A 288,358-nucleotide genomic window follows, 5' to 3' on the forward strand; every position below is an offset into this window, starting at 1 on the left:
TTGAGCTGAAATTTTGCACAGATTCTTTTTTTGTCCATAAGCAGGTTAAGTTCGAAGATGGGCTATATCGGACTATATCTTGATATAGCCCCCATATAGACCGATCCGCCGATTTAGGGTCATAGGCCCATAAAAGCCACATTTATTATCCGATTTTGTTGAAATTAGGGGCAGTGAGTTGTGTTAGGCCCTTCGACATCCTTCGTCAATTTGACTCAGATCGGTCCAGATTTGGATATAGCTGCCATATAGACCGATCTTCCGATTTAGGGTCTTAGGCCCATAAAAGCCACATTTATTATCCGATTTTGATGAAATTTAGGACAGTAAATTGTGTTAGGCCCTTTTATATCCCTCATTAATTTGGCGCAGATCGGTCCAGTTTTGGATATAGCTGCCATATAGACCGATCCCTCGATTTCAGGTTTTGGGCCCATTAAATGCTCATTTATTGTCCGATGTCACCGAAATTTGGGACAGTGAGTTAAGTTAAGCCCCCCGACATAATCCTGCAATATGCCATAGATCGGTTAAGATTTGGATATAGCTGCCATATAGACCGATCTCTCGATTTAAGGTTTTGAGCCCATAAAAGCCGCATTTATTGTCCGATGTCGCCGAAATTTGGGACAGTGAGTTGTTGAGATAAAACTTTCGATATTATTTTTCAATTAGGCTCAGATCGGTACAGATTTGGATATAGCTGCAATATAGACCGATCTCTTGATTTAAGGTTTTGTGGCCATAAAAGGCGCATTTATTGTCCGATTTCGCCGAAATTTGGGACAGTGAGTTGTGTTATGCTCTTTGACATGTATCTGCAACTTGGTCGAAATCGCTCCAAACCGATATCTCGATGAAAAGCCTTGGCCGTATAAAAGGCGCATTTATAATCCGATTTCACTGAAATTTGACACTTTGACTTATGCTAGGCTTTTCGACGTCCGTGTTGTTTATGGTTCAGAGCGGTTTATTTTCAGATATAGCTATTAAAAAGAGCAAAATTTTGTTTTAGACAGATGAACAATGACTTGTACTTATTAGTATTTGGTCGAAATCGGAACATATTTCCCTATAGCTGTTAGGGGTCATAAGGTATGCATTTTTCCCCGGATTTGGCGAAAGGTGGTTTATATATATACCTGAGGTGTTGGGTATCCAAAGTTCGGCCCAGCCGAACTTAACGCCTTTTTGCTTGTTTTTAATGTGTCAGTTAATAGCACATATCGCACCATTAACTTGTCACTATGTCCCAATCCACGATCAAAGCTAATTTTCATGAGAGCCAAACCTGCTTACTATTGAATGAAATATATCTAATCTGGATCGGTTTATATGACAGCTGTATCACGTTATGGACCGATTTGAACCTTATTTGTCACAGTAGTTTAAAGTAAGAATAAAATACGTCATGCAAAATTTCAGCCAAATCGGATAGGAATGGCGCCCTCTAGAGGCTCAAGAAGTCAAGACCCAAGATCGGTTTATATGACAGCTATATCAGGTTATGGACCGATTTGAATCATACTTGGCACAGTTGTTGGATATCATAACAAAACACGTCGTGCAAACTTTCATCCCAATCGGATAAGAATTGCGCACTCTAGAGGCTCAAGAAGTCAAGACCCAAGATCGGTTTATATGGCAGCTATATCAAAACATGGACCGATATGGCCCATTTATAATACCAACCGACCTACACTTATAAGAAGTATTTGTGTAAAATTTCAAGTGGCTAGCTTTACTCCTTCGTAAGTTAGCGTGCTTTCGACAGACAGACGGGCGGACATGGTTGGTTGGACATAAAATGTCACGACGATCAAGAATATATATACTTTATGAGGTCTCAGACGAATATTCGGAGTAGTTACAAACAGAATGACGAAATTAGTATACCCCCCATACTATAGTGGAGGGTATAAAAACATTTTTGGTGATCATATATTAGTGTCATCGGGTCGTGTTATAAAATTGGGTTTACCGGGCGCTTCAAATTCTTTATTTTTGAACTTTCAAAAGTTTCTTTTATTGCTAATTTAATTCGTTTCTAAGAATATTTCGTTAAAATTTGGTTTTAAAAGAAATGTTCGCTGAATATTTTTGTTAAGAAAACATTGCAATAAAATTTTATCTTAACATTTTTTTTAATTTCATTTTATAATAGTTTCGTTTCAATTTTGTCTTTAAATAAAAATTTTATTACAATTTTGTTTTTAAAAAAAATGTTATTGGCGTTTTTATTAAAATGGCTTTACAAAATATCATTGATATTTTGTTTTTAGAAAAAAATGCTTTATAATTTGGTCGTTAAAAAAATTTAATCGAAATATTGCCATTAAAATATGTTTATTGAAATTTTATCTGTAAATAAAAATTTATTGAAATTTTGCCTTTGAAAACATATTTTTTAACTTTTGTTGTGCAACATAACAAAATTTTTTTGTGACCTGGTTACGTCGGTGATGGCGGCTATATTTAATTATGGAGCCAACGGAACCTTGTATGTTATGGGTTTTAAAAGGCATCAACGTGCTTTGAAAGCAAAATTTCAGTCAAATTAGATAAAAATTGAGGAATTTATGGGCTCAAGAGAAAAAATTAATATATGTGCTTAGATGCCATCCATATTTATCTGTGAACTTATTCGGGTCGTATTAAATTAACTCGTTTACCAAATTCTAGCCAAATCGGATCATTATTCAGACCACTGACTGGCTTCACAAATCAAATAGCAGTTGTGGGTCGTAGTGAAATCGAAACGAAATGTCAGCCCCTTCTTGCACCCCATTAGCTTCGTCAATGATATTAAACATTTTTTATACCCTCCACCATAAGATGGGGGGTGTACTAATTTCGTCATTCTGATTGTAACTACTCGATATATTCGTCTGAGACCCTATAAAGTATATATATTCTTGATCGTCGTGAAATTTTATGTCGATCTAGCCATGTCCGTCCGTCTGTCTGTCGAAATCACGCTATCTTCCGAAGGAGTAAAGCTAGCCGCTTGAAATTTTGCACAAATACTTCTTATTAGTGTAGGTCGGTTGGTATTGTAAATGGGCCATATCGGTCCAAGTTTTGATATAGCTGCCATATAAACCGATCGGTTTATCAATCAAATCGGTTTATAACTTAATATAGCTGCCATATAAACCGATCTTGGGTCTTGACTCCTTGAGCCTCTAGAGTGCGCAATTCTTATCCGATTGGAATGAAATTTTGCACGACGTGTTTCGTTATTATATCCAACAATTGTGCCAAGTATGGTTCAAATCGGTCTATAACCTGATATAGCTGCCATATAAACCGATCTGGGGTCTTGACTTCTTGAGCCTCTAGAGGTCGCAATTATTATCCGATTTGCCTGAAATTTTGTACGACGGATTCTCTCATGACCGTTAACATACGTGTTTTTTATGGTCTGAATCGGTCTATAGCCCGATACAGCTCCCATATAAATCGATCTCTCTATTTTACTTCTTGAGCCCACAAAGAACGCAATTCTTATTCGAATTGGCTTATATCCTTTTTTTTGCCTAAGAAGAGATGCCGGGAAAAGAACTCGACAAATGCGATCCATGGTGGAGGGTATATAAGATTCGGCCCGGCCTAACTTATCACGCTTTTACTTGTTTAAAGTTGCTATTATTGAAAAGAAAAAAAAATATAAAAATATTTTTAAAGTTTTGAAATTAAATTTTTGGTGACAGGGTAAAACGTGACCCACGCTACCGAACATAACTTGTTATAACTTTTTTTTTTCAGTGCATTGTAAAATTTTCAGCTTGAAACTCGAAGCGTGATGTCGAACAGTATATGGTATATTTTTGTTTGCCAGTTCAATAGTTGTCTTCTCTTGAATTACATCAGGAAAGCATACAATACCATCTTACTATTTAGGTTTATATTATTAAATTACATTTTTAATTCGAGCAATTAAAAATTTGTTAAACATAAGTCTTTTCTCCTATTTTGGGTTCTTGACCTTTGAATTCTTATGTTTCTGTTTAAAAGTTTGTTGTATTGGGCTATTGTTATATCAATGGAAATAAAACTTTATTTAAAATTTCTATCCGATGTTTCGTTGGTATTTTTTAACTTCTTCATGCATAAGTTTTTATTTATTCATCTGGGAACGACAACGCATATCTGCAAACTTGCCCATGAAAATTCCATTACGGAACAGGCTCAAACTTCCCACAAGTCAATGAGTGCTGAGCGATTCAATTTTAAGCTCAATAATAAGGACCTCCTTTTTATAGCAGAGTCCGAACGGCGTGACGCAGTGCGACACCTCTTTAGGAAGAAGTTTTACATGGCATAGTTACTCACAAATGTTGCCAGCATTAGGAGGGGAAAACCACCATTGAACATTTTTTCCAATGGTCTCGCAGATGTCGCCAGTATTAGGAGGGGATAACCACGGCTGAAAAAATAACCACGGCTGTTCCTGCCAGGATTCGAACTCAAGCGTTCAGCGTCATAGGCGGACATGCTAACCTCTGCGCATATCACATGTCGTAATTCAATAAAAAAATTGAATTTCAATGTCAAAAATGATCAACGTAAATAATCACTTTGTTTTTTAAGTAAACATGCTACATAGTAGAGTTACCATAAGGATGATATTCTGTTAAAAAAAAAAAACAACAACAAAAAACTTGTACAAAAATTGAAAATTATTTCAAACACATGTAAAAAAGATTTTACTTTATAGCATTTAATACTGACATAGATTTAAAAGTAGGTCGCGAAAGATTGCGAAGGATTAGAAGAAAAACTTCGGCCAAAGTGATATCCATTTCTGCAAGTCAAAGTTAACCGTTTTATTTAAAACATTAAATTGTGTATTTTATTTTGTTTTTATTTATAATCATGGCATGATTTTTAACACCATGACATGCTTACAATTAATTGAAAATGTGTTTAAGGGTGAACACCGAGTGAACGCTTCTTTTATTCTAACACCTATTTTCTTCTTCTTGCGCCAAAGAGAACCGTTTAAGAAAAAATCATATTCTAATCAAATTTTCACATACATCTTTCCGGAAGTCTATTTGTGACCCAAAAACAATTATGTTCGATAGATTTTGAAGAATTCACTCAAAAACTACGACATTTCGTAATAAAATCAATCTAATAAACCTTATTTTCCCAGCCTGGGTAAAGTGAACTTTCCGAAAAAAGCGAACAGGCCTTGCAATAATTAGTTCACTCTATCCCGACCCTAATGTACACATGTGATGTGTTAGAACAATGTCCACTTACAATTTCCCAGCAACTTAGTATGTGGCCACTTTATTAAGTTAAGTTAATATCCCTGATTTTTTTACATCATTTATGAACAATATTTTGGTAGGTTTTTTCCTTACGTTCGGTAGTGTTAAGTAAATGGCGTAAATATGGTATCCTTTCGCACACCAATAGTATTGCTCTTAAGGCAAGTTAAATTTAAGAGAATGGCTAAGTAGATTTCTATTTTTCGCTCTTAGAGCAATATTCTCGCTTTCCACAATTCCAAAGCTAAACAAAAACAATCCGGGCTCTCCCGTTTGGTATTACGTGAATCGGGAGAGTAATAAACTACTTTTTTCTCATCCTTTTTGATTGAAGCATATAACGAAAAAGCAACCACCACCACCACCACCATCAATAAAGACGGAATGGACGAATGTGTGAGAAAAGGTCGGTTGAGTTTTTTTTTTTATTTTCCAGCCCATGAGTCCGGGGTTCGTTCTGTCTGCCGGTTGTATACTAGCATGCGGCTATGTATTGATTTGTGTGTGTGCATGGGTGTGAGTGGTCGGCAGTCAACAAACATTTCAAACAGCATTTGCTTACATACCCTGAAGGTTTTAGTGTCCAACGAGAAAACTCAGCTTCAGTCGATAACTACCGTCTGTGGCTGCGCAAGGGCATTTCGGTCTCGGGTCGTTCCATCATCGCCATCGCATCTTTCCCGTGTCTGTTGAATCAGCAAAATAAAATCAAACAATACGAATCAGCTACAATAAACCAAATTTAAAAAACAGAATAGAAAGACTGATTTAAAAGCCCTCTTGGCATAAAAGCAAAGAATACGCCTGTGACAAAAAATAATCGCATGCTCCTCCACATTTCGCCGAAGGAGAAAATTAGCAAGACAACAAATACCTACCTATAAATCCACACCCTGTTTCAATTAACCTTGAAAAGGATTTTGAATAAAGTGAAAACGCGCCATTTCTATTAACTCGGATAGTCTAGTTCACACAAAGTTGCCTTAAACACATTTTCAATTTCCGTCTGAATAAGAAACAAAATATTAAAAAAAAAACAACAATCGTGTTAACAAAATTCAAATTCACAATTGTACCTGCTTTCTACTCCTCTCGGTTTCAATCATATTTCCGAAAAAGAAAACGAAATCAGCAACTGAATTACTGACACCGATTTGGCACTTGTCAGTAGTGGTGTGTTTAACTTGTTTATTTCCAGTATACAGATGTATTTCATTGCAAAATAATGTGTAGTGATAATTTGCATTCGTAGATACACACATACAAGTATTTACATACACATACGTACATAGCCATTTATTCATTAAGTGTATGAACTTACATTTGTTGTAGTTATTTTTGTAATTTTTACGATCAAGGAATCGAAGTGCAAGAAATTGACACAAATGCACATCCTACACCGTAGCAATGACCACCAGTTCGAGGATCAAAAATTTATGATGGTAAGTGTTTATTCACTTGACATCTACTCCCTGCAGTTCCACAATTATAGACCAAAAAACAAAAATGAATGGCATTGTGAAGCGCAAATTTTTTTTGGTCCGTGGGTGAGGTGTGAGTTAAGAAACCAAAAACCGACGGTAGTACATGTAAAAACGACATATGTATGGTTACATTTTGATTAAGATTACGCCAAATATGTAGAGTCAAAATTTGCCACTTTTAAAAGAGGCATAGTTGGAGTGAACAGTAATATAGAAAAGTTTGCACCATAGGTTAGACCGGCGCTCAAAAAGCAATGAGTCGATGCTATAAGCCAAATCAGGCACTAATTGCACAGCCATGGGTCCAAAGAAATCGAATCGTGAAGGCATATTATTTAAGAGCTATATCAGGATGTTGGAAATAATAACAAGTCACCATGGGCAAAATTTCATTCAAATCGGATAAAAAATATACTCTCTGAGTCCTGAAGAGAAACATCGATAGATCGGTTCATATGGTAACCTATGTGGCCCATACTGAGTACAGATGTAAGGGCGCTAATAATTCATAAAAAAAAACTGTAGAATTTTTCAGTCCGATTGCAATATTTAGTGTGCTTAGAGCAAACAAAGAGGCAGACTGACAGACACACACAGATGGACAGGTGGATCCGACTCGAGTGCTTCAAATATATAAAACTGATTCCACAAAAGAAGAAACCTCGTACATGCAAATAACAATTCGTTTTCCATAAAGGACATTTTCGTGATAAACTTATTCTTTTAAAAATGTTGGACTTTCTTACGATGAACATAATCTCTTGTGATAAATGCATGCAAAAATTTGTGACAAATACATTTTTTTACCTAAATAATACATTTCATGCTTGGTAAATAAAACTTTAATTTGGAGTTTAACTAATTATTACTTATTTATATGTAATTTAACATTACCGTGCTTGTTGTTGTTGTTAGTTATACTAACCACTTTACACTGACGGTTAAATCCGGGTTTATGGCTCACGGAACTTTTAAATATATAACATAAATAAATAAATAAATAAATATATATATATATATATATATATATATATATATATATATATATATATATATATATATATATATATATATATATATATATATATATATATATATATATATATACATTTAAATACCTAGAAAACAATGCATGTGCCTTACAAATTTGTGAATTGTTCTCGTGTGCATGGCGCCACACAACACTGACTGATTTTTACAATGCAATGATCACACAGCCAAAGAACAAAATAATAGAAAAAAATTATGTTGGAGCGAAACAATAAAAATAAAACTTCGAAATAAAAGGGTTTTGTTTGTTGTAAATGCTACAAACGTTTTATTTGTTTCAGTTTTGTATTGACTGTCTGACAACGTGGCGTCGTATTTTCCTATTTAGTCAATTTCGAAAATTTTCGACAAGTCAACTTCTTTTGTCGTAAGCAAGAAGATTTTGTTTATGCTAAAATTGCAGATAAGATTTCGGTTGTGATAAAATCATTGCCCAGCATAATTTAAATATCATTTACGTCAGGTTCACGTAAAGAAACGTTTATCCTAGTTTATTTATTTCACTTGCCATTTCTTACTCATTTTATATCTCGTGATTGAGCCTGTTTCAGTAATATCTTTTTGGGACGTGATAATACAGCGCAAGTTTGCATCCTCCGTCAATACTTTAACCTTTATCAAATTTCACCCTTATCATCATTGCAGAGTGCCAAGCTTATGCTATTTTGAAAGAAGTACCCACAAGCCTCTATTTAAATATCCTCGTGGAATTTCTCGCGAAGATCGGAGGATTTTACAATCATGGATGACTTTATGACATTTAACCATGTTTTGCCCAAAAAGAACCTTTTGACCATTATAAATAATACAAGTAGTTGTTTTTAAAATTTCATATTCTTTACTTATTCGATTTTTTATTTTATCATCAGAACTTTTTTATTTTAGTTTGTAGCACAGGCTATTATTTATAATAAGGTAAAAAAGGAAGAGAAATAGACCCATTGATAAGTATACCGATCGACTCAGAATGCATTTCTAATTCGATTTAGCTATGCCCGTTTGTCCATGTTAATTTGGGTACAAACTATAGGTTGCAATTTTCATCCAATCGTCTTCAAATTTAGTACATGCATGTTTTTCGGCGTAGAGACGAAGCCTATTGAAATTGGGAAAAATCGGTTCAGATTTAGATATAGCTCTCATATATATATTCGTCCGATTTGCAGCAATAATGCAATAAAATGGTCACTGGATTCTCTTGAAATAAGGTAGGAACTATTTTTTCTTGGCTCTCGAAATTACAAGTAAATTTCATGGAAATCGGTTCAGATTTAGATATAGTTCTCACATATATATATCGCCCGGTTTTCCTTCCTAGAGCTACTGCAAGCGCATTTACTGATCAATCTTCCCAAAATTCTGTACAACGCTTTCCTCGACGACCTTCACAATATCCATAAAGTTTGCTCGAAATCGGTTCAGATTTAGATATAGCTACCATGTATATGTTCGTCCGATTTTAAGAAATATTGCAATTGCTCATTTGTTAACCGATTCTCTTGAAATTGGCAGGAATGATTTTCTTATGACATTTAATATTACTAGTGAATTTAATAGAAATCGGTTCAGATTAATACAGCTGTCATGTATATATATCTCCCGATTTTCACACTTAGAGCCACTGCAACCGCATTTATTGACCAAAATTTTGTAAAACGCTTTCCTTGACGACTACCACAATATTTATTAAGTTTGGTCGAAATCGGTTCAGACCGATGTTACTGGTGAACCATAGAAATCGGTTCAGATTTAGATATAGCTGCCATGTATGTATATCGCCCGATTTTAACTTCAAGAGCCGGTGCAAGCGCATTTCTTAACCAATCTTTCCAAAATTGGCACAACGCTTTCCTCAATGCCCACCACATTATTTAAGAAGTTTGGTTAAAATCGGTGCAGATTTAGATGTAGCTTCCATATAGATGTTCGTCAAATTTTGGGTAATTTACAATAATGTTGTCATTTGTCAACCGTATTTATTACAGTTTGAACATGTTTGCTCGAAATTTGATACGGGTTGTTTAAAAACCCATCTGAAAACATCCGCCGAGATCCATCAAAATTGATTTAGAATTGGATATAGCTCACACTTTGTACCTATAGGGTAGATGTAGGGTATTAAAAAGTCGGCACCGCCTGACTTTTGCCTTTATTTTGAAAACGGCAAGATATGAAACATTTATCTTACTTTTGAAGCACATTGATATTTTTTATTCAACTTTAATTAATATTTTGAGTTTGCAATGATGAAAAAATATAAAAAAATTATTAAGGTTTTAAAGAAATTTTTGAAAATATTTTAGAAATATGACTTAATTGCGATGCTATTACTGCCTTTGCTATTTCTCATTTGTGCTGTTTCTGGTTTGTAATGGTGATGATATCCGCCGGAAAGGCATTGCAGGTGTTTTGGAGTGTAGTGTATTTTTCCCATATTTCGTTTTCCGGGATTATATGTATATTTATAGAAATTTTTAACACTTAGAATGTTTTGTCGTTTTAGAAAGTTTGTTATTGTTTGATTGGGTTGATAATCGATGTTTAAGTTATTTGGTTTAGTGTTCATATAAGATTTATTTTTCATTAGAACTTTACTCAGTCTATTTTGGGTTTGTTGTATAACTTTTATGTGACTTGACGTTATGAAGGCGTTATTCCATGTCATATGTATGATTCCCCAAGGGTAAAATATACTTGCTCCGTTACGGAAAGTGGTGCACAGTTGTTGACGTGGTACAGTGCGTAAGATGTTGCTCGAAGTTTCTTGTTAAACAACATTATGCAAGACTTCCAATTAAAATGTTTGTCAACGGTAATTCCTAAGTATTTCAACACTTTGATCACATTTTCCATAGCATAACTCGTAGGACGATTTATTGTCATCTGAACAGCTGTAGTTGTGGAATGAGATGCATGTATTTAAGATTTTTTGCTGTGATTGTCGAATGTGCATTATTTTTGATTTGTTTGCTTTAATAATCAGTCCATTATCGTGACACCACCTACCATAGTATTAAGCTCATCTTGTACAATTTTTGCTGCTTGTGAGTCACTAAAATAGCTGTGTCATATGCATAAGAAAACGCTTTACTTTTTTCATTGTATTAATCAACTCATTTACATATAATCAGTACAATATGGATCCAAGTTTTGAACATTGTGGAACACTATAGCTACAATGAATCTCTTTGATGTAATTTTCGGCAATTTAAACCATGTAGGATCTCCGGTCTAAGTAATTTTCGAACCATTTTAAGCATAGACCTCGAAGTCCGGTATTTTCCAAACTGTTAACAGGCTTATCAATGGGAATCGTTTAGAATAACTTGCTGAAATTTATGAAAAACACTATATAATTATTTATATATGTATTGCCCAAAAGTTCGTTTATATTTTTCCTCTTTGAACCCCGTTTTGATTCTTGTTAATAATATTATATTTCTGCAGAAAACTATTTACTCGCCTCATCACTTCTTCTAGTAACTTTTCCAAAATAGGCAGAAGTGAGATTGGTCTGCAGTTATTATAATCAGATTTTGTTCCGGACTTATATATACGGCGGACTATTGATATTTTAAAAACCGATGGAACTATTCCTTCATCTACGCTTGAGTTGACAAGTGAGGTTATGACTGTAATAAGTTTTCAACATTGTTCTTGATGTCGATAGGCCTTATATTATAAATTCCAGGGCCTTTAGTGGCATTTAGAGTCCTTAATATGTTGTATGAATTTCGGGTTATGTGTGGAGTGTGTAAGTGCTTTATGTACTATATTGATTACATTCTCTTTGAACTTTATTGCAAAGTTTTCTGTGACGGTTTCAATGTCTGTTGGATTAAAGCTTTTCGGTATTGCTTTGTCTATATCATCACTGCTCTTCCCTATTATTTAATTCATTAGACACCCTATTATTTAATTCATTCTCAAATTCTTTCAAATTTCAAATTTCATCGCGATGTCGGCGTAGGATATGACCCAACCAGGTCCGTTTTCTTTATCTGATTTTTACATCGACAGGGAAAGTGTTTGTTCCTATTTCCAATTCCCCATTTGAAATACGATTTGGTCAGAACATTGGAAGTATTTATCGCAGGCAGTGATTTATAAAAACATAGATTTTCCGGGTAGTCGCTTGTGTGAACTATATAATAAATGGATTTCACACTGTTGAAGATCCTGACTTTTGTAATATGTGAGATGTCACTATATCTCCAAACTTTGTTGAGTTTAAGAAAGGCACTTCTAGCCGCGTATGTTTGCTTCCGATCCTCCGTCCTTTGTTAATTTGCTGCCAAGATAGGAGAATGACATGGTCGTTTACAGTGAGCGGTGTCAAATTTATTGTTCCTATCCTCATCAATTTCGTTTTTGCTATGTTTATCTTCAGGCCTACTTTAGCAGTATTTTCATTCAGTCGTTCCAGTTTCGCCTTTATGTGCTCAAAGCGATGCGCTAAGAGGCATATGTCATTCGCATAGTCGATGTTTTCAAGGAAGTCGTTAATGCCCCAGCGTATGCCATAGGGTGCTTCAGCATGAGCTGCTTCTAATACGGGTTCTAACCAAATTAAAAATAGTGTCGTCGATAGGATGCAACCCTGCTTCACTCCTTTATCGATCTCGAAAGGTCGGCTCTCTTTTCCATTGAAGCGGACTGAGACTTCAGCGCTCCTTTACAGCTCCCTAATAAGTGTCAAGATCTTTTCAGGGATGCCCTTTTCAACAGCGTGCTCCACATTGAAGTTCCGGAAACTGTGTCAAACGCACGCTCGAAGTCGATGCGAAATATGAGAATATAAAAAAATGATTATTGAAAATGATTAACATTTATACATTATTGACACATTTAAATTCAAACCATCCGTTTGCTGTATTCAATTATAAGTTGTCGCTATATCTAGTTTATATTACGCCCTTTGTTGCATTCCTCTTTCACGTGCTATAAATAAATCATAAAGTGATTCAGGAAAATGGAAACTTTATAAATCACTTTGCAATATTATATACGTACAAATATTAATTATGTGAAGGACTTTCTCTTTTGCCGAATAATAATTATTAATGAATCTATTTGCCATAGAAATTATTTTTTAAATTTCCGTGAATTCTTTTTCAATGTTGCTGTATTACAATGTACATGGTGAGTGTTTCGTTTATTTATAGACTTTTTAGATTAGGTAATCAGAAATTTGTTGTCATACATACCGGCTGTGTTTTTTGGTGGCTCCTGATAATATTGCAGAAATACTGTCCCAGTCCCAGCGGTTCGACTTGGTTTACAACGAAATACCCGGCATTTTGTTAAAAAAAACGATTGTGGCAGAATTGACTGGTTGCAGAACGTTGGTGAGCAAGAATTGTAGAATTATTTTGTTTGATCTTGGGTGAAAAAAATCACAAAAAATTGCAAAATGACTGGAAAGATGTAATGTGCACAAATACTAGGATGAATTAAGGTATACATCAGCTGTGCTCTTCATTGCCTTCTGTCGATAAGCAAAACTCGATAACCGAATAACAAACAGCTGAGTTAACACCACGTACATCGTCAGGCAGATAACATTATTGAACCCGCCTAATGTTATGCTACAGATAATAGTCTAACATCTAATACTGAGGAGTGCGTTACGTAAAAACATTTAAATGAGTAATAAACGTTTGCTAAAAACGACATCCCCGGAACAAATTGAAAATATAAGCAAAAAACACCTGTCCAGCAGAAATATGAGTGAAAATAACAATCAAGATGTTTTCTGTTGGAATAAGCTGTGTAATCTTCTAGACGAAAAGCTTAAAGATGTAGCAAAAAAGGATGATTTAACAAACATTACAACGGAAATCGAAAAATTGAAACAGGAGAACACAAAACTGAAGGAAGATATCAACAAACTGAACAGCCGATTGGAAAACATCGATCGAAAGACTCGTATGGCCAATATTGTTGTCAGTGGCCTAGATTGTTCGACTACAATGGCCGCAAGAAATAAGTTTTATAAAATTTGTCAGAACGATTTAAATGTTGATGTAACAATCACACATACAAGGATGTTATCGTTAGGAAAGTCATTTATATTCACCATGGAGACATTCAATCAGTGCCAAAAGGTCTTAGCAGCAAAAGCAAAACTTACTGGCCAAAACATATTCATACACAAGGACTATACCGACTCCGAGCAGAATGTTAGATACAATCTTAGGCAATTGAGCAAGACGGTAACTAAAGTTAGAAAAGATGCTAAAGTCCGGCTTGGCGAGTTCTGTATTTTTATAAACGATAAACATTACGGCTGGACTAATGGAAAGATTCTGGCCCATTCAGAGAACGATGCAAAATTTCTCGGAGATATACTAGATGAAACTGAAAGTACCTTTGAGTTAACAACTAGAAACAAAATGAATTATAGTAATATAAGTAATAGTAATAAGAATAATCAGTAGCAATTCGATTCGTGCCGTATAATATCCTACAATGTAGCAAATCTTGAGAAGTCTATAAGTTTTGGAAGTTTTATGAAATATTTAAGCAACTTTGATATATTCTTTTTGTTTGAAACACATGTAATGCCGAATAAATCAGCGTCATTCGCATCACTTTTTCAGAATTATTGCATACATTGGGTCGATGCACGTAAGATACACAAGGCAGGCCGAGCAAGTGGGGGATGTTTGTTCGGATTTAGAAAGGATCTCAAGAGGAAATTTGATTTTAGATTCAGAAGTATAGGAGAGAACACGGTATTGTTGGCTAAGTTTGATGGAGATGTTGTTTATTTGATCCCTATGTATCTTAACTGTACAAACTGGAGGAACGATTTTGTGAAGCTTGAGACAATTATGAAAGACCTTGACCCAGCGAGGTTTATAATAACGGGTGATCTAAATGCGAGGATTGGACGTGAACAGACTCTGGACCCAATTTCTATAACTGAATTCTCGAATATTGCCGATCGCAGGCGCTCAAAGGATACTGTGACTAATGCTCAGGGGAGAACATTGCTGAATTTTGTGGAGGATTTTGGTGGCATCATCCTGAATGGCAGGACTACAGGAGATACTGACGGAGAATATAGCTTTTGTGGGGCAATGGGAAGTTCTGTCATTGACTATTTTATTTGCTCGTGGAATCTGCTGCAGTATGTACAAGAACTTACTATCCCTACAAAAATCTACTCCGATCATATGCCTGTATGCTTAGGGATGAGGATTCCAAGTATTGGGGCAGTTGGGAATGCAATAAGCCCATGGCGTAGAATGTATTGGGATGATAGATATTGCGCTAAATACAATATTAATCTCCGAAATTCGGTTGAGAGGCAACATCCGGACAATTCAAGTCCGATAAATGAGGGAGTCTTGTTGTTGACGAATATGATAAGGTCTGCTCGTCCAGATGTGGAGAATAGGAGAGTTTTCGAACCTACGCAGAGGTGGTTTGATTGGGCGTGTTATCGGCAAAGGAAACTTGTGCGCAAGTACTTCAGGAGGTATAAAGAGAGTCACAACGAGGAGAATAGGAGAATTTATTACTCTTCAAGGGCGAAATTTCGAAGACTGTGTGCGAGAAAGAAACTAGAGTACCACAATGACAATCTTGGACGCCTGGATAACGTTTCGAACTCCAAGGAATGGTGGGACTTGTCTAATTCCTTGCGAAAGCGCAACCCTGCCCCGCGAGGAAACCTGACCGCGGACGAGTTCCTAGCCCACTTTAGTGCGGCGTTTCGGGCACACTGTGAAACGGAGGCAATAAGTTGGTGTATGCCATACTTTATTAACCCTTTACTTGATTCCCCGTTCGAATTCTGCGAGCTTAATGCTGTAGTCGCGAATTTGAAGGACAACAAGACTCCAGGATTTGATGGTGTACCCTACGAGTTTTATAAACATGCACCCTACTGTTTTCTAGATCGCATGCTTGGACTTTTCAATAAGATTTTCATAACGGAGAGTATTCCTACTGCCTTTAGAACGTCAATTTTGTTACCGATACATAAAAAGGGAGACCCGAATACACCAGCAAACTACCGAGGCTTGTCGCTGATAAACTCTATGAGTAAGATTTTTTGCAATATTCTACTGAATCGACTTTCCGACTGGCTTGACTACAACAGTATATTAAATGAATTCCAGGCAGGATTCAGAAGGAACTATTCCACGGTGGATAACATATTTAACCTCGCCAACATTGTCCATATAAACAGGTTGAATAAGAAAACCACTTACGCTTTTTTTGTGGATTTTTCGACTGCGTTCGACACTATCCCTAGAAATAGTTTATTTTATAAACTGTCCTGTATGGGGATATCATCCAAGATAGTAAGGATTCTACGACTGTTATACGAAGGTACCGACAGCAAGATATGGGACGGTACGTATATGTCTGAGAGTTTCGTTATGGAAACTGGAGTGAAACAGGGGTGCGTACTAAGTCCTGTCCTATTTTCGCTTTACCTGAACGATCTGCCAGAAGTCCTACCTGGGGGTGTGAGAGTAGCGGGAACTACCATCAGAATATTGTTATATGCCGATGACATCGTTTTGCTATCAGATTGCCCAGATGGATTGCAAGGGATGATTGATACTTTGGAAGGGTATTGTGCTACATGGGGTCTAAGTGTTAATTTGCTTAAATCCAAGGTATTAGTATTCCGTAAATGTGCGAGAATTGCATCAGGCCTGAAGTGGATTTACCGGGGACAGGATATTGAGATTGTTAATAGTTATACGTATCTTGGACTAGAGATGACGTACAATTTATCGTTTAGGAAACACCTGGGGAAAAGACTAGCATCATCTAAGATAGCAGTTGCTTCTACTTGGTCAACTTATATAAGCAACCCACGTATTTCTAGAGAGAACAAACTGAAAATATTTGAGGCTTGTTGCAGGTCGATAATGTTTTACGCCGCCCAAGTCTGGGGCTTCGTCCGGTACGATGATGTTGAGAAATTATTGCGATTCTATGTCAAGAAACTGTTTTATTTGCCCAGCAACACACCCAATTATATGATCCATCTGGAGACTGGGATAAAGTCGATGTATGTTTCGACTCTGCAGATGCATCTCAAATACGTCGACAGGGTATTAAGACTAGGTCCCAATAGACTACCACGTATATTGGCGGAGGAGGTAATAAGATCAGGTACGTACTGGGCGGAGGAATGGACTACTTTATGTGATCACCTACGTTTCCATCCCTCAACGGTCAATGGACCTCTATGTAGGCATTGGCGGGAAATCACCAGACTTTTAGAGACATGTGAGAGATATGAATTTGAAAGTGGCGCGCATAGCTCTCAATTTCATGACCTGTACCCGAAATTAAATTACGATGGAAGTCTTTTGATGATGGGTGACCTTTCCACACGTGCAGTAGGCCTGATTATAAGGGCGAGAGGGGGCCTACTGGACCTAAATGCTAGGTGCTTCAAGAATCACACTGATGGAATTTGCACTATATGTAATTTGGATGCACCAGAAAACACCCTACATTTTATTGGGTGTTGTCCCATTTATAATGAATTTAGAACGATGTATTTTGGCAAAAGCTCACTAACAGAAATTGATGTATTACAAATATTAAACGGCACGAACTATTCTTTATTATATAACTTTTTAGAAACCTGTATTAAATATAGAAATATGTTACTGAATGAATTTAATTAGATATACACTCCACCAGCACAAAGTGTTGTATCGGAATGAATAATAGATGTATGTAAATATTAAGATTCAGAAATAACGGTTACAGCATTCACGCTAAACCAAATATAGATTAAAGTAGTATATACCGCATAAACATAATGTATAGACTATACTAAATAAAATCTATTAAAATAATAAAAAAAAAAAAAATAGACTTTTTAGATTTTTTTCTACCTCAAACAAAATTATTGTAGAAGCGTAGCACTTTCCGTGTATATAGTCTGTACATAACCGCGTTCCGACCAGTGCGGTCGAGTGACCATCCTTACTATAAACGAAGTGTCTTTACATAAAAAAAATGTTAATTTACGACTAAAGTTCAACAGCAAGAAGAAATGTTAAACAATCACAATAAAAATTAACCTCCCTATAGGTAGCTAAGAAATGTAAATAATATGTCAAGAAGTAAACACTTTGAAATGAGAGGTAAGATCGTTATATGGAAAGAAATAAAACGTTTGCAAAATCTTTGCAACACATCTGCCTAATAGCAGAAATGTTTTGCGTTACAGATACTGTGTATTATATACTTTCACTGTACAACGTTGGTAGTGAATTTGCCACTTTTTGATGATGATGGCTCGATAAGCTCACTTTTTTCGTGTAACTTTTTGTTACTGTAAACGGAACACCTGTAGCTTTGAAGAATTTTTGAATTTTCGCAAAAAAGATCCACCACAAACGAAGTTCCTTTAGGGCTTGGTTTTATATCAAAAAGCGAAAAATTCAATCATGCCTAACTATCAATTGTGGAGGGAAAAGATACAGAGTAAACTACTATAAAAACAGTACATCTGCAAAACGTTTTATTTTTAGCATATAGATGGTTAATACTATTTAAATATGTTAGTCCACAGTTCTATTATTAATAGTCAATAGTCATAATAGTAATAGTCAGTAATAGTCAAAACAAGTAAAAGCGTGCTAAGTTCGGCCGGGCCGAATCTTATATACCATGGATCGCATTTGTCGAGTTCTTTTCCCGGCATCTCTTCTTAGGCAAAAAAAAAAAGGATATAAGAAAAGATTTGCTCTGCTATTAGAGCGATATTAGGATATGGTCCGGTTTGGACCACCATTAAATTTTATTTATGTTGGAGACCTGTAAAATAGAGAGATCGATTTATATGTGAGCTGTATCGGGCTATAGACCGATTCAGACCATAATAAACACATATGTTAATGGTCATGAGAGAATCCGTCGTACAAAATTTCAGGCAAATCGGATAATAATTCCGACCTCTAGAGGCTCAAGAAGTCAAGATCCCATATCGGTTTATATGGCAGCTAAATCAGGTTATGAACCGACTTGTACTTTATTTGACATAGTTGTTGAAAGTAACAATAAAAAACGTCTTGCGAAATTTCAGCCAAATCGGTTAGGAATTGCGCCCTTTAGAAGCTCAAGAAGTTAAGTCCCCAGGTCTGTTTATATGACAGCTATATCAGTTTATGAACCAATTTGAACCATATTTGGCACAGTTGTTGGATATCATAGCCAAATACTACGTGCCAAAATTCATTCAAATTGGATAAGAATTGCGCCCTCTAGAGGCTCAAGAAGTCAAGATCCAAGATCGGTTTATATGACTGCTATATAAGGTTATGAACCGATTTGAACCATACTTGGCACAGTTGTTGGATATCATAACAAAACACGTCGTGCAAAATTTCATTCCATTCGGGTAAGAATTGCGCACTCTAGAGGCTGAAGAAGTCAAGACCCAAGATCGGTTTATATGGCAGCTATATCAGGTTATAAACCGATTTGAACCATACTTGGCAAAGTTGTTGGATATCATAACAAAACACGTCGTGCAAAATTTCATCCCAATCGGATAAGAATTGCGCACTCTAGAGGCTCAAGAAGTCAAGACCCAAGATCGGTTTATATGGCAGCTATATCAAAACATTGACCGATATGGCCCATTTACAATACCAACCGACCTACACTAATAAGAAGTATTTGTGCAAAATTTTAAGCGGCTAGCTTTACTCCTTCGGAAGTTAGCGTGCTTTCGACAGACAGACGGACGGACGGACGGACAGACGGACGGACATGGCTAGATCGACATAAAATTTCACGACGATCAAGAATATATGTACTTTATGGGGTCTCAGACGAATATTTCGAGTAGTTACAATCAGAATGACGAAATTAGTATACCCCCCATCTTATGGTGGTGGGTATAAAAATTAATTCATATTTTATAAGCTTTTCGAAGCCTTTCGGGTCGACGCAGTCCAAGTTAAGGGAGTGGGCGACGAATGCGCATGCAACATTGTGGAACAGGGAAACGGTCGATAGGACGGGAAAATCCTATGGGGCGATCAATATCGTGGGAAGACGAGGCTATTACTGAAAGGAAGCAAGAAGGAGGTCTGAATAGCTATTGGTATCACACATAGGACTACGAGCTCACTTATGTAAAAACGGTGCGGCAAGTGATAGCATGGGCATGCGGGGAGGGTTATGAGACGTTGGAGCATTTCCTTTGTCATTGTCCGGCTTTCGCGTCCAACAGATACCGGTACTTAGGGGGAGACAAAATATCAGACATGAACTAACTTAGGGGAGTGATATTGAAAACAATTATGGATTTTGTAAGTAGCACGGAATTCCTAACTTAAAATTTTCTTTTTAGAGGTTACTTTATAGTTTTTAGAGCGCACCACAATCCGATTACTGACTAAGGTGTATGTTCATAGTGGCATGGGGCGGATTAATATCTGCACCTTCTTTTCAACCTAACCTGTTGGAATTGTGCAGATAAGACCAATTGGTTTAGTCTTTGTTTCTATTTAAAAAAAATGCTTAGTAATACCCTTTAAAAAGTTTAGGCTGCCATTTTGTACTCAAAGTACATTAATGCCTTTCGATTGTCATACGAAATACAAATCTGTTGACTCATATCTTAATATGGCTCCGATATAAGCCTTTGTCCGATTTAACTTCTAAAAAGCAAAGCAAATAGGGAAAGGCAAAGGTCGGGTTCTGCCCACTATATAATACCCTAATTTTACAAATCTGAATTGGTTAATGCGGCTGTGGACTTCAGATGGGTAATAAATCAATCAGTGCCAAGCTTCGAGCAAATCTAAGCAAAATTGTTGCTGCGTTTTTGATTTTAGAACAAGAGGTAGATCCTTTACCTTAGGCGAAGCTTCTAAACAAAATTAGTTACTTTAAATAATGCTACGTTTATGGCTAACTTAAGATATGTTGAAGCTCAACGTTATATAGTTAGAATAAAGGAAAAACTTCGTAATATAAAGTATTTTGTTCGTAGTAAAAATGTCCCACAGGTTTATTTTTTTGCTCAAGTTTTAACTGATTTGACTGAAACTTGGCACAGAAACTTCTTGTCCGACTTCCAATATCAGAGCCAAGTATTATCCGAATTGGTCTATAAGCTGACATAGCCGCCATATAAACCGACACGGACTTGACATCTTGAACCCCTACACGCAAAAAAATAATTCGTTAGAAATAAAGGAAATTTTCGCCAAATAAACTTCTTTTCGAAAAAACGTTGGACTTTGTTTACGATAAAAGTATATGTTGTTGCGATAAATTCCTGCAAGAATTTGTGACAAATATAAAGCTTTTACCATGGCAATACCTTTCATTCTTAACATATATAATATGTTATTCGTCGTAAAAAAGCGGAAGTTTATTGGGATGTGTATTACACACAGCCCAAGGAATGTAATAAGATTACCAGAGCGGCAAAACGTGCCTTCTGGAAACTTTTCTGCGAACAGGTCGATAGCGTTAATGACGCCGCCAAGATAAAAAAGTTTCTCTCAAAAACCCATGTCCAAACTGAAACTTTAGTAGACGACATGGGAGTGAGAGCAGAGACAACGGAGGACATGTTGAGGCTTTTGATGAGAACACATTTTCCACGGGATACGCAGGGACTCACGGAGACACCGGAATCTTGGAATATTGACGTTGAATAAAAGTTTATAATTACGGAATTTATGGTGAAGGAATCTTTAGGGAGCTGCAAACCATGGCATAAATATAAGGGAGAAAATGGCACTGGGCACGCAACAGGGGGGCATTTTATCGCCACTCCTATGGGTGACTACCATAAATGACCTATTACGGATGCTGACTGAGGATGGATTTGAACCCGTCTGCAACGCAGACAATGTTATAATACTTCTAAGATATAAGAATCCGAACGAGCTATGCAGAAGATCCGAAAGGGATGGGAGCAGCTCCTACCATCGCGATATAATCGAGGCGACGACAGGAAACCTGGAAGGAAGGAAAAGAGGTGTGCGATCGTATACCTGAGATGAACCTTGAAGTCGAGTGCGAGTCACCTTAGTATTGCGATCTGGATGATCATGTTACATGGATGGATCAAAGTTAGAGGACAGAGTGGGCCTGGGGTTTACATTGAGAACCCAGGGACTGAGATCTGTTTTAGGCTATCTGACTATAATACGGTCCTGCAGGCGGAGATCCGGGTGATCACGGAATGCGTGAAGTGGTGTGGTGCCAATGCGAGGACGTCGAGTGTGAACATCTTTACCGGCAGTAAAATTTCCATAAGGGCAATAACAACCAGGAGGGTAAGGTCACGAACAGTCTTGCAGTGTAAGAAGGAGATTAACGCCTTCTCTGGGGATGGCAAAATCCGCATCGTTTGAGTGCCGGGCCATAACGTAGTAAGAGGAAATGGAAGGGCAGACGATTTGGCGGTGAAGGCCTTTCGGGTCGATGCATTGTGGAACAGCGTAACGGTCGGTAAGACGCCGAAAATCCTATGGGGGAATCAGGATCGTGAGAAGACGAGGCTATTACTGAAAGGAAGCAAGAAGGAGGTTTGTATAGCTATTGGAATCATTGCTTCAATGATTTTTGGCATTGGACATACCAGCAATTTTGCTCCTAAGGCGATACTTTAAAAATTATATCTTTCCGAATTAAAAATCCACACTAGACTCTTTGCTCAGTCAACATAAAAAAAATTGTTTATAAGAATGTGTCTATACCAGTGACGAGCACACTATTGCTATTATGTGCAAGCACATGGCCTTGCTAGAGATTATTTTCTTGTGTACGTGCCAGGATTGCTGAGTCTGAGTCGAGCAATTTTTTTTATTTTATAGTTAACATTTGATATGTTGAAGAGAATCGTTACACGATTATATTAACAGAAACAAGTAAAAGCGTGCTAAGTTCGGCCGGGCCGAATCTTATATACCCTCCACCATGGAGCGCAGTTGTCGAGTTCTTTTCCCGACATCTCTTCTTAGGCAAAAAGTGATATAAGAAAAGATTTGCTCTGCTATTGGAGCGATATAAAGATATGATCCGGTTTAGACCACAATTAAATTATATGTTGGAGACCTGTGTAGAATGTCAGCCAATTCGAGTAAGAATTGCGCCCTTTGGGGGCTCAAAAAGTAAAATAGAGAGATCGATTTATATGGGAGCTGTATCGGGCTATAAACAGATTTAGACCATAACAAAAACGTATGTTGATGGTCAAGAGAGGATCCATCGTACAAAATTTCAGGCAAATCGGATAATAATTGCGACTTCTAGAGGCTCAAGAAGTCAAGATCCCAGATCGGTTTATATGGCAGCTATATCAGGTTATGAACCGATTTAAACCTTATTTGACACAGTGGTTGAAAGAAAAAATAAAAAATAAAAAACGTCATGCAAAATTTCAGCCAAATCAGGTAGGAATTGCGCCCTCTAGAAGCTCAAGAAGTCAAGTCCCCAGATCTGTTTATATGACAGCTATATCAGTTTATGAGCCGATTTGAACCATTTTTGGCACACTTGTTGGATATCATAAAAAAAACATGTCGTGCAAAATTTCATTCCAATCTGATAAGAATTGCGCACTTTAGAGGCTTAAGAAGTCAAGACCCAAGATCGGTTTATATGGCAGCTATATCAGGTTATAGACCGATTAGGACCATACTTGGCACAGTTGTTAAATATCATAACAAAACAAGTCGTGCAAAATTTCATTATAATCGGGTAAGAATTGCGCACTCTAGAGGCTTAAGAAGTCAAGACCCAAGATCGGTTTAAATGGCAGCTATATCAGGTTATGGACCGATTAGGACCAAACTTGGCACAGTTGTTGAATATCATAACAAAACACGTCGTGCAAAATTTCATGCCAATCGGATAAGAATTGCGCACTTTAGAGGTTCAAGAATTCAAGACCCAAGATCGGTTTATATGGCAGCTATATCAGATTATGGACCGATTTGAACCATATTTAGCACAGTTGTTGGATATCATAACAGAACACGTCGTGCCAAAATTCATTCAAATCGGATAAGAATTGGGCTCTCTAGAGGCTCAAGAAGTCAAGACCCAAGATCGGTTTATATGGCAGCTATATCAGATTATGGACCGATTTGAACCATACTTAGCACAGTTGTTGGACATCATAACAAAACACGTCGTGCAAAATTTCGTGCCAATCGGATAAGAATTGGGCACTTTAGAGGCTCAAGAAGTCAAGACCCAAGATCGGTTTATATGGCAGCTATATCAAAACATGGACCGATATGGCCCATTTACAATACCAACCGACCTACACCAATAAGAAGTATTTGTGCAAAATTTCAAGCGGCTAGCTTTACTCCTTCGGAAGTTAGCGTGCTTTCGACAGACAGACGGACGGACGGACGGACGGACGGACGGACAGACGGACGGACATGGCTAGATCGACATAAAATTTCACGACGATCAAGAATATATATACTTTATGGGGTCTCAGACGAATATTTCGAGTAGTTACAAACAGAATGACGAAATTAGTATACCCCCCATCTTATGGTGGAGGGTATAAAAACACGGCGATAAAAGTATTTTGTTTGTCGTAAAGAAGGTCTAATTTTTATACCCACCACCGAAGGATGGGGGTATATTCATTTTGTCATTCCGTTTGCAACACATCGAAATATCCATTTCCGACCCTATAAAGTATATATATTCTTGATCAGCGTAAAAATCTAAGACGATCTAGCCATGTCCGTCCGTCTGTCCGTCTGTCTGTTGAAATCACGCTACAGTCTTTAAAAATAGAGATATTGAGCTGAAATTTTGCACAGATTCTTTTTTTGTCCATAAGCAGGTTAAGTTCGAAGATGGGTTATATCGGACTATATCTTGATATAGCCCCCATATAGACCGATCCGCCGATTTAGGGTCTTAGGCCCATAAAAGCCACATTTATTATCCGATTTTGTTGAAATTTGGGGCAGTGAGTTGTGTTAGGCCCTTCGACATCCTTCGTTAATTTGGCTCAGATCGGTCCAGATTTGGATATAGCTGCCATATAGACCGGTCCTCCGGTTTAGGGTCTTAGGCCCACTAAAGCCACATTTATTATCCGATTTTGATGAAATTCGGGACAGTGAGTTGTGTAAGGCACATCGACATCCCTCGTTAAATTGGTCCAGATCGGTTCAGATTTGGATATAGCTGCCATATAGACCGATCCTCCGATTTAGGGTCTTAGGCCCACAAAAGCCATACTTATTATCCGATTTTGATGAAATTCGGGACAGTGAATTGTGTAAGGCCCATCGACATCCTTCGTTAATTTGGCTCAGATCGGTCCAGATTTGGATATAGCCCCCATATAGACCGATCCGCCGATTTAGGGTCTTTGGCCCATAAAAGCCACATTTATTATCCGATTTTGATGAAATTTGGGACAGTGAGTTGTGTTAGGCCCCTGGACATCCTTTGTCAATTTGGACCAGATTGGTCCAGATTTGGATATAGCTGCCATATAGACCGATCCTCCGATTTAGGGTCTTAGGCCCATAAAAGCCACATTTATTATCCGAGTTTGCTGAAATTTGGGACAGTGAGTTGTGTTAGGCCCTTCGACATTCTTTGTCAATTTGGCTCAGATCGGTTCAGATTTGGATATAGGTGCCATATAGACCGATCCTCCGATTTAGGGTCTTAGGCCCAAAAAAGCCACATTTATTATCCGATTTTGCTGAAATTCGGGACAGTGAGTTGCGTTAAGCCCCTCAACATCCTTCGTTAATTTGGTTCTGATCGGGCCTGATTTGGATATAGCTGGCATATAGACCGATCATCCGATTTAGGGTCTTAGGCCCATAAAAGCCACATTTATTATCCGATTTTGCTGAAATTTGGGACTGTGAGTTGTGTTAGGCCCTTCGATATCCTTCGTCAATTTGGCTCAGATCGGTTCAGATTTGGATATAGCTGGCATATAGACCGATCCTCCGATTTAGGGTCTTAGGCCCATAAAAGCCACATTTATTATCCGATTTTGCTGAAATTTAGGACAGTAAATTGCGTTAGGCCCTTTTATATCCCTCATTAATTTGGCGCAGATCGGTTAAGATTTGGATATAGCTGCCATATAGACCGATCCCTCGATTTCAGGTTTTGGGCCCATTAAATGCTCATTTATTGTCCGATGTCACCGAAATTTGGGACAGTGAGTTAAGTTAAGCCCCTCGACATAATCCTGCAATATGCCATAGATCGGTTAAGATTTGGATATAGCTGCCATATAGACCGTTCTCTCGATTTAAGGTTTTGAGCCCATAAAAGCCGCATTTATTGTCCGATGTCGCCGAAATTTGGGACAGTGAGTTGTGATAAAACTTTCGATATTATTTTTCAATTTGGCTCAGATCGGTACAGATTTGGATATAGCTGCAATATAGACCGATCTCTTGATTTAAGGTTTTGTGGCCATAAAAGGCGCATTTATTGTCCGATTTCGCCGAAATTTGGGACAGTGAGTTGTGTTAGGCTCTTTGACATGTATCTGCAACTTGGTCGAAATCGCTCCAGACCGATATCTCGATGAAAAGCCTTGGCCCAATAAAAGGCGCTTTTATAATCCGATTTCACTGAAATTTGACACTGTGACTTATGCTAGGCTTTTCGACGTCCGTGTTGTTTATGGTTCAGAGCGGTTTATTTTTAGATATAGCTACTAAAAAGAGCAAAATTTTGTTTTAGACAGATGAACAATGACTTGTACTTATTAGTATTTGGTCGAAATCGGAACATATTTCTCTATAGCTGCTAGGGGTCATAAGGTATGCATTTTTCCCCGGATTTGGCTAAAGGTGGTTTATATATATACCCGAGGTGGTGGGTATCCAAAGTTCGGCCCAGCCGAACTTAACGCCTTTTTACTTGTTTTTTTTTTTTGCATGTTGAAGTCTCAAACAATGCCTCAAACAAAATTTTGCAATCATTAAGCTGATTGCAAAAGAAAAATTAACACAATTTAACAAACAAAAAGAAGAAAATACTCTCACTAGAATGACAAGAGGGCTAAAAGCCTGTATCGACTTCAGGCACGGAAAGAGGTGTTCGTTCAATCATTATCCTGTGTCTTCTCATCGCAATTGCGGGACAGTGACATAACAGGTGCCTGACCGTCTCCTCCTCGTCATCCCACGGCCTGCAAAAGTCTGCCCCTCCTTGCGCGACATCAAAAACCTGACTTAGCAATGACCAGTTTTCCATGTTTTCTCAACCTCAGGATAAGCGACGTCCTATTTCGAGAAATACTCTGCCACAGGAGCTTTGACACCCTACAATCTACAGTACCAGCCCACGCCTTATTCGCACAATCATTGTAGAATACTAACCTGACTTAGCAATGACCAGTTTTCCATGTTTTCTCAACCTCAGGATAAGCGACGTCCTATTTCGAGAAATACTCTGCCACAGGAGCTTTGACACCCTACAATCTACAGTACCAGCCCACGCCTTATTCGCGCAATCATTGTAGAATACTACCTCCCAACCAAGAAAAGTTATTTTATTTGAATTGCTTGTATCTTTTGTCTCTTTCATTTTCGCAGAGAGCGTGAGCGTACAGCGATATATCTCTCCTGTTGTTTTTTTATTAAGTGTTGGTGCCCCATCACTCAGTGTTGGTCAGCCATCAGTAAGCATTGGTACGGGGGGGTATGTGAGGATGAAAACTCTGAAATTGGCAGTTTTTCAAAAAAACACAGCACCAAAATTCGCCCGGCTAGAGATATATACTACTTCTATGGCGTATTAATTGTTTAATTATATATTGCGTGATACAGAACTTCCAATCCTAAAGTAAGAATTCAAATGGTTAAAAATAACCACTCAAACCCATTTTTTTCTCTTTACTTATAGCGCAATAAATAGAACACAACATCAAACAAAATCATAAGCGGGTTCCTTCGAAAATGGATGAGCTTACTTTGTATCTCTTTCCTTTTACTTTAGTTGACCATTACAGAACATTTTTTCCTCTAGCCGAACATAGAAGAGATTTCTGCGCTCCTTCTCCAGTCTCTGATACCCCATTTTGAGATGTTTTTCTCCACGTGGTCCCTTCATCGGAGTTTTGGTCTTTCATTTTTGCGTTTTCTATTATGGTCACCTTAAAAAGACTTCTTCGCTGGAGCTCTTCATGCATTCTGACAACATGACCTAGCCAACGCAACCAAGTATTTTGATGCGTTTAACTATGATATCGTGGTTCTTACGACGACTATATTCTCCATTATCGCTGACTGGTCCATATATTTTACGAACGATCTTTCCCTCAAACACCGCAAGTATACTCCAGGTAAACTAGTGTTATTTGTTTCGTTCACGGCGGTGCCGAGGTAGATTTTGTCTATCTCAAAGTTGTAGGTCCCAACTTTCTCAATTTCCTTTATATGCTCGGGTGTACAGGATGCTGTGGGATTTAATACCATCCACTTTTGTTGATTATCTTTCAATACCTTCAAAGGCTACAATTGCTTCTTCCGGTGACCAATCCATGATGTCAAAGTCGTGAGTGTAGGCGAGTAGCATATGTTCTCTTGAAAGTAGTGTACCATACCTATTCACTCCTACATCTCGTATAATCTTCACCAGCAGGATATGAAAGTGATCACACGATAGTCTGTCTCCCTGTCTGAAACCTTGTTTAGTATTAAATTTGGAGAAGTCTTTCCTATTTTAGCTGAGGAGCGTAAATCAGCAAGCGTTATCCAACGAAGTCGTATTAGTTTTTAGTTTTGCAGGCATACTAAACTCAGACATAGTTTGAAACATCTTTGAACGTGTAGGGCTGTTCTTCTCGGTCTTTCCAGAATTTGGCGTAGTGAAAATATCTGGTCTATGATGGATTTACTCAGTCTAAAGCAGCACTGATAGGGCTTAATTATTTCGTTGACTTGGTCTTTAATCTTACACGCAGTTCACTTGGTAGTATGTTGTATGCGATGGGAAGGAGACTTATTCCACTGTAATTGGTACATACTGTCGTGTCCGCTTTCTTATGTACGGTACATAGTATGCACAATCAATTTTAATATAAACCAGTAAGGAAAGGCAAAAGTCGACCAACTGATAGGGCTCAATTTTTTTTTCGTTGACTTAACTTTAATCTTACACGCAGTTCACTTGATAGTATCTTCGTGCGATGGGAAGGTGACTTATTCCTATGTAATTGGTACATACTGTCGTGTCCACTTTCTTATGACTCGTGTCATAGTATGCACAATCAATTTTAATATAAACCAGTAAGCAAAGGTAAAAGTCGGGCGGAGCCGACTCTATATAATACCCAACACCACCAAGTCTACGTACTTCTTTTAATACATAGCACCTGTGTTCAAATCTAGTCAGACATTAATATAGCCATGTAAAAATTTCTTACGACCTAAATTGTGGCTACTACATACAGCCATAAAGGGCCCAATCAGATGAAAGATAAATATGGGAGCTATATCGCAATCTGAACCGATTTTGATTTAATTTGGCTTGCTTATTGGTACGGGAAAATGAAACACCTCACGCTAAATTTTGTAAAAATCGGAACAAAATTGTGGCAACCACAACCGTAAAAGTCAATAACGTTTCAAAGATTAATATGGGAGCCAGGGACGTCGTCAGGGGGGGCTGCCTTCCAAAAGAATCTTATCTAAAGAAAAAAATTTCAATTCCATTTATTTCAAACACAAAATTTCACTAAATCTTTCTTTAAGACTAATTTCATTTTGATAATATATAAAAACAAAATTTTTTTCGGGCCAGGGCCGCCTGAAAATTTTTTCTCTTAGGGACGAAATTCTAATGAAATTCTTACTAGAAACAAAATTTTAATAAATTTTTTTACTAAAGAAGGAATTTCAGATCTAACAACAAAACTTCAGTCAAGCCCGACACTCTCAAAGTTATCGTTTTTAAAAAAAAATGTTATTAAAATTTTTTCTAAAGACAAAATTTTATTTAAATTCTACTAAAAACGCAATTCAAATAAAATTTTTTCTAAATACAAAATTTTTTCAAAAGTTAAAATTACTTTCAAAGACTATATATAAATGTTTTTTTCTAAAGACTAAAATTCAAAGACATTGTTTTAAAGACAGAAATGGACCTTTTCTTAATTATTTTTTCTACATGAAACAACATTTTCCAAAATTTTTTCTAAAGACACGTTTCAATAAAAAATGTTATATTTTTCAAGTTTCTTGCCTGTTAGGGCGAGATCATTAAATTTTAGAGTTTTTGTTTGTTTCTCTTTCGAGACGAGCTCAATAATCGGAAATGCAAATAGAAAAGGAAAGCCAAAGATAGCAGCACACACCAACCACTATAGGACGCGTTTCATCTTTGGTTAGAAGACTTTTCAACCTATTAGTTAGTATGATGGCTTCAAGGGCCGTGCGTCGGTACTTTGTATCTGAATCGTATTAATTGCGAAAACGCATCTATGATACAATTACCACATTAACCAAGCACGACAACCCTGCTTATCAGCTGTACTTTTTCCAATGCATTTATTTTTGTGTAATGCCAGACATTCTGTCTGTGGTAAAGTACACTTTCTTTCGTACCACACATGATTTAGGTCATCTGTTGGTAGTTGTATTGATAGCTTCGAACGCGAAGACAACGGCAATGACTCTCGCCGTTGCTCCGTGTGCCCAGGTTCGAATCCTGGCCGGGCTCTGCCGTATTTTTCATTTTCTCAATGATCGGAGATGCTAATGGAAAATGTTATAACAACATTTTAATGAAATTTTCTTTATAGACTGAATTGCAATGTAGTATTTTCAAAAGATAATATTTTTGAGGTTTTAAACAAAAAATTTTTTAAATTTTTTTTAAGCCCAAATCTTCACGGAATTTTTTCAATAAAAATTGTTCCGAAAGACAAGTATATAAGAAACATTTCTCTAAGACATAATTCTATATGAATTTTCTCTTAATTCTAGTTTTATTACTTTGATTGAATTTTATCTGTGGAAAAACTATATTTAAAAATTGTATTTAATTAAAATATTTTGATGAAAAATTTTAGGTATTAATAAATATGGTTTTTAAAAACTTATAAGTAATATATATTTATAAATTGTTTGAAGTACATCATCAATTAAAGGACAAATTTTGAGGACTCGAAAACTCACATTTAAAACACCGAAAATGGTCACCCAGATAAATATACATTTTAAAATTATTATTTCAAATGAAACATTTCCATAATTCACAATACAGTTTTTAAGGGGATAATTTCGTGGATAGTTCGGCTTGAGGTCATGTACAATTATTAAAAACAGATGTGAGTGTTTTTGATTACCGCCGGTAATCTTCATCAGGGAATGGATAACTAAAAAGATTATAGTAACATAAAACAGAATTTAACAAAAGCACAGAAACAAAATATGAATTTGAGTAAAATTTAACGTTCGAAACAGGAATTACATTTTAAAACAAGTGAACCTATTTCTTACACCACACAAGAATGACTGAAGCTTATTGTCTATTGCTTATATTCGTCTATTGCTTATATTGTATAACGTTTCTATTTTTTGGAGCACAGTGGTCTGTATCCGTTTTGTAGTTCATACGTTCGGCAGTTGGGGTGTTAATTATGTGCAGCATTTCCAATGTGTATCTCTTTTGTAGTTAGGTTCTTGGGCTAATATCTTGACGTCCTTGAAATTTGGCACATGTCCTCGAGTTGCACAGTGGGCTGTGAGTGCAGTCTTCTGTTCTAAAGGCTTATCCTTTGCCCTTTGATCCGATTTATGAGCGAAAACCCTTGTCATTTGATTTAAGGGGATTGGTACGGAGTTCATAGTGATTAAGTGTCTAAACCGTCAGTCAATAGAAATCAGCTTTGAACATCGTAGAAATTTATTAGTTCTGTAGCCTTCGACCGTATATTTGCCTCAGTGAAATATGCTGGTTACTTGGACCCAAATATGGTATTCATATTCGTTTTCTGGTCTCCAATACCTTTCATTTGATACTCTTATTGTGCCTAACGGACCCATTTCGGATATGGGGGGCGTTTTTGGGGTAAGGAGGAGGGTCCGCCTCCTCCCGATATCTAAAAATTATACAACCTATGTTTCCTTCCAGAAAAACGTACACAATCTATGAAAATTTTAAGAGAATCGGTTCAGCCGTGTATTATATAGTCATAATTGGTCTAATGGCGTTTTTGAGGGCTGGCGTGATCCCCTATACTTCGATCTGATTTTGTACTCCAGATTCGAAATCTACTCCCAAATACCTTTCATTTGAGCCCCATGTTGAAATGGACGTCCAATATGTCTGTTTTGAGATTGGGGCGGGTTGGGTACTTAGACTCAAATTTTAATACCATATTCGTATTCTACTTTCCTTTCATTTGATACCCATATTGTTCAGATCGGTTCACTTTTATTTTTGGGTGATATTTTTGAGGTAACGGTGGAGGGTCCGACCCCTTCTTTATCAATTAATTATAAAGCCTATTCCTATTTCCTGAACATATTTGTAATCTACTCCCGAATACCTTTCATTTGAGTCCCAAATTGTCATGATCGTCAAATATACCTATTTTAAGGTGTTTTAGGGCTGGGGCGGCCCCCAAGGTACTTGGACCCAATTTTTATTATGAAATTCATACTCTACTCCTGAATACCTTTCATTTGAATTCCATATTGTCTTGATCGGTCCACTTTTAGTTTTGGTTAGTACTTTTGAGGTAAAAATTATATAGCCTATGTTTCATTCCAGACCAACCTACACAATCTGTGAAAATTTCAAGGTAATCGGTTCAGTCTTTCTTGGGTCTATACGGAACAAACAAACAAACCGACAAACAAACAAGCAAACACAAATTGAATTTTATATACATATACGATAAATTAGTACTATTTTAGAACTTATCAACCCATGATGCCAATTACTGGACATCTTTTTCGTTTGACTTTTTATCTAGCGTTGGGTCAGCCGATAGTTCAGTTACTGCACCCAGCAGCGACCACAATTTTCAAAAGAAAAAAATTAAGGTATCTTTACCAATTTAACTATATCAGAAGAGATATAATATCCATGTTTGAGTGAGAGGAAAATTATCTAAAAATCAATAATTATCTGAAAATCAGTCTGTGTGTGTGTGCTTCTAAATCATTTACATATCATTAATCCCTGCGACCTATCCCTAATCCCTAATCCTATTAAAGCTGCCATTAGACGATAAGACATGTCATTTGAGATGTCATGTTCTGTTTTCATAAGACTTTTCTTATGTACGCCGCATACGAATAAAGCGCTCTCTAGTCGGCATGTATTCTCATACGTATTGTACGTTTCTTATACCCTCCACCATGGGATGGGGGTATACAAATTTCGTCATTCTGTTTGTAACACCTCGAAATATGCGTCTAAGACCACATAAAGTATATATATTCTTGATCATCATGACATTTTAAGTTGATCTAGCCATGTCCGTCTGTCCGTACCTTTGTCTGTCTGTCGAAAGCACGCTAACTTTCGACGGAGTAAAGCTATGCGCTTGAAATTTTGCACAAATACTTTTCCATCGTTTGGGATTTTAAATGGGCCAAATCGGTCAATGTTTTGATATAGCTGCCATATAAACCGATCTGGGGTCTTGGCTTCTTGAGCCACTAGAGGACGCAATTCTCGTCCGATTTGACTGAAATTTTGCACGTGGTATTTTGGTATCACTTCCAACCACTGTGCTAAATATGGTTCAAATCGGTCCATAACCTGATATAGCTGCCATATAAACCGATCTTGGATCTTGATTTTTGAGCCGCCAGATGGCTCAATTCTCATCCGATTTGGTTGAAATTTTGCACGGGGTGTTTTGTTATTACTTCCAACAACTGTGCTTAGTTTGGTGCAAATCGGGACATAACCTGATGTAGCTGCCATATAAATCGATCTGGGATCTTGACTTCTTGGGCCTCTAGAGGGCGCAGTTATTATCCAATGTGGTTTACATTTTGTACAACGGCTTCTCCCATGACCTTCAACATACATGTGAAATATGGTCTGAATCGATCTATAGCTTGATACAGCTCCCATGTAAACCGATCTTCTGATTTTGCTTCTTGAGTCCCTACACGGTGCAATTCTTATCCGAATGACCTGAAATATTACACAATGACTTCTACAATGTTAAGTATTCAAATCATTTATGGTCTGAATCGGACTACAACTTGATATAGCTCCAATAGCATAACAGTTTTTATTCATTATTCTTTGTTTGTCTAAAAAGAGATAACGCGCAAAGAACTCGATAAGTGCGATCCATGTTGGAGGGTATATAAGTTTCGGCCTGGTTGCACTTGGCACGCTCTTGCTTGTTTTATATACATGTATCTAAATGTATGTTCGATGAAATGAAAGCACGATTTAATCGAAAAAGTTGCATATTTATTCCAAAATCCATTTGACATACTTAATTTTTCGTATGTATCACACGATGTGTACAACTATCAGAGTTGCTTTTTTTTTGAAATTACATATGGCATGTGTTAATGTCTAATGGCAGCTTAAGTGTCCACTTCTTAACATTTCTAAGTAATTGAGGTTGGGCCTATTGCACATAGGATAATTTAGGACTGAAATATTGGTTGTGTGTTCTGGATCAATTAAGCAATAACTCGCTTTCCAGTTGCGAACTAATTTGTTGTTTTGGGGCTCATAATAACACCGGTCATTCCATTTGTTCAAAATCGTTGGTCAATGCTCGGTTTGGTGCTGTTGTTATCAGCAGCCATCACCCCTGGAACTGGTGTGGGAATTGTTTGCTTCTCAGATTTGGCATGATAATATTGTTGGATGAATTTGTGTCTACTTCATGCAGACTAAACGCCACTGCACGCAAACTCTATCGGTGCCTGAATTTGTGTATGCGTCTGCGCCTGAGTCACAATGCGGTTAATTCTCATAAATTATATTTTGGCAACGCATCACGCAATGGAATCCGATGACTTTTTCTACAAGTTCTTCCTTTGCTGATGCGATTTCTTGTGGTCGCTTTATCGTCAATATTTTTGTGGGCGATGACTTGTGCTCTATCCTTCGACCCTGTTTTTATTTATCTTGTTGTGTTGTCGGCTTCAATATTATCGCTGATTGAGGGACTTCTATGTTTTGTTTATACGCATTTTATGGCTCGGGATTTCTTTCCAGCCATGCTCCACATTGAAAGGGGTCCTGGGAGAAGCGATTCTAAGAAAATTACCAGGACAGCGTATAATTTGGCTAATTGAATGAGGGTGGGATAAAATACTCGAGTACTTTAGTAGAATGAATTTAAATCACTTGTTCGTGTGCGTATTATGTTCAATAACCCCCTTCAAGCAAGCATGGGAAAGTGAATACTGGCCAATATATTAGAGTCATTAAAAAAATGGAAACCAGTGTTGTCGCTCTTATCTCTTTGATTGATTTCCAATTTTCACATTGATTGTGATGCGAGGCATTTCATTAATTTCATAATGTAACAGAAGATTTGAATATTACACATCACTAAGCTTCATCAATGACAGCGCACTCTTGCACTTGTATTTTGGGCCTAATGACCCATTTCACTGTCGAAAAGGGTTTTCTGACAAAATTGACGATTTGTTGTAATCAGGAGAACCAGAATATAATTATAGAATATTCACGCACGTAAAAACGCATTCGAGACAGATATATGTATATCTTATCGATTTTTGTCGAACGGAGATGAAAAAGCGTCTTTGTTAAATCAATAACTTCATTCGGGAAATGGATCCATATGCAGCCATATCAAATAATAATCCGATCTAGACCATATCGGCCAAGATGGTGATGGAGTAATAAATGGACGTTTTGATGAGCCCAGACCTTAAATTAGATCTGGAACTTATTAAGCAATGATGTAAAAGAAACCAATACCATTCACTCTTCCAAATTTGATCGGGTTGGGGTGATAAATGCACGTTTTACGGGACATAGGCCTTAAATCCATAAAATATATCTTAATATTTTATTTAAAGACCGCAGAGTGATTTTTAAGTGAGTGTCTGAACTGAATTTTTCCATGTGCTGCAAATGAAATGACAAAGTGAATAGGCACACACCTGATAGGAATAAAAATATTGCATAGCAAACCGAATTTTAAAGAGTAGTTCAAATGACGCAAAATATGGAAGATAAATTGATGTGAAAAATTAAGAATTATTTGGCATTTTTCAAAAATTACCATTTTACTTGCAAAATTTGTTTTGATAAAAATTCGTTTGCGTTGTTGACTAGTTTCCATTTTAATATACGTAAGAAGCTTTCGGACAAAGGGGATAACATGTTTGGATTTATTTATGGTGTTCGATTTGCATCCGCCAGTCCTAGACTATTTGGCATTCAACTTCGAAGTCTGTTACCGGCGTAGACAGGAAAACTGTGCGACTTCGATACCCAGCCTCACTATTAGGGAGATGCCGTTGGAAAAAATAGTATTACAGTAACAAGAGGCCAAAGTCTCTGGAGGGAATCAAACTACCCCACAGTTACAATCCAAGCTCGCTATTAACTTGGCTATAAAATTAAAATCATTAAGGTACATGGTGTTGTGGGCTGGTGAACTACGCTTCAAAAGTCCAACTACGCTTCAACACTCAACCGAATCCAAAGAATAGCTTCTTTGTACATCACATCCGCACCAAGGACGACGCAATCTGATGCACTGAATATAATGACAATCTAATGCAGTGACATACTACTGAGCATATTTGTGTATGTGTGCAAGAGCTTAAGTGGAAATATTACCCACACTAGCACATGTGCCCACCGCTGATCTAATGCCTTTGGATATTGTGGCTAGACAGATTGCTTCGATCACCGCTGTAAGGCAATGAGAGCTTTATTTCTGGTCATGGTGCTGTTACGGACACAATTATACTCTTGGTTCAATGCCCTATGCTCCAAGCAGTGAGGATTACACATTGCCTGGCCGCTATTTGATAAAAAGTATTCCACCACTATTCGTGATAAGACCAATTGGAAGATAGATCTCCCGATTTAACTTCTTGAGTCCTTTAAAGCCGCAATTGCATTGGCTGAAATTTTGAACAGTGTGTTCAGTTACGACTTCTTACAACCGTGCTAAGTACGGTCCAAATTGATCTATAACCTGATCTAGCTCCCATATAAACCGACATTCGACATTTTGAGCCCATATATATATATATATATATATATATATATATATATATATATATATATATATATATATATATATATATATATATATATATATATATATATATATATATATATATATATATATATATATATATATATATATATATATATATATATATATATATATATACATATATATATATACATATATGTATATATATATATATATATATATATATATATATATATATATATATATATATATATGTAGTCAAACTAAGAGAATAATGTCACACTTGCAATTCACATTCCAATCGTATTAAGATATTTATTTAATTACATAAAAATCTTGCTATATATGTTTAGGATGAGATAATATTTCAATTATTCTAATCCACTGCCAGTTTTTTTATGATTTGAAAATCCATTCTTATTTGCGAGCTCAATTTTGTCACCTAGAATGAGAGGAAAAAAATTTTACATAACTTTACTTTCTAGTGGCAAATTTTTATTTGCCCATATTTTGCCTAATATGATGCGAAGGTAAAAAACATATTAATTAATTATTATTAGTAACTACGAAATCCAAAAAACAAAATTATTCATGAAATAAAAACAAATTATAAAAAATTTCTATTCTAGAGTAAAAAAATGATATGGTCAGATCCAAATATATCTGGAATAAAATAAAGTTGGATGTAATTAGATCAAATTGCAAATGCCGTATCCAATTATATATAATTATAGTTGATGCTATATATAACTATGTATATTTGGTAAGAGATTTAATTGGATATGGGACCAGATATAATTATATCTGCTATATATAATTACATCCAAAGAGATACGCTATACATAATGATATATATGAATATCTTGCGCTACAAGTAGGTGAAATTTGATCTTTCAGTATTTTTAAGTAGAAATATTAATATTTTATTTTAAATTATATGGCAAATAATATATTTATCTATCTTCTATTATATAAAAATGAAATTGTTGCGCTTTGTTTGTTTGTATGTTCCGTAAGGACTCAAAAACGTCTGAACCGATTTTCATGAAATTTTGACAATTGTTAGAGTTTGGGCTTCCGGTGAAAATAGGGTACTATATTTTTTGATATCTGAAGGGGAACGGACCCTCCCCCCTATCCAAATTTTAAAAAACGCCAGATCTCAGAGATCTGTTCATCGATTTAAGTGAAATTTCTTAGGTCACCTTATGGTACCCCGAAAACACTAAATTGGTATAAACGGACATGTTTACCGACTTTATATCCTCAAATTGGGATAGATACAGGAGAACCTTCGGATCTTTAACAAGTAAAAGCGCGCTAAGTTCGGCCTGGCGTAATTTTTAAACCCTCCACCATAGATCGCATTTGTGGAGTTTTTTTTTTCCCGGTATCGCTTTTTTGGCGAGCAAAGGATGAAAGAAAAGAATTGCTACGCTATCGTAGTAATATCAAGTTATGGTCCGATTCCGACCATAATTGAATTGAATGTTGGAGACCATACTAGATTACATTGTGTAACATTTCAGCCACTTCGAATAATAATTGGGCGATGTAGGGGCTCAAGAATTCTAATAGGGAGATCGGTTAATATGGGAGCTGTATCAAGCTATAGACGGTTTAAGACCAGATTTGACACGTGTGTCGAAGGTCATGGTAAAAGCCGTTGTTCAAACTTTCAGATCACAGATCGGTTTAATGGTAGCTATACCAGGTTATGGACGGATTTCAACCATACTTAGAACGGTTGTTGGAAATCAGAACAAAACACCTAATGTAAAATTTCAGCCAAATCAGATAAGAACTGCGCCCTTTAGTGGTTCAATAAGTCAAGATCCAAGATCGGTTTATATGACAGCTATATCAAAACATGGACCGATATGGCCCTTTCACAATCCCAACCAACCTTCACCAATAAGAAGTATTTGTGCAAAATGTCAAGCCCCTAGCTTTACTACTTCGAAAGTTAGAGTGCTTTCGACGGACGGACAATATATACACTTGATGGAGTTTTCGATTAATAATTCGAGAATTTAGAAACGGAATGACGAAATTAGTATATCACCATTTGACGGTGGAAGGTATACAAATCGATTAACCTTAGATTAGTTTTTAATAATTAAGAGGTCTTCGTGTACTCAAAAATTTGTGTAAATTGTTACTGGAAGTCGTGCGCGTACCTTATATACCAGCAGAAGAGAGCGGGAGAGTGGGTGAGAGCAAGTTAAATTTTGACAGATCTATTGTTGGCTCCCCACAACAGTAAAAAGTAAAGTAAGGCAAAAGTAGAACTGGTGTAAATTGCAATCACTTTACGATATTATTATATGGACGCTTTATCTGGTTATTAAATCGATTTTAATAGACTTCGGCCGAGATGCCTTGACGGATGGTCTGGATTATCCCGAATTTTTGTGGCAGTCTCGACTCCTGAGTCTTGGGAAAAACTATCGCAAAATCTCGACTTTTGAATTGTAATCAGAAATCGAATGAAACTTTTCACATAATACTGCGCATTTTCCTTGGTGTCGTTCAGATTCGTCTGCCCAAGCGCACTCAGCTTATAATAATATTACAAAATAGATCTAGTTTCCAGCAGAACTTCTAAGAAATTTACAAACCTCAGTGACATGTTTTATTTATGGCCACTACTGGAGTCTTCGAGGTGTTTATGAATCATTACCCAAAGATTGACCAAGTGACAAAATATGGTTGTATATGTTCAAAACGCGGTAAAGCAAATCGCTTAAATTATTCAAACTGATCTCTTTTATGATTTTTCGAACACATTTCAGCTCAAAATCGTTTAAATTCAGTGCCATCTATTCAAAAAAATAGCATCTCAAAGAACTTATAAAGTGTTCTGGAAGTGCGTGCTGTTGAAAAAGTACTTTGACTGACATAGTGGATAGCGATTTCTGATACGATATGCATCTTCAACACCTTTGTCAAATTGATTAAAGTGTAGATATAGAATCTGTATAATTTATAATAAGATCGGGCATTAACATGAATTGCTATGAGTTCCATACAATTTTGGCAATTGAGGAGGGGGAGTATCTTGTCGACTTACAATATCCAAGAATACAGGGTGGGTGACATGAAGCGTTACCAATTTAAACGACCATATCTTTTTTGTGTGTAAATAATTTTGTTCATTCAAAATACAAACGTGTGTGGAAGTAATATAAATTCCATAAACCATTCAATGTTGGTCAATATGACCACATTTTGACCTAACTATTGCTCTGAGTTGGTAAAAAAAAGTGCAAGTTACACGAAGGTGGTGAATTTTCGAACATCATGTTCTCCCAGAAAAAAATTTCCCAACAGACCAGGTCGTACACTATAACAATGATCGTGTGTTCTTAACCGAGCACTCTACGAACGGCCAGTTAATTGATGGACAGCTATGACCGCCGATAGCCGCTCATCGATTGTTTTCATCCAACCTGTCGCCAAAAAAAATGTGACTTGCTATGGGCATAATATCTCTATTTGATTATATAAAGTACATTTAAACCAACAATACCAATAAATGTCGCCCTTCAATTCGTTAGTTTGCAATAATTTTTTTCTTTGGAATAAAAACTGAATTTTGACAATAATTTTGTTTTTTTTTTTCGAGAATCTCGACCGTCAGTTTTGCATTTTCCGACTTCGTGCTTTGGGAACCTGGCAAGCCTAGTTCAGATGGATATTTACACAATCTGTACCAAATTTGTAAATCCGTGGAAAATTGTAATAACTACGGATCTGTAAATGTCAATCGGGCAATACGTTTTTTGTAGAGCTTTTTTATACCCACCACCGAAGGATGGGGGTATATTCATTTTGTCATTCCGTTTGCAACGCATCGAAATATCCATTTCCGACCCTATAAAGTATATATATTCTCGATCAGCGTAAAAATCGAAGACGATCTAGACATGTCGGTCCGTCTGTCTGTTGAAATCAAGCTACAGTCTTTAAAAATAGAGATATTGAGCTGAAATTTTGCACAGATTCTTTTTTTGTCCATAAGCAGGATAAGTTCGAAGATGGGCTATATCGGACTATATCTTGATATAGCCCCCATATAGACCGATCCGCCGATTTAGGGTCTTAGGCCAATAAAAGCCACATTTATTATCCGATTTTGCTGAAATTTGGGACAGTGAGTTGTGTTAGGCCCTTCGACTTCCTCCGTTAATTTGGCCTAGATCGGTTAAGATTTGGATATAGCTGCCATATAGACCGATCCTCCGATTTGGGGTCTAAGGCCCATAAAAGCCACATTTATTATCCGATTTTGCTGAAATTTGGGACAGTGAGTTGTGGTAGGCCCTTCGACTTCCTCCGTTAATTTGGCCCAGATCGGTTAAAATTTGGATACAGCTGCCATATAGACCGATCCTCCGATTTGGGGTCTTAGGCCCATAAAAGCCACATTTATTATCCGATTTTGATGAAATTCGAAACAGTGAATTGTGTTAGGCCCGTCGACATCCTCCGCCAATTTGGCTCAGATCGGTCCAGATTTGGATATAGCTGCTATATAGACCGATCCTCCGATTTATGGTGTTAGGCCCGTAAAACCCACATTTATTATCCGATTTTGCTAAAATTTGGGACAATGAGTTGTGTTAGCTCCTTCGACATCTTTCTTCAATTTGGCCCAGATCGGTTCAGATTTGGATATAGCTGCCATATAGACCGATTTCTTGATTTATGGTTTTGTGCCCATAAAATGCTCGTTTATTGTCCGATGTCGCCGAAATTTGGGACAGTAAGTTAGGTTAAGGTCCTTGACATACTTCTGCAATATCGCACAGATCGGTCCAGATTTGGATGTAGCTGCCATAAAGACCGATATCTCGATTTAAAGTCTTGGCCCCATAAAAGCCGCATTTATTGTCCGATTTCGCCGAAATTTGGGACAGTGCTTTGTATTAGGCTCTTCAACATTTTTATGCAACTTGTCCCAAATCGGTCCAAATTTGGATATAGCTGCAATGTAGAGCAATATCTCTATTTAAAGTCTTGGCCCCATAAAAGGCGCATTTATAATCCGATTTCACTGAAGTTTGACACAGTGTCTTACATTAGACTTTTCGACATCCGTGTCGTATATAGTTCAGATCGGTTTATTTTAAGATTTAGCTAGTATACTTATTAGTATTTGGTCCAAATCGGAACCTATTTTAATAAAACTGATATGGGACATAAGGTATGAAATTTTCACCGAATTTTGATGAAAGGTGGTTTATATATATACCCGAGGTGGTGGGTATCCAAAGTTCGGCCCGGCCGAACTTAACGCCTTTTTACTTGTTTTAAATCAGAAGCGGCTTTGACCGATTTCAGCCGTAATATCAAGAGGCATCAAAAAACAAGGTGCCAAATTTCGCGAAAATCAGTTGTAAATGGCCATATTAATGCAACAATACCTTAAATTGGACGACCATTTGTATGTACGTAGGACCTATATCTAAATCTGGACTGGTTACGACCAATATCCGAACACATAAAAGCCATAGTGCAACATTTAGGGAAGATCAAAGAAAGACTCAAGAAATATATGTACATGGGAGTTATATTTAAATCTGAACCGATTTCTGTGAAAAGTGATCTTAAGAGTCATGAAATTGATGAACCTTTGTGTCAAATAAGTGAGAATCGATGTACAAATGACCACTTTATTGCAATATAATCGCAAATCGGACGAACATACGTATATATATATATATATATGCTATATCTAAAACAGACCCAATTTATTTCATTTTCAATAGGCTTTATCTCTTGGGTAGAAAAGAAGTCTGCGTCAAATTTAAAGATGATCGGATGAGAATTACGATGTATATTTTAATACCTCTTACTGAAGCAGCTTGTATCTTGAGATTAACGTTCTTCACCATATCAAAATCTAGAAAAATCATATCTTATTCCCACTCTCCTAATGGCAGCAAAATTTTCTAAAATTAGGTTTTTGAAGACTATCGCAGTCTTCTTGCTGTCTTTCAATGATATTACCAGATACACCAATAATAGAAAACGGCATGGAAGTATTAAACAATTCACTTTAAGTTTTTAATGTATCCTTTAAAAAAAATATTAATACTAAAAGCCTAATTTTTCTTCACAAAATAGTTTTGGATATATCTTTGGTCATTTAAATTTATACGATCTAATAGAGGGCTCAAAATTATACCATCCAGAATAAACTGCCTAAACTTGAAGAGACAAGTCATCATTGCTACAAAACATCTCTGGAACAACTGTCCTTCCATCATTCAATGCATAAGCAACGTTACGCCTCTCATGTTTGCAATAATATTAATAATTTAAAGTATAATTTCTTTTAATTTAATTTTAATATTTAAAGTTATTGTATTTAATGTCTTAATTTTATAATTAGTTTTTTATCATTTGCGTAATTTTGTTAATTAGATCTAATAATTGTCTACACAGCTATGAAACCAACACGGCCATACTCGTGTTGTGTTGGTATCACAAATAAAATGAAATGAAAACAAGTTGTAGTCCGATTCAGAGCATAAATGAATTGCAGAAGTCATTGTGTGATATTTCAGGTCATTCGGATAACAATTGTAGATCGGTTTATATGGCAGCTATATCAGGTTATGTACCGATTTGTGCCAAACTGACCACAGTTGTTGGAAGTCATAACAAAACACCTCATGCAAAATCGGATAAGAATTGAGCATTCTGGCGGCTCAAGAAAACAAGATCCAAGATCGGTTTATATGGCAGCTATACCAGGTTATTAACCGATTTTAACCGTACTTAACACAGTGGTTGGAAGTGACACCACAACGCCACGTGCAAAATTACAGCCAAATCGGATGGGAACTGCACCCTCTAGCGGCTCAAGAAGTCAAGACCCCAGATCGGTTTATATGGCAGCTATATCAAAACACGGACTGATTTGACCCATTTGCAATTCCATCCAACACTAATGAAAAGTATTTGTGCAAAATTTAAAGCGCCTAGCTTTACTCCTTCGAATGTTAGCGCGCTTTCGACGGACAGACGGACGGACGGACATGGCTAGATCGACTTAAAATGTCATGACGATCGAGAATATATATACTTTATGGGGTCTTAGACGCAAATTTCGAGGTGTTACAAACAGAATGACGAAATTAGTAAACCCCCATCCTATGGTGGAGGGTATGAAATGTGGTATCCCAAGTGGTAGCTTTGAAATATGATTTTGAATGTTGATAACCAATGCAAAAAAAATTAATTAGTGTGGATCTGAACAACACCCGTAGCCCTGAATACCTGAAACGCCACCTTACAATGCTTGACATTATGGGGCTACAAAACATTGACATTATGGGGGCACGTTGTTGAATTTATTTTGAGGTCCGCCCACTAAACTCCTTCAAACCGGCCATGTTTGCCTACGATGGTAAAATGGGGCTCAAATAATAGTTATTTGATAGTAGAAAACGAATTTGATATCCAATTTTGAGTCCAAATGTTTAGGGGTAGTCTTACCCTATAAACTCCCCCTAAACCAATTGCAATTGCGGCTCAGGGCTAAGTGCGTGGGTGGCCGCCCCACCCTACATTTACCTTGAACTGGACATATCTGTGGATTATGGCAAAAAGGGGCTCAAATCTGATATTTGTTTTTTGGCCAAGTGTTTCCGGGCCAACTCATCTCATAAACTCCCCCTGAGCCACACATATATACCGACTATAGCAAATGTGGTTTTTTGTAGAGTATGAATCTGATATCCACTTTCGGGGCGAAGGGTTTGGCTTCTCCAACCCACCACCAAAATCAAGAGCATGAAGTATATCTAACATCTTAACTTTCAACCCTATTTTCAAAACGCCAGATCTCGGAGATGGGCGGGGTAATTTACGCGAAATTTAGTTTGTTTATAATAATTCGAAAATGGAAATTTGATATACTTATTTAAGGTGGGATGTCTAGGGCATCCGCTCCACCCCTAAAGCGCGTCATAGGAAATTTAAACCATTGATGGCAATATTAGGCTCAAATAAAAGGTATTTAAGGCTAGAGCACGAATCTGACACATGGGGATCCACCTCACCCCCATATCAGATATGGGGGACCGACCATTGCAATATAAGGCTCAAATGAAAGACATTTGGGAGAAGACAAACAGGACTTTTTTCCTAACCGTGCCAGTATAAGGCTCAGACAAAATAAGAGAGTGAAAGAAGGCGCAGCGCAGCGTTTCTTGTCCAGCTATGATAAGTTGCAATCTGACGATTTGTAATAAAGGGGTTAAACCGACCTTTATTACCAGGAACAGGCAGGAGGTACTAAATATTACCTTTGTATCAGAAGATATAGAACAAATCTTCTCTGATCATTGTTATATTTGTTTCAGCCTTAGAGAAAATACTTCCGAAGTGGCCCCTCGGCAAAACAGAATAAAGGCGGATTGGGATAAATTTCGGCACAAATTCTGAACGTCTATCCCTTCTGGACGAGAAAAGCATGTGGCAACAGCGGAGGATATAGACATAATGGGCCAGCGCATCACGAACGCCCTGAATGAATCGCTTGTGTCAGCATGTCCTAGTGCTAAGCCAAGGGGCAAAAAGCGACCGCCATGGTGGACCCAGAGCTGGTTGGTCTAAGGAAGGACTGCAGAAAACTCTTCAACAGAGCGAAAGCCACAAGAGCACCACGCGACTGGGGCATCTAGGCTAAGGAAGCTTCTGTCTTCGAGACTTACTACCGTGGGGTACATAACCAGAAGCCAGAGAATGTATGGACAATGTCTAGTGAGAAAACACTAGAACTACTCGTTGATACACATTTTCCGGGAAATTATCCAACGGACAACGTGGCGCCAGAAGAGTTTGTGACTGGTAGGCATGTTTCAGAGGCTATTAGGGAAGTTGTGTCTGAGCCGAAAATTCTTTGATGATGGATCACCGGTTGAATTACAAGCTATGCTTGATAGACTAGTTTTCGAAAATTCGAAATTCCCTCTCCCCATTCAATCAGAATAGGAGGATTTTATTCGAGGGATTAATTTCAATTTCCTGGGAGTTTATTCCCAGGGAGTTTTCAGGATTGGGCTGTATATATTTCGGATCGTCGTAAAATTCTAAGACGATTTAATGATGTCCGTGTGCCAGTCCGTCTGTTGTTATCACTCTACAGCCTTCAAAAATTGAGATATTGAGCTGAAATTTGGCACAGATACGTCTTTTTGATGCACGCTGGTTAAGTTCTTGAACGGGACAAATAAAGGGTCTAATGCCCATAAATGCTTTTTTTACCGATTTCGCAAAAATTTGAAACAGTAAGTAGTTTAAGGCCTCCCGACATCTGACCCAAATATTGTTGAGATCGGACTATATTTGGATATAGCTCCCATATAGACCGATCTGCTGATAAAGGATCTGAAGCCCATTAAAGCTTTATTTATTAACCGATTTCGCTGAAATTCGAAACAGTGAGTAGTTTTGGGCCTCCCAATTTCCGAGCTTAATGTAGTTAATATAGTAGCAGCTGTCAAATAGACAGATCTGCCGATAACGGGTCTGAAGCCCATAAAAGATTTATTTTTTATCCGATTTCGCTGAAATTTGAAACAGTTAACACCGCCATCTGACCCAAATATGGTAAAGATCGGACTGTATTTAGATATAGCTGTCTTATAGACCGATATGCCGATTAAGGGTCTGAAGCTCATAAAAGCTTTATTTATTATCCGATTTTGTTGAAATTTGATATACAAAATTCAACAGTGACTTTTATTTATTAGACCACTCAATGTCAATGCCGGATTTGGGTGCATAAGTTATCCAATTTTCACTGGATTGTGACGAAAGGGGGTTAACCCGAGGTGGTGGGTATCCAAAGTTCGGCCCGGCCGAACTTAATGCCTTTTTACTTGTTTGTCTTATGTTCAAATCAGTCAATAAAAACTTCCATCAACATTGGTTATGGGCCCAGTCACATACGCTAGTGAAAATTAGATTTGGCCTGGAACTGTTTTTTGTTTCAAGTCGCTGTGAAATTTCTGGAAAAAATATTTGTGTTGTCTATGAAAAAAAGGAAAAATTTTTCAACGGTCGATCAAAAGTCGTTGGCAAATATAAGGCAGAACATGAAGCCACTAGAAATTTTACATATCAAGAATTGTGCAATAGCGAAAGTAGCTGTTTGTTTCACAGGAATGCTCCAAGAATATGCAGTTCCAGTAAACATCGAGACCGTTCAAGACGAAAATCATGATATTAGCCAAGATATCGGTGAAGGAAATGACGAAAGTCAGGAAAGTGTAATTGATGTCCCAAAGGCTATTGGTAAACACTGCCGGGGAAGACCACAAATTTGTCGCACAGGAATGGTTGGAAGACCTAGAAAAGTCTACGTTACAGAGCCCCGAGTTGAAATGTTAAATACTGTGATTGAGAATCTTACCACAATTGCTGTTGCATTCAAATCAGATAATGCGGATAAGTGGAGGCATGATAGGCAGACATGGGAATTGGTTGACCCTCCGAAATGCAAACACGTCATAAGCTGCAATTTGGTTTTTGTTATCAAAAGAAAACCAGATGGATCTGCAGAAAATTTTAAGGCCCGACTTGTAGCCGGAGGATGTTTGCAAAAGTACAATATTGACTACAAGGATACGTATGCTCTCGTTTTTCGTCATTCAAGAATCCGCTTAGTTCTATCGTTGGCCGCAAAATAGGAATTGATTGTGAATCATGTGGACATTGTTTTGGCTTATCTAAATGGTGACATACAGGAAGAAGTTTATATAAAGCAACTACCACAGTTCAAAAATAAAAGATATCCAAATGAGGTTTGCAAGCTAAAACGTTCACTCTACAGTTTGAAGCAATCTGGAAGAGAGTGGAATAATAGGTTAGATTAAGTTTAAGTAGCAATCTGCAGTCAGACTCACTTAGTAACTTTGTGGTCGCTATTAAGTACAAGAGCTGATTTAAGGGCTGCAAAAGTCGCCTATTTTATATTTTTTGTATTACTTGCTATCTATATCTTTAATACGTACTAGTATGATATATGCTGTTTAATTTCTATTTGCAAATTTATACTATAATTTATACTAGTTATACCGAATAAATAGCTTTTTGGTTTTTTTTTCCATTTTCAGATATTTTGGCAATGAAATCACTTTGCAAATATTTTTGATAATTCTTATTCTTTGTATACAAAACCTGACTTTCTGATCTCATGAAATTGAACTATAGCGATATATAGCAGCTATATAGACCTATCTTCCCGATATCGAATGAAAAATTCTCCTTTTATGGGGTCAATATTCTATATCAGGAGTTCGATCTATATGACAGCTATATTTATATAGTCCGATCTGAACCACATTCGACAAAGCCGTGCAGATGGGCTTCGTTTCATCGAAATAGGGTAATAAATGCGACTTTTATAGGAGCAATACTACGCATCGGGAGATCGATCTATATGGCAGCTATATCCAAATATGGACCGACCAGGACCACACTCGACAAAACAGTGTAGAAGTCTACCAAAACTGACTGTGCCAAATTTCCTATGGCCTCAATACCCTAATTCGGGAGGACGGGAAATCGGCCGGGATACATGGCAGCTATATCCACACGCAAAAAAAAATTAAGCATTTAAGAAATTTTTGCGGCAAACAAAATACATTTTATCACAAAATTTTGCATTTATTGTAACCGTGTAACGTTTGGCTTCAACATATCAAACGTTAGCCAGAAACGTAGAATTATTGAACGTAGCATACATTGTTTATTGTAAACCATTTAGCAGCTTTATCTACGGTAAAAGTACCTTCCTTTTGTTGTAAAAACAAAAACTTTTTAATTGCGAAAGTGCTTCAATAGTCGCAAACGATTATTCATGTACTGTGTCTCTCCTAAAGTGAGAAAGGGTGAGTATTTGACCGTATAGACCAGTGGTTGACCAAATACTCACTCTGTTCCACATTACTTTGTACGTACATAAGAAAATAATCGCAAGTAGAAAATAATCCCTAGGCTAGCAAGTAATTGCAATTGTGTGCTCGTCAATGGTATAGACACATTCTCATACACAACATTTTGTCCTTTATATACCCACCACCAAGGATAGGACAGTTTGAATTCTTAAACTCCTGGAAGCGGCAATTTTTGTCCAATTTGGCTGAAATTTCGCATATAGTGTTCTGTTACGACTTTCAACAACTGTGCCAAGAAAGGTCTGATTCGGTCTATAACCTCATATAGCTACCATATAAACCGATCTCCCGATTTGACTTCTTGAGTCCTTACAAGCCGCAATTTTTATTTTGCATGTGGTGTTGCGTCATGAATTCCAACAACGATGACAATACGGTCCGAATCGGTCTATAACCTGATATAGCTCCCATATAAACCGATCTCCCGATTTTACTTCTTCAGCACTTACAAGCCGCAAGTTTTGTCCGATTTGGCTGAAATTTTGCATGTGGGCTTCTGTTATGACTTGCAACAACTGCGCCAAATACGGTCCAATGCGGTTTATAGCCTAATATAGCTTTCATGTAAACCGTTCTCTCGATCATCTATGTTCGGTTCCCTGAAGCTTTAGTTTTATTGGTTTACAGAAGTCTGGTATGTAAAATAAAATTATGCCCTTCAACGAAATTTATTCTGTATACATTTTTAGCAGAATCTATGGTGGTGGGTGGCAGTTCCCCATTTTCAAAGTACAAAAATGCTGGTATGTCTAATGACAGCAACACACAAATGGCTGCCAGGTACAAAAATTTTGTTTTATTTTTAGCATAACGATTACAACAGACCGTAATACAAAACCATAATCGAGTTGTGCGAAAATGGAAGGCTTTTAATATAAATGTATGTTTAAAAATAAGAATAGTGTGGCATCATTTATCCTTGATTCGATTAACCGGGAACATCAATTCTCCGGGATCGATAACGAAAAAAATTTTTTTTTAATTGATTTACCCCAATTACATCGATCATCGGGGATTGCAAAACATATGTATAGTTTGTCAATACTTGATTTAAATGTAATGTTTGTTGACGCTAACATGATGAATTAAGATGAATTCCACTATTTTGATGATTTCCTTTGAAATTTGAGCCATCTGGAATGTTGTGTTATTTTATAATGTCATCGACATCTGTAAAGTCGGCCAATAGGCAAAAAAAGTACAATATGGAGTTTTCACATTTTCGCAAAACCCAAATGCAATAGAAGGTCACATCAAGCATTTTAGAAGACTCTAAGAAATGATACAACATAAAGAATGTGAGATATATCAAATGCATGTCAAACAGGAACGGTTTTGAAAAATGCTTTGAATAACCTACTCTATCCTCCAAGTGATCATGATTTGTGTACAAAATTATATAAAATTTCAATATTTCGTTTGAAGCACATCGAAATATTGATTTGAGAACCAACAGAGTATAATATTCTTGACATTCTAAGTCGATTTAGCCCTGTCCGTCCGTCCGTCTGTCTGTCGAAAGCACGTTAACTTTCGAAGGAAATTTGCTTGAAATTTTGCACGAATACTTCCTTTTAGTGTAGATCAGTTGGGATTGTAAATTGACTATACCGGTCCATGTTTTGATATAGCTGTCATAAAAGCCGATCCTGGATCTTGATTTCTTGAGCTTCTAGGAGACGCAATTCTTATCCGATATTGCTGAAATTTTGTATGGTGCAAATCATCCAAATCATTCTTGTTATTGAGTGAAACGGACTTTTTGTTATCTCGCTCCGCAAGAATTTCTCTGTAACTCGTAATTGGTCATAATTTTTGGAAGAAAAATTTAAGTCACTCAAGGATAGCTACGATAGTGGTATCCATTGGGTGGTTGATGATCTGCGTCTGTTTCCAGTGGAGCGACAGACCTAGAGCCCGGGAGTAGGCTTGGAATGGACTCCAAAGACCCACACAGCTGCAGTGGTGGTATCAGGCCGTAGCATGTTGAGCTGCTGAAACCTAGACTGCTCCAGGCCGACAGACGACTGGTCAGCAGGGGCTTGGACAAGGCCGAACCTATTCTATCTTCGTATGCGGAGTAATTTGCCAAGGCCATCGGCCTTCCCCGGCAAACCAACACGCTCTTTAAGAGATTGGAATATGAAAGATGCATCGCTCTCAGTTTTATTGAGAGGCTTGCTTGGTGCGAATGATCGTATGGCTCTCACTAATAGGAAGAGAGACTCCCTAAATTGGGCTCGGGGATTCGCTGCACAGGCTACGCCAAAGACTGCAAGTCTAGATTTGGAAACTACAGCGCAGTCAGCCAAAAAGCTGCGGTCACCTGGAGGGCATCACATGCCCAAAAGAACTAGGGCGAACAACAGTAAGATGAGTCCAAGAACCTTTGCTATTGTCGCAAGGGACAGTTTGGTGGTGGTAGTTATCAACAAGCCCTGTGTAGGTGGGTCATCCGGTTGGACTGGGCTCAAGGTGTGCGCCAGCGGGGAAGGACGGAACTCAAAAAGTACTTCGACAGCGGCAGCTAGTAATGCACCTAAGGAGGAATAGTCCACACCACAAATGTCCAGTGTCCTGAGGCACAGTGGTTCCACTGCTTTCACACTTGCCCCTGTCTGCGTACGAAAACTCATCATGAGAAGATCTAACGAATCTTGTGAGGATAAACTCCTGGCGGAATCAGACGACGAGGCTAGCACAACTTTGGTGGAAGTTCTGAGTCCTGACAATAGGCCGGTTTCTACAGATAAATCTCCACCATTGTAAGGCCGTTTTGGCGGCACTAAAGGTCCTCCTGATGGCAGGGGTATTTGACGTGGTCCTTATCCACGAACCATGGGTGTGTGGAGGAATGGTTCGTTGACTAAGAATTCCAAGATTTATACAACTCAAGGTTACGGCCTTGAATAAATAAGTCTCATTATTCTCTATATACCAGAGAGCCGCCTTCTAAACATAAGTTGCTGGTTGAAGCCCCTTCTTTAGGGAAGAAGAGCCTCATTGTGGGAAGTGATGCTAATGCACATCAACAAATATGGGAAAGTTAGGCAGTCAACGAAAGGGGTGAACTGCTTATCGAATATATTATAAGTTGCAATTTGGCGATTTGTAAGAAAGGGGAAAAACCGACCTTTATTACCAGGAACGGGCGGAAGGTACTAGATGTTACCTTTGTATCGGAAAAAATAAATGATAGAATATGCGACTGGGAAGTGTTGGATGACCACAGCTTCTCTGATCATCGTAATATTAGTTTCAGAATGTATGGACAACGTCTAGTGAGGAAACACTAGAACTACTAGTTGATACACATTTCCAGGGAAATTCTCCAACGGACAACCTGGCTCCAGAAGAGGTTGTCACTGGTATGCATTTGTCGGAGGCTACATGGAAAATTGTGTCTGAGCCGGAAATCCTTTGGGAGATAAGAAGTTTCGACTTCTATAAGTCGCCAGACCCTGATGATGTATCACCGGTTGAATTACAAGCTGTGTCTGATAGGCTGGTTCCTTGGCTTAGGGAGATATACTCTGCTTGTTGCTGAATATGATATATACCTGTGGGGTGGAGGAACACGAAGTTCATTTTCATTCCGAAAGCAGGCAAACCCAATACACGAAGGCGAAAGATTTTCGTCCTATTAGCCTGTCATCCTTAATGCTGAAGACTCTTTGTCAAAGAATACACAATGGCAGCATTTCTTGACATTGAAGGTGCTTTCAATAATGTAAAACCGACGTCAATCATGAAGGAGTTGGAGTTTCTATGCATCAACTCTACCGTAAGAAAGTTTATTAATAACTTACTTACTAAAAGATGCATTATGCTTGGGATCTGTGAATCTAAAAAGATGGGACAGCAGGCTGTCTCCTCTATTTTGGAATATAACAATATAACAACAATATATTGTTGTCCCTGGATGAAAATGGTGTAAAAGTAGTCGCGTATGCTGATGACGTGGCAATTGCGGCTAGGGGAAAGTTTTCCAGCACTCTAAGAGATATACTTCAGGAAGCTCTACGTGCAAGAGCAAAGTGGGCTATCGAAAGTGGCTTAGGCGTTATTCCGTGCAAGGAATAAGTGGATCTTTTCAGCAGGAGATACAAGTTACCAATAGTGGCAACTGTCTTCTTGGGAAGAGACAATGTTCCATTTACAGAAAGCGCAAAATACCTGGATGTTTTGCTGGAGAGAAAATTAAACTTCAAATCCAACATTTTGGAAAGTGCAAGAAAGGCAACTCTTGCCCTAAACACATGCAAGAGAGTCATTGCCAAAAGTTGGGGTTTAGACCGCGCGACATGCATTGGGTATATACTGCAGTTGTCAGACCTGGTGGACGGCTCTTCAAAAGTTCACCTACTGTTCAATACTCAACCGGATTTGCTTGTGCTAAGATATTATCTAATAAATATGATTGGCATAAATATCTTTTCACACAGCCAGGCAGCCTTTTAATCTCTGGAGAACGTATTTCTGAACACAAAACCCCCCTCGCCTGTCGCAGATCTCTTAACGAGATGGCTAAACAGTTCAAAATTCACCTGTACTGGGTGCCGGGCCACAGAGATATCCCAGGGAATTCTAAAGCGGACAAGTATGCGAGATAGGAACTACCTTAAATATTCAAGGGAAACTGGAATCTGTGGGTATGCCTCTAACAACATGTTAAGTTTTCAGGACCAGGCTCGAAGGACAACAAATGATAGATGGTCACAAAGAGGGGGCTGTGGCATTCCATAGCTATGTACTGGCGAGAACAGGAATCTCAGTCATTGTATCCGTCACGACAAGTCACTGTCTAATCGGAAAACATGCTGACAGACTGAAGGTTTCCAGCAATAACTTTTGCAGAAGCTGTGAGGACATCGAAGAAGAAGAGACAAAAGAAACCCTTCTGTTTGTGCGTCCCGCACTAGCAGACAGTAGGAGTTTCACTTAAGGCTTTCATTTTTTTGAAAACCTGTCTGATTAAGCGGATGTGAACATTCACAAGTTGTTGGACTTTTTAAAGCGATCTGGATGGTTCAACGGTAGGAACTAGAAGGCATCTTCCATCTTCTGTTCTTGTGGTATCACAATGGATGAAAACCTCTGAGTGAGTCTGATGGTAGACTGCCACTTAATTTTAACCTTACCTAACCTATGGTCCAAATCGATTCAAAGCTGTATATAGCTGCCAAAAAATACCGATTTCGATTATTATCCGATTTGGCTGAAATTTTCCATGAAATGTTTCTTTATAACTTCCAATAACTGTGCCCAGTAAAGTCTAAATCGGTTTATAACCTGATATAACTTCCACATTAGCTTATCTCGGATCTTGACTTCTTAAGCCGCAAAATGCAAATTTTCAAATTTTGCCCATGAACATTCCACTAAGGAACAGGGGCAAACTTCTCACATATCAATGAGTGCAGTCCGATTCATGTTTTCAAGCTCAATGACAAGGGGCCTCCTTTTTATAGCCGGGTCCGAACGGCGTGCCGCAGTGCGACACCTATTTGGAGAGAAGTTTTTCATGCCATAGTACTTCACAAATGTTGCCAGCATTAGGAGGGGAAAACCACCGCTGAAAATTTTTTCTGATGGTCTCGCCAGGATTCGAACCCAGGCGTTCAGCGTCATAGGCGGACATACTAACCTCTGCGCTACGGCGGCCTCCCAAGCCGCTAGAGGGCGGAATTATTATCAGATTTGGCTGACATTTTGCATGCTCCAACATGACTTCCACTTTGATCTCCAATAGCCAAACCATGTATGCCCCCAATCGGGTATAACTCCAATAGCATAGCAATTCTTATCCATTATCCTTTGTTTGCCGATAAAAGATATATCGGGCAAAGAACTTGACAAATGCGATCCGTGGTGGAGGGTATATTAGATTCGGCCCGGCGGAGCTTTTACTTGTTTTATTTTTTATTGGAGATATGGACTGTATCGACCACGTTACACCAATAATAAATATAGCGGACAACCTCAACGTTGAGGATAAAGAAACTTAGCTTAAATGTACCCCCATTTCCAATTTGTCTGATGAAGAGCTTATATGTATCACAAATCACCGATAAGGATGATGAAGAGACCGGTTCATATGACAAAACCCTACATGTATCAAAATATGGGGTCAGATCTCAGGGGGGTATCCTAGCGCAAATACCACCCGCTCATCAAACGGGCATATAAATCGATTGAGGCAATGTAGGACTCAAAAGTAATTGGGAGTAGAATACGAATTTAAAATTTGTTGCCACGTCTCAGCGCGACCGCCCACCACATAAACCACTCCAAAACCCCTCAAACGAACAATGGAGACCGATCGAGACAGGAGAGTCATCCCTGCGCCCAAACGGAAAAGTAAACCGATACGAAGGGTATGGGACTCAAACGAAAGGTATTTGAGAAAAGAATAGAGAGAGAAATTAATTTGATACCAAAACTTTGGTATCAAATATCAGGGGGCCACCCCTGCCCGACAATCCTCCCTTCCCTAATAATCCTCATAGCCCTAATAATCCTTCACCCATAAAAACCTTTCAAGAGAAAAAGTTGTATGATTGGGGTTATTTTGGATTCGATTAGAAGGAATTTAAGCGTAAAGTAAAAATTTGGATAGCAAATTCGGGATTATGTGAGGGTCGTCCGATCGAGACAATATGGGACTAATATAAAAGTTCTTTGGAAGTGGAGAACGAATCTGATGTTAAATTTAGACACCAAGTGTCTGGGTAGCCGCCCGACTCAGAAAAACACCCAAAACTGAAGTGTAGGTCGACCGGGTCAAAATAGGACTTAAATGAAAAATATTTCTAATATTTCTAAAAGAGTACGAATGTTAGAGAACAAGTGTCCAAACCAAAAAAAAAACCCTTAATTGACGTTAAGTCCAATCGGTGCAATGTGGAACTCAAATTAAGGACTTTGGTAGTAGAGTACAAATCATACTTCCAAAAAGTAATGTAGATCCGGGACCGATGACTCTGGGCACCAACTTCATAACAGGCAATGAAACATTACATTTCAAATAGCCAACTTAGAGTGAGCGAAGTACACCGGCCGGTTAGTGTACTATAAAGAGACGTTTTTCATAGCTAATATAAAGTTATTCCTAAAGATTTACCATAGTTGTATCAGGCGTTACATACTTGAATCTCTTGATAAAAGGTCATGCACTGGCTAGCTTCTAAAAACTGAACTTAGAGCAAGCATATATTTTTAAACCTTAACACCATTATTATGTAATTATCGATACCAGAATTGAATCGATTATACCATTTTTGAAAAGCTCAGCGGGTATTAAAAATGCTCAGCGGGTATTACTCACATGAAAAGGCAAGGATTTTTTGGGACTTTTAGAACGAGTTTAATAATTTTTACACCCTCCACCATAGGATGGGCAGATGGTAATAGCATCATTCCATTTGTAACACCTCGAAATATTCATCTAAGACCCCATAAAGCATAAATATTCTTGATCGTCATGACATTTTAAGTCGATCTAGCCATGTCCGTCCGTCTATTAAACTACGCTAACGTTCGAAGGAGTTAAAATTTTGCATAATTACTTCTTATTAATGTACGTCGGTTGGAATTGTAAATGGGCCAAATAGGTCCACATTTAGATATAGCTCCCATATAAACCGATCTCCCGAATATACTTCTTGAGCGACTAGGGGGCGCTATTCTTATCCGGTTTTGCTGAAATTTTGCACGGTGACTTTGCCCATGACCTCCAAAATTTGTACCAAGTATAGTTTCGATCGATTCAAAACCTGATATATTGTAGGTCCCATAGAAACCGGTCTTTCGAATATAATTCTTGAGCCTAAAGAGGACCCAAGTCTTATCGGGTTTGGCTGAATGTTGCGCAATAACCTTTCCTAGGACCTGCAACATATGTACCGAGTACGGTTCTAATCGGTTCAAAACCTGATATAGCTCCCATATAAATCGATCTCCCAAATATACTTGTTGAGCCTCTAAATGGCTCAATTCTTATCCAAGCATATTGGTGATTTCTTGTTATTATCTTTCCTATACCCACCACCATAAGATGGGGGTATACTAATCTACTCAATCTAATTGTAACACATCAAAATATCCGTCTAAGACCCCCATATTCTTGATCGTCTCGACGTTCTGAGTCGATCTAGCCATGTCCGTCCGTCTGTGGAAATTGCGGCAGCTATATCCAAATTTGGACCGATCTGTGCGATATTGCAGAGGTATGTCAAGGGGCTTAAATTAACTCACTGTCTCGAATTTCGGCGACATCGGACCATAAATGAGCATTTTATGGGCCCAAAACCTTAAATCAAGAAATCGGTCTATATGGCAGCTATATCCAAATCTGAACCGATCTGAGCCAAATTAATAAAGGAAGTCGAATGGCCTAACATAACTCACTGTCCCAAATTTCAGCGAAATCGGATAATAAATATGGCTTTTATGGGCCTTAGACCCTAAATCGGAGGATCGGTCTATATGGCAGCTATATCCAAATCTGAACCGATCTGAGCCAAATTGACGAAGAATATTGAAGGGCCTAACACAACTCACTGTCCCAAATTTCAGCAAAATCGGATAATAAATGTGGTTTTTATGGGCCTAAGACCCTAAATCGGCGGATCGGTCTATATGGGAGCTATATCCCGATATAGCCCATCTTCGAACTTAACCTGCTTATGGAGCAAAAAAGAATCTCTGCAAAATTTCAACTCAATATCTCTATTTTTAAAGACTGTAGCGTGATTTCAACAGACAGGCGGACGGACATGTCTAGATCGTCTTAGATTTTTACGCTGATCAAGAATATATATACTTTATAGAGTCGAAAATCGATATTTCGATGTGTTGCAAACGGAATAACAAAATGAATATACCGCCATCCTTCGGTGGTGGGTATAAAAAGGATATAAGAAAAGATTTGCTCTGCTATAGAGCGATATCAAGATATGGTCCGGTTTAGACCACAATTAAATTATATGTTGGAGACCTGTGTAAAATGTCAGCCAATTCCAATAAGAATTGCGCCCTTTGGGGGCTCAAGAAGTAAAATTGAGGGAGCTGTATCGGGCTATAGACCGATTCAGTTCATAATAAACACGTATGTTGATGTTCATGAGAGAATGAGTCGTAGAAAATTTCAGGCAAATCGGATAATAATTGCGATTGCACCGATTTGAACCATACTTGGCACAGTTGTTGGATATCAAAACAAAATACTACATGCAAAATTTCATTCCAATCGGATAATTGCGCCCTCTAGTGGCTCAAGAAGTCAAGACCCAAGATCAGCTTATACGGCAGCTATATCAGGTTATGGACCGATTTCAATCATACTTGGCACAGTTGTTGTATATTATAACAAAACACGTCGTGTAAAATTTCAATACCAAGTGACCTACACTAATAAGAAGCGTGACTAGCGTTACTCCTTCGGAAGTTAGCGTGCTTCCGACAGACAGTCGGACGGACGGACATGGCTAGATCGGCATAAAATGTCGCGACGATCAAAAATATATATACTTTATGGGGTCTCAGACGAATATTTCGAGTAGTTACAAAGAGAATGACGAAATTAGTATACCCCCATCCGAAGTCAAAACCGATCTTGGGTTTTGACTTCTAGACCCCCTGGAGGGCGCAATTCTTATCCGATTTTAATGAAGTTTTGCACGAAGTATTTTGTTTTGATATCTAACAACTGTGCCAAGTGCGAAGTATAAACAGATATGGGACTTGACTTCTTGAGCTTTAAGGGGGAGGGAGCAATGCCTATCCGATTTGCCTGAAATTTTGTACGACGGATCCTCTCATGACACTCAACATTCGTGTTTATTATGGTCTCAAACGGTCTATATCCTGATACAGCTCCTATATAAATCGATCTCTCTATTTTACTTCTTGAGCCCCTTAAAGGGCGCAATTCTTATTCGAATTGGCTGACATTTTACACAGGTCTCCAACATATAATTTAATTGTGGTCCGAACCGGACCATATCTTGATATCGCTCTAATAGCAGAAGAGATGCCGGAAAAAGAACTCGACAAATGCGATCCATGGTGGAGGGTATATAAGATTCGGCCCGTCCGAACTTAGCACGCTTTTACTTGTTTAATATGAAATCATTATCAGAGGGTGCTGTTAAGTTCACCATAATTGTTTCTTGAGTGCCTTTATTTTATTTTATTTATTTATTTATTTTTTTTTTTTGACATTGATGTCACAATAAACTGATTTAATTGTTGCAATTTTTAGATTATTGCATATCGTATCAAAAATTTTAAATAAGTTTTCGTTATTTGTATAAGGGATACCATTTATCCGACGGTCACTTGCAACATGTAAATTTTCGTGCTTTTGTTGTTGTACTTTAGTTATATTTGTAAGCTTGTCTGACAACTTATCTATAACATTTAAGAGTCTATGCTCTTATCTATAACATTTAAGAGTCTGGATTCACTCTCGAGTATCAATGATTTTATAAACTCAGATTCTCAAACCGTTTATCTATTAGTTGGACGATACGTTGAGGGGAGTCGTAGTTGGTCAAGCGGGAGTTGGACATGCAGCCTTCTCTCCATTTTTTTGGCGCCATAACCAGCTTATCTGCTGAGAGATTCACGCAGTTTAATGCTGTTATTTCTGTAGTTGGTATTTGTTCACACTGAGCCATGTAAGAGAGGTTTAGCGTATATTTAGTTATTTTTATTTTTATACCCTCCACCATAAGATGGGGGGTATACTAATTTCGTCATTCTGATTGTAACTACTCGAAATATTCGTCTGAGACCCCATAAAGTATATATATTCTTGATCGTCGTGAAATTTTATGTCGATCTAGCCATGTCCGTCCGTCTGTCTGTCGAAAGCACGCTAACTTCCGGAAGAGTAAAGCTAGCTCTTGAAATTTTGCACAAATACTTCTTATTAGTGTAGGTCGGTATTGTAAATGGGCCATATCGGTCCATGTTTTGATATAGCTGCCATATAAACCGATCTTGGGTCTTGACTTCTTGAGCCTCTAGAGTGTGCAATTCTTATCCGATTGGAATGAAATTTTGCACAACGTGTTTTTTTATAATATCCAACAACTGTGCTAAGTATGGTTCAAATCGGTCCATAACCTGATATAGCTGCCATATAAACCGATCTTGGGTCTTGACTTCTTGAGCCTCTAGAATGCGCAATTCTTATCCGATTTGACGAGTTTTGTTATGATATCCAACAACTGTGCCAAGTATGGTTCAAATCGGTCTATAACCTGATATAGCTGTCATATAAATCGATCTGGAATCTTGACTTCTTGAGCCTGTAGAGGTCGCAATTATTATCCGATTTGCCTGAAATTTTGTACGACGGATTCTCTCATGACCATCAACATACGTGTTTATTATGGTCTGAATCGGTCTATAGCCCGATACAGCTCCCATATAAATCGATCTCTCTATTTTACTTCTTGAGCCCCCAAAGGGCGCAATTCTTATTCGAATTGGCTGACATTTTACACAGGCCTCCAACATATAATTTAATTGTGGTCCAAACCGGACCATATCTTCATATCGCTCTAATAGCAGAGGAAATTTTTTCTTATATCTTTTTTTCCCAAAGAAGAGATGCCCGCAAAAGAACTCGACAAATGCGATCCATGGTGGAGGGTATATAGATTCGGCCCGGCCGAACTTAGCACGCTTTTACTTGTTATTACTATTTTTCTTGACACTTATTGACGTTATTGATAAGTTCAAACGACAAATATTTAGTTAAACACCGAGTCTAGTGTTAGGTGAAAGAAAAGGTAACAAAATATTTACTTATGTAGGCAAAAAATCGTAGATAATCGATTAAAAACACCTCCAACAGCTTTGTTTGTTAGGATATCGTAAACAAGGTCCAACGTTTTTAAAATTTCCTTTATGTAAAACGAATTATTTTTTTGCGTGTGCGAACAGGCAGCAGACAATGTTTATTATTATTAACGGACTTGTGTCGCTTCGCTATGTGCCCAGTCAACATTCGGAATACTTTGTTTTTCACACAAATTATATGCAGATTCTTGATGCAGACGCAAAGTGACGGAAGTAATCTCCGTGTCTGTCTGGTAAAATCTATCTACAGTAGAGCTATTGAGCTGAAACTTTGCACAGACTCTTTTGTTGTTCGGCGATTGCGGACTATATTGACGTAGCCCCAAAGCTGAATTTATTCCCCGTTTTGACATGGCCAAATCGATCTGTAACTTAAGATAGCCCCATATATAAACTGACCTCTCGATTTCAGGTCCCAGGCCCATAAAAGCCGACCTCCCACTTTACATTCTTGAGACTCATTTATAATCTGAGTTTGCTGAAATTATGGACAGTGAATTGTGGTGTGTTTGGTCCAAATCAGAATCGTGCATTTTTAGCGGGTTTTAACGAGATGTTGTATATATACATTCACAGTTAGGCCCAGCATAACTAATGCCTTTTTAATTATTATACCCTCCACCATAAGATAGGGGGTATACTAATTTCGTCATTCTATTTGTAACTACTCGAAATATTCGTCTGAGACCCCATAAAGTATATATATTCTTGATCGTCGCGACATTTTATGTCGATCTAGCCATGTCCGTCCGTCTGTCTGTCGAAAGCACGCTAACTTCCGAAGGAGTAAAGCTAGCCGCTTGAAATTTTGCACAAATACTTCTTATTAGTGTAGGTCGGTTGGTATTGTAAATGGGCCATATCGGTCCATGTTTTGATATAGCTGCCATATAAACCGATCTTGGGTCTTGACTTCTTGAGCCTCTAGAGTGCGCAATTCTTATCCGATTGGAAAGAAATTTTGCACGACGTGTTTTGCTATGATGTCCAACAACTGTGCCAAGTATAGTTCAAATCGGTCCATAACCTGATATAGCTGCCATATAAACCGATCTTGGGTCTTGACTTCTTGAGCCTCTAGCGTGCGCAATTCTTACCCGATCAGATTGAAATTTCGCACGACGTGTTTTGTTATGATATGCAACAACTGTGCCAAGTATGGTTCAAATCGGTCCATAACCTGATATAGCTGCCATATAAACCGATCTTGGGTCTTGACTTCTTGAGCCTCTAGAGTGCGCAATTCTTACCCGATCAGAATGAAATTTCGCACGACGTGTTTTGTTATGATATCCAATACCTGTGCCAAGTATGGTTTAAATCGGTCCATAACCTGATATAGCTGCCATATAAACCGATCTTGGGTCTTGACTTCTTGAGCCTCTAGAGGGCACAGTTCTTATCCAATTTAAATGAATTTTTGCACAAAGTATTTGGTTATGATATCCAACAAATGTACCAAGTATGGTTGAAATCGGTCCATAACCTGATATAGCTGTCATATAAACAGATCTGGGGATTTGACTTCTTGAGCTTCTAGAGGGCGCAATTCCTATCCGATTTGGCTGAAATTTTGCCAAAATTTTATTTTTTTATTTTTACTTTCAACAACTGTGTCAAATAAGGTTCAAATCGGTTCATAACCTGATATAGCTGCCATATAAACCGATCTGGGATCTTGACTTCTGGACCCCTAGAGGTCGCAATTATTATCCGATATGCCTGAAATTTTGTACGACGGATTCTCTCATGACCATCAACAAACGTGTTTATTATGGTCTGAATCGGTCTATAGCCCGATACAGATCCCATATAAATCGTTCTCTCTATTTTACTTCGTGTGCCCCAATGGGCGCAATTCTTATACGAATTGGCTGAAATTTTACACAGGTCTCCAACATATAAGTTAATTGTGGTCCTAACCGGACCATATCTTGATATCGTTTTAATAGCAGAGCAACTCTTTTCTTATATCCTTTTTTGCCTAAGAAGAGATGCCGGAAAAAGGACTCGACAAATGCGATCCATGGTGGAGGGTATATAAGATTCGGCCCGGCCGAACTTAGCACGCTTTTACTTGTTCATGTTACAATAGTTTATGCATATTGAAGAGGTTACTAAGTTCAACTTAATGTTACCCAAATGTTTACCAACTTTAAGTTTATATGGCAATTAAACTTTTTTAGAGTTGAATTGCCAATTCAACATTTTCAGAGTTTTTTTGGATTTATATCGATGTTATGATACACAACTATATTAAAAACCATCCGTTTTCGCACAACTCCATTATGGTTTTGTATTATGATCTGCAATAAAATACTTATATGATTTGTTGCTTTCGCACAGTTAAATACCTACTTTGGGATGGACATTTCTTTATAGCGTAAATATAACTAAACAATAAACAATGTATGTGCTTTAGAAATTCTATTACCTGACAGCTATTGTCTGTTGCTCTAATGATTTTTTGTAATTAGACATACCAGCTTTTTTTTACCTAAGATGAAACTTTAAAAATTTCCACTTTTCGAGTTTATCATCAGCACTCGACTGATCTGCTCGACACACTGACTAATCTTTAGTCAATCGAAAAAAGGAAAACGTGTTATGTGTGAAAATGTGTATATAATTGTGACGAGCACACAATGGCAATTATGGGATTACTTACTTCAGGGATGTCCAGCCCCTTACAGTAGCATTGGTGGCAAGTCACACGTATCCTTTTGCTCTTTGTTTCAGTCGTTGTTGAGTCAACAACGAATGAACATGTGCAGGGGCATACGCATCGTTTTTCTGTTTTTATTTTAAAAATATTTTTTTTTGTTGATTAAGAAAAAAAAAAAAAGTATTTAAAATTACTTATTTTAAGTTTACTTTTGAAAAAACTAATGATTCAGTCAAAAAATTATTTTTTTACATATTGAGAGAATTAAAAATTCGAAGTGAGAGTATTTCACACATACAGTCACATGTTCTTTTGGACATCGGATTGGGTTATTTTCTTGTATGCGAGTTTTTTTTTGCCCATCACTGGTCTATACGCTCAAATACTCACCTTTTCTCTCTAGTAGGAGAGACACAATGGAAACAAAAAATTATTTACGGCTATAGAAAAAGTTTTGTAATTGAAGAGTTTTTGGTTTCACAACAAAAGAAATGTCCTTTTACCGTAGGCTAAGGGTTTACAATAAACAAAGTTTTTTAAATTCAATAATGCTACGTTTATGGCTAACGTCTAATATGTTGAAGCGCAACGTAATGCAGTTATCAAAAAAGGAAAACTTCGAAATAAAAGTATTTTGTTTGTAGTAAATTTGTCAAACGTTTCTTTGTGAAAAACTTGAATTTTGGTTATTGGGAATTCGGATATTAGATTCGTTCTTTACTCCCATAAACCATTTATGTGGGTACCATATAGCCCCGGTCAGCCAATATAGTTCTTTCCCAAAATATTTGAAACAAAACTTATACTCTTATGTCTCTAAAATTAATAGAATTGTTACAAATTTCCCCAAAACTCTAAAAAACCTAGCCCATAGCTATGTGACTCATAGGTACGTACATTGAATAAAAACATATATTAAATTATTTAAATGAAATATTCACCAAAATAGTTTATTACCAGTTGGATGCAAATACAAATTTGAACATGAATGCAAATGAATGAACAGGGTCAAGCTTCTCACATATCAATGAGTGCAGTCCGATTTAAGTTTAAGCTCGAAGGTAAGGGGCTTCCTTTTCATAGCCGAGTCCGAACGAGTCCGTAGTGTGACAAACCTTTGTGGAGAAGTTTTTAACATGGCTGCCATACCAAATGGTACAGTGCCTCACAAATATCGCTAGCATTAGGAGGAGATAACCACCGCTGAAAATTGTTTTTGAGATATTCTCGCCTGGATTTGATCCTTAGCGTCAGCGTCATAGGCGGACATACTCTGCGCTACGTAGGCCTCCACTAACAATTGGTTAGACTTTTTAAACTTTTCGATGGTCATTTTATTTTCTGCAGTTTGTTTTTATTTTCTTCTTTTAACATTCTAGTGATGATTTTATTTTTCAAATCCCTCCGATCAAATGTTGGTGTCACGTAAATAACTGCCCATATATATATCTAATGTTTTAATAGACTTTCAATATGCTTTTTTGGTGGCCATTTACTTTTCCGGTTTGTATTCAGGTTATTTTAGTCGATAAACATTCGACCTATACGTAGAATTGATCGTGGCCTTTTGGCTCGTGCCAAATTCTTGTCTCAACAACGGTAAAGCGTTCTGTATGTGAGGAGGTATGGCAGGAGAATGTGTGAATAAACCATCAAACAATCATGAGTCTGCGAAAATGCCTGCAATCTGCACTCAACGTCATATCAAAGAAACTCTAAAGAACAAACGGGCTGCTGGAATGGGAAGAACTTTGTTGGAAGCACTGGTGCGATGTAGGTTGCGCTTCGCCAACGATAAAGGCCAAGAAAGGACGAATACAATAAAGGGACCAGAGTGTCGGGCGGATATAATACCGTGATGCTGGCTGTTTCAGATGGTTTCTAGTGAGTGGTACAAGTCGCTCGATCTAAGCAGAGCAGGCCGTAGCATTTGCTCCTCTGTGTTGATCGTGTTTATGAATGAGTTTTACTACTTCATTAAATGTTATGCATTCGGTCTTTGCTGTGGGGCTCTATATGTGGGGATGAGTTTCACGTTTAGCGAAGCGAGTTTGGACGGATGGACAGAGAGAATCATGTGTAAAGAGCATAAACAAAAATCGATTATCGTTCCAAAAGGCATTTTCGTTTTCATTATTGTTATGATTTTGTGTTGTATTTAAATTCTTTAAGCTGTCTTTTTTGGACTCGTTTAATTTATAGCAGCTGAGGCAATTGAAGAAGCTCTACTCCGGCTGCCAAGGTTTCAGCCAACATAGTTTTTCACCATCGGTGGCAGGCAAATTGTATTTTACACATGTATATATGTACAAACACACATACTCGCTTGAGTAGATGGATGCAGGTATCATAAACGGAAAGATCTGCATATTCAAATCAGTGCAGTTTTTTGCACTTCGACGATCGGAAAGCTGCAGCTAACGCTCAACTCGGCTGTTTGTTGAGTTAAATGATGAACAACAGCATTTATAGAATGCCTGCATTTACGCCATACTGTAGTGTCATTGTCTGACTCGGTATCAATTTCATGTCGAGTGGGTGCTGAAATTAATTCCGTCGGAAGTTGGCTTGTGTGAGTATATGTGCGTTGATTAGATTTCTTTTTTTTTTTTGCTTCGAACCACCTTTGTTCTTTCGCATTTAAATTAAAATCCCATTCAGTTAGACGAGTATGATTGCACTCATTGCCGATCTTCTTTCTTTTAACAATACGAATCTGGAGCTTGTACGATGAAACTGAAGATATATTGACTTCATTACCAAAATGCAACTGTGGCAAAAAATCATCATTTACTCAATCATATCAAGAGAAACAAGTAAAAGCGTGCTAAGTTCGTCCTGGCCGAATCTTATATACCCATCACCATGTATAGCATTTGTGGAGCTCTTTACCCAGTATCTCTTTTTTGGCAAACAAAGGATGAAAGAAAAGGATTGCTATGCTATCGTAGTTCGGTCCGATTCCGACCATAATAGAATTGAATGTTGGAGACCATACTAGATTACATTGTGTAAAATTTCAGCCACTTCGAATAAGAATTGCGCGGTTAATATGGGAGCTGTATCAGGTTATAGACGGTTTCAGACCAGATTTGACACGTATGTCGAAGGTAATGGGTGAAGCCGTTGTTCAAACTTTCAGCCAAATCGAATATTATAAGCGCCCTTAAGAGACTCAAGCTGTCAAGATCCCAGATCCGTTTAATGACTGCTATATCAGATTATGGACCGATTTAAGCCAAACTTAGCACAGTTATTGGAAGTCATAACAAAACACGCCAAGCAAAATCGGGTACGAATTGTGCCATCTAGTTTATTTATATGACAGCTATACCAGGTTATGGACGGATTTCAACCATACCTAGAACGGTTGTTGGAAATCAGAACAAAACACCTAATGGAAAATTTCAGCCAAATCAGATAAGAATTGCGCCCTTTAGTGGTTCAATAAGTCAAGATCCAAGATCGGTTTATATGGCAGCTTTATCAAAACATGGACCGATATGGCCCTTTCACAATCCTAACCAACCTTCACCAATAAGAAGTATTTGTGCAAAATGTCAACCCCCTAGCTTTACTCCTTCGAAAGTTAGAGTGCTTTCAACGGACGGACAATATATACACTTGATGGAGTTTTCGATTAATAATTCGAGAATTTAGAAACGGAATGACGAAATTAGTATATCACCATTCTACGGTGGAAGGTATACAAATCGATTAACCTTAGATTAGTTTTTAATAATTATGAGTCTTCGTGTACTCAAAAATTTGTGCAAATTGTTACTGGAAGTCGTGCGCGTACCTTATATACCAGCAGAAGAGAGCGGGAGAGTGGGTGAGAGCAAGTTAAATTTTGACAGATCTATTGTTGGCTCCCCAAAACAGTAAAAAGTAAAGTAAGGCAAAAGTAGAACTGGTGTAAATTGCAATCACTTTACGATATTACTATATGGACGCTTTATCTGGTTATTAAATCGATTTTAATAGACTTCGGCAGAGATGGCTTGCCAGATGGTCTGGATTATCCCGAATTTTTGTGGCAGTCTCGACTCCTGAGTCTTGGGAAAAACTATCGCAAAATCTCGACTTTTGAATTGTAATCAGAAATCGAATGAAACTTTTCACATAATACTGCGCATTTTCCCTGGTGTCGTTCAGATTCGTCTGCCCAAGCGCACTCAGCTTATAATAATATTACAAAATAGATCTAGTTTCCAGCAGAACTTCTAAGAAATTTACAAACCTCAGTGACATGTTTTATTTATGGCCACTACTGGAGTCTTCGAGGTGTTTATGAATCATTACCCAAAGATTGACCACGTGACAAAATATGGTTGTATATGTTCAAAACGCGGTAAAGCAAATCGCTTAAATTATTCAAACTGATCTCTTTTATGATTTTTCGAACACATTCCAGCTCGAAATCATTTAAATTCAGTGCCATCTATTCAAAAAATAGCATCTCAAAGAACTTATAAAGTGTTCTGGAAGTGCGTGCTGTTGAAAAAGTACTTTGACTGACATAGTGGATAGCGATTTCTGATACGATATGCATCTTCAACACCTTTGTCAAATTGATTAAAGTGTAGATATAGAATCTGTTTAATTTATAATAAGATCGGGAATTAACATGAATTGCTATGAGTTCCATACAATGTTGGCAATTGAGGAGGGGGAGTATCTTGTCGACTTACAATATCCAGGAATACAGGGTGGCTGACATGAAGCGTTGCCAATTTAAACGACCATATCTTTTTTGTGTGTAAATAATTTTGTTCATTCAAAATACAAACGTGTGTGGAAGTAATATAAATTCCATAAACCATTCAATGTTGGTCAGTATGACCACATTTTGACCTAACTATTGCTCTGAGTTGGTAAAAAAAGTGCAAGTTACACAAAGGTGGTGAATTTTTGAACATCATGTTCTCCCAGAAAAAAATTTCCCAACTGACCAGGTCGTACACTATAACAATGATCGTGTGTTCTTAACCGAGCACTCTACGAACGGCCAGTTAATTGATAGACAGGTATGACCGCCGATAGCCGCTCTTCGATTGTTTTCATCCAACCTGTCGCCAAAGAAAATACGACTTGCTATGGGCATAATATCTTGATTTGATTATATAAAGTACATTTAAACCAACAATGCCAATAAATGTCGCCCTTCAATTCGTTAGTTTGCAATAATTTTTTTTTTGCAATAAAAACTGAATTTTGACTATAATTTTGTTTTTTTTCGAGAATCTCGACCGTCAGTTTTGCGTTTTCCGACTTCGTGCTTTAGGAACCTGGCAAGCCTAGTTCAGATGGATATTTACACAATCTGTACCAAATTTGTAAATCCGTGGAAAATTGTAATAACTACGGATCTGTACATGTCAAAAGGCCAATACGTTTTTTTGTTAAGTTATATCGAAATCAGAAGCGGCTTTGACCAATTTCAGCCGTAATATCAAGAGGCATCAAAAAACAAGGTGCCAAATTCGCGAAAATCAGTTGTAAATGGCCATTGTGCCAAATTAGTGAGGATCGATGGACAAATGACCACTTTATTGCAATATAATCGCAAATCGGACGAACATGCGTATATATATATATATATATATATGCTATATCTAAAACAGACCCAATTTATTTCATTTTCAATAGGGTTTATCTCTTGGGTAGAAAAGAAGTCTGCGTCAAATTTAAAGATGACCGGATGAGAATTACGTTCTATATTTTAATACCTCTTACTGAAGCAGCTTGTATCTTGAGATAAACGCTCTTCACCATATCAAAATCTAGCAAAATCATATCTGATTTCCACTCTCCTAATGGCAGCAAAATTTTCTAAAATTAGGTTTTTGAAGACTATCGCAGTCTTCTTGCTGTCTTTCAATGATATTACCAGATACGCCAATATAGAAAACGGCATGGAAGTATTAAACAATTCACTTCAAGTTTTTAATGTATCCTTTAAAAAATTGTTAATACTAAAAGCCTTATTTTTCTTCACAAAATAGTTTTGGATATTTCTTTGGTCATTTTAAATTTACGCGATCTAATAGAGGGCTCAAAATTATACCATTCAGAATAAACTGTTTAAACTTGAAGAGACAAGTCATCATTGCTGCAAAACGTCTCTGGAACAACCGTCCTTCCAAAATTCAATGCATAAGCAACTTTACGCCTCTCATTTTTGCAATAATATTAATAATTTAATGTATTATTTTAATTTTAGTATTGATATTAATTGTATTTAATGTCTTAATTTTATAATCAGTTTTTTATAATTTGCGTAATTTTGGTAATTAGATCTAATAATTGTCTACACAGTTATGAAACCAATACGACCATATTCTGCTGGCATCACAAACAAAATGAAATGGAAACAAGTTGTAGTCCGATTCAGACCATAAATGAATTGAATGCTTATCCTTGTAGAAGTCATTGTGTGATATTTAAAGTCATACGGATGAGAATTGCAGATCGGTTTATATGGCAGCTATATCAGGTTATGTACCGATTTGCGCCAAACTAAGCAAAGTTGTTAGAAGTCATAACAAAACACCTCATGCAAAATCGGATAAGAATTGAGCCTTCTGGCGGCTCAAGAAGTCAAGATCCAAGATCGGCCCCTAGCGGGCCATCCGATCGGTTTATATGGCAGCTATATCATGTTATGTACCGATTTAAATCATACTTAGCACAGCTGTTGGAAATCATAACAAAACACCTGTGCAAATTTTCAGCCAAATCGGATGAGAATTGAGCCATCTGCCTGCCCAAGAAGTCAAGACCCCAGATCGGTTTATATGGCAGCTATATCAAAACACGGACTGATTTGGCCCATTTACAATCCCAACCGACCTACACTAATGAAAAGTGTTTGTGCAAAATTTTAAGCGGCTAGCTTTACTCCTTCGAAAGTTAGCGTGCTTCCGACAGACAGACGGACGGACGGACAGACGGGCGGACGGACAGACGGACGGACATGGCTAGATCGACTTAAAATGTCATGACGATCAAGAATATATATACTTTATGGGGTCTTAGACGCATAATTCGAGGTGCTACAAACAGAATGACGAAATTAGTATACCCCCATCCTATGGTGGAGGGTATAACAAGTAAAAGCGCTTTAAGCTCGATCGGGACGAATCTTACATACCCTCCACCATGGATCGCATGTGACAAATTTTTTGAATGACTTTTTCAAATTCTGGACTGATGTGGACCGTACTTGTCATAGTCCTAGAAAAATTCCACCTCAAAAACTTCAGGCATATCAATTAATAGATGCGCCCTCCAGAGGCACAAATAAGTCAAATTGGGAGATCGGTTATATCAGATTATGAATCAATAACTGGGCCAAGTATGCTCTAATACTTGGCGCAGTTATTGGAAGTACAAACACAATACTGCGTGCAGAATTTCATCCAAATTGGATAAGAATTACTCCCTCTAGCAGATTGGTTTATATGGCAGCTATATTAGATTATGGACGAATTAGGCCATACTTGGGACTGTTGTTGCATTCAAAAAAAGTGAACCCCAAATGATTGAAAATTTATCTAAATGGTAGTAAAATTGACCATAATTTTAGGCTTGAGATTTTTTTTGTCCCGTTTAGTATACACAATTCCTTATTTTCGGTATATTCGAGTCATAGGTTGAAATTTTGAATAAGTTGGGATATCCGAACTCAATTTCAGCATGTTTTGAACATAATTATAAAGAAAATTTTTTTGCGATTTAATAACAATTTCATGCAAATTTGTCGTATGATAACGCTTAATTTAAAAATCCATAAATAAATCAATATACATTTAAATAAATAAATATCCATTTATTACATATAAATTTGGAAATAGTCATGTATTTCTTGGAAACTATTCTCTTATTCCTGTTTTAGGAAAATTATTTTCAACGTATCAAGTATAAGCAGAATATATGAATGTAAGATTTTATTTGCATTAAGTAGAAGAAATAACTAGTTCCAATGAAAACTTCACCCAAAGCATATATATTGTATAATTAACTCGCTGACCCGGGCCCGCTCCGCTGCGCCCTCTTTTACTTTATATGAAACAAAAGTTTCCTTGGAATATTTATTTGCGACAATTAAAGAGCTTTTAGTGAAATACCATGCTACGAATATAGTATATCGCTTGACTAATTGCTTAACAATATAAGTGCCTTTGTCCGAATCCCATATGATCTTTATTGGTCTACGAATTTAAGTTTGGATGTAAGGTGTACTCCTTTCTCAAAATACTTTATTTCAGCCCGCTACTCTCATGACATCTGATTTGGGGGTGTTTTCGGGGGTGAGGTGGTCCCCCAGGCACTTGGCCCTTTCATTTGAGTCTCATATTGTCGTGATTGGTCTATATAAAGGGTGATTTTTTTGAGGTTAGGATTTTCATGCATTAGTATTTGACAGATCACGTGGGATTTCAGACATGGTGTCAAAGAGAAAGATGCCCAGTATGCTTTGACATTTCATCATGAATAGACTTACTAACGAGCAACGCTTGCAAATCATTGAATTTTATTACCAAAATCAGTGTTCAGTTCGAAATGTGTTCAAATTTTGACAAATTTTGTTCAGCGATGAGGCTCATTTCTGGTTGAATGGCTACGTAAATAAGCAAAATTGCCGCATTTGGAGTGAAGAGCAACCAGAAGCCGTTCAAGAACTGCCCATGCATCCCGAAAAATGCACTGTTTGGTGTGGTTTGTACGCTGGTGGAATCATTGGACCGTGTTTTTTCAAAGATGCTGTTGGACGCAACGTTACGGTGAATGAACACATTTCGAACCGAACACTGATTTTGGTAATAAAATTCAATGATTTACAAGCGTTGCTCGTTAGTAAGTCTATTCATGATGAAATGTCAAAGCATACTGAGCATCTTTCTCTTTGACACCATGTCTGAAATCCCACGTGATCTGTCAAATACTAATGCATGAAAATCCTAACCTCAAAAAAATCACCCTTTATATGTGTGGTAGGTTTTAGGGTAGGGCAGCCCCCCTAGGTGCCCCATCCGAATTTTGGATACCAAATTTTTATTTTTAGGGTACTATATGCGAGCATACAAAATTTCGCTTAAGTCGCACCACCCATCTCCGAGATCTGGCGTTTCTGAAAATTAGGGTAAGGGGGAGGGTCCGCCCCCCATCAGATATCAAAAAATGTAGTACCCTATTTTCACCACGAGGTCATTATGCACCATCTGTGAAAATTTCAAGAAAATCGGTTCAGCCGTTTCTGAGTCTATAAGGAACACACAAACAAACCTACAAACAAACACAAATTGATTTTTATACCCTCCACCATAAGATGGGGGGTATACTAATTTCGTCATTCTGATTGTAACTACTCGAAATATTCGTCTGAGACCCCATAAAGTATATATATTCTTGATCGTCGTGACATTTTATGTCGATCTAGCCATGTCCGTCCGTCCGTCTGTCTGTCGAAAGCACGCTAACATCCGAAGGAGTAAAGCTAGCCGCTTGAAATTTTGCACAAACACTTCTTATTAGTGTAGGTCGGTTGGTATTGTAAATGGGCCATATCGGTCCATGTTTTGATATAGCTGCCATATAAACCGATCTTGGGTCTTGACTTCTTGAGCCTGTAGAGTGCGCAATTCTTATCCGATTAGAATGAAATTTCGCACGACGTGTTTTCTTATTATATCCAACAACAGTGCCAAGTATGGTTCAAATCGGTCCATAACCTGATATAGCTACCATATAAACCGATCTTGGGTCTTGACTTCTTGAGCCTCTAGAGGGCACAATTCTTATCCGATTTGAATGAATTTTTGCACGAAGTATTTCGTTATGATATCCAACAACTGTGCCAAGTATTGTTCAAATCGGTTCATAAGCTGATATAGCTGCCATATAAACCGATCTTGGGTCTTGACTTCTTGAGCCTCTAGAGTGCGCAATTCTTATCCGATTAGAATGAAATTTTGCACAACGTGTTTTGTTATGATATCCAACAACTTTGTCAAGTATGGTTTAAATCGGTCCATAACCTGATATAGCTGCCATATAAACCGATCTTGGGTCTTGACTTCTTGAGCCTCTAGAGTGCGCAATTCTTATCCGATTAGAATGAAATTTCGCACGACGTGTTTTCTTATTATATCCAACAACAGTGCCAAGTATGGTTCAAATCGGTCCATAACCTGATATAGCTACCATATAAACCGATCTTGGGTCTTGACTTCTTGAGCCTCTAGCGTGCGCAATTCTTATCCGATCAGAATGAAATTTTGCACAACGTGTTTTGTTATGATATCCAACAACTGTGTCAAGTATGGTTTAAATCGGTCCATAACCTGATATAGCTGCCATATAAACCGATCTTGGGTCTTGACTTCTTGAGCCTCTAGAGTGCGCAATTCTTATCCGATTGGAACGAAATTTTGCGTGACGTGTTTTGCTATGATATCCAACAACTGTGCCAAGTATGGTTTAAATCGGTCCATAACCTGATATAGCTGCCATATAAACCGATCTTGGGTCTTGACTTCTTGAGCCTCTAGAGTGCGCAATTCTTATCCGATTGGAACGAAATTTTGCGTGACGTGTTTTGCTATGATATCCAACAACTGTACCAAGTATGGTTCAAATCGGTCCATAACCTGATATAGCTGCCATATAAACCGATCTTGGGTATTGACTTCTTGAGCCTCTAGCGTGCGCAATTCTTATCCGATCAGAATGAAATTTTGCACGACGTGTTTTCTTATTATATCCAACAACAGTGCCAAGTATGGTTCAAATCGGTCCATAACCTGATATAGCTACCATATAAACCGATCTTGGGTCTTGACTTCTTGAGCCTCTAGAGGGCACAATTCTTATCCGATTTGAATGAATTTTTGCACGAAGTATTTCGTTATGATATCCAACAACTGTGCCAAGTATTGTTCAAATCGGTTCATAAACTGATATAGCTGTCATATAAACAGATCTGGGGATTTGATTTCTTGAGCTTCTAGAGGCCGCAATTCCTATCCGATTTGGCTGAAATTTTGCATGACGTATTTTATTTTTACTTTCAACAACTGGGTCAAATAAGGTTCAAATCGGTTCATAACCTGATATAGCTGCCATATAAACCGATCTGGGATCTTGACTTCTTGACCCCTAGAGGTAGCAATTATTATCCGATATGCCTGAAATTTTGTACGATGGATCCTCTCATGACCATCAACAAACGTGTTTATTATGGTCTGAATCGGTCTATAGCCCGATACAGATCCCATATAAATCGTTCTCTCTATTTTACTTCGTGAGCCCCAATGGGCGCAATTCTTAAACGAATTGGCTGAAATTTTACACAGGCCTCCAACATATAATTTAATTGTGGTCCGAACCGGACCATATCTTGATATCGTTTTAATAGCAGAGTAACTCTTTTCTTATATCCTTTTTTTGCCTAAGAAGAGATGCCGGGAAAAGAACTTGACAAATGCGATCCATGGTGGAGGGTATATAAGATTCGGCCCGGCCGAACTTAGCACGCTTTTACTTGTTATATATAATATTGTGGCTTACAAGTATTATTTACTAAAAAATTTATTGTTTTATATGAAAAATTTTATTATTTTACTTGTAAAATTCTCGCTTAATCAAAAATGTGAACTTCGAATAATGATCATAAATTTTTAATCAAGCTAAAAACACAAATTTGATTCTTTCAAAACACTTGCACTTCATTTTTCATTCGTATTATAAATGAATTACCTAAGCATTTATTTATTTTAAAGATAAGTTGTTATCTGTATCCTTTGACTCGTTTTTACCATTCATCTTACCAATTTGGCTATATATACGCTGCAAAAAGCCATTGTTAGTTGTGGTTATTACTTGCGCATAGAATGTCTGAAATGAAAACAAAGGAAAAAACAATTAATTGAAGTACCTATAAAATAATTTAAATAGAACTTAACTAAAATTTACATTCATCTACTGAGAAAGGCCATGTTTTCTTGTGGTTTTAATAATATTAACCGGAGTTAAATTACCTACCTAGAATATGAAATAATGTAAAGTAATAAAAAAATAAATAAGAACTTACCTACAAGATAATTTTTTGGCATTCGTTGTAATTTATATTTTTTCAAGGCTTAAAATTTGACAAAATGCTATTCGTTAGTGAACTAAAAAAAAGCATTTCATTTAATTCACCTTTTCAAATCAGAATCAATATTTCCTCGGCTTAACTATTTTTAAAAATTTTTTCTACATGTTGCTTTGTATACCTTCCACCATAGGATGGGGGCATACTAATTTCGTCATTCTGTTTGTAACACCTCGAAATATGTATCTAAGACCCCATAAAGTATATATATTCTTGATCGTCATGACATTTTAAGTGGATCTAGCCATGTCCGTCCCTATGTCCGTCCGTCAGCCTTTCGAGGGAGTTAAGCCAGGCGCTTGAAATTTTGTACAAATACTATTCGGTTGGGATTGTAAATAGGCCAAATCGGTCCATGTTTTGATATAGCTTTAATACAAACCGATCTGGGGTCCATCCAATTTGGTTTACATTTTGTACAACGGCTTCTCCCATGACCTTCAACATATATGGGAACTATGGTCTGAATCGATCTATAGCTCCCATGTAAACCGATCTTCCGATTTTGCTTCTTAAGCCCCTACAAGGTGCAATTCTTATCCGAATGACCTGAAATATTACATAATGACTTCTACAATGTTTAGCATTCAATTCATTTATGGTCTGAATCGGACTACAACTTGATATAGCTCCAATAGCATAATAGTTCTTATTCATTATTATTCTTTGTTTGCCTAAAAAGAGATAACGCGCAAAGAACTCAATAAATGTGATCCATGTTGGAGGGTATATAAGTCTCGGCCCGGCCGAACTTAGCACGCTCTTAATTGTTTTTATACCCACCATCGAAGGATGGGGGTATATTCATTTTATCATTCCATTTGCAACACATCGAAATATCCATTTCCGACTCTATAAAGTATATATATTTTCTTGATCAGCGGAAAAATCTAAGACGATCTAGACATGTCCGTCTGTCTGTTGAAATCACGCTACAGTCTTCAAATATAGAAATATTGAGCTAAAACTTTGCACAGATTCTTTCTTTGTCTATGAGCAAGTTAAGTTCGAAGATGGGCTATATCGGACTATATCTCGATATAGCCCCCATGTAGACCGATCCGCCGATTTAGGGTCTTAGGCCCATAAAAGCCACATTATTATCCGATTTTGCTAATATTTGGAACAATGAGTTGTGTTAGGCCCTTCGACATCCTTCGTCAATTTGGCTCAGATCAATTCAGATTTGGATATAGCTGCCATATTGACCGATCCTCCGATTTAGGGTCTTGGGCCCATAAAAGCCACATTTATTATCCGATTTTGCTGATATTTGGGACAATGAGTTGTGTTAGGCCCTTCGACAGCCTTCGTAAATTTGGCTCAGATCGGTCCAGATTTGAATATAGCTGCCATATGACCCATCTGCCGATTTTGGGTCTTGGGCCCATAAAAGCCACATTTATTATCCGCTTTTGCTGAAATTTGCGACAGTGAGTTGTGTTAAGCCCCTTAACATCCTACGTCGATTTGGCTCGGATCGGTCCAGATTTGGATATAGCTGCCATATTGACCGATCCCTCGGTTTAAGGTTTTGGTCCCATAAAAGGTGCATATATTGCCCGATGTCGCCGAATCGGTCAGATCGGTTTATTTTTAGATACAGCGACTAAATATACCAATATTTTTTTATACACAACTGAAAAATGATTAGTGTTTGGTTGTACTTGTACTTATTAGTATTTGGCCCAAATCGGAATATATTTCGATATAACTGCTATGGGACATAAGGTATGCAATTTTCACCGGATTTTGATGAAAGGTGGTTTACAGATATACCCGAGGTGGTGGGTATCCAAAGTTCGGCCCGGCCGAACTTAACGCCATTTTACTTATTTTCTTTCCGCTGTAACCATGCGCACCCGAACTCATAATAAAACCATTTGAATAAGCCGTCCATCAAAACGAGAATAAGCAGATAATTGAATGCGAGATTAAATGTGTCTATGCATACATGTTTACACGCCAATTCATACTCAGTCATTCGTTTTTCATCATGCACTATCTTGCCCAGAAATATAAACCAAACAGATTTTAATCAATTTCTAACATACATGGGTATATGTTTTACTGGCAGCTAAGAAAAATATCCATAAAATGCACTTACATATATTAAGGAAATATGTACCTCTTTTTATTCTACACTAACCAAAAAGTTATGTATTAAATATTTTTTTACTTGTTTCCACAACGAGATGAACTTCAAATTAGCAAGTCCGCAAAATCAATGGTAATAAGCTTAAAATTTTTTTTCCCATACAAAATTTTTTAAGTATGGTCACAGATTACGATTATGAATGTTATACTCCGGGAGTATTTTTTAACATCAATTAAATTTTTTAAAATTGGGTATAAGGAAACATTTTTAGGAAATTTCCATACCAATTTTAAGTATATGAACTAATTGCAATTTGATCATTGAAAATGGAATATGTTCCCGTAATTAAGCAAATTTTCATAACAGAAGAGAAAATTTTCATAAAGCGTATTAAAACTTCATAACAATTTTGGGCACATTATTTACTACATAATGCGATTCCCTTTTTTCAATGTGGAAGTCATACCAAAACACCACGAGCAAAATATTATATCGGGAGGTAAATTCGCTTTCTAGAGGCTCAGGAAGTCAAACTTAAAAGGCGGTTTATATGAGAGACCGATATAAACCATACTTGACACAAAACAAAACGTCAAAAATTTCAGCCACATTGGTCAAGAATTGCGCCCTTCTGCAGCTCAAGAAGTCAAATCAGAAGATGGGTTTATACGGCAGCTATATCAAAACATGGACCGATTTGATTCATTTACAATTCCAATTGACCTACGCTAATAAGGAGTATTTGTTCAAAGTTCAAAAGCGTCTATCTTTCTCCTTTGAAAGTTAGCGCGCTTTCAATAGACGGAAGAGCATGGTTAGATCGACTTAAAGTGCCATGACGATCAAAAATATGTATACTTTAGAGCGATATCAAGATATGGTCCGGTTTGGACCAAAATTAAATTATATGTTGGAGACCTGCGTAAAATGTCAGCCAATTCGAATAAGAAAGGCTCACGAAGTAAAATAGAGAGATCGATTTATATGGGAGCTGTATCGGGCTATATACCGATTCAGACCATGATAAACACGTATGCTTATAGTCATGAGAGGACCCGTCGTACAAAATATCGGGCAAATCGGATAATAATTGCGACCTCTAGACGCTCAAGAAGTCAAGATCCCAGATCGTTTTATATGGCAGTTATCGGGTTATGAACCGATTTGAACCTTATTTGACAGAGTTGTTGAAAGTAAGTATAAAACACGTCATGCAAAATTTCAGCAAAATCGGATAGGAATTGCGCCCTCTAGAAGCTCAAGAAATCAAGTCCCTAGATCTGTTTAAATGACAGCTTTATCAGGTTATGAACCGATTTGAACCATACTTGGCGCAGTTGTTGGATATCATAACAAAACACGTCGTGCAAAAAATCATTCAAATCGGATAAGAATTGCGCCCTCTAGAGGCTCAAGAAGTCAAGACCCAAGATCGGTTTATATGACAGCTATATCAAGTTATAAACCGATTTGAACCATACTTGACACAGTTGTTAGATATCATAACAAAACACGTCGTGCAAAATTTCATTCCAATCGGATAAGAATTGCGCCCTCTAGAGGCTCAAGAAGTCAAGACCCAAGATCGGTTTATATGGCAGCTATATCAAAACATGGATCGATATGGCCCTTTTACAATACCAACCGACCTACACTAATAAGAAGTATTTGTGCAAAATTTCAAGCGGCTAGCTTTACTCTTTCGGAAGTTAGCGTGCCTTCGACAGACAGACGGACGGACGGACATGGCTAGATCGACATAAAATTTCGCGACGATCAAGATATATATACTTTATGGGGTCTCAGATGAATATTTCGAGTAGTTACAAACAGAATGACGAAATTAGTATACCCCTATCCTATGGTGGAGGGTATAAAAATGTTTTTTTTTCGTAATCGATCCCTAATAATTGATGTTCCCGGTTAATCGAATCCATGATTGAAATATTGCACAAATACATTCTATTAGTGTAGATCGGTTGGGATTGTGAATGTGCCATATCGGTCTAGGTTTTGATATAGTTGCCATATAAACCATTCTGAAATCTTGACTTCTTGAGCCTCTAGAGGACTCGATTATTAACCGATTTGGATGACATTTTGTACAACGGCTGCTCCCAAGACCTTCAATATACGCGTCAAATGTGGTCTGAATCGGTCTATAGCCTGATACAGCTCCGCTTTAAACCGATCGCCATATTTTCTGAGTGTTAGTTCTTACACCTTTTCTTATTTTATCTCCAAAAAATTAGGAAAACTTCAGGACTTATAAAGACATGATGCAAATAACAATCGAATACGGCAACAGTTGAATACAATTTTTAACGGATATCTTTTCCATCAAAAACGGATTTTCGATCGATTTAAATAAAGTTTGCACAATTTAACCACTTCATTTAAGCAGAAATGGCTCTTCGTAGGTTATGTAAGGTTTAAGTGGCAGTCTGCCATCAGACTCACTTAGACGTTTTCGTCCATTGTGATACCACATGAACAGAAGAAGGAAGATGTCTTCTAGTTGCTACCGTTGAACCAACCAGATCGCTTTAAAAAGCCCACTAACTTGCGAATGTTCACATTCGCTAAATCAGACAGGTTCTCAAAGAAATGAGAACCTAAAGTGGAACTCCTTCTGACTGCTAGTTCGGGACACACACACAGAAGGTGTTCTATGGTCCCTTCTTCTTCGATGTCCTCACAGCTTCTGCAAAAGTCGTTGCTGGAAACCTTCAGTCTGTCAGCATATTTTCCGATTAGACAGTGGCTTGTCATGACGGACACAATGATAGAGACGTCTGTTCTAGCCAATGACAGCAAAGCAGTAGACCTCTTCAAATCTCGATTAGGCCACATAGTTTTGGAATGCTCACGACCCCCTCTTTGTGACCATCTATCATACGTTGTACTTCCGGCCTGGTCCTGAAAATTTAGCTTACATGTCGCTAGAAGCATATCCAGAAATTCTAGTTTCCCTGGAATGTGTAGGGTAGTTCCTAGTCTCGCAAGCATGTCCGCTTTAGAATTCCCTGGGATATCTCTGTGGCCCGGCACCCAGAACAGCTGAATTTTGAACTGTTCAGCCATCTCGTTGAGTGATCTGCGTCAGTCGAGGGCGGTTTTTGTGTTCAGATATACGATCCATGGATTTAATGGCTGCCTGGCTGTCTGAAAAGATATTTATGCTTTCTTTCTTAATTGCAAGGATCTCCGCTTGATACACACTGCTGTGGCCGGGTAACCTTTTCGATATGACCAGTTATAGATCCTTACAGTACACCCCAAAGTCCACCTGGTCGCTTAGTTTGGAACCATCCGTATAGAAGTCTATGTAATTTCTGTTACCAGGGATATCGTAGTTCCAATCGGTTGTATCAGTAATAGTGGTGCAGGTAGGGTGTAATCCACACTGCCTGGAACATCGGATATTGTATCAAGAATAGCACAGTATCCGTAGCCGCCACATGACCAAAGAGAAATCTCCCTTAACCTCACGGGAGTGGTCGCTGCAATTTGGGTAGCCACAATGTCCAGAGGCATAAGATGTAGCATTAAATTCAGTGCATCAGATGGTGTCGTCCTCAGTGAGGCTGTGATGCACAAAGAAGTATAAACCCAATGCATGACACGCGGTCAAAACCCCAACTTTTGCCAATGGCTCTCTTACAGCTGTATAGGGCAAAAGTGGCGTTTCTTGCCCTTTCCAAAATGTTGGATTTGAAGTTTGATTTCCAGTCCAACAAAACACTCAAGTATTTTTCGCATTCTGTGAATGGCACATTCTCTCCATCCAAGGAAAGAGGTTCCACTACAGGCAACTTTTATCTCCTGCTGAAAAGAACTACTCCTGTCTTGCACGGATAGTACACCTCCATGAGGTGTTCCTCTGCTGCCCATCTTTTTAGATCCACAGATCCCAAGCCTGTCGTAATGCATCTTTTAGTAAGTAGGTTATTAACCAACTTTCTTACGGTCGAGTTGAAGTCTAGAAACTCCAACTCCTTCGGTTTTACATTATTGAAAGCATCTTCAATGTCAAGAAATGCTACCATTGTATATTCCTTGACAGCGAGACTAAGTCGTGAAGGGCTGTTTCAGTGGATTTACCCTTACTACAATATGTGCATGCTGCTGCCGCTACAGGCGATCTCCGGGGATCTTTGTCCTTAGATATGTTTCTGTCAACCTCTTAAAAGTCTTCAGCATAAAGGATGCCAGACTAATAGGACGAAAATCTTTCCCTTCGTGTGGTAGGTCCCACTGGTATATATGACATTCTGATACCAGCAGAGTATATCTCCCTAAGCCAGGGAACCAGTCTATCAGACACAGCTTGTAATTCAACCGGTGACCGGACTGGCGTCTTAAAAGAGTCGAAACTTCTTATCTCCCAAAGGATTTTCGGTTCAGACACAACCCCCGTAATAGGTCTCGACGACAGAATATTCCTTAGCCCAGAGGCCTCAGATAAATCCTCCACGGAGTTGCAGAATTCTACCCAGGAGTTCATCTGGGCCTTTCGCAGCTCGCCCTTATCTTTTCTTAGCTCAGCCTTATAGATTTCCCAATCGTGTGGTACTCTTGCTCTTTTGCAGAGTTTTCTGCAGTTCTTCCTTAGACCAACCAGCTCTGGGGTCCACCATGGCGGTCGCTGTTTGTCCCTTGGCTTGGCACTAGGGCATGTTGACATAAGCGAGTCATTCATTCTATATCCTCCGTAGTTTTTAATTCCTTTTCTGGTCTAGAAGGGATAGACGTACAGAATTTGTACCGAAATTTATCCCAATCCGCCTTTCTTCTATTTAGACGAGGGACCACTACTGCAGTATTTTCGCCAAGGTTAAAACTAATATAACGATGATCAGAGAAGCTGTGGTCATCCAACACTTCTCAGCGGCTTCAACGAGCGACATAAAGTTTGAAGGCGGCATCTATGAATCGTGCGCCATATATATGGAAGCCAGCCAATAATGAGACTTGTTTCTTCCAAGGCTGATGGCTACTAAATCTTCAGTGCTTAGGAAGAAGGCTATGTGTCTCCCATTCCCCGTACCCTTGAGTAGTTTAAATCCCGGAATTCTTAGTCCACGAACCATTCCTCCACATAACCATGGTTCCTGGATAAGAAACACTTAAAATCCCTCTGCCATCAGGAGGACCTTTAGTGCCGCCGAAGCGGCCTTACAATGGTGGAGATTTATTTATACAAACCGGACCATAGTCAGGATTCAGAACTTCCACCAAAGTTGTGTTAGCCTCGTCTTCTGATTCTACCATGAGTTCATCTTCACAATATTCGTTAGAACTTGTCATGATGAGCTTCCGTACGCATCCAGGGCAGGTGAGAAAGCTGTGGAACCACTTTTCCTCAGGAAACTGGACATTTGTGATGTGGACGATTTATCCTTAGATGCTTCCCTAACTGCCGCTGTCGAAGTACTTTCTGATTTCCTTTCTTCCCCGCTGGCACACACTTTGAGCCCCGTCCAACCGGATGACCCACCTACACAGGGATTGTCGACTCCCGTTTCAATGCCATCCCCTCCTGTCTTAATTATGGCAGGGGATTTTCAGTCTCCTGCAATCCGCCAGACCTTAGCGACGTGGTCGATAATTCCTCAGGCAAGTGTTTAGCAACAACTGCTGAGTCGTCTCCAGATTTCCAAACCCCACTGCTTCTATAGACCTTCAGTTTCAACTTGTTGAATCCGTAAGATACAATCCCTTCAGACTTGTTGAGGTCTGCGAGACAGCCGGAGCTTAGTACGAATACTGCATATCTCCGGTAACCATCAGCCTCATCCAACCTACCAATCTTCCAGTCGTTGGTTGAAAGATTGGGATTACATTCCCTTAGTCTTATCAATTCAGGATCTGGGGGAATCCTTGGTATCCAAGCATGCGCCATTAGTCGAGAAAGAATATCTTCCTTCTTGACTAAATCTAGTGCTGCACCTGGCCAAATCTCATCAATACATTTAATTGAACAACGATACATTTTAATTGAACGTTGATCCTTGAAGGCAATAAGTCTGTATCGGCTCCGATACCAGCCTGCATCGTCACACACTGTAGGAGACCCAGAAAATTCCGCAATGACATCGGAGTATACTGATGACAGTCCATTGACTATCCCACTTCAATTATTCCAAGGTATGCAGCCCTGTTCTTCTCCCTTGTCGACAACTGCCATCACCAAACTGTCCCTTGCGACATTAGCAAAGGTTCTTGGACCCATCTTACTATTGTTCGCCCTAGTTCTTTCGGGCATGTGATGCCCTCCAGGTGACCGCAGCCTTTTGGCTGCCGGCGGCGCAGTTTCCGAATCTAGACGTGTAGTCTTTGGGGTGCAGCGAATTCCCGAGCCCAATTTAGGGAGTCTCTCTCCCTATTAATGAGAATCTTAGGATCAATCGCACCAAGCCTCTCAATAAACCTGAGAGCGATGCGTCTTATATTATTCTAACCTCTTAAAGAGCGTGTTGGTCTGACGGGGAAGGCCGATGGCCTAGGCAAATTATAGGCATGCGTAAAAAGAATAGCCTGTGGCTAGTGGAGCCTGGAGCAGAGATTAGCATGTCCGCCTATAACGCTGAAGGCCTGGTTCGAATCCTGCCGTTAAGACCAATATTCTGTTTTATCAGCTTGAACAGGGAATTGTATATATCAGGCCACTCGACGTTCGTGCCGAGTTTGGTCCAAATCGGACCAGATTTCAATAAAGCTGCAATGATTTTATAAATGATGCATTTTTACCAGACTACGGCGAAAGGTGGTTAACATATACAGCTGTATTCAAAATAATAGGAGTGCTACCTCCTCTTATTTTGAAAAGTCAAATTTGTTGACATATCAATGTCCAAATTATGTGATATTCTAAGGGCACTTAGAAAGGTACGTAAGAAGTAAAATAACGAATACGAGCTCATTATAATTATTATATTTTTGTATGCCATGTGAAACTCCTCTCCAAAAGAGGTGTCGCACTGCGGCACGCCGTTCGGACTCGGCTATAAAAAAGAGGCCCTTTATCATTGAGTTTAAACTTGAATCGGACTGCACTCATTGATATGTGAGAAGTTTGCCCCTGTTTCTTAGTGGAATGTTGATGGCCAAAATTTGCATTTGCAAATATTCCACAGATAAAGTTAAAACGTTGTTAAGAAAAGTCGCACAATTATAGTTGTAATAGTAGGACGAAGATACACTGTTCAAAGGAAAAGCGATAATTACCCCAAAACTACGAAAACTAGCCTAAACAATATGCAAAATTTATAGGGAAATAAGGGAAATAGTAGGATGCTTTGATCTAATCATTGCAAATGCCTCATCGCACATCAACATCAACCGATTATTTGACCGATTAAACATGTTATTGACTTTTCAAACTAGGCGTTAATTGGTTTAATTATTTTTGACATTGAAATCAAAATTTTTTTTTGTATCATAGCAAGTGATTGATAAAGAAGTCATACGTTAAACATATTTTTAATTGTACGAATTCAATTGTTATTTATAGTTCCAATTGTGAGTACGTGGTATTTATAAATATTATTTTATTTTAATATGTAGTTATCCCTACAGAGACTATATTGGCTTTGAAAACGGCGCTATTGATGGAAGTTAACAAATGCAGTGTTCCTTCATGTGGGTCTAGATTTCGTGGTATTGTACGCAAAATGCTACTGCGAACAATACCACGAACGAATTGTCCTATGCTGATTGGATAAAAAATGCGACTTCGTCCTTAATTATAAAAAAAAACGATAGACTGAGTATCACCATAAGGGTTACCTTGCACGTTTTTAGGGACATTGGCTTCATTATCTCGAATTCAGTACTACTTACGTTCTTCGTTATTGAACATAAACTTTTAAAAAGAGAATGGCCTTTAATTTCATGTATGACACGGGCAAATAGCTTTCAGAGATATTCGTCGCTGAAATCCCCAAACTCGCCAAAAAATCGAATTTTCAAAACTTTAAGGCCCCAGCAACACTTGTTAGCAACTTTCAACTGTGGGAATCCTAAAATCTAACAAAATGAAACTTTTTAATGGGTTGTCGCAAAAAAAAAAAATATCGTCGATCTTTTTCCTTTGAAAAAAAAACCACCCTAATATATATAGTTGTCTGTAAGAACATTTGTTATCTACTGTACTAATAAAATAATAAAAAACAAGTAAAAGCGTGCTAAGTTCGAACGGGCCGAATCTTATATACACTCCACCATGGATCGCATTTGTCGAGTTCTTTTCCCGGCATCTCTTCTTAGGCAAAACAGGATATAAGAAAAGATTTGCTCTGCTGTTAGAGCGATATCAAGAAATGGTCCGGTTTGGACCACAATTAAATTATATGTTGGAGACCTGTGTAAAATGTCAGCCAGTTCGAATAAGAATTGCGCCCTTTGGGGGCTCAAGAAGTAAAATAAAGAGATCGATTTATATGGGATCTGTATCGGGCTATAGACCGATTCAGACCATAATAAACACGTATGTTGATAGTCATAAGAGAATCCGTCGTACAAAATTTCAGGCAAATCGGATAATAATTGCGACCTCTACAGGCTCAAGAAGTCAAGATCCCATATCGGTTTATGTGACAGCTATGTCAGGTTATGAACCGACTTGAACCATACTTGGCACAGTTGTTGGATATCATAACAAAACACATCGTGCAAAATTTCATTCCAATCGGATAAGAATTGCGCCCTCTAAAGGCTCAAGAAGTCAAGACCCAAGATCGGTTTAAATGGCAGCTATATCAGGTTATGAACCGACTTAAACCATACTTGGCACAGTTGTTGGATATCATAACAAAACACGTCGTGCAAAATTTCATTCCAATCGGATAAGAATTGCGCACTCTAGAGGCTCAAGAAGTTAAGACCCAAGATCGGTTTATATGGCAGCTATATACGGTTATGGACCGATTTGAACCATACTTGGCACAGTTGTTGGATATCATAACAAAACACTTTGTGCAAAAATTTCATTCCAATCGGATAGGAATTGCACACTCTAGGAGCCCAAGAAGTCAAGACCCAAGATTGGTTTATATGGCAGCTATATCAAAACATGGACCAATATGGCCCATTTACAATACTAACCGACCTACGGCTAGCTTTAATCCTTCGTAAGTTAGCGTGCTTTCGACAGACAGACGTACGGACGGACATGGCTAGATCGGCATAACATGTCACAACGATCAAGAATATATATACTTTATGGGGTCTCAGACGAATATCTCTTTTTGGATTTATTTTATTAGGTGATTGTCAGCCATAGTCAGTATTGGAAGGAACATGGTTGTGTGAGTATGGTAAACACGGAAAGTGCTACATTTAATTTTTTGTTATAGGTTGAAAAATGTTTACATGCTAAAAATAATTCGTTTTCCATAAAGGAAATTTTCGACAAGAGAAATATGTTGGGATTTTGTTGCGATGAAATCACATGATGGTTTGTGATTAATTATTGCACGAATTTGTGACAAATACAAATATATCTTACCGAATAATACCTTTCATTCTTGACAAATAAAGTCATTATTCGGGGTTTTAACTGGTAATTTTCAACATCAGTGTAGGGTGGTTACAAATTGCCAAAATGAAAATTTGCCTTTTTTCTGTAGTTTGTGTCTTTATACACTAATTTAAATAAATAAAATGTTGATATTATTTTGTTTTCTACTTAATTTAGATTTTTTGTAAAATTTAGTTTTTTTAAATTAAAATTTTATTATTGGTAAAAAAATGTTTTCTCAAAACCCTTTTTTTCTCCAATATTCCAATATATTTTGATATACTTCTTCTGTAATCGCTTTGCGTCACCGATCGTTAAATATCTTCAGCAAAGTCCCCTTTACCATATAGCAAAAGGAATTTGTGCGTTTTGGCAGAAATAGCCAATTTTCTGATTTAACAGATTCAGAAAAATTTCCGTTCGTCTTTAAATAAAATCACTATAGCATGAAAGGGGGGAGAGGAATCCGCTTGAAGTTTTCCACACATCCTATATGAGAGAGAAGTTAATTGAAAACTGGGAATAAGCCGTATCCGTTTAAGTTTAAGTATAGCTCCCACTTAAGCCTATGTTGAGATTTACTTCTTTGTCCATAACATTTAAACTTTTATTAGTAATCGCTAAAATTAGGCATTTGAATAACTAATAGCTACTGAAATCATATAGAGTGTGAGATAAGAAAAGACTTTAATTTTGCAAATTTTGTAAAGATTTGTCAATAAATGCTTATACATTTATGCCTTTATTCACAAAACTTAATGTAGACTTAAAATAGGTTTATTTGACAGTTCTATAAAGGAAATCTGTCTAATAAACCTATTTCAAATCTACAACCGAAATCTGAACCGATTTCTACCACTTCAGCACGCATAGTGGAAAACAATTTGAAAAATTTCGGGAATATTGGTTGATTAATCTGATTGCTAACTTCACAAAGATGTAGAAAATACGCAGTTTTTGGGAATCTGGATGTACTCAAAAACTGCACCAAATGTTTTGATTTTAACCTAGAGCAGTTGCGAAAAAATTAACAATTAAAATTTTTTTCTATTTCCTTTCGATTTATTTCATTCTTTTATTGCTGTTTAAGTTCAATATTTTCAATGTTAGTTTTTAAATTGGTTAAAAAAGGTCTTGGGATATATAAAGAAAACGTCAATATAGGAGAAAATTACCATAGACGCTTCAAGTGGAAATTCGACTAAAAGTTCTGTGTATGACGAAACCCCTTTTAAAGTACCTAGTTCAAATAGTAAATCCAGGTTTACAGCACTCAAACAAGCTACAAAATAGGCAATTCTTTCAAAACTCCCCCAATTTGTATTCCGCAGAAGCATTTAAACTTAGCATGGTCAACGCTAGTTTTCATTACTTCCCAAGATATTTTGATGCATTTTTTTTCTTTTGCGCTCATTCAAATTTGCTCTCAAACTATTGTAGTTTTCAGAAAAACCACCAACATTCTGCTTAAATGACATCATTAAATTAACCTTCGAGCTTTATTAAAAGCGATCAAAAATGTGATTTTAATGGAAAATATATCCGGACTTCTTTGCTGGAGCTTCTTCATCCATTCTGACAACATGACTTAGCCAACGCAGCCGTTGTATTTTGATGCGTGTAACTATGCTATAGTCGTCATACAGCTCATAAAGCTCGTGGTTCATACGTCACCTATATTCTCGATTAACGCAAACTGGTCCATATATTTTACGCAGAATCTTTCTCTCAAATTCTGCCTCATCTGCTTTCACAAGTACTCATGCTTCAAAACCATATAACAGCACGGGTAGTATGAGTGTCTTGTATAGTGTAATCTTCGTCCTTCAAGAGATGGCCTTGTTTCTAAACTGTTTACTTAATCCAAAGTAGCACCTGCTTGCCAGTATTATTGTTCGCTTTATCTCAAAACTGATGTCATTCGTTTCGGTTACGGCGGTGCCGAGTTAGATAAAGTTGCTGACTATCTCAAAGTAGTGGTTCCCAACTTTCTTCATTTTCTTTATCTGCTTGGTTGCAAGGCGTTTTGGGTGTTATAACCATCCATTTCGTCTTATCTCCATTTACTGCCAGACCTATTTTCACTGACTCTCTCTTTCGATTCTTTCAAAGGCTGCAGTTACTACTTCCGGTGACCAACCTATGATATCGATATCGTCGGCATAGGCGAGTATCATGTGTTCTCTTGTGATTAGTGTGCCATATCTATTCACATCTTCATCTCGTATAATCTTCTCCAACAGGATATTAAAGAGATCACACGATAGGCTGTCTGCTTGGCTGAAACCTCGTTTGGTATTAAATGGTTCGGAGAGATTATTTCCTATTCTTACTGAGGAACGCGTATCAGCAAGTGTCATCCTCAGAGTCTTATTAATTTTGCAGGGATACCAAACTCAGACATGGCTTGAATTACCTTTGAACGTAAAGGAGCATTGAAGGCGGCTTTGTAGTCAACAAAGAGTTGGTAGGTGGTAATTTATTCTTCCCGGGTCTGTTCGGTAAAGCCGCATTGATTAGGCCCAATTATCTCATTGACTATAGGTTTTGATCTTTCACACAGTACACTCGAGAGTATCTTGTATACCTCTGTAATTGGCACATTCCGTCTTGTCTCCTTTCTTGTGTACGGAACATAATATGCTGAGGTTCCAATCATCGAGTATGCGTTCTCCAAGCCAGATTGCGCATATAAGCTGATGCATACGCCTTATCAGCGTGTCGCCTCCGGTCTTAAATAGTTCAGCGGGTAACCCGTCGGCTCCTGCTGCCTTGTTGTTCTTTAGTCGGGTCACTGCTACTTGGACCTCATTCTGACTAGGAGGTAAACATTCTATACCATCATCAGGGATTGGTTCTGCGGTATCCTCTTCGCCGCCAACGTCGGACACTTGCAGTTGGGTAAAATGTTCTTTTCATATCATTAGCATGTTATCTGTGTTAGTTACCAGATTTCATTATTTGTCTCTGCAGGAGGATGTGCCTGCACCAAAGCCTTCGGTTTGATGTTTAATTCTTTGGTAGAATTTCCGGACTTCATTCTGACTCCTGTACGTCTCAATTCGCCCACACTCGCGTCTTTCCATTTCGTTTTTCTTTCTGCGGAATAGACGTTTCTCCTCTCTTCTTTTCTCCCGATACCTCTCCTTCATCTCGCGCGTTGCTACTGATTGCAGGGTTGCTCTATATGCCGCATTCTTGGCTTCAGTAGCATCTCGACACTCGTGGCCGTACCATGGGTTTCTTGGAGGAGGCTACCGGTACCCAAGTACGGATTTCGCAATAGTTTGCCACTCCATGGAAAATGCCCCCATAGCAACTATATCGAAATATGGCCGGATTCAAACCAAATTCAACACGGACACTGCGTGAGTACAAGACATTGTTCAATTATACACCGATCGGAACCATATATGACACGGATGTCGAAAGGCCTAAAATAAGTCACTGTGTAAAATTTCAGAGAAATAGGGCAATAAATGCGCCTTTTATAGGCCCAACACCTTAAATCGAGCGATCGGTCTATATGGCAGCTATATCCAAACCTGGGCCGATCTGAGCCAACTTGAAGAGGGATGCCTAACACAACTCACTGTCCCAAAATTCGGCGATATCGGACAATATATGCGCATTTTATGGACCCAAAACCTTATATCGAAAGATTAGTCTATATGGTAGCTATATCCAAACCTGGACCGATCTGGGCCAAATTTAAAAGGGATTTCGAAGGGCCTAACACAACTCACTGGCTCAAAATTCGGCGAAATCAGACAATAAACGCGCTTTTAATATGTCCAAAGCCTTAAATCGAGAGATCGGTCTATATGGCAGCTATATCCAAATCTTAACCGATCTGAGTCAACTTGAAATTGGATGTCGAGGGGCCTAACACAACTCACTGTCCCAAATTTCGGCGAAATCGGACAATAAATGCGCCTTGTATGGGCCAAAAACCTTAAATCGAAAGATCGGTCTATATGGCAGCCATATCGAAATCTGGACCGATCTGGACCATATTGCATAAAGATGTCGAGGGGCCTAATTTAATCCACTGTTCCAAATTTCGGTGACATCGGACAATAAATGCGCCTTTTATGGGTCCAAAACCTTAAATCGATAGATCGGTCTATATGGCAGCTATATCCAAATCTGGACCGATCTGGACCAAATTGAAGAAGAATATCGAAAAAGCTAATATAACTCACTGTCCCAAATTTTGGCAAAATCGGACAATAAATGCGCCTTTAAGGGGTCCTTCAAGATGTTACAAACAAATGCACTAAGTTATAATACCCTGTGTCACAGTAGTGGTTATATTGAATATTTAAGTTTTTATACCCTCCACAATAAGATGGGGGGTATACTAATTTCGTCATTCTGTTTGTAACTACTCGAAATATTCGTCTGAGACCCCATAAAGTATATATATTCTTGATCGTCGTGACATTTTATGTCGTTCTAGCCATGTCCGTCCGTCTGTCCGTCCGTCCGTCCGTCTGTCTGTCGAAAGCACGCTAACTTCCGAAGGAGTAAAGCTAGCCGCTTGAAATTTTGCACAAATACTTCTTATTAGTGTAGGTCGGTTGGTATTGTAAATGGGTCATATCGGTCCATGTTTTGATATAGCTGCCATATAAACCGATCTTGGGTCTTGACTTCTTGAGCATCTAGAGTGCGCAATTCTTATCCGATTGGAATGAAATTTTGCACGACGTGTTTTGTTATGATATCCAATACCTGTGCTAAGTATGGTTCAAATCGCTCCATAACCTGATATAGCTGTCATATAAACCGATCTTGGGTCTCGACTTCTTGAGCCTCTAGAGTGCGCAATTCTTATCCGATTGGCATGAAATTTTGCACGACGTGTTTTGTTATGATATCCAATACCTGTGCTAAGTATGGTTCAAATCGCTCCATAACCTGATATAGCTGCCATATAAACCGATCTTGGGTCTTAACTTCTTGAGCCTCTAGAGTGCGCAATTCTTCTCCGATTGGGATGAAATTTTGCACGACGTGTTTTGTTATGATATCCAATACCTGTGCCAAGTATGGTTCAAATCGCTCCATAACCTGATATAGCTGCCATATAAACCGATCTTGGGTCTTGACTTCTTGAGCCTCTAGAGTGCGCAATTGTTATCCGATTTGCCTGAAATTTTGTACGACGGATTCTCTCATGACCATTAACATACGTGTTTATTATGGTCTGAATCGGTATATAGCCCGATGCAGCTCCCATATAAATCGATCTCTCTATTTTACTTCTTGAGCCCCCAAAAGGGCGCAATTCTTATTCGAATTGGCTGACATTTCACACAGGACTCCAACATATAATTTAATTGTGGTGCTAACCGCACCATATCTTGATATCGCTCTAACAGCAGAGCAAATCTTTTCTTATATCCTTTTTTGCCTAAGAAGAGATGCCGGGAAAAGAACTTGACAAATGCGATCCATGGTGGAGGGTATATAAGATTCGGCCCGGCCGAACTTAGCACGCTTTTACTTGTTTATATATAAAAACTAGCTGACCCGGGCCCGCTCCGCTGCGCCCTCTTTTACTTTATATGAAACAAAAATTTTTTTTCGACAATTAAAGAGCTTTTAGTGAAATACCATGCTACGAAAATAGTATATCGCTTGACTAACAATTTAACAATATAAGTGCCTTTGTCCGAATCCCATATGATCTTTATTGGTCTACGAATTTAAGTTTGGATGTAAGGTGTACTCCATTCTTAAAATACTTTATTTCAGCCCGCTACTCTCATGATATCTGATTTAGGGGTGTTTTCGGGGGTGAGGTGGTCTCCCAGGCACTTGGCCCTGAAAAAATATCAGCATCGTGCTCTTCTTTCAAAAACCATTTATTTAAACCCCACAATGCCATTGGCTTAAGAGGAGTTTACAGGGTGAGGCGTCTCCAAACACATGGCCCCAAAATAGGTTATCAAATTCGTTTCTAATCTCAAATACCTTTCATTTGAGCCACATATTGGCATGGTCGAAAATTTTTTTTCCTTTGGGGGTGTTTTGGGAAAGGGGTGATGCCTGGTCATACATTTGGATATCAAATTCATATTCTACTCCCAAATACTTTTAATTTGAGCCCGCTATTGCGATGGTCACTAAAAATTGCTGTTTGTGGGGTATTTTGGGAAAGTGGTAGACCCCCAGACAATTGGTCTCGAAAGTGGGTATCAATTCTTGCTCTACCCCCCAATACCTTTCATTTAATCTCCACATTGATATGGTCGGTAAATATGCCCGATTTAGGGGTGTTTTGGGGATTGGGGTGGTCCCCCAAACACTAAGCCCGGAAAATATGCTCTATTCTCATCATTTATTTGAACCCCATATTGCCATTGGCCTCAAAATGGGATATCAAATTCGTTTTCAAATCTCATTTAAACTCCTTATTGCAAAAGTCAGCAAATGTGTCCGGTTTGGGTTATTGGCCCTAAAAACTATAAATATTAAGTTCTACTCTCTTTACGATCAAAATTGTCTCGGTGGGCAAATACGTCCTACGTCACCAAATACTTACTATTTGGGTGGTGTTGTGGGGGTGGGGGTGGCCCCATAGACACTTTTCCCAAACATTGATATCAGATTCGTGCTTTACCCCCAAAGACCTTTCATTTGAGCCCCATATTGCTATGGTCGTAAATTTGCCCCCTTTGTTTTTGTTTTTGGGGAGATGCGGCCACCCAAACACTTGGTCCCATATTTGGATATCAGAATATAATTCTACACTCAAATACCTTTTATTTAAGCCTCATATTCCCATGGTCAGTAAATAAGTCCTGTTTGGGGGGTGTTTTGGAGAAACGTGGTCCAACATTTGGATATCAGATTCGAATTCTACTCGCAAATACCTTTCATTTGAGTCCCTTATTGCCATGGTCGGTAAATATTTCCGATTGAGGGGTGTTTTGGGGGTTGGGGTGGTCCCCCTAGCACTTGGTTCGACAAATGGATATCAGATACGTTTTCTTATCCTAAATACCTTTCATTTGATTCCCATGAAAGGAAATACCTTTCATTTGATTCCCATGATTGGTTTAAATATATGTTTGGTAGGTTTTAGGGTGGGGCGGCCCACCTAGGTACCCCATCCGAAATTTGGATACCAAATTTTTATTTCTAGGGTACTATATGAGAGCACCCAAAATTTCGCTTAAATCGCACCACCCATCTCCGAGACGTTTCTTAAAATTAGGGTAAGGGGGAGGGTCCGCCCCCCTTCAGATATCAAAAAATGTATTACCCTATTTTCACCACGGGATCATTATGCACCATCTGTGAAAATTTCAAGAAAACGGTTCAGCCGTTTCTGAGGAACACACAAACATAAAAACAAACAAACAAACCTACAAACAAACACAAATTGATTTTTATATATAAGATTTTCAGATTTCAATAAGAAAATTATTGAATCAATTAATATTTTAATTGAAAATTGTCTGAATTTCAATCGCTATCTTTATTGAAAAAACGTCCGGATGCAATTAAATAAATTATTGATTTTCAATAATTTTTTTTAATTAAGTTTTTTGTAAACATGGAATTCGACTCGTCAAATTTCATTAAGTTTTTTCGTACATTATACTTAAGAAAGTCGTTATTTCTTTTTTTCATTGTAAAAGCTTTTCTTGGAAGAAAATCAAAAATTTAAAAGTCAAATTTTGAAAATTTTTCAAATTTTTTTTTTGACTGATAGATTTCGGCCCTTAATCCCTATGAGCTCCATATCGATTGCCTTACATACTGTATTGTGATTTATGGAATTCCAAGAAAAAAAAAACGAAAGGGCTTCATTTGAAATATTTAGTTTTTTAATTGTGTTTCGGAATCCCTAAAATATTTTATTTCCTTGCCCATGTTATTGAAATAATTCATAATTAAATATTCTTTGGAAACCATATTTATAATTCACTAAAATTTTTCAAACTGACAACAAAATAATTTTTATACGGATAAAATTAAATGTAAAATAAAAAAAAATTGAATTAAGAGAAAATGCATTTAGAATCATGTCTTAGAGAAATTTTTATTAAATCTTTGTCTCTCGAAAGAATTTGTATTGAAAAATATTTTGGAAAAAACTCCATGATGTCTCCAGGATTTTGGTTTAGGAAAAATTTTAAATAATTTTTTGTTTAAAGCAATTTCAAAAATATTTTCTTTTGAAAAAATTACATTGCAATTCAGTATTTAAAGAAAATTTCATTATAAATTTGTCTTATATTGTATATTATTTATTGAAATTCTCCTTAAGAAAACTTTCAGAAAAATGATTTCGAGTGAAAAAGTTGAATTAAAATTAATTAAAATCTTTCTTACAGAAAAAATAATTTTGGGGGGCCTGAGAAATATTTTGTCTTTCGGCAATATTTGATTGTCTTTAGAAAAAATTTATTGACATATTGAAAAAAAAATATGAAAATTGTGTAATCAGAAAACATCATTGGAATTTTTTCATTGCAATTTAGTCTTTAGAAAAAGTTTCATTAAAATTTCATAAAAGTTTTATATTTAGGCAGAAAAAATGTTCTTTTTGTTATTGGAATTGTGTCCAGTTTAGATCAAATGCTATTGTTTTTGTTTCTATTTGTAATAGAAAAGCATAATGAAAAGGATTTAAAAAGGCTTAGACAAAATATAGTGTCGCAATGCATTGAACAGACATTCTAATTTTTATTGAAATTTCGGTTTTAAAAAATAATGCCGCGGTAGGCCCAAAATGGACAAAATTTTGTCATCCGAGAACTTTTGACTGAAATTTAGTCTTTAGAAGAAATTTTATTGCAATTTCATATTTAGAAAAAATTGTAGTACAAATTTTGTCTTTAGAAAAATTTAATTTTTTTCTAAACAAATGTTAGTTTAGAAAAGATTTCATTATAATTTGTTTGGAAAAAAAATCGTTCAAATTTAGTTTTTAGTAAGAATTTTTTACAACTTAGTCGATAAGAAAAACATTTCTTAGGCGGCCATGGCCTGACAAAATAATCTTGGGTTGGAGGCTCTGACCCTGTAGCCGCTCATGGCTACATTCCTGATCTGCTGTTTTCATTGTGCTACAAGTAGAAAAAAAATTGATTATGACAATTGTTGTTTTCGCACATTTAAATACCTACCAAGCAATATGTGCCTTTGAAAAGCTTGATATGCTTTCGTGTGCTTGACACCATTTGCCTGTTGCTCTTATGGTATTTTTTATTCAACATACGAGCATTTTTCTACGTAAAGGTATGCACCTTTGACGAAAATTTTGTTACCATAAGAAATGCATTGACATATCCTAAGAAAATTTTTCATTAATGATACCATTACCGAAAATTAAATTATTCTCTGTGTATCAGGGTGACATAATAATTATTTTTTCCGGAAACTTCGAAGGAAAATGTATGTTTTAAGCGCTTCGTGCAATATGAAATAATGTTATTTGCAAAAAAAATCGGTTTCAGTACAGATGTGCTTTATTAGCAAAACATTTTTAAAAATCGGCCAAAATAGTGAATTGATGTTTGTCGGAATCTTGTAGTCTACACATTGAGTGTAGTCCGATTAATGTTTAAGCTCAATGATAAGAGTCTCCTTTTTATGCCGAGTCAGAACGGCATGCCGCATAGCGACACCACTTGGTAGAGAAGTTTTAAAATGACAGGATACCTCGCAAATGCCTGCACTAGGAGGGGATAACCACCGCTGAAAAATGTTGAACCCAGGCATTCGGCATCATAGGCGGACATGCTAACCATGCGCCACTGTGGCCTCCAATCCAAAACGAAATCCATTACGTGGCGCAAAAAATTATGAAAGCAATATTTTTCTTTGTAATGAAACCAAAAAAACTCAAATGCTTTGAATGTCACCCTGTAACACAAACCAAGCCGAAAATTTCGTTTAGGTCACGCCAATGCATTTCTTATGGCAACGAGAATTTCGTTTGAGATGCATACCGCCCTTTTCGCCTTGGAACAACTGTCGAATTCCACATAAAAAAAAAATTGTGAAAAATTAAAATGCCTTTTTAGGCAAATGACTTAAAAGAAGCACTTAGACACAGTTAGTTCTAGTGTAATACAATAGCAGGTTTTTGTTGGTGCAGACAATTTTCCGTTAATATGTTTAAGTAAATTAAGATATTTTGTTGAAGTTTTTCACAACTAAAAACTAGTACCCTTCTTAAGGTAAACTTTTTCGGATTTTATCAACATGAGATTGTTGTGTACGAGATTGTATTTATGCCAGGGGTGTACAAAACTAAAATTGAACACATACATGAGTGTAGGCATCATTTTTCTATTTTTCTATTTTAAAATCAAAAACGATGTTTTATTTCGATATAATGCAAGACATGAAGGGAACAGTCATTTAATTTTTTTTTTTAACTATTGTGTCTTCTTTTCATTTGTTCTGTCATATAATTAAAATTTAAGTCACGGAAAGAGTTAAAAAAATGTAATGATAGTAAATTACACATACAATCTCATTTTTAAACCCTCCACCATAGGATGGGGGTATACTAATTTCGTCATTCTGTTTGTAACACCTCGAAATATGCGTCTAAAACGCATCATAAAGTATATATATTCTTGATCGTCATGTCATTTTAAGTGGATCTAGCCATGTCCGTCCGCCCATTTGTCCGTCTGTCTGTCAAAAGCACGCTAACTTTCGAAGGAATAAAGCTAGACGCTTGACATTTTTAAGAATAATTCAAATCGGTCCATAACCTGATATAGCTGCCATATAAACCGATCTTGGGTCTTGACTTCTTGAGCCTCCACAGGGAGCAATTATTATCCGATTTAGCTGAAATCTTGTACAATGGCTTCTCTTATGACCTTTAACATGCGTGTCGAAATTGGCATGAATCGGTTTATTGTCTAATGCAGCTCCCCTATAAACAGATCTCCCTATTTTAATTCTTCAGCCTCTAAAGTGCGCAATTCTTACTAGATTTGGCTGAAATTTTACACAATGACTTCTGCTATGGTCTCCAATATTCAGTTCAATTATGCTTTGAAATGAACCATAACTCGATATTGTTCCAATAACATAGCAATTCTTTTTATACCCACCAACGAAGGATGGGGGTATATTCATTTTGTCATTCCGTTTGCAACACATCGAAATATCCATTTCCGACTCTATAAAGTATATATATTCTTGATCAGCGTAAAAATCTAAGACGATCTAGACATGTCCGTCCGTCTGTCCGTCTGTCTGTTGAAATCACGCTACAGTCTTTAAAAATAGAGATATTGAGCTGAAATTTTGCACAGATTCTTTCTTTGTCTATGAGCAAGTTAAGTTCGAAGATGGGCTATATCGGACTATATCTTGATATAGCCCCCATATAGACCGATCCGCCGATTTAGGGTCTTAGGCCTATAAAACCACATTTATTATCCGAATTTGCTGAAATTTGGGACAGTGAGTTGTGTTAGGCCCTTCGACATTCTTCGTCAATTTGGCTCAGATCGGTACATATTTTAATATAGCTGCCATATAGACCGATCCTCCGATTTAGGGTCTAAGGCCCATAAAAGCCACATTTTGTGAGTGAGTTGTGTTAAGCCTTTCGACATCCTCCGTTAATATGGCTCAGATCGGTCCAGATTCGGTTATAGCTGCCATATAGACCGATCCTCCGATTTAGGGTCTCAGGCCTATAAAAGCCACATTTATTATCCGATTTTGCTGAAATTTAAGACAGTGAGTTGTGCTAGGCCTTTCAAAATCTTTCTTTAATTTGGCACAAATCGGATCAGATTTGGATATAACTGCAATATTGACCGATCCCTCGGTTTAAGGTTTTGGGCCCATAAAAGGCGCATTTATTGCCCGATGTCGCCGAATCGGTCAGATCGGTTTATTTTTTGATACAGCGACTAAATATACCAATATTATGTTATACACAATTGAAAAATGACTTGTACTTATTAGTATTTGGTGCAAATCGGAATATATTTTGAAATAACTGCTATGGAACATAAGGTATGCAAATTTCACCGGATTTTGATGAAAGGTGGTTTACATATATACCCGAGGTGGTGGGTATCCAAAGTTCGGCCCGGCCGATGTTAACGCCTCTTTACTTGTTATACCCTCCACCATAAGATGGGGGGTATACTAATTTCGTCATTCTGTTTGTAACTACTCGAAATATTCGTCTGAGACCCCATAAAGTATATATATTCTTGATCGTCGTGAAATTTTATGTCGATCTAGCCATGTCCGTCCGTCTGTCCGTCCGTCTGTCCGTCCGTCCGTCCGTCCGTCCGTCCGTCTGTCTGTCGAAAGCACGCTAACTTCCGAAGGAGTAAAGCTAGGCGCTTGAAATTTTATACAAATACTTCTTATTAGTGAAGGTCAGTTGGTATTGTAAATGGGCCATATCGGTCCATAACCTGATATAGCTGCCATATAAACCGATCTTGGGTCTTGACTTCTTGAGCCTCTAGAGTGCGCAATTCTTATCCGATTGGGATGAAATTTTGCACGACGTGTTTTGTTATGACATCCAACAACTGTGCTAAGTATGGATCAAATCGGTCCATAACCTGATATAGCTGCCATATAAACCGATCTTGGGTCTTGACTTCTTGAGCCTCTAGAGTGCGCAATTCTTATCCGATTGGAATGAACTTTTGCACGACGTGTTTTGTTATGACATCCAACAACTGTGCCAAGTATGGTTCAAATCGGTCTATAACCTGATACAGCTGCCATATAAACCGATCTTGGGTCTTGACTTCGTGAGCCTCTAGAGTGCGCAATTCTTATCCGATTGGGATGAAATTTTGCACGACGTGTTTTGTTATGACATCCAACAACTGTGCTAAGTATGGTTCAAATCGGTCCATAACCTGATAAAGCTGCCATATAAACCGATCTTGGGTCTTGACTTCTTGAGCCTCTAGAGTGCGCAATTCTTATCCGATTGGGATGAAATTTTGCACGACGTGTTTTGTTATGACATCCAACAACTGTGCTAAGTATGGTTCAAATCGGTCCATAACCTGATATAGCTGTCATATAAACCGATCTTGGGTCTTGACTTCTTGAGCCTCTAGAGGGCGCAATTCTTATCCAATTTGAATGAATTTTGGCACGTAGTATTTTGTTATGATATCCAACAACTGTGCCAAATATGGTTCAAATCGGTTCATAACCTGATATAGCTGCCATATAAACCGATCTGGGATCTTGACTTCTTGTGCCTCTAGAGGTCGCAATTATTATCCGATTTGCCTGAAATTTTGTACGACGGATTCTCTCATGACCTTTAACATACGTGTTTATTATGGTCTGAATCGGTTTATAGCCTGATATAGCTCCCATATAAATCGATCTCTCTATTTAACTTCTTGAGCCCACAAAGGGCGCAATTCTTATTCGAATTGGCTGACATTTTACACAGGTCTCCAACATATAATTTAATTGTGGTCCAAACCGGACTATATCTTGATATCGCTCTAATAGCAGAGCAAATCTTTTCTTATATCCTGTTTTGCCTAAGAAGAGATGCCGGGAAAAGAACTCGATATATGCGATCCATGGTGGAGGGTATATAAGATTCGGCCCGGCCGAACTTAGCACGCTTTTACTTGTTTTTTTTTTATTTAATTTTTTTTTTGTCGTTTTGCCCTTATAAATTGTAAAGGAAAAACGAGTGGTTTCCAAAGCATTATGAAAGAAAAACGAGTCATTTGCTCAAAACAGCTTTGGTCTGAACATAGTATTATATTTAATAATAAAAGAAAATAATATGAATTCACTTGGAGGTTCATTAACGTTTGGGTGTTAGATATACTCCATTCCTAAAATACTTTATTTCAGCCCGATATGGTCATGATGTCGGATTTAGGGGTGTTTTCGGGGGTAAGGTGGTCCCCTAGACACTTGGCCATGAGAAAATATCAGCATCGTTCTCTTCTCTCAAATACCTTTTATATAAACCCCACATTGCCATTGGTTTAAGGGGAGTTTATGGGATGAGGCGTCCTCAAACAAATTTTGTACTCTTTGCGGGGTGTTTTAGTAAAGGGGCGGTGCGCCAAATACATGGTCCCACATTTGGATATCAGATTTCTATTCTACTGCCAAATGGCTTTATTTGAGCCCCATATTTCAATGGTCAGTAATTATCAGAAAATTGGTCCCAAAAGTGGGTGTCAATTTCATACTCTTTTCCCTAATACCTTTCATTTGAGGCCCACATTGACGTGGTCGGTAAATATGCCCGATTTAGCGGTGTTTTGGAGAGTGGGTGGAGTATTGCCATTTGCCTCAAAACTCAATATCAATATCAAATTCGTTTTCTAATCTCAAATACCTTTCATTTAAACCCCTTATTTCAAAAGTCAGCAAATATGTCCGGTTTGGGTTATGGGCGCTAAAAACTATCAATATCGGGATCCACTCGCTTCAAGGACCAAATTGTCATGGTGAGCAAATACGTCCTATTTGTGGGGTTGTTATGGAAGTGGGACGTCCCCTAGGCAGTTGGTCCCGAATATTGATATCAGATTCGTGGTCTATTCATAAATACCTTTCATTTGAGCCCCATATGGGGGTGGGGTGGCCCCATAGACACTTTTTCCCAAATATTGATATCAAATTCGTGTTTTACTCCCAAATACCTTTCATTTGAGCCCCATATTGCTATGGTGGTAAATTTTTCCTCTTTGTGGGGTGTTTTTGGAAAGGCAGTCCCCCCAAACACGACATCTGTCCCAAATACATATACGACATCGAAAAATACTATCGACCACATCGCCATTTGGATATCAGATTCGATTTTTACATTCAAATACCTTTTATTTAAGTCCCACATTGCCATGATCAGTAAATAAGTCTTGTTTGGGGGCGTTTTGGGGAAGGAGTGGACCCCCAGAATCTTGCTCTCACATTTGGATATCAGATTCGTATTCTTCTCGCAAATACCTTTCATTTGAATCCCATATTGCTATGGCCGGTAAATATGTCCAATATAGGGGTGTTTTGGGGGTTGGTCCGACAATTGGATATCAGATACGTTTTCTTATCCCAAATATCTTTCATTTGAGTCCCATACTGTCGTGATTGGTCTAAATGTATATTTGGTAGGTTTTTGGGGTGGGCGGCCCCCCAAAGTACCCCATCCGAAATTTGGATACCAACTTTTTATTTTTATGTTACTATAAGAGACCACACAAAATTTCGCTTAAATCGCACAACTCATCACCGAGATCTGGCGTTTCTGAAAATTAGGTTAAGGGGTCTCCCCTTTACGAGTAATTATGAATTATATAATGCTTCCTTCGAAAAAAAAGAAGTTATTCTTTTCCTAGGACATCTCCCGATCTCGCGTGTTAGGAATAACGTATTCTTGCAATCAGTAAGCTATGAAGGCCATCGATTACCTTCGCATATACCATTGATTACCTTCTCATATACCATTGATTACCTTTTCTCACTGGAACGTTGCATTCATTGAGCACGGCTAGACGACGTCAGCTTTAATTTTGGAATAAAACAAATAAAAACTAAGAAAACTTTGTTTCAATTGACCTACAACCATACAAACATTTCAAAACTTACTAAAGGTCAACCATTCTCATAAAAATCTAAATTTATTATCTAAAAAAGTAACCACGAAAAAATTTCGCGAAAACCTACCAGAACATACCAGCCTTTAGTAACCATTTTTCTTCATTCAAAAGGACGATAAAACAAGTAAAAAGGCGTTAAGTTCGGCCGGGCCGAACTTTGGATCGGACAATAAATGCGTATTTTATGGCCCCAAAACCTAAAACTTAGATATCGGTCTATATGGCAGCTATATCCAAATCTGGACCGATCTGTGCGATATTGCAGAAGTATGTCAATGGTATGGCTTAAGTATGGCTTAACTTAACTCACTGTTCCAAATTTCGGGGACATCGGGCAATAAATGAGCATTTTATGGGCCCAAAACATCTCACTGTCCCAAATTTCAGCAAAATCGGATAATGAATGTGGCTATTATGGGCCTTACACCATAAATCGGAGGATCGATCTATATGGCAGCTATATCCAAATCTGGACCGATCTGAGCCAAATTAACGAAGGATGTCGATGGGCCTTACACAATTCACTGCCCCGAATTTCATCAAAATCGGATAATAAATGTGGCTTTTGTGGGCCTAAGACCCTAAACCGGAGGATCGGTCTATATGGCAGCTATATCCAAATCTGAACCGATCTGGGCCAAATTAAAGAAACATGTCAAAGGGCCTAAGACAACTCACTGTCCCAAATTTCAGCGAAATCGGACCATAAATGTGGCTTTTATGGGCCTTAGACCCTAAATCGGCGGATCGGTCTATATGGGGGCTATATCAAGATATAGTCCGATATAGCCCATCTTCGAACTTAACCTGCTTATGGAGAAAAAAAGAATCTTTGCAAAATTTCAGCTCAATATCTCTATTTTTAAAGACTGTAGCGTGATTTCAACAGACAGACGGACAGACGGACGGACATGGCTAGATCGTATAAGATTTTTACGATGATCAAGAATATATATACTTTATAGGGTCGGCAATGGATATTTCGATGTGTTGCAAACGGAATGACAAAATGAATATACCCCCATCCTTCGGTGGTGGGGGTATATTCAACAAACCTACTATTGGTAAGTACTATTGTGTAAGAACACAAAAGTACATTGGCCTAGTGAAAATGTCCATCGCATCGTAAAAATAATTTTTAAAAATTGCCACAAGAGGGCGGCAGTCAATTGTTTGGTTTATGAGTAAGAAATAATGTGCTACCAACCAAAAGAGACCCAATACAAAGCCAAAGGCATATAAAATACGTAACGAAAAAGTCGATTAGGGATAATTTTGAACACGTAGATGGCATTGTATTTATTACGATGGAACCACTACTACATATTTTAAAAATGTACATACGTATACGAGTATACTCACGCAGTGCTTGTGCGGATTAATTAATCGATAACGATAATCCCAGCTAACAATATTATCCGACTTTGGCTGTATGTCGAATGGAAGTAAAGTTGTAGGGATGGTAAAAATATGACGTTAAGTGTGGTGAATAATTTTTGAGTTGCCCAGGGGCTAATAAGATTTTTGACAACACAGCAAATGTTGACGTTTCATTGAGCACAGTCCCATGTCAGTAATTGTAAATTCATTTGCGTTATGGTAAGCAACTTGCGTGCGGCATAACTTAGCCGCCTACATTGTGAGCATACGTCACTAAATTTAAACGACTTATTACTAACTATTATAAAAGATAGTTATTTAACAATAATGGACAAAAGAACGGTTTTGTGTTTGTAGTTTATTGAAATTATAGCGCAGTCGTTTAGTGATTTTTCTATAACGGCGTCAATAGTTTGTTTACCTGGCATGAGTTTCGTTCATAATTTTCATGTAAACAATAGAAAAATAAGAAGCAAATTTGCATGTACTAAATTTCCTAAATTGGGAAACAATTAATACAGATATTTGTAAAATAACAATACTTGTCTTACTCGACGTATATAACTGTAGCAGTAATGGAAAATATATTTGAAAAATATTTACTACGCAAATAGTTATTATTTTCTGGCTTTTTCCTGTATTGTGTGGCGCGCACTTCTTGTTTACTTTTGGTTTTTGACAAACATCAACATTTCTTCGGCTGTGTGTCGAATGGCAACAAAGTTGTAGGGATAGTAAAAATATGACATTTAGTGTGGTGAATAATTTTTGAGTAGCCCGGGAGCTTGTAATATTTTTGACAGCACAGACAATTTTGACGTTTCATTGAGCAAAGTCCTATGTCAGTAATTATAAATTCATTTGCGTTTTGGTAACCAATTTGTGTGCGGCATAACTTAACCGCCTACATTGTGGGCATTTGTCACTAAATTTAAACGACTTATTTGGCATAAAATATGTGCAATTTTTGTTCATCATTTATATGTAAACATCCATGACATAATTACCAGGTAGTGTACCGTAAACAGCTGAGTACAATATTTTCTCGTTAAGTGCACTATCTGTCAACGAGTTTTGGTTGTGTGTGTATTTTAGTTAAGAGCGATAACACACACAACAACGAAAAATGGCGCGAACTAGGTATTTACACAAAATCAGATTTGCACTAATCACTGATTTTGACAGATAGTACACTCAATATTTTGTTATTGGGCAACTGCCACGACTTGTTAATGAATATAACTTGTAAACATCTATATTTTCAAATCTCCATATTGCAATGATCGTATTTCCAATGCGACTGCTAGCAGCAATGGAATATATTCATTACGCATATAATTATTATTTTCTGGCTTTTTTCTCTACGATTACGTGGCGCGCACATGTTGTTTATTTTTGATTTTTGAGAAATGTCAACATTTGTTAGTGTTAGAACAAATGGTCGATTGGCACAACAAAATTAATTTTTTTCGCATCAGTGTAAAAAATAACCCCCTATGTCGTTTTAACATCTCACCATAGGAGATTGTTATCATTCGACACACGCTCTTTGTCTGACGTCCGACATGTCTGCACATAGTCGGACGACAATTCTTACCAAATCCGTAAAGAAATCGGTTCGACAAGTCTAAGGGAATTTATTTGTTCTGTTCCAACATTTAAGAACCAAATTGTAACGATTTCTGTACGGCATGTCGGGAAATGTTTTGTTTGGGTCATTTTTATTTTGGCATAGCAATACTTCGTTACCACTTGTGTGGAATGTACGCAAGAGGTGGAGGAGGGATATTTTGTTTTTGTTTTTGGGCTTGAAATTTTTGTTTTATTTGATCAGTTGTAAAAGATTTGCCAAAAAATCGGTACCAAACGGGGCCGATTCGTCGGCAGAATCGTCCGCATTTTGTAAGACATTTATTAAGAAATCGGTCCGAAATAGTTTATGAATTTGACCCCAATTCGGTACGACGTAAAATTCCCCATCCGTATTTCCCTGGAATTTGGCTCCTACATCGCTACGACGTGGCGGTAAATGCATTAAATTTCCCTCAGCCGTATCGCTCCGACAATGTAACAAACTAATTGTTCAATCCGTTGGCAACTTTTATCCACCTAGGTTTGTGGCCATGCTATGCCACAGCGACATCTAATATTCGAACAAACTTGAATACTCGACGATGATGTGCATAGATAAATTATGTAGATAAAGAATTTGAACTTCGAATATAGACTGTTTGGTGGCGCTTGTGAATATTGATAAATGAGAATGAGTTTGCGTCGTTTTGCATTTTCTAAATATCCATTTTTCCCTTTCCCATGAAGGAAACTATGGCGTAATGGACGTATATAGGTTTTCGGCAGTCGTAGCTTCCAATATGTGTATTTTCTTTCCTTCTTTTATTTCTTTTTCTTTCGGCTGTTAATTGTTTTGTTTTTGAAGAAAAATTAAATAATTACCGACACCTATAAGCTTGACATTTGCTGTAAAATTATGAGAGCACACAAATTTCTGTTATTTCAATCTGCTTTTTGATGTGTGATGCTGTGTGGGCAGTTCTACCAAATGCACAGTGGTGGAATTACCTACATAAATTGAGTAAACTCCTCAGTTGAATGTGTCTAATTGATGTCGTTCTAAAAATATTATCTTAAAGGTAGGTATTAAGATCGTTCTCCAATGGAGTTCTTCACAATGCGTTGTTTCACTAATTGTAAAAGTAAGTCTACACTAATTTCCGATTTTGACATCGAAAAAGGGCTATTTGCAAAATACTATTTGACTAAAACTCAGTGTTTTGTCAACTTGAAAAACTTTCCGCGCACTCTTTTAATGAATTTCATATTTCCACGCAGTGATGGACTTAGTGCCAAAAATTAAAATGTTTTGAAATGTCAGGGCGCCGATTACGGCATATGTGAACGAGTAAAATCGTTCGAAATACCTCTATTGTGAATTATGTATAATTTTATTGAACGAGAATTTGTGAAATTTAAGAACGCAAATGATTAAATCGATTATAGTTTTTAAAAAAATTTGCATTAAAATGTATATAAAAGCGGTATAACATTCATAATATAAAATAGCATTCGATACGAAGGCGCACACGATTACGTGTGCTGTAATTAGGCCCCAAATTTTTTTTCATGCCACTAATACTAATTTCGTCATTCCGATTGTAACACATCTAAATACTGATCTGAGACTCAACGAGGTATGATGATATGATTCGTGATCGTCTTAACATTTTAAGTCAATTTAGCCCTGTCCGTCCGTCTGTCGAAATTACGCTAAATCTAGGCGCTTGAAATTTTGCACGAATAAGTGTAGGTATGTTGGGATTTTAAATGGGCTATATAGGTCCATGTTTTGATATAGCTGCCATACAAACCGATCATAGAACTTGAATTCTTGAGCTCCTAGAGACTCCGATTCTTATCCGATTTGGCTGAAATTTTGTATGAGATGTTTTGTTGTGACTTTCAACAACTGTGCCAAGAACGGTCCAATTCGGTTCAAAACCTGATATAGATCCCATATAAACCGATTTCGGATCTTGACTTCTTGATTTCTGTTATGTTTTGACTTTCAACAACCACGCTAAGTATGGTCTAAACCGGTTCACAGCCTTGATAAAGCTCCCATATAAACTGATCTCGGGTCTTGCCTTTTTAAGATATTGGGCAAAGAACTTGATAAATGCGATCCATGGTGGAGAGTATATGAGATATGGCCTGACCTAACTTAGCACGCTTTTACTTATTTTACTATTTTTTATAAAGGGTGATTTTTTTGAGGTTAGGATTTTCATGCATTAGTATTTGACAGATCACGTGGGATTTCAGACATGGTGTCAAAGAGAAAGATGCTCAGTATGCTTTGACATTTCATCATGAATAGACTTACTAACGAGCAACGCTTGCAAATCATTGAATTTTATTACCAAAATCAGTGTTCGGTTCGAAATGTGTTCAAATTTTGACAAATTTTGTTCAGCGATGAGGCTCATTTCTGGTTGAATGGCTACGTAAATAAGCAAAATTGCCGCATTTGGAGTGAAGAGCAACCAGAAGCCGTTCAAGAACTGCCCATGCATCCCGAAAAATGCACTGTTTGTTGTGGTTTGTACGCTGGTGGAATCATTGGACCGTATTTTTTCAAAGATGCTGTCGGACGCAACGTTACGGTGAATGAACACATTTCGAACCAAACACTGATTTTGGTAATAAAATTCAATGATTTGCAAGCGTTGCTCGTTAGTAAGTCTATTCATGATGAAATGTCAAAGCATACTGAGCATCTTTCTCTTTGACACCATGTCTGAAATCCCACGTGATCTGTCAAATACTAATGCATGAAAATCCTAACCTCAAAAAAATCACCCTTTATGTAGTTTCACTGTGAAATCTGAACCTTATACCCACCTTGAGGCTGGAGTACGTAACGCCCGTTAAAAAAAATCAAAGCTTTTTTACAAACGAACCACTATGAATTTTAGTTTGAAAAATTCACGAAATGAGAAAATATATTAAATGTCTCGAGCTATCGTATATCTTTTTTGGTAACTAATTTTTTATCGAAATCGGATAAAAGATATACCATTTATGACTTCAAGACCCATTCTTGGAAGATCGGACCATATGACAGCTATATCCAAATAGTATGTTCCAATCTAGCTAACATTCTGTCCTGGTACGAAAGTATATTTACAGACCATTGATCCAATTTGCATTTTTTGCAATCGGATGAAAAGTACGCGTTTTATAAGCTCAACATGGTTTACATCAGATGAAAGAAAATTATGCAAACAGATGTCAGATATTAAATGGTGTTCTCATAAGGAATTTTTAGGCAATCAAGAAATTAGTGAAAGGCCTGCAAATTTCGTACATTACGGTAGTTTTTATGGCAGTTTCACTTTATATACAGGTATATCCCTAGTAAAAGATTGCGTGACTAGAACCATGAAATTTTGCACAAATGTTGATCTTGGATCATCGGCACGGAGTAAGACGGGATTTTGTGATATTCGTGCGTTTAGCTACTAAAAAGTACCAATAAGTACGAAATGGTGAAAGTTTGACCAGCGCGAACGGAAAGGGCTAGAATGGTTGATTGATTTTGGGCTCAAATTAAAGAGCGAAAAAATAAAGTTTGGAAAATTGTTGCAAAATCGTAACGCACGTTGGGAAAATAGTGCCTTTAGTACCGCAATTAATACTATTTGGTACTCTCTTTGAAAATTGAGCTATATCTATGAATTTGGTACATATGTAAGTACATTTTGGTAAACTATGGCGAGGACTCTTAATTAGTTTTTGGACATTTGTACTTTTAGGCACTTAAAAGTACGAAAGAGGTGAGAAATAGGTGAACTTTGAACACCGACGAACGGTTAGAGATAGAACTTCGAAATTTGGCTTAAATAGTTGTTGTTGCAAAATAAAGGGGCCAGAGCGAATAAATATGAAAAATAGTACTGGAAAAGGTAGTAAACGTACCAGGAGTGGAAATAAACTTACTTAAGTGCTGTTATTGGTACTATTTGGAAATTTTCTTACAGGGTCAGCTAGAGCTCTGAAATTTGGGGGACTAGAAGATTATTTTGATAGTCGTACATTTTAGTACTAAAACGTACGAAAGGGTACCTTGAGCTGGAACTCTAAAATTTGGGATACAGGTACTCCTAGACAATACATATTGGCCAACTAGAAGATTTTTTTAAATTTGTCCTAAATGTACAAAATGGCATTTTGTTCACAGATTGAGCTACAGCTCTTAAAATTGGGATGCAGTAACACCTTAACAGTATACATTAGGCAGCTGAAAATTTTTTTCTGAAATTCATACATTTAGGTACTAAAACGTACAAAATGGTATTTTCATTGCGGATAAAGCTAGAGCTCTGAAATTTGGGATAAAGTTACGAATTAATAGTACATATTGAGTGACTACGAGATTTTTTGAAAACGTACAAAATGGTACTTTCTTTACGGATTGAGCTAGAACTCTTAAATTAAGGACACGGGTTCACCTTGACAGTATGTAATGTGCAACCAGGAGATTTGATTGAAATTCGTCCATATACTCGCATGTAGACACTAAAACATACAAAATGGTATTTTTTTTTACAAATTGCGCTAGAGGTCTGACATTTGGGATACATTTATAGCTCTAATGGCAAGCAGGAGATTTTTAGAAATTCGTACATTTAGGTACTAAAAGCACAAACCTTTTTACAGATTGAGCTACAGCTCTTAAAATTGGGATGCATTTACACCTTAACTGTGTACATTTGGCAACTAAATAGAAGAATATTTGAAATTCGGAGAACTTAACGTACAAAATGGTACTTTTTTTTACTTTTTTTACAGATTGAATTGCAGTTCTAAAATGTGGGCTACAGTTACAACTTGACATTGGGTGTATATTTGTTCAGAAGATATATATATATATATTTATATTGGGTTGCTCAAAAAGTAATTGCGGATTTTTCATATAGTCGGCGTTGACAAATTTTTTCACAGCTTGTGACTCTATAATTGCATTCTTTCTTCTGTCAGTTATCAGCTGCTACTTTTAGCTTGCTTTAGAAAAAAAGTGTAAAAAAAGTATATTTGATTAAAGTTCATTCTAAGTTTTATTAAAAATGCATTTACTTTCTTTTGAAAAATCCGCAATTACTTTTTGGGCAACCCAATATATATATAATATTTTGCAAAAATATCACTCTTCGCGAGTGATAAGGCTGGATTCTTTCAAATTCGAAGTAGAATATACTCAATTTAGTAAATTACTCATAACTGCATTATTTTTGCCTTTCACTTAGGACTCATTTGCAAATCCATATTAGGCATAAATACGAGAGAAACCCGTTAGGTGCAGGACACTGAGTATACTAATAAAGTAATCATTATTACTGTAGACTCCCCCACTGATGGACTGCCATAATATGAGAAAGCACTAGGGAAGAGTAAGAGAGAGAGATAAAAGTTGGATGTGTGAAAGATTGTGATCAGAGCGGTGGCGAGGGATGTTGTGGTGGCTGATGTTCGTGGTTTGTAATAAAGGGTGATTTTTTAGTTATTATCTTTTTGGAAACACTGGTTTAAACAGCTCGCGCAGTTTTCGTGTTTTGTTTCACTATCAAACATCTTCAGTTTGGTCTATAATCTTACAAACGAACAGCACTTGCAAATTATTGAATTTTATTTTCAAAATGCGTGCTCTGTTAAGATAGTTCATCACGCGCTTATTCCATTTTATGGTCAGTTTAATCGACCCATTAAAGCGGCAATTCGGGCCATTGGGAATAAATTTCGCAACAAATTTACATTGTGGGACATTAAATCATCAACACGCTTACGTAAAGTGCGAACTGAAGTATCGGCCAGTGTTAATGATGACCGACAATTGTCGATTCATCGTCGTTCGCAGCAACTTGGCCTCTGTTACTCAACAACGTGGAAAATATTGCGGAAGGATTCAGATGAGAAGCCTTTCAAAATACAGTGTTGCAAGAATTTTAGGTGAACGACATAAGATAAACTTTTTTATACCCTCCACCATAAGATGGGGGGTATACTAATTTCGTCATTCTGTTTGTAACTACTCGAAATATTCGTCTGAGACCCCATAAAGTATATATATTCTTGATCGTCGTGACATTTTATGTCGATCTAGCCATGTCCGTCCGTCTGTCCGTCCGTCTGTCCGTCCGTCCGTCTGTCTGTCGAAAGCACGCTATCTTCCGAAGGAGTAAAGCTAGCCTCTTGAAATTTTGCACAAATACTTCTTATTAGTGTAGGTCGGTTGGTATTGTAAATGGGCCATATCGGTCCATGTTTTGATATAGCTGTCATATAAACCGATCTTGGGTCTTGACTTCTTGAGCCTCTAGAGTGCGCAATTCTTATCCGATTGGAATGAAATTTTGCACGACGTGTTTTGTTATTATATTCAACAACTGTGCCAAGTATGGTTCAAATCGGTTCATAACCTGATATAGCTGCCATATAAACCGATCTTGGGTCTTGACTTCTTGAGCCTCTAGAGGGCGCAATTCTTATCCTATTGAAATGGAATTTCGCACGACGTGTTTTGTTATGATACCCAACAACTGTGCCAAGTATGGTTTAAATCGGTCCATAACCTGATATAGCTGCCATATAAACCGATCTTGGGTCTTGACTTCTTGAGCCTCTAGAGTGCGCAATTCTTATCCGATTTAAATTAATTTTTGGCACCAAGTATTTCGTTATGATATCCAACAACTGTGCCAAGTATGGTTGAAATCGGTCCATAACCTGATATAGCTGTCATATAAACAGATCTGGGGATTTGACTTCTTGAGCTTCTAGAGGGCGCAATTCCTATCCGTTTTGGCTGAAATTTTGCCAAAATTTTATTTTTTTATTTTTACTTTCAACAACTGTGTCAAATAAGGTTCAAATCGGTTCATAACCTGATATAGCTGCCATATAAACCGATCTGGGATCTTGACTTCTTGACCCCTAGAAGTCGCAATTATTATTACCGATATGCCTGAAATTTTGTGCGACGGATCCTCTCATGACCATCAACAAACGTGTTTATTATGGTCTGAATCGGTCTATAGCCCGATACAGATCCCATATAAATCGTTTTCGCTATTTTACTTCGTGAGCCCCAATAGGCGCAATTCTTATACGAATTGGCTGAAATTTTACACAGGTCTCCAACATATAATTTAATTGTGGTCCGAACCGGACCATATCTTGATATCGTTTTAATAGCAGAGCAACTCTTTTCTTATATCCTTTTTTTGCCTAAGAAGAGATGCCGGGAAAAGAACTCGACAAATGCGATCCATGGTGGAGGGTATATAAGATTCGGCCCGGCCGAACTTAGCACGCTTTTACTTGTTATCGAATAATTGTGTTCAGCAACGAAGCTCGTTAATGGCTCAATGGTTACGTAAATAAGCAGAATATCGATTTTGGAGTTAAGATCAGCCAGAAGCATTGCAAGAGCTACCAATGCATCCAGAAAAAGTCACAGTTTGATGCGGTTTATGGGCTGGTGGTATCATTGGACCGCACTTCTTCAAAGATGATGCGAATCGTAACGTAACTGTGAATGGTGAGCGTTACCGTGAGATGATGTACAACTTTTTTTGCCCAAAATGCAAAAGCTTGACTTGCATGACATGTAGTTTCAACAAGACGGTGCCACATGCCACACAGCACAAATAACAATGAACTTATTGAGAGGCGAGTTCGGTGAACATTTTGTTTCACGTTCGGGACATGTTGGAAAGAGTATGCCGAAATGTTGGAAAGAGTATGATAAAATTGGACGAAGCGGATGGATCATTTGAGGCGCAGTCACGGTCGAAATTTGCGTGAAATAATCTTCAAACATTAAATTATATGGACCGTACTATCGATTCAAATAAAGATTTCATGCTTTTTTGAATTTTATGTGTTTTTTTTTTTTTTGAAAAACTTATAGGAAAGTCTTAAAAAATCACCCTTTAAAAGGTGGACAGACAATTGTTTGTGTTTCTTCTTTAGACTACTATGTATTTTGTAATCATTGGGGGTGTTTTATTTACCCATTAAGAGGGTGTGCCAATCGGTAGCAATCTCCTATGGTAAGATGTAAAAATTACGTAGGGGGTGTTTTTTTTTTTTTACATTGGTGAGAGAAAAATATACATTTTGCTGTGCCCAACGGTAACTTTCTTACTATACAAATTTTTGACATTTCTGTCTGAGCAACACCAAGCAAAACTTTCTCAAATAATCAAAATTTTTTGAAAATTAATGACTTGCTTAAGAACAATTGTTTAGTAAACTTACAAAAAGAACAATTAAATACTTGAGTATTGTTCATAAAATTAAAGTCTCTGTGAATTAATGATTTTATTGTACCAAGATTTTATTAACATGTAAAAGCCGAATGATTGCCGATGCCGACGCCTTCCAACAAATATAGTGGTTGAAAATGTCTCAAATAAATACATTTTGTTCTACTTATTTCTTTCAACAGTGTAGCATTTATCATCAATTTTCAAATGGCAATGTGACAATATCATATATTAAACAAAATCATTAATAAATTATAAACAAATTAATATGTGTGTGCAAGCAGCTACATGGAACTCTGCTTACCACACTAAACGTCATATTTTTACAAAACCTACAACTTTACTATCAATCGGCACTCAACCTTAACGGTTTTTCCCGTTTAGTTTGTATGGAGACAAATGCTATCTCCGTTCAGCTAAAGGGCTAATCTTATCGCCGTTTATTAAAAGGGTGTCATCATTCAATTTGAATGACAGAACTAAAACAAGAAGAACGCAACATATTTATTCACTTGTTAAACGTTCTAAAGTTGCAAACTTGCTTAAACACCTTTTACAAAATAGAGTTATGAACGATCCTGCTCAGTCACTCATTGCAGTATTTTTGTTTATTCTAAGGGGCCATGTAATTTTTTACCCTACACCACCACTGTGGTACAGGGTATTATTAATTTGTGCATTTGTTTGCAACGCCAAGAAGGAGACGAGGTAGGCCCATTAATAAACATACAGATTGACTTAGGATCACTGTCCGTCTGTCCATGCATTCCTGTAATCAAGGTACAGGTTGCATTTGCACAAACTTTTGTATAAGTCTCTTTTTTCGTCCAAAATTAGATATAGCTCCCATATATTTCTTTCATCCGATGTGCTCTTTTAAAGCTGTAGAAGTCACAATTTTGGTCCGATCCTTACAAAATTTGGCACAAAGTGCTTTTTTTGACGTTCTAGTATGTGTGCAAAATTTCATCAGAATTGGATCAGATTTATATATAGCTCCCATGTATATCTTTCATCCGATTTGCCCTTTTAAAGCAAAATGTTGCAGGAGATGTTTTATTTGACGTCGCACTACATGCAAAAAATGTCATCAAAATCTAACCAGATTTAATATTTAATATTTTCGACTTTTAAGGCTATAGTAGCAACAATTTTGGTCCCGCCTCTACAATATTTTTCATGAGATGTTTTAATTGACATCCCAATACGTGTGCAAAATTTCATCAAAACAGAATCAGATTTAGATAAAACTCCCATACATATCTTTTATGCGTTTCGACTTTTAAGGCTGTAGAAAACACAATTTTCGTACCATTGTATAAGTATAAGTGTATAAGTGCTGTAGATAGCTTAATAGTATTATGTACAGTGCAGTGTTAATGGCATGGCGCTTAATCTTAACAAGTGCAAGAAGTTATCCCTTTTCCGGATTAGACCTATTCTAGGTGACTATTATATAGGTTCTTATAAATTGGATAACGTAGATTTCTTTACTGATCTTCGTGATATTTTGGATGGCAGATTACATTTTAATTTGCACGGTGACTCGTGCATCAATAAGGCAAAGTCGATGTTGGGTTTTATCAAATGGTGTTTGATGATTCTTATGTGACCAAGCGTTTGTTTGGAAGCTTAGTCCGGCCTACATTGAAATACGGTTGTGTGGTTTGGAACCCATTCTACAAGTGCTACTCAGATAACATTGAATCAGTCAAGGTACAATTTCTTCGTTTTGCTCTTAGGGGCTTACCATGGAATTAGCTAAAATTCTTCCCCCGCACGAGAACCGCTTGAAACTTATTGACTTACCAATGCTGGAAAGAAGGCATTCATTGCTTCATTCATTGGGCCGAATTTATTGCAAAATTATTGAGTGATTCCCAATTCTTAACTGGGGAATTAAATTTTAATATTCCTCTCCGAATTACATACCTCTTAGACTGCCTTCAGTCAGATCTAAGTACGAATTAAATAATAATATATAACAAATTGTATAGTAGTATATCCTTGACCGATCCTATTCATGTAATAAAGAATTCTATCCTTTGTCTGTAGTTTGTTGTAGAAGTTGCCAGAGAAGACTGTTCATCTTATTGTCCTTTCATTGTTGTATAATATCTATGTTGCTTTAGATGTCGATCTTACTAAAGTGTTTAACTGGCTGTAGCTAGTGTTGCACTAACCCTCCATAGTTCGGACTATGAGGTGTGCACATCCCTAATTAATGACAGGTGGGGTCCAAGGTCTAATATAACCCAGAAAAGCACACTCTTTATTATTCACATGGTGGCCATTTCAAGCATTTTGTGAAAGCTTATATCCTCCAAACCGTTAGAAGATTGCAAAACGATCAGCTTTCTGGCTTTACAACTACAATTAAAATGCTGAAATACTTTTGCCCAAAAAACAGGGGATTGGGACCATAGTGCATAGGTTAGGTTAGACTTAGACGTTCTCGTCCATTGTGATACAACAGGAACAGAAGGAGAAAGATGCCTTCCAGTTCCTACAGTTGAACTATCCAGATCGCTTTAAAAACCCAATAACTTGCGAATGTTCACCACATCCGCTAAATCAGACAGGTTCTCAAAGAAATGAGAACATAAAGTGGAACTCCTTCTGACTGCCTGTGCGGGACACACATACAGAAGGTATTCTATAGTCTCTTCTACTTCGATGTCCTCACAGCTTCTGCAAAAGTCGTTACTGGCAACCTTCAGTCTGCCTTCAGTCTCTTTGTGACCATCTATCACTCGTTGTCTTTCGGGCCTGGTACTGAAAACTTACATGTCGTTAGAGGCATATCCACAGATTCCAGTTTCCCTGGAATGTGTAAGGTAGCTCCCAATTTCGGATGCTCGTCCGCTTTGCCATTAATTGGAATATCTCTGTGTCCCGGCACCCAGAACAGGTGAATTTTGAACTGTTAAGCCATCTCGTTGAGAGATCTGCGTCGGTCGAGGGCGATTTTTGTGCTCGGAATTACTTTCCCTAGTGATTTAATGGGTATCTGGCTGTCTGAGAAGATGTTTATGCCAATCGTCGTTATGACATTATATCATAGCCATTCCACCACTTTCTTAATTGCAAGGATCTCCGTTTGATACACACTACAGTGGCCGGGTAACCTTTTCGATATGACCAACTCTAGAACTTAAGAGTACACCCCAAAGCCCACCTGGCCGTTTAGTTTGGAACCATCCGTATAGAAGTCTATGTAACTTCTATTCCCAGGGATATCGTAGTTGCAATCGGTTCTATCAGGAACAGTGGTACAGTAATTTTTATCAAAAAGCGGCTGAGATAGGATGTAATCCACACTGCCTGGAACATCGGATATTGTATCAAGGATAGCACAGTGTCCGTAGCCGCCACATGACCAATGAGAACGCCCCCTTAACCTCACGGCAGTGGTCGCTGAAAATTGTCTAGCCACAATGTCCAGAGGCATAAGATGTAACATTAAATTCAGTGTCGTTCTCAGTACGGCTGTGATACGCGACCACAGGTGTAACCTTTTTCTTCCAGAGACAATAATATATTGCCAATGGCTATATTCCAAAGTAGAGGAGACAGTACACCTCCTTGAGGTATTCCTCTGCTGCCCCTTCTTTTTAGATCCACAGATCCCAAGCCTGCCGTAATGCATCTTTTAGTAAGTTAGTTATTAATAAACTTTCTTGCGGTAGAGTTGATGGCCAGAAATCCCAACTCCTTCGTGATTGACGTCGGTTATGCATTATTGAAAGCACCTTTAATGTTAAGAAATGTTGCCATTGTATATTCCTTGAGAGCGATATGTAGCCGACTAGGTCGTTCAGGGCTGTTTCAGTGGATTTGCCTTTACTATATACATGCTGCTGCCGCGACACGCGATCTTTGCCCTAAGATATGTTTCTATCAACCTCTCAAGAGTCTTCAGCATAAAGGATGGCAGACTAATAGGACGAAAATCTTTCGCTTTCGTGTGGTAGGCTATTCTTGCATCCGGAATGAAAATGACCTTCGTGTCCATCCATCCCACAGGCATATATGACATTCTGATACAAGCAGAGTATATCTTCTTAAGCCAGGGAGTCGCCAGAGGGCCTGGCGATTTAAAGGAGCCGAAACTTTTTATTGCCCAAAGGATTTTCAGCTCAGACACAATTTCCCTAATAGCCTCCGATGAATGCATACCAGTGACAATCTCTTCTGGCGCCACGTTGTCCGTTGGAGAATTTCCCGGGAAATGTGTATCAAGGAGTAGTTCTAGTGTTTCCTCATTATACATTATCCATACATTCTCTGACTTCTGAATATACACTACCGTAATAGGTCTCAAGGACAGAATCTTCCTTAGCCTAGAGGCCTCAGGCTGCAGCTCCACGGATTTGTTCTAAGCCCTTCTCAGCTCGCCCTTATATTTTCTTAGCTCAGCCTTATAGATGTCTCAGTCGTGTGGTGCTCTTGTGCGTTTTGCTCTGTCGAAGAGTTTTCTGCAGCCCTTCCTTAGACCAACCAGCTCTGGGGTCCACCATGGCGGTCGCTGTTTGCCCCTTGGCTTGGCACTAGGATATGCTGACACAAGCTTGTCATTGAGGGCCTTCGTGATCCGCTTGACCACTATGTCCATATTATCCGTAATTGCCTTTTTTGGTCTAGGAGGGATAGACGTGCAGAATTTGTGCCGAAATTTGTCCTAATCCGCCTTTCTTCTGATTAGCCGAGGGACCACTTCTGCAGTATTTTCTCCAAGGCTGAAACTAATATAACGATGATCAGAGAAGCTGCAGTCATCCAACACATCCCAGTCACATATTCTACCACTTATATCTTCCGATACAGAGGTAATGTCTAGAACCTCCTGCCCGTTCCTGGTAATAAAAGTCGGTTAATCCCCTTTATTACAAATCGACACATAAAGTGCTGCAAAAATTTCCATGAATTACGAACTTAGCAAAACATATTAAAATACAAAGCATTTGGTGGGAAAGCGTTTATTCATAAGCTATCCTTATCAGTTATCGTAGGGACAACTACCAAACCAATGGTTGCCCGACTTATTTATTAATTGGCATCCGTGGGTGATATTATTTTATAATTATTTAAATCAAAATGTTTTCAAAAAATTGTCGAATGATTCGCTGGACTGCAGTTTCTGGGCTACCACACCCTTCATTAGCGGCGGATTTCGTCAAGTTACCCAGTCAATTATCAATTCTTAAGAGATGGAGTAAAATTAAGCCAAATTTGAAATTTGCTCTTAGAATCAGGAAACAGCTACAATTTTTTACCTAAAATACATTTACTCCCTCCAACATCCACTCCAGATGCCACCCAGATAAGTCTATAGTTAGGTTGAGCCCCATATCTCTCAGATTCAGTTCTTAAGGCCTTACACGCCCTAAATTTTATTCAAATTGCAAAAAATTTATACATGAATGAAATATCACTAAGATAGATGAAACATCCCTATTAATCACAGCAAGAGGTGCCTGCTGGATTTAAATGCCTTTACAGCTCACCTTGTGGGAATTTGCATTGTGTCTGTCCCATTAACAGCCACTTTAGATTTAAATATCTTTGAAAGCTTTTTATAAGTATGCACGAAGTGAATGCATTATTAAATGATCTACATAAATGTCCCTTCTCAATACAATTGTATCGAAGCATCGCTCAATTATAGAAAACTTGTTTAAATGTCACTCTGACTTACTATAACTCGTATAGTCGTTAAAATCGAATCTTTACAGGAAACGGTTTTTATTGAATAACTTTTGATATATTCAGGATTGACCATTGAAATTTGGTACAGTACGTCTACTGAAGCATATTTATGAAATTGAAAAATAATATTTAAATTTGCGCTATAACGGTTTTTGCTGGAAGGCTAGTTCTCAAGTAAATGGCAGTTATATCATCATATAACATCAAAGCACAGATGACACTTTTGTTCCGATTTTCTTGAAATTTACCACAAATGATTTTTGAGGCGTAGAGACCGATCATACTCAAATTGGTCGGAATGATTTCAGATTTAGATACAATCGTCTGATTTGGACTGATATTGCAAAAATTTGGTTATTTGTCACCAGATCTTCACGAAATCAAGCACCAACAATTTTCTTGTGACTCTTGAGATGACTGTTGAATTTTAAAGAAATGGGTTCAGATTAATTTACCACAATGTCTTCTTCTATGACTTCTGTTGTTGTTTTAGTAGCAGTGTATTGCAGACTGAGGCGGCAGCCCTTGCCCATGAAAGATTTCATGGGGTCAATCCGGTACGTACAACCGGCTGCCATGGGATGACTTCTATTATGTATAAGGTCGAAATCTGTTCAGATTTGCGTAACGGTCCCTTTTACATATTTTTGTGTGATTTTAACTAACATTGCAATAATGTGGCCATTTGTTCACCGATCTTCACAAAATTTAGCTCGTAGGATTTTTTACTTCACTTAAAATTTTTGGCTGAGTTTAATAGAAATTATTTCACATAATAGAAATTAGTTCACATATAGCACCACCCTTGGTAAACCACCTTTTTTCATTTCAAGAGTCTTTACAACCCCTTTTATTTACCGATATAAACATTTTTCGCAACATTTTCTTTTGCCTCTGTTACTAAGTCTGTTACTAAAAAATCAGATTGGACTAGGTTATAACACCCAATACATTAAACGTCCGGTCTTCACTTATACCTGCACGAAATTTGGCAAAACTCAATTTTTTACTAATCTTCGTGTCTCTGACATATCAAAAGTCAAAATGGATTGAGATTTAGACAATACTACCATTACATATACATTGCCCGATTTTCACTAATAAGGCCGTTGTAGCTACATCACCCTTCGGAACACCTCCGATAAAGTCTATCAAAATTGGTTCAGATTACGATAATTACATGATATGGTTCAATTTAAACTTGTAGTGTAGGTGAAGGGTATTTTTTCCTTGTGCCTTGCTTCTCATTTACAAAAGAGTGTGATCTATAGGAAAGTTCTTCAATAGTTCGATAGTATGATTCATATAATTTAATGTTTGAAGATTATTTCATGCAAATGTTGACCGATTTTGGCATACTTTTTACAACATTTCGGCCGGTATCTCACGAATAAATGCTTCAGTGTTGTCTTCCAAAGCGTCAATTAAAGCGGGCTTGTCTGTATAAACATGAGAACGGTCCCGAACGTGAAATAAAATGTTCACCGAACACTCGCCTCTCAATAAGTCCATTATTGCGCGTGCTGTGTGGCATGTGGCATCGTCTTGTTGACACCACATCTTAAAGAAGTACGGTCAAATGATGCCACCAGCCCATAAACCGTACCAAACTGTGACTTTTTCTGGATGCGCTTGGAATGTTTCTGGCTGATGTTCACTCCAAAATCGACAATTCCATAAAACGGAAGAAGAGCGCGATGAACTTTCTTAACAGAGCACGCATTCGGAAAACAAAATTCAATTCACCAATTTCTTTTTGAATTAGTCAAATTATTTCATACTATGTTAATGTGCAATTTTGATGTAAGCGACATATGGCGGTCACGGAAAATTGTAAACAAACCATAAATGGCGCTTGCGCTATAAATGGTACAGCTCCAATATATGGAATGGATAAAAGGATACTTAATTGGATATATATACATATATATATATATATATATATACAGGGTGGCTGATGAAAGCCGCTACCAAAAAAAAATGTAATAACTTTTTTTCTATTTAATAATAATAATTTAATAATTAATTTAATTAATTAATTAATTAATTTAATTAATAATAATTTAATAATTAATTTAATAATTTAATTTAACATGAATAAAAGAAAAATGTATTCCATACACCGAAAAAAAAATGTAGCAATATTCATCATTGTAGCAATATTCATCAGCCACCCTGTATGTATATATGTAAGCGATATTTTTTAGATTTTCTTTTTTTACAGCACTCTCACATATCAATGTGAGAAATTAAGTTTGACCCTATTCCTTAATCGAGTGTTCATGGGCAAATTTGCATTTGCAGATATATATTGGGTTGCCCAAAAGTAATTGCGGATTTTTTAAAAGAAAGTAAATGCATTTTTAATAAAACTTAGAATGAACTTTAATCAAATATACTTTTTTTACACTTTTTTTCTAAAGCAAGCTAAAAGTAACAGCTGATAACTGACAGAAGAAAGAATGCAATTACAGAGTCACAAGCTGTGAAAAAATTTGTCAACGCTGACTATATGAAAAATCCACAATTACTTTTTGGTCAATATTTATTTTTTGTATACGTGGGAATTGTGCAAAATAGTTTTAAACATAAATGAATAAATACTTAATACATATCTATATCTATCGAAGATAGGTGAATAGATATATAGGTACAGCCCTCCATAATTCTTAATTTTTATCCGATTTGGTTGACATTCCGTTCGAGTAGTAAACTTATGCCCTCCAGCAATGATAAGAAAATTCGCTTAAATAACCCGATTCCTCGATTTGAATTCTTGAGGTCGTTCGAAACTCAATAGCAATCAGATTCGAGTTGTAAATATATTTCAGACATACAATCAGTTCATTTGTGTACATTTTAAACAGAATCCATGAAAGTCATTCCCAAGTTTCGACTTGGGCGAACATAGTACGTTTTAAATTGTTTCACTTTAATTTCCCAAAACGTATTGCTAGCTTAACGCACCAACTTCACCAAGTCAAGTCTACCATATAAATTATTTTGCGATATGTTAAATGAATCAATTTTAAGAAGTAAGAGTGTGCTAAGTTCGGCCGGGCCGAATCTTATATACCCTCCACCATGGATCGCATTTGTAGAGTTCTATGCACGGTATCTCTTTTAAGGCAAAAAAAGAATATTGAAAAAGAACTGTTATGCTATTGGAGCTCTATCAAGTTATTGTCCGATTCGGACTATAAATGAATGTCGAACATTGTAGAAGCCATTGTGTAATATTTCAGTTCATTCGGATAAGAACTGTGCCTTGTAGGGGTCAAGAAGCAAAATCGCGAGATAGGTTTATATGGGAGCTGTATCAAGCTATTGATCGATTCGGCTCGTGAGAAGAGCCGTTGTTCTAAATTTCTGCTAAATCGGATGAGAATTGCTCAAGAAGTTAAGATTACTGATTGGTTTATATGATAGCTATATCAGGTTATGAACCGATTTTCGCCATACTTAGCACAGGTATTGGAAGTCATAACAAAACACCTCATATAAAATTTTAATGTATGTATGTTGAAAGTCATAAGAGGAGCCGTTGTACAAAATTTCTGCTAAATCGGATGAGAATTGCGCGCTCTATTGGTTCAAGAAGTCAAGATCCAAGATCGGTTTATATGACAGCTATACCAGATTTTGGACCGATTTGAACCATACTTGGCACATTTGTTGGATATTATAACAAAACACATCGCGCAAAATTTCATTCCAATCGGATAAGAATTGCGCACTCTAGAGGCTCAAGAAGTTAAGACCCAAGATCGGTTTATATGGCAGCTATATCAAAACATGGACCTATTTGGTCCACTTGCAATCCCAACCGACCTACACTAAAAAAGGTATTTGTGCAAAATTTCAAGCGCCTATCTTTACTCCTTCGAAAGTTAGCGTGCTTTCGACAGACAAACAGACGGACGGACATGGTTAGATCGATTTAAAATGACATGACGATCAAGAATATATATACTTTTTGGGGTTTCAGACGAATATTTCTAGGTGTGACAAACAGAATGACGAAATTAGTATGCCCCCATCCTATGGTGGAATATTTAACTCATTTGTAGAAAGATATTTTTATTACAGTTGCAATTTTGAAATAAATATAACCTAGCAATGCAAATGTAGACAGTTAAGCTTGTGTAGAAAATATAATCTTCATCAGAATCCACAAAGTAGAGCGTCTGTGCGTATGAAATAACCCAGCCTCTCTCGCTTCATCCCCAATCAGCGGGGACATGCTGACAGGCCAACCTGTTACATTTGTCCTAAAAAAATAAAGAATATACAAAAATAAAACATTTTCGCAGTACTTGAGCAAAGTCAAAGCACTATTAATGACAATTGATGATTGGAGAAGTGGATAGAAATTTCACAATTTTTATTCCTCAATGTTTGAAGCACACACATTGGTTAAAGGGAGAGAAGGGGGGTGTGTGTATGTGTGCGCTGTGCTATTTATGTATATGAAATTGTGAAGTAGATTGTGTCTACAAAATTATTTGAATACCTCTTGTACTCGCTCGACAGCTTTAATGACTCAAATGAAAACAAAAAGGCAAAATAGACAAAAATTGAATTACGGGAGTATTGACCAGAGTGTAAATTTTAAATTTCAGCATATTCATTCTAAACAATAGAACTGAAGTATCATGTATTCCATCAATTCCATAGGAAGGCAATGAAACAACCAAAGAAATGGCTTTGCGCATGTGTACATGAACCTGTGTGTTTATTTAAAATAGACACGCATGCGCCCCTGCCACCCGGCTGCGACCACACTCGATTTCGAGTGGAAGGGTCAATACTAAGATCCAATGCCTTTAGAATTCACAAACAATGACATATAAAGGTGCCATCACACGATTGTACTTGTCTTATGACGTTTTGCTATTGTTAAAGTTGCACACATAGTCTAATACGAATGAAACTAACACATTAAAATCGCTTTTCACAATAGCGCTGATATATTTTCGATTAGAGCGGTGCGCTATTCCTTCTGATAAAAAAATAAAGAAATCAGCTGTTTTTGTTGTCAGTTGAATGAAAGCAAGCCCAAATTAAATTGTTTTCACAACTTTATGATTAAATACCTATCTCACAACTTTCACAATTTGTAGCCACTTTTTTAGGTTACGCCATACAAAAATAACATAATAGTGTGATAGCAAAAATTATAGTGTGATAACAAATGTCGTATGGAAATTGGCAATTTTGACGACAGTCCATCGTGTCATCTCTTTAATATCCTGCTGGAGAAGATTTTACTAGATGCAGATGTGAACAGATATGGCACACTTATGACAAGAGAACACATGCTACTCGCCTAAGCAGACGACATCGACATCATAGGTCCGCCACCGGAAGTAGTAACTGCAACCTTTGAAAGAATCGAAAGAGAGTCAGTGAAAATGGGCCTGGCAGTAAATAGACATAAGACGAAATGGATGGTTTCAACTCCCAAAACGCCTTGTGCAACCGAGCAGATAAAGAAAATGGAGAAAGTTGGGAACCACAACTTTGAGATAGTCAGCAACTTTATCTACCTCGGCACCGCCGTAACCGAAACGAATGACATCAGTTTTGAGATAAAGCGAACAATAATACTGGCAAGCAGATGCTACTTTGGATTAAGTAAACAGTTTAAAAAACAGGGCCATCTCTCGAAAGACGAAGATTACACTATGCAAGACACTGATACTACCCGGGTTGTTATGTGGTTCTAAGGCATGGGTACTTATGAAAGCAGATGAGGCAGTGCTTGGAGTATGTGAGAGAAATATTCTTCGTACAATATATGGACCAGTTTGCGTTAATGGAGAATATAGGCGTCGTATGAACCACGAGCTCTATGACGATGATAACATAGTTACACGCATCAAAATACAACGGCTGCGTTGGCTAGGTCATGTTGTCAGAATGGATGAAGAATCTCCAGCAAAGAAGTCTTTTGAAGGCAAACACGGTGGTACACGCAAAACCGGGAAGACCAAAAGCCCGAAGGAAAGATCAAGTGATGGGAGACACCTCGAAACTTGGTGTCAGAGATTTTAGAATGAGCGCAGAAGATCTTGGCGCTTGGAACGCTTTTCTAAATACGTTCGGCTAGTGGAACAAATGTTCTGTCATAGCCAACGAAATACCATTTAAACATAAAAAGTGACATGTCATAAGAAAAGAACATATAGTCTGATGACACCTTAAGCAGCGGGCTCCAGTGGCAGCAGCAGCATAAGCAGAAAAAACCCACAAATAAAAACTAAGAAATCAAAAAGCTGAAATCAAATTAATAAAATATAATACTTAGGCCGTCGTCCATCGTCCATTTCGCCGCAGACATACGTTTTTCATTTTTGTGATTTTGTTGTCCAAAACGCACATTGACGATCAGCGAGAAAAGAATCGAACCAAACAAATTGCCGACCTGGCTAGCGGGCTAACAGCCTGACAGGCTGATATGCGATACTACCGTGTAGAGAGTAATTATGTACGTACGAGTATGTTACTTGGAATCTATAATATATTAAGATTTTTTGTTTTTCGAAATTTAAACAACCGCATAGCGTCAAAGCAAGCATGTAAGAGTTCAGATCCCTACCAAGAAGATAGAGGAGAAAAAGACAAAAGCCAGGCAAACCAGTTTTTATTTTGATAAATATTTTATTTGATGTTGGTAAATGACAAGATAATCCAAAGTAATCAATCAAAATTATTTGAATTTGTAAGCCGCAATCAAGCTTACAGTTTCTATATAGTGTTTGCCAGTGTGTGTGTGTGTGCGTTTGTGTGTACGCATGAACGTGTGTCTCTGCGCTCAACAGCACCACATCATTGATTAGGCCAGGTTTAGAACCGTTTTTGTATCTTTCATTCGCTGTGGGCCACATTGCTTTAACTTTTTGTCTGCCTCTCTAGCTTTGGAAACAAAAAACAATTATCAACCTATTGTTGCCTCAGCAGCAGTAGTACAACGTCCATACTCCTCAGTTTTGGCCGAATATTTGTGTCTATCAAAACGTAAAAATGTGATAAGAGGGTATATGGATGCTTATAAATGTACATATTTACATACATACATATGTGCGCATATTCCAGTATATCGTATTATTGGTCGCAAACCATCTCAAGGGAACACCAAGGTCAAAGAACTGAGACCGGCTGTGCTCCGCTGGTCTTTCTCCGATAATCGCTCAAGGCAGCGCTGAACATCAATTTGCAATGAAAATTTCACTTTTTTCCATTACTATCTGGCCACCGTGGCGTAGAGGTTAGCTTGTCCGCCTATGACCCCGAACGCCTGGGTTCAAAACCCGGCGTGAACATCAACAAAATTTTCAGCGGTGGTTAACCCCTTACAAATACTGGCTACATTTGTAAGGTATCCTGCTATGCGGCACTCCGTACTGTGGGGAATTCGACCTCAAACGTGTCCTTTAATTCAAAATTGAAATTTCAAGCTATAATAAAATACGCCATTCGAAAGGGTATAAAATTCTCTTTCATATTCCGGGAAAAATATGGTCTTAGGCCATCTAATCTGGTTATAGTAGGCCCATGAACATGCACTTTTTTTTGGGGGGTTTTCAATAAACTATAGGTCATATGACCTTGAAACTTTCAACTTTGTTTTAGGCGTCGAACTAATTTTACAAATTTTGTTACGATGGTAATCAAACATTTTCATATCGTAAAATAATAAATTTCTGTTTTTTTTTAGAAAAGAAAGATTCGAATCTTGGTTTTTCTAATTCAGGGGATCCTCGATTCAGGGGATTCAAAAAAGTTTTGCCCATTTTGATTTGTCTAGCTTTTTTCAAAATAAGTCGATACCAAAAAAGTGAATATTTTGTGTATTATGCTGTTTGTATTGCTTGTATGCCAGTTTTTGCCCAACCTCTTGGGCACATATTTCAGATAAGGATTGTAAAAAGCTTGTAGATTGATCTGAGATTTTATGCAGATCTATTTTCTTAATGTTTGTTGATATGTATGTAAATCCACATTCAGCGATATCTTGAACACACTACCCTATAAAATACTTGACATTTTGATTGAATTTTTTTTTGAAAATCTTTTTGTTATTCTAGGGTCTCCAAAGTGCAGGTCACGTCAGCCCCAATTATACTGATGACAAGCATAAAATTTATTTAATGTAGTGCTACGCTCTATGTAAGGGCATAGAGTCGTTGTTCAATTGCTACACTCATAGAATAAAGTTTGCTGAAAATAGCAAACACTGTCTGCTGAATGTAAGTAGTTAATTTTGCAGCTATTGTAGCAGCAATAGTACTCATAGAATAAAGTTTGCTGAAAATAGCAAACACTGTCTGCTGAATGTAAGTAGTTAATTTTGCAGCTATTGTAGCAGCAATAGTACTGCAATTTCAGAGTAGCAAGCTTACTGCTGAAAATTCTGTTGCTGAAAATGACTGCTGCTTAATTATGAAGGGAATGTTAGAAGAAAAAGTAGAACACATATGCAAATGTGTGTCAGTGGATGTTTGTAATCACCACTGAATGTATACTTTCCATAAACTTTTTTCTTCAAATTTGGATAAAAAAAGCCATGCCAGTCATGTGCACATTGGTAGAGCAAAAAAAAAATGTGAGTTAACTCAGCCACATTTTGAAATGTATACCAATTGATGATTTAGATAGCTTCTCTACAGTAATGTTCCACAAATTAAAAACATTCCTTCCAACAAAATTCCTAAAAACTATCAAAACAAGCAACAGGCAACCAGAAAAAGTGGCATAATTGTTTTTTTTTTGCAGCAGACTTGTGTACTCTTAACAGCAGATTTTGTTAGTTGAAATAGCAGTAAGAAATGTTTGCTAATACAGCAGCCCTATGTTTGCTGAAACAGCAGTAATGTCTGCTTTCCCATTTTCAGCAGTCAAAACTGCTGTCTTAGCAAACATTTTGCTGTTTTGAATAAGTATACCAAATTGTTTGAGTATACCAAATTGTTTGGTATGCTTATATGTTAGCATGATGTCTCAATCTGATTCGATTTACTTGAAATTTATCACATATTTTCCTCATTTAATATCTGTGGTATATTTAGGTCCAATCGATTGTTAAATGTATAACAACAGCATTATAAGAAAATTCCTCAAAACTATATATATCTGAACCAATATTTAAAAAATCTTCCCATATATTTTCTCTTATGCGCCAACAACGTTTTCAGTAAATCTTGACTGCTAAATATTGATGTTGTATCTCTTTAAAGAAATGTACTAAAAACTATATATACCGAAACTGATCAATGAAAATCTGATTTTTTGACATTCATCAAACATTTTCCTTTCAACTTCCTTCGTCCCTTTGCTCAATTTCAATAAAATCGAAACATAAATCAAAGAGCTTTTGTAATATCAATAAATAGTATAAACAATGTACCGATTTGCTTCTAATTTATTTGCTTTTTTCTACATCTATAAGTATTATTTGCCGAATTTCTTGAAGATCGGCCTGTCCGTTGATTTAAACGACACTCTTGAGGTCTAACTCCCCACTTTGCGTCGTTCGGACTCGTCATAAAAAAGGAGACCCCTTATCATTAAGCTTAAACTGCGCTCATTGATATGAGAAAAGTATCCCCTGTTCCTCAACGGAATGTTCATGGGAAATTTGGTGTCAGAATTTACTCCTACGTATACCACCATGAAAACATTTTCGACAGTTGCAATGCTACTCCAGGGGCATGGCAATCAATAGCTTGGATTCACAATTATAAACCTAATAAGGAAAAGCGTGCTAAGTTCGACCGGGCCGAATCTTATATATCCTCCACCACAATTCGCATTTGTCCAGTTCGTTGAATGACTTTTTCAAATATATATGAGGTATATAAAATTATTGACCGATTTGTCATGGCTGTTACATGTCATAGAAAAATGCCATCTCTAAAATTGTAGGCAAATCGAGTAATAATTGCGACCTCCAGACGTTCAGGTCGATTGGAGGATCGGTTTATAACGCAACTATATCTGGTTATGCACCGATTAAGACCATACTAAGCTCAGTTGTTGGAAGTCATACTAAAATAACAAATGCAAAATTTCAGCGAAATAAGATAAGAATTTCGCCCTCCAGAGGCTCAAGAAGTCAAATCAGTTTATATGACGGCTATGTAAGCTTATGGAATGATTTAGACCTTTCTTGGCACAGTTATTGGAAGTCGTACAAAAATAATCTGTGCAAAATTTCAACCAAATTGGATAAGAATTGCACCCTCCAGAGGCTCAAGAAGTCTAATCGGGGGATCGGTTTTTATGGCAGCTATATCAGGATACGGACTGATGTAGACCATGGACCAAATCCCATGGCAGCCGGTTGTACGTACTGGATTGACCCGATGGAGTTATTTATCGGCAAGGGCTACCGCCTCAGTGTACAACACACTGCTACAACAACAACAGACTGAATTAGACCATTCTTGGCACAGTGGTTGGAAGTCATAGCAAATGATATGCGTAAAATTTCAACCAAATCGGATAAGAATCGCGTACTCTACAAGCTCAGGAAGTCTAATCAGGAGATCGCTTAATACGGCAGCTACACCAAGAAAAATGACGAAAAGAACAAAGAGGAATACGCAAAAATAATAAATAATTCTTCCCATACCTTGAAGCTCTTCTTATTTTAACTTAAAAACATCACAAACCTTATTTTCGTTTAGCTTAACTACACAATAAATAATTTATATTCTACTGTGAAATTTTTATTCTAAAAGTGAACAAGAATGAAGAAAAATTCCTAGGAATATTCGGCCGATGTAAATTATTGCATTTTACTCACAAAGAGCAATCAAAATTTGAAGATTTTGATTTCGGCAATTAAGAAGCTGCAAAATTTGAATTAGGGTCATTTTTCTCGAAAATTGAGACAAAATTTATGACTTGTACTTGGCAGCCAACGTAGCGCAGAAGTTGACATGTCCGCCTATGCCGCTAAACAACCGGGCTCGAATCCTGTCGAGAACATCAGGTGACATTTGTTAGATACAATGGAATGTTAGTGAACAAATTTACATTACTTGGCGATTTGATGCAGGCAATTTTTTCGAATGGTAGTTTGAATTCAGAGTTGTTGTATTTGCCTTAATAACAACACTTGTTAAATGCTTCCTTGAAAATGGGATTTTAAAAGCTCCAGCATAAGATGGGATTACTCGAATTTCGGCATTCCATTTGGTGTAAGACCCTAATAAATTCTCAATCGCCATGACATTTTAGGTGTATCTGTTGAAATCACAGAAACGTTGTATTAAGTACAGCTAGCAGTTCTAAATATTGTCCAAAGTAGTTCTTATTGAAGTGAATCAGTTGGAGTTGCAAATGAGCCAAATCCGAATCGATCTTCCCATTTGACTTCCGCAGCCCCTAGAAGGAGCATATCTTGCATAAAAGCATGGGTAAACAAACACATACACGCACACGCGTAGGTTTTTTATGAGACACAACAACAATTTGTGTGATCAGTTCATCTTTTAAAAATGACAGCGAGACGCTTTCATATGAATCAGTGTGCAGCGACTTATTTCTGATATCTCATTGTAGCGGCGATGAATTCGAGATAAAAATGCTACCGAGCACTGGATGGGGGTTGTTTTCAAAATGATGTACTTAACAGCAACTTGTTGGTTTTACTCTGTTTTCAGAGTCTCGCTCTTCATTAGACTTGAAATACAACAACATGTGGTTCCAGCAAACACCAATTAATGTTTTTTTGCAGGACTTACATCTTTTGTTGCCAATCATATGTCTAACTTCTTCTCTTAACTTCTCTTATAACATTTAACAAGTAAAAATGCGTTATGTTCGGCCGGGCCGAACTTTGGATACCCAGTATTTTGGGTATATATATATATATATATATATATAAACCATATTTCGTCAAAATCCGGTGAAAAATGCATACCTTATGCCCCATAGCGGCTATATCGAAATATGTTCCGATTTGGACCAAATACTAATAAGTCTTTGTTCAATAGTGTATAACAAAATACTGGCCTTTTTAGTAGCGATATCTAAAAATAAACCGATCTGAACTATATGCGACACGGATGTCGAAAAGCCTAATATAAATCACGGGGTCAAATTTCAGTGAAATCTCTCTGTCCCAAATATCGGCGCCATTGGATAATAAATACGTCTTTTATGGGTCCAAAACCTTAAATCGAGAGATCGGCCTATATGGCAGCTATATCCAAATCTCGACCGATCTGAGCCAAATTGACGAAGGATGTCGAAGGGCCTAACACAACTTACTGTCCCAAATTTCTGCTACATTGGGCAATAAATGTGATTTTAATAAGCCCAAGACCTTAAATCAAGATCAGTCTATATGACAACTATATGCAAATCTGGACCGATCTGTGCCAAATTGCAGAAAGATGTCGAGGGGCCTAACACAACTCACTGTCCGAAATCTCAGCAAAATTGGATAATAAATGTAGCTTTTATGGGCCTAAGACCCTAAATCGGCGGGTCGGTCTATATGGGAGCTATATCAATAGTCCGATATAGCCCATCTTAGAACTCAACCTGTTTATGGACAAAAAAAGAACCTGTGCAAAGTTTCAGCTCAATATCTCTGTTTTTAAAGACTGTAGCGTGATTTCAACAGACAGACGGACGGACATGGCTATATCGTCTTAGATTTTTACGCTGATCAAGAATATATATACTTTATAGGGTCGGAAATTGATATTTCGATGTGTTGCAAACGGAATGACAAAATGAATATCCCCCATCCTTCGGTGGTGGGTATAAAAAAGTCAAAATGTTTGTTAAGGTTCGTTTTAACCCAGCGGAGCAATTAAGAATGTGATTGCCGAATTTAGGCATATCTAATACCTTAAATGGCCATGTGTTTCGTTTACAAGGCCTGAGTTCGATCTGATTTTTCATTCGTAGTGGGCTTATGTTTGGAACTAGGTGTAAGGCTTGTAAACATTCATTCTGTTTTCGTTCGTTTTGCCACTAAAAATAGCACGCTACAAAACATGTTCCCTTCTATTACTTCTAAAGTAAGTTGGGAATGACATGGTGCAATCGAAGTTTGTATTATCTGAGCAGCAAGAACACAAAGAGTAAACATATTTACCGTAGATTAAAATATGTAAAAGCGGGCAAAGTTCGGCGGGGCCGAATCTTGGTAATCCAGCACCATGGATTCTGCTAAAATTTTATAAAAGATAATTTTAGTTGAAGGGCATAATTTTATGGTTTTTTGGACCGTACTTGGCACAGTTGGTGGACGTCACAACAGATCGAATGTGCAAAATTCAAACTTAATCAAACGAAAATTGCGGCTTTCAGGGGCTAAAAATGTCAAATCCGGAAATCGGTTTATATGGCAGCTATATCATTTGGTCCGTATTTGGCACAGTTGGTGGAAGTTTAAAGTCTTTAAAAATAGATTTCGCTGAAATTTAGGAGTGGGTTGTGTTAGGTCTCTCAACATCGTTGTCCAATCGGTCCAGACTTGGATATAGCTGCCATATATACCGATCCCTCGATTTATGTTCTTGGGCCCATAATAGGTGCATTTATTGTCTGATTTCGCTGAAATTTGGGAAAAAGGGCTATGTTAGGCTCCTCGATATCCCTGTTCAATTCGGCCCACATCTGTCCGGATTTGGATATATATTCGCTGAAATTTGACCCTGGCTCTTGAACATTCATGTTCAATATAGCTCAGTTCGATCTATATTTAGATATAGCTTGGTCTTGGACCTATAAAAGGCGCCGATAAACCAAACGAAAGGCACGTCGCATGTGGTGTAGGTCACTGCCTATATACGAAACAGCACTGGCAGCTCAACCGTTGGGCGATCGCCGTGCGAAGAACAAAAGAGTTTGGTAAAAGATGTTTGTGTTTGTCACTATTAGCATCGTTGGATAAGTTGGATTTGAATAGGGGAAGTAAGATTTGAATTGTTTTCTAATGCGCTTATGAATAGTCGTCTTAAAGTATCCTGTTTAAATTCAGATGTGTGCTTTACAACTTACTCTAGTTGGAGTTGTTGTAAAGAACCATGAACCATTTGACACCTCCCGCTGATGATATTTCTTGGTCGAAATTGAAATCGTGATGCGGGAAACCAGTCAAATGCTTCTAGCAATAGAAAGCATTAAACAATGGTCTAAAGCTGGACTATATCCTGCAAGGGAATCTCGGTAAGAAATTGAATTATATTATAAAATACCACCGCATTTACAAAATAAACACGGAAATTAAAACGCATTAGGTTCGGCCGGGCCTAATATATGTATACCACCTTTCGTCATAACCCGGTGAAAAATACCTTATTTTTGCACCCATAGCAGCTATATCTAAATGTGGTCCGATTTGGACAAAATTCGGCACGAACATTGAGTGGTCTAATAAATACAAGTCACTGTTCAATATTGGCCTCTTTGGCAGCTATATCCAAATACATACCGATCTATCCAAATATATACGGATCTATATTCAAATATATACCCCTTAGTTCGCTATGGTCCGCGACCCATACGATGCGGATCGTGCCATCATCAGAGAAGGCGTTAATCTCCTTCTTCTTCAAGACTGTTTGTGACTTTACCGTCATGGTTAAGATGTTCATACTCGACGCCCTCGCGTTAACACCACACCACCTCACGCATTCCGTGATCGTCCAGATCTTCGCCTGCAGAACCGAATTATGGTCAGACAGTCTAAACAGATCTCAGTCCCTGAATTCTCAATGTAGACCCCCAAGCCGACTCTGTCCTCTAGCTGTGTTCCAAGACCGTTTGCCAGGTGCCTTCTCAGGTAACCGTTCGGAAACCTCTTCGATTTCTTCCAGGTTTCCTATCGTCGCCTCGATTATACCCAGATGGTATGACTAGTATGGTATGACCGCTATCCATTCTCCAATCGCCTGAAGTCTCATAGCCACAGCGGCTGCCACACACTTAAGCTGCATGTCTATGGGTCGAACATCTAGAATAGTCCCCAGTGGCCAAGAGGGCATGGTCCTCATCGCTCCGCCTATACCAAGACAACATATTCTTTGTACCTGTATTATCCATACATTGAATTTTATTCTCCATCACCGTCCACCCAACTACTTAGGCGTAAGTAATTATTGGCTTAAGTATAGTCCACTGTAGTCAGTGGACTATACTCGCATTCATGCCCCATTTCGAGCCAATGGCCCATCTACGTAGTGCGCAAGATCTGTGAGCCTTTTGGGTGCGCTCCTGAATATGATACTTCCAATTCAGTTTCCTGTCCAAGATCACTTCTAAGTATTTCACCTTGTCAGGTATCTAAATTGTTCGTTTGCAGAAACGTGGTGCATCAAATTATTGTAGTTCTTCTTCGCCTTCTTCTTGAGTTGGCTAGACCTAGGAATCTCAACGTTAACTCAGAAAAGACTGAAATCAAGGCAAAACATTGAGATCCCAAGGTCTAGCCCAATCGTATTGCGTCTGCAAGACCCTTTCAGCCCATCTGCATAGCTGATTCCGATCCTTACCCCTTAGAAGTATTATAGGTTAGGTTAGGTTTTTTTCAACCTGCAGATATTAATTTCAACTTATTACGGAAGCTTGTCGGATTCGGCGCTGGCCGTTCTATTCTAAACCTATTATAGCTTTGGTCAGAGTAAGAGTGCTGCATGGAGGGCCTCCAATCTTGAACATCATCGATCAGATTTTTCGAACATATTGTCACATCTAAAACCTCCTTCCTAATACTAATAACAAAGGTAGCGGTGTTACCAATATTAAGTTTTATTAGGTCGTTAGTATTCAAGAATTCTACCAGGGCTTGGCCCCGCTTATTAATGTTGGCACAACCCATGAAATGTGGTGAGAGTTCGCATCGCACCCTATTAGTACCTTATTTCCTGTCTGTTTTGCCTGCCTCAACAACCGTTGCAGTCCCGACGTGAGTGGCGACGTGGGAGAGTTGAAAGGCAGTCATATGTCCTTACCTCTTCACTGTTGCATCCGACGATGGGGAAAATATAAAATTAAAATTTTTATCTCCTCGGCCGAGTACCAATGTAAGCATAGAATAATTGGTAGTTGATATAGCTCAGTCCAGAAACTTTGTTCCGGGTCGTGAAATGAGACAATATAAATCTTGTACTTGCCTTTTCTCCATCAGAGTGTGTGTAGCTGTCGCGCTCCGGTGGAGGTTCATCTGAATGACTTCAATCATTGGTCCTTCAGTAAATGGGCTTCTTGGGAGCGGATGGTGGTCACATTGTTTGAGCCCTTATTTAAATATTAACTGATACAAGGTATCTTTATCTACCTGGAGACCTACCTGAGCAGTATCTGATATGGGTGTTCAAAGTTATCGAAGAAATCAATCAAATAGTCAGACCAGCAGACGAGTAGGGCCCCAAAGCCAATAGGTAACTTATAACGGGAAGAGAAACTTGGTCCAAATAACTGTAAGAGTGGATTAAGATATAATATTAATTCATTTTTGAACGATATTTTACTTCCCTCTGATGATAGATTTATTGGCAAGTCATTTATTTTATAACTAGGCAATGCTCTATGCTATAAGAGACCGATTTGTATACCCTCCACCATAGGAAGCGGGTATACTAATTTCGTCAATCCGTTTGTGACACCTCGAAATATTCGTCGAATACCCCATAAAATATATATATATATATATATATATATATATATATATATATATATATTATATATTCTTGATCGTCATAACATTTTAAGTCGTTCAAGCCATGCCCTTCCGTCTGTCTGTCGAAAGCACACTAACTTCGCAGTTTTAAAGCCAGCCACTTGAAATTTTGCACAAATACTTCTTATTAGAGTAGGTCGGTTGGGATTGTAAACGGGCCAAATCGTCCCATGTTTTGATATAGCTGCCATATAAATCGATCTTGGGTATTGCCTTCTTGAGCTTCTCGAAGGCGCAATCCGATTTGGCTGTAAAGTACCTCACAAGTGTTGCCAGCTTTAGGAGGTGAAAACCACCGCTGAAAATGTTTTCTGTTGGTCTTGCCAGGATTCGAACCCAGGCGTTCAGCGTCATCTGCGCTACGTTGGCCTCTATATATATATATATATATATATATATATATATATATATATATATATATATATATATATATATATACTAAACTAGAATACGCTTCAATTGTTTGGGATCCTCAATGTAGTGCTCACATTGTTCGCATTGAGAGAATTCAAAAAAACTTTACAAAGTTTGCCCTTAAAAACTTATTTCCTGCTCAGATGCCTCCATATAGATCTAGATTTTTGTTACTTGGCTTGCAATCCTTAGAATCTCGTAGAAAATATCAATCGGCTTGCTTCATATTTGACTTGCTTAATAATAATATTGATTCACCGGATTTGTTGTCTTTAGTTCCAACATTTGTTCCTCCAAGAAGCTTACGAGTTGTAAATTTGTTTGACATACCGTTCCACCGCACCAACTATGCGAGAAATGGGCCTTTAACACGAACTTTTTTGAATTTAAATTTTATCAACAACAGGCTTCAAAGGGAGTCAAAACCATGTATTGATTTTAGCACATCAAAAGAAATTTTTAGATCCATTTTATATTATATATTTTTGTAGTATGCACCTCTTTATTATCATACATTACTATTTAAACATTTGTTACGGAAGTCATCTTAGTCTGTAAGGATATTTGTTCCATTGACTAATAAACAAATAAACATAAACAAATAAACATATATATATATATATATATATATATATATATATATATATATATATATATATATATATATATATATATATATATATATATTGAAAAAGCTATTCAAAGAACTTGATTAATGCGATCCGTGGTGGAGAGTATATAAGGTTCGGCTTGGCCAAACTTGGCACGCGTTTGCTTACCGCTATTAGATTATGCCTAATACATTAAATTGGCAGCCACAGAGTCCAGATCTAGAAATTTTATTGGCGTAACTCAAGCAAAAACGACGTACTTTATTGACAAGGGCTTAAGAAGATACAATGACGAAAATTCAAGTTTAACCATAGAATATCCCAATTGGTTTTAATAGAATTATGGTAAAATCCAGTTAAAGTAATCACCAAAAGACACACCCACTCTCTTAAGCTTTATTTTATTTTCTTCATTTGATTATAAAATTAATTATATTTTATTTATTCTTATAACAAATTAAATATTAAAATACTTATGCCAACCAACATTTTGATACTTGGCCTGATATTTAAATCGAAAATAAAGGTTAAATAAAACAAGTAAAAGCGTGCTAAGTTCGTCCGGGCCGAATCTAATATACCCTCCACCATGGATCGCATTTGTCGAGTTCTTTTCTCGGCATCTCTTCTTAGGCAAAAAAGGATATAAGAAAAGAGTTGCTCTGCTATTAAAACGATATCAAGATATGGTCCGGTTCGGACCACAATTAAATTATATGTTGGAGACCTGTGTAAAATTTCAGCCAATTCGTATAAGAATTGCGCCCATTGGGGCTCACGAAGTAAAATAGAGAGAACGATTTAAATGGGATCTGTATCGGGCTATAGACCGATTCAGACCATAATAAACACGTTTGTTGATGGTCATGAGAGGATCCGTCGTACAAAATTTCAGGCATATCGGAAAATAATTGCGACTTCTAGGGGTCAAGAAGTCAAGATCCCAGATCGGTTTATATGGCAGCTATATCAGGTTATGAACCGATTTGAACCTTATTTGACACAGTTGTTGAAAGTAAAAATAAAAAAATAAAATTTTGGCAAAATTTCAGCCAAATCGGATAGGAATTGCGCCCTCTAGAAGCTCAAGAAGTCAAATCCCCAGATCGGTTTATATGACAGCTATATCAGGTTATAGACCGATTTCAACCATACTTGGCACAGTTGTTGGATATAATAACAAAATACTTGGTGCAAAAATTCATTCCAATCGGATAAGAATTGCGCACTCTAGAGGCTCAAGAAGTCAAGACCCAAGATCGGTTTATATGGCAGCTATATCAGGTTATGGACCGATTTAAACCATACTTGGCACAGTTGTTGGGTATCATAACAAAACACGTCGTGCGAAATTCCATTCCATTCGGATAAGAATTGCGCACGCTAGAGGCTCAAGAAGTCATGACCCAAGATCGGTTTTTATGGCAGCTATATCAAAACATGGACCGATATGGCCCATTTACAATACCAACCGACCTACACTAATAAGAAGTATTTGTGCAAAATTTCAAGCGGCTAGCTTTACTCCTTCGGAAGTTAGCGTGCTTTCGACAGACAGACGGACGGACAGACGGACGGACATGGCTAGATCGACATAAAATGTCACGACGATCAAGAATATATATACTTTATGGGGTCTCAGACGAATATTTCGAGTAGTTACAAACAGAATGACGAAATTAGTATACCCCCCATCTTATGGTGGAGGCTATAAAAATATGAACATTTAAATAAGACCATTTATAACTACTTTCAGTCATACTATGAAATTTAGATTTTATTTTGAAAAATTTCTGTAAACTGAACTGTTCGGAAATTTGTTTGTCAAATTAATTATGCCGATGACTATATTTATTCCCGAAGCGATATTTCGCCGCGGCATTATTAACGCAACGAGGAGATTTATATACCACCATTTATACAAAATGCCATAATAAATATGACATATCCCCGAGTTACGGTTTACATATCACAACACGAGAACTTAGTATTGTCTTTATCTACTACGCCTTTTAATTTGACGATTTAGGAACGCTTCAAATTCCTCTGATTATGTTGAAATATGATTACAACGTGCGTTCCTGCGTCAAAATGATTAGCTTTGCAGTCCTGGGATTGGAGAATGTCTCCCAATTTCCCGGGAATGAAAAACAAAACAAGATAAAGATCTGAAAAATTAGTGTAATATAGAATTTCGATTATCAATTTTTATTACATGCTTGCCTATTTATTTGCTATATAAAAGCTTAGCGAATACCTTTGCTAAAAAGTTCACCGGCGTTGCTATATGGAGTGTCATTTTTCGAACAGACAGAAGAGCAGAAGTATTTATTTACGCTTATACCATACTCTGCTTAAGCTGCCATTACACCATCAGACATGTCGTATGTTATTTCAAAAATATCAACTCTGAATGTTGTACACATCATGTGATACGTACGAAAACTTCAAGATTACAAAGGTATTTTGGAATAATAAATATACAACTTCGTTGATTAAATTGAGCTTTTATTTAATCGAATATACATGTAGACACCTGTCTATAAGAAAAGCACAATACATATGAGAATACATGCCGATTAGAGCTCGCTCTTTTCGAATATGACTTACATAAGACAAGTGACAGCTCATATGACATGTCTGATCGTGTGATAGGAGCTTTAACCCCATACCAAGTCTTCGAACTCAATATGGAGACTTTCGTAAAAATGACATTTTGTTTTTGCATAAAAGTGAATATGTATTCTATTTCGCCCGACAAAGAGGAAGCAGCCAGGGGGAGTCGCGTAAAGCGTAACGCTTTCGGTTTGTCTTCATTCATATCTTGCACTTGTTATAAACGACCATATTAGGACCACAATACCTAAGAAGCTCGCAGTGGACAGCAGTAATAATAAACTTGTCTTTAAATGCTTTTCACCACCAAGCGTTTATGTCAAATTAATGTCAATCCCTTTGGCTACAATAGCGAGCAGAGTGAGGCAAGCAAGCACCCAAACAAACCAGACTGGCTGCAGGTACTGTGGCACTCTTGCACGCACAACAGCATACGACACAATTAAAAGATGTTGTAAATACGCGATTGCCTTCCATCGATGAGAACTGGTCGCCACTACCCTAAGCATGGGATATCCAAAAATATCCAAATACATTCTCACGTTTGCTGGCTGTGCCGCCAAGACATAACATAGGAGCATTCCACGGAGACAATCTGTGTGCGTTTAGAAAGAAGCCTCCTGCCACATCATTCTAGGGCGGAACCAGTATTAGCATACTTAGAGATGTCGCAAAAGCATACGCCCAACCTTTGTTGCTCGCTGAATACTTGGATCATAACAATTGGAGCTTTAAACAGTGATAACTAAGCTCATCAATGACTGTATGAACGCGAAATGTTTGAAAGGAACATTGTCCTCCGGGAGTCAGATTTCAACAAAACAAAATCGCCGGATGCAAGAATGGCTTTTCGATAACCTTAACGACAATTTTCGTTAGCCGTGCTTTGTACGGCTTTCCATGTTCTTGAGTGTTTATGTGGGTGGGTGGTAGTTCGAGGATAACCCGTTTGTTAAGCTGCTATCTTTCTTTGGAGAAATACATTTCACAAGTGTGCTCATACACCAAACTATTAACTGAAAAACATTGATAAATGTTTTGTTGTTTTTTGGCTCTAGCATGCACGGCCGTGAATTCAATATGCCCCACCACCTGAAGAAGCTGGCAGTGAAAACACTTCAACTTCCTCCGCGTTGATTGATGGTCACGATAAATCCCAAAGGACGGATCTTAATTTTTTTATTCGTTTTTTTTTCATTTTTGGTTCTTTACGTAGAACTATTAACATACTAGCATTTCCACGTATGTACTTGTTTGGTCAACTAAAGTTTTGAATATCAAATACAATGTTAAAAGGTCTGCAGTCTCATGTCAAATAGCAGGGCCTCGACTACAAACGACATAAAAGCAATTTAATTCTACAAACTAACTTTCTAGACTTTAAAAATTTTAAAAAATCCCTAATATGTCGCTAATAAAATATATCTGCGGTACCACAGTGGATTAAATTACAAAAAATATCGCTAGTTTTGAATTTTCGATGTTTTATTCTTTTGTAGCGTTATTTTGGGACTCATGTCCGTTGCTTACAAAGGTCATGTTCAGTTAATATTTTACTGGTGTTCGTTCGTGTTAGGTTTTAGTTCACCCCAAAAAAATTATTCAATAATTCCAAATATTGACTGTGGCATATGGTGAAGTTACCATAGAACAAGTAAAAAGGCGTTAAGTTCGGCCGGGCCGAAGTTTGGATACCCACCTCCTCGGGTATATATGTAAACCACCTTTCATCAAAATTCGGTGAAAATTTCATGGCTTATGTCCCATATCAGTTACATCAAAATATGTTCCGATTTGGACTAGCTATATCTAAAAATAAACCGATCTGAACTATATACGACACGGATGTCGAAAAGCCTAACATAAGTCACTGTGTCAAATTTCAGTGAAATCGGATTATAAATGCGCTTTTTATGGGGCCAAGACTTTAAATCGAGATATCGGTCTACATGGCAGCTATATCCAAATCTGGACCGATTTGGGCCAAGTTGCATAAAAATGTCGAAGAGCCTAACACAAAGCACTGTCCCAAATTTCGGCGAAATCGGACAAAAAATGTCTCTTTTATGGGCCCAAAACCTTAAATCGAGAAATCTGTCTATATGGCAGCTATATTGAAATCTGGACCGATCTGGGCAAAATTGAAGAAGGACGTCGAAGAGTCTAACCAAACTCACTGTCTCAAATTTCAGCGCCATCGGACAATAAATGCGTCTTTTATGGCCCCAAAACCTAAAACCTAGATATCGGTCTATATGGCAGCTATATCCAAATCTGGACCGATCTCTGCGATAATGCAGAAGTATGTCAAGGGGCTTAACTTAACTCACTGGCCCAAAACCATAAATCAAGAAATCGGTCTATATGGCAGCTATATCAAGATATAGTCCGATATAGCCCATCTTCGAACTTAACCTGCTTATGGAGAAAAAATGAGTCTGTGCGAAGTTTCAGCTCAATATCTCTATTTTTAAAGACTGTAGCGTGATTTCAACAGACAGACGGACGGACATGTCTAGATCGTCTTAGATTTTTACGCTGATCAAGAATATATATACTTTATAGTTTAGCAGTACAAAATATGTAGATGTTCATGAATAAATAACACTTTTTTTAAGAATAAGACACTTTTTCACTGTCCTCGCACTCAGAAAAAATGCTTATTGTAATTATGAGTTGATTACATAATGCAAATAAGTACATGATATTCATTCACGATTAGTTCAAGATTCTTAAAGAGTTAGAAAATAAACTTTGCACAAATAATACTTCTCATGCTACCGCTCTAAAATTTGGGATACAGGTACATTTTGGCAGTATGTACTGAGCGATTAGAAGATTTTTTTACATTCGTACATTTTGGTACTAAATCATACAAAATTATACTTTCTTTAGAGACTGAGCTACAGTTCTGAAATCTGGTATATAGGCACATCTTGGCAGTATGTAGCGGGCGACTAAAAGTTTTTTTTTGGATATTCGTACATTTTGGTACTAAACCCTACAAAATTGTACTTTCTTTTCATTTGGCAGTAATTTGTACATTTTGATGCTAAAACGTACCTTTGTACCTTCTTTTCGGGTTGGACTATGGACTACGGGCGACTAGAAGATTTTGATATTCGTTCACTGAGCTACAGCTCTGAAATTTGGGATACGGGTACATCTTGGCAATTTTTTGAAATTGTATTTGAATTTATACATTGAGGTACTTTCTTTACACATCAGACAAAAGCTCATAAAATTGCGATACAGTTATACCTTGATATTGAATGTACCACCGGGGTCGTTTAGTACTGCAATTGGCACTATTTGGTACTTTCTTTGAAAATTGAGCTAGAGCTCTAAATTTCGAAACTTGGGTACACCATGGCGTGCTAGATTGAATGACTATAAGAGTTTTTGGAAAATTGTACATTTAGTTACTACAACGAAATGAGTGAACTTTGTACAGGGTGGATTGATAGAGCCAGAATTTTGAAATTGATTCCATTTGGTATTTCTTTAAACATGGGTCTGGGGGTCTGAAATTTGGCATGTAGGTGCAACTAAGAAATATATGATGGGTGACTAAATGATCTATTCAAAATTTGTAAATTTTTATTACGAAAATTGGTACCATTTGGTACTTTCTTCAAAGATAGAGATAAGGGTTGAAATTTGGCATGTATGTACAAGAATATAATGGGAAACTAAATGATCTATTAAAAATTCATAAACTTTTGTACCAAAAACTGAAAATAGTACGAAATAGCTTATCCTCGCCTACAGAGAACGCGGTCTGCTAGAATTAAACAATTTGACAAACATTATCGCAGTCTTTCCAAAAATATCGCATGTGGAAGTAAACGTACTAATTGTCGTGTAATTGGTACCTACATTAAACCTTTACAGTATATATTGGGCAACAGAAGCTTTTTCAAAATCATGCAAATGCAAATTTCAGCAAAATCGGATAATAAATGTGGCTTTTATGGGCCTAACACCATAAATCGGAGGATCGGTCTATATGGCAGCTATATCCAAATCTGGACCGATCTGAGCCAAATTAACGAAGGATGTCGAAGGGCCTTACACAATTCACTGTCCCGAATTTCATTTAAATCGGATAATAAATGTGGCTTTTGTGGGCCTAAGACCCTAAATCGGAGGATCAGTCTATATGGCAGCAATATCCAAATCTGAAGCGATCTAAGCCAAATTAACGAAGGAAGTCAAAAGGCCTAACACAACTCACTGTCCCAAATTTTAGCGAAATCGGATAATAAATGTGGCTTTTATGGGCCTTAGACCCTAAATCGGAGGATCGGTCTATATGGCAGCTATATCCAAATCTGGACCGATCTGAGCCAAATTGACGAAGGATGTCGAAGGGCTTAGCACAACTCACTGCCCCAAATTTCAGCAAAATCGGATAATAAATGTGGCTTTTATGGGCCTAAGACCCTAAATCGGCGGATCGGTCTATATGGGGGCTATATCAAGATACGGTCCGACATAGCCCATCTTCGAACTTAACCTGCTTATGGACAAAAGAAGAATCTGTGCAAAATTTCAGATCAATATCTCTATTTTTAAAGACTGTAGCGTGATTTCAACAGACAGACGGACGGACATGTCTAGATCGTCTTAGATTTTTACGCTGATCAAGAATATATATACTTTATAGGGTCGGAAATGGATTTTTCGATGTGTTGCAAACGGAATGACAAGATGAATATACCCCCATCCTTCGGTGGTGGGTATAAAAATTTGGGTATAGCTTCACCTTGACTATACATTTTGAGCGACCAGATTTTTTTTTCAAAATCGTATAACTAAGTTCTAAAACAAACAAAATGACACTTTCTTACGAATTGAAAGTGTATGTTGGGCGTCTTGATGATTTTTCCGATGTATTGTTATTCTTGGTACTATTTCGTACTTTCTATAGGGAAGGTAAATGTGAGTGATTACTATATATATATATATATATATATATATATATATATATATATATATATATATATATATATATATATATATATATATATATATATATATATATATATATATATATATATATATATATATATATATATATATATATATATATATATATATATATATATATATGTATATGTATATCTATATATATATATATATATATATATATATATATATATTGGGTTGGCCCAATATATATATTTTTCAGGTCGGCCAAATGAAGTTGATGATGACCAAATCAAAGCATTAATCGAATCGGATCGTCATGTAACTGAGCGTGAGATAGGAGAGAAGTTAAATATACCAAAATCAACCCTTCATTATCACATAAAAAGTCTTGGACTGGTGAAAATTTGGGTACCACATGTATTGAAAGAAATTCATTTAACAAACCCAATCAACGCTTGTGATATGCACCTTAAACGCAATGAATTCGATCCGTTTTTAAAACGAATCATAACTGGAGATGAAAAATGGATTGTTTACAACAACGTTAGTCGAAAACGATCATGGTCCAAGCATGGTGAACCTGCTCAAACCACTTCAAAGGCTGATATCCACCAAAAGAAGGTTATGCTGTCTGTTTGGTGGGATTGGAAGGGTGTGGTATATTTTGAGCTGCTTCCAAGGAACCAAACGATTAATTCGGATGTTTACTGTCAACAATTGGACAAATTGAATACAGCCATCAAGGAGAAGCGACCAGAATTGGTCAATCGTAAAGGTGTCATATTCCACCAGGACAACGCTAGACCGCACACATTTTTGGTAACTCGCCAAAAACTGAGTGAGCTTGGCTGGGAACTTTTGATGCATCCACCATATAGCCCTGACCTTGCACCATCAGACTACCATTTATTTCGATCTTTGCAGAATTCCTTAAATGGTAAAACTTTCGGCAATGATGAGGCTATAAAATCGCACTTGGTTCAGTTTTTGCAGATAAAGGTCAGAAGTTCTATGAGCGTGGAATACTAAATTTGCCAGGAAGATGGCAAAAGGTTATCGAACAAAAAGTTTTATTAAAAATGCATTTACTTTCTTTTAAAAAATCCACAATTACTTTTTGGGCAACCTAATATATATATATATATATATATATATATATATATATATATATATATATATATATATATATATATATATATATATATATATATATATATATATATATATATATATATATATATATATATATATATATATATATATATATATATGCGCCACACTATTTGCCGACCTTTAATGCCAAAAATACAGAATTTGCTCTCGTCCGAGAACATAATTTGTTTCCAGAATTCAGGAGGCTTATTGTTGAAAGTATTAGCGAATGCAATCCGCTTTTGTCTGTTTATGACTGAAATATATGGCTTTCTTCGAGCAACTCTTCCATGAAATCCAGCTCTATGTAATATTTTTCTGTCAGTTTCGGCACAGATGCTTTTTTTAAACATTGTTTTAATATTTTCAACAATTTTGGTTTGGTCAGTTTCGGCACAGATGCTAAGCTTTGTCCTTCTTTCCACAATTTAATAATTATTTTTCTTTCAGATATGCATATTTCCTTTCCTTTAGTCTCCATTTTTCGAAATTTATTAATTAAAAAAAAAAACACGTGTAACTATCACTTGTTGTGATAATGAACTGAAACTGATCAAAAAAAAGAACTGATCAAAAAGCATCATAAAAAGTAACGGTACTTTTGAAGTAAACAAAGTGAACTCAGACTTTTTGGTTGTCATAACTTCTTCTTATGAGACAAAAGTACCGTTAGAACAAAAAAGCAAAAGCAAACTTGTATTTTTGTTTTTGTTTTCTAATTTAAGAAATATAAAGAAACAACATATACAACCAAACTTAACTTTATTTATTTTTTATGTTGTTTTTTAATCATTAAAAAAGAAATTATCACATGAACACAGACTTTATGGACTATGTATATATATATATATATATATATATATATATATATATATATATATATATATATATATATATATATATATATATATATATATATATATATATATATATATATATATATATATATATATATACATATATATATATATATATATATATATATATATATATATTTATGTACATATATATATATATGAAGGCTGTTAGTATTTAAATAAATAATAAATAAATTAATAGATTAATATTTCGATATCCCCCATCCTTAGATGTTGAATGGAAAAATCGCATTAACAACATTTTTAAAATGCACTTAATGTTACAAAAGAGAGAGAGAGAGAGAGAGAGAGAACGCTGGAATAACGCTGGAAAACGGGTTGTTCACAAGAACCGGTTGTTGATATTCCTAACAACACAAACAAAAAGCAACACGTCCTTGTCTTCTTTTGATTGGCAATTTTGTCGCAACAATTTCAATTAGAATTCATGTTGGTATGATTTCATGTGGATTTGTTGGTTTGTGCTAATTTCATATTCACACGTTCGTTGAGAATACCAAAACAGAAAGAAACGCATACATGCACAGGCTCCCGGCTAAGTACCATGGCTGTCTCCATTTTCCGCATTCAACCATCGGCAACTAGTCTTTTCAACCACCAATCGCACAGCTACCGAAGTTACTTGAACATTTTACCCCACACGCTTGCCTACCTACACAAGACTCATTCGACTATAATTATAACTGTTGGCAACAAACCTCTGCTCTCACTTCATACTGCTCGCAACGCATACGCAACAATGCGAAATATTGTACTAGCCATTAAAATATGCCACCGAACAAAGCAACCAACACAGCCCCAAGGCACACTTCTATGGCAGTGTCGATGGATGTGGAAAAGTTCGATGGTTGTAAGTATGATGCCAATAGGTCTGTAATACGGACAAACACATGTTGTGGGCCTTAAGAAATGCTACTTGGCGCCTTGCGAATATACTGGAGATCGCATCTCATTGCCGATTCTGTTTATGTTTGGCCGACTTCTGACGAAGTCATCGTCGACATGGTGTGTAGTTGTGCCTAACATCCCCTCCACGTTTGTTTTTTTTTCTATTTTGCTAATGTTAATCCAAAGCTGATGCTGTGGTTCTCCTGCCTTCCTGACGTTGGTGTTAGATGGCAATCATTTTCCGCCACCGGTTAGTTCTTGCGTAGCTATCGACGGTGTCGAATCATTAAGTGCCCATACGTATGATTTCAATTACTGCTCTTCTACCCTCAGTTCTATCTCTGGCGTGTAAAGAAATTTCAAGTTTCTCGATCATCCACCTTCAACGTTTCCGAAACCCGACGGTCGTCTAATTTAGTGATTTAAACACAACAATATCCAATTAAAATAAATTATGTCCCAATGTGAAATTCGATAAATACATGTGATTGAGTCTACGCGCCTGTAATGTTTTTATAACATGAGTTATATTATCATTAAATAAATTAAAAAAAAACATGACCCTTGCTTATGTGGATATGGCGACTGTAATCGACGTTCAGGTAAAGGGCGGCGTGATATGTATAATACATGTGAAACGTAAAAATCAACTAGAAAGGGCCCTATCACTTTGGAAGTGAATGATGAAACTATTTAAATTGAATTGTATGCTTTGACGAAACGCATATCAACAAACAAAGTTCGATATATAAATTATATTTTGTCATTATCACAAGATGGTTTTGGTCATTATTTGTAAAGAAATCAATTTGTACCTTGTTGTCATTGTTTTCCAATAATTTGTACCTGCTTGGTTAAATCTTCGAAAGGACGGCAAAATATTTCATTTGGTTTTGGTTTACATTGCAGTTGAAAAAAATACTTTCAAAAAGAAACGAGTAAACCCTCGTAAGTGCGGTCGGTGGAAGTTATATACACTCCAGCATGGGTGGCATTTGGGAGCTTTATCAAGTTATGTATCCTGATAAGGACTGTTGGAAGTCATAACAAAATGCCACGTTCAAAATTTCAGCCAATTTGGATAATAACTCTATTCATATGGGAGCTTTATCTGAATATTTACCAATTAGGACCATATATGCCATTGTTTTCAACACATTCTTGATCGTCTTACAATTCTACAGTCCATTAATAGGGCATATGGTCCAAACCAGAACATGACTGGATATGGCTGCCATATTGACCGCTCTGGCCCACAGTGAGTTGCATTAGATACTGCTACTTCCATGGTATGAAGCTGCCATATAGACCGATCACGATCTTTTAGGGTCTTGGCCTTTTAAAAGTTTATTTATTACCCGATTTAGCAAAAATTTGGTGCTGTGAAAACTTATTGCAGTCGTAGAGAGTACATTGTTCTCCTATCGTTGAAATTTGGGTCCGTGCGTTTTTAGTTGTTTTGTTCATAAGTTCAAAATGATCAACGTTAAATGAAATGTGTACCAAGTTAAGCGAATATTTGTGTTTAAATTTGGTGTCAAGAATCTGCGAGACGACCCCACCCAAACCAACCCCTAAGACGGGCATCTAGATTGATCCATACACCTATTGGATGAACCGTATTTGGAAGAGAAGTACGAAATATAAATAAAAATTAGGCCAAAGCTATAACAGTGAAAATCCGGCAACACATGCAGGGTATCTGGCACGAAGTGTTACCAATTCAAATGACCATTTTTTTTTGAAAATATTTTAGTTGTTGATTCAAAAGAACCATTAATTTTTTGTGTTATTCAATGGAATTGAATTCGCTTAAGTAAAAAATCGTTTAATTGAAAATATCGCTAAGCTGAAAAAGTTTTTAAACCCCAAATTCCGTGCTTATATGAAACTGAAAACCAATAAGTGGAACAAGTTATTTCTATGGAAAAATAGCGTCATTGATAAAATTCGCAAAAACATATTTTAACATTACGCTAATGGTTGTTTCTGACTTTTAAAGAATATAAAGCTAGCAATATACTGGAATACTCGATTTCACTTGTGCTTTATCGCTTAACTGGAAATGAATTTCACTTATCCGAACCACGCTCAATTGAAAATTACGGATAAGATAAGAAAAGATAAGAGAAACCAAATTAATGGTTTTTGTAGCGTTTCACTTATTCGGTTTCGACTGTAGTAGGTTTGATAACTGCAATAGATACCAGTGCATGAAACGCGGTCAATGGCCCTCTTTTGTCAATGGCTCTCTTTTGTCAACGGCTCTCTTGCAGGTGTATAGGCCAAGTTCAATTTCCTGTCCAGCAAAACACCCAGATATTTTGCTTTCAATTAATAAAAAATCTATCTTCCCAAGGACACAGGTGCCACTGTAGGTAACTGAGTTTTCTTGCTGTAAAGAACTACTAAAGTCATAGACGGATTTACTCCTGGACCACTTTCGGTAGCCCACTACTTTCTTTTCAAATAGAAAAGACAGTACATCTCCTAGAGATGTTCCTCTGCTGACCTATCTTTTTTGATCTACAGATCCCACCCAAGCCTGCCGTAATGCATCTTTTAGTACGTAATTTATTAATAAACTTACTTACGGTAGTGTTGATGCCTAGATACTTTGCGCAGTCAATCATGAAGGAGCTAATTGACGTCGCACAGTGGGATGGGAAAAAAGTGGAAATAAGTCTGCCATTTTGTAATGGATAGAGATATTTCATGTAATTTTACATGGTTATAGCGGAGGTGTTATTCAGGGACCATTGGTGGGCCTTCAAAGTTGGTCATCTCGGCCCTACAAAATTTTGTTCGGGATATTAAAAGTGCATTTATGGTCCTATTGTCAAGATTTTTTTTTTGCTGAAAAGTGCTTATAAAGCCCTTCCGGCCTAAATGTGCGGGATATCTTTTACAGTATCCAAGAAATTTTACTAACATTTTTTTATTTAAATTTTCCCAGATGTTGGTCTCTTCTTTTGTTGCTTGTAATGGCATTTCTGAACCAATTTCAAATTGAATTATGCAAAGGTCCGATTCTTCAGTCAAAAGTTATGCGAGTATCAAATAAAAAATGTGAAAAAAGTAAATTTTGGCATTTTTTCGTAAAATAAAGGTAACATCATTGTTTCGTCTCTATACAGAGACGGCCCAGCACTATCAAGGTATGCAATTTGTTCATTACTTATTCAACCATACTTGGCACAGTTGTTGAATATCATAACGAAATACCTCGTGCAAAAATTTATTCATTTATATGGCAGCTATATCAGGTCATGGACCGATTTGAACCATACTTGGCACAGTTGTTGGGTATAATAACAAAACACGTCGTGCAAAATTTCATTTCAATCGGATAAGAATTGCGCACTCTAGAGGCTCAAGAAGTCAAGACCCAAGATCGGTTTATATGGCAGCTATATCGAAACATGGATTGATATGGCCCATTTACAATACCAACCGACCTACACTAATAAGAAGTATTTGTGCAAAATTTCAAGCGGCTAGCTTTACTCCTTCGGAAGTTAGCGTGCTTTCGACAGACAGACGGACGGACGGACAGACGGACGGACATGGCTAGATCGACATAAAATGTCACGACGATCAAGAATATATATACTTTATGGGGTCTCAGACGAATATTTCGAGTAGTTACAAACAGAATGACGAAATTAGTATACCCCCCATCTTATGGTGGAGGGTATAAAAATACACTTTTGTGAAAAATAAAATCAAATTGAAAATATCGGAATACCAAAACTGCTAAAGAAATCGCTCTTATTTTTCACAAATTTATAGATGAATATCTTTTTTAAAAAGAGAGCAAATTCTGGTCACATTTCTTGATTAAAACACCCAAAATCCCCACACTGGTGAAAGATGTTTAGAAAATTGGCAGTTTTTAGTAAAATGTCCATAGAGACCTCAATTCTTGGATGGTGCAAACAATTTTTCGCAGGCAATTGTTATTACTTTTATTGGCTATGACAGAACATTTGTTCCACTAGCCGAACGTAGAAAACCGTTCCAAGCGCCTCGATCTTCTGCGTTCATTCTAAAATCTCTGACACCAAGTTATATCTTGGGTATCTCCCAACACTTGACCATTCCATCTGGCTTTTGGTCTTCCCGGTTTGCGTGTACCACCGTGTTTGCCTTCAAAAGACTTCTTTGCTGGAGCTTCTTCATCCATTCTGACAACATGACCTAGCCAACGCAGCCGTTGTACTTTGATGCGTGTAACTATGCTATCGTCGTCATACAGCTCATACAGCTCGTGGTTCATACGACGCCTATATTCTCCGTTAACGCAAACTAGTCCATATATTTTACGAAGAATATTTCTCTCACATACTCGAAGCACTGCCTCATCTGCTTTCACAAGTACCCATGCCTCAGAACCATATAACAACACGGGTAGTATCAGTGTCTTGTATAGTGTAATCTTCGTCTGTGAAGAGGTGGCCTTGTTTCTAAACTGCTTACTTAGTCCATAGTAGTATATGTTTTCCAGTATTATTAGTTATTACTTGGGACAATAAAAATATGTTATCAAGTTAAGGGTCTCAACTTTGCGTTTTGAGAATTCCAAGGACTTTCGCAGTTTTTTTGTTAAAAAATGCCAATATTGCACTTCACAGATCTCCTATAAGGGTTAACACAATTTGTAAAAATTACACTTAAAACACATCTACATTAAGTCTTCTTTACACTACAGTAAGCAAAATTTATAGTGCTGAGCCAAATTTTCTGTATTGAGACGAAACAATGAAATTTCCGCTTTTAGGAAAAAATGCCAAAAATTTACTTTTTTCACAATTTCATACCCTCTACAATAGGGTGGGGGTATACTAATTTCGTCATTCTGTTTCTAACTCCTCGAAATATTCGTCTGAGGCCCCATAAAGTATATATATTTTTGATCGTCGTGACATTATAAGTCGAACTAGCCATGTCCGTTCGTCCGTCCGTCTGTCTGTCGAAAGCTCGCTAACTTTTAAAGGAGTAAAGCTAGCTGCTTGAAATTTTGGACGAATACTTCTTATTAGTGTAGGTCAGTTGGGATTGTAAATGGGCCAAATCGGTTCAGGTTTTGATATAGCTGCCATATACCGATCTGGGGTCTTGACTTCTTGAGCCCCTAGAGGGCGCAATTCTCATCAGATTTGACTGAAATATTGCACATAGTGTTTTAATATCACTTTCAGCAAATGTGCTATTTTTGGTTTAAATCGGTTCATAACCTGACATAGCTGCCATATAAATCAATCTTGGGTCTAGACTTCTTGAGCTTTTAGAAGGCGCAATTCTTATCCGATTTGGCTGTAATTTTGCACGAGGTGGTTTGGTATCACTTCCAACATTTGTGGGAAGTATGGTCCAAATCGGTCTATAACCTGCTGCCATATAAACCGATCTGGGATCTTGACTTCTTGAGCCTCTAGGGAGCGCAATTCTCATGCACAAATTTTGTACAACGGGTTCTCCCATGACCTTCAAAATACGTGTGCAATGTGGTCGATCTATAGCTTGATACAGTTCCCATATAAACCGATCTCCCGATTTTGTTTCTTGAGCCCCGAATCGGACTATAACTTGATATAGCTACTCCATCCTTAATTATTATGCTTTGTTTGCCTAAAAAGAAATAGTAAATACTATTAGCTTTCCAAACCAGTTAAAAAATTGAAATCGGTTCTGAAATGCTTTCAAACCCAATAAAATAAGAGACCAGCCTCTGTAAAAATTAAAAAAAAAATTGTTAATCAAAATTTTTGGGCACTGTAAAAGATAACCCGGCTGGTTTTTTTGTAGACCTTATTAAGCACTTTCCAGCAAAAAAAAATTTAAAATAGGACCATAAATGTGCTTTTGACAGCCCGAACAAAATTTTGCAGGGCCGAGGTGACCAACTTTGAAGGCCCACCAATGGGCCCCTGGGACTTCTAGGGGCCTTTGCATATAAACTGGATAACACCACAGCTATAACCATGTAAAATTTCATGAAGATATTTCTATCCTTTCTAAAATAGCAGACTTCTTTCCACCAATTTTTGAAAGCATCCTCAATGTCAACAAATACTAGAAATACAACAACAAGTTTTCCCATGAGCATTCCATTAAGGAACAGGGGCAAACTTGTCACATATTAATGAGTGTTTTCCGATTCCAATTTAAACTCAATGATAAGGAGCCTCCTTTTTATAGCCGAGTTCGAACGGCGTGACGCAGAGCTACACCTCTTTGGGGAGATTTTTTTACCTGGCAAAGTACCTCACAAGTGCTGTCAGCATAATTAGGGGATAACTATCGCTGGAAATTTTTTTTGATATCCTCTGCGCTACGGTGGTCTCCGTTTCCTTTGCTACCATTGTGTATTCCTTGACAGCAAGAGAACCTTCTATGTCGTGCCGACTAGGTCGTGAGGGGCTGTTTCAGTGGGCTTATCCTTACAATATGCATACTGTTGCCGAGACAGGCTATCTATAAGCATCTTTGGCCTAATATATATTCTATCAACCTCTCTAGAGTCTTTAGAATTAACGATGCCAGACTAATAGGACGAATATCTTTCGCCTTCCTGTGGTGAGGTTTCCCTGTTTTCGTCATCATCAACAACCTGCGACGAATGGATATCAGTGGCAACCTCTTCAGGCGCCACGTAGCCCGTTGGTGAGTTTCCCGGGGAATTTGTGTCAAACAGCTAATAGCAGCTGGAAAACCCATACAAATGTATATAAAGGGTGATTTTTTTGAGGTTAGGATTTTCATGCATTAGTATTTGACAGATCACGTGGGATTTCAGACATGGTGTCAAAGAGAAAGATGCTCAGTATGCTTTGACATTTCATCATGAATAGACTTACTAACGAGCAACGCTTGCAAATCATTGAATTTTATTACCAAAATCAGTGTTCGGTTCGAAATGTGTTCGTTCACCGTAACGTTGCGTCCAACTGCATCTTTGAAAAAATACGGTCCAATGATTCCACCAGCGTACAAACCACACCAAACAGTGCATTTTTCGGGATGCATGGGCAGTTCTTGAACGGCTTCTGGTTGCTCTTCACTCCAAATGCGGCAATTTTGCTTATTTACGTAGCCATTCAACCAGAAATGAGCCTCATCGCTGAACAAAATTTGTCAAAATTTGAACACATTTCGAACCGAACACTGATTTTGGTAATAAAATTCAATGATTTGCAAGCGTTGCTCGTTAGTAAGTCTATTCATGATGAAATGTCAAAGCATACTGAGCATCTTTCTCTTTGACACCATGTCTGAAATCCCACGTGATCTGTCAAATACTAATGCATGAAAATCCTAACCTCAAAAAAATCACCCTTTATTACTTTACATCTATGGAAAACGAAGCGGTATAAGATATCGGTAATTCACAGTTACAGGTTATGCATACGTACGGATGGTTGAAATCAGAAACAATCTGCTGTAACGAATTCTATCCATTACTCGCTCAGGTCACAAATAGCTGTAGCTGACAGGAACGACTAGGCGTCAGTATAGTTATGGAGCAGCAACAACGCGTATGAAGAAAGAGAATAAGTGTAACAGGATACAGAAAAACGTCGACTCAGTAAAAATTGAAACGGCAGGTAACGATTAAGAGTTATTGAAGATGCTGGTAAAGTGAAGTTTGAATTTCGGAGATTTGGTGCTTTCGGCATTGTAATCCACAGGAACAAGTTAGTTGGCAACCCTTATGTTGGACTCGATTTTAGTTTTGTAGAATAGTACATTTAATGATATGAAAAAAATGTTTCTCACGCACGACTTTTTTATGTCGACTCACGTTCACCCACGCTCACGAGACAAAAATTTTACTCACGCACGAAAAAGTTTACTCATGCACGAAAAATTTTACTCAGAGACATTCATTGGCTCATGTTATCTGATACAAAGGTAATATCTACATGTAGTACCTCCTGCCTCTTACTGGTAGTAAAGGTCGGTTTATTCCCTTTATTACAAAACGCCAGACTGCAACTTACAATATATTCGATAAGCAGGGGCGAGCCCCTATCGTTGATGTCTGAACTTCGTCATATCTGGTGACGTGCATTAGCATCATTTCCCATAATGAAGTTCTTTTTCCCTGCAGAAGCAGCTTCAACCAGCAACATTAAGCTTGAAGACGGAGTGGTGTGCTATATGTAGGAAAGCCAGCTGGTAACGACGCTTATTAATTTCAAAGCTGATTTTAATGTAAGATCATGTATCTTTTAGAACGTACCTTAAGCTCGTTTTTTCATTGGATCGCATTTTCATTGGATCACCACCATGGCGTTTGCAATGCTACCGGTATCATCATAACGATTTATGGTGCGATGTACAAAACATTTTGTACACCTTGGGGTGTTTGAGTTCCATCACGAATAACTTTCTTTTCAAATAAGCTCAGAAGCAAATGCTTTTGGTGGCTTTTTCTCAATTTAATGGGCTGTCAATAAAACAAATATCGAGTAGCTGTAATGTCTAGTTTGATAGATATACCAGTATAAACTTGGTAAAACATTGTGTCAACTACCCTGTATATATGGGAGCTATATCTAAATCTGAACCGATTTCGAAAAAAATTCAGACATATCGTGGAAGTTGTAGGGAAAACGTTTTACAAAATTTGGGTTGGTAAATGCGTATGTATGTAAATGCGTAAATGTGGAAATTGGGCGATACAATACTATGTGGGAGCTACATCTTAATCTGAACCAATCTATGAAATTCCCCAGTTTTATCGAGAGTTAAAGGAGAAACCTGCGTAGCAAATTTCATGAGAATCGGACGAACAGACTCGTATATATGGTAGCTATATGGGTGAATCCTGCGTGACGAACACTACATTGTTACATGAATTGTTTGATTATACGAAAGAGATTTTCTCGAAATAGTTATAGTGTAGAGAAGGGCTTGAAAGTACTTTCAAATGCAAATATCAAATGAAATATTGTCTTTTGCTTTCTGTTGGGAAAATCTCAATCATAATGTGTGACGCACGCTACAAAAAATGGAAATGTCATTCGAAGTTAGGTCGTTTTTCGTAACTTTAGGCGAATTTTCCGTAGTAAACCTCAAACCTGAAATAAAGATAAGAATTCGGCAATTCTAAGTATCAACTAATTGCCGCTAAAATTGTTTGTCATCTCTGTTACGTTTGGTAAGGTTAAAAAGAGGGTGCGGATATTAATCCATCCAAGCTACTATGGACATACACTTGAGCCAGTAATTGGCTTGTTGTGCGCTCTAAATACTAAGAAATAACCTCGAAAAAGAAAATCTAGTCCCGGAATTCAGTGCTGCAATTCTTAATTGTTTTCCATACCATGCCCCAAAGTTGGTTCATGTTTGGTATTGTTTCCCCAACTAAGTAATGTGCTGGACGATTGTCCAATATTGTTTCGAATATCGTGATCTACAATCAGTGGAGACTTACTTACATTGGTGTAGGAATGTTTGCTGGGTAAGGAAGTTCTGCTTTAGTAATCATTCTAACTCTTATACACAATTGTTTTTTTTTGCTCTTATCTCATGTCTATTGAGATGTATCTACGTGAATGCATTCCCAAGTGTAGGTGTCAAGTGATGAAACTCTATTATAGCTGTCGTTTAAGCCAGGCTGGCGATGGGTCAGTGGGGATTGCGGCGGACTACCAGCCAGTGGACTCAGGTTCGAGCCCAGTTAAGGCCATTATTTTTCTGGATTTTTTCCCTTTCTCGAGTTTTTTTTTCTGTTCGTCGACAGACAAATGGTTTAATGAAAAGGAATTGTTTTATGTGCGGAAAAGAGATCGACCATGAACAACCGTTGGCATATTTGTTGCTTTTAAGTAATATGCTAGACTTGTTCAAGGTGAACTTGTTTGGGCTCCCGATGGATGTTCATGGATTTAATTAGCCAATCGGATTCTTTTAACGGTTTATGCACTGGATCTTCCAGTATCTCTCATTTTCGTCAAGTTTTTTTGGTTGGAGTCAGTTTCTTTTTTCCATTGGCTTCAGTTATGGTGTCAAGACTTCGAGTTTTATTAATTCTTTCCATCTTGAACATCATCTAAATCACATCGCTCCTGTGGTAAAGTTTTTAAGTGAAGTATTTTTTTTTTTAAATTGTCGAAAAGGCGTACAGACAGCCAAACAGAGCCTTTTAAAGCAGTGGAGTCCTTATTTAAGGAGATATAAAAGTGAATCTTGTATCAAACCCTAAAGGTGCAATTGCCATCATTCCCTTATAGTGTCGTTATAAGGGAATCTATATTGACTCCTTCGAATTTGTGGTGGAGTTTTTTCTTAACTTGTTCGCAATTTGGGGGAAACCCCAAGAAAAAAGACGAAAACCAACCGTGATACTAGGTCTTATCCTGGTAAATCATAGGCCTTGTTGCGAGTTAACGTGTGGATCCACCTCCTTGCTAGAGTTTGGTGAGAATTTCATGAGTTAAGGGCAAACCTTTTGGTGAAAAAATTCAGCCAAGGGGCCTGAAGGAGCGGAGTAGTTTTCTATTGCTTGAGGTACTACAGCCAGTCTGGTTGCTTGACTAAACACTTACCATAATTCGAGGAGAAATTACGAAAGTTCCATACAAAGCTGTCCTTGCCTATAAAGTGCTGACTTACCCCTTTTTGAAGACATTATTTAATTGTGGTCATTATTATCTAAGTCGACAGCGAACTGCCGCCACCCATTTATTAGCAGCGCCAACTCATCGACATAACCCCTCTTGCTCACCCAATTACAACACCCACACACGACAGAGCTAAGTCTATAAATAGACGCATGGGAACGTGGAGCCCAGCTTAATCATCTCCGCATAACAGACTCCACACACGAATAACGTCATCAACAAGACGCCCTCAATTGTATCTGGCTAGTGGCTGAGTGAGCTAGCAGATACCTACTTACCGCATCAGTTATCTAAGGTCTCCGGTTCAATTCCCGAGCCGGCCAGGATGAATAAATTTTAATTAAATTAAATTAGCAGATAAGTGTAATTATTATCATATGCAAAGTTTATCATCCTATCTCATTCCTAAACAGCTAAAAGCCCAATAGAATCCACGTCCAGCGTAAAATGCTCATCGAGGCCTCGGCGATCATCGTGCTAACCTGGCTAATGGAAATGGTTAAAAAGTAAAGCCAAAAGGCTTAAAAACAAAAGTGAGTTAAAAAAATCAATTTTCATTTAAATTTTGCATATGAAAGGTTAATGTAGTAAAAAGTTAATTTTAGTCCATTATAATTATAAACTTAAAAGAAATCAATTTTGGGTCATGTCAAGGAAAATTCAATGAACTATTAATTATTACATTTCCTTCCTTTTGAACTATTCGTCTCAGTTTGCATGCTTGCATAAATATATATTTTTTTTTGACCGTTGAGTTTTCCCTGAGCTGACATATTTAGAATTTGAACGCGTTTGAATAATTATCCGATTAAATTAAATATTACGAGATTAACCCTTAGATCGTTAAATATGAACTGGAATTATAAACTTTTGGTTGTTCGTTCCAAATATTTCATATTTTATTTATATAATACTAGTTATTAAGATTTTGGCTTATATGGCATCATCTTCATGAATTTTCTTAAATATAGATATATAATCTGAAATGGATTTCTAAATTCTTTTACCTTTCCTTGGTAGTGATATAGAGATGGAGTAGATATTGCGTTTGGGGCACTGGCAATTGTTAAGGCCGCTGGTGCCATGGTAGGGTAGGGTTTGGAGGCCATGGTTCCCAGAACATCAGGGAATCGAACTAGCTTGTCGCCTATGTTTCTTTACTATAGATTACAATACCAAATTAATGGGGGAATTTCATTCTGATTTGGTTTGGTCCATTAAGTTTTCAAAGTCTAGATCCATAGTGCTTTTGTTTACTGGGAGTCTAAAATAATATTTTGTTTGTGTCCGAGATTGTGGAAATCAGGTGAATAAAGGAGGTCCGAACCCCCCCACCCGACTGTCTTGCTAGCCCTTTTTAATGGCTCCCAGTCCTCTTTGTTTGCATAGAATTATAATTGGAAATTAAGTCAACATCTTCCACCACAATCTATTTTGTCGAAAGGCGAGTTTTAGCGACCTTCTGGGTAGTAGAAATCTTATAACGTCTTTGTGACCACAATCCGAACCCCTTTTGGACTTTACATAAATAAATGGCGCCCAACGTGGGGCCGAAGTTTTTGTCTTTTTAGAATAAATTTTGCTTAATAGGGCAGAGGAATTCTATTAAGTCGGAATATAGGCCCATTTGCTTAATCAGAAATAAATTATACGATTAGAGTTCATTTGTTTTAGAGGTATTGGAGACACCGTTTTATTTGGATGATTTACTGCACTCGAATACTTAATAAGACTCTCTGGATTTTCATAGATCTGCTTGTTGCGAGTCCTATGACCGAGAATCAACTTATTATCACTTTCAGTGTGTTTTTAGTGTGAATAGAAAGGTGCTGATAATATCTGGTGAAGGATCTTATTGATATTCTTGGTAAAGGATGTGGCTGGATTCTGGCATCCTGTAGGTTATAGGATATACTTTAAGGTGCTGCAGGCGTTTTAAAGTCCATGAATTACAGTTCGTGACGTTTAAGAAGTATGCTAGTTTGCTTATCTTTTACTATAGAACCTAAGGCGACTTCACGCCATAGCCCTGTTTTTTTATTAGACGACAAGATATTGTTTTTTTTTTCAACTCCATTCTCGAAATCACTTACCGAAACAAGGAATGTGTTATTATTATATTATTGAACTCATATATTGTTTTTTTGTACCGGTTTTTAATCTGGCTCCGAGGTCAGGCTTTATTTTTTCTTTACTTTTAAGCGAATATATGGTTAGAATAGACACACATTGATAGGTAGTTGACGGAATTCAAACCAGAACTGTATAAATTTCCGAATTTCGGATTTGTAATGGCGACGGCTCGTAGTCCACCACCACGACAGGACCCTTCAATGGCAGGTTTGGTAAATTCTAGTCTGACCGAGCTGAAATGTTCTATATGTGAGGAGTTTATGAATTTTGTAGTTCAAGAATGCTATAAGCTTTCGACATGTGGTCATATTTTTCATAGAGTCTGTATTGAGACGACTTTGTCGACTTCGTCGAACTGTCCGGCATGCCAATTATCATGTGAGCTTTCAGATTTGAGAAAGTATGGTACGGATCTTCCTAGGAGGCCTGAGGCATTAGTGAACTCGACAGGGGCGGTCAAGAAAAAGACGGCAGGTCGCGGTAAGCCTAGGGGAGTGGCAGGAAATCGCATGGGTACGCGAAGTATAACTAGGGCTTTATTTCCTAACATGGGCCTTGGTGCTTCCGGTGTGCCTGATATGACCAATGGTGATTCTCCGGGTGATGATATCCAGGGTTCAGATCGTATGGGACGGAATCAGTTGGATGAACCTTCGGGTTCACCCATGCCAATGGTGAATAACAGACATGGGGTGGAATCAGAACTGATCCCGAGAAGATAGATGCGATAACGAGATGGCCCGCCCCTAGGAGCATCAGACAAGTGCGTGGTTTCTTAGGATTGGCAGGGTGGTATAGGCGGTTCATTAAAAATTTTTCGTCGTTGACCTTTCCTATAACGGAGACACTGTCTTCGAAAAGGAAATTCCATTGGACCCCGGAGGCCGATGAAGCCTTTGAATTGGTCAAGAAACGCCTTACTACCGCGCCCGTCCTCATAAACCCTGACTTCTCGAAGAAGTTTTTTGTGCATTGTGACGCCTCCGATTACGGTATAGGGGCAGTTTTAGTTCAACTGGACGAAAATGGATCAGAGCGACCCGTCGCCTACATGTCCAAAAAACTAAACACTGCCCAAAGGAACTATAGCGTAACGGAGAAGGAATGTCTGGCTGCCGTAGAGGCGGTGAAGCGATTCCGATGTTACCTCGAGATGCAGGAGTTCGAAATCGTCACCGACCACTCGTCATTAGTCTGGTTAATGGGTCAACCGGACTTGTCAGGAAGGCTTGCTAGGTGGGTGTTTAAATTGCAGGCATTCAAATTCTCTGTTAGCCACCGTAAGGGAAGGGACCATGTCGTTCCAGACTCTTTATCCAGGAGGGACTTTGATGAGATATCTGGCCTGGATCTGTCGGACCCCGAAATAGATTTGAACTCGAGATGTTTTGATGACGAGGATTACAGAGAATTGAGGGACCGCATAGGCAACGACCAATCTGCATACCCGGATCTGAGGGTTTTGGATAGATACGTTTATATTCGTACTGAGTTTTATAGCGGAAATGAGGATCAAGAGGCCAATTCCTGGAAGCTCTGGGTTCCACGGAATCTGAGAGATTCCCTCATATCACGTTTTCATGACTCGGCTATTACCGCACACGGAGGAATGTCAAAGACTCTCGACCTTATACGACGGAACTTTTATTGGCCAGGGATGGTTTCCGATACTAGGGACTTTGTTCGCAAGTGCGAGATCTGTAAAGGGACGAAACACCCCAATTTTGTTTTACGACCGGAAATGGGGAAACAAGTTATTACGACGCGACCTTTTCAGCGATTTTATATCGATATCTTGGGCCCCTATCCAAGATCGAAAGGCGGCCACATTGGGCTCTTAATAGTACTTGATCATTTGACCAAGTTTCATTGGTTATGCCCAATGAAAAAGTTCACGGCGCAGGTCATTGGAAAATTTCTTTTGTCAGACATATTCCATGTCTATGGAGTACCCGAAGTTATCGTTAGCGATAATGGTTCGCAGTTTAGGTCAAATGACTTTAATGCATTTTTGACTAAATTGGGCATTCAGCATACCTACACGGCTCTTTATTCCCCTCAGGCCAATGCATCTGAACGGGTGAATAGGTCTATGATTGCAGGAATCAGAGCATTTTTGAAGAAGGATCATAAAATGTGGGATGAACACCTTAGTTCCATAAGTTGTGCTTTACGCAACTCTGTTCATCACACCATCAAATGCTCTCCTTATTTTGCCACCTTTGGCTTCGATATGGTGACCCATGGCGATTCTTATCGATTACTGCGTAATGTCCATATGTTAGATGAATCTCATTCTACATTGAAGAGGGAAGATCAGCTGGCTTTGCTGAGGAAAGACTTGCGAGAGAATATTTCGAAGGCTCATGCCACTAATCGAGATCGGTACAACTTGAGAACTCGTCCTGTTTCCTATTCTGTAGGGCAAACCGTTTTCCGCAGGAACTTTTCACAGAGCAGTGCAGAGAAGCAGTACAGTGCGAAGTTCGCACCGGTATTTGTAAAGGCGGTAGTGAAATCCAAACTTGGGACTAATTACTATGTGTTACAAGATGTAGATGGTAATTCAAGCGGAACGTATCACGCGAAAGATATGCGTCCTTAAGTATAATTCCTGGTAATCTCCTGACCGATACGATCGAGATTACCCGGTTTGTGCTGGACGATTGTCCAATATTGTTTCGAATATCGTGATCTACAATCAGTGGAGACTTACTTACATTGGTGTAGGAATGTTTGCTGGGTAAGGAAGTTCTGCTTTAGTAATCATTCTAACTCTTATACACAATTGTTTTTTTTTGCTCTTATCTCATGTCTATTGAGATGTATCTACGTGAATGCATTCCCAAGTGTAGGTGTCAAGTGATGAAACTCTATTATAGCTGTCGTTTAAGCCAGGCTGGCGATGGGTCAGTGGGGATTGCGGCGGACTACCAGCCAGTGGACTCAGGTTCGAGCCCAGTTAAGGCCATTATTTTTCTGGATTTTTTCCCTTTCTCGAGTTTTTTTTTTCTGTTCGTCGACAGACAAATGGTTTAATGAAAAGGAATTGTTTTATGTGCGGAAAAGAGATCGACCATGAACAACCGTTGGCATATTTGTTGCTTTTAAGTAATATGCTAGACTTGTTCAAGGTGAACTTGTTTGGGCTCCCGATGGATGTTCATGGATTTAATTAGCCAATCGGATTCTTTTAACGGTTTATGCACTGGATCTTCCAGTATCTCTCATTTTCGTCAAGTTTTTTTGGTTGGAGTCAGTTTCTTTTTTCCATTGGCTTCAGTTATGGTGTCAAGACTTCGAGTTTTATTAATTCTTTCCATCTTGAACATCATCTAAATCACATCGCTCCTGTGGTAAAGTTTTTAAGTGAAGTATTTTTTTTTTTAAATTGTCGAAAAGGCGTACAGACAGCCAAACAGAGCCTTTTAAAGCAGTGGAGTCCTTATTTAAGGAGATATAAAAGTGAATCTTGTATCAAACCCTAAAGGTGCAATTGCCATCATTCCCTTATAGTGTCGTTATAAGGGAATCTATATTGACTCCTTCGAATTTGTGGTGGAGTTTTTTCTTAACTTGTTCGCAATTTGGGGGAAACCCCAAGAAAAAAGACGAAAACCAACCGTGATACTAGGTCTTATCCTGGTAAATCATAGGCCTTGTTGCGAGTTAACGTGTGGATCCACCTCCTTGCTAGAGTTTGGTGAGAATTTCATGAGTTAAGGGCAAACCTTTTGGTGAAAAAATTCAGCCAAGGGGCCTGAAGGAGCGGAGTAGTTTTCTATTGCTTGAGGTACTACAGCCAGTCTGGTTGCTTGACTAAACACTTACCATAATTCGAGGAGAAATTACGAAAGTTCCATACAAAGCTGTCCTTGCCTATAAAGTGCTGACTTACCCCTTTTTGAAGACATTATTTAATTGTGGTCATTATTATCTAAGTCGACAGCGAACTGCCGCCACCCATTTATTAGCAGCGCCAACTCATCGACATAACCCCTCTTGCTCACCCAATTACAACACCCACACACGACAGAGCTAAGTCTATAAATAGACGCATGGGAACGTGGAGCCCAGCTTAATCATCTCCGCATAACAGACTCCACACACGAATAACGTCATCAACAAGACGCCCTCAATTGTATCTGGCTAGTGGCTGAGTGAGCTAGCAGATACCTACTTACCGCATCAGTTATCTAAGGTCTCCGGTTCAATTCCCGAGCCGGCCAGGATGAATAAATTTTAATTAAATTAAATTAGCAGATAAGTGTAATTATTATCATATGCAAAGTTTATCATCCTATCTCATTCCTAAACAGCTAAAAGCCCAATAGAATCCACGTCCAGCGTAAAATGCTCATCGAGGCCTCGGCGATCATCGTGCTAACCTGGCTAATGGAAATGGTTAAAAAGTAAAGCCAAAAGGCTTAAAAACAAAAGTGAGTTAAAAAAATCAATTTTCATTTAAATTTTGCATATGAAAGGTTAATGTAGTAAAAAGTTAATTTTAGTCCATTATAATTATAAACTTAAAAGAAATCAATTTTGGGTCATGTCAAGGAAAATTCAATGAACTATTAATTATTACATTTCCTTCCTTTTGAACTATTCGTCTCAGTTTGCATGCTTGCATAAATATATATTTTTTTTTGACCGTTGAGTTTTCCCTGAGCTGACATATTTAGAATTTGAACGCGTTTGAATAATTATCCGATTAAATTAAATATTACGAGATTAACCCTTAGATCGTTAAATATGAACTGGAATTATAAACTTTTGGTTGTTCGTTCCAAATATTTCATATTTTATTTATATAATACTAGTTATTAAGATTTTGGCTTATATGGCATCATCTTCATGAATTTTCTTAAATATAGATATATAATCTGAAATGGATTTCTAAATTCTTTTACCTTTCCTTGGTAGTGATATAGAGATGGAGTAGATATTGCGTTTGGGGCACTGGCAATTGTTAAGGCCGCTGGTGCCATGGTAGGGTAGGGTTTGGAGGCCATGGTTCCCAGAACATCAGGGAATCGAACTAGCTTGTCGCCTATGTTTCTTTACTATAGATTACAATACCAAATTAATGGGGGAATTTCATTCTGATTTGGTTTGGTCCATTAAGTTTTCAAAGTCTAGATCCATAGTGCTTTTGTTTACTGGGAGTCTAAAATAATATTTTGTTTGTGTCCGAGATTGTGGAAATCAGGTGAATAAAGGAGGTCCGAACCCCCCCACCCGACTGTCTTGCTAGCCCTTTTTAATGGCTCCCAGTCCTCTTTGTTTGCATAGAATTATAATTGGAAATTAAGTCAACATCTTCCACCACAATCTATTTTGTCGAAAGGCGAGTTTTAGCGACCTTCTGGGTAGTAGAAATCTTATAACGTCTTTGTGACCACAATCCGAACCCCTTTTGGACATTACAGTAACGGGGTCTGTTGGCCACGAAAGCCAACGACTCATCGTCTTCCCCACATGCCCTGTACGTCTTATCACCTGCTGCACCGATTGTGCATAAATGAGCTCGTAGTCCTATGTGTCCTGTTATAATACCGAAATCCACACTGACCCCTTTCTTACTGCCTTTCTGAGTCTCGCCTTCCCACTATCCGGATCTCCCCATTAGATTTTCGCCGTTCTACCGACCATTTCGCTGTTCGTCGACCACGCCCTTAACACAGACTGCGTCGACCCGAAAGGCTTTGTGTTAACCATGTTTATTGAAGGCAGTGCTCTGGTATTCACTGCCAAATCGTCTGCTTTACTCCGCAATGGCCCGGCACCCAAACGATGCGGATCGTGCCATCCTCAGAGAAGGCACTAATCTCCTTACACTCCAAGATTGTGCCATGATGGCTAGTTTTCTGTCCGTAAAGATGTTCACATTCGGCGTCCTCACGGGAAAACCACAACACCTCACGCATTCCGTGATCGCCCGGATCCTTGCCTGCAGAATCGTATTATGACCAGGCAATCTAAAACAGTTCTCAGTCCCTTGGTTTCAATATAGTCCCCCAGGCCCACTCTGTCCTCTAGCTTTGATCCATCCGTGTAACATGATCTTCCAGATGGCAGTACTAGGGTTCCGTCAATCCAAGACTGTGCCGCTGGCAGCAGTGCCTCGCACTCGGCCTCAAGTATCGTCTCAGGTATTTGGTCGGATACCTCTTCCATTTCTTCCAGGTTTTCTCGATTATACTATATTAATTCTCATTATTATATATTAAGTTTCATAGCCGCAGTGGCTTTCACACATTTAATCTGTATATCTATGGGTCGGATATCTAGAATAGTGTCCAGTGCCCTAGTGGCCGTGGTCCTCATCGCTCCGCCTATACCAATACAACATGTTCACTGAACCTGTTATTTTATACTAACGTTGCATTTTTTCTCCATCGCTGTCCACCAAACTACAGAGCCATAAATAAGTATTGGTCTAATAATGCTCCTGTAGTGCCAGAGGAATATCGGCCCTACATAGTGCGCAAGATCTGTGAGCTGCCCCCCTGTGGCGTGCCCTGTGCCACTTTCTCCCTTATATTTATGTCATGGGACCCACAATATATCCACCTGTTCCTTAACATATGGTTTACCCAGTCTCTTAGGACCCGATCCACAAAGTACTGGTCTAAGGAATGGATCAGTGTGTCGGTCCACACATTGCTGAAAGTCCCCTCGATGTCACTGCATACCGCACAAGTGTGCGTCTTAACATCGAAGGATTCTTCTATTTTAAGCACTACCTCGTGCAGGGCTATCTTAACCGACCTTCTCTTGACACAGGCATGCTGTTTGTATTTGAGCAGTTTGCTAGATGCTCTACTCTTTATCATTATTTCTGTTAATTCTAACTTTAAATGGCAAATATCTGAAATACTGGCGTCTTTTTGGATATTCTGCTTTTTGAGTTCGATTGTAGGCATCGAGAGGCATAAGTGGGTACACCGCATCTCTCCCACACCCAGAGAAATTATTGGTTGGAATTCGATTATAGGTCTAATTAGATGATAATGGTAAATAATTTTTAATTGTCAGCAGCAAAGATCAGTCATTTTATTAGTTCAGTAGTTGACTTGATTACGATACTATTGAAAGCATTAAATGAAGATGTTCATAACCAATCTATTGGTTGTGCCAATCATTTGCATAAAAAAATAAATTTTTTTGCCTCTAGTTGTTGTATCAACTATTATTATTTGAAATTTCCTAACGGAGCACAAAGAGTTAGCTCAACTACGATGCCAGTCATATGCATACAATTACTGTTTTATTGTAGTTAGTACTGCAACGAATCAGTTGCTTTAACCGAATGTTTTATGGTCATTTACATTGGGAAATGATATAGTTATTTCTTCTCTGTATAAAGTATCGTACAATATATTAGCGCAAAAGTTAATGTCGAGTATAGACTTAATTATACTACTTAAAAGTTTTCTGCTTTTTAATTTTTCCGTACAGTACTATTTTTGATACCAATAACAGATATAGGCCAATTACCTCAATTTCAACATTGGTTGTCGCTACCGAACTGTTTATCAACTTTCGTAGTATGTGGAACCATCAGCATTCGGTTGGCAAAAAAATTGGTTGAGGCAACGAATCTGTTTTCTTTGTGCAGTTTCTACACTTTTCAGTTTGGACTTATTAGTGTTGTAGCTTTGTCCGTGATGGATTTTTTACGTTGCAACTTCATTCTTTACAAAATTCGATATCATTGTAATTCTGTTAGTGCTCTTTTTGTTGTTGTTCTGAGTTTTTTGGTTATATTTCTAGATCTCTTCTGGTTAATCGTTAGCATGGGTTTGTGTCTCTGCTAGTTAAAGTTAACTTTATCTTCACGGACATAAAGTTTACTAACAAAATTTCAGAGAGATTTTATGCTCTTAGATCTATTCACGGAATGAGAATATGACAAAAACTGTGCATTGCATTGCATGTCCTTTGTTTATCTCATTTAACAAAGGCAACGAATGCGCAGCGATTAGTGTGAATCATTTTAGTGTTGATTGTGTAAAGCCTTATAGATTTCAAAGGGAATATTTTTAAACACTTCGTTAATTTCTGTTGAAGCCACCACCAGAGAATGGGGAAAAGAATGCCGAAAGAGAAGAGAATGCCAAGTTTCGTGGGAGCCGCCCTGCTCCCAAAAGAACTCCAATGTGAAATTTTAAAAAATAAGCATATTCGACGATCATGATACAATGGGACTCAGGTGAAAAGTATTCAAGAGTAGATTACGAATAGGGTCTGGAAAGAGCAATGGGCTTTATAATTTGTTGATATCAGCAGCGGACCCTCCCCCTTACCACAAAAGCACCGCCCAAAAATAAAATTGGCCTCATCGGAACAATATGAGACTTAAATGAATGATATTTGGGAGTAGACTACGAATTGAATGTTAAAGATTGGGTCCAAGTATATAGGGAGCCGTCCCCACCCTTAACCCCCTTTAAAAACCCATATTGGGCCAAAAATGACAATTTGGGACTCAAATGAAAATTATTGGTGAGTAGAATACGAATATGGTATTAAAATGTGTGTCAAATTATCTGGGAATTTGACACACAGACAGAATATGGGACTCAAAAAAAGGTATTTAAACGTAAAGCACGAAACTGATATTTATTTTCATGATCAAGTGTCTGGGTAGCAGCTCCACCCCCAAAATACCCCAAAAGCTGGACATATTTATCGATCTTGGCAATATGGGACTAAAAAAAGGTATTGTAAAGTAAAACACGGATACCTAGAAGCGGATACCAAATTCGTATTCTACTTCGAAATATCTTACCTTTGAACCCCATATTATCATGGTCAAAAAATTTCTAATTCGGGGTGTCTAATATGGTGGGCGGCTCTTAGGGGACCCTCCCCTTCCGATATCAACAAATTGTTTAACCTATTGCCCTACTAGACCAACTTACACAATTTTTAAAAATTTTAGATTGTGTAGGTTTGAATGTTAGGTTCGCATTCTACTTAAAATATACATAACTTGATCCCCACATGAATGCCATGATTGGTCAGTTATCCTATTTGGGGTGGTTTTAGAGGTTAGAGCGCCTCCCAGATACTTGGACACGCATTTTAGTTTCATATTCGTAATCTACTTTCAAATGTCTATCGTTTGAACCCCATATAGTCATGATCAGCTAATATTACGATTTGGGGTCTAATTTAGGGGGTCCCCGTTTCTTGGACCTCATTTTTAATGTCATATTGGAAGTCTACTCCAAAATACATATCATTTGAGTCCAATATTGGGATGATCGTCCAAAATGCGTTTTTGTCCTGATCGGTCCACTTTCGATTTTGGACGGTGCTGTTGGGGTAAGGAGTTTCGACTTTTTTTTTAATTTCTAACTCCATGTTTCGCACCACATCAAAATGTCAACGAATACTGAGCGAATGATGCGAATCATCTCTTATTTTCCGTGCGCCAGCATTCATTTTGTTGCTTGTGGTATCGGCAATATAAAAAAACATTCATAAAAAGCAATCATCAAGAAATGAATGCGTTTGAAAGCAACAGCAAAATGCGAATTTTACCCATGCCATGAACATTCCACTAAGGAACAGGGGCAAACTTCTCACATATCAATGAGTGCACTGTGGCACGCCGTTCGGCCGTTCGTCACCTCTTTGGAGAGAAGTTTTACATGGCATAGTACCTCACAAATGTTGCCAGCGTTAGAAAGGGAAAACCAAAGCTGAAAATTTTTTTTCTGATGGTCTCGCCAGGATTCGAACCCAAGCGTTCAGCGTCGTAGGCAGACATGCTAACATCTGCGCTACGGTGGCCTTCAAAGCAACAGTAGTACTTGCTAACGTTGAATGAAGGCAAGTCAAAATCAACGAAAATATGAATGCGTTTTAAAAGCGAATGGTAGAAATCTGTTCTCTGGCAGCTATATTTATTTGTGGAGCCGTATTTGGTATGGCTATTGGAGGCAGCAACGTGATTTGAATACAAAATTTCAATCAAATTAGATGAATATTGAGACAAAGTCTCAAAATTAAAAATTACAATATGTGCTTATATGACAGCTATACTTATCTGTAAACTAATTCGTTTTATATTAAGTACGGGTATTCAAAGACATAAATGTAACACGTTTACTAAATTTTAGCCAAATCGAATCAAAACTACTACTACTGAGTCAAGTCAAATGACAGTTTTGGGTTATAATGAAATCGAAACAAAATGTCAGCCCCTCCTAACACCCTAATAGCTTCGTCAACGATATAAAAGTAGTTTTCAATGTTGCTATTATAAAAAAAATTAATTTAATTAAAATTAGAAAAAGTCAAGCTACAGAAAATAATTTGCTATAACATTTTTTCAGTGTATTGTGAAATTTTCACATTTTTTTTACTTGAAAGAGCACTCGAAGTGTGATGTCGACGAATATATGATTTGTAAAAAAAAACTTTTTTGCACTCAAAATGCCGCTCCACGGAATAGAAAACTTATTAATTTTTTTACTAAAACTGATGACTATTAAAAGAATAAAGATATTTAAATAGTTTCGTTCATCTCGTTTTATTGTAATGTACAAAGATGTAAAAACTTTTAATTTGGATATTATTTCTACATTAAATATCATCAAAGTCCAAATTTTTTATAAACTTCAATATCTACTCGAACATTGTGTTAACCAAACAATGCAATTGGATTTTTTGAAAGTTTTTTGGTTTGAACCTGCTCATATCCAAATTTGAACCCACTTTTCCAGTTTAAATGGGCTTCGTCTCTACTAAAATAAAAAATGTAGGTTCCAAATTTGAAGACACTACTGCACCACACTGGTGGTATGGGGCATTAAAATGGTCACACTTTAGGCCAAAACAGAATAATCGAGTTGAGCTTTGTTTTTGAACGTTGCGTTGAAAAATGCAATTCTGCAATCAAATGCCAGAAAAACAGCGCGCATTAGTTAAATAATTTTTAACATTAATTAACGTGCATCAGTTATATGTGCGAAGTTTTAGATTAATCTATTCATTTTTAAAGGCTATACCGTGATTTCAACAGGCTTGGATTACGAGTGCAGGTGTCGTGGTTATGAAATTTTTAATTTCTCAAGTTTTCTAAGAACAAATTTTGATAAATTTTTTACTAAAGACAAAAGTTCAATAAAACTTGCGTTAAAGACAAAATGTTGAAGGAATTTTCCCAAACTGTCCCAAATTGTCTTTGCAATTGCAATTTGATTTGTTCTGAATAGAAGATTTTAAAGGTATTTTTTTAAGGCCAACTTGTAATATAAATTTTTGTATGAGGTAAGATGAGAGCATCGAAGATACCGGTTATTTTTGGCCAGCAACCGATTTGTCAAAAACCGGAAATGAAAAAAAAAACACACAAAATTCAGAAAAATGCATGAAATCTTTATTTGTATCGATAGTACGGTCCATATAATTTAATGTTTGAAAACTATTTCATGCAAATGTTGACCGTGACTGCTCCTCAAATGATCTATCCGCTTAGTCCAATTTTGGCATACTCTTTTCATCATTTCGGCCGGTATCTCACGAATAAATGCTTCAATGTTGTCTTCCAATGCGTCAATTGAAGCGGTCTGTATAGACATGAGCTTTAACATAGCCCAACAAAAAAAAGTCTAAAGGTGCTAATTCGCACGATCTAGGTCCCGGATGTGAAATAAAATGTTCGGCGAACTCGTCTCTCAATAAGTCCAATGGTACGCGTGCTGTGTGGCATATGGCATCGTCTTGTTGTAACCACATGTCATGCAAGTCAAGTTGGATATCATCTAACGATAGCGCTCACCATTCACAGTTCACAGAAGAAGTACGGTCTCCTTTCCAAAATCGACAATTCTGCTTATTTACGTACCCATTCAGCCAGAAAAGCGCTTCGTCGATGGAATGGAAGAAACGCGCGATGAACTTTCGTAACAGAGCACGCATTTTGATAACAAAATTCAATAATTTGTAAGCGTTGTTCGTTTGTAAGACAATTCATGGTGAATTATAGACCGAACTGAAGATGTTTGACAGTGAAACAAAACACGAACCATCCGTCAGCTGTTTAAACCAACGTTTCCAAACAGATAATAGCTGAATAATCACCCTTTACTAATTGGTTGCTTGAAAATTCACATTTTTTGATAAATCGGTTTCTTGCCAAAATTAACCGGTTTCTTACAAATGGTTTATCACTTTTATTTCATTGAACTTTGGAGTTTGACCTTCAGAGGAAAATTCTTAAAAAAATATATAGAAATTCTGTATTTAGGGAAAATTCTACCAACATTTTGTCTTTAAGGAAGTTTTTATTGTATTTGTATCTCTATAGAAAATGTTATAAAAATTTGTTCTTGAAAATTTTTTCCCTAAGTTGTCTGCAAAACATTTAACCTTTTTTCTTTCGATAGCAAGATTTCAAAAAATTTCTTTAAAATTTATATTTTATCTTAAGAGAAAATGATATTGAAATTTTACTTTTAAAGAAAATGTTATTGAAATTTTCGCCTTCTCAGAAAATTTTATAAAAAAAAATTTCGTTGCCTCAGAAAGTGAAAAATGGATATATTGGTCGATTTTTCCTTCACTTTTAAAGAATAAAAAGAACGGTTTAACCGTTTATTAAAATGCTCATAAACTTAAATCAGTGTTTAAGAAAATAGTTCAAGCACCGGTTTAAGGAATAAGCCAGTTTATTGATCAGAGGTTGAGGAAATGTGCCGATAATTTCTATAAATGAGGCATTCTCCCAAAAAATGAAGAGAAATGATCGAATTATCGACGTATTAGTCCAAATCGGGCGACGAATATATATGGAAGCTATATCCTAATCAGAACCGATTCCATGAAATTCACCAGTTATGTGGGGAGTCATAGGGAAATTCTGCACAAAAAACTCTTAAGGCGTTTTTAATTCCACTCATTTGTTTTTAAGTTATAGCAGTTTAAACAGTTTTCTGCTAAAAAGTTGTAATCCTGACAGGGTGCAACCTTGCATCACACGGACCTAAATGCATGCTCTTTCTTTTAATTTCTTTAGTTGGCAAAAAAATATGACCACTTTTTTAAAGTGGCTTTTTACATGTTTAGCATAATTTAAAAAACAAAAAAATATTTGACTACCCACCACCATGCAATGGGGGATATACAAATAATAGTAATTCCACTTGTTGCACCTCGTAATATTAATCTGAAACCCTTTAACATAGTCGTATATTTAATTTTAAGCGCCTTGACAGCCACGATAGCGGTCGAACAAATGAAGATATCCACTTATTGTTGAACATCGCACAGTGGGATGGGGAAAAAATAAGTGGAAATAAGCCTGCCACTTTGGAATGGATAGAGCTATCTTCATGAAATTTTACATGGTTATAGCTGAGGTGTTATCCACATTATATACATTTTTGTTTGCTGGAAAGTGCTTTAGAAGCCCTACAAAAAAACAGACCTAAATGTGCGGGATAACTTTTATAGTGATCAAGAAATTTGACTAACAACTTTTTTTTGACATTTTCTCAGAGACTGGTCTCTTATTTTGTTGCTTGTAAAAGCAATTCTGAGCCGATTTCATTTTTTTAACTGATTTTGAAATGTAAATAATAAAATGTACTGTTTTGGAAAGCTATAAAATATACCTATCCAGATGCACTCAATACTCAACATCTATATGTCTCTAAAACTACCGGACGTGTGTACGGTCTTTCAGGCAGAGGTCTGTGCCATTACAGTAGCCGCAAGAGAAATTCTGGTAAGGGATCTACTGCCGGGTCTGCAGGGACGCATGCTCTTCCCTGTGGGGAGGTGGTTCTACTGCGATCTCGGTGATTTTGCGAACGTATCTCTGGGATGTCTTTTGAGATTTATAAACGGAACGGGAAGGTTCCGACGGAGGGTGCGATAAGATTCGGCGAAGGTACGTACTTGCGTGAGGGACAGGTGTTTTCACCCGCGCTGTGGTTCTCCATTCTTCCTGTTTCTTTTTTCCCTATATAACCTCTGGATATAGTCCGAGGACTCACGTCTTCTTTCTCTTCTCTTTCTTTTTCTGAGTAAACTCACCTCATGATAGGCAACCCAGTTAACCTAACCTAACCCATCCAGATAGGTCCATAAAAAGATATAGTCCCCATATATACCGATCACCGAGTTTGATTTCTAAAATCAGAAGCCAACATTTTTAAACGATTGATATTAAATTTGGTATGTGAAGTGCAATTGTGCCTTCCAACACCAGCACAATACCCGGCCAAATCGTTCATAAATAGATATAGTTCCCTTATCAACCAATCTCGAGATGTGCGGTAAAATATTTAGGTAAAATTTGATACGTGGAGTGCACTCATGTTCTCTTACCATCACGTAAAATGTCTCTTACCATCACGTAAAAAGGCTCTTACTTATGATAATGGTAAATAATTTTTAATTGTCATTTTCTTAGTTCAGTAGTTAACTTGATTACAGTACTATTTAATGCTGGCACATGATTGATTGGCACAACCAATAATCAATCTATTGGTTGTGCCAAACATTTGCATAAAAAAATAAATTTGTTTTGCCTCTAGTTGTTGTATCAACTATTATTATTTGAAATTTCCTAACGGAGCACAAAGAGTTAGCTCGACTACGATGTCCCTCATATGCATACAATTACTGTTTTAGTAAGTACTGCAACGAATCAGTTACTTTAACCGAATGTTTTATGGTCATTTACATTGGGAAATTAAATAAAGTTATCTTTTCTATGTGTAAAGTACCATATACGACACGGATGCCAAAAAGCCTAACATAAAGCACTGTGTCAAATTTCAGTGAAATCCAAATCTGGGCCAAGTTGCAGAGAAATGTCGAAAAGCCTAACACAACCCACTGTCTCAAATTGCGGCGACATCGGACAATAATTGTGTCTTTTATGGGCCCAAACCTTAAATCGAGAGATCGGTCTATATGGCAGATATATCCAAATCTAGACCGATATATGCCACATTGCAGAAGTATGTCGAGGGGCTTAACTTAACACGCTATCCCAAATTTCGGCGACATCGGTCAATAACTGCTCCCTTTATGGGCCCAATACCTTAAATCGAGGGTTCGGTCTATATGGCACCTATATCCACATCTGGACCGATCTGAGCCCAATTAAAGAAGGATGTCGAAGGGCCTAACACAACTCGCTATCCCAAATTTTGGCAAAATCGGACAATAAATGCCGTTTTAATGGGCCTAGATTTGTACGCTGATCAAGAATATATATACTTTATAGAGTCGGAAATGGATATTTCGATGTGTTGCAAAAGTATACCGTCGGAACGAATGAGGCCATCTGCTTGAAATTTTCGATAGATAATTCTTATTATGTGTCGTTTGCTGTCCACTATTGGCCATATTGGGTAAATTGATTTTAATTTATAAAATAAAAAATAATCTATTTACTTAAAAATTGCTTCGTACTACGTACATTTCTAAGTTGATAAAAGGGCCAACTTTTTCCTCAACTGTGCCTTCAAAATTTTCGTAAACTGCGCTTATGTAAACAAGTAAAAGCGTGCTAAGTTCGGCCGGGCCGAATCTTATATACCCTCCACCATGGATCGCATTTGTCGAGTTCTTTTCTCGGCATCTCTTCTTAGGCAAAAAAGGATATAAGAAAAGAGTTGCTCTGCTATTAAAACGATATCAAGATATGGTCCGGTTCGGACCACAATTAAATTATATGTTGGAGACCTGTGTAAAATTTCAGCCAATTCGTATAAGAATTGAGCCCATTGGGGCTCACGAAGTAAAATAGAGAGAACGATTTAAATGGGATCTGTATCGGGCTATAGACCGATTCAGACCATAATAAACACGTTTGTTGATGGTCATGAGAGGATCCCTCGTACAAAATTTCAGGCATATCGGATAATAATTGCGCACTCTAGGGGTCAAGAAGTCAAGATCCCAGATCGGTTTATATGGCAGCTATATCAGGTTATGAACCGATTTGAACCTTATTTGACACAGTTGTTGAAAGTAAAAATAAAATACGTCATGCAAAATTTCAGCCAAATCGGATAGGAATTGCGCCCTCTAGAAGCTCAAGAAGTCAAATCCCCAGATCTGTTTATATGACAGCTATATCAGGTTATGGACCGATTTGAACCATACTTGGCACAGTTGTTGAATATCATAACGAAATACCTCGTGCAAAAATTCTTTCAAATCGGATAAGAATTGTGCCCTCTAGAGGCTCAAGAAGTCAAGACCCAAGATCGGTTTATATGGCAGCTATATCAGGTTATGGACCGATTTAAACCATACTTGGCATAGTTGTTGGGTATCATAACAAAACACGTCGTGCGAAATTCCATTCCATTCGGATAAGAATTGCGCCCTCTAGAGGCTCAAGAAGTCAAGACCCAAGATCGGTTTATATGGCAGCTATATCAGGTTATGGACCGATTTGAACTATACTTGGCACAGTTGTTGGATATCATAGCAAAACACGTCGTGCAAAATTTCATTCCAATCGGATAAGAATTGCGCACTCTAGAGGCTCAAGAAATCAAGACCCAAGATCGGTTTATATGGCAGCTATATCGAAACATGGACCGATATGGCCCATTTACAATACCAACCGACCTACACTAATAAGAAGTATTTGTGCAAAATTTGAAGCGGCTAGCTTTACTCCTTCGGAAGTTAGCGTGCTTTCGACAGACAGACGGACGGACGGACAGACGGACGGACATGGCTAGATCGACATAAAATGTCACGACGATCAAGAATATATATACTTTATGGGGTCTCAGACGAATATTTCGAGTAGTTACATACAGAATGACGAAATTAGTATACCCCCCATCTTATGGTGGAGGGTATAAAAATGTATGCAAGTTTTCAATAATTTTAAATATCTATAAGGGTTTTTTTAAGACAACATTTTAATGCAATTTTTATTTATTTTTAATGCAGCTTTTATATATCAAATGTTTTTTAAAGACAAAATTAAAAAAAAAAAATCTTTGCACAAAATTCAAGGACATTTTTAAAGACAATGTTTTAAAGAAAGTTATTAAAATTTTACTTATATTTTTCCAAAATTTTTCTAAAGGAAAACTTTCAGTAAGATGATTTCTAAAGACAAAACTGGATGATTTTTTTTTAAGATAAAATTTCTATGATATATTTTCTAAAGACTAAATTCCAATAAAATTTTTTCTTAAGACAAAATTTCGATCAAATTTTCAAAATTTGGATCAAATTTTCTTTAAAGACAAAATTTCAATAAGATTTTTTCTGAATACAAAATTCCAATAAAATGTTTCTAAATTCAAAATTTTAACCAAACTTTTTATACCCTCCACCATAGGATGGGGGTTTACTAATTTCGTCATTCTGTTTGTAACTACTCGAAATATTTGTCTGAGACCCCATCAAGTATATATATTCTTGATCGTCGCGACATTTTTTGTCGATCTAGCCATGTTTTTCCGTCTGTCTGTCGAAAGCACGCTAACTTCCGAAGGAGTAAAGCTAGCCGCTTGAAATTTTGCGCAAATACTTCTTATTAGTGTAGGTCGGTTGGTATTGTAAATGGGCCATATCGGTCCATGTTTTGATAAAGCTGCCATATAAACCGATCTTGGGTCTTGACTTCTTGAGCCTCTAGAGTGCGCAATTCTTATCCGATTGGGATGAAAGTTTGCACGACATGTTTTGTTATGATATCCAACAACTGTGCCAAGTATGGTTCTAATCGGTCGATAACCTGATATAGCTGCCATATAAACCGATCTTGGGTCATGACTTCTTGAGCCTCTAGAGTGCGCAGTTCTTTTCCGATTGAAATGAAATTTTGCAAGACGTATTTTACTATTACTTTCAACAATTGTGTCAAATAAGGTTCAAATCGGTTAATAACCTGATATAGCTGCCATATAAACCGATCTGGGATCTTTACTTCTTGAGCCTCTAGAGGTCGCAATTATTATACGATTTGCCTGAAATTATGTACGACGGATCCTCTCATGACCATCAACATACGTGTTTATTATGGTCTGAATCGGTCTATAGCCCGATACAGCTCCCAAATAAATCCATCTCTCTATTTTACTTCTTGAGCCCCCAAAGGGCGCAATTCTTATTCGAATTGGCTGACTTAATTGTGGTCCAAACCGGACCATATCTTGATATCGCTCTAATAGCAGAGCAAATATTTTCTTATATCCTTTTTTGCCTAAGAAGAGATGCCGAAAAAAGAACTTGACAAATGCGATCCATGGTGGAGGGTATGTAAGATTCGGCCCGGCCTCCGACTCTGCGGCTCTGTTTACAACCATGCTGAATATGATCTATGCAATTTTGGATATAGGTCCCATACAAATGTTCCCCGGATCAAATATATTTCCGCTTCAAAACATGCATTTGTAGATGTTTCAAAATTTTTGCTTTCACAGATGTAGAACAAATTTAGTTTTTAGGGATTTCCAAGAATGCACCAAATGTCATGATTTTTTTAACAAATCTAAAAATGCAAAATGTTTTCTACATCCTTTCAGTGAACTTTATTCGGGTTTTTGTGGTTAGGCAATTTTAATATTTTCAATGTTTTAAATCGGTTGATATATTTAAGTTAGACGTTGAGTGGAGCGGACGTGTTTTCATTTCGTTCCTCGAAGAAAAATATCTGCATCTAGGAATAGGTACTACCTATAACGAAAAAATTTTAAAGCGTTTTTGAAGTAGGCTCAAAATGAACTCCAAAAATGCAACAGCTGCGGTGGTGGCGTCAGACCGCAGCATGTTGTCCTCCCTTCCTAAAGGTGTGGGTGCCTTGGCACCTGTAGTCGAGAGTAATGCCTCAAGCACACCAAACCAAAGGGGTGCACAGCTCGTCCCCAGCCTTTAAGTAAAGGTGGTGTTTCCGACTCGGATTCAGACAGCGATAGTGACGATGAAACAGTCATCGCAGCCGAATCGAGAGATGAGGGCAGCAGGATGACGGCAGAGGTGAGCGATGGCTTTCCTAAGCCCACAAGCAGACCGGGAAAGCGATCCGGTGCACGACGATGGATGCTGGAAGGGATAGAACTGACATTCTAAGCACTTCTACGGAAGCTGGAAATAGGATCAGATCTCCCGAAGAGCATAACACGGCTAAAGTACTGAAGAAGAAAAAGAGCTCCCCGCTTTCAAATATATTGGGAAGAAAACGCCACAACGCCGCAATGGAGACACCAGACAGTGTCCTGTGGCATGCCATAGCACAGGGCCATGGCCGTCTTTTTCAAGATTGGGAGGACAAGGATAGGCAAGTATCCTTATATTGATCCATCAGACGGTGTAGTGGTGGGACACTCAATAACGCCTAACGAACAGGGGGCCGACGACAAGATTATCACCGACTCTCTCAATATTGGGAAGACTAGGATAAGCAAAGATCATAATACTTAAACATCAGGCAGTGTTCTCTGTCTCTGTTCTAACGCACAGGTAGCCGACGATGAAATCGTAAGCCCATTTGCACAAGATTTGGAAGACTATTATATGCAAAGATCCTAATATTGGAACATCAGGCAGTTCAGGGACGGTAGACTCAATACAGCCTAACGAACAGGGACCCGACGATGGAACCATTGCCAACTTTCTCAAGATTCGGAAGACCAGGATATGAGAAGATTCTAATATTAAAACATCAGTGACGGGAACCTCAATGCAAACTATAGGACAGGGAGCAGACGATGAGATCATCACGCTCTCCTAAGAAGCCCATCTAATGCAAGGGCAAGATTCATATTGTCTCAATTCAGGATCCATGAACGACCCGGAACAAAGTTTCTGGTCTGAACCATATCAATACCAATTATTCTATGCTAACACTGGTACTCTGCTGAGGACCTGCGTTATTTGTCATAAAAATTTATTATGTATTTTCCCCAGAGTCAACATCGGATGCAACAGTGATGAGACAGGGAGACGGTTGAACATACCTGGCATCACTTTATCTGCCTTTCGACTCACCGACACCGCCACCCACGTCGGAGCAGCAACGGTTGGTGAGGAAAGCAAAGCGGACAGGAAATGAGGTACTAATAGGGTGCGATCAGAACTCTCACCTTATTTAGTGGGGTAGTACCAACATTAATAAGCGGTGCCAAGTCCTGGCAGAATTCATAAATACTAACGACCTAATAGAACTAAATATTGGTAACACCTAATAGAATTAGATGTGACAATATTTTCGGAAAATCTAATCGATGAGGTTCAGGATTGGAGGGTCTCCATGGAGCATTTCTTCTCAGACCATCGCTACATTAGGTTTAGAATAGCACGTCCAGCGCCGAATCCGATAAGCTTCCGTAATAAGTTGAAAACCAACTGGCCAAAACTCGGAAGACTACTAAGAAGAAGACTTGGGCAATATAAATTAGATTGTGCAAGCAAGCAGACAATATTGACAATTTCAACAAGATTACGACTGCACTATTGGAGATTAACCCCTTCTCTGAGGATGGCACAATACGCATCGGATCGTGAGAGGACGATGCTATGACTAGAAGGAAGTAAGAAAGAGGTCAGTATAGCTGTTGGTGTCATAACGGGACTCATAGGACAACGAGCTCACGTATGCAAAATCGGTGCGACAAGTGATAGCACGCGTATGGCATGTGGGGAAGATGAGACGTTGGAGCATTTCCTATATCATTGCCCGGCCGTCGCGGCTAACAGACACCGGCACTTAGGTGGGCGCACGATACCAGACATGAACCACCTTAGGGGAGTGGTATGGAAAACAATTAATGTTTTTATAAGTAGCACGGAATTCCTAACTTAACATTTTCTTTTTCGAGGTTACTTTTTAGTTTTTAGAGCTCCCAACAAGCCTAAATCGGTTTACAAAATTGAATTTAAATTAGCTTCTTGGGAACTAACACGAAAAACGCAACGTAAAGTGGGTATAGAAAAATTAACGGTAAAAACTATAACAGGAATATCGACCAAAAATGCTGCAAGAGTATGGCGAAACCCCTTTTAAAAAAATATTCAAATATTCGAAAATGGAGTATGTAACCTATTGAAAATGGAGTATGTAACCTATTGACCTTTTAAAAGGTTAAGGCACATGTGGTGTGCCTTAATGCATTGGACAGCAAAATCGTAGCCAATGGGTTTCATCTGGAAAAAGAAATCCTACCATAAAATGAAACAACCAAAATAAAAAGTAGCACGTAAAAAAAATTTCAATTTATATGCAATTAATTTCACCATCTATTGTTTTTTTTATATCTTAGGAACGTTTGACTAGTCATGGCAGTCTGGGACTGTCCAGCAATAGTCCTGCGTATACAACTCACACTGGAAGCCATGCCAGCAGAGGGGGTCCAACAACTGGTCACGGAGGTCATAGTGGAACACACAGCTCAGCTGCAACAATGCACCATCAGTCCCTGCAATCTGACTTTCAACCACCATATTTTCCACCTCCATTCCACCACTCCACACAAAGTCCTCCACAGCAACAGGTAATTATTGTAAAACGGTAGATCTCTAATATATACAGAAAACATCGATGTGCGGTTCAACTTACACAAATTATACTAACATTGATCAGATACCTGCATACTTACAGAACCATGGTGCTCTAGAGTATCTTGGAACGGACCCCTACGGTCAACCATTACCAACTTTGCATCACACGCCCCTGCATCATTACAATCAGTTGGCTGGACTCAGATCAACTCAGGACCAGCTTGGTATACATAGATCTCACAGAGAGGCTGAACTTCAAGGACATGTGGTAAGTTATTATTATTTGGAAACAGTTATCTATTACCTTCTTGCTTTACTCAAGCCAACTTTAAGTACCTATGCATGTACAATCTCAGTAGCAAATTTTTTGTCAGAGTTTTTACATACACGAAGTACATCAAAATAGAATTTCATAGCATTTCCCGAAAAGATTGGGAAACTTTTCCCAACATTCCCAGCATTTTCTTGGGATAATCTTTGCAACGAGAATTTAAGGAATTCACTTGAATAAAAACAAAAGCAGCGCAAGTATGGCAGAGTACTGAGCGAACTCATTTATTAACAGAGTAACTGGGAGGAAGGCAGAGTCCCGGTAAGCAATTCCTATCATTTTGTACCCATAATTACCCTGTAATGATGTGCTTGCTCATCGTTCAATGAATTTGGGATTGGCCAAATTGAGGTTTGTTTCAACCCTTATGCTTGTAGAATGAAACTCCGACTAGAAGGGCACGAGTGATGTTCGTTTCATAATAATAAACGAACTTTTGCAAAAAATCTTTAGAAAAATATGTTAACAATTTGCTATCCTCTTATTCTCCTTTCTTATCCTTGTTATGTTGCCTTGACATGGTCGCATATTCGCTCACATACTTAACTATAAACTCTTATGCTAAACGAGCCACATCTTCTGTTTGGGAGATAACTGGTGGTGGAGAGGGGGTTTTGTAAACCGGTTGAACTATTAGCTCAGAATAAAGCAAACATCCCCAATACAGACAGATACGAAATTGTAGTGCAATGAAAGTCGTATATAAGCGCAATGACAATTCCCCATTCATTTTTAGAGCATTCAAATCTGACTTATATTAATAACTTCTTTGCATTGGTGTTAAAAACAAATGCTAATAATGCTTTCTGAAATACAATAAAAATACAAAAATTTCTTCATCCAGTTTTAAAGTTTACTCGATTATGTCCCCTATGTTCCGTTTATGGAATTGGCGAAACGAACGATTTTCCTCGGCTTATCATATCAATGTTTGCCCCTGTTCCTTAATGGAATTTTCATGGGCAAATTTGCATCATATCCATGTTTGAATGTATATTGTAATCAAAACCAGTAAGGAAGGGCAAAAGTCGGGCGGTGCCGACTGTATAATACCCTACACCTACCCTATAAGTACAATGTGGGACCTACATCCAATTCTGAACGAATTTTAATGGACCCCGGAGAGCAAATAGGTTCAAACTGTAAAAACTACGGTTGACAAATGACAACGTTATGGCAAATTACCCAAAATCTGACGAACGTGTATATGCAAGGTATTTTTAATTCTGAACCGATTCCGAGCAAACTTAAAGTGAAAATCGGACGATATACATATATGACAGCTATATCTAAATCTGAGGTGATTTCTATGAAATTCACCAGTAATATTGAATGTCATAAGAAAGAACATATATATGAGAGCTATATCTAAATCGTACTGCGTGCCGCAGTACGACACCTCTTTGGTCAGACGTTTTTACATGGCAAAGTGCCTCCCAAATATGGCCAGTATTAGGAGGAAATTACATCTCGCCAGGATTCGAACCCAGGCGTTCTGCGTCATAAGCGGATATACCAACCTCTACGCTACGCTACAATTTTTATCCAATTGACTGAAATTTGATACTTTTGGTGCCTCCTACACAAACACCGGATTGTGTCCGGATATGCCCATAAATAGGTAAAGCCCCCATACTCGTACAAACAGGCCGCTTGCTTGACTTCTTGTTTTCTTAGAAGCTTCAGTTCTTATTATATTTAGTTGAAATATAATATGCAATGTGAAGTTATAAATTTAAAGCCCCAAACCAAATACCACGCAAGTAGGTCTACAAGTAGATATGACCCCATCAGTTGTTAACAAAACTGTTGTTATCCGTAAACAATGCTTGTATCACCTGATTTAAAAATAATTAATGTTTCCCGGGATCGGAGGTGGGATTGTAAAATGGGCGGGAAATGGCGAACGGGGTTTTCCGATGAAAATCCCTATAGCCAAGCCAAAACCTCCCACTGTAAAGATCACAATGAAATAAAGTAAATATATTTTGGCTTTGATCTGTCGCTACTGTGATATGATTATGGACCAAAATTGTCTAAGTAAGTTCGCTCAAAATCCGCCACTCTTACCTAACCTTACCTTTTAAGAGCCGTAGCTCCCATGTTAAAAACAAACAACAACCGATCTGACCAAAATTTATTGCAAATATTATCGATAGGTATGAGAAGACAAATTATTAAACAAATTAAAGTTCTGCCACATAAACTGTAAGACACAAATGAATTAAAAAAAGCCCATCAAAAATAAATTTTAATTAAAAACAAATAAGTTCGGCCGGGCCGAATCTTATATACCCTCCACCATGCATCGCATTTGTAGCGCTCTTTGCGCGGTATCTCTTTTTAAGCAAACATAGAATAATGGATAAGAACTGTTATGCTGTTGGAGCTACACTGTCGGACAAAATAAAGTGCGATTTTAAAAATTTTTAATTTTTTGATTGAAACATATATTTGTTGTTTTCAAATATTTGTAAATTATATTTTTATTTTTAATTCGGTTAATATTTTATCTAATAATTAAGTTAACATTAAATTCTTACTTTATATTTTCTATTTATAATACAAAACTATATGGCACATACGGAATTTCAAGTGACAAAATAAAGTAACACTTCTCTAATAAATATTATAAATAAATTAAATAATTTTAAAATTTAGTACGAAGTTGCCCCTCCTTTGTTATTACTGACTTCTCTCAATCTTTTCGGCGTACTTAAAGCAAGGTTGAACAAAGTATTTGTTGGAATTGCCCTCCATTCACTTTGCATGTTTCCCAAAATATTGGATTCCATCGGCATTTTGTCATCTAGGATAGCTCAAAGATGCTCTATGGAGTTAAGATCAGGGCTTTGAGCAGGCCATTTTAATTTTTCAACGTTATTTTCTTCAAAATATTTTTTAGCGACTTTACTCGTGTGCTTGGGTCGTTGTCTTGTTGAAAGATGAACTCCCCCAAGCTCATTTCCTCAGCACTGCTATAAAGATTTTCTTCCAAAATATTTACATAGTGCTCTCCAGTCATTTTAGATTAAATTTTTACGAGCCTACCAACTCCTGAAGAGGAAAACATCCCACACCTTGTGGCTTCCTCTTTTATGTTTTACAGTATGTATAAGGTTTTTCGATTTTAGCCTTGTGTTGGTTCACACCACACTCTTTCCCCAATTATGCAATTTTTGCAAATTTTTAGTTCATATTTTGACTCGTCTGTCCAAAAAAATTTTATTCCAAAATGATTCAGGCATATTTACATACTTTTTTGCAAAAGCCAATCGGAGAGGTTTTTTGTCAGATCCATAAATCTCCACTATTGTAACCGCTTTGGCGGCCCTAAAAGTCCTTCTGATGGCAGTAGGATTTTACGTAGTTCTTATGCTGAAGCCATGGGTGTGTGGAGGATTTAAACTACTCAAGGGAACGGAAAATGGGAGACACAGAGCCTGTATTCTTACAAAGAGTAGTCTAAATGTTTTTCTTCCTCCGTCGCTTAGCACTTAAGATTCAGTAGTCAGCATTGCAATTAATAAATCTAATTACTGGCTGAATTCCATATATATGGCACACGATTCAAAGATGCCGGCTTCAAGCCTTAACTTGCTGGTTGAAGCTCCTTCTCCAGGGAAAAAGAGCCTCATTGAAGGAGTTGATTCTAATGCACATCACCAGATATGGGGAAGTTCGGATGTCAAGGAAAGGTGTGAGATGCTTATCGAATATATAATAAGTTTCAATCTGGCTATTTGTAATAAGGGGAATAAACCGACCTTTATTAGCAGAAACAGGTAGTAGGTACTAGATATTACATTTGTATCGTAAGATCTAAGAGGAAGGATATGCGACTGGGAAGTGTTGGATGACCACAGCTTCTCCGATCATCGGTATATTAGTCTCAGCCTGGGGGAAAATACTGCAGAAGTGGTCCCTCGGCTAAACTGAAAAAAGGCGGATTTGGGATAGATTTCGGCACACATTCTGCACGACTATCCCTTCTGGGCAAGAACAGGAAGTGGAAACTACGGAGGGTATAGACATAATGGTCAAGTGGATCACGAAGCCCTGTATGACTCGCTTGTGTCAGCATGTCCTAATACCAAGCCAAGGGGCAAACAGCGACCACCATGCTGGACCCCAGAACTGACAGGTCTAAGAAAGGGCTGCAGAAAACACTTCCACAGAGCGAAAGCCAAAACGATACCACACGATTGGGATGTTCATAAGGCTAAGCTAAGAAAATACAAAGGCGAGCTAAGAAAGCCTCAGATCAAATCCTGGGTGAAATTTTACAGCAAAGGCCTTTAGGTTAAGGAAGAACCTACTCTCGAGACCTATTACGGTGGGATATATTCAGAATGGAGAGGACGCATGGACAATGTCTAGTGAGGAAACACTAGAACTGCTCCTTGACATACACTTTCCGGGAAACTCTCCAATGAATAACGTGGCTCTACAATGTGTATCAAGCGGAGATCTCTGCAATTAAAGAAGCGGCGAATGACTAAGATATAATGTCATAAAGACAACTGGCGTAAATATCTCTTCAGACAGCCACGCAGCCATTAAATCACTGCAGAACGTATTTCTGAATTCGAAAATCGCCCTCGACTGTCGCAGATCTCGCAACGAGATGGATGAACAGTTCAATATTCACCTGTTATGTGTGCCGGGCCACAGAGATATCCAAGGAATTGTAAAGCGGACAAGCTTGTGAGGAACTACCTTACACATTCTAGGAGAACTGGAATCCGTGGGAGTGGAGCTAAGTCTTCAGGATCAGGCCCGAAGGGCACTGAATGATAGTCACAAAAGGGGGTGTGAGCACAAGGGGGTGTGAGCATTCCAAAATCATCTGGCCTAATATATACTTGAAGAGGTCTACAGCTTTGCTGTCTCTGGATTGAACAGAAGTGTAAGTCAAGGTGTCCGTAATGACAGGTCTGACCGGAAAACTTGCTGACAGACTGAAGGTTACCAGTAACGACTTTTGCCAAAGCTGGGAGGACGTCGAGGAAGAAGAGACTATAGAACATCTGCTGTGTGTGTGTTCCACACTCTCAGTCAGGAGGAGTTCCACTTTAGGTTTTCATTTCTTTGAGATCTTGTCTGATTTAGCAGATGTTAATATTCGCAAGTTGTTGGGTTTTTTAAAACGACCTCGGTAGTTCATGATCAGAAGGAATCTTCCATCTCTTGTTCCTGTGGTATCACAATGGACGAAAACGTCTGCACTGAAAAAAATGTTTATACTAATTTTAAAGATTTAAGCCAAAGACAAACAAGCTTTATTTAAAGATGATCAAAATGGCCTTATAAATAGGAGAGTCTTTAAATTTTATTTTTTTAGGCTAGATGCTAAGTTTAAAAAAAGAATTAAAATAAAAATAATAACAATTGGACAGTCATCTATGAAGTAAAATAGGAATCAATCAGCGATCAAAATTTGAAACGGATGGTCATGTCCGTTAGTAAATAATAAATTAAATTTAAAGACAGAATTATTGGGTCTTTGGCTCGATTTCATTGCTAAAATCCTACGAATAAAGAAAAATCTTAAATGAGTGAGCCTGATGGCAGACTGCCACTTTAACCTAACGTTACCTAGACTCTGAAGCAAACAATTTTTAATAGGATATATTATTAGCATTGTCTCAATTAAAAATGCGTTTTCTCTTTGTTGTGTAGAGGAATCTCAAGTTCTCTACAACATTTTTTCAATCAAATCCAATGCGACAGGAACTGATGAACTAATTATTATTTAGATCATTTTGCATAAATTATGTCTTTATTTAACTTATATATTCAACACGGTTCTTACCAAGTCGATATTCTCTATGAGATGGAAACACGTAAAAATCATTCCAATTCGAATGTCAAAAAATTAATATCGCGCAATTGCTGTCTAACCATACATCATACTCATATTAAGAAATACTCAATATCTTTTATCAAACTGACAATCTGGCTTTTGAGTCCCTTCGGCAATACATGGATCATTAAATGATATTTTTCCTCCTTTATTGGACCGCGGCAAAGCATTCGACACTGTAATCCATTAAATTATAATACACAAACTGCTGATATTGTTCCATCTTTCTCATACTGACTGTAAACTGATAATTGGTTAAACTTCTTGAAGATATATAAATGAGTACCTGTGTTTCTATTCTTGGTCTTCTTTTGATCCACATATACAACTGTCTTGCCTGAAGTTCCAACTACAAGCAAAATCGAAATAAATGCTGATGATATCCAATTATAAGCGTGCTGCGAACTCAATGGCATACAATCCTGCGTCTTGAATATCAACAATGAATTAAACATAAAGCAATATGACTAAAATCCATCAAGGACTTTGCTGATTCCAAAATGCAAGAGAAATGTAACAATTACTGAAAACGTTGGCAGTAAAATCTGCAACTCTGCGATAGACGATGTTCAGACAGCTACACACACTGGTCTTACTTTTAATTTCACTTTATCTTTCACAAACCATATTAATGCAATTATTGGTAAGGCTTGTGGTATGTGGCGTAATATGTGGACAGTTCGATTGTCAAGGCCATTCGATATAAGAATGTTGTTTGCGAAAACTTACTTAATAGCAACTCTGCTGTATGGATGTGAATTATTTGCAAATTGTGATGCAGATTAAAGTAAAAAGCGCAAAGTTGCTAACTATGATATAGCACCATGTATGTAATAAAAAACGACAAGGCTATGTATCCCACTTTGCATACCAACCGTTTAACTTTTCATTTAAAAACATAAAGTTACTAGCTCCACCATATAGAGAACTAAGACTCACTCAACCAAGATTTGAGACCCAAATAGCAAAGCGACAATTTCTTGTTAACAGCACAAATCTCTGGAACAACTTATCAGGAAATCTATAGCGCATAAGAAATGCTAAAACTTTTAAAAAATAGCTTTTTGATCATTTTAAGTCTGTATTTTACATCTCATTTTGTTGTAATTTATAGGCAGTTCATTTAACATAAATTCATTTGATTTTCATTTAGTAATAAATTCATTTGATTTTGATTGTCATTTTGTTATAAAGTTTATTTATCTAATATAGCATGGGTGAATGTTAAATGTACTCTAACACGAAGCAGCACAGTAGTATATAAGACTATCCGAACCGGGCCCGCTCCGCTGCGCCTTCTTTAATTCTCTAATATCTTTTTAGGTCCTGAATGCCGATATCGATTTCGTGCTATTGTAGCCTATGACGCTGAACGCGTTTGAATCCTGGCGCGAGCATCAGACAAAGCGGTGTTTATCTCCTTTTAATGTTGGCGACATTTGCGAGGTACAATGCCATGCATGGTAATTTAAAAGATTTTCCCCAAAGAGGTCGCAATGCGGGACGACGTTCGGACTCGGCTATAAAAAAAGGTCCCTTATCATTGAGTTTAAACTTGAATCGGAAAGCACTCATTGATGTATGAGAATTTGCCTCTTCTCGGTTCCTGGTGGTAATGTTCTTCCTTAGGGTAATGTACTCATTAGGGGAGGGATGACACCTCAGACATTTCGACCAAATATGGATATCAAATTCGTTCTTTATTCCCAACAGAAATGAAGTTCAGTTTAGGGGGTGGTTTATCAAATTCATTTTCTACTCTCAAATACCTTTCATTTGAATCCCATATTGTCATTATGGGTCAAATAACCCATTTGACGTATCTTTAGTATGAAAAGCGCCACCTAGACTTGAACGCAAATTTTAATGTCATATTCGTAAACTACTCTCTAATAACTTTCATTTTAGTCCCATATCGGTTAATATGCCCATTTGAGGGTATTTGGGGGTGGGCGACCTCCCATTACTTGGACCTAATATTTTATGCCATATTTGTAATCTACTGGCTAATACTTTTCATTTGAGTCTCATATTGACATGAACTTCGAATATATCTGCTTAGAGGAATTTTGGGGTTGGGCGGCCCGCTGGGTACTTGGACCCTAAATCTACTCCCGAATACCTTTCATATTGAAATGAACGTCCAATATGTCTGTTTAGGGGAGTTTTGGGGTAGGGTGGCCCGATGGGTACTGAGACTCAATTTTTTTTGCCTTTCATTTGATCCTATATTGTCCCGATCGGTCCACTTTTGATTTTGGGTTCTGTTTTTGGCATAAGTAGGAGGGTCTGTTCCTTCCAATACCGAAAAATTTTATACCCTATGTTTTATTCCAGACCAACCTACACAATTAGCGAAAATTTCGAGAGAATCGGTTCTGCCGTTTTTCAACCTATACGGAACAAACAAACCGAGTCCCACATATCCGTGATTGGCTAATGTGCCCATTTTGGGCGTTTTTGTGGGGGTGGGGTGACCCCATATACTTCGACATGAATTTTTATGCCAGATTCGTTATCTACTCCCGCATTTGATACCCATATTGTCCTTTTCGGTCCATTTTGATTATGGGTGGTGTTTTTGGGGTGGCGGGTCCGCCCCTTCTGTTATCAATGAATTATAAATCCTATTCCTAATTCCTGAACATATTCGTAAACTTCTCCCGAATACCTTTCATTTGAGTCCCATATTGTCATGATCGTCAAATAAACCTATTTTAAGGGGTTTTGGGGCTGTGGCGGTCACCCAGCTACTTTGACCCAACTTTTATTATGAAATTCGTACTCTACTCCTGAATACCTTTCATTTGAGTCCCATATTGTCCCGATCGGTCCACTTTTATTATTGGATAGTACTTTTGGAGTATGGGGGAGGGTCGGCCCCCTTCCGATATCAAAAAATTATATAGCCTATGTTTCCTTCCAGACCAACCTGAAAATTTCAAGGTAATCGGTTCAGCCGTTTTTGAGACTCAATTTGTAACGTTGAACAAACATGTCCGTTGTGGTGACAGATTATTGGGGCCTCAATTTAATATGGGATGTGTACCCAAGTCTTAAATATCGTTTAGTTGCTACTGTCCCCTTCGGTATACATGTCCATTTAGGGGTCTTTTGAAGGTGAGGAGACTCTAGACACTTGGGACAAAATTTGTATATCAAATTAGTACTTTATTCATAAGTTCAAATGCAAATTTGTAGCCGAGTCCGAACGGCGCACAGTGGGGAATTTGACCTCAAAGGCAAATCCGTTCTGATTTCTGATTATATTATACTATTTATTGATATTACAATAGCTCTTTGATTTATGTGTCGATTTTTTTGAAATTCAGCACAGGCAAAAAGTTTTTTGATGAATATCAAAAAAATCTGTTCACATTTGTTGTTGTCCCAGATTTAACAACGGATTGGACCGAAATATACGACAGATGTTAGTAAATGAGGAAAATATGTGATAAATTTTAAGTAAATCGGTAAATTTGTACAAATTAAACAACGTTGTAGGGCCATGCTCTATGTAAGGGCATAACATAGAGCGTAGCACTACATTACATGAATTGTACGGTGGCCATCGGTATGTAACTTTGATTGTTTCATTGATTTTATATCAATCGAAGCTAACACGACCTACACTTAAAAGACATAAGTATAACAAAACGATTTTCGAAAAAATTGTTTCAAAATTTCTAGTATTTTAAAGGGTAGTGTGTTTAAAGATATCGCTGAATATGGATTTACATAAATCGCAACAAAGATTGAGAAAATACATCTGCAAAAAATTACAGATCACTTACTCAAGCTTTAATAATCTTTATTTGAAATATGTGCCCAACAAGTTGGGCAAAAATTGGCATACAAGCTATACAAACAGCGTTATTCACAAAATGTGCGCTTTTTTGTATCGATTTATTTAAAAAAAGCTTCAAATACCTAAATTGGGCAAAACTTTTTTGAACATATGTATAGTCAAGTATCCCCTGAACTAGAAAAACCAAGATTCGAAGTTTGATGCTATTGAATAGTCAACTATGTCTCCATGTTTTTCTAAAAACATATAAAAATTTTAAAGTCGTCAGAAATTTCTTTTTTTACGGTATGAAAATTTCTTATTTCTACTGTAGCAAAATTCGTAAAGTTAGTTCAACGGCTAAAACAAATGAGTTGAAAGTTGAAAGTTCATATGACTTATAGTGTTTTGATTAAACGACACTGTTGAAGTCGAATTCCCTACAGTGTGACGCAGTGCGTCACCTCTTTGTGAAGAAGTGTTTTACATGGCGGCCCGGTCACACCAAACGGTACTGTGCCTCACAAATGTAGCCAGCATTAGTAGGAGATAACCACCGTTGAAAATTTTTTCAGATGTTCGAATCCAGGCGTGGACAGTACTTGTTCCCGTAAAGTCCTGTTCACCCGAGCAGATAAAGAAAATAGAGAAAGCTACTTTTGATTAAGCAAGCAGTCCAGGAGCAAAGCCACCTCTCGATAAATAAAAATCGCACTACACACTGATACTAACCGTGCTGTTTGAGTGTTTGAAACAAAGATCCTGCCTGCGCCGATGGAGAATTTGACGTATGACGGCGATAGCATTAAAATACAATGGCTGCGTTGGCTACGCATGTTGTCAGAATGAATGAAGAAGCTGCAGTAAAGAAGTCCTTTAAAGGTGGCCATAATAGAAGACGCAAAAGAGGAAGACCAAAACTCCGATAGAGTGACCAAGTGGAGAAAGAAATCTTGAAACTGGGTATCAGAGATTGAAGAAGAAGCGAAGAAGATCGATGGGCTTGGAAATCAATTCTACGTTCGGATAGTGAAATAAATTTTTTGCAATAGCCTCCTAAATATCAAAAAACATCAAAACAGGTAAAAAGCCATTAAATTCGGACGGGCCGATCTTTGGATAGCCACTACATCGTAGATAAGATATGTTAACCACCTTTCGCCATGATACGATGAAAATAGCATTATTCATAAACCTATAGCAGTTTTATCGAAATGGGCCCAACTCGGCACGAACGTCGAGGGGTCTAATAAAATTCACTGTTCACTGCTACGCAGACGATGTTAAAATACTTCTAAGTGGTAAGGATCCGAACGAGCTATGCAGAAGGGCCGAAAGGGCCTTGCATATGGCATATGACTGGGCTAGACTCAGAGGTTTCAATGTTAACCCAGAGATGACTGAAATATGCCTGTTCACGAGGAAGAGCAAGGTGGGCCAATTTGACGCACCACCTCAATAAAACGATTTCGATATCTGATAAGGTCAAATAGTTAGCAGTGATCTTGGACAGGAAACTGAATTGGAAGTGTCACATTCAGGAGCGTACTGAGAAGGCTCACAGATATTGGACACTATGTAGACGGGCCGAAGGCTCGAAATGGGGCCTGAATCCAAAGATAGTCTACTGGCTCTACAGGAGCGTGAGTAGATCAATACCTTCTTACGCCTCAGTAGTTTGGTAGACTGCTATGGAGAAAAAGTGGAACATAAGGACCATACAACAGGTTCAGAGAACATGTTGTCTTGGCATAGGCGGAGCGATGGGGACCATGCCCACTGGGGCACTGGAGACTATTCTATATATCCTACCCATTTACACACAGATTAAGTGTGAGGCATTTTCAGTTTGGACATGGGATTTTGAGAGAAACTTTTTTATCTTGCGGCATCATTAACGCTATAGACCTGTTCGCAGAAAAGCTTCCAGGAGGCACGTTTTGCCGCTCTGGTAATCTTATTGTATTCCTTGAGCCATGTGTAATACTCACCCCAATAAACTTCTGCCTTTTTTCGACATGCTCTGTTAAAAAGTCTTCGGACCTCTTTCCCAATATTGCGAATCTCCCCGGTAATCCACGGTGTTTCTTGGGCTGATTTCCTTTCCTGAAGAGGTGTTACGAATATTAAGTGTTTTTAGATCGTTAGTATTCAAGAACTCTGACAGGGCTTGGCCCCGCTTATTAGTGTTGGTACTACCCCACAAAATGTGGTGAGAGTTCGCATTGCACCCTATTAGTACCACGTTTTCTGTCTGTTTTGTTTTCCTCACCTCATTAATAAATAAATACAAATAAAAAATAATCTTCATGATATTAATGATTTTGCCATAACATTTATGAAAAAATTTTTAATTTCGTCCCAGTTAAAGTTATTATAAGATCGATGAAACATGCTTCAAAAAACACTAACATATGGGATCAATGATACGCATCAAAACATTTATGAAAATCAAACATATATATAATTTATGAAAAGTTTATAAACATTATGAAAAGCTATACATATTAGGAAAATTTTCTTTATATCTATGAAACAAAATTTCGTAAATATAAGAACTTTGGCTGCGTTGGCTCGGTCATGTGGTCAGAATGGATGAAGAAGCTCCAGCAAAGAAGTCTTTTGAAGCCAAACACGGTGGTACACGCAAACCGGTAAGACCAAAAGCCCGATGGAAACATCAAGTGGTGAGAGACACCTCGAAACTTGGTTTCAGAGATTTTAGAATGAGCGCAGAAGATCGAGGCGCTTGGAACGTTTTTTAACGTTCGGCTAGTGAAAAAAAAAATCTGTCATAGCCAATTAAAGTATAGCAAGTAAGAACTTTTTTTTAAAACAATTTGTAAAATATACCTCGCAATTCATAATTTAGTTTTTTTATTTAAATTTAAAATTTAGAAATTTAAAGTTTTCCTTTCCTTTTAGAAGGAAAGGACAGACTATATTATTTGTTCTTTTTTTTTTTTTTTTTGTTATTTGGAGAAATGTTTAGCCTTTCCTTAAGTCCATTCAGATTTGAAATTGGTTTACAAATATTACTATAATATTTTCAAGAAACAATTTTTTAAAACTCAATTATGAAGCTTGATGTACGGTATCGGCTATAGGTCATGGGAAAAAAAACAAAGTTTTTGCCTGTTGTCTTATTTTATTTCCAATATTTTGGTCGACATCGTCAAACCATTTTCGAGGCTAGATGTTTACACAAAATACTAAATTTAAAACATTTTAGTAACATAATTCACATTAATATTTTTCCAAATATATTACATTTTATAATATGAAGTTGCGTTCAACGTAATGCTGTTGTATTCACCGTCTGGTTTTTCGGAAAGACTATGTAAGTCGAATATAGATTGGGTTGCCCAAAAAGTAATTGCGGATTTTTTAAAAGAAAGTAAATGCATTTTTAATAAAACTTAGAATGAACTTTAATCAAATATACTTTTTTTACACTTTTTTTCTAAAGCAAGCTAAAAGTAACAGCTGATAACTGACAGAAGAAAGAATGCAATTACAGAGTCACAAGCTTTGAAAAAATTTGTCAACGCCGACTATATGAAAAATCCGCAATTACTTTTTGGGCAACCCAATATAATAACGAAAAGTGCCAGCTACCATTGAGGATGAATAGAACGGTGAATGAGCTTTTCAGCAGAACAAAATCCAAAGTCCAAAAAGAGGATAAATCGAACGTTGTTTATATGATCAAATGTAGCGGTGACAAGACCAGCATATGCCCGATAGCATAGCTGCAATAGCATAGGAATGTTTATCCATTATCTTTTGTTTGCCTATATAGTGATATCAGACAAAGAACTTGACAAGTGCGAGGGTATATAAGATTCACCCCGGCCGAACTTTACTTCCAATGTCCCCTAAGCACATGCAAAAATTTTTTTGTTCCCAACCATACTTGTAGCATCCATCCACAGCAAATATACTAAAAAATTCCGTATTTGAAATCATTTTTGCCCGAAACCAGCATCCACAGCAAATTTACTAAAAAATTCCGTTTTTGAAATCATTTTTGCCTTAGCCTTAGCTTTTCAAAGACAATTTTATTTGCAAAACTAAAAAAAACCTTTACTCGTTTTTTCTTTGAATTTTTTAAATTTGAATTTTCGTCTTTAGAAAAATGCAATTTTCAATCGCCATATTTTGGAATGAACATCGGAGTCATTAATGTGTAAAATGAATTATGTGTAAAAACAAAAGTATGAAAAAAATCTAAATTTTCTATTAGAGATTAAAAAAAAATATAAGAAAAAACGAGTAAAGATACCTTAATAAGTTTTTAAATAACCAAAAATAAACTCTGCCCGATTGTTTTTACCAAACTCCCCAAAATACCCATTTCGGGTAAAAATGGTTTCAAAATCGTATGTTTTGCAGTAAGTTTGCTGTGAAGCAAAAAAATAAGCCTGAATGGGAGATCTGAGCATTGTTTTTTGAGGACTTGAGGGATTTTTCCAATTTTTAGAAGAAAAACTGCCTGTTTTGAAGTATATATTGCACCCGTTTAAGTTGAAATATATTGTTCACAATTTTAAAAACTCATCTACAATATGTGCTCTTTACAAATAGAAAAGAAAAAAATATTGCATTTAAACAAGTTTTTCGTTCAAGACTAATCAATGAAAATACTTGCAAAAAATCTAATTTTATAAAACTTTTTGATTTTCAAACAGAATACGTTTTTACTGAATTATCGGATGTTGAAACTTGATGTAGCATAGTCATTGAATTTTGTCACCAATCCAATCCCAATGCATCAAAATGAAAATCGAACCACAAATGGCTTGGTAAATCGCAATCTACGAAGGCTTTTTGTAGGGATTCTTGAGCACTAACCAGCAAAAAATTTGGAAATCGGACCACAAATAAAGATTTGGCAACCCCAACAATTAATCGAAATACAGGTGACCAAATTTAGAACCTTAACAAGAGGCGCCCGGTCCACCTAAGGCCTTAAAATTTTACACATGATCTTGATACCACCTAAGCTCTTACTATTTCAAATTTCAAGGAGTTGTCTCAATTCGTTGACAAATTTCATATTTTTATACCCACCACCGAAGGATGGGGGTATATTCATTTTGTCATTCCGTTTGCAACACATCGAAATATCCATTTCCGACCCTATAAAGTATATATATTCTTGATCAGCGTAAAAATCTAAGACGATATAGCCATGTCCGTCCGTCTGTCCGTCTGTCTGTTGAAATCACGCTACAGTCTTTAAGAATAGAGATATTGAGCTGAAACTTTGCACAGATTCTTTTTTTGTCCATAAACACTCTAAGTTCGAAGATGGGCTATATCGGACTATATCTTGATACATCCCTCATATAATTTGCAAATTTTGCCCATGAACATTCCACTAAGGAACAGGGGCAAACTTCTCACATGTCAATGAGTGCAGTCCGATTCAAGTTTTAAGTTCAATGATAAGGGGCCTCCTTTTTAAAGCCGAGTCCGAATGGCGTGCCGCAGTGCGACACCTCTTTGGAGAGAAGTTTTACATGGCATAGTACCTCCCATATGTTGCTTGCATTAAGAGGGGAAAACCAATGCTGAAAATTTTATGATGATCTCGCTAGGATTCAAACCCAGCCGTCAGCGTCATAGGCAGACATGCATGTCCGTTGTATTGCAAGAACAATAAGCAGATCTAAATTGGTAATTCAAACTCCTCCAAAAGATATTTGGATTTATTTAAATGTTATAATACACAATTATATTAAGAGCCTTTCATGATGGCCTAATGATTTTTGTTATTGGATGTACCTATGGCGAAACTTCAAAAATTTTAATTTTCCGAGTTTACCATCCACCCATCGCTTTTATCCATTACTGGTCTTTACTCCTAAATAATCTTTACGCCCTAATACTCCCGTAGGAGAGACACAAGAGAATAATTATTGGTCCGGTAAACGAATAATCATTTATGGCTATCGTAACCATTTTGCCATTAAAGAGTTTTTGGTAAAAGAAAGGTACTTTTACCTCAGGCGATGTTGCTAAAGGATTTACAATAAACAAAGTTAAATTAACATTCGATAATACTACGTTTATGGCTAACGTTTGATACGTTAAGGCGAAACGTTACGTGAGTTACAATAAAAGAAAACTTTGTAAAAAAAAGTATGTCGTTTCTCGTAAAAATGGCTTAAACGTGTTATTTTTTTGCGTGTGTGTATTAAGTACTTGGCTTTATGCATCATTTCAACTTTTAGAAATCAATACAGCTGATTTAGTAAGTGTTAAAGTTTTTGAAAATCCAAAATTGTTCTCAGATGGGCGCATATTCCCATGTCATAGTGATCTGCCATTACTTATACTTTACATTTTGTATTAACTTTTCAGACACAATTGTCACATGGATTTCCATATTCTGATCGTCGAAGCGACTATGGTAGTGCGATATCCACAGGTGCAACACACGGAGGACGCCTAGCACATGATCATGATCCGCTAGCTTTACATCAGGCTCTCCAAAACGCTGTAGATGACGGCCAGACAGCAGGTATCGACGACAATGTAGCCTTTATGTCGGATTTACCTCTAATAAAGAGTAAGTAAACATCTTTTCAACACTTATCATTTTGCTAAATATCGCTAGACTTGCTCCACATTCCGTCGACAAAACAAGGGATAAATTTGCCTTGTATGTGGTTATGAAGATGTCCAGAAGGTGGTTCGTTCTTCTCACGAACAACACACAAAAAATAGTTTTTGAAATGGGCGTTTACCGGCACACACCTGGCAATGGGGTTGAGTACACTACTCGCACACAATGAGCCCTTGCGTAACAAATTCATGGTTCATAACAAAAGGAACACATGGAAACTGTGCCTTGTGCAGGGGGATCAGCACGAAGTCTTTCGTAACATAACTCCTAATTGGCAGGATTGCTGTGAGCGAGAACATGATCCTTCATCGTAGTATTATATCCACATTACAACACTCATACACTAACATGGCTTTTGTTTTCTTTATAGGCATGAAAAGTGGGAAGGATGTAGGAAACATTAGCTCAGGTTCTCCCAGTGAGGTATTCTGCGCTGTTCCTGGCCGCTTGAGTCTATTGTCCAGCACCTCGAAATACAAGGTTACCATCGCCGAAGTGCAACGACGGTTGTCTCCCCCCGAATGCCTAAATGCATCCCTGCTGGGCGGTGTTTTGAGGAGGTTTGTTTAACAGAAATACAATGTTAAATAGTACTCGACAAAATAATGTTACAACTCATACTACAATTTCATTTGTTACGCAGGGCTAAAAGCAAAAATGGCGGCAGACTGCTAAGAGAGAAGCTTGAAAAAATTGGCTTAAACTTACCCGCCGGAAGACGTAAAGCGGCAAACGTCACCTTATTAACTTCGCTAGTCGAGGGAGAAGCAGCTCATTTAGCAAAGGATTTTCACTTTGTATGCGAAACGGAGTTTCCCGCCAGACAGTTGGCTGAGTACATTGTAAGACATAACACGGAGCCTCAAGAATCATATAGGAGGAAAGAACTTTTGCTACACTCGCAACAGGTATGGACACAATAATAAATTACACTCAACGAAATTTGTGAAATGAAAAAGAGACTATAAGAAAAGTTTTTGTCTTCAGCAAATGAAAAAGCGGGCATTACTGTTGTTTTAACAAACAGACAGGTCTGTGGTTCATTTCAGTCTGACATTTTAAGCAACATAGTCAACTGCATTAACTATAATTCTCCTTACATATTGAACATACAATGCTGCTTAATTGACAAGCAATACTTGCTACGTTAGTAAACAAATTTTTCTGCTACAATAGAATACATTGATCGATGCCTGTAACTTTAATATAAAAAGCAGTTATGTTACTTAAAATCGTTTTTCATACAACTTCTTTAGTTTAAAGTCTACAAAAGTTGTATAAAAAACGATTTTATGTAACTCATATAACTGCTTTTTATATGAAATGTAATGAAATTTTATTTTGTTTGTGGGTTACAAAGAGTAATCTCTTGTAACCAACTTAATTTTTAAAAAAATATCACACAATACAATCAATCAAACAAATTGTTCTGTTACAATAGAATATATTGATCGCTGTCTCTAAAAATCAGTTAAGTTGCTTTAAATCGTTTCGTATACGACTTCTATAGACTTTAAACAATGACTTTTTGTTTTGTGGGTGGGTTGCAAAGAGTAAACTATTGTAACCAAAGTAGAATTTAAATTTAACATTAAATTTTCAAATGAATTGAGAAATGACAGTACACTCAGAGAAATTACTAAGTGAAAATATGTGTGTCGAAACAATAGAAATGCAGCTAAACAACAAACATTTTCTGCTGTTTTTAAATGATAAAAAGGTGACTGTAGCAAAAAAAATAGTTTTAGGTGTGTCTAGCGCATAATTTTTTAATTTCCACAATTTGATAATTTTAATTACAAGAGACAAATAATCGAGTAAAATCATATTTATTCTATAGAAATGAGAATGTGCCTCTAGGATGACCTAAAATGTTTGCTAAGATATAAGAAAAACGTTTGGCAGACAATGTTTATTGGTATCAACAAACTTATGTTTCTTTCTGCCATAAAAGCAACTATGCTATTATGGCAGTGGTTTTGCTGCTGAAAATAGCAAATATAGACTTTTTCTATGAGGGTATTTCATTTTTCCAATTGTACCCAAAATGGCCAAATATACAAAGCATATACATGCAACTTCTTATCAAAACAAATAAAAAAGGTTACGATGTAATCATAAATGGTAAACTGCAAACTTTGCCCATGAACATTCCACTAAGAAACAGGAACAAACTTCTCACATATCAATGGGCCTCCTTTTTATAGCCGAGTCCGAACGGCGTGCCGCAATGCTACACATATATGACACATGTCCTACACATGCTATCACTTGTCGCACCGATTTTGCATAAGTGAGCTCGTAGTCCTATGTGTCCTTTATGACACCAAAAGCTATACTGACCTCCTTCTTACTTCATTCAGTAATAGCCTCGTCCTGTCATGATACGAATCATTCCATAGGATTTTCGCCGTCCTACCGACTGTTTCGCTGTTCCTTAATTTTTCATATGCGTTTGTCGCCCACGCCCTTAATTCGGACTGCGTTGATCCGAAAGGTTTCGCATTAACCAAGTTTACCGACGGCAGTTCTTTGGACTGCACTCCCAACTCATCTGCTTTTCAATCCCCCCTATACCGTTATGGTCCGGCACGCAAACGATGCGGATTATGCCATCCTCAGAGAAGGCGCTAATCTCCTTCATACAGACTGTTCGTGACCTTACCGTCCTGGTTGTTATTGCCCTTATAACCATTTTACTGTCCGTAAAGGTGTTCGCACTCGACGTCCTCGCGTTAGTACAACACCACCTCACGCATTCCGTGATCGCCCGGATCTCTGCCTGCAGGACCGTATTATGGTCAGAAAGTCTTTAACAATACTAGGGTTAGTCAGTCCAAGACTGTGCCGCTGGCAGCAGTGCCTCGCACTCGAAATTGGTCTAAACATGCTTCTGTAGAGACAGTGAACTATACTCGGATTCAGGCCCACTTCGATTTACGGCCCGTCTACATAGTGCCCAACATTTGTGTCACTTCCAATTAAGTTTCCTATTCAAGATCTTTGCTAACTACTTTGTCAGATATCGAAATTTCTTCTATTGAGGAAACGTGGCGCGTCAAGTTGGCCCACCTTCGTCTTCCTCGTGAACATGCATATTTCATCAATCAATTGTAGCGTGATAGTCAATAGACTGTCATCTGTATACTCCGATGTCTTTGCGGAATTATTGTACATGGGCCACCTCCAGTTTGTGGCAATGCTGGCTAGTATCGAGGTCGTTACAAACTAATTGCTTGCAGGAATCAACGTTCAGTTGAAATGGATCGTTGCGCCCTAAAGAAGATTGGCGAGATCTGGCCAGGCTCAGCAATGGATTTAGTCAAGCAGGAAGATTGGATACCAAGGATTCCCTCAGATCCTGAATCCATACTTGGGAGACAAAGGGACTGCAATCCCAATCTTTCAACCAATGACTACAATATTGGTAGATTGGATGAGGCTGACGGCGATCGAAGACATTTAGTATTCGTACTAAACTCTGGCTGTCTCCCAGACCTCAACAAGTCTTAAGGAGTTGTATCCTACAGATTCAACAAGTTCACGCCGAAGATGTACAAAATCGTTGGGGTTGGGGAATCACGAAACGACACAGCAGTTGTTGCTGAATGCTTGTCTAAAGAACTATCGACCACATCTCTTAAGTGTGGCGGATTGCAGGAGGCTGAAAATCCCCGTGCCATGATCAAAACAGGAGGGTAAAGCTTCGAAACGGCACCCGACAAACCTTGTATGGGTGTGTCACCTGGTTGGATTGGGCTCAAGGTGTGCGCCTGCGGGAAGGACGGTAATCAAAAGGTACTTCGACAGCAACCGCTAGCGAAGCTCTAAGGAGTAGTCGTTCACACCGAAAGTGTCCAATGTCCTGAGAAGGAGTGATTCCACTGCTTTCTCAACTGCTGCCGGATCCGTGAGGAAACTCATCATGACATGATCGAAGAATCTTGTGAGGATGAACTTCTGGCGGAAACGCGCCGAATGTTTGAGGATTTTATGTTGTTCTTATCCAGGAACGAATCATTCCTCCATTCGTGGTACAGGGAATGGGAGATACACAGCCTGTGTTCATGCAAAGAGCGGTCTAATGGTTTTTTTTTCCTCCGTCGCTAAGCACTGAAGATTAAGTAGCCAGTCTTGATATTAATAAGTCTCATTACTGGCTGTCTTCCCTATATATGACACACGATTTAGAGATATTGCCTTCAAGGCTTAGATTGCTTATTAAATAAGCAGATATGGGAAAGTTCAGATATAAACGAAAGCAGTGAGCTGCTTATTGAATATATTGGGTTGCCCAAGAAGTAATTGCGGAATTTTCATATAGTCGGCGTTGACAAATTTTTTTTACAGCTTGTGACTCTGTAATTGCATTCTTTCTTCTGTCAGTTATCAGCTGTTACGTTTAGCTTGCTTTAGAAAAAAAGTGTAAAAAAGTATATTTGATTAAAGTTCAATCTAAGTTTTATTAAAAATGCATTTACTTTCTTTTAAAAAATCCGCAATTATTTTTGGGCAAGCCAATATTATAAGTTGCAATCTGGTGATTTGTAATAATCCCGCCTTTATTACCAGGAACAAGCAGAAGGTACTTGATGTTACCTTTATATCGGAGGATATAACCGGGAGGATATGAGACTGGGAAATGTTGAATGGCCACTGTTTCTCTGTTTATAGTTATATTATTTTCAGCCTAGAGGAAAATACTGCATTAGTGGTTTCTCGGCTGACCAGAAGAAAATCCGAAAATGAATGGATAAATGAAATAAGGAGGAAACTGCTGAGGACATAGACATAATGATCAAGGGGATTACGAAAACCCTGAACGACACGCCTGTGTCTGCATGTCCTAGAGCCAAGCCACGGGGCAAACAGTCACCGCCATAGTGGTCCCCAGAAGTGGTTTGTCTAAGGAAGGTCTGCAGAAACCTCTTCAACTGGGCGAAAGCCACAAGGGCACCACACGATAAGAACGTCTATAAGGCTGAACTAAGAAAATATAGAGCTGAGAAAGGCCTGGATCACATTCTGGTGGAATTGCAGCTGCAGCTCCTTGGGGGATACATCGGAGACCTCTAGGCTTAGGAACATCCTTTTCTCGAAACCAATTGCGGTGGGATAATTTCAAAAGTCAGCGAATGTATCGATTATGTCTAGTGAGGAAATACTAGAACTCCTCATTTATACACATTTCCAGAAAATCTCTCCAACAGACAACATTGCGCCAGAAGAGGTTATCACTGATATGCATTCGTCGGAGGTTATTAAGGAAATTGTGTCTGAGTCGAATATCATTTGCGCGATGAATAGTTTTGACTGTTTACATTGCCAAGCTCTGAAGATGTAACACGGTTGAATTACAAGTTGTATTCGACTGATTGGCACCTTGGCTAAGGGAGATATACTCTGCTTGTATCAGCATGGCGTAAATACCTGTGGGATAGCGGGACACAAAGGTTATTTTCATTCCAAGAGCAGGAAAAGCGTACCACACAAGAGCGAAAGATTTAGTCTTTATATTGATATAAAAATAACTTATGTATGGTTAATCCTTTGGCCTTCACTTCTAAATCGTCTGTTCTTTCATTCCCCCTTACTCCGCTATAGTCCGGTACCCAAACGGTGTGTATTCTGTCCCATTCTTAGAGATGACGCTAATCTCCTTCTTACACTCCAAGACTGTCCGTGACCTTACCGTCCTGGTTGCTATTGCCCTGATGGCCAATTGATTTAAGACGTCCTCGCGTTAGGTGAGGTTGAAATCCGTCGATATTAAAAAATTCGATATTAATCCGCACCATGCCACTATTGATATACACCTAAGCCAGTCATCGGCTTGTTGTGCGGTCTAAAAACTAAAAAGTAATCTCGAAAAAGAAAATTTTATGTTAGGAGTTCCGTGCTAATTACAAAATCCTTAATTTTTTTCCATACCACTTCCATAAGTTGGTTCATTACTGGTTTTGTGTCCCCATCTAAGTACCGGTGTCTTTTATCCGCGAAAGCCGGGCAATGACATAGGAAATACCCAACGCCCCATCATCATCCCCACATGGCCTACACATGCTATCACTTGCCGCACCGATTTTGCTTGGAGTCCTACGTGTCCCGTTATAATACTAAAAGCTATACTGACCTCCTTCTTACCTCCTTTCAGTAATAGCCTCGTCCTCTCACGATCTGGATCACCCTAGGATCACTAGGATTTTCGCCGTCTTGCCGACCGTTCCGCTGTTCCACAGTGTTACATCAGCATTCATCGCCCATGCCCTTAACTCGGACTGCGTTGACATGAAAGGTTTCGGGTTAACGTAGATTATTGACAGCAGTCCTCTGGCCTTCATTGCCAAATCGTCTGCCCTTTCATTCCCCCCTATTCCCTTATGTCCCAGAAATTATTCGTGATCTACCGTCCAAAATTATTCGTGATCTACCGACTTGGCCTTTATGGCAACTTTTCTGTTCGTAAAGATGTTCACATTCGATGTCCTCGCGTTTGCACTACACCACCCTACGCATTTCGTGATCGCCCGGATCTCCGCCTATGGTCAGGTTGTCTAAAACCGATCTCAGTCCTTGAGTTCTCAATGTAGACCGCCAAGCCCACTCTGTCCTCTAGCTTTGATCCATCCGTGTAACATGACCTAGAATGCAATACTAGGGTTCCGTCAGTCTGACACACTGCCGCTGGAAGCAGTGCCTCGCACTCGACCTCAAGTGTCGTCTCAAGTATCCGATCGGAAACCTCTTCCATTTCTTCCAGGTTTCCTATCGTCGCCTAGATTATAACGCGATAGCATGAGCTACTCCCATCCTCAATTCATTCTCCCATCGCCTTAAGTCTCATAGCCGCAGTGGCTGCCTCACACTAAATCTGTATGTCAATGGGTCGGATATCTTGAATAGTCTCCAGTGTCCTAGTGGGAGTGGTTCTCATCGTCGCTCCACCTATGCCAAGACAACAGGTTATCTGAACCTGTTGTGTGGTCCTTATGTTGCACTTTTTCTCCATAGCAGTCTAATTAAATACTAAAAAATTTTAAGTACTAATACATGTTCACCAAAAATGTTTTTCTTGTTATACCTTCCACCATAGGATGGGGGGTATACTAATTTCGTCATTCTGTTTTCGTATATCCTATCCGATTTGCCTGAAATTTTGTACGACGGATCCTCTCATGACCATCAACATACGTCCGATTTTAAGTAACAATGCAATCAAATTGTCATTTCTTACCGATTCTCTCGAAATTAGGCAGGAAGGATTTTTATATATATATATATATATATATATATATATATATATATATATATATATATATATATATATATATATATATATATATATATATATCCCGATTTAGAGGCACAGCAAGCGTATTTATTGACCCCAAAATTTTGCAAATCGCTTTTCTCGACGCTCTCGTATATATGTTCGTCCGACTTTGAGAAGTATTGGAAAAAAATGCTCATTTGTTAACCGATTCTGTCGAAATTTTAGATTTTGATTTTAGATATAACTGTCATATATGTATATCGCCAGATTTTCACCCCAAGACCCGCTGCAAGGGCATTTATTGACCAAATTTTGCACAACGCTTTCCTCGACGACTACCACATTATCTTAGAAGTTTGCTTGGAATCGGTTCAGAATTAGATATAGCTCCCATATATATGTTCGTCAGATTTTGGGTAATTTGCCATAATGTCGTCATTTGATAACCGTACTTTTTACAGTTTGAACATATTTGCTCGCCGAGGTTCATCAAAATTTGTTCAGAATTGGATATAGGTCCCACATTGTACTTATAGGGTAGGTGTAGGGTATTATACAGTCGGCACCGCTCGACTTTTGCCCTTCCTTTCTGGTTTATCTTAAAACAAATGAAACCCATCACTTAATATAAACAATAAACAAAAATGCTGCATAATCTTTCTTTTACTTGTTTTAACTTTAAGCCAACTATTTCATTAATAAAATGAATAGTGTCGCCACACAATTAGTAACTTTGATCGTTTTTATACCAACCACCATAGGATGGGGGTATATTAATCTAGTCATTCTGTCCACGAAATATTCTTCTAAGACACCATAAAGTATATATATTCTTGATCGTTTCGACGTTCTGAGTCGATCAAGCCAAGTCCGTCTGTCGAAATCACGATAGCGGTGGAACACGTAAAGGTAGCTACATGAAATTTTGCACTGATACTTAATATTGATGTAGGTCGTTGGCGATTGCAAATGGGTCATATCATTTTAGATTAAGATGTAGACCCCATATAAACCGATCTCTCGATTTGGCTTTTAGAACCTGGATGCAGCAATTTTTGTCAGATTTGTCTGAAATTTTACACGTAGTGTTCTGCTATGAGTTCCAATAATTGAACTAAATACGGTCCAAATCGGTGTTTAACCTGTATAGTTCCCATATAAACCGATCTGCCGATTTGACTTCTTGAGCGCTTACAAGCCGGAATTTTTGTTCGATTTGGCTGAAATTGAGCATGTAGTGTTCTGTTATGACTTTCAACAGCTGTGCCAAATACGATACAAATGAGTATGGTATGTAAAATAAACTTATGCCCTTCAACTTAATTTACTTTGTATACATTTTTAGTAGAATCCATGGGGGTGGGTTTCCAAGATTCGGCCCGGTCGAACTTAGCACGCTTTTACTTGTTAATGTTTACTTCAATGTTTAAACAAGTGCGTTGCTAAAATTGTATTTAGCCGGAAAACGCTGCTTAAGCTACTGACTGACCACCACTCACCCGCACCCTAATAGTGACCTCTTTCAACATACTCTTTCCCTCACACATACCAGTCACCTCTCGTAACAACAATTTGCTATGTTTCTACTTTTTCTTTTATTGAACATTTTTTCTTCATTTTCATGGATTTTCTTTTCGGAAAATTTATTTTCATATATATTTTGCACATCTCAAGAAAAATAACATTCGATTCATGTCAATTTCATTAAAATTCATTAGTTAATATTTATTTATTTTATGAATATCTACACAACAAGATTAAATCTTATAGTTATAGTGCAGGCTTGTAAGAACAGTCATGTATCCTTCTTAAGAAATAATAAAATAATTTTTAAAAGTATAAACATTTTCAATCATCATTGTAGAAAATAATTAAAATAAACTTTAGAATTTTGTGAAATAGTTAAAATAAACTTTAGAATAGGTTAGAAAATAATACTGTTTAAAAGAAAAAAAAAATTTTAAAACAACTAATTTCGAAGAAAAATGAAAAGTCTGTAGAAATTGACGCGTTGCTGATGTTTTGGATATTGTGAGGAAGAGTATTCCAAAGACGTATGGTACTCGTATAAAACTGTCATTCAGATACTATGCTCTTTCTTCTAAAAGGCACAAGTTTCCTACCCCTTCTAGATCGGGCAAATATTAATTTGTCATAGAGAAATTTGGGGTTTTTTCCAAATAATTTGAAGTAAGGATAATAGAGTTCTAGTTTTCAATAGATTGTCGAAGCTACAGCCATAAAGCGAAGTAGCCAAGTGAGAAACATGTTGAGTCCTTCTCATACCATAGACATACCTAATAATGCTGTTGAATACTACATTTAATTTTCGTTGGCTTAGTGAATCTGGGGGTTCAGAAATAAACCATTTGCTGTAGCCCTCTTATAGACATGGGACAGGTCCTCGTTGAGTTTTGCCACGCATTCACTAATATTATTAACACAGCCGCTAAGGAATAACTGAACTTCATCAGCATACATAAGGATTTGGCTATGGACCAGCTGGGTAGGAAGATCGTTTGCGTAGAGCGAAAAAAGGAGCGGACCAATTATTGAGCCTTGTGGAGCTCCCTTAGGCACTAGAATTGCCTATGATATTGAATCAACTACGTACACTGACTCTTGCCGATTACTAAGATATGATTGAACCAATTTAATAGAAGTATCGCTGAAATTGAAAAATCTTCTGAGATTCATATATATTGTATGTTATGATGATGAACCGAGTCGAAAGCCTTTGAATGATCTAGTAGGACGAGAAAAGTAACATTGCCATCATCAATATTACTTCTAATTGATTCCGAAACTTCAACTAATGCACTAACGCAACTATGACAGGCACGAAACCCGGATTGTCTATCGGACAACAAAGATTCATAATGGAGACATTTGTTTATGCAAAATCTTCTCGAAAACTTTCGAGAGGTAACATAGTATAGAAATCGGACGGATATCGTTATTCGATTTAGGGATTGGGATTATCTTTGATATTTTCAAAATAGTCGGATATGCACTGGTGATTAGAATTGAATTAAAGAGATGAGTCAAATAAGATAGAAGGTAAGGAACTCATATTCTAATGAATCTTGGGTCAATGTTATCAAGACCAATAGCATTTGATTTGAATGATCTAAGACTATGTAGAACTTCGTCGTGCGATACACATCTTAACACAAAACTGCAATCACTTTCCGGAAGCCTAATAGTGTGTTGGTAAAAAGTCGAGTCTATATCTAAGGCCGGAATATTGACAAAAGTTTCATTCAATTCATTTATATCACCTTGGTAATTATAAATTTCCTTGGATTTTCCATTTCCGATATCGTTATAACCCTCCAATTGTCTTTCGTGTCTAACGCCGAATAATATTTGGATGAATAATATCGTAACTTTGCATCACTAATGAGTGCATCAACTTTATTTCTTGACGTGCGGAATTCCTCATGAAGTTTAGGCGTTTTAAAACGTTTCCACCTGGAGTAGGCTAGTTCCCTGTTACGAATAAAATTCCTAATAGTGGAATTAAACCAAGGCTTAGTAACCGATTTCTTCATCTTAGTCCGAATGAGGACTGTTATAACACAGATACGTCCAATGTTATCTTGAAGAAAGCTACATTTCTTATCGATAGATATAAGATCATATATCCCATTCCTGTAGACTTCCCGAATCCTTTCATCTAAGGCAGAATAGTCAACATTTTTGAAGCCGCGGTACGAAAACTTCGGCGGTTCGGCCGTAATGTATATAAAACCCACCTACTGCATATGACCTGTAGTTATAAAATTGTTTGTCTTGCAAGCTCGCAAAACATATACAAACAACAAAAATACAAATGCCTCCAAAGCCGTGTCTTAAAGAATTGGCTAAGCTACCTGCCTAATAGGGCTACGCAAATCTTATAAATAAATTTCAGTTTGCGTTTGTTTGTTTGTCGGTTTGTTTCTTTGTTCCGTATAGACTCAAAAACGGCTGAACCGATAACCTTGGAATTTTCACAGATTGTATAGGTTGGTCTGGAAGGAAACATAGGCTATATAATTTTTTGATATCGAGAGGGGGCGGACCCTCCGCCTTACCCCATAAGTACTACCCATTCAAATGAAAGGTATTCAAGAGTAGAGTACGAATTTCATAATAAAAGTTGGATCCAAGTACCTGGGGGGCCGTCCCAGCCCCAAACCCCTTAAAATAGGTTTATTTGATGATCATGACAATATGGGACTCAAATGAAAGGTATTCGGGAGTCGATTACGAATATGGCCAGGAAGTAGGAATAGGCTTTATAATTTATTGATAACGGAAGGGGGCGAACCCTCCACCGTTACCCCAAAAACACCACCCAAAATCAAAAGTGGACCGATAAGGACAATATGGGTATCAAATGAAAAGTATTCTCCCGCATACGCAAAACGAATCTGGCATAAAAATTCATGTCGAAGTATAGGGGGTTACCCCACCCGCACAGAAACGCCCAAAATGGGCACATTAGCCAATCACGGATAAATGGGACTCGGTTTGTTTGTTCCGTATAGACTGAAAAACGGCAGAATTGATTTTGGCATATTGTGTAGGTTGGTCTGGAAGGAAACAAAGGCCATATAATTCTTCGGTATCGGAAGGGGGACGGAAACTCTCCCCCATACCAAAAACGCAACTCAAATTCAAAAGTGTACCGATCGGGACAATATAGGTATCAAATGAGAGGTATTGGAGAGTAGAATACAAATATAGTATTAATTTTGGTCCAAGTACCAAGCTGCACCAACCACCCCCCAACTCAAAACTTCTCTAAACATATATTCGAAGTTCATGTCAATATAGGACTCAAATGAAAAGTATTAGGCAGTAGATTAGAAATATGGCAAACAAAATTAGGTCTAAGTAATGAGAGGTCGCCCACCCCCAAATGGGCATTTTAGCCGACTATGACTATATGGGACTCAAATGAAAGCTATTATGAAGTAGATTATGAATATGACATTAAAATTTCGTTCAAGTCTAGGTGGCGTTTTTCATCCTAAAGATAAGTTAAATGATTTATTTGGCTCATTATGACAATATGGAACTCAAATGAAAGGTATTTGAGAGTAGAAAACAAATTTGATATCCAATTTTGGAGCCAAGTGTTTTGGGATACGCCTAAAGCACCCCCTTAACTGACCTTCATTTCCGTTGGGAACAAAAAACGAATTTGATATTTATTTTCAGTGCAAAACACCCTCCAAACGGTTCATATTTACAGGCCATGACAATATGTGGTTCAAATTAAAGGGATTTGGAAGTGCAGCACGAATTTGATATCCATATTTGAGAGAACATTACCCTAAGCAAGAACATTATCACCAGGAACCAATAAGGGGTAAATTCTCTCGCAAATGTCGCCAACATTAAGTGGGGATAAATACCGCTTTGTCTGATGATCTCGCCAGGATTCGAAGCGTTCAGCGTCATAAGCAACAATAGCACGAATTCGATATCCGCATTCAGGGCGAAGTGTCCTAACCCTAAAAAGATATTTGAGAGTTAAAGAAGGCGCAGTGGAGCGGGCCCGGTTCGGCTCGTCACCAAATAAAACATTAGTCTAAATTACAACATTTATTTTCCTTACTCCATGCATCCAACTTTGGTTTATGTTAAACAATTAACTTAACTTAATATAAAACACAAAATTATAGGCTTAAGGCACGGTATGTAGATGTCTATGTCACGTCACTTTTTGTATGCACATGTAATTGAAAATGTTTGTCAAAATTGTCAATTTACATACGATTCATCATTTTTCCTGTATGTTATTTTCGTATGACATAACCTTAAAATTTCAGCAAATCTGAATTTTATGCGTAAAAATTGTTAAAATTGTTAGTTAATTCATAAATTTGTGAAAACAATCTGTTTTTGGGTTGCTTTCATTCGACTGAAAACAAATTTCTTTATGTTTTTGTCAGAAGGAATAAAGCACGCTCTAATCGAAAACAAGTAAAAGCGTGCTAAATCGGCCGGGCCGAATCTTATATACCCTCCACCATGGGTGGCATTTGTCGAGTTCTTTTCCCGGCATCTCTTCTTAGGCAAAACAGGATATAAGAAAAGATTTGCTCTGCTATTAGAGCGATATCAAGATATGGTCCGGTTTGGACCACAATTAAATTATATGTTAGAGACCTGTTAAAATGTCAGCCAATTCAAATAAGAATTGCGCCCTTTTGGTGCTCAAGAAGTAAAATAGAGAGAACGATTTATATGGGAGCTGTATCGGGCTATAGACCGATTCAGACCATAATAAACACGTATGTTGATGGTCATGAGATAAGAATTGCGACGTCTAGAGGCTCAAGAAGTAAAGATCCCAGATCGGTTTATACGACAGCTATATCAGGTTATGAACCGATTTGAACCATACTTGGCACAGTTGTTGGATATCATAACAAAATACTTCGTGCAAAATTTCATTCCAATCGGATAAGAATTGTGTACTCTAGAGGCTCAAGAAATCAAGACCCAAGATCGGTTTATATGGCAGCTATATCAGGTTATAAACCAATTTGAACCATACTTGGCATAGTTATTGGATAGCGTAACAAAACACGTCGTGCAAAATTTCATCCCAATGGGATAAGAATTGCGCCCTCTAGAGGCTCAAGAAGTCAAGACCCAAGATCGGTTTATATGGCAGCTATATCAAAACATGGACCGATATGGCCCATTTACAATACCAACCGACCTACACTAATAGGAAGTATTTGTGCAAAATTTCAAGCGGCTAGCTTTACTCCTTCGGAAGTTAGCATGCTTTCGACAGACAGACGGACGGACATGGCTAGATCGACAAAAAATGTCGCGACGATCAAGAATATATATACTTTATGGAATCTCAGACGAATATTTCGAGTAGTTACAAACAGAATGACGAAATTAGTATACCCCCCATCCTATGGTGGAGAGTATAAAAACACTATCAACAAGTCTCACGGTTACATTTATACATTTCTTAAAGCAACAAAACAATCTTTTTTCATACCATAACACATTTCTTCATTACTTTTGACTAAATTTTAATAAAATAATGTTTTTATGATTTTTTCGTTTGCGTTTACTTTTAATTTTAACTGTACAACTCGAACGTAGGTACAGTTCCAATGACATTTTCTCAAAGAACAACATTTCAACATTTTACATTTATCATGAAATTGGGTTGTATCTACAATATATACATTTATTCATTTTTATTTCTGGAAAAAAGGATTCATAAATATTTTTTAACGGATATTTTGAACAAAATAGTTCAGTATCCATTATTGTAATGGAAAAATTAAAAACCCTGTTATGGTAAAAAAGATTTTTTACAAACTCGAAACAAGTTGATTTTTTAGAAATTATTCATAGTAAAAAAAAGGCCCAAAAATCGAAAAACCGGGCTTTAGTACTTAAACTTATCCCCCTACGCTTTTAACGATTGTTTTTTTCAGATAACGAAGGAACTAATGCAAGTCCTCAGTCAAGATCGCACTACTCAGTATGGCACGAGATCGCAGCACTTATTGGAACCATCTATGCAGCGCCATCTTACACATTTCTCTCTGATAACACATGGCTTTGGTTCGCCCGCAATTATGGCTGTGTTGCATGCCTTCCAGGTAGGTGAAACTTAGACAGTGTAAAAGCCATTTTGTAACGCTATTCTTACCATTTTTAAGACATTTCTCAATGAGTCCCTTAATTATCTGGAGAAACTGTATCCGTCGAATGGTGGCGGCATGGTGTCATCATCTTTGGACAAAAGCAAAATGGATAGCGACAAGAAATGATAAAGAAATGCCAACATACACCATATCTAACGTTTCAAACGTTTGTCCCTTCTGTCCTGTACAAGTGCGCTGAAGTCGCACCGTCGCAAATAAATTCATTGTACTTTTATTTCTTAATTATTCCGTAGGCCTAACGTACATGCGTACATACATATCTATGTACATATACATGCATATGTAATAATAAGTGTAAGCTTTTTAATTGCTAATCAATAAGAAATTTGTATGTTCAATATGTCCATGTAAAATAATAGTTTAATTTGAGAACAAACAAACGCATTTCAGTAGTACAATAAGTAGTGAATAAAAACCTTGAATATTACACCTTCATACACAACTACAAAAACATCGTTCACAACTACAAATACATTACAGACACATACACAGAAACCCTGCCAACTTACATGTAAAGATTCCGATCTCGAAAGTATCCGGATTTACAAGCCAACAATATGAAAGGAGAATACCGCTGTGCCATCGACGCGAATGCGATTATGGCGAATGATATCCGCAGTAAACAAACACAATAACAAACGACATACATCACACGAACACAGCTTAAATTTAGTAAACATAAAAATTTATAAAGATAAAAGTATAGTAATATTAGTTGTTTTTATTAAATAAATGAAAGTATCTACTACCACTACACAATACCTGTTTTATGGAATTGAATTGCACTATTAAAGCTATATTAAGTAGGTTAATTTGAAAGTGAGCCAACCGGCAAATAGTGGTTATATGCGTACTTTTCCAGCAAAAATTTGCAGGAGAGAAGGAGCCACTTTACTCATTTTAAAAAATTTTCAAGCAAAAGAACGCGAACGACTTCCAGTGAAAATTTGCAGATCAACAGCTGTTTATTGTTTTAGTTTGGTTTTTATTTGCTTGCTTAGGAAAACAATGGGTTTAAAATAAACAAGTAAAAGCGTGCTAAGTTCGGCCGGGCCGAATCTTATATACCCTCCACCATGGATCGTATTTGTCGAGTTCTTTTCCCGGCATCTCTTCTTAGGCAAAACAAGTAAAAGCGTGCTAAGTTCGGCCGGGCCGAAACTTATATACCCTCCACCATGGATCGCATTTTTCGAGTTCTTTTTCCGATATCTCTTCTTAGGCAAAAAAGGATATAAGAAGAGATTTGCTCTGCCATTGGAGCGATATCAAAATATGGTCCGGTTTGGACGATTCAGATCATAATAAACACGTATGTTGATGGTCATGGGAGGATCCGTCGTACAAATTTTCAGGCAAATCGGATAAGAATTGCGACCTCTAGAGGCTCAAGAAGTCAAGATCCCAGATCTTCGGAAGTTAGCATGCTTTCGACAGACAGACGCACGGACGGACGGACATGGCTAGATCGACATAAAATGTCGAAACGATCAAGAATATATATACTTTATGGGGTCCCAGACTAATATTTCGAGTAGTTACAAACAGAATGACGAAATTAGTATACCCCCCATCCAAGGGTGGAGGGTATAAAAATGCTGGGGATACTTGTGAGATATTTCCCTTAGATTAACGTCAATTTATTGACCCGAGAGTGCCAAGGCTAGAAGGGGAGCCATTTGCTGGACAGTCATCACAATTTAACGTGCACGAAGCAACGAATGTCATCCGTGGCGCCAAGTCGCTCGAGGCGCTAGTCCCAGGCGGGATCTCTACACTAATTCTGAAGAATCTGGATCTGCCTGAAGTCGAGTGTCTTACAACTGTCCTCAGCCTGTCTGATGATGGAAGATGGGCAATGTGATCCCGCTACTGAAAACGGTCGTACAGACCGATCTGTCTTCTTTCATCAGAAGCCAAGACGCATGAGAGGCTACTCCTTCCGATCCTCCGGTGGGACTATTTCCATTCGCCGAGCATCAGCATGTATTTCGAAGGCTGCATAGGACTACAACTGCTTTACATGCCATCACCGTACACAAAAGTAGATAAAACGTTCTCAAGTCCCTTGTCGGCAGCACTTGGTGTGTGGCTAGACAAATTGCTGCGACCACTGATAAGAGGCTAAGGGAGCTTTCTATTTGGTCATGTGACGGCTACGTACACTGTGTTATCATTGAAGATATCTGTATCCGTTCACAACTGGCAGACTAATTGCACCAATCCCAATGAGTGTTACTTTTAACTGCCCAGCCAGACCCACTAAATACCATGGCAGCATCTTCCCTCCTTAACAAATTCAAAGGAACGGTGTTGGTTTTATCTTACAATGTTCGGTATTGGAAGGATGCAATGTTTTAATTTTTTAAGATCATCCAAATAATTCCCCAAATTTTGCATTTACCTTCTAATGTATAAGAACCGACTTGAGGTAAAATTACAACTTCACTTCGCGAGTATTCTGTACCTAATCCCTAACTGCTGCCCTGAATCTTCATTAAAAGTAATTAAAAATGAAACAATTTTAATAATTACCAATATGCAATCTCCCTATTTTTACTTACCTCTGCCTTTTTGATCCATTTTGGTATTAGCTTTTTTATTTTCATGTAATGGCTGCTAACATCTGTTCAAAGTTGCAAATTTCTGCTGGCAAAAAAGTCCCAGTAGAAATTTGTAGGTTTTCTATTTTCGAACTGTCAAAATTTGCGAACGACTTCTAGTAAAAATTTGTGCAAATCTGCACAAATTTTTCAGTTCCCGAACTTACTTTACTTTAATTGGCTATGACAGAATATTTCTTCCACTAGCCGAACGTAGAATAGCGTTCCAAGCGCCTCGATCTTCTACGCTCATTCTAAAATCTCTGACACCAAATTTCGAGGTGTCTCCCACAACTTGATCGGGCTTTTGGTCTTCCCGGTTTGCGGGTACCACCGTGTTTGCCTTCAAAAGACCTCTTTGCTGGAGCCTCTTCTTCCATTCTGACAATATGACCTAGCCAACGCAGCCGTTGTATTTTGATGCGTGTAACTATGCTATCGTCGTCCTACAGTTCGTGGTTCATACGTCGCCTTTATTCTCCGTTAACGCAAACTGGTCCATATATTTTACGAAGAATCTTTCTCTCAAATACTCTAAGCACTGCCTCATCTGCTTTCACAAGTACCCATGCTTCAGAACCATATAACAGCACGGGTAGTATCAGTGTCTTGTAAAGTGTAGTCTTCGTCTGTCGAGAGGTGGCCTTGTTTCTAAACTGCTTACTTAGTCCAAAGTAGAATCTGTTTGCCAGTATTATTCTTCGCTTTATCTCAAAACTGGTGTCATTCGTTTCGGTAACGGCCGTGCCGAGGTAGATAAAGTTACTGACTATCTCAAAGTTGTGGTTCCCAACTTTCTCCATGTTCTTTATCTGCTCGGTTGTACAAGGCTTTTTGTGGGTGTTGAGTGGAAACCATCCATTTCGTCTTATCTCCATTTACTGCCAGACCCATTTTCACTGACTCTCTTTCGATTCTTTCAAAGGCTGCAGTTACTACTTCCGGTGACCGACCTATGATATCGATATCGTCGGCATAGGCGAGTAGCATGTGCTCTCTTGTGATTAGTGTGCCATATCTATTCACTTCTGCATCTCGTATAATCTTCTCCAGCAGGATATTAAAGAGATCAACGAGAGGCTGTCTCCTTGTCTGAAACCTCGTTTGGTATTAAATGATTCGGAGAGATTCTTTCCTATTCTTACTGAGGAACGCGTATCAGCAAATGTCATCCTGCAGAGTCTTATTAATTTTGCAGGGATACCAAACTCAGACATGGCTTCAACGTAATGGGGGCGGGTTACTGGCCCAGCGCCCCAACCGCATGGGTTTGTGGGATTGCATGTATCCCTCGTTGTGGCGAGTGCCTTGCTCCAAGATCCGACGCTCGCCGCCAGCCGCCCCTAACCTGGGAACAGACGCTGATGTTGGCCATTGGTTATTTGAAGGCGCCCGAACACAGCTTAGAAAAGCAAGTATTGTTTTATTGTGTGACTAAGCTTGCTTTTGACATTTGAGTGGAGGACATATGTGTTTTTATTCGCTTCACAAAACATCTCTAAATCTCGTAATGATACATATTAACGCAAACAATTTTACAGCTACACAGGGACTATGCCACTTTAAGTGGTTGATGCTCTGCATCTGAATATATGGAACGTCAGATCATGAGTCCGAAAGTAGTTCTTTACTTTAATTGGCTATGACAGAACATTTGTTCCACAGCCGAACATAGAATAGCGTTCCAAGCGTCTAGATCTTCTGCGCTCATTCTAAAATCTCCGACACCAAGTTTCGAGGTATCTCCCATCACTTGATCTTTCCATCGGGCTTTTGGTGTCGATGTCGTCGGCATAGGCGAGTAGCATGTGTTCTCTTGTGATTAGTGTGCCATATCTGTTCGCATCTGCATATTGTATAATCTTCTCCACCAGGATATTAAAGAGATCACACGATAGGCTGTCTCCTTGTCTGAAACCTCATTTGGTATTGAATGGTTCGGAGAGATTCTTTCCTATTCTTACTGAGGAACGCGTATCAGCAAGTGTCATCCTGCAGAGTTTTATCAATTTAGCAGGGATACCAAACTTAGACATGGCTTGAACGTAATGGGGTATCGAAAGCGGCTTTGTAGTCAACAAAGAGATGGTAGGTGTTGATTTGTCCTTCTCGGGTCTCTTCCAGGATTTGGCGCCGTGTGAATATCTGGTCCAAGGTGGATTTATCAGGTCTAAATCCGCATTGACAGGGCTCAATTATCTTATTGACTTTAGGTTTTAATCTTTCACACAGTATGCTCGAGAGTATCTTGTATGCGATGGGGAGGAGACTTATTCCTCTGCAGTTGGCACATTCCGTTTTATCTCCTTTCTTGTGTACGGGACATAGTATCCTGAGGTTCCAAATATCGGGTATGCGTTCTTCTAGCCAGATTGCGCAGATTAGCTGATGCATGCGCCTTATCAGCCTGTCGTCTCCGGTCTTAAATGGGTCAGCGGGAAACCATTCGGCACCTGCTGCCTTGTCGTTCTTTAGTCGGGTCTCTGCTACTTGGACCTCATTCTGAATAGGAGGTATACATTCTATAACATAATCATTGATTGGTTCTGCAGTTTCCTCTTCGCCGCTAACGTCGGACACTAGCAGTTGTGTAAAATATTCTTTCCATATCCTCAGCATGCTATATCCGAAAGAAGACGCAGGAAAAAAATCAGAAAAAATTAAAAACAAAATTGCATATTCAATTAATTTTTATTATTAATAAACGATTTTGAAATTTGGTTTATGGCAAGTTGAATACTTCAATTGAAAAATCTCAACAAAACAATTTATTGGAAAATCGTTTACTTTTGAAAAAAAATTTAAATTAGTTAAATAAAGTACAGTATATTTTGGTTAAAATCCTCACCGCATATAGTAGAATTAAAGATATAATCACTACGATTCGTTTTCAAAGTCAAAGGAACGCCACAGCCATCACGGATGAGAGGATGTTCACTGAAAAAGGTGAGGAGCCGCCCTCTTACGCCAGGGTGGCCAGGAGGCACAACAGAGAGGAGCTAACGTAGGTATTCATCGGTATCAGTAATGCATCCGGTATGTTCATCATATAAATCATCAGTCCCAAGTGGAGAATCTAGTTAACGTGCGGATCATGGAACGTGTTTTGAACTCTACAGAGGGTCCACGCATACAAATTATGAGCTGCGAATATAGATGAGACATCTTGATACTGCGCTTTGCGTCAGCAGAATATTTTGATACCGCCAAAAAGGCTGTTGGAAGTATTCACACTCTCTGGGAGGGCCCAAAGTTCGACTTGGTGAGAAAGGTGGACATCCCCTATCCTACAAAGGCGACGGTCTTCAAGAGATGGGTCAGCAAACGGCACCAGAGTTTTGGTCGGGAGGAAATGGCAGGTCTTTCATAGGAGGAGAAGGAGGAACAACATTCCTTGTGATGGAACTTGACCAAGTCTCCTTAGCATGTTTGGTAAATATTAAGGGCATGACGGCACCAAATTTTTGTCTTTTTCATGATTAGAAAGACTAGGATAGGCAAAACAATCAGGCAGTGCAGTGGCAGGAAAGTCAATGCAGCCTCAAGAGCAGGGAGCGGACGTAGAGACCATCACCCACTCCCAAGAAGCCCATTTAATGGAGAAGCAATGATTGAGGTAATCCAGATAAACTTCCACCTTAAGGAGACAGCTACTCACGCTCTGATGGAGAAAATCAGCAAGGGCAAGATTCATATTGCCTTAATTCAGGAGCAATGGACGACCCGGAACAATGCTTCTGAACTAAATCATATCAACAACCAATTATTTACGATTGGAAGGCCTCCATGAAGCACTCCATTCATCGCTGCATTAGGTTTATAATAGCACAGCCAGCGCCGTGCTATTATAGTGGAGCGGTAGCTCCATGCTCCACTAGCCAACGGACGACTGCTCAGCAGCGGCTTTTGACGAAGACACCTGGTTCGAGTCTTAAGGACAAGGCTAAACCAATTTTTTTCTTCGCATGCCTATAATTTGCCTAGCCATCGGCCTTCCCTGATAAAACCAACATGGTCTTTAAGAAGTTGGAATAATAGAAGACGCATCGCTCTCAGGTTTATTGAGAGGCTTGGTGCGAATGGTCCTAAGGCTCTCACCAATAGACGAATATAGACAAATTTCCAAGCTCAATTTTGGGGCTCGGGGATTCGCCTAGATTCGGAAACTGCACCGCAGTCAGCCCAAAGGCTGCGGTCACCTGGAGGGCATCCTATGCCCAAAAGAAGTAGAGTTAACAATAATAAAATGGTTCCAAGAACCTATGCCAATGTCGTTAGGGACAGTTTGGTGATGGCAGTTGTCGACAAGGGAGAAGAACGGAGCTGCATACCTAAGAATAATTGGAATGGGATAGTCAATGGATTGTCATCAGTAAACTCCGATGTTTTTGCGGAATTTTCTAGGCCTCCTCCAGTTTAAGACGATGCAGGAAGGTATCGGGGCCGATACAGACTAATTGCCTTGCGGAATCAATGCTCAATTGAAATGTATCATTGCACCTTAAAAAAGATTGGTAAGATCTGGCCAGGTGCAGCACTAGATTTAGTCAAAAAGGAAGATATTTCTTCTCGACCAATGCCGCATGTTTGAATACCAATGATTCCCTCAGATCCTGAATGGTAAGACCTGGCAAGGTGCAGCACTAGATTTAGTCAAAAAGGAATATATTCCTTCTCGACCAATGCCGCATGCTTGAATACCAAGGATTCCCCCAGATCCTGCAGCGATACTTGGAAGACTAAGGGAATGTAATCCGAATCTTTCAACCACCGACTAAAAGATTGGTAGATTGGATGAGGCTGATGGTGATGATGAACGGAGACATGCAGTATTCGTAGTAAACGCCGGCTGTTTCGCAGACCTCAACACGTCCGAAGGAGTTGTATCCTACGGATTCAACAAGTTGAAACTGCAGGTCTATAGAAGCGGTGGGGTTAGATAATCAGGAGACGACTCAGCAGATCTTGCTGAACACTTGCCTGAGGAACTATCAACCACATCGCTAATGTCTGGCAGGAGACTGAAAATCTGTCTGCCACAATCGAGACGAAACGGGACCCGACAATCCCTGTGTGGGTGGGTCATCCAGTAGGACTGGGCTCAAGGTGTGCGCCAACGGGGAAGGACAGAACTCAAAAAGTACTTCGACAGCAGCAGCTAGTGAAGCATCTTAGGAGCAATCATCCACACGGTAAGTATCCAGAGTCCTGAGCAAGAGTGTTTCCACTGCTTTCTCACCTACCCCTGGATGCGTACGGTATTTTATCACAACAACATCTAACGAATCTTGTGAGGATAAACTCCTGACGAAATCTGAAGACGAGGCTAACGCAACAGTGGTGGAAGTTCTGAATCCTGACTATGGTCCGGTTTCTACAGATAAATCTCCACCATTGTAAGGCCGCTTCGGCGGCACTAAAGGTACCCCTGATGGCAGGGGGATTTGACGTGGTTCTTATCCAGAAACCGTGTGAGTGTAATGGTTCGTGGACTAAGAATTCCGGGATTCAAACTACTCAAGAGTACTGTGAATGGGAGGCACACTGACTGTATTCCTGCAAAAAGTAGTCAAAATGTTTTTCTTCTTCCATCGCTAAGTACTGAAGAATCATTAGTAGCCAGCTTTGAAATAAACAATTATTAATTATAACTACTTACTGGCTGGCTTCTTACTGGAGGCCACCGTAGCGCAGAGGTTAGCATGTCCGCCTATGACGCTGTACGCCTGGGTTCGAATCCTGGCGAGAGCATCAGAAAAAGATTTCAGTGGTGGTTTTCCCCTCCTAATGCTGGCAACATTTGTGAGGTACTATGCCATGTAAAACTTCTCTTAAAAGAGGTATCGCACTGCGGCTCGACGTTCGGACTCGGCTATAAAAAGGAGGCCCCTTATCATTGAGCGTAAACTTGAATCGGACTGCACTCATTGATATGTGAGAAGTTTGCCCCTGTTCCTTAGTGGAATGTTCATGGGCAAAATTTGCAAATTAGCATTTTACTGGCAGGCTTCCCTATATATGGCACATCACCAGATATGGAGAAGTTCGGACGTCAACGAAAGGGATGAGCTGCTTGTCGAATATATTATAAGTTGCAATCTGGCGATTTGTAATAAACAGGATTAACCTACCTTTATTACCACGTACGGGCAGGAGGTACTATATATTACCTTTGTATCGGAAGATATAAGCGCCGCAAGAATATGCGACTGGGAAGAGTTGGATGACCACAGCTTCTCTGATTATCGTTATATTAGTTTCAGCCCTGGACAAAATACTGCAGAAGTGATCCCTCGGCTAAACAGAAGAAAGGCGGATTGGGATAAATTTCACCACAAATTCTGAACGTCTATCCCTTCCGGACCAGAAAAGGAAGTGGCAACTGCGGAGAATATAGACATAATGGTCAATGAATGTCTCGCTTGTGTCAGCATGTTCTAGTGCCAAGCCAAGGGGCAAACAGCGACCGCCATGGTGGACCCCAGAGCTGGTTGGTCTAAGACAGGACTGCAGAAAACTCTTCAAAAGAGCAAAAACCAAAAAAGCACCACACGATTGGGACATTTACATGGTTGAGCTAAAAAAATATGAGGGCGAGCTGAGAAAAGCTCAGAACAAATTCTTCGTGGAATCCTGTAGCTTTGTGGAGGATACATCTGAGGCTAACGAGATTCTGTCCTCAAAACCTATTGCGGTGGGGTATATTCAGAAGTCAGAGAATGTATGGACAATGTCTAGTGAGGAAACGCTAGAACTACTCGTTGATACAGCGACCGCCATGGTGGACCCCAGAGATGGTTGGTCTAAGAAAGGACAGCAATAAAATCTTCAACAAAGCGAAAGCCACAAGAGCACCACACGCTTGGGACATCTATATGGCTGAGCTAAGAAAATATAAAGGCGAGCTGAGAAAGGCTTAGAACAAATCCTGGGTGCAATTCTGTAGCTCCGTATAGGATAAATTTGAGGCTTCTAGGCTAAGGAAGATTCTGTCCTCGAGACCTATTACGGTGGGGTATATTCAAAAGTCAGAGAATGTATGGACAATGTCTAGTAAAGAAACACTAGAACTACTCGTTGATACACATTTCCCGGGGAATTCTCCAATGGTCAACGTGGCGCCGGAATAGGTTGTCACTGGTAAGCATTCGTCGGAGGCTGTTGGGAAAATTGTGTCTGAGCTGAAAATCCTTTTGGCAATAAGAAGTTTCGACTCCTTCAAGTCACCAGTTCCTGATGATGTATCACCGGCTGTGTCTGATGGACTGGTTCCTTGGCTTAGGAAGATATACTGTGATTGTATCAGAATATCATATATACCTGTGGAAAAAAGGGGACATGAAGGTCAATTTCATTCCGAGAGAAGGAAACCTTACCACAGGAAGGCGAAAGATTTCCTCCTATTAGTCTGTCATCCTTTATGCTGAAGACTGTTGAGAGGTTGATAGAAACATATCTTAGGACAAAGATCACTGAAGATCGCCTGTCGCGCCAGTAGCATGCATATAGTAAAGGCAAATTGTATTGTAGCCGTTGAGTGGAGCGGCCGTGTTTCTATTTCACTCCTCAAAGAAAAAGAAAAAAATATATATCCCTATCTCGGAATATGTACTTCCTATTACGAAAAAAAAAAATTAAAGCCTTTTGGAGTAGGCTAGAAAAGGACTCCAAAGACTCAACATCTGCGGTGGTGGCGTCCTTTCCTCTTATAGGTGTGAGTGCCTTGGTACTTTTAGTCGAGAGTAATGCTTCAGGCGTTCAACTAGTCGTCAGACTAATTAATGAGAAAGAGACGGATAATCCAGAGGGATGCACAGTTCGTCCCCAGCCTTTAAGTAACGGTGGTGTTTTTGACTCGGATTCAGACAGCGACTATGTCAATGAAACAGTCATCGCAGCCGAATCGAGATATGAGGGCATCGGGATGACGGCAGAAGTGAGCGATGGCTTAGCTAAGCTCGCAAGCAAACAAAGAAAGTGATCCGGTGCACGGCGAAGGAGAGAGAGGAGTACGTACCAGCAGAGTAATCGGGCGAAAGTGCAGGATGCTGGAAGGGATGAAACTGACATTCCAGGCATTTCGACGGAAGCTGGATAACGAATATGATCTCCCGAAGAGCATAACACTGCTAGATGCTGAAGAAGAAAGAGAGCTCCCCGCTTTCAAGTACTCTGGGAAAACCAAGCCAGACATCTCTCGATTGAGACTTCAGACAGTGTTCTACGGAGGGAGACAAAGTCAGAACAAGAACAAAGGAAGCGCGCAAGGCCCCTGAGTCTTCATGGAGGACTGTGTCTTCCAATAGGAGGCCACAGACATCACGGAAGTGGAAGATGGTCGCTGAGAATGGTATCCTTACCGCCGCCCTTTTACGCCACAGAGGCGAGGAAGCACAATAAAGATGAGCTGACTTATGCAGTCATCAATATCGGCTGTGCATCCGGTAGAATTTCACTAGTCATCGGTCCCAAGTGGAGGATCTGGTTAACGATCGGATTTTCAAACATGTGTGGAACTCTGTAGAGGGTCCACCCATACAAATGATGAGCTGCGAGTATAGAGGGAATGTATTGGTAACGCCAAACAGCTCGTCATAGGTATTCACGCTCTCTGGGAGAGCCCAAAGCTCGACCAGGTGAGAAAGATGGATATCCCCCAGCTCACAAAAGCGACGGTCTTCTTCAAGGGATGGGACAGAATGTTGGGATTCTTGGGCAAGCAAAACCAAGGTTTGGTCGCAGAGAAGTTGGAGGTCTTCCACATGGAGGAAAAGGAGGAAGGAACTCTCCTTCTGGTTGGCATTGATCAAGTCTCTGTGACGAGTTAAGCTAAGACTAAAGCAAGGCTGTCTTTTCAAGATTGGGAAGACTAGGATAGGCAGAAATTCTCATTTTGAGACATCAGGCCGTGCAATGGCAGGTGACTTAACATCGCCCAACGAACAGGAGGCTGACAACGAGACAATCACGTCATCTCTCAATATTGGAGAGACTAGGATAAGTAAAGATCCTAACACTAAAATCAGGCAGTGCAGTGGAGAGAGACCCAACACAGCCTAACAAACAGGCCGACACCGACTTCAAGATTCGGAATACTGGGATAGGTAAATATCCTAATATTGAAACATTAGGCAGCACATCGACAGGAGTCTCAATGCAACTCAACGAACAGGGAGCCGATGATAGTACCATCACCTACTCCCAAGAAGTCCATTTTCTTAGGATTTGGAAGGCAAGATAGGCAAAGATCCTAGTATTGAAACATGAGGCAGTACAGGGAATGGAAACCCAATACAGCTTAACGAAAACGGACCCGACGGTGGATCCATTACCGACTTTATAAAGAGTCGGAAGACTTGACTAGGCAAAGAACCTAAAACGATGACATCAGGCAGTGTAGTGACAGGAAAGTCAATGCAGTCTAAAGAACAGGGAGCAGATGATGAGATCATCGCCTACTTCCAAGATGCCCATTTACTGGGGGACCAATGATTGAGGTAATCCATATAAACCTCCACCGGGGCGAGACCGCTACACACGCTCTGATGGAGAAAACCAGCAAGGGCAAGATTCATATTGCCTAAATTCAGAAGCCATGGACGACACGGAACAAAGTTTCTGGACTGAACCATATCAACTACCAATTATTCTATGCTAACACTGGTACTCGGCCGAGGACCTGCGTTAATTGTCATAAAATTTTGAATTATATATTTTCCTCAGAGTTGTCAACGTCGGATGCAACAGTGGTGAGACAGGGAGACGGTGGAGCATACTTGGCATCACTTTATCTGCCTTTCGACACGCCGACACCGCCACCCACGTCGGAGCTGCAACAGCTAGTGAGGAAAGCAAAACAGACAGGAAGCGAGGTACTAATAGGGTTCGATGCGAACTCTCACTACATTTCGCGGGGTAGTATCAACACTTATAAGCGGAGCCAAGCCCTGACAGAGTTCTTAATTACTAACGACAATGTAACGATAAGTTCGGAAAATCTAATAGATGAGGTTCAAGATTGGAGGGTCTCCATGGAACACTCTTTCTCTGACCATCGCTACATTAGGTTTAGAATAGCACGGCCAGCATCGAATCCGATAAGCTTCCGGAATAAGTTGAAAACCAACTGGACAAAATTCGGAAGGCTTCTCAGAAGAAGACTTGGGCAAGATAATTTTGATTGTCCAAGCATAGAAGACATTGACGAAAATGTCAACAGTATTACGACTGCATTGGTGGGGTCCTTCGAAGATAGTTGTCCTCTTCGGAAGAGGAAATCAGGCCAAAAAAAACCCTTGATGACAGGAGGGATTCGCAACATTGGGAAAGAGGTACGCAGACTTTTTAACAGAGCACGTCGTAAAACAGCGGAAGTATATTGGGATGTGTATTACACACGACTGAAGGAATACAATAAGATTACCAGATCGGCAAAATGTGGCTTCTGGAAGCTTTTCTTCGAATAGGTCGATAGCGTTTATGACGCCGCAAAGATGAAAAAGTTTCTCTCAAAAACCCATGTCCAAACTGATACTTTAATAGACGACATGTGAGTGAGAGCAGAGACAACGGAGGACATGTTGAGACTTTTAATGAAAACCCATTTTCCACAGGATACGACGGGACTCACGGAGACACCGGAATCTTGGAAAAATTAGGTCGATCGAAGGTTTACAATTTCGGAATTTATGGTGAAGGAATCCTTGAGGAGCTTCAAACCATTTAATTCACCCGGACCTGATGGAATATTTCCGGCGTTACTACAGAAAGAGGCAGACTATCTGGCGCCTCATCTGCCCAAAATTTTCACAGCGTGCCTAGGACTTGCATATACTCCGAAAGCCTGGCAGGAGGCAAGGGTGGTGTTTATACCCAACTCCGGCAAGGTAAGTTATGCGACACCAAAGACCTACAGACCCCTAAGCCTTACGTCCTTTCTACTCAAAACCATGGAACGTATTGTAGACACCATGATAAAGAATAGGACATCCAGCAAACCGCTCAAATACAAACTGCATGCCTATGTCAAGGGAAGTTCGGTGGAGACTGCCCTGCACGAGGTTGTGCATAAAATAGAAGCATGTGTGGATATACACACTGATCCAATCCTTAGACCAGTACCCGGTGGACCCGGTCCTTAGAGACTGGATAAACCATATGATTAAGAACAGGTGGATAAATTGTGTGTCCCATGGCATAAATATAAGGAAGAAAATGGCACAAGGCTCGCCACAGGGGGGCATTTTATCGCCACTCCTATGGGTGACCATCATAAATGTTACAGATGCTGACTGAGGAAGAATTTGATACGATTTCGATATCTGACAAGGTCAAATACTTAAGTGTGATCTTGGACAAAAAACTGAATTGGAAGTGTCAAATCCAGGAGCGTACTGAGAAGGCTCACAAATGTTGGGCACTATGCAGACGGGCCGTAGGCTAGAAATGGGACCTGAATCCGATCATAGTCCACTAGCTCTACAGGAGCGTGATTATACCGATACTTACTTACGCTTCAGTGATGAGGACCATGCCCACCAGGGCACTGAAGACTATTCCAGGTATCCGACCCATTGACATACAGATTAAGTGTGAAGCAGCCACAGCGGATATGAGACTTAAGGCGATGGGAGAATGGATTGAGGAAGGGAGCAGCTCATACCATAGCGGTATTATCGACGCGATAGTAAACCTGGAAGGAAGGGAAGAGGTTTCCGATCGAATGCTTGAGACGAACCTTGAAGTCGAGTGCAAGGCACTGCTACCGTCGGCACAGTCTTGGATTGATAGAATCCTAGTATTGCCATCTGGAAGATCATGTTACACGGATGGATCAAAGCTAGAGGACAGAGTGGGCCTGGGGTCTACATTGAGAACCCAGGGACTGAGATCTGTTTTAGACTGCCTGACCATAATACGATCCTGCAGGCAGAGATCCGGGCGATAACGAAATGCGTGAAGTGGTGTGGTGCTAATGCGAGGACGTCGAGTGTGAACATCTTTACCGACAGTAAAATAGCCATAAGGGCAATAACGACCAGGACGGTAAGGTCACGAACAGTGTAAAAAGGAGATTGAGTACAGGGCCATAACGGAGTAAGGGGAAATGAAGCCTTTCGGGTCGACGCAGCCCGAGGTCGCCCGAGGAGTGGGCGACGAATGCGCATGCAACATTGTGAAACAGCGAAACGGTCGGTAGGACGGCGAAAATCCTATGGGGGGATCCAGATCATGAGAAGACGACGCAAGTAATAGCATGTGTAGGGCATGCGGGGAGTATGATGAGTCACTGCCCGGCTTTCGCGCCTAACAGATACCGGCACTAAGGTGGAGACACAATACCAAACATGAACCAACTTAGGGGAGTGGTTATGAAAACAATTAAGGATTTTGTAAGTAGCACGGAATTCTTAACTTAAAATTTTCTTTTTAGAGGTTACTTTATGGTTTTTAGAGCGCACAACAAGCCGATTACTGGCGTAGGTGTATATCCATAGTGGCATGGTGCGGATTAATATCTGCACCCTCTTTTCAACCTAACCTAACCTAAAGGAAAATGCATTGAAGCAGCCCTGCACAACCTAGTCGGCTACATGGAGGGTTTCCTCGCTGTCAATTAATACACGATGGTAGCATTTCTTGGCGTTGAAGGTACTTTCATTTATGTAACCGACGTCAATCATGAAAAAATTGGAGTTTCAATCAACTCTACCGTAAGGCAGTTTATTATAACTAACTTACTAAAAGACAATCTAAACATTTGGAGTTTACCCAATTGGCCTTGAATGTGACCAAACGTTATATCGGGCCTCGCACAAATACTTTAGTCATCATGGAGCTATGCACATTTTTTTGCCGCAAGGAGAAGTGGATACACCAGGCCATGCTGGAAATGTTTTTGCAAAACATCGAAACTAATTTCAATGTACAGCTGGATTTTGAAAGACCCGATGAAAGGCCTTGGGATTATAATTTATTTTTGGTCGATTCTTTTAGGGCTTTTGAGTTAAGTTTTGGCAACCAATCCCATTGCGGCCATTTATTAACAATTTTCTCTCTTTCTTTTTACAAGTCTTCCTCTAATGCAAATTCAAATTAAAGAACAGAGGCAAACTTCTCACATATCAATGGATGCTATCCGATTCAAGTTTAAGCTCAATGATAAGGGGCCTCGTTTTTATAGCCGTGTCCGAACGGCGTATCACAGTGCGGCACTCCTTTGGGTACAAGTGTTTAAATGGCACAATAACCACCGCTGAAAATTTTTTTTGATGTTCTCGCCAGGTTTTGAACCCAGGCATTCAGCGTCATAGGCGGATATGCTAACCTCTGCGCTACGGCGACCTACTCTTTGAATAGTCTTCCGAATAAGGGTAGGTTAGGTAAGGTATAAGTGGCAGTCTGTCATCAGACCCACTTAGACGTTTTCGTCCATTGTGATACCACAGGAACGGAACAAGGAAGATGTCTTCTAGTTCCTACCGTTGAACCATCCAGATCACGTTAAAAAGTCTAATAACTTGCGAATGTTCACATTCGCTAAATCAGTTAGGTTCTCAAAGAAATGAGAACCTAAAGTGGAACTCCTTCTGACTGCTAGTGCGGGACACATACATTGAAGGTGTTCTATAGTCTCTACTTCTTTGATGTCCCCACAGCTTCTGCAAAAATCGTTGCTGGCAACCTTCACTTTGTCGGCATGTTTTCCGATTCGACAGTGATCTGTCATGACGGACACAATAACTGAGACATCTGTTCTAGCCAATGACAACAAAGCGGAAGACCTCTTCCAGCCTAGATTAGGCCACATAGTTTTGGAATGCTCACAGCCTCCTATTTATGACCATCTATCATTCGTTATCCTTCGGGCCTGGTCCTGAAAACTTAGCTCACATGTCGCTAGAGGCATACCCGCCGATTCCAGTATCCCTGGAATGTGTAGGGTAGTTCCTAGTCTCGCAAGCTCATGCGCATTACAATTCCCTGGTATAACTCTGTGGCCCGGCACCCAGAACAGGTAAATTTTGAACTGTTCAACCATCTGGTTGAGAGATCTGGGACAGTCGAGGGCGGTTTTTGTGTTCAGAAATACGTTCTCCAGGGATTTAATGGCCGCCTGGCTGTCTCAGAAGATATTTATGCCAATCGTCGTAATGACATTATATCTTAGGCATTCCATAACTTCCTTAATTGCAAGGATCTCTGCTTGATCGGTCGGGTTCGATTTGACCAGTTTTAGATCTTTAGAGTACATCCCAAAAACCCCACTGGATCCATCCGTATAGAAGTCTATGTAATTTCTGTTACCAGGGATATCGTAGTTCCAATAGGTTCTATCAGGAATAGTGGTACAGTAATTTTATCAAAAAACGGTTCAGGTAAGGTGTAATTTACACTGCTTAGAACATCGGATATTGTATCAAGGATAACACAGTGTCCATCGCCGCCACATGACCTAAGCCAGGGAACCAGTCTATCAGACACAGCCTGTAATTCAACAGGTGATACATCATCAGAGCCTGGCGACTTAAAGGAGTCAAAACTTCTTATGGCCTAAAGGATTTTCGGCTTCAGATGTATACTCCAAGGAGCTGCAGAATTCTACCTAGGATTTTTTCTGAGCCTTTCTTAGCTCGCCCTTATATTTTCGTAGCTCAGCCATATAGATGTCCCAATCGTGTGGTGCTCTTGTGGCTTTCGCTCTGTTGAAGAGTTTTCTGCAGTCCTTCCTTAGACTAACCAGCTCTGGGGTCCACCATGGCTGTCATTGTTTGCCCCTTCGCTTGGCACTAGGACATGCTGACACAAGTGATTTATTCGGGGCCTTCGTGATCCGCTCGACCACTATGTCTATATTCTCCGTAGTTGCCACTTCCTTTTCTGGTCTAGAAGAGATAGACGTTCAGAATTTGTGGCGAAATTTATTCCAATCCGCCTTTCTTCTGTTTAGCCGAGGGACCACTTCTGCAGTAATTTCTCCAAGGCTTAAACTAAAGGGTGATTTTTTTGAGGTTAGGATTTTCATGCATTAGTATTTGACAGATCACGTGGGATTTCAGACATGGTGTCAAAGAGAAAGATGCTCAGTATGCTTTGACATTTCATCATGAATAGACTTACTAACGAGCAACGCTTGCAAATCATTGAATTTTATTACCAAAATCAGTGTTCGGTTCGAAATGTGTTCAAATTTTGACAAATTTTGTTCAGCGATGAGGCTCATTTCTGGTTGAATGGCTACGTAAATAAGCAAAATTGCCGCATTTGGAGTGAAGAGCAACCAGAAGCCGTTCAAGAACTGCCCATGCATCCCGAAAAATGCACTGTTTGGTGTGGTTTGTACGCTGGTGGAATCATTGGACCGTATTTTTTCAAAGATGCTGTTGGACGCAACGTTACGGTGAATGAACACATTTCGAACCGAACACTGATTTTGGTAATAAAATTCAATGATTTGCAAGCGTTGCTCGTTAGTAAGTCTATTCATGATGAAATGTCAAAGCATACTGAGCATCTTTCTCTTTGACACCATGTCTGAAATCCCACGTGATCTGTCAAATACTAATGCATGAAAATCCTAACCTCAAAAAAATCACCCTTTAATATAACGATAATGAGTTTATATGGCAGCTATATACCCTGATATAGCTGCCATATAAACCGATCTGGGATGTTGAGTTCTTGAGCTTCTAGAGAGTGGCAATTCTCATTCGACTTGGCACAAATTTTGTACAACGGCTTCTCCCAAGACCTACAACATACGTATCCAATATGTTCTGAATCGATCTAAAGCTTGATACAGCTCCCATGTAAACCGATCTCCTGATTTTGCTTCTTGAGCCAAGGCGCAAGGCGCAATTCTTATACGAATAGACTGAAATATTACACAATGACTTCTATAATGTTCAGCATTCAATTCATTTATGGTCCGAATCGGACTATAACTTGATATAGCTCCAATAGCATAACAATTCTTATTCATTATTCTTTGTTTGCCAAAAAAAAAAGATACCGCGCAAAGAGCTCGACAAATGTGAACCATGGTGGAGGGTATATACGAATCGGCCCGGCCGAACTTAGCACGTTCTTACTTGTTTTCCTTTAACTCCGTGTTTACTTGAATTACATCAGGGACGCATATATGACACTAGCTGACCCGGGCCCGCTCTGCTGCGCCTTCTTTTACTTTATATGGAACAAAAGTTTCCTTGGAATATATATTTTCGACAATTAAAGAGCTTTTAGTGAAATACCATGCTACGAAAATATTGGGTTGCCCAAAAATAATTGCGGATTTTTTAAAAGAAAGTAAATGCATTTTAATAAAACTTAGAATGAACTTTAATCAAATATACTTTTTTTACACTTTTTATCTAAAGCACGTTAAAGTAACAGCTGATAACTGACAGAAGAAATAATGCAATTACAGAGTCACAAGCTGTGAAAAAATTTGTCAACGCCGACTATATGAAAAATCCGCAATTACTTTTTGGGCAACCCAAGAGTATATCGCTTGACAAACAGTTAAACAATATAAGTGGCCTTATCTGAATCCCATATTATCTTTATTGGTCTACGAATTTAAGTTTGGATGTAAGGTTTACTCCATTCCTAAAATACTTTATTTCAGCCCGATATTCTCATGATGTCTGATTTAGGAGTGTTTTCGAGGGTGAGGTGGTCCCCTAGACACTTGTCCCTGAAAAATATCAGCATCGTGCTCTTCACTCAAATACCATTTATTTAAACCCCATATTGCCATTGGCTTAAGAGGCCAAACACATGGCCCCAAAATAGGTTATCAAATTCGTTTTCTAATCTCAAATACCTTTCATTTGAGCCACATATTGGCATGGTCGAAAAATTTTTTCCCTTTGGGGGTGTTTTGGGGATGGGGATGATGCCCTAAATACATAGTCCTACATTTGGATATCAAATTCGTATTCTACTCCCAAATACCTCTATTTGAGCCCCATATTGCGATGGTCACTAAAATATTGGTGTTTGTGGGGTATTTTGGGAAAGGGGTAGATCCCCAGAAAATTGGTCCCGAAAATGGGTATCAATTATTGCTTTACCCCCTAATTCCTTTCATTTAAATTCCACATTGACATGGTCGGTAAATATGTCCGATTTAGGGGTGTTTTGGTGATTGGGGCGGTCCCCCAAATTCTAAGCCCTGAAAATATATCAGCAACATGCTCTATTCTCATATATCTATATATCATTTATTTGAACCCCATACTGCCATTGCCCTCAAAATTGGTTATCAAATTCGTTTCTAATCTCATTTAAACTCCTTATTACAAAAGTCAGCAAATATGTCCGGTTTGGGTTATTGGCCATAAAAACTATGAATATTTAATTTCACTCTCTTTAAGACCCAAATTGTCTTGGTGACCAAATATGTCCTATTTGGGGGTTGTTATGGTGGTGGGACGTCCGCTAGACAGTTGGCCCCTAATGTTGATATCAGATACGTGGTCTACTCCCACATACCTTTAATTTGAGCCCCATATTTCCATAGTCGGCAAACATGACCGGCTTGGGGGGTGTTTTGGGGGATGGGCGGTCACTCAGTGAGTTGGCCTTGAAAATATATATCGGATTCATGTTCCACTTTAAAAACACCTTTTATTTCAGCCTCATATGCAATAGTCAGAAATTACTTACTATTTGGGTGGTGTTGTGGGGGTGGGGTGGCCCCATTTCCGAATATTGATATCAGATTGGTCCTTTACTCCCAAAGACCTTTCATTTGAGCCCCATATAGCTATGGTCGTAAAGTTGTCCCCTTTGGAGGTTGTTTTTGGAAAGGCGGCCCCCCAAACACTTTCAAATACCTTTTATTTAAGCCCTATATTCCCATGGTCAGTAATTAAGTCTTGTTTGTGGGGTGTTTTGGGAAAGGGGTGGACCCCCAGAAACGTGGTCCCACATTTGGATATCAGATACGTATTCTACTTGCAAATACCTTTCATTTGAGTCCTATATTGCCATGGTCGGTAAATATGTCCGATTTGGGGGTGTTTTGGGGGTTGGGGTGCTCCCCCTAGCACTTGGTCCGACAATTGGATATCAGATACGTTTTCTTATCCTAAATACCTTTCATTTGAGTCCCATATTGTCGTGATTGGTCCTAAAATGCGTTTGGTAAGTTTTAGGGTGGGGCAGCCCCCCTAGGTACCCCATTCGAAATTTAGATACCAAAATTTTTATTTTTAGGGTACTACATGAGAGCACACAAAATATCGCTAAAATCGCACCACCCATCTCCGAGATCTGGCGTTTCTGAAAACTAGGGTAAGGGGGAGGGTCCGCCCCCCTTCAGTAGTACCCTATTTTCACCACGGGGTCATTATGCACCATCTGTGAAAATTTAAAAAAAAATCGGTTCAGCCGTTTCTGAGTCTATAAGGAACACACAAACATACAAACAAACAAAAATTGATTTTTATGTATAAACAAGTAAAAAGGCGTTAAGTTCGGCAGGGCCGAACTTTGAATACCCACCACCTTGGGTATATATGTAAACCACCTTTCATCAAAATTCGGTGAGAATTTCATACTTTATACTCATATACCTCGTACCGATCTGAACTATATACGACACGGATGTCGAAAAGCCGAACATAAATCGCTGTGTCAAATTTCAGTGAAATCTGATTATAAATGCGCTTTTTATGGGGCCAAGACTTTAAATCGAGATATCGGTCTACATGGCATCTATATCCAAATCTGGACCGATTTGGGCCAAGTTGCATAAACATGTCGAAAAGCCTAACACAAAGCACTGTCCCAAATTTCGGCGAAATCGGACAATAAATGCCTCTTTTATGGGCCCTAAACCTTAAATCGAGAGATCGGTCTATATGGCAGATATATGCAAATCTGGACCGATCTGGGCAAAATTGAAGAAGGACGTCGAAGAGCCTAACCAAACTCACTGTGTTAAATTTCAGCGACATTGGACAATAAATGCGTCTTTTATGGCCCCAAAACCTAGATATCGGTCTATATGGCAGCTATATCTAAATCTGGACCGATCTATGCGATATTGCAGAAGTATATCAAGGGGCTTAACTTAACTCACTGTTCCAAATTTCGGCGACATCGGACAATAAATGAGCATTTTATGGGCCCAGAACCATAAATCAAGAAATCGGTTTATATGGCAGCTATATCTAAATCTGAACCGATCTGGACCAAATTGAAGAAATATGTCAAAGGGCCTAACACAACTCACTGTCCCAAATTTCGGCAAAATCGGATAATGAATGTGGCTTTTATGGGTCTTACACCATAAATCGGAGGATCGATCTATATGGCAGCTATATCCAAATCTGGACCGATCTGAGCCAAATTAACGAAGGATGTCGATGGGCCTTACACAATTCACTGTCCCGAATTTCATCAAAATCGGATAATAAATGTGGCTTTTGTGGGCCTAAGACCCTTAACCGGAGGATCGGTCTATATGGCAGCTATATCCAAATCTGAACCGATCTGGGCCAATTTAACGAAGGAAGTCGAAGGGCCTAAGACAACTCACTGTCCCAAATTTCAGCAAAATCGGATAATAAATGTGGCTTTTGTGGGCCTAAGACCCTTAACCGGAGGATCGGTCTATATGGCAGCTATTTCCAAATCTGAACCGATCTGGGCCAATTTTACGAAAGAAGTCGAAGGGCCTAAGACAACTCACTGTCCCAAATTTCAACAAAATCGGATAATAAATGTGACTTTTATGGGCCTAAGACCCTAAATCGGCGGATCGGTCTATATGGGGGCTATATCAAGATATAGTCCGATATAGCCCATCTTCGAACTTAACCTGCTTATGGAGAAAAAAGAATCTGTACAAAATTTCAGCTCAATATCTCTATTTTTAAAGACTGTAGCGTAATTTCAACAGACAGACGGACAGACGGACGGACATGTCTAGTTCGTCTTAGATTTTTACGCTGATCAAGAATATATATACTTTATAGGGTCGAAAATGGATATTTCGATGTGTTGCAAACGGAATGACAAAATGAATATACCCCCATCCTTCGGTGGTGGGTATAAAAATATGATTCTGTGGGAGAGAAGCAAGAAATTTTAATTTTTATATTTATTATGTATGCTTAAATATATTTGGCTTATTTGCACTTCTGTCCGTAACGTCTTGCTTTGTGTACATATATATGTGTATGTGTATGTACACATACACATACATTTACGCATACACCACCAATGTAAAAAACAGAGAGAAAGGGAGAAAAAGAGAAAGGAAAAAAAATTGGGTAAGAAAACATCTTAAGAGTGGAAATTGTGAAAAGTTTTATAATTTAATAAAAATACAATCGGATATTATCCGGCTGCAGACCGTAGGGCTCTCTGTTTCTATTGCAAATGGAAAAACAAAATAACCCTTCTTTTATAGTTATGGCTGGTACTATGTTCGTTTTTCATCGTTAAAATCCTTTTTTTCGTGATTACTTTTTTGAAACATTACGCAAATAAAAATTTTATTAAAATTTTACCGAATGACGGAATGTCCTACTGAATGAAGTCAGCGAGATTTAGTGCTTTAAAATTTTTTGGTAAAAATAACGCGAAAAACTAACATAGTACCAGCCTTTAGGCAAATAAAATGTATTTGTAATAGCAATTGGCTGATCTCCTAGGTCGTGATTTCGTTGGGTACCACCAAACTCATCGGTTCGCTTTGTGAAAAAGGCATGTCTTCTAGCCTGAAACTATGCTCTTAAGAGTATTAGCGCATCAAAAAAGAAAATTACTCCACTTCATATATTTCTACCAAATGAAGACTATCCAACTATTACAAAAAAACACAGTTGCCCAACTGCAACTCTGGACAGTCATCGATTGCCATAAAAGTAAGTTTGCAATGTAAGCATATTGTAGCCTACACTGCTTGCAGCGTGCCGTTCTGTTCATTCACACGTTTTGCGATAAACTTATGCGGTCTTGAAATAATTCATACAATTGGGTATTGTCCGTTACACATTTGTGTGATATTGGTTCTCTCTCTTGCGGTTTAATGTTCCTTGGTTTCTTAAATAGTGATTCGATGACTTTTGATGGGGAACTATTGCTTTGAAGTATCTTGGTGAAGTTTGCCCGTGTTTCTTAGTGGAATGTTCATGGGCAATATTTGCGTTTTATTGCAATTTGCATCTCTCATCGCATATATTTCTTACTCAATTTATGAGATTTAAAGTTGTTTTTAAAATAACTCTTTTTGGGTGGTTTGAGTGGTAATTTAATATCTCGATATTTAGTTTCTGGTACTAGTTAATTTAAATATTTCCGTTCTTCCGTATTAATTGCATATCCAAATATGTTAAACTGTTGTTTTCTTCTTTCTCAATTGTGAACTTTATGTTTGAATTGAATGTTGCTAAGACTTGTGCTATTGCAATTATTTTGCTTATCCCAAAAAAGTCGTCCACATATTTATTAAAGATCCTAGGTCTAATATCATAAGACGTAATGCATTTATTCAAGTGTTCCTCCATTACAATGCACTATGGTCTCAACCCCCTGTTTTTCTGGCCAAATATATTTCAGCATTATAGTTGTAGTCCTAAAGCCTTTATAACTATGAAACTAGAAAGCTGATCGTTTTGCAATCTTCTAACGGTGTGGAGTAGAAGATATAAGCTTTCAGAAAATGCTTAAAATGGCTACCCTGCTAATAAGATAGGGTGTGCTTTTCTGGATTATAGTTGATCCCTGGTGATTGTTATAATTCGTAAATGCACATAAATTCGCATCTAACGGTCCGATTTGATTGAAATTTTTATTCGAAAAAGCTTTTCGTGGTGGACAGCTCGTTCAACCTCCAAAGTATATGAACGATAAACAAGTAAGAGCGTCCTAAGTTCGGCCGGACCGAATTTTATATACCATCCACGGTATCTCTTTTTAGGCAATCTGAAAAAAGGATAAGAATTTGTATGCTATTGGAGATATATCAAGTAATAGTCCGATTCAAACCATAAATGAATTGAATGTTGAAGACCATAGTAGTAGTCATTGGGTAATACTTCAGTCCAGTCGGAAAAAAGTGCGCCTTGTAGGGGCTCAAGAAGCATAATCGGGCGATCGGTTCATATGGACTATAGATCGATTAAGACCATATTGGACATGTATTATGTAGGTCATGAAAGAAGTCGTTGTACAAAATTTCAGCAAAATCGGATAAGGATTGCGCCCTCTAGAGGTTTAAGAAGTCAAGATCCCAGATCGATTTATATGGCAGCTCTATTATGTTATATACCGATTTGAACCATACTTAGCACAGTTTGTTGGAAGACATATCAAACAACTTAAGGCAATTTTCAGCCACGTCGGATGAAAATTGCGCCCTCTAGTGGGTCAAGAAATCAAGATCCCAGAACGATTTATATGGCAGCTGTATCAGGTTATGGACTCATTTGATCCATAATTAGCACAGATATTGCAAGTCATAACAAAACACTTCATGCAAAATTTCAGCCAAATCGGATGAGAATTGCGCCCTCTAGTGGCTCAAGAAATCAAGTTCCCAGATCGGTTCATATGGCAGCTATATCAGGTTATGGATTGATTTGAAGCATACTTACCACAGTAGTTGGAAGTTATAATAAACCACTTTGTGCAAAATTTAAGCCAAATCGGATGAGAATTGTGGTATTATAACTTAGTGAATTTGTTTGTAACACCCAAAAGGAAGAGAGATAGACCCATGGATAAGTATAACGATCGACTCAGAATCACCTTTTAATTCAATTAGGATATTCCGTCCGTCCGTCTGTCTGTCCGTCTGTCCATGTTAATTTGTGTACAACGTAGAGGTGGCAGTTTTCATCCGATCGTCTTCAAATTTGGTACAGGCATGTTTTTTGGCCTAGAGACGAAGCCTATTGAAAAAAATCGGTTCAGATTTGGATATAGCTTCCATATATATGTTCGTCCGGTTTACAGTAATAATGAAAAAAAAATGGACATTTTTGTAAACCGATTCTCTCGAAATTTTGCAGGAAGGATCTTATCATGACTCTCCACATTACTGGTGAATTTCATGGAAATCGGTTCAGATTTAGCTCTCATATATATATTTATATTTATATTTATATATATATATATATATATATATATATATATATATATATATATATATATATATATATCCGATTTTCACTCCTACTAGTGCCACTGCAAGCGCATCGCCCGATTATTTATTGACCAATCTACCCAAAACTTTGTGCACCGCTTTCCTCGACGACTCTCTCAGTATCTGTGATGTTTGCTCGAAACCGTTTAAGATTTAGATATAGCTCCCCTATATATGTTCGTCCGATTTGCAGTAATATTGCAATAATATGGTCTTTTGTTAATGGTCTTTTGTTAACCGATTCTCTCGAAATTCGGCAGGAAGGATTTTATCTTGGCTCTCGTTTTTGTATTCATTTCTTTGTGTTTAGGATTCATGCATTTTTTATTTTAAAATGCTGAGTACTTGTTTATAAGTTGCATATCTTTGCTCGAAGTTATTACCAACATCCTAAAATTAAGGCAACTTCTCTAAGTTTAATAAAATTTTTTTGAGTGCAAGTTGTTGGATGTAAAAACATAGTATTTTGAACAAAAGTCCAAAATAGATGCAAAGTAATCAGTAGAAAACAATTGTGTCGACTCTTTATAAAACTGCGCCGATTTCCAGAATACTTTACAGATATAGTGAGATTATTGAAAAATTAAATATGGTCTATTTGCAATCCCCATCGACCTACACAAATATTAAATATCCACTATCGTGATTTCGACAGACGGACAGACGGACATGCCTAGAACGAATCAGAATGTCGAAACGATCCGGAATATATATACTTTATGGGGTCGCAGATCAATGTTTCGAGGTGATACAAACGGAATTACAAGGTTAGTATACCCCATCCTATGGTGGTGGGTATAAAAATAGAACCAATCTTTTTATACCCTCCACCATAGGATGGGGGTATACTAATTCGTCATTCTTTTTGTAACACCTCGAAATATTCATCTCAAACCCCATAAAGTATATATATTCTTGATCGTCATGACATTTTAAGTCGATTTAGCCATGTCCGTCCGTCCGTCTGTCGAAAGCATGCTAACTTTCGAAGGAGTAAAGTTAGCCAATTGAAATTTTGCACAAATACTTCTTATAGGTGTAGGTCGGTTGGGATTGTAAATGGGCCATATCGGTCCATGTTTTGATATAACTGCCATATAAATCGATCTTGGATCTATTGGGTTGCCCAAAAAGTAATTGCGGATTTTTCATATAGTCGGCGTTGACAAATTTTTTCACAGCTTGTGACTCTGTAATTGCATTCTTTCTTCTGTCAGTTATCAGCTGTTACTTTTAGCTTGCTTTAGAAAAAAAGTGTAAAAAAAGTATATTTGATTAAAGTTCATTCTAAGTCTTATTAAAAATGCATTTACTTTCTTTTAAAAAATCCGCAATTACTTTTTGGGCAACCCAAGAATTCTTGAGCCACTAGAGGGCGCAATTTTCATCCGATTTGGCTGAAACTTTGTATGAGGTGCTTTGTTATGATTTTCAATAACTGTGTTAATTTTGTTTGATATCGGTCTATAACCTGATATAGCTGCTATATAAACCGATCTTGAATCTTGACTTCTTGAGCAGCTAGAGGACGCAATTCTTATCCGATTTGGCTGAAATTTTGCATTTGCATTTTGCAGGAGTTTTCTTATGATTTATAACAACTGTGGTAAGTATGGGTGTAATCGGCATATAACCTGATATAGCTGCCATATAAACCGATCTGGTGTTTTGACTTCTTGATCCTTTAGAGGGCGCAAATCCTATCCGATTCCGCTGAGATATTCCATAGCGTGTTTCGCTATGACTTTCAACAATTGTGCAAAGTATGGTTCAAATCGGACCATAACCTGATATATCTGCCATATAAACCGATCTGGGATCTTAATTTCTTGAGCCTCTAGAGGGCGCAATTATTATCTCATTTGGTTGAAATTGTGTACAACAGCTTCTCCAATGACCTTCAACATACGTGTCATATATGGTCTGAATCGATCCATAGCCTGATACAGCTCCCCTATAAACCGATCTTCCTATTTAACTTCTTGAACCCCTAAAGGGCGCAATTCCTATTTGATTTGGCTGAAATTTTACACAATGAATTCTACTATCGTCTCCAACACTAATTTTATTATGGTCCGAATCGGACCATTACTTGATATAGCTCCAATAGCATAGCAATTATTTTCTTTTATCCTTTCCTTTGTTTGCCTAAAAAGAGACACAGGGAAAAGAAATCGACAAATGCGATCCATGGTGGAGGTTATGTAAGATTCGGCCCGGCCGAACTTAGCACGCTTTTAATTGTTTTTACAGCATATAACAAAAACAAATTATACAATATTGAATTAAAAACAGCAACAAGTTAATTCAGCAAGCTAAAAATATATTATAATATTAAGTATGCATTATCTTTGTACTCCATCCAAAGTAAACTCATTTTCCAATGTGAAGTCTTCTAAATCCTCATTACTTTTATCTTCTGTTTTTTTTTTTTCATTTGCGGAACCTTTTGGAAGTGCGAAACACTTCCAGCAACTCAAGTACTTGTGGTAGGAGAGTTAAATGCTTTGTCTGATTCAAATGAATTGTTAATATAATTGACGAAATAAAAGGATAATACCAAAACACTACCTGACGTGTCTAATTTGTGGAACATATTTTAACAAGTTAAAAAACAGACATCTGGCCAAATCCGGACAAAGTTTACGTAAAAGTATTGGTTTTATACCCAAAAAATTAATAATTTGTGATCCAATTTATATGGGAGCTCTGCAAAAATTTTTCACTAGGCTAACAATTTTCAAACCACTTTATTATATTAAAAAAAAAAAGCAAAATCCAAATTTTCATCAACATCAACAGTGGAAATGGTGAGGCTTTTGATGAAAACCCATTTTCCACAGGATACGACGGGAATCACTGAGAAACCGGAATCTTGGAATAATGAGGTTGATCGAAGGTTTATAATTATGGAATTTATGGTCAAAGAAGCCTTGAGGAGTTTCAAACCATTTAAGTCACCCGGACCTGATGGAATATTTCCGGCTTGACTACAAAAGGAGGCCGACTATCAGTCGCGTCATCTGGTCACTATTTTCACAGCGTGCATAGGACTTGCATATACTCCGAAAGCCTGGCAGGAGGAAAGGGTGGTGTTTACTCGCAAGCCCGATAAGGCAAATTATGCGGCACCAGGGGCCTACAGGCCTATAAGCCTTACGTCCTTTTTACTCAAAACCATGGAACGAATTGTGGACACCATGAAAAAGAATAGAACATTCAGCAAACTGCTTAAATACAAATTGCTTGTCTATGTCAAGGGAAGGTCGGTGGAGACTGCCCTACTCGAGGTTGTGCATAAATTAAAGAACCCTTCGATGCCAAGACGCATTGGCGGTTTGCATTTCCATCGAGGGGGCGTTTCATAATGATAAATAACCTATTACGGATGCTGACTGAGGAGGGATTTGAACCCATTTGCTATGCAGACGATGTTATAATACTTCTTTAGGGTAAGGATACGAACCAGCTATGCAGAAGGGCCGAAAGGGTCTTGCATATGCATATGGCAATGTTAACCCATAGGAGACTGAAATATGCCTGTTCACTAGGAAAACGAAAGTGGATCAATTTGACGCACCACCTCAATAAAACGATTTCAATATCTGACAAGGTCAAATACTTAGGAGTGGTCTTGGATAGGAAACTTAATTGGAAGTTTCACATTCAGAAGCGTAATGAGAAGGCTCACAGATATTTGGCATTATGTAGCCGGGCCAAAGGTTCGTCTCTCAACTCTGCCCGCTACACTCATCTTCCGATTCGGCTGCGATAACTGTTTCATTGACACAGTAGCTGTCTGAATCCGAGTCGAAAACACCACCTTTACTTAATTAGCCTGACAACTATTTATGGGCTTGAAGCATTACTCTCGCCTAGAGGTGGCAAAACACCCACTCCTAGAGGAGAGGAGGACAACATGCTGCGGTCTGATGCCACCACCGCAGCTGTTGGGTCATTGGAGTTAATTTTGAGCCTACCTATTATGAGATACGGATATATTTCTTTGGGGAGCGTAATGAAAACACGTCTGCTCCACTCAACGGCTACTTTAATCTTTTTATTTTGTAAGAGGGTGCAGATATTAATCCGCCCATGCCAATATGGGCATACAACTAAGCCAGTAATCGGCTTGTTGTGCTCTCTAAAAACTATAAAGTAACCTCTAAAAAAGAAAATTTTAAGTAAGGACAAAATCCCTAATTGTTTTCAATACCACTCCCCTAAGTTGGTTCATGTCTGGTATTGTGTCTCCACCTAAGTGCCGGTATCTGTTAGACGCCAAAGCCGGGCAATGACAAAGGAAATGCTCCAACGTCTCATCATCTTCCCCGCATGCCCTACACATGCTATTGCTTGCCGCACCGATTTTACATAAGTGAGCTCGTAGTCCTATGTGTCCCGTTATGATGAAAATGAAAATTTTGACCATGAACATTCCACTACGAAACAGGGGCAAACTTCTCACGTATCAACGGGTGCAATCCGATTCAAGTTTAAGCTCAACGATAAGGGGCCTGCTTTTTATAGCCGAGTCCGAACGGCGTGCCGCAGTGCGACACCTCTTTGAAGATAAGTTTTACACGGCATAGTACCTCACAAATGTTACCAGCATTAGGAGGGGAAAACCACCGCTGAAAATTTTTTTTCTGATGGTCTCGCCAGGATTCGAACACAGGCGTTCAGCGTCATAGGCGGACATGCTAACCTCTGCGCTACAGTGGCTATTGGTATCCCGTTATGATACCAATAGCTATACTGACCTCATTCTTGCTTCCTTTCAGTAATAACCTCGTCTTCTCACGATCTGAATCACCCCATAGGATTTTCGCCGTCCTACCGACAGTTTCGCTGTTCCACAATGTTGCATACGCATTCGTCGCCCACTCCCGAAAGTTTTCGGATTAACCAGGTTTATTGACCGTCAAATCGTCTGCCCTTTCATTTCACCTTACTCCGTTATAGCCCGGCACCCAAACGATGCGGATTTTGCCATCCTCAGAGAAGGCGTTAATCTCCTTCTTACACTGCAAGACTGTTCGTGACCTTACAGTCCTGGTTGTTATTGCCCTTATGGCTATTTTACTGTCCGTAAAGATGTTCACACTCTACGTCCTCGCATTAGCACCACACCACTTCACGCATTTCGTTATGGCCCGGATCTCTGCCTGCAGGATCGTATTATGGTCAGGCAGTCTAAAACAGATCTCAGTCCCTGGGTTCTCAATGTAGACCCCCAGGCCCACTCTGTCCTCTAGCTTTGATCCATCCGTGTAGCTTGATCTTCCAGATGGCAATACTAGGGTTCCGTCAATCCAAAACTGTGACGATGGCAGCAGTGCCTTGCACTCGACTTCAAGGTTCATCTCAGGTATCCGATAGGAAACCTCTTCCCTTCCTTCTAGTTTTCCTATCGTCGCCTCGCTTATACCGCGATGGTATGAGCTGCTCCCATCCACAATTCATTCTCCCATCGCCTTAAGTCTCATAGCCGCAGTGGATGCCTCACAATTTATCTGTATGTCAATGGGATCGGACTTTTGTACTTAGTATTATGATTTTTATTTTTTTCCTCTTTCAAGTTTTTGCCTGTTATGGCGAGATCATTAAATTTTACAATTTTTTTTTGTTTGTTTTTCTTTCGAGACGAGCTCAATGATCGCAGATGCAAATGGAAAAGGAAAGCCAAAGACAGCAACACACACCAACCACTATGAGACGCGTATCGTTTTTGGTTAGAAGACTTTTCAACCATATTAGATGTGATGGCTTCAAGGGTCGTGCGTTGGTATGTTGTATTTGAATCGTATTAATTGCGAAAACGCATCTATGATACCACATTAAGCAAGCTCGACAACCCTGCTTATTAGCTGTACTTTTTCCAATGCATTAATTTTTATGTAATGGCAGACATTTTGTCTGTTGTAAATTACTCTAGTAAATTACTAGATTCGGGAACAGCGTGAGCTGTTGCCGTTGTCTTAACGTTCGAAGCCATCAATACAACTTCCAACCGATGATCAAAACCATGTGTGGTACGGAAGAAGTGTAATTTACCACAGACAGAATGTCTGCCATTGCACCCTAAAACCTACCAAACATATATTTCGACCAATCACGACAATATGGGACACAAATGAAAGGTATTTAGGATAAGAAAACGTATCTGATAACCAATTGTAGGACCAAGTGTTAAGGGATCCACCCCAACCCCCAAAACACCCCTAAGTTGGACATATTTACCGACCATGGCAATATTGGACTCAAATGAAAGGTATTTGCGAGTAGAATACGAATCTAATATCCAAATGTGGGACCACGTTTCTGGGGGTCCACCCCTTCCCCAAAACACTCCCCAAACAGGACTTATTTTCTGACCATGGGAATACGGGGCTTAAAAAAAAGGTATTTGCGAGTAGAATTCGAATCTGATATCCAAATATGGGACCAAGTGTTTGGGGGGCCGCCTCTCCCCAATAACATCCCCCAAAGGGGACAAATTTACGACCATAGCAATATGGGGCTCAAATGAAAGGTCTTTGGGAGTAAAGCACCAATCTGATATCAATATTCAGTAAAAGTGTCTATGGGGCCACCACAACACCACCCAAACAGGAAGTATTTGGTGAGGCTCAAATAAGGGGGTATTTATGAGGCTCAAATAAGGGGTTATTTACAGTAGAACACAAATCCGATATATATTTTTAAGGCCAACTCACTTAGTTGCCGCCCATCCCCTAAAACACCCCCCAATCCGGTCGTGTTCGCCGACTATGGAAATATGGGGCTCAAATATTAAAGGTATTTGGGAGTAGACCACGTGACTGATATCAACATTAGGGACCAACTGTCTAGGGGACTCCCATCACCATAACAACCCCCAAATAGCACGTATTTGCTCACCAAAACAATTTGGGTCTAAAAGAGAGTGGAACTATAAATCTATAGTTTTAAGGGCCAATACCCCAAACCGGACATATTTGCTGACTTTTGCAATAAGGAGTTTAAATAAGATTAGAAAACGAATTTGATATCCAATTTTGAGGATAATGGCAATATGGGGTTCAAATAAATGATGTATAGAAATATGAGAATAGGGCACGTTGCTGATACATTTTCCCGGCTTGGGGATTTTCCAATCCCCAAAACACCCCTAAATCGGGCATATTTACCGACCATGTCAATGTGGAGCTTAAATGAAAGGTATTGGGGGGTAGAGTAAGAATTGATACCCACTTTCGGGACCCTTTCACAAAATACCCTAAAAACAGCAATTTTTTACTGACCATCGCAACGGGAAAGCGAATTTGATATCCAAATGTAGGATCATGTATTTTGGGCATCACCCCTAACCCAAAACACCCCCAAAGCGTAAAAATTTTTCGACCATGCCAATATGTGGCTCAAATGAAAGGTATTTGAGATTAGAAAACGAATTTGATAACCTATTTTGGAGCCATGTGTTTGGGGGACGCCTCATCGTATAAAATCCCCTCAAAACCTATGACAATATGGGGTTTAAATAAATGGTATTTGAATGAAGAGCACGATGCTGCAGAGCGGGCCCGTGTCTGCTAGTCATATAAAAAAATTTATTAGCCAAAAACATGTGAAATAAATGCTTTTTTAAGCTAATGGCTTAAAAGGAGCAATTAAAAACAATTAACCCTAGTGTAGTTTCATACTACATACATACTACATGAATGTAAGATTGAGTTAGTACAATAAATTTCATGTCATTAAGTTTAAAAAATATTTTGTTAAAGTATTTCGCAACAATTCCGAAAGCTGAACAAAATACTCTGCTTAAGGCCCAAAATTTAACATCAAACAACCTATACTTTGTATTGAATCTTTTTTTCACTTTCCAAATTCGCTTCGTTCAAAAGCATCATCTATAAGTATAAGCACAAGTAAACAAAAGAAAATACAAACAAAACGCGGTGTGCGATAGCCTAGTAGATAACACATCGGCTTAGCAAACAGAAGGCCAGTGGATCACATTCCGTCGAAGGCAATTTAAGTTTCCGAAAAAATAAAAATGAAATTCTAAAAATAGATTTTCGAAAATTCCAGTCTAAAATTAAGAGAGCATTATTGTTTTTTTTTTTTTTTTATCCTACACCTTTACAACCTCCTTCTGCATACGGCCATCTTTGGCATGTCCTGTGTCTTCAAAATAAGGCCTTTGAGAAGCAGCTGTTCTGTTCAGAGTACATGTGTGTGAAAGAGTACACTGTACACAATACCATCTACTTCTTTATTATTGAAACAGATACTGTTATGCTATTTATTAACCATTTTAAATTGTGCGATTAAAAATTTTTTGAACACAATTTCTTTTCAAACACAAAGAATTGTTCGAACAGTTCATTTTTCACACGGAAATCTGTCATACTCTATTTAAAAAAATAAAAATTAAAAAAACGTGTGCTCTAAGAACATGTGAAATAAATTAAAGCTTTTTTACGCAAATGGCTAAAAACGAATCCTAGTATAATATGAAAGTAAAATTGTGTTTGTACAAAAATTTCATTTAATTTGGTTAAAAAATTACAACACTTTGTCGAAGCTTTTCGCAGCTATCCGAAAGCTGAACAGAATACCTTGCTTTACAGGCGAGTATTTCTCATATTACGATATTCACCGTTCGACTGTCGAATTAGTATTATCCTAGTTTTTTGGGATAGAAAGCAGGCAATTTCGATTCATATTTATATACACCTGTAGGCCCCATAGACACGAGTCGCCTTATTTGGCTTATTGAGCTCTGCAATACGCACACATTAAAAGGTTACTCTTTGGCAATAGAATATTGCTATGGTTGGGCTAGATGTTTTTTTTTTTCGTGTAGAGATATTGACGGTTGGTGATTTGTTTTCTGCACTCGAAGAAAGGTATCCTAATATGATCAAATGCTCGTCTCAAAGAGACATGCTTCTACCATTGCACAGCTCACTAATTAGTAGAAAGTAAAGTTAGATTGAAGAGAGGGTGCGGATATAAATCCTCCCCATGCCACTACGGGCATACACTTAAGCCATTATTCAGATTTTTGTGCGCTGTAAATATTATAAAGTAACCTCGAAAGCGAAAATCTATGTTAGGAATTCCGTGCTCCTTACAAAATCCATAATTGTTTTCCATAACACTCCCCTAAGTTGGTTCATGTCTGGTATTGTGTCTCCACCTAAGTGCCAGTAAAGGTTGGACGCGAAAGCCGAGCAATAAAATAGGAAATGCACCAACGTCTCATCATCTTCCTCACATGACCTACACATGCTATCACTTACCGCACCAATTTTGCATAAGTGAGCTCGTAGTCCTATGTGTCCCGTTATGATACCGAAAGCTATTCTGACCTCTTTCTTACTTCCTTCCAGTAATAGCCTCATCTTCTCACGATCCGGATCTCCGTATAGTATTTCGCCGTCCTACCGACCGTTTCGCTGTGTTACATGCGCGTTCGTCAACCACCAAGTTTATTGATGGCAGTCCGTTGGCCTTCACAACCAAATCGTCTGCTCTTTCATTCCCCCTTACTCCGCTATCACCCAGCAACCAAACGGTGTGGATTTTGCCATTCTCAGAGAAGGCGTTAATCTCCTTCTTACACTCCAAGACTGTTAGTGACCTTAGGTTAGGTTAAGTTGAAAAGAGGATGCAGCCCATGTCACTATGGGCCTACACCTTAGTCAGTAATCTGCTTGTTGTGCGCTCTAAAAACTAAGAGGTAACCTCGAAAAAGTTAGGAATTTCGTTCTATCTACAAAAACGGTGTCAGAGAGTCAAAAGGCAGATAAAGTGATGCCGAGTATACTTAACCTTCTCCCTGTCTCATCACTGTTGCATCCGTTGACAACTATGGGGAAAATACATAATTTAAATTTTTATTACAAATAACGCAGGTCACCGGCCGAGTACCAGTGTTAGCATTGAATAATTGGTAGTTCATATGGTTCAGTCCAGAAGCTTTGTTCCGGGTCGTCCATGGGTCATGAATTAAGGCAATATAAGAACTGCCGTTGTTGATTTTCTCCATCAGAGCGTGAGTAGCTGTCTCGCCCCGTTGTACATATGTTTATATGGATGAACTCAAACATTGGTCTTCCATTAGATGGGCTTCTTGGGAGTGGGTGATGGTTTCAACGTCTGCTCCCTGTTCTTTAGGATGCATTGAGTTTTGCGTCACTGCACTGCCTGATGTATTAATATAAGGAGCTTTGCTTACACTAATCTTCTAAATCTTGAGTAAATGGACCTCTTGGAAGTAGGTCATGGTCTCATCGTGGGCTCCTAGTGCTTTATTTGTAATTTATTTATTTATACACCCGCACAACAAGAATATAAAATTCTTATAATTAAAGTACGGGTAATTTCTCCAACAATTGTACATAGTAATGACTTAAAACTAAGCATGTATAGCTATACAATACATCACAGATTTTTAATGAATAATTTATTAGATTGAATTAAGTTGATACAAATTGGTTAATTTATTAAAAATACTATAATATATATATATGTATATATACATGCATATATATGTATGTATATACATTTACATACACACACATATATATACATACATATATACGAATATACACATACATATATATACATACATGCCCATACACATTTATATACATACATACATACACATATATAAGGAATTAAAAAAAAAAACTAACATTTGTGGCTTTGTAGATTTGAATTTAAAAGAAAAAACAAAAATGATTTATTAATTAAAGAGGACAAAGTTGATGCGAGAAAAAAAAGAAATCAAAGTAAGTATATAAGAAAAAAATAAATAAATAAATGAGCCTTAACATTCATCAACTTAATGCAGTAAAATGTTTCCAAAGTCTGATTTTAAATGTTGCCGTGTTACTGAGTATTGCAGATCATTAGGAAGTGAGTTCCAAAGACGTACATCAAATATGAACATATTCCTTTCAGAAACAAGCCTCCGACGATTTTTGGGAATGATTTTTTACCTCTTATAGATCTGGCGAAATTAATGAATCCATACAGACATTGTGGTAAAGTAAGCGACCTCAAGTACAAGGTCGAGCTTTGCGCACCAGGGAGTGTGGATACATCCATCGAGCTTTTTGACAATATCAATACATTCCGCTGACGCAAAGCGAAGCGTTAAGATGTCCCCTCTATACACACAGCTCATAATCCGCATGGTTTGACCCCCTTCATAGTTCAATACGTGTGCGATAACCCGATCATTTACCAAATGCCTCACCTGTGATTAACGATCTGGTAAACCCCCAGGCCCACTTTGTCCTCTAGTTTTGATTTATATGTATAGCATTATCTCACATTTGGCAGGCCCCATTTCGACTCAATCCTCAATATTTGACAGAAAAATATAGAACTAACTTTGACCGATTAAAAATGGTATTCACTTATAAAAGTCTTTTCAAACAAGGTGTTAATTGCTTTAACTCCACATTTTTTTTTTACTACGGCAAGTGATTTTTAAATAGAGCATACGTCGAACATATTTTTAATTGTACGAATTAAATTGTTATTTAGTGTATTGATTAAGATTATATTGTGTTGCCTTTCACACATATGTAATGCGAAAGAAGTGCGAATGAACCAAATATATGTCTAGTTTCTATCACATACAAACACAAGGTGGCGTGGCTAGGCGAATAAAAAATATCAAGATAATTAAGTGTGTACAAAAGTGTGCATTTTTTTCTCATCATAAAAGTTTTTTGTTTTTTTTTTTTTTTTTGTGTTATAACTTTAAAGTTAAACGAATGTATAGTAAACAAGTAAAAAGACGTTAAGTTCGGCCGGGCCGAACTTTGGATACCCACCACTTCGGGTATATATGTAAACTACCTTTCATCAAAATTCGGTGAAAATTTCATACCTTATACTCATATACCTCATACCGATCTGAACTATAAACGACACGGATGTCGAAAAGCCAAACATAAGTCGCTGTGTCAAATTTCAGTGAAATCGGATTATAAATGCGCCTTTTATGGGGCCAAGACTTTAAATCGAGATATCGATCTACATGGCAGCTATATCCAAATCTGGAGCGATTTGGGCCAAGTTGCATAAACATGTCGAAAAGCCTAACACAAAGCACTGTCCCACTGTCGGCGAAATCGGACAATAAATGCCTCTTTTATGAGCCCTAAACCTTAAATCGAGAGATCGGTCTATATGGCAGCTATATCAAGATATAGTCCGATATAGCCCATATGTCAAGGGGCTTAACTTAACTCACTGTTCCAAATATCGGCGACATCGGACAATAAATGAGCATTTTATGGGCCCAAATCAAGAAATCGGTCTATATGGCAGCTATATCTAAATCTGAACCGGTCTGGACCAAATTGAAGAAATATATCAAAGGGCCTAACACAACTCACTGTCCCAAATTTCAGCAAAATCGGATAATGAATGTGGCTTTTATGGGTCTTACACCATAAATCGGAGGATCGATCTATATGGCAGCTATATCCAAATCTGGACCGATCTGAGCCAAATTAACGAAGGATGTCGATGGGCCTTACACAATTCACTGTCCCGAATTTCATCAAAATCGGATAATAAATGTGGCTTTTGTGGGCCTAAGACCCTCTACCGGAGGATTGGTCTATATGGCAGCTATATCCAAATCTGAACCGATCTGGGCCAATTTAACGAAGGAAATCGAAGGCCCTAAGACAACTCACTGTCCCCAATTTCAGCGAAATCGGATAATAAATGTGGCTTTTATGGGCCTTAGACCCTAAATCGGAGGATCGGTCTATATGCCAGCTATATCAAAATCTGGACCGATCTGAGCCAAATTGACGAAGGATGTCGAAGGGCCTAACACAACCCACTGCCCCAAATTTCAACAAAATCGGATAATAAATGTGGCTTTTATGGACCTAAGACCCTAAATCGGCGGATCGGTCTATATGGGGGCTATATCAAGATATAGTCCGATATAGCCCATCATCGAACTTAAACTGCTTATGGACAAAAACAGAATCTGTGCAAAGTTTTAGCTCAATATATGTATTTTTGAAGACTGTAGCGTGATTTCAACAGAAACGGACGGACATGTCTAGATCGTCTTAGATTTTTACGCTGATCAAGAATATATATTCTTTAAAGGGGCGGAAATGGATATTTCGATGTGTTGCAAACGGAATGACAAAATGAATATACCCCCCATCCGTCGCTGGTGGGTATAATATATATATATATATATATATATATATATATATATATATATATATATATATATATATATATATATATATATATATATATATATATATATATATATATATATATATATATATATATATATATATATATATATATATATATATATATATATATATATATATATATATATATATATATATATATATATATATATATATATATATATATATATATATATATATATATATATATATATATATATATATTTGGAGAAAAACTTTTTGTTAGAGTCAGACGTGGAGAATTGAGAGACATGACTCACTTGGGTGCAACAGACGTGGAAATCTTGAATTCAAGATGTCAGTAGAGGAACTCTTTAAGGAGCTCTAGTTTTCAAAACTGACATTGAAAAAATTTATGGACAGATGCTGTTAGATGCTACTAATTTTCAATATCAGTAAATATTGTAATTTGGAGAGAAAATCCAGCTATGCCAATTAATTATTATGTGCTCAACACTGTGCCATATGACACACGAACAACTATCTCGCCACTAAATATTTGCACAAAATTGCAGATGATAATGTTATTAATTATCCGCTAAAAAATAACTTTTACGTGGATGATGGCATTGACGGCTCCGATGACATTGAAACTCAGAAGCAGTTGATGGCTTCAATTTGAAGAAGTAGTGCTCAAGTCTTCTGAATGATATACCAAAGAACGATCAAGAATTGAGACTAAACAAAGATGAGCTTAACAGCTCTGATACTGTTAAAACGCTAGTATTATTTTGGTTGCCTCAAAGTGATCATTTTTGCATGAAGGTGAAGCTCACTGAACATAGAATAGTTATCAGGAGAACAGCTACATCAGATCTGGCGAAATTATTTGATCCTTTCGGACTGATGGCTTCTGTAGATGTTAAAGCCAAAATCTTCTTGCAGCAACTATTATATCAGGCGTCTCTAGATTGGGATGATCCACTGCCCACCGATTATCGATTGGTAAGGGCTACCCTCAGAAAGGATCTATATTGTTTAAATGATTTCAAGATTCGGAGACATATGTTCAGTGGCGAAGTCCCAAGAAAAAGATGCAACTTAATGTGTTTGCAGACACTTTGAAAAAGGCGTATGGAGCGGCAGCATATCTTCTGTGCTGTGCTTAAAGACGGAAGAATCATTGTTCGATTGTTGCGTGTAAAATCGCGGGTAGGCCCATTGCAGTCACTACCTTGTCTGAAATTATGTGCAGCAAACATTGCAATAGAAATCGCACATCGAATAAAGGTTGACATCAAGCTGCAGAGTGAGTTAACAAGATTGTCTTACACTGTATTAGTGGGCAGTCATCATTTTATAAAACATTTGTTGCAAACAAAATTTAGACAATTCACTCACTGACGTTGGCTGAACAAATGATACATGTAAGATCAAAAGATAATTCTGTTGATATCCTATCAAGAGGTCTTAAAGCTACAACTCTGTCTACATGTTACCTATGGTTTTATTGTCCGCCTTTCTTATACGGAAAGGAAGACTCATGGCCATCACCTAATCGCACTCAGTTGGCCACTTTTACTGACGATCAAAAGAAGAAGGTTGCTTTCGTGGCAGCAGTATCCTCCAAGGGATCTACAAAGGATCTTTGGATACGTAATAAGATTTGCAAGGCATTCAAGAATACAAAGTTCGCATGAACCAGGGAAATTAATATTTACACAACAGAGCAGAACGAGTCGCTATTTTTTATCATATGAACAATTCAGGGCTCTGAATTCTCGTCAAAGATCACACAACTTCGAAGGAACAGCGAAGTTGATAAAACTAGCTCCATTTGTAACTTATCACCGCTTTTGTTGATTCAAATACACGAAGAAAATAAACATTGTGGAGCGCAAACACTCCCTCATGCAACTTGGCAACTTTTTTGTCTAATCAATGGAAAAATAACAGCACGATCAATTGTGCAGAAATTCGTTCTATGCACAAGAGCTCGACCAAAACTATGTCAACAAGTCATGGGCAACCTATCGCAGTCTCGAATAGTTCCTGCTCGGCCATTCAACAATTCAGGAGTAGACGGCGGACCTTTCCAGTGAATCCTTCACCCACCAGGAATTAGAGACAGTAATTGCGAAAAAAGAAGCCATTCTGAATTCACGCCCGTTGACACCCATTTCAAATGAACCAAATGACCCCGAAGCATTAACCCCTGGCCATTTTCTCATCGGCGAGGCACTGACATCTTAAGTCGAGCGGAAACCCTGAAACCATCAGCATTGACCCATTGGAAGCTGGTGTCCCACTCAAAACAATAATTTTGGAAAAGTTGATCCTTAGAATATTTAACGAACTCCAGCAATGCAACAAATGGAGGACAAGGACAGTCAATGTTAAAGTTGGAGACATGATTATCATTATAGACAATGATCTACCGTAAAGAATTGGCCATTGGGGAGAATTTTCCATGTCCATGTCCATTCTGGTGATGATGGTGCCGTTAGTGTTGCTGAAGTAAAAACTGCTACTGTTCAAACGACCAATTCTTCGACTCGCCCTTTTGCCAATGGAGAATACAACTGAGTCCGACAATGATTGCTAATCCTTCCCATCATTTCCGCAAACCAAATAGATATTACAAGATTCAGAAACAAGATAGGGGTTCACTTCGAAGAAATTGGAACGCCAAAAAATTGCAACAAGTTAATAGAATCTTGTTCTATACTATGATTTATCAATATACTGAGCAGATAAAAGGTATTTATCTGACGTAGAAGACTTCCAACATACCAAAGATTTGAATTTAGAAAACAGATTACTGCAGAAATCACGAAAGAGAAGAGGTGCCATAAACGTAATTGGAAATATTGCTTACTCACATTTTGGTATTTTAGACTCAGAATACGCCGATCATATGTCATCTACAATAAAAGCCATGAAAGACGACAACGCCTTCATATTGAAATTCCTCAACTCAAACTTCTGTCACTAATTCACTATAAACGTTGTAAAACACAGTATGATTTCGACCAAATACAATTTCAAAGAAATTCAAAAGAGGTTTCCAAATAAGCAAGGGAGAAAATTCGCTAAGTGCCAAATTAGACTAAGTAAAACTATTTCAACCCATCAATCTGAACATGATGCAGCTTTCATTAGGCACTGCAAAGATGTATTTTAGATGCTTTAACTGATGTCCATCATAGGAAGATCAATCTGCTATTAGGAACTTCAATGCAACTTCAGGCCGAGATGAAACACATTAAGACTCACATACCAAAGTCATTAAAGCTGCATGTTCCTGATGACGATTTATTGGATATATACAAGTTGATGAAAATAAAAAGAGGCAGAAATGTGATGTAATCAATCTAGATTTGTTCCTATGGTGTGTACCTACAATTCACCTTCGGAGCAGAAATGTGTGCATGTGAAATCAGTTTGTTGCAAAACAGAACATACGCGAATTGCTCATTGAAGACACTCCACATAAATGTATCATGGATGTATGCAACTTTACATCCTTAAGCATTGTTTTATCTATCTAACAGGTCAACAGAATTTATCATCAATTCTAAAATCATCATACACCTGTCTTGGACATGTCATAAACTTAACGAGGTCTTACCATTCCCTTGCTTATACTATTGGCAAAACCATGTCTATAGAAGAGGCTAACAATGTGAAGTCCGTGTTTGCGGAAGATTTTTGCAGGATAACCAATTGCGCTGTTGTTAAAAGCAACACTCAATATATATGTGAACATTAAATCGGTTGAAGTCCGGGCGGCAGAAAAATAAGCAGCAGTCCCGAAAAGCAATTCAGATTGATTTGTTGATTCACCAGAAGTAGAGGAGTTATTAACGGGAGTTTGAAACAATATATTGGATGGCATTGTATTCGCTGTTACAGATGAAGTCCCAGCAGAATAAACAGCAGACCCAGAAGGCAATTCAATCTGCTTTATTGGTCCACCGTTAACATGCAAAGACTCATATAATGTTCCCAATAGTGCAATTGAAGCCGCTCTCAAAGCTGAAAAAAATCTCTCCCTGGTCCTTTGAATCCTTTTTTTATTTTTATAGCCTCCACCATAGGATGGGGGTATACTAACTTCGTCATTCTGTTTGTAACACGTCGAAATATGCGTTTGAGACCCCATAAAGTATATATATTCTTGATCGTCACTTCATTTTAAGTCAATCTAGCCATGTCCGTCTGTAAACCGATCTGGTACCTTGATTTTTGAGCCTCTAGGGGGCGCAATTCTCATCCGATTTGTTAGAAATCGTGTACAATGGCTTCTCCCATGACCTTCAACACACGTGTCTAATATGGTTTGAATCGATCTATAGCTTGATGTAGCTTCCATATAAGCCGAACTCCCGATTTTGCTTCTTGAGCGTCTACAAGGCGCAATTCTTATCCGAATGAACTGAGATATTACACAATAGCATATTCTTATTCAATATTCTTTGTTTGCCTAAAAAGAGATAATGCGCATAGAACTCGACATATGCGATCCATGGTGGAGGGTATATAAGATTCGGCCCAGCCGAACTTAGCACGCTCTTACTGTTTTTTTTTTGGAACTCCACACCTGAATTGTAAAAATTCATGTAGTTCGTTGGGGATTGTAAATGGGCCATATCGGTTCAGAATTAGATATAGCTCCCATATAAACCGATTTCCCGATTTGACTTCTTGAGCCCCTGGAAGCCGCAAGTTTTGCCCGACGTGGCTGAAATTTAGCATGTAGTTCTCTGTTGTTGTGCTAAGTACGGTCCGAATCGGTCTTTATCCTGATGTAGCTCCCATGTAAAACGATCTCCCGATTTGACTTCTTGAGTTCTTATAAGCCCAAATTTTTTTCGGATTTGCCTGAAATTGAGCATATCGTGTTTCGTTATGATATCCACGAACTGTGTCCAGTACGGTCCGAATCGGTCTTTAACCTTACATAACTCCCATATAAACCGATCTCCCGAATTGACTTCTTGAGCCCTTATAAGCCGCAATTCTTGTACAATTTTGGTTGAAATTGACCATGTTGTGTTTTGTTATGACTTTCAACAGCTGTGGTAAATACGGACCAAATCGGTCTATAACCTGAATAGCTTCCATATAAACCAATTTCCCGTTGTGACTTCTTGAGTCTTTACAAGCCGCAATTTTTTCCCGATTTGGTTGAAACTTGGCATGCAGTGTTCTGTTACGACTTCCAACAACTGTGCCAAATACGGCCAAAACTGTATATAACCCGATATCGTCCCATGTAAACCGATCTCTCGGTCATCCTTGTTCGGTTCCTAGAAGCTTTAATTTTTGCTGGTTTGACAAAAGTTTGGTATGTAGAATAAAATTATGCCCTTCAACTAAATTTATTTTGTATAAATTTTTAGCAGAAATCCATAGAATCGTATGTAACACATCGAAATATTGGTCTTAGACCCTATGAAGTATATATGTATATTCTTGATCGCCATGGCATTTTAAGTCGATCTAGTCATGTCTGTCCATGTGGATGTGCCGGACAGTTGTCTATTAGCAGAAGGATAGTGGACTATCATATTTCAGACCAATTTTCTTAAAATGTTCTCTTAACACCTTTCTTAAAAATACTTGCTGATTTACCAAAGCTTTCTAATTAGCTTTATTAAAACTCATTAAAGATCTTGGATATGAAGATTTATTTGCCATTATCGAAAGTCTACTCGTATTTCAGATATAGAAATGACAGCTAACATATATCAGATAATGCTACAGAAATATTAAATGTAAAGAACGATTTTACCATAGATGCTTCCTAATGTGCTGTTTTGTCTGATTGAGCGAAATTATAGATAAGACTCCATAACCAGAAAATCGTTTATCCGTAATGCCTCCGGTCCCGATCATAATGACCTGTTAGTCATTTCATATCGGTTTCGGCTAGTTCATTCGACAATTTTGGAAAGAGTTCAATTAGATTAAAACTTTGAATTATTGGTATTTTGTTGAACTTACTCTGTCTGGGTTTCAACATTTACCATAGCCCAATCAGTCTTTATTTCCTCGTGTCCCAAGAGTTTTTCATAATCAGTAAAATAATAAAGCCTACACTCACAGAAAAAAGTTTGCTGAAAATAGCAAACACTGTCTGCTAAATATTAGTAGTTAATTTTGCTGCTATTGTAGCAGTAGCTCTGCTAAAACAGCAGTAGCACTGCATTTTCAGAGAAGCAGGCTTACTACTGAATGGTGTGTTGTTTGCTGAAAATGACTGCTGCTTAATTATGAAAGTGGATGTTAGAAAAAAATAGAACACATATGTTAATGTGTGTCTCAGTGGATGTTTATAATCACCACTGAATACATGCTTTCCATAACTTTTTTTTATTTAAATTTAGATTTACCATGCCGACTCGCATGTGCACATAAGTAGAGCAATAACAAACAAATAAAAGCGTGCTAAGTTCGGCCGGGCCGAATCTTATATACCCTCCACCATGGATCGCATTTGTCGAGCTCTTGTCACCGTATCTCTTTTTAGGCAAACAAAGGATAAAAAAGAATTGTTATCTTATTGCAACAATACCAAGTAATGGTTCATTTCGGAACATAATTGAACTGAATATTGGAGACCATAGTAGAAGTCATTTGTAAAATTGCAGCCAAATCTAATAAGAATTGCGCCCTTTAGAGGCTCAAGAAGTCAAGACCCCAGATCGGTTTATATGGCAGCTATATCAGGTTATGGACCGATTTCAACCATTCTCAATACAGTTGTTGGAAGTCATAACAAAACACGTCATGCAATATTTCAGCTAAATCGAATAGGAATTGCTCCCTGTAGAGGCTCAAGAAATCAAGACCTCAACACGGTTTATATGCCAGCTGTATCAGGTTATGGACCGATTTGAACTATTCTTAGCACAGTTGTTGAGAGTCATAACAAAACACCTCATGCAAAATTTCAGCCAAATCGGATAATAATTGCGTCCTCTAGTGGCTTAAGAAATCAAGACCACAGATAAGTTTATATGACAGCTATATCAGGTTATGGACCGATTTCAACTATACTCAGCACAGTTGTTGAAAGTCATAATAAAACACCTCATGCAAAATTTCAGCCAAATCGTATAAGAATTGCGACCTCTAGAGGCTTAAGAAGTTAAGATCCCAGATAAGTTTATATGGGGGCTATATCAGGTTATATTCCGATTTAAACCATACTTAGCACAGTTATTGGAAGTCATAACAAACAACTTAATGCAAATTTTTAGCCAAATCGGATGAAAATTGCGCCCTCTAGTGGGTCAAGAAGTCAAGATCCTAGATCGGATTATATGGCAGCTGTATCAGTCTATGGACTGATTTAAACCATAAGCACAGTTATTGGAAGTCATAACAAAATACTTTATGCAAAATTTCAACCAAATCGGATGAGAATTTTGCTCTCTCGTAGCTCAAGAAGTCAAGATCCCACATCGGTTTATATGGCAGCTATGTCAGGATACGGACTGATTTGAACCATACTTAGCACAGTAGTTGGAAGTTATAATAAAACACTTCGTGCTAAATTTCAGCCAAATCGGATGATTTTAATACCCTCCACCACCCATCCTATGGTGGAGGGATGAGATAATCACCCATTCCCAAGAAGCCAATTTACTGGAGAACCAATGATTGAGGTTATCCAGATAAACCTCCACCGGACAGAGACAGCTACATTCGCTCTGATGGAAAATATCAGCAAGGCCAAGGTTCATACTGCCTTAATTCAGGAGTCATGGACGACCCAGAATAATGTTTCTGAACTGAACCACATCAACTACGAAATATTCTATGCGAACCCTAATACTCGGCCAAGAACCTGCATTACTTGTCATAAAAATTGAAATTATATATTTTGACAACTCTGGGTCAACGTCGGATGCAATAGTGGGGAGCTGCAACGGCTGGAGAGAAAAGCAAAATAGACAGGAAATGAGTTACTTATAGGGTTCGATGCAAACTCTCACCACATTTCGTGGGGTAATACCAAGACTAATAAGCAGGGCCAAGCACTGGCAGAGTTGTCAAATACTAACGACTTAAAAACACTTAATATTGGTAACACCGCTACTTCTGTTAATAGAATTAGGGAGGAGATATTAGATATAACGATATGTTCGGAAAATCTATTCGATGAGGTTCAGGATTGGAGGGTCTCCATAGAACACTCCTTCTCTGACAGATTTAGAATAGTACGGCCAGCGTGAAAACCAAAAGGACTAAATTCGAAAGACTTTTCAGAAAAAGGCTTGGGCAAGATAGTTTAGAAGACAATGACGAATATATAAACAGTATTGCGGTAGTACTAGTGAGGTTTTAAGAAGATAGTTGCCCTCTTCGAGAAAGGAAATCGACCCAAAAAAAAAACCCACACGGCTCAAGCAATACAATAAAATTACCAGAGCGGCAAAATGTTCCTCGTAGGAGCTTTTCTGAGAACAGGTCGATAGCGTTAATGATTCCGCCAAGGTATAAAAGTTTCTCTTTAAAATCCATGTGCAAACTGAAACGTTGGTAGACAACATGAGAATGAGAGCAGAGACAACGGAGGACATGCCGAGGCTTTCGATAAAAACGCATTTTCCACATGATACGACGGGACTCACGAAGACACCGGAATCTTGGAACAATGAGGTTGATCGAAGGCTTATCATAACGGAATTTATGGTCAAGGAAGCCTTGAGGAGCTTCAAACCATTTAAGTCACCCGGGCTTGATGGAATATTTCCGGCATTACTACAGAGGCGAACTATCTGGCGCCCCATCTGGCCAATATTTTCACAGCTTGCCTAGGACTTGCATATACTCCGAAAGCCTGCCCAAGCCCGGCAAGGCAAGTTATACGACACCAAAGGCCTACAGATCTATAAGCCTTAGGTCTGTAGGCCTAAAACCATGGAACATATTGCGGATACCATGATAATGAGTAGGAAATCCAACAAATACAAGCAGCATACCTACGTTAAGGGAAGGTCAGTACCCCGCACGAGGTTGTGCATAAAATAGAAGAATCTTTCGATGCCAAGACGTATACGTGGATAAATTGTGGGTCCCATGACATAAATATAAGGGGAAAGTGGCACAGGGCTAGCCACAAGTGGGCATTTTATCGCCACTCCTATAGGAGGCCACCATAAATAACCTATTACGGATGCTAAGGATCCGAACCAGCTATGCAGAAGGGCCGAAAAGGTCTTGCAGATGGCGTACGAGTGGGCTAGACCTAGCAGTCTCAATGGAGGACACGATCCGCATCGTTTGGGTTCCAGGCAATATTGGAGTAAGGGAGAATGAGGAAGCAGACGATTTGGCAGTGAAGGCCAGAGAGCTGCCGTCAATAAACCTAAAGTCTTTCGGATCGACGCAGTCCGAGTAAAGGGCGTGGGCGACGAATGCGCATGTAACCCTGTGGAACAACGAAACGGTCGGTAGCACGGCGAAAATCCTATGGGGATATCCAGATAGTGAGAAGACGACGCTATTACTGAAAGGAAATAAGAATGAGGTCGGTATAGCTCTCGGTATCATAACGGGTTACATAAGACTACGAGCTTACTTATGCGAAATCGATGCGACATGACATGTGTAGGGCATGCGTGAAACATGATAAGACGTTAGAGCATTTCCGAAGTCATTGCCCGGCTTCAAGGCTAACAGATACCGGCACTTAGGTGAGGACAGACATGAACCAACTTAGGGGCGTGACATGGAAAACAATTAAGGTTTTTGTAAGTAGCACTTTTGCTAAAAAAGAAACTTTTTTCAAGGATACTTTAGAACGCTCAACAAGCCGATTACTGGCTTAGGTGTATGTCCATAGTGGCATGGGCGGCTTAATATCCGCACCCTCTTTTGAGCCTAACCTAATTAATATTTATATTTATTTTAAATTATCATTTTGCCTTTGGTCTGAAGTGTAGCCGAAGTGTAATTTCTTCCCCGCGAAAGTTTATAATTGGTTGCTCTTGGTCAACAATCAATTTTAACGATCTGAATTCTTTGAAATTTGCTGGTAAATAAATTAAATTCCTTGAAATTTCGTCCAATTTATAACCAGGAGAAACATTTATAGCAATCTCGTGTGTTAAATGGACCGATGTGTTGTTCCTAAACGCCCCAGATATAACGTTGCAATAGATTTGAATAGTATTTACTTACAAAATATTTACAGAGAGATTGGATTTATACCATTTGTTAGGCTTTAAGATATCCTTATTAAAACCAAACGAAGTACAAGACAGTTGTTCGCACCGGATAGACGCTATGGAATCCTCCATCGGTACGGGAATCCTTCATCGCCTCAGCGTGAGGTATTCATGGGAGGGGAACATCCCGGAATGCCTTCTCCGCACGCTTCTGGTCCGTGCCTGGATTGAAAAGAACCCCGGACCCTAATTCTGTTCGGCTTGCCAGAACCACGTCCATCATCGGTCGGTGTCGGTGAGGTATAACCGCTGCATGGAGTGGGTACATTTCCGATCTTTCTTTGGCCTAACATCACTAAAAGAGGGAACAACAACACTGAATATGTTGCAAGGTGCTGTGCGAACATAGACAGCACTGGGTCACAAGCGTCGTCGTCGTCGCCTTCCGCGTCCTCGTCGTCGGACTATGTGACCCCCCTGACCTCTCCCGTGCGGCAATGTACGCAACAGCAGCATCACAGCCTCCATATTGCCAGGCCAGTGCCGGAAAATTTATCTTTTTTGCAATTAAATTGCATTGGTCTGAGATGCAAGATCGACGAGATGCGGGATTTTATGAGTCGGAAAAACATATTGGTTATATCGATCCAGGAGACAACACTGACCTACACCTGCAGCTTGCACAGTTGTCACAGATACAATGATCTATGTAAGAATAGCTTAAGGAATGGAAGTGGGGGATTGGGCTTCGCGTTACACCATTCTGTGCAATATAGACCTATCTCGCCTGCGCATGGCGCTAGTGACCCCTACATGGAATGCATGGGGATAGCCGTCAAGCCGGTACTGCAGAGATTGAGCTATACAACGTGTCCATACTGCCGGTTGGTAGTTGTGACCAAGTTAATGGCCAGAAGCCCGACAAAAGTGCGCTACTATCTGGCCATAATCGTCTAGTTTTAGGAGACTTTAATGTGCATCAAGTTTCATGCCATCCTACCCTAGGTAATGACCAGCGGGGCATAGCTTTGGCAGAACAGATTGAAGGCTCCACGGTTTGCACGGTGAATGAGGATGCCCTCACTAGGATTACGAGAACGTGTAGTAGCTCACCAGACATTTCCATTGTATCCCCTGATCTCCTGAGTAACGTAACCTGGCAAGCCGTAATTTCTTTGGGATCAGACAACCTCCCCATAATTCTCATCATCGACCGACCACCCTACTTCATAACCTCTGAGCGCCAAACGTTTATCAATGAAAAGAAGACCGATTGGGTCGGCTTCAGAGAGTACACCAATCGTCGCTTCAGTGAACTGACACCCCCCTCGAATGTGCTAGTTGATGAGAGGAAATTCCGATACATCATTAACGCAGCAACCGCTCGCTTTATACCAGCTGGTCGAATACTAAGTGCGGCCCAATTTCCCGGCGCAGACGAGCGTGATGGGATTCATTGCATGGACCCCACTAACCCCAGAATCAGCGAAATTTGGAAATTTACAGGGTAGTCAACGAACATAAGCGAAATTTTTGGCTGTAACACTTGGAGCAATATAACTTAGGTACCGGTTTAGGCAAGTTGTGATCTACTGTTAAGTCACTCTCGAACCGTGGTAGACGGGACGACAGGACCTCAGTCACTGTTGGCGACGTAACCGTGACTGGTCCGAAGAGGTTCGCCTTCTTATCTCTTATTTGACAATATGGAGGCATTGAGTTAACAGCTGTTGGGATTCAAGATTCAGAAGGAACTCCGAAAATAAAATGGATTTGAAGCCATCGATGAAAACCTATTTTGAACATCTTTTAATTTTAATATTGGATTTAATGTAATTATAATGTAAGAAAGGTTCTATGTACATAGAAAAGAATACAGAAAGAAAGTAGAAAAAAACAAGTAAAAGCGTGCTAAGTTCCAGGCCAAATCTTATATACCCTCCACCATGGATCGCATTTGTCGAGTTCTTTTCCCGGTGTCTGTTGCTATGCTATTGGAGCTATATCAAGTTATGGTACGATTGGGACCATAATGGAATGAATGTTGGAGACCACAGTAGAAGTCATTGTGTAAAATTTCAGCCAAATCGAAAAAGGATTTCGCCCATTAGGGGCTCAAAAAGTAAAATAAGGACATCATTTTATCGGGGAGCTGTATTAGTTTATAGACCGTTTCAGACCATATTTGACACGTATGTTGAATGGAGAAGCAGATGTAAAAAATTTCACCCACATCAGATAATAATTGCGCTCTATAGAGGCTCAAGAAGTCAAGTTCCCAGATTGGTTTATATGGCAGCTATATCAGGTTATGGACCGATTTGAACCATACTTTGCACAGTTGTTGAAAGTCATAACAAAACACATTATCCAAATCGGATAAGCATTGCGTCCTCTGGTGGCTCAAGAAGTCAAGATTCAAAATCGGGTGTTATGCCAGCTATATCAGATTAAGAGCCGATTGGAACCATACTTAGTACAGTTGTTGGAAGTCATGACAAAACATGCTGTGCAAAATTTGAGCCAAATGAGCCCTCTAAAGGCTCAAGAAGTCAAGACCCCAGATCGGTTTATATGACAGCTATATCAGGTTATGCATCGATTTCACCCGTACTTAGCACACTTGTTGGAAATCATAACGAAACACTTCATGAAAAAATTTCAGCCAAATCGGATAAAAATTGCTCCCTATAGTGGCTCAAGAAGTCAAGATCCAAGATCAATTTATGTGGCAGTCAGGGTCGTAGCCAGGGGGGGGGCCTCGGGCCCGAGCCAACCCAAATGATTTTGTGTATAGACAAAATTTAAATCAAATTTATTCTAATCAAAAAATTCCAGAAACACTTTTTAAAATGAGAGAATTTCATATTTATTATATTCTACAAAGGAAACGTTTTGCTGAGGTCAGAAAAAACAAGTAAAAGCGTGCTAAGTTCGGCCGGGCCGAATCTTATATACCCTCCACCATGGATCGCATTTGTTGAGTTCTTTTCCCGGCATCTCTTCTTAGGCAAAAAAGGATATAAGAAAAGAGTTGCTCTGCTATTAAAACGATATCAAGATATGGTCCGGTTCGGACCACAATTAAATTATATGTTGGAGACCTGTGTAAAATGTCCGCCAACTCGTATAAGAATTGCGCCCATTGGGGCTCACGAAGTAAAATAGAGAGAACGATTTATATGGAATCTGTATCGGGCTATAGACCGATTCAGATCATAATAAACACGTTTGTTGATGGTCATGAGAGGATCCGTCGTACAAAATTTCAGGCATATCGGATAATAATTGCGACCTCTAGGGGTCAAGAAGTCAAGATCCCAGATCGGTTTATATGGCAGCTATATCAGGTTATGAACCGATTTGAACCTTATTTGACACAGTTGTTGAAAGTAAAAATAAAATACGTCATGCAAAATTTCAGCCAAATCGGATAGGAATTGCGCCCTCTAGAAGCTCAAGAAGTCAAATCCTCAGATCTGTTTATATGACAGCTATATCAGGTTATTGACCGATTTCAACCATACTTGGCACTGTTGTTGGATATCATAACAAAACACGTCGTGCGAAATTCCATTCCAATCGGATAAGAATTGCACTCTCTAGAGGCTCAAGAAGTCAAGACCCAAGATCGGTTTATATGGCAGCTATATCAGATTATGGACCGATTTGAACCATACTTAGCACAGTTGTTGGATATCGTAACAGAACACGTCTTGCAAAATTTCTTTCTGATCGGATAAGAATTGCGCTCGCTAGAGGCTCAAGAAGTCAAGATTCAAGATCGGTTTATATGGCAGCTATATAAAAACATGGACCGATATGGCCCATTTACAATACCAACTGACCTACAATAATAAGAAGTATTTGTGCAAAATTTCAAGCGGCTAGCTTTACTCATTCGAAAGTTAGCGTGCTTTCGACAGACAGACGGACGGACGGACGGACGGACGGACATGGCTAGATCGACATAAAATGTCACGACGATCAAGGATATATATACTTTATGGGGTCTCAGACGAATATTTAGAGTAGTTACAAACAGAATGACGAAATTAGTATACCCCCCATCTTATGGTGGAGGGTATAAAAATTTTAATGAAATTCTTAGTAAAAGCAAAAATTAAATGGAATTTCTTCTAAACTAATTTTAATGCAATTTTTTAGGGTAATGAAAAAACTTCAGTACGGGGCGGACCCCTCGAAATTATTTTTTAAAGACAAAATTTCTTTAAAATTTTTTCTAAATACAACATTTTAATTAAATTCTTTCTAAAGACAAAATTTTTATAGAAACAATTGTTATCCAAATTTTTTCCAAAGACTACATTTTAATTAATTTTTTTAAGCACTCAATATCGCCGAAAAACTCTCTAACGACAACCTAACCCCGAGATTATTTGTTGAAAACAGATTTCAATAAATATTTTTAAACAAAACAAATTTTTAGAAATATTTTTAAGGACAAAATTTTAACACATTACGCCTAACCCTCGATTCCGTTGCCGATTTTGGTGAAATTTTATCTCTATATGTAAAAGAGGATCGTGATTGACTGTTTGGCTGACTGACTGCTCAACTCGCAGCCCAAACGGCCAAAGCTAGAGTCATGAAATCTGGCATGAATTTTGGTCTTGGATCCTAGGAGCGCGATAAGACGAGATTTTGTGTTATTCGTACGTTTAGGAACTAAAATGTACGAAATGCTGGCTTTTTAGCCAGAGCGAACGGATTTTGGGCTCAAGTTAGAGGGCGTCTCGAAAAAATAAGATTGATGACAAAAATTTCCCAAAATCATACCGGATGTGAGACAAATAGTACGTTTAGTACCGCAATTGGTATTTTTATACCCTCCACCATAAGATGGGGGGTATACTAATTTCGTCATTCTGTTTGTAACTACTCGAAATATTCCTCTGAGACCCCATAAAGTATATATATTCTTGATCGTCGTGACATTTTATGTCGTTCTAGCCATGTCCGTCCGTCTGTCCGTCCGTCCGTCCGTCTGTCTGTCGAAAGCACGCTAACTTCCGAAGGAGTAAAGCTAGCCGCTTGAAATTTTGCACAAATACTTCTTATTAGTGTAGGTCGGTTGATATTGTAAATGGGCCATATCGGTCCATGTTTTGATATAGCTGCCATATAAACCGATCTTGGGTCTTGACTTCTTGAGCATCTAGAGTGCGCAATTCTTATCCGATTGGAATGAAATTTTGCACGACGTGTTTTGTTATGATATCCAATACCTGTGCCAAGTATGGTTCAAATCGCTCCATAACCTGATATAGCTGTCATATAAACCGATCTTGGGTCTTGACTTCTTGAGCCTCTAGAGTGCGCAATTCTTATCCGATTGGAATGAAATTTTGCACGACGTGCTTTGTTGTGATATCCAATACCTGTGCTAAGTATGGTTCAAATCGCTCCATAACCTGATATAGCTGCCATATAAACCGATCTTGGGTCTTGACTTCTTGAGCCTCTAGAGTGCGCAATTCTTATCCGATTGGGATGAAATTTTGCACGACGTGTTTTGTTATGATATCCAAAAACTGTGCTGAGTATGGCTCAAATCGGTTTATAACCTGATATAGCTGCCATATAAACCGATCTTGGGTCTTGACTTCTTGAGCCTCTAGAGTGCGCAATTCTTATCCGATTGGGATGAAATTTTGCACGACGTGTTTTGTTATGATATCCAATACCTGTGCCAAGTATGGTTCAAATCGCTCCATAACCTGATATAGCTGCCATATAAACCGATCTTGGGTCTTGACTTCTTGAGCCTCTAGAGTGCGCAATTGTTATCCGATTTGCCTGAAATTTTGTACGACGGATTCTCTCATGACCATTAACATACGTGTTTATTATGGTCTGAATCGGTATATAGCCCGATACAGCTCCCATATAAATCGATCTCTCTATTTTACTTCTTGAGCCCCCAAAAGGGCGCAATTCTTATTCGAATTGGCTGACATTTCACACAGGACTCCAACATATAATTTAATTGTGGTGCTAACCGCACCATATCTTGATATCGCTCTAACAGCAGAGCAAATCTTTTCTTATATCCTTTTTTGCCTAAGAAGAGATGCCGGGAAAAGAACTTGACAAATGCGATCCATGGTGGAGGGTATATAAGATTCGGCCCGGCCGAACTTAGCACGCTTTTACTTGTTTGATACCTTGTTTATTAATTGAGCTAGAGCTTTGGATTTTGGAATTTAGGTATACTAAGGCAACCTAAATTGGCCAAATGAGTTTTTTGGACTTTTGGACATTTAGGAACAGAAAAGGCCCACAAAAGGTACGAAATAGGTGAACTTTGCATAGGGAGAACGGGTAGAGCTAGAAACTCGAAATACATATTGGTACCAAAAAGTACGAAATAGTTTATTTACTTTTACAGTAAACGGAGAAGCATAAAATTAAAAACAAGTTATGGTCCGATTCGGACCATAATGGAATGAATGTTAGGGACCACAGTAGAAGTCTTTGTGAAAAATTTCAGCCAAATCGAATAAGGATTTCGCTCTTTAGGGGCTCAAAAAGTAAAATAGGGAGATCGTGTTTAGGGAGCTGTATTAGGTTATAGACCGATTCAGACCGTATTTGACACGTATGTTGAAGTTCATAGGAGAAGCAGTTGTACAAAATTTCAGCCAAATCGGATAAGATTTGCGCCCTCTAGAGGTTAAAGAAGTCAAGCGGACATATTTCCTGACTTTTGCAATAAGGGTTTTAAATGAAAGGTATTTGACATTAGAAAACGAATTTGATATCGAACTTTGGGTCCAATGGCAATATGGTGTTCAAATAAAGGATATGAAGAGTAAAACATGATGCTGATCTATTTTCAAGGCTAAGTATTTGGGGGACAACCCCACTCCACAAAACACACCTAAATCGGACATATTTACCGACCAGGTTAATGTGAGGCTCAAATGAAAAGAATTGGGGAGTGAAGCACGAAATTGATACCCATTTTCGCGACAAATTTTCTGGGGGTCTACCCCTTCTCAAAAACACCACACAAACAGCAATTGTTTATTGACCATCGTAATATGGGGCTCAAGTAAAGGTATTTGGGAATACAATACGAGTCTGATATCCAAGCGTGGGACCATGTATTTGGGACACCGCTCCTTCCCCAAGAGTACAAATTTACCGACCAAATGAAAGGTATTTGAAATTAGAAAACGGATATGATAACCAATTTTGGGGTCAAGTGATTGGGGTGCGCCTCATCCCATAAACTTCCCTCTAACAAATTGCATTAAGGGGTTTAAATAAATGGTATTTGAGAGAAGAGCAAGATGTGGATTTTTTTTTCGGGGCCAAGTGTTAGTGGACCAACTCAACTCAAATGAAAGGTATTTGGGAGTAGATCACGAAATTCATAACCACTTTCGGGACTACTATTCTGGAGGTCCACACCACCCCCTAAACCTATCAACCGCCACACTGGGAGCCTTCTTACTCCCATAATCCCCATGAGATTATTCTCTTAAGTATGGAGTACATCTAACATCTAAACTCAATGACTCTAAACCCGTTAGCGAATTCATAAATCATTAAAGGTCATATGGGATTCAGATAAAGGCATTTAAATTGTTTAACTACTAGTCAAGCAATATACATACAAATACTATTTTCGTAGCATTGTATTTCACTAAAAGCCCTTTAACTGTCGACAATAAATATTTAAAGGATAATTTTGTTCCATATAAACTAAAAGAAGGCGCAGCGGAGCGGGCCCGGCTCAGCTAGTCTTATATGTAACACGTAAAAGCGTGCTAAGTTCGGCCGGGCCGAATCTTATATACCCTCCACCATGGATCGCATTTGTCGAGTTCTTTTCCCGGCATCTCTTCTTAGGCAAAAAAGGATATAAGAAAAGAGTTGCTCTGCTATTAAAACGATATCAAGATATGGTCCGGTTCGGACCACAATTAAATTATATGTTGGAGACCTGTGTAAAATTTCAGCCAATTCGTATAAGAATTGCGCCCATTGGGGCTCACGAAGTAAAATAGGGAGAACGAATTATATGGGATCTGTATCGGGCTATAGACCGATTCAGACCATAATAAACACGTTTGTTGATGGTCATGAGAGGATCCATCGTACAAAATTTCAGGCATATCGGATAATAATTGCGACCTCTAGGGGTCAAGAAGTCAAGATCCCAGATCGGTTTATATGGCAGCTATATCAGGTTATGAACCGATTTGAACCTTATTTGACACAGTTGTTGAAAGTAAAAATAAAATACGTCATGCGAAATTCCATTCCAATCGGATAAGAATTGCGCACTCTAGAGACTCAAGAAGTCACGACCCAAGATCGGTTTATATGGCAGCTATATCAGGTTATAAACCGATTTGAACCATACTTGGCACAGTTGTTGGATATAATAACAAAACACGTCGTGCAAAATTTCATTTCAATCGGATAAGAATTGCGCACTCTAGAGGCTCAAGAAGTCAAGACCCTAAATCGGATACATTTCCCGACCATGGCAATTTGGGACTCAAATAAAAAGTATTTGCGGGTAAAATACGAAACTGATATCCTAATGTGGGATCACGTTTCTGGGGGTCCACCCCTTCCCAAAAACCCCCCAAACAGGACTTATTTAGTGACTATGGGAATATGGGACTTAAATAAAAAGTATTTGAATGTAGAATACGAATCTGATATCCAAATATGGGACCAAGTGTTTGGGGGGCCGCCTCTCACCAAAAACATCCCCCAAAAGAGAACAAATTTACGACCATAGCAATATGGGGCTCAAATGAAAGGTCATTGGGAGTAAAAGACGAATCTGATATCAATATTCTGGAAAAGTGTCTATGGGGCCACCCCACCCCATAACACCACCCAAATAGTAAGTACTTTCTGACCCCGTGGTGGAAATAGGGTACTACACTTTTTGCTATCTTCTGAAGGGTGGCGGACCCTCCTTACCCTAAATTTCAGAAACGACAGATCCGAAATTTTGTGTGCTCTCATATAGTACCCTAAAAATAGAAATTTGGTATCCAAATTTCGGATGGGGTACCTAGGGGGGCTGCGCCACCCTAAAACCTACCAAACATATATTTATAGCAATCAAGACAGTATGGGACTCAAATGAAAGGTATTTACGATAAAAAAGCGTATCTGATATCCAATTGTCGGACCAAGTGCTAGGGGGACCACCCCAAGCCCCAAAAGACCCCTAAATCGGACATATTTACTGACCAAGGCAATATGGGACTGAAATGAAAGGTATTTGCGAGTGGAATACGAATCTGGTATCAAAATGTGGAACCACGTTTCTGTGGGTCCACACCTTTCGGAAAACACCCCCCAAACAGGACTTATTTACTGACCATGGGAATATGGGGCTTAAATAAAAGGTATTTGAATGTAGAAAATGAATCTGATATCCAAATATGGGACCAAGTGTTTGGGGGCCGCCTCTCAACAAAAAGACCCCCCAAAGAGGACATTTTTACGACCATAGCAATATGGGGCTCAAATGAAAGACTTTGGGAGTAAAGCAAGAATTTGATATCAATATTCGGGAAAAGTGTCTATGGAGCCAAACCACCCCACAACACCACCCAAATAGTAAGTATTTTCTGACTATTGCAATATGAGTTTCAAATAAGAGGGTTTTTAAAGTGGAACACGAATCCGATATATATGGTTATGGACCGATTTGAACCATACTTGTCACAGTTGTTGGATATCATAACAAAACACGTCGTGCAAAATTTCATTGTGATCGGATAAGAATTGCGCACGCTAGAGGCTCAAGAAGTCAAGACCCAAGATCGGTTTATATGGCAGCTATATCAGGTTATGGACCGATTTGAACCATACTTGGCACAGTTGTTGGATATCATAACAAAACACGTCGTGCAAAATTTCGTTGTGATCGGATAAGAATTGCGCACGCTAGAGGCTCAAGAAGTCAAGACCCAAGATCGGTTTATATGGCAGCTATATCAGTTTATGGACCGATTTGAACCATACTTGTCACAGTTGTTGGATATCATAGCAAAACACGTCGTGCAAAATTTTATTCCAATCGGATAAGAATTGCGCACTCTAGAGGCTCAAGAAGTCAAGACCCAAGATCGGTTTATATGGCAGCTATATCAAAACATGGACCGATATGGCCCATTTACAATACCAACCGACCTACACTAAAAAGAAGTATTTGTGCAAAATTTCAAGCGGCTAGCTTTACTCCTTCGGTTAGCGTGCTTTCGACAGACAGACGGACGGACGGACAGACGGACGGACATGGCTAGATCGACATAAAATGTCACGACGATCAAGAATATATATACTTTATGGGGTCTCAGACGAATATTTCGAGTAGTTACAAACAGAATGACGAAATTAGTATACCCCCCATCTTATGGTGGAGGGTATAAAAATTAAACAAAAGAAAAGAAAATAAACAAGTAAAAGCGTGCTAAGTTCGGCCGGGCCGAATCTTATATACCCTCCACCATGGATCGCATTTGTCGAGTTCTTTTCCCGGCATCTCTTCTTAGGCAAAAAAGGATATAAGAAAAGAGTTGCTCTGCTATTAAAACGATATCAAGATATGGTCCGGTTCGGACCACAATTAAATTATATGTTGGAGACCTGTGTAAAATTTCAACCAATTCGTATAAGAATTGCGCCCATTGGGGCTCACGAAGTAAAATAGAGAGAACGATTTATATGGGATCTGTATCGGGCTATAGACCGATTCAGACTATAATAAACACGTTTGTTGATGGTCATGAGAGGATCCATCGTACAAAATTTCAGGCATATCGGATAATAATTGCGACCTCTAGGGGTCAAGAAGTCAAGATCCCAGATCGGTTTATATGGCAGCTATATCAGGTTATGAACCGATTTGAACCTTATTTGACACAGTTGTTGAAAGTATAAATAAAATACGTCATGCAAAATTTCAGCTAAATCGGATAGGAATTGCGCCCTCTAGAAGCTCAAGAAATCAAATCCTCAGATCTGTTTATATGACAGCTATATCAGGTTAAGAACCGATTTGAACCATACTTGGCACAGTTATTGGATATCATAACGAAATACTTCGTGCAAAAATTCATTCAAATCGGATAAGAATTGTGCCCTCTAGAGGGTCAAGAAGGCAAGACCCAAGATCGGTTTATATGGCAGCTATATCAGGTTATGAACCGATTTGAACCATACTTGGCACTGTTGTTGGATATAATAAGAAAACACGTCGTGCAAAATTTCATTTCAATCGGATAAGAATTGCGCACGCTAGAGGCTCAAGAAGTCAAGACCCAAGATCGGTTTATATGGTAGCTATATCAGGTTATGGACCGATTTGAACCATACTTGGCACTGTTGTTGGGTATCATAACAAAACACGTCGTGCAAAATTTCATTCCAATCGGATAAGAATTGCGCCCTCTAGAGGGTCAAGAAGTCAAGACCCAAGATCGGTTTATATGGTAGCTATATCAGGTTATGGACCGATTTGAACCATACTTGGCACTGTTGTTGGATATAATAAGAAAACACGTCGTGCAAAATTTCATTTCAATCGGATAAGAATTGCGCACGCTAGAGGCTCAAGAAGTCAAGACCCAAGATCGGTTTATATGGCAGCTATATCAAAACATGGACCGATATGGCCCATTTACAATGCCAACCGACTTACACTAATAAGAAGTATTTGTGCAAAATTTCAAGCGGCTAGCTTTACTCCTTCGGAAGTTAGCGTGCTTTCGACAGACAGACGGACGGATGGACGGACTGACGGACGGACAGACGGACGGACATGGATAGATCGACATAAAATGTCACGACGATCAAGAATATATATACTTTATGGGGTCTCAGACGAATATTTCGAGTAGTTACAAACAGAATGACGAAATTAGTATACCCCCCATCTTATGGTGGAGGGTATAAAAACAAACAAAAGAAGAGAAAACAATATAGAAGATAACAAAATAAAAAGAACAGTATAGAATACTATGCCATATTTTACATTTTAGCTATATGATTTTTTTTTTCAATGCCACATTTTGATGAAGAGAAATTTAAACAACTCGTTTCAAATTTGAATAAAATTAAAAAGAGCAGTTTGCTAAAACGATCGATCTCATCTAATGAAGCAAAAAGAAGCGAATACATAGAGTCGCTAGTTGGAAACTATCATTCTATTTTGTTATATTCAGCTAGCCATTTTGAAAATTTGCCAAATGATTTGAAAGGTTTTGTGTTAAAGAAATCAATATACTGTCGAGAGAAACTAGTGATATGCTTCAAAAACATAAAGTGCCTCATAAGGTAGAAAGTTTTCTCGTAGTTGATAAAGATATTTTAACGGCTACTGATTCAGTTAGTAGTGCTGACAGTGACATTGAACGAAATGAAGAGAATAAGGAGGAATTGGTAAACTTAGGAGTAGAGATGGCAACTTTGGAACAGAAAAAGTCCTTTATCGGAATGATTGCTTTGATAATGAGGGAAAATTATGATGGCAACCCTCTGGCTTTAGAATCATTTTTGGATAAGATCAACCTCATACAGGAGTTAAAAGAGTCGTCCCCTACAGCGACATTCATAATATTTATTAAATCTCAATTCCTGGGGAAAGCTAGGGCGGCACTGCCGGAGAACGTTACCATAGTTGAGGAAGTAAAACAGTCACTTAGATCTAAAATAAAACCTGACAATTCGAAAGTCGTCACAGGCAAATTCGCTGCTCTGGTGGTGACAAATAATAATTATTCCGAATTTGTGAAGCAGACTTAGGAACTTGCTGATGCTCTTGAGAGATCATTGGTAATAGAAGGCATTTCAAAGTCCAAAGCTCACTAAATGGCTGTAGAGCAAACAGTGAGTGTTTGTAGATTAAATGCTTAATCAGATTCGGTAAAGGCGATCCTGGCGTCTACATCATTTTCAGATCAGTTGTTGCGAAATTAGTTGTTGAACAAGCAATGAGTCAAAGGAGAAACAGGTTCTTGCTTTTCATTCCAGATGTAACACTTTTTTAGGTAGGAATAGTTATAGCCGTGGTATACCGTGGCAGTCAAAGTGAGCAGTCAAAGATATTCGAAAATGTATACTTTAAACGCCGAAGTCCTTCAGCGGGAGATGTTGGGGGATACAAAACAAGATTAGAGAATGAAGTAAAAAGTAAGACAGCACGTTACTTTTATACCTTGAATCTGAAATTTGCAGATTTCATTAATTTGGATTTTACACATTCGAACCGATCATGCAGTTATTTAGTTGATTCCATTTTCCATTTCCATAATAAAAATTTCTTCTAAAAGGCCTGGTATGAGGATTTATTCCGACGAAATTGTTAATATAACCGGTAAAATGCCAAACACTATTTCAACCTTGGGTTCGATCTACACGAATATGGTCATTCAGAACTATTTAATTCCCTACAATTTTCATGTTGTTTCGGACGATCTTAATATTCCATCCGATGGAATTCTTGGTAGATTTTTTGAAACGCCATAAATGTACCATCAGTTTTGAAAATATGACAGTGACTATTTTGCACGCCCATAATCGTCTAGAGATTCCGATAATACGTGGGATAGAAACCGATGATAATGTTGTTGTTTCACCTAGATATGGGGTGTATCGTATTATAAAATTAAATGCTGCATCAGGGAGGTCTTTATAGATTTCAGGAGGTTGCTGATGGAGTATATATAGGGCTAATGCATCGTGGATTCAAAAACACCAATAACACGAGTTGTAAATGTAGATGACACATACCAATGCATAGCAAAACAAGATATCAAATTCAGGAAACTTGATCATTTTTATGTTTTTTCTATCGATAAGATCGCCACAAATGACGCCCGAAGCGAGAAATTACGGGATATTCTTAGGAATCGAATGCCAGATGACGTACAAAAGGATATTATGTCTCTGTGTATGAGATAAAATGACGGTTAATTATTTTTGTGAACAAAAATTGAGATTATCTGATTCTTCGCTAATTTTTATAAAAAAATATCGTCTTCCATACTCTCAAAAAGTTGAAATTTATAGGCAATTAAGGAATCCGTCGGAAAATGATTTGATTTAACCGAGTCAATCAAATTATAATAGTCTGTTGCTTTTGGTGCCGAAAAAAGGCATAGATATCAGAAAAGTTATAGAATGTGTGTTGATTTCAGAGCCGTGAATAAGAAGCTTATAGCATATGAGTTTCCTCTTTCCCGAATTGACGACATATTGGACAATCTTGGAAGAGCGAAATATTTTTCGATTATACATTTATTTTCGGGCTTCAATCAAGTTCCTCTTCATGTCGATTGGAGGGATATCACTTCATTTACCACTGACCGTGGTTCATACCGATGGAAGGTATTGCCTTTAGGTTTGAATATAGCACCTAATTCCTTTTCACGCATGATGCCGATAGCATTTACCGGTATTTCCCCACATCAAGCTTTTTGATATGTCTATGACTTATTGTATTGGGTTGCCCAAAAACTAATTGCTGTTTTTTAAATAGTCGGCGTTGACAAATTTTAAGCAAATTTTAAGCATTAATCGAATTGGATCGTCATGTAACTGAGCGTGAGATAGGAGAGAAGTTAAATATACCAAAATCAATCGTTAATTATCACATAAAAAGTCTTGGACTGGTGAAAAAGCTTGATATTTGGGTACCACATGCATTGAAAGAAATTCATTTAACAAACCGAATCAACGCTTGTGATATGCACCTTAAACGCAAAGAATTCGATCCGTTTTTAAAACGAATCATAACTGGCGATGAAAAATGGATTGTTTACAACAACTTTAGTCGAAAACGATCATGGTCCAAGCATGGTGAACCAGCTCAAACCACTTCAAAGGCTGATATCCACCAAAAGAAGATTATGCTGTCTGTTTGGTGGGATTGGAAGGGTGTGGTATATTTTGATCTGCTTCCAAGGAACCAAACGATTAATTCGGATGTTTACTGTCAACAATTGGACAAATTGAATACAGCCATCAAGGAGAAGCGACCAGAATTGGTCAATCGTAAAGGTGTCATATTCCACCAGGCGAGTGACCAAAGATGTGTGCGGTCACATCTTTGGTCACTCGCCAAAAACTGAGTGAGCTTGTCTGGGAACTTTTGATGCATCCACCATATAACCCTGACCTTGCACTATCAGACTACCATTTATTTCGATCTTTGCAGAACTCCTTAAATGGTAAAACTTTCGGCAATGATGAGGCTATAAAATCGCACTTGGTTCAGTTTTTTGCAAATAAAGGCCAGAAGTTCTATGAGCGTGGAATACTAAATTTAGGAAGTACAACTTAAAGATAAATCCACTCCAGTGTGACTTTTTTAAACCTGAGATATTTTTTCTTGGTCACAAATGCACATATAGAGGCCTTTTACCCGATGGTTCTAAGATTCGAACCATTCAAGATTACACCGTTCCTAGAAGTAAAGATGATGTGAAACGATTTGTAGCTTTTGTCAATTACTATCGGAGATTTATACCAAATTTTGCTTCAATTGCTATTCCGTTAAACAATCTAACACGGATAAAGTATATTTTTGAATGGGACGACAAATGTCAGAGTGTCTTTAAAGCTCTGAAGTCCGCTTTGATTACTCCGAATGTGTTACAATACCCCAATTTTTCAAAGACATTTACGGTAACTACGGTAGGATGTGGTGCAGTTTTAAGCCAGAATTTTGATGGCCATGGTTTACCAATTTATTTAGCTTCAAGATGTTTTAAGAAGGCCGAACAGAAGAAGCCACTAATTGAAAAGGAATTAATAGTGTGGTGTACGTATACTAATGAGCAACAGTATAATAGTATAACAATTTGTCATCTTGTAAAGTAGTAAATATTGTAATAAAACATAAATGAAAACAATGTTATAGACAGCATTGAGAGCATATAAGAAGAAGGCATAAGCAAGAAGGGAACAAACAACTCCTGCCCACTTCATGTCAAGCTTAGCAAAGGAACATAAGAAACAATCATTGCCTGAATCAAAACAGGTTCTTCTATGTACATAGAGTATGTATATCAAAATGTATGTAGTTTAACTAATGCATATATGTCTCCACCTTCTAATGTATTTAGCACTTGATCAATCGATCACTTGGATTTTTGCCGATTGCCTCTGCAGACGTTGTAATAAACATTTATTAAATTTAAACAAAACACCGATCTTTCAATATATCACAAATAGCAATTAATTTTGCCATAACTCAATTTAGACCATACATATATGGCACTGAATATACCGTCAGATCCGATCCCCGACCATTACAATATTTATTTAAAATCAAGGACCCGTCTTCCTAGTTGACAAAGATTCGATTGGAATTGTCTGAATATAATTTTACGGTGGAATACATAAAAGGCAAAAGTAATATAGTTGCAGGGTATTGAAGAAAGGAGCCGAGGAGGTTTTTACCATGACTACCCGTGGGATGTTAAAGAGAATCACAAGGATGAAATTAAGGACAATGTCCAAAGAGACACAGATAGGTAATTGATTTATGATAAATTTTCAAACAATTTCCATACCGAAACACCCAAGTTCAGGTCTGAGTTAATATATACGGATGGGAAGTAACGGGGAATAAATATAAAATTGAATATGAGATTTATGATCGATATTCAAAACCTCTCAATATAAATATGTTGTATTGTAGCCGTTGAGTGGAGCGAACGTGCTTTTATTTTACTCGTAAAAGAAAAAAAGAATATATCCGTATATCAGAAAAGGTACTGCGTATTACGAAAAAAATTTAAAGCCTTTTGGAGTAGGCGAGAAATTGACTCCAAAGACTCAATATCTGCGGTGGTGGCGTCAGACCGTAGCGTGTTGTCCTCCCCCTCCCCCACAGTTCGTCCTCAGCCTTTAAGTAAAGGTGGTGTTTCTGACTCGGATTCAGACAGCGACGGTGTCAATGAAACAGTCATGGGCGCATAACTCGATCTGGTGAGAATGATGGATATCCCCCAGCTCACAAAGGCTACGGTCTTCATCAACGGATGGGGCAGTCAATTTGGGACGGAACTCATGTTGGGATCCTTGGGCAAGCGAACTCAAGGTCTGGTCGCAGAGAAGTGGGAGGTCTTCCACAGGGATGAGAAGGAGGAAGGAACTCTCCTTGTGGTTGGCATTGATCAAATCTCCGTGACTAGTTTGGCTAAGACTTAAGGCATGGCGCACTACGGGAGCAAGCGGTCTTTTTCAAGATTGGGAACACTAGGATAGTGCAGTGACAGGTGACTCAACACCGCCCAACAAACAGGGGGCTTACAACGAGACAATCACGGCCTCTCTCAATGTTGGAAAGACTAGGATAAGCAAAGATCCGAATACTGAAATATCAGGCAATGCAGTGGCGAGAGACCCAACAAAGCCTAACAAACGGGGACCCGACGACAGACCCATCCCAGATTTCAAGATTCGAAATACTGGGATAGGTAAAGATCCTAATATTGAAATATTAGGCAGCGCAGCGACAGGAGACTGAATGCAACCCAACGAACAGGGAGCCGATGATGGTACCATCACCTACTCCCGAGAAGCCCATTTACTTAGGATTTGGAAGGCTCAGATAGGCATCCTAGTTTTGAAACATCAGGCAATACAGGGAATGGAAACGCAATACAGCCTAACGAACAGGGACCCGACGATGGAACCATTACCGACTTTATAAAGAGTCGGAAGACTAGACTAGGCAAAGAAACTACAACGATGACATCAGACAGTGCAGTGACAGGAAAGTCAATGCAGTCTAAAGAACAGGGAGCAGACGATGAGATCATCACAAATGATTGAGGTAATCCAGATAAACCTCCAACTGAGCGATACTGCTACACACACTCTGATGGAGAAAATCAGCAAGGGCAAGGTTCATATTGCCTTAATTTAGGAGCAATGGACGACACGGAACAAAGTTTCTGGACTGAACTATATTAACTAGCAATTATTCTATGCCAACGTCGAATGCAACAGTGGTATGACAGGGAGGCGGTGGAGCATACCTGGCATCACTTTATCTGCCTTTCGACTCTCCGACACCGCCACCCACGTCGGAGCTGTAACGGCTGGTGAGGAAAACAAAATAGACAGGAAACGAGGTACTAATAGGGTTCGATGTGAACTCTCACCATATTTCGTGGGGTAGTACCAACACTAATAAGCTGAGCCAAGCCCTGGCAGAGTTCTTGAATACTTACGACGTAATAACACTTAATATTGGTAACACCGCTACCTTTGTTAATAGGATTAGGGAGGAGGTATTAGATGTGACGATATATTGGGAAAATCTAATCTATGTGGTTCAGGATTGGAGGGTATCCATGGAACACTCTTTCTCTGACAATCCCTACATTAGGTTTAGAATAGCACGGCCAACGCCGAACCCGATAAGCTTCCGGAATAAGTTGAAAACCAACTGAACAAAATTCGGAAGTCTACTCAGAAGAAGACTTGGGCAAGATGATTGTGATTATCCAAGCATAGAAGACATTGACGAAAATGTTAACAGGATTACGACTGCACTTCTGGAGTCCTTCGAAGATAGTTGTCCTCTTGGGGAAAGGAAATCAGCCCAAGAAAAACCCTGGATGACCGGGGAGATTCGCAATATTGGGAAGAAATCCGCAGACTTTTTAACAGAGCACATCGTAAAACAGCGGAAGTATATTGGGATGTATATTACACGGCTCAAGGAATACAATAGGATTACCAGGGCGGGAAGCTTTTCTGCGAACAGGTCGATAGCGTAAATGATCCCGCCAAGGTATAAAAGTTTCTCTCAAAAACCAATGTCCAAACTGAAACTTTAGTAGACGACATGGGAGTGAGAGCAGAGACAATGGAGGACATGTTGAAGCTTTTGATGAAGATCCATTTTCCACAGGATACGACGGCACTCACCGAGACACCGGAATAATTATGTTGATCGAAGGTTTATAATTACGCAATTTATGGTGAAGGAATCTTTGAGGAGCTTCAAACCATTTAATTCACTCTGACCTGATGGAATATTTCCGGTGCTACTACAGAAAAATGCAGCCTATCTGGCACCTCATCTGGTCAATATTTTCACAGCGTACCCAGGACTGGCATATACTCCGAAAGCCTGGCAGGAGGCAAGGGTGATGTTTATACCCAAGACCGGAAAGGGAAGTTATGCGATAACAAAGGACTACAGACCCATAAGCCTACTCAAAACCATGGAACGTATTGTGGACACCATGATAAAGATTAGGACATCCAGCGAACTGCTTTAATACAAACATCATGTCTATGTCAAGAGAAGGTCGGTTGAGACTATGCTGCACGACGTTGTGCATAAAATAGAAGAATTCTTCGATGCCTTTAACAATGCGATGCTTTTAACAATGTGCGGCCCGACACACTGATCCAATCCTTAGACCAGTACCGGGTGAACCCGGTCCATAGAGACTGGATAGCCCATATGCTAAGGAATAAGTGGATAAACTGTGTGTCGCATGGTATAAATATAAGGGAGAAAGACGATTTCAATATCTGACAAGTTTAAATACTTAGGTGTGATCTTGGTAAGGAAATTGAATTGGAAGTGTCACATTCAGGAGCGTAATGAGAAGGCTCACAGATGTTGGGCACTATGTAGACGGGCCGTAGGCTCGAAATGGGGCCTGAATCCTAGGATAGTCCACTGGCTCTACAGGAGCTGGATTAGACCAATACTTACTTACGCCGCAGTAGTTTGGTGGACTGCTATGGAGAAAAAGTGCAACATAAGGACCATACAACAGGTACAGAGAACATGTTGTCTTGGCATAGGCGGAGCGATGACGACCACGCCCACTAGGGCACTGGAGACTATTCTAGATATCCGACCCATTGACATACAGATTAAGTGTGAGGCAGCCACTACGGCTATGAGACTTTAGGCGATGGGAGAATGCATTGAGGATGGGAGCAGCTCATACCATCGCGGAATAATCGAGGAGACGATAGGAAACCTGGAAGGAGGGGAAGAGGTTTCCGATCGGATACCTAAAATGAACCTTGAAGTCGAGTGCGAGGCACTGCTGCCATCGGCACAGCCTTGGATTAACGGAACCCTAGTATTGTCATCTGGAAGATCATGTTGCACGGATGGATCAAAGCTAGAGGACAAAGTGGACCTGGAGGTCTACATGGAGAACCCACGGACTGAGATCTTTTTTAGACTGCCTAACCATCATAAGGTCCTGTAGGCGGAGATTCGGGCGATCAAGGAATGCGTGAGGTGGTGTGGTGTTAAGGCGAGGACGTGGAGTGTGAACATCTTTACCGACAGTATAATTTGCATAAGGGCAATAACAACCAGGACGGTAAGGTCACGAACAGTCTTGCAGTGTAAGGAGGAGATTAACGCCTTCTCTGAGGTTCGTTTCGTTTGGGTGCCGGGCTATAACGGAGTAAGGGGAAATGAAAGGGCAGACGATTTGGCGGTGAAAGCCAGAGGAATGCCGTCAATAAACTTGGTTAATCCGAAGCCTTTCTGAACGACGCAGTCCGAGTTAAGGGAGTGGGCGACGAATGCGCATGCAACATTGTGGAACAGCGAAACGGTCGGTAGGACGGCGAAAATCCTATGGGGGATCCAGATCTTGAGAAGACGAGGCTATTTCTGAAAGGAAGTAAGAAGGAAGTCAGTATAGCTATTGGTATCATAACGGAACACATAGGACTACGAGCTCACTTATGTAAAATCGGTGCGGCAAGCAACAGCATGTGAAGGACATTCGGGGAAGATGATGAGACGTTGGAGCATTTCCTTTGTCATTGCCGGCTTTCGCGTCTAATAGATACCGGCACTTAGGTGGAGACACAATACCAGACATGAACCAACTTAGGGGAGTGGTATTGAAAACAATTAAGGATTTTGTAAGAAGCGCGGAATTCCAAACCAAAAATGTTCTTTTTAGAGGTTACTTTATAGTTTTTAGAGCGCACAACAAGCCGATTACTGGCTTAGGTATATATGTCCATAATGACATGGGGTGGGTTAATATCTGGACCCTCTTTTCAAAGTAACCTAACCTAACATAACCTAATATAAATATAAACAACAGTGTATTAATTCAAAAAGGGCCTTACGACAAATTTAAAAATATATATGAAGGCCCATTTGTTGTCAAACAAATAGACGGCTGTAATGTTACAGTTTATGATAAATTCAAAAGGAACAAGTAAGAGCGTGCTAAGTTCGGCCGGGCCGAATCTTATATACCCTCCACCATTGATCGCATCTGTCGAGTTCTATTCGCGGTATCTCTTTTCAGGCAAACAAAGAATATTGAATTGATATAGCTATTGGAGCTATATCAATTCGGACCATAAATGAATGCTGAACATTGTAAAAGACATTGTGTAATATTTCAGTTCATTAGGATAAGAATTGCGTCCTGTAGGGGTTCAAGACACAAAATCGGGAGATAGGTTTATATGGGAGCTGTATCAAGCTATTGATCGATTCAGACCATATTAGTCACGTATGTTGAAGGTCATGAGAGAAGCCGTTGTACAAAATTTCTGCCAAATAGGATGAGAACTGTGTCCTCTAGAGGTTCAAGAAGTCAAGATCCCAGATTGGTTTATATAGCAACTATATCAAGTTCTATACCGATTTACGCCATACTTAGCACAGTTATTGGAAGTCATAACAAAACAACTCATGCAAAATTTCAGCCAAATCGGATGAGAATTGCGCGCTCTATTGGCTCAAGAAGCCAAGATCCAAGATCGTTTTGTATGACAGCTATACTAGATTATGAACCGATTTGAATCATACTTAGCACAGTTGTTGGAAGTTGGAAGAAGTCAAGACCCAAGATCGGTTTATATGGCAGCAATATCAAAACATGAACCGATTTAAACCATACTTAGCGTTGTTGTTGGAAATGCTACCAAAACACTACGTGCAAAATTTCAACAAAATCGGAAAAGAATTGCGCCCTCTAGAGGCTCAAGAAGTCAAGACCCAAGATCGGCGGCATAGCACAACAACTGATCTACATGGCCATCACCGCATACATTTGCAGTGGCTTCAATCAGTCCAGGCCATGTGATAGGACGGTCCTCGTGGTACTGGACCTATTGAAGGCATTCGACTTGGTCAGCCATGCCAAACTCTTTGAGGACATCGCCAATACGTCCCTCTAGCCACGTGTGAACCGCTGGGTCGCGAAATATCTGTATGGTCGCCAGTCATTTGTGGAATTTAGGGACAAGAAATCGAAACACCTTAGAGTATCACCTCGCCTTGGGAAACTCCCCCAAGGCGAGGTGATATCTCCGGCAGTGTTTTACCTCAATCTATCCTCCATTCCACCCCCACTAAACGGCGTTGAGATCGTATCATATTCGGACAATTGTATTGATCTGACATCAGGCCCCACCCATAGATGACATCTGCGATAGGCTAAACATCTACCTCAACGAACTTGAATTTTATTTCGCTGCAAGAAATTTGAAGATATCTGCCACCAAATCTTCACTGCGTATACGCGTGAGGTCCGTAGGGAGTTGAAAGTGATGATCGACGGAGTAAAAATTTCGACCATCAACTGTCCCAAAACACTTGGTGTCACATTTGACAGCTCTTACAAATTCTACTCACATGCCACAGCAATTTGCGAAAAAGTCAAAAATAGAAACAATGTCCTCAAGTCACTTGCCGGCAGCACTTGGGCTGTTGACAAAGAAACTTTGTTAACCACGTACAAAGCAATTGGCCGGTCCGTGGTAAGTTATGCAGCGCCAGTGTGGTCCCGTCACACTAAATAGTATATTCAGCAAGACTAAATCAAGAATGAACAAGTATGAGCGTGCTAAGTTCGACCGGGCCGAATCTTATATACCCTCCACCATTAGTCGCATTTGTCGAGTTCTTTTCCCGGCATCTCTTTTTAGGCAAAAAAATGATATAAGAAAGGATTTGCTCTGCTATTAGAGCGATATCAAGATATGGTCCGGTTTGGACCACAATTAAATTATATGTTGGAGACCTGTGTAAAATGTCAGCCAATTCGAATAAAAATGCGCCCTTTTGGGGCACAAGAAGTAAAATAGAGAGATCGATTTATATGGGAGCTGTATCGGGCTATAGACCGATTCAGACCATAATAAACACGTATGTTGATGGTCATGAGAGAATCCGTCATAAAAAATCGGGCAAATCGGATAATAATTGCGACCTCTAGAGGCTCAAGAAGTCAAGATCCCAGATCGGTTTATATGGCAGCTATATCAGGTTATGAACCCACATGTACCTAATTTGACATTGTTGTTGATGTTAGTATATGCAATTAAATACTTGTGGTATTGATACTTTGTTTTTACATTTTAATTTAATCATGTATGCTTTGTTCTTGAATGCATATTAGAAGCATAATTTTCTTTTTCTTGTCAGTCGTACAAAACTTTTTCTTCAATAAAAACCTTTTCTTGTATTACCCTAAACATTTTAAATTATTGAAAGTTATCTGGTTATGGGCCCAGATATGGCGGAAGAGATGTTCGCACTGCATTTGTTCGAGGGTCGGAATTACGATAATTGGAAGTTTAGATTGGAAACGGTTTTGAACGAACACAATCTGTTGGAACTAATACAGAAAGATGTCACGGAACTTATTTCGCAAGAAACTGTCGAGGCTAAGAAATTGGAATGGAAGAAGAAGGACGCGAAGGCGAAATCTTTGATGATAAGAAGAATTGGGGATTCACATTTGGAATATGTAAAGGACAGCAAAAGTTCTTTTGAAATCTTGCAATCATTGTCAAATGTGTTTGCCAAGAAAAGCATTTCAAATCAATTGTTTCTCAGGAAAAAGCTGTTGACCATGAAATGTGAAAGCAATGAAAATTTGAACTCGTTTTTCCTCAAGTTTGATAGTGTTGTTCGACAACTGAAATCGTCGGGAGCTACGTTGGAAAAGTTGGATACCATTTGTTTGCTACTTCTTATTTTGCCGGAATCCTACAATAACGTGATAACAGCAATTGAAACATTGAACCCAGATACTCTTGAAATGGACTTTGTCAAAAATCGTTTGCTTGAAGAGGAAAGAAAACGTATGTGTTCTAGCAATGAAGATCCACTGGAAAGTGTTGCTATGAAAGTTTCATTTAAATTCAAATGCCATTATTGTGGCAAAATTGGACACAAAAAGAAAAACTGTTTCAAATTTAAACGAGATCAATCTGAGAAATCTGGAAACGTGGCCAATTCTGATTTGTGCTTTATTGCTGACGAAGAATGCTATACAAGTCAAGTGAACAGCAATATGAAATGGATAGTTGATTCCGGAGCCAGCGATCACATGGCCAATGATGAGCGATTTTTCTTCGAGTTGCACAAGCTAGATAATCCAGTAATTATTGGTGTTGCAAAAGATGGTGTAAGTATTGTAGCCGAAAAATGTGGAACAATTGTTGGATACGTCAAAGTGAATGGGAAGTTTTCAAGGTGTTCAATAAAAAACGTTTTACTTTGCAAGGATCTGAAATGCAACTTATTTTCTATACGACGCATTGAAGAAGCAGGGATGAAAGCCGTATTTGAAAACAAAAGAGTGAAAATTTTTAAAGGGCATACTTTGATGTTGGAGGGTGATAGACAAAATAAGACATATGAATTTCAACTGAACTATGAAAATGCAAATGCCAATTTAAGTAACCATCAGCAAGTCGCAGATTTATGGCATCAACGACTATGCCATTTAAATGAGCAAGATATGAAAAAGTTGAAAGCAATGGTAAATGGGATGGACGATATTAAGGATCAAAAACCTTTTTGGGAATCATGTGTTTTCGGAAAGCAACACAGATTGCCGTTTAAAGGTAAGAAAGACAAGGAATATTCTCTTAGACCTTTGCAGCTGATTCATAGCGATGTATGTGGACCCTTAACACCAAATTCCTGGGATGGAAAGAAGTATATTGTAACATTCATAGATGACTATTCGCACTTTACTTGTGTTTATATAATGGCTAATAAATCAGAAGTTTTAACACATTTTAAAAACTACAAGGTAATGGCTGAAAATTTGCATGGCACTAAAATTTCAAAATTGAAGTGTGATAACGGCGGTGAATATTCATCGAATGCATTTAAGGATTTTTGTAGAAACTCTGGAATTACAATACAATATACTCATGCTTACACACCAGAACAGAATGGAAAATCTTAAAGGATGAACAGAACTCTAATTGAAAAAGCAAGATC

The 288,358-nt window shown here is 38.2% G+C and overlaps 1 protein-coding gene across 2 annotated transcripts; it reads left to right on the forward strand.

Annotated features, from left to right (window-relative positions):
• Positions 1-5,898: 5,898 nt before the first annotated feature.
• On the forward strand, positions 5,899-214,635 carry LOC106092071 (transcription factor AP-2-epsilon). Of its 2 annotated transcripts, none has more exons than XM_059370632.1 (8): positions 5,899-6,724; positions 182,086-182,316; positions 182,406-182,591; positions 198,677-198,884; positions 199,312-199,501; positions 199,585-199,849; positions 213,684-213,851; positions 213,912-214,635. In XM_059370632.1, exons 1-8 carry the CDS (start codon positions 6,668-6,670, stop codon positions 214,020-214,022), a joined length of 1,416 nt encoding a protein of 471 aa, XP_059226615.1. In that variant the 5' UTR covers positions 5,899-6,667; the 3' UTR covers positions 214,023-214,635. The 2 variants fall into 2 exon arrangements, with proteins under 2 accessions (XP_059226615.1, XP_059226616.1); XM_059370633.1 differs by having other exon boundaries at positions 182,424-182,591.
• The last annotated feature ends 73,723 nt before the right edge of the window (positions 214,636-288,358 follow it).

Source organism: Stomoxys calcitrans, chromosome 1 (genome assembly GCF_963082655.1).
Source record: "Stomoxys calcitrans chromosome 1, idStoCalc2.1, whole genome shotgun sequence".
Classification (NCBI taxonomy): Eukaryota; Metazoa; Arthropoda; class Insecta; order Diptera; family Muscidae; genus Stomoxys; species Stomoxys calcitrans.

What these genes read in the sequence shown, in the direction of transcription:
- LOC106092071 (XM_059370632.1), top strand. Translation starts at nt 6,668, where the DNA reads ATGCACATCCTACACCGTAGCAATGACCACCAGTTCGAGGATCAAAAA. An exon ending in CTGAACTTCAAGGACATGTG is followed by an intron (nt 182,592 to 198,676) that starts GTAAGTTATTAT and finishes TTAACTTTTCAG; the next exon opens with ACACAATTGTCACATGGATT. An exon ending in GGATTTACCTCTAATAAAGA is followed by an intron (nt 198,885 to 199,311) that starts GTAAGTAAACAT and finishes TTTTCTTTATAG; the next exon opens with GCATGAAAAGTGGGAAGGAT.